The following is a 216,317-nucleotide window of genomic DNA, read 5'->3' as shown; positions in this document are numbered from 1 at the left end:
TTGAAAATTCAAATTTAGACTGGGCACGGTGGCTTACACCTGTAATTGCAGCACTTTGGGAGGCTGAGGAGGGCAGATCACAAGGTCAGGAGTTTGAGATCAGCCTGACCAACATGGTGAAACCTGTCTCTACTAAAAATACAAAAATTAGCCAGGCATGGTGGCGGGTGCCTGTAATCCCAGCTACTCTGGAGGCTGAGGCAGAAGAATCGCTTGAACCCAGGAGGCAGAGGTTGCAATGGGCTGAGTTTGTGCCACTGCGCTCTGGCATGGGAGACAGAATAAAAATTCAAATTTAACAAATAGCTAACATTGAATGCCAAGAATTTTACGTGTATATCTTTTTAAGTCTTTACCACAGTTCTGGAAATGATAATATCTCTTTAAGTCTTTATCACAGCTCTAGAAATGTATATTTTTCCTGTCTTACAGATAAGGAAATAGTCCCAGAGAATTTAAGTGCCTTGTACAATGCCAAACAACTACTAAGTGGCAGAGGATCTGGAATTCGTGCTAAGATCTTATCCCAAAGCCTGTGTGCTCTCAAACATTGCATCTGTTATGGAGGGCTTGACAAATGCAAGGCAAACGATTTAATGAATGTTGTCTTTCAGGGAGATAAAAGTTGTTTTGCTGATGGTATTATTGTTCAAAAACTTTTTGAACTGCTCTTTGGCCCTGCCTTCAAGTCAGGGCCAGTCAAGTAACACAAGTCAGTAATACATTCTTCTGGTAGTTTCAGTGATAGCAAGCTTTCTTTTTTCTCTGCATTCCAGGCTGAGAAAATAATTTCAAGCAAGGCTGGGAAACACAAAAGTAAATAGTATGAAATTATGTCAGCAAAAAATGGGAAAAAACTAGGGAACTAAAAAATGAATAAGCTGGCAAAACTGTCAGAAGCACCTTTTTTGGAAACTCTAAAACTGATTAAAAAAAAAAAAAAAACAACCTCACAAAAGCCAGGAGAACATGTAATGAAGAAAAAACTGCTGAATTTTTGTAAGAGAGTTCTGTGGTCATCTACTTTTCAAGCTGGCAGTGGCCTTTAAGATGGCAGCCACATTCCTGGTGTGGGTTGCTGGCACCAGAGGGAGCACTATGGACCTTATCCTCAAGGAATTGTAGGTGTGTTTTGACCTCTCTGATGGTTTCCTGAAGGTTCAACTCAAGGGCTTGCCTTTGTTTCACCTGCCTCAGAGCTTCCTCAGGGCTCAGGCAGCTTCCCAGGCAGTGTTTGTCAAAAACATTAGAGGCAAACAGCCAGTGTCACAGAAAGCATGGTATGAAAGCCAGGGCAAGCAATAAACAGACAAAAATCCTGGGAAGGAAGAGGCTGGAGAAGGAGATACTTGGGGGAATAAGGGCTTTGGAAAGCTTCATTTTTTTCTGGGGAATCTAGAAGGCCATCGGCATGCCCTGGTCTGGATGCATACTCAGAAAAAACCTAAGAACACTGTAAACTCTCACCTCTGACTGACCTTTAGCCTTAATGCAAGCAGGAAGTGAAGGCTAAGGCGGCATTGTAAACTACTTATTTGAGCATTGAAGGGGTGCTGCAACACATAGCTAATTGGCAAAGACTGGGAGTGTTTTCTCACTTTGGGCTTTTATCTTTTTATTTTTTGGTTCCAGACTTTTAATAAAAGAAATAAACAACAATAACAAACCCTGGTAGGGAGTGGGAGGAACAGATACCCAGAATTATCACATTATAAACAAAACGTCCAATTTTCAACAACAAAAAATTATGCAGCATGCAAAGAAACAAGAAGGTATGGCTTATTTACAAGGAAAAAATTTTTAAAGAACATTCCTTTGGGAAGCCCAGACATTGTCAGTTGCCTTCAGTATGCTCAAAGAACAAAGAAAATAATAGACAATAACTAAAGGAAACCAGGAAAAGTGAATTGTTCAATAAATAGAGGTTACTGTTAAAGAGGTAGAAATTATAAAAAGAAACCAAATAGAGTTGCTGGAGTTGAAAAGCACAATAGTTGAAATATAATGTTCACTGGAGGGGTTCAATAGTGGATTTGAGCAGGCAGAAGAAAGATTGGGGAATTTGAAGATATATCAAGAGTATACAGTTTGAGGAACAGAAAGAAAAAATAAGAAAAAGGAACAAGACCTGTAAGGATTGTGGGACACCATCAAGCAAACATTTGCATAGTGGGAATTCCAAAAGGAGAGGAGAAAAGAAAGGAGTGTAAAGAATATTTGAAGATATAATAGCTGAAAAATTACCAAATTTAATGAAAGACAGGAATCTACACATCTAAGAAGCTCAATGAACTTCAGGGTGGATAAACTGAAAGGCATCTACACCAAGACAAATTGTGATTAAATTGTTAAAAGACAAAAACAAAGAATTTTGACAACAGCAAGAGAGAAATGACTGGTCATGTATAAGGAATCTTCATTAAGAGTAACAGTAGACTTATCATCAGAAACCATGGAGCTCAGAAGGCAGTGGAATGACATAAGTGCTGCAAATAAAAGCCAAAAAAGAATCATGAATCTGGCAAAAGTATCCTTAAAGAATGAAGGAGACGGCCGGGCGCGGTGGCTCACGCCTGTAATCCCAGCACTTTGGGAGGCTGAGGTGGGCGGATCACAAGGTCAGGAGATCGAGACCACGGTGAAACCCCGTCTCTACTAAAAATACAAAAAATTAGCCGGGCGCGGTTGTGGGCGCCTGTAGTCCCAGCTACTCGGGAGGCTGAGGCAGGACAATGGCATGAACCCGGGAGGCAGAGCTTGCAGTGAGCCGAGATCGCGCCACTGCACTCCAGCCTGGGCGACAGAGCGAGACTCCGTCTCAAAAAAAAAAAAAAAATGAAGGAGAAATAAATATGTTCCTAGAACAACAAAAAAGGAGGGAGTTCATAACTACAAGGAATACTAAAGGAAGTCCTTCAGCCTGAAAAGAGGCTAGGAGAGAGTAACTCAAAGCCATATGAAGAAATAGAGAACATCAGTAAAGATAACTACATAGGTGAAATTAAAAGTAAGTAGTTTTCTATTTTTGGGTTTGTAATTCCTCTTTTTTAAGAAAAAGGATTTAAAAAATAAATGCATAAAAGAATAATCATAAATCTATATTAATGAGCACATAATATATAAAGATGTAATTTTAGACAGTGCTACCCTAATAGTTGAAGAATTCAACACCTTGCATTCCATAAAGGCCCAGATAGAAGATCAACAAAAAAGTTGAAGTCTCGAACAACACATAAACCAACTAGCTCTAACAGACATTTATATGACACCACCGCCTCCCAAGAACAGCAAAGTGTATGATATGGTTTGGCTCTGTCTCTCCACCCATATCTCATCTTGAATTGTACTCCTATAGTTCCCACGTGTTTTGGGAGGGACCTGGTGGGAGATAACTGAATCATGGGGGCAGTTTTCCCCATACTGTTCTTGTGGTAGTAAGTCTCATGAGATCTGATGGTTTTATAAGGGGTTTCTACTTTTGCTTCTCTCTCATCCTCTCTTTGCCTGCCATCATCTGCATGAGATGTGACTTGCTCCTCCTTGCCTTCTGCCATGATTAGGAGGCCTCCCCAGCCATGTGGAACTGTAAGTCCAATTAAACCTCTTTCTTTTGTAAATTGCCCAGTCACAGATATGTCTATATCAGCAGTGTGAAAATAGACTCCATACAGTAAATTGGCACCAGTGGAGTGGGGCGCTGCTGAAAAGATACCTGAAAATGTGGAAGCAACTTTGGAACTGGGTAACAGGCAGAGGCTGGAACAGTTTGGAGGGCTCAGAAGAAGACAGGAAAATGTGGGAAAGTTTGGAACTTCCTAGAGACTTGTTGAATGGTTTTAACCAAAAGCCTGATAGCGATGTGGACATAAGGTCCAGGCTGAGGTGGTCTTAGATGGAGATAAGGAACTTGTTGGGAACTGGAGCGAAGGTGACTTTTGTTATGTTTTAGCAAAGAGACCGGTGGCATTTTGACCCTGCCGTAGAGATTTGTGGAACTTTGAACTTGAGAGAGATGATTTAGGGTATCTGGCAGAAGAAATTTCTAAGCAGCAAAGCATTCAAGAGGTGACTTGGATGCTGTTAAAAGCATTCAGTTTTATAAGGGAAGCAGAGCACAAAAGTTTGGAAAATTTGTAGCCTGACAATGCAATGGAAAAGAAAATCCCGTTTTCTGAGGAGAAATTCAAACTGGCTGCAGACATTTGCATAGGTAACAAGGAGCAGAATGTTAATCCCCAAGACAATGGGGAAAATGTATCCAGGGCATGTCAGAGGCCTTCATGGCAGCCCTTCCCATCACAGGCCCAAGGCCTTGGAGAAAACAGTTTTGTGGGCCGGGTCCAGGGTCCCCATGCTGTGTGCAGTATAGGGACTTGGTGCCCTGCATCCCAGCCACTCCTTCTGGAGCGGCGACTAAAAGGGGCCAAGGTACAGCTCAGGCTGTGGCTTCAGCGGGTGGAAACCCCAAGCCTTGGCAGCTTCCATGTGGTACTGAGCCTGCGGGTGCACAGATGTCAAATATTGAGGTTTGGGAACCTCTACCTAGATTTCAGAGGATGTATGGAAACACCTGGATGCCCAGGCAAAAGTTTGCTGCAGGGGCGGGGGTGCTCATGTAGAACCTCTGCCAAGGCAGTGTGGAAGGGAAATGTGGAGTGAGGGCCCCCACACAGACTCCCTACTGGGGCGCTGCCTAGTGGAGCTGTGAGAAGAGAGCTACCATCTTCCAGACCCCAGAATGGTAGATCCACCTGCAGCTTGCATCATGTGCCTGAAAAAGCCACAGACACTCAATGCCAGACCATGAAAGCAGCTGGGAGGAAGGCTGTACCCTGAAAAGCCACAGGGGTGGAGCTGCCCAAGACTATGGGAACCTACCTCTTGCATCAGCATGACCTAGATGTGAGACATGGAGTCAAAGGAGATAATTTTGGACCTTTAAAATTTGACTTCCCTGCTGGATTTTGAACTTTCATGGGGCCTGTGGCCCCTTTGTTTTGGCCAATTTCTTCCATGTGGAACAGCTGTATTTACCCAATTCTTGCACCCCCATTGTATGTAGGAAGTAAATAACTTGCTTTTGATTTTATAGGCTCATAGGTGGAAGGGACTTGCCTTGTCTCAGATGAGACTTTTATTTTTTTTAAGATAGTGTCTCACTCTGTCACCCAGGCTGGAGTGCAGTGGCATGATCTCAGCTCACTGCTGCAACCTCCACCTCCTGGTCTCAAGTGATTCTTCTGCCTCAGCTTCCTGAGTAGCTGGAAATACAGGCGCCCACCACTACACCTGGCTAATTTTTGTATTTTTAGTAGAGATAGGGTTTCACCTTGTTGGTCAGGCTGGTCTTGAACTCTTGACCTCAGGTGATCCCCCCACCTCAGCCTCCCAAAGTGCTGGGATTAGAGACATGAGCCACCGCGCCCAGCCAAACACCCCAATTTGAAGAGAAAAGACAACTAACAGAGAGACCAGTTCTAAGATGCCCAGATGTTTGAATTAGTAGACAGAGATTTTAAAGTAGCTATTTAAACTAAGTCAAGGATGTAAAGGGAAATAAGATCACAATGATGAAAAAGTAGGAAATATTAGCAGAGAACTAAAAACCAGATGTATATACACATACAAAAAAATCCCTGAAAATTTTAATATCTGAACTTTAAAATTCACCTTTTTAGTGAATAGGCTTAACAGCAGAATGGAAGTGACAGAAAAGAGTCAGTAAACTTGCAGATAAATCAACAGAAATTATATAATCTGAACAACAGTGAAGTAAATAGTTGGAAAAAATAGCCTCAGGGACTCTTTTTGATATGGGACAATATCAAAAGTTCGAACATAAATGGAATTATTTTCCTAGAAAATGAGGAGAGAGAGAATATTTGATGAAATAAAAACTGGGAAATTCCCCTAATGTTGTGAAAAATAAAACAGCAGATTCAAGAAGGTTAAGGAAACACAATAAGATTAATTGGGGGGACAGCCGGGGCCTGTGGCTCATGCCTGTAATCCCAGCACTTTGGGAGGCTGAGGCGGGTGGATCACCTGAGGTCAGGAGTTTGAAACCAGCCTGGCCCACATGGTGAAACCCCATACAACCTAATACAAAAAATTGGCCGGGCATGATGGTGCATGTCTGTAATCCCAGCTACTCAGGAGGCTGAGACAGGAGAATCACTTGAACCCAGGAGGCAGAGGTTGCAGTGAGACAAGATTGCACCACTGCACTACAGCCTGGGTGACAGAGTGAGACTCTGTCTCAAAAAAATAAATAAATAAAAATAAAAGCTGGGAAATTCCCCTAATGTTGTGAAAAATAAAACTTCAGATTCAAGAAGGTTAATGAAACACGGTAAGTTTAATTGGGGGGACAGCGGGGGCCCTGTGGCTCACACCTGTAATCCCAGCACTTTGGGAAGCCGAGGTGGGTGGATTACTTGAGGCCAGCAGCTCGAGACCAGCCTGGCCAACATGGTGAAACCCATCTCTACTAAAAATACAAAAATTAACCAGGCCTGGTGGCGCACAACTGTAGTCCCAGCTACTCGGGAGGCTGAGGCAGGAGAATTGCTTGAACCCGGGAGACAGAGGTTGCAGTGAGCCAAGATTGCACCACTGCATTCCAGCCTGAGCAATAGAGCAAGACTCTGCCTCAACAAATAAAATAAATAAAATAGAATAAAATAAAATGTAATTTAATTTAAAAAAAAGATTAATAGAGGGAAAAATTTGAGTGCCACACTTTTTCTCCAATCATTTCCTTCCTCTAACAAAATCTACCTGTTTAATGGTAATTTTTGTCTGACTAAGCAGGCATAGAGTTTTTTGTTTTTGTTTTTGTTTTTTATTTAGCAATATAGGTTGTAAATATATAAAAGTATAAAATATAAGTTGTAAAAAACTTTATGCCTGCCTGTTAAGAGGAAAATTCGTATTTATTTAGCAATAAATATAAGTTGTAAAAAACTCTGTGTGTAAAAAACTCTGTGCCTGCTTAGTTGGACAAAACTCAGTCCCCAAGTCTGCCCCGCACCTCACCACACCAGTTTGAGTTGATTTAGACACCCTAATCTACTACAAGTGAATTGGAATGACATGGTCTCTTCCAAGAAGGAACTAATATTCAAGTCAAGGAGAAACACAATAATAATAACAATTAAAAGTGAACATTTTATTTAATAAATAGATATTATGGTAAGTTCTGTTACATAAGTAAACTGGGTGCCATTGTACAGTAAAATGCTTTGAGGGTACTACTTTAAATCAAAAAGTCAGAAAAGGATACTGGAGTAGTTTAGATGAGAGATGATAACCACTAAACTACATTAGTGACAGTGGGGAACAGATAAATGAGCATTCAACGTATAAGATATGAGCATATTCAAGATAGAGAAAAGCGAGATAGAATTGACAGATTTTACTACCTGAATGTGGGGAGTGATGGATATTGAGGAGTAAAGAATAGGATTCCCAGGTTTGGGGCTTGCACAAGTCTATGAATGGTAGTATCCTTCATTGAGATTGAGAATAAAGAGGGAAAACATTGGGAGGAGAGGTTGAGAGGATGAATTCAGCATTGGAAATGCTGAGTGAAGAGCAGCTGTAAAACATCTGATTGTAGTTATCTAGTGGGCTGCTGGGTGGCAAGATGTGGAACTCTACATTTGAGAGTTACCAACATTGCAAGGGGTCGCTGTAGCTTTCTTTAGGGAACTGAGATAGCTACTCTTATTTGCCCAGTAAACATTTCCCTTTCTTCTGATAGTAGACCCTTCTCCCTTGGTCTTAGCCAGGCCTCGTCATTCTATGTCATCCTCTCATATGGGGAACATGACTCAAAAGGCAAATCAGAGTCTTTCCCTAGAGTTGGTCTGTAGACAGGAAGAGAAAGAAAATTCTTCCCGGAGTTGCTTATTTGTTCACCAGATGGCTAAACTAGATGAACGTGATTCTGGGGCTGACGGTAGTCATCATTTTCACTGCAGCATAAAGAGAACCTGTCTTTAGAGCAAAGACATCTCTGCTTAATGCATGGAGATAGAGTGACTAGAGCAGTGGCACTAAGTCTAGAACTGAGGTCTTGGTTCCTATAACTCTGATCTTCATTCTGTATTCTTTCAAGATAAATCTCCTTCACTGTTTTTTTTTTTTTTCTTAAAGTGAGTTGAATAAGGTTTGTTACTGTTTGGGAGAAACTCTCAAAGTATGTTTTTCCTCTGCTCTCACACTACCATGACAAAAATCATCAACACAGAAAAAGTCTTCTGTGACCAAGTGTGTGAGGGTTTCTCCCCACCACCAAGCAAGCAATGAATTCTGCAGTGGACACCAACTGGGAGTCCTCCAATCAATTCTGATACTGGAGATAGCAACAGATTCCACAGGCTGAGGACTCAGTGCCCAAGATTGCCCCCAACCTCACCACACCAGTTGCAAGTCCAGGCCTCTGGAACTTCTGGTGGACTAGCTTCAAGTTGGGGTTCCCGTGACCCCCTCTCTGGGTTCAATTAATTTGCTGGAGTGGCTCACAGAACTCAAAGAAACACTTACTTATATGTACTGTTTTATCATGAAGGATATTACAAAGGATACAAATGAAGACATGTATAGGGTGAGGTATAGGGGAAGGGGCATGGAGCTTCAATGTACCCCCTGGGTGCACCACCCTCCAGGAACCTCCACATGTGCAGGTATCCAGGAGCTCTCTGATCCCTCTCATTTTGGGTTTTTATGGAGGCTTCATTGCATAGGCATGATTGACAACTGTGTAGAAATGTGACTAGACAAGAAAATATGATTTAAACCCAGCAAGGCTTGTCTTTTCAGACTTTTCTTGGCCTCTCTGTGTTGTATTCTTTCCTCTAAGGTGTGGGGTAGGGCGCTGTCTGGATTAAGGGTCTTTTGACCCACAATCAGATTACAGTCTTGGCTTGGGCAGGTAAAAGGAGGACGGGAGAAAGAAAGAGAGATTCTATTTCCTAAGGCCTTAAGTGCCCCAACATTATAACAATGACTATGAGAGATAGGGGTCAGGAACCGTGGACAAAAAAACAGTATATATCATAACATCATAGCCACTAAAACTTTGTTTTTGTTTGTTTGAGACAGGATCTCACTCTGTCACCCAGCTGGAGTGCAGTGGCATGATCACAGCTCACTGCAGCCTCTACCTCCCAGGTGCAAGAGATCCTCCCTACTCAGCTTCCTGACTAGCTGGGATTACAGGTGTACACCACCACAACTGCCTAATTTTTAAATTTTTTGTAGAGACGAGGTCTCCCTATGTTGCTTAGGCTGGTCTCCAACTCCTAACCTCAAGTGACCCCTCTCATCTCAGCCTACAGAAGTGCTGGGATTACTGCAGGTGCCATTGTAGCCAGAGGCCCTAAAACATTTTTGATTAATACACGTGTGCACTGAGAGAAGATAAAATCACTCAAGACAAAGAAAGGATGGGGCCAGGAATTGAGAACAAATTCCAAAAAAAACCCAACATTTAAGGACTAGGTAGAGATTCCCTGTATCTATCACTTATAGATGTTGCCTTATCTGTGTTATCACAGATATACAGATATCACTTATCTGTGTTGCCCAGGCTGGCCTCAAACTCCTGAGCTCAAGGGATCCTCCTGCCTCAGCTTCCTAATTAGCTGAGACGATAGGTGTGTATTACTGTGCCTGGCAACTCAGTATGTATTTCTTTCTTTTTTTTTTTTATGATTTTTACAAATATTATTTATTTTAATGAAGCTGGTACAGACAATGTCCATTTAAAACCCATATCCCAGGCCAAAAAGTACAAATAAAATCAAAAAGAGCAGTGTTCTGTTGTATTCATTTCTGCATGTATAGCTTTATTAATTGCTAATGAAAATTAGAACTTTTCTGGGATCTTCTGACATGATTTTTAAAAAATCTTAAAATGCCTTTTCTTCGGTGAAGCCATCTTTGGAGTTAGTCATTACTCTCACCTTATCTGTCATCTTGACTTCAACCTGATATTCCTCTTCTTTTGGTCCAGACCCTCAAATTTTAAAAGTAGCTTCAAGTTAAAGAAAGGTCATTTTTCCACAGTTCAGTTCTCTGAAAAACTTCCATCTCCCACTGAAAGTCACAGTCCAGGAGTGAAGCAATCACATGCTAGAACATCAGGGCCAATTGGAAAGTCATTATGAACACTTGCATTGGTCAATCTTATTTATCACCACAAACCTGAAAATGCAATGTCCTGAAAAAGGTGGCCTCTCTGTGCACACGTAATTTTTAAAAAGGAGAGGGTAATATGAAGGGGACTGAGGCTTGATCACCAAAAATCAGCACAATGAAAACAAACAATAATGAATAATGAGCACTAGAATTCAAATTACCAGATGTTTCAAAGAGATGGGTGCCAGTTTTCAATTCTGTTTTGAACACCACATTACAAAAGAACTATTTTTAAAAATAAAAAAGGATTGAGGGAAAAGAAAAAAAATAAAAATAATATCTAAACTGTTGAATGACCCCCCCGTTTGTTCCTGATAAACTTCAATCACATCTTCTTCCTCCATTCCCAGTTCTTTTGGAGTATGATTATCAGCAATTCTCTGACTCTCAAAGAGAAACCTGAGTGAATTCATTGGAACGCCCTGTCTTTGACAGTATGATTCTTTGAGTTTCTTGAGATGCGTTGTCATTTTCACTTTGAAGTGAATCTCACTGCTATCCTGTCCAATGACTTTGAGTTTAATATATTCACCTTCCTTCTTATCCCCCAAGTCCTCAGTTAAAGGTTTTGCCTCCTGGTCAGACATGACGACGGTGGTTTCACCCGGGGGTCTCCACACAGCAGCGGCCTCGGGTAGGCAGAACCTCCCTCAGTATGTATTTCTAAAAGATAAAGACTCTTTTAAGGCCGGGTGCAGTGGCTCATGCCTGTAATCCCAGCACGTTGGGAGGCTGAGGCAGATAGATCCCTTGAGTCCAGGAGTTCAAGAAGAGCCTGGGCAACATGGAGAAACCCTGTTTCTTTTTTTTTTTTTTTTTTTTTTTTGAGACGGAGTCTCGCTCTGCCACCCAGGCTGGAGTGCAGTGGCCAGATCTCGGCTCACTGCAAGCTCCACATCCTGGGTTCACGCCATTCTCCTGCCTCAGCCTCCCGAGTATCTGGGACTACAGGCGCCCGCCACCTCGCCCGGCTAGTTTTTTGTATTTTTTAGTAGAGACGGGGTTTCACCGTGTCAGCCAGGATGGTCTCGATCTCCTGACCTCATGATCCGCCCGTCTCGGCCTCCCAAAGTGCTGGGATTACAGGCTTGAGCCACCGCGCCCGGCCGAGAAACCCTGTTTCTACAAAAAATACAAAAACTAGCTGGGCATGTTGGTGTACACCTGTAGTCCCAGCTACTTGAGAGGCTGAGATGGGAGGATCACCTGAGCCCAGGGAGGTTGAGGCGCAGTGAGATTGCACTATTGCAGTCCAGCCTGGGTGACACAGTGAGACCCTGTCTCAAAACAACAACAAAAGACTCATCTAAAAAATTATAACCACAATATAATTATCATACTAAAACATTATTTACTTAGTATCATTTAGTATCATGAATTTACAAATTCTTGAATTGTATTGTAATTTAATTCAGTTGGTTTGAGTCAGGATCCAAACAAGATTCACACATTGCAATTAGTTATGTTTCTTATATCCCCTTTAGTCCTAAGTTAACCACCTCTTTTTTACCTTTACATTTTTTTTTAAAGAAACTGAAGTATTTTTTTCCAGTAAAATTTCTTGTAGTCTAGATTTTGCTGATTATATCCTTGCAATGTTATTTAACATTCTCTATTCCCTCTAATTGCTGTAGGCTGGTAGTTAAGTCTGGATAGTTGAACAATTGATCATATTCACACTTGATTTTTTAAAATCAAGCCTTTATAGATGGTATTTTGTACTTCTATTGTAACACTTTGGGAAGCACACGATTTCTGGGGGTCTTTCTTTTGTGAGATTAAGGCTGTTCAGTGGGCTCAAATATTGTCTATAACAAAGTTCCTCATCTGCTTTCCACCTAATTGTTTCAGCAGCCATTGATGATCATCCACTAGATCAGAAGTTCATGGCACCTTTAGTGTCTGAATAATTTTTTCTCAGTTCCCATAGGTCAAAAGAAGTACCTAACATTTCTGTTTATTAAGTAGTTAGGGTCAAACAAATTAATATTAGGTTGGTGCAAAAGTAATTATGGTTTTTGCTATTACTTTTAACATATGTATTTATGTCCTAATAACTTAGTAGCGACTTTAAAGTATACACATAAATTGAAAGAAAGAATAATACTTTAATTTCATCCTTAAATAACCACATTCGCTTACTAATGGGATGTTTATACCTCTTGGGTACCTCATAATTTCTGAAACCTTGAAATCAGGTGGGACACCACTACCCTCATTTCCTGTTCGTAACTGGATTCTGCACAACGCTTTCTTGAGACCATATCTACCACTGAAAACCTGACTGCAAAGATAGGTTAGTCAAAAGAATGTAATTTGCTCTAATGTTGAAACTTTGAATTACCTCAAGCTGGTAGTTCACATGGCTTCTGACAGATGTCACTGTTGTTTCCTCAGAAATTTAAAATACCCTGTGATGTCCCTGTGAGTTTGTAATAGTGCCCTCACAGTTTGGGCACTGGAGGTCATTGGCCATTCTTCTCCTGGACTAGAGCAAGGATTGGCAACCTTTTTCTGTAAACAGCCCAGTGGTAAATATTTTAAGCCCAATAGCCATGTGGTCTCTGTCATAACTACTAAATTCTGCCTTTATGGTGTGAATGCAACCAGTATAGACAATATGCAAACAAATGGGGTGACGGTTGCCATGATTTGAATGCGTGTTACCTCCAAAATTCAGTGGGGCCTTTTTAGGAAGTGATGCTTATGACAGCTATGCCCTCACGAATGTAGTAGGGCATTTATAAAAGGGCTTGAGAGAGTAGGTTTGCTCTCTTTACTCTTCTGCCATGTGAGGACACGGTGTTCTTCCCCTCCAGAGGATGCAGCAACGAGTTGCCATCTTGGAACTGGAAACTGAGCCCTCACCAGACACTGATCCTGCTGGTGCCTTAATCTTGGACTCCCAGCCTCCAGAACTGTGCATTTATGTTCTTTATAAATTACCCAGTCTCAGGTATTTTTGTTATAATAAGCACAAACGGGCCAACACAACTGTATTCCAGTTTATTTACAGCCACAGGTGTTGGGCTAGGTTTGTCCTGAGGACCTTGGTTTCCCAATCCCTAGCCTAGAAAATAGAGAGGAATTTTTCGTTTATTAGCTGGAATTCTTCTAAGGAGAAGAATTTTCCCTCAACAGTTTGATTACCCCAAGATAAAGTGTGCTTAGGAAACGTAGTATAAACATTTGCTTCTTTCTTTTTTTGGGGGGGGTGGGAGGACAGAGTCTCGCTCTGTTGCCCAGACTGGAGTGCAGTGGCATGATCTTAGCTCACTTGCAACCACCACCTCCTGGGTTCAAACGATTCTTCTGCCTCAGCCTCCCAAGTAGCTGGGACTACAGGTGCATGCCACCACACCCAGCTAATTTTTGTATTTTTAGTAGAGATGGGGTTTCAGCATATTGGCCAGGATGGTCTTGAACTCCTGACCTTGTAATCCACCTGCCTCGGCCTCCCAAAGTGCTGGGATTACAGGCGTGAGCAACTGCACCCGGCCGCTTCTTTCTTTTTACTAGTTTTCAAGATTGGTTGATTCCCTAGCATCCAGCAAAGGTGGCCAATAAGGTATTTGGGTTTTGACTTGGACTTTTTTTTGCATCGTTAATGATGAAGTCATAAAATTTTAAAATATCTTTGATATGTTTTGGTCATTTGAAAATATTTTCTTTAATTTGAAATAACTTCAAACTTGTAAAAATTTTGCAAAGATAGCACAAAGAATTCCGATATACTTTTCACCCAGAGTTACCCATTGTTATCATTTTGCCATATTTGATTTATTATTCTCTCCCTTCTTCACCCCTCCTGGCTTTCTCTCTCTCTCTCATACAGTTTTTCCTAAACCACTTGAGATTAAGTTGCAGACAATATGCCTCTGCCCTTAAATTCTTCAGTGTATATTTCCTAAAAACAAGGATGTTCACAGTACAGTTATTACAATTAGATCATTTTTTATTGACACAGTCCTCTTATTTAATCTATAAACCTAACTCAAATTTCACCAATTGTTCCAATAGTGTCCTTTATAGCATTCTTTTTTTCTCATCCAGCATCCAACCCAGGATTAATCATTCATTTAGTCTTCATGTCTCTTTAGGCTCCTTTAATCTGAATTAATTCCTTAGGCTTTCTTTGTCTTGCATGACATTGACATTTTTGAAGAGTATAGGCTATTTGGTAGAATGTCCCTTAATTCGAATCTATCGCAAGTTTCCTCATGATGAGGTTCAAGTTAAACATTTCTGGTAGAAATAGCACATGAGTGTTACAGTGTCTTTCTTATTGCATTACATCTGGAGGCACATGATGCATATTGATCATCATTGATAGCTAGTCTCCAAGTTCTTCAGTGAACTATGTCCCAGTTTTCATGGCCTTATGTTGTTGCCTCTCCTCGAATCTGGACTGGCCCAATGACTTTCTTTTAACTAATCGAATGTGGCAGATGTGATTGTTTCTTCTACTAGATCTGAAGAAGCCTTGCAGCTTCTGCCTTGGTCTCTTGGAATTTTGTCCTTGCAATGTTTGCTTGGTTGGAATGCTCACTTTGGGGGTAAGCCACCAACATAAGAAGTCTGACTGAGACCACCAACTGTCTGGAAGCCCAAGCTAGCCACTTGGAGAGAGAGAGATGCCTGGCCAGCACCCAACTGTTCCAGGTATCCCAGCCACCAGATAGCTCAAGAAAGAAGCCATCTTGAATGTTAAATAAATTGATATCAAACTTTAAGATGAATCAAGTCCCAGCCAACATCTGAATGTAACTCCATGAGAGATCCCAACTGAGCCCCCTCAATCAACAGAACCAAGAAAGATAATAATAAATTGTTTTAAGCCACCAAATTTTGGAGTAGTTTGTTACGCAGCAGTAGATCACCAGAACAGTACTACTAACTTTGGTCACTTGGTTAAGATAGTATCTTCCAGGTTTCTCCACTGTACAGTTATTATTTTTTCTTTATAATTGATAACTAATTCATGAGGAGACACTATATAAGACCTTATTAATGTCCTTTTTTCATCAAACTTTCAGCTGCTAGTTTTAAGTAAGCCAGAATCAAATATTAGTATGATAGTTGCAAAATGGTAACTAAAAAACTCCTCTATTAGTTCTTGTACATTTGTTAGCTAGCATTCTGCTGTAAGAAAGAGATTTGCTGGCCGGGAAATCTCTTTGCACCCGGCCTAGCACACGTTCTTATCCTTTGCTGGTTCCCTCTTTTCTTTCCATTTTATTAATTTTGGTTTATCCTTCTAATAAAAATGAGCAAATATGTCTTTGTAGATACAAGCTAGCATACTGGACACACTACTCTGGTTTTTTTCCAATAATATATCCTGGCAATCACTCCATAGCAGTGTATAGAGATAATCCTCTTTTCTTTTAATAACTGCAGAGTATTCCATTGGTAGATGTTTTGCCCTGCTGTTGAGGAAGTTTTTGGTTGTTTTCAGTCTTTAGCTTTTGGTTCTGCAGTGAATAACTTTGTGTAAAATCCTTTTGTGTTTTTTGCCAGTATATCTCTGAGATAACTTCCAGAAGAAAGTTTGCTGGATCAAAGGGTAAATGCATGTGTAATTTTGCTAGATATTGTCAAATTCCCTTCCCTCAGGGTTATGCCATGGTGCATTCCCAAGAGCAATGTGAGTGCCTATTACTTTACAGCTTTCTAACAGAGTGCATTATCAAACATTTGCCATTCGAATAGGTGAAAAATTGTTTCTCAGTGTAGTTTTCATTTGCATTGCTCTTAAAATGAAGTTGAGATTTTCTTCATTTATTTAAGGACTATTTGCTTTTCTTCTTCTGTGAACTCTTTGTTTATATCTCTTGCCCATTTTTCTTGAGATTTGTTAATCTTTTTCTTTTTTACTTTTAGAAGCTCTCTCCATATTACAGATCTTAATCTTTTTACTGGATGTATGTTGAAAATATATTTCTCCAGCTTATCATTTGTCTTTTGGCTTTCTTATAGTTATTTTTTGCCATGAAGTTTTATTTTTTAGCCTTTACTTAGTCATATTACATACAATTATTCCTTTGGGATTCTAAATCATAGGTAGAAAAGTTTTTGCAAGGACAGAAGAATTCATCAGTGTTTTCTTCTAGTTTTTGCATAGTATTTTTGTTCTTATATGTGAATTTCTTACTCTGTATAATGTGAGAAACAGGTCAGATTTTGTTTTTTTCCATATGGCTATCTAGTTACATATAGAGTATTTTCATAAAGAAGTGGTCAACGGTGTCACTGACTGCTAAGAGGTCCCCTAGGTTAAAAACTGAAAACTGCCAGTAGGGTAACAAGGAGGTCCATGTGACCTTGCCAGTAGCAGTTTCAATAAAGCAATGAGACAGAAGTCAGATTGCAGTGGATTGAGGATTTAAAGGTGAGGAAGTAGAAGGAACAAGTGTAGATAACTCCTTGTGAGGTCCTAAATTGATAGTCTTTTTATTAGGCACTCTATAATAAAGTTTCAGAATTCTAAAAGACAGATTTCAGGCAAAGAAGTTTTCCAATAAAACCCCTGTATCAATCAGGGACCAATCAGGGAAATAGAAACAATTCTAAGTATTTTAAATAGAGGGAATTTAACCTTTGTGAGAATTGGAATGGTGCCTCATATGAGTAGCTGCAGCTGTGCAGGTGCCCGGCTTGTTCAGTAGAGAGCAGGCAGGGAGGGTTCAGCTATTTCTTGCCTTTTGGTTTAGTGCCTTTTTGCAGGATGCAACCTCCATATCTGTATCTGATGACCCTGGTTATCTCCATTTTACAGAGAAAGATTAAATAATTTGCCCAAGGTCATATGGCTAATAAATGAACAATCAGAGATTACCAATGTTGAATTCACAGCCAGTTGCTGGTGACTTTCCTCCTATTTGAAAGCTGTAATCCTTCAGTCTTGAGAGAGGCAGACAAAAAGAGATTCATTCCTGGCCAAGGTTCATGCACAGGGTCTGGTCACTACTTCTCCTCCTAGGGTACTATGCTTTCCTAGTGACTGTTCACTAAATTCCATAGTTCACTGGTCAACCACTGTTCTGTGACAAAGGGCCAATAAGACCTCTTAGTCTAAGGAAGTATTGTCCAAGGTAACCTGACACAGTGTTTGACTTTTATCCTTCACTTACTTTAAGCTCTCATTAAACACACTGATAACAGAGTTTAGGTGCCACAGATTGTGTTATGTCATCTAGGAAGGCTGGTTGATTGCAAACAGGACCTCTCAGGAACACTAGTTAAGCTCAAACAAGACTGATTTCTAAACCAGAATTTCAATGTATTAATTCATAATAAGGAGCAAGTAAGGCTTGTATGTCTTATTTATGGCACCTCCTTTCCCAGTATCCAATCACTAGGGAAGTTGAGTGATTAGTAAAGAAGTTGCTAGGTAAGCATGGAATCAGAACAGGTGCTGATTAAATATCTTTACTCATAATAGAGAACGCTTCTCTAGTGGTCAGCCCCCAGATTTAGAGTCTTTTAAATTTGCACCAGTGTTTCCCAAGCTTCAGTCATTTGAATACCACCTTCATGATTTTACCATTTTTGTATTTTTAGTAGAGACGGGGTTAAACCGTGTTAGCCAGGACAGTCTCGATATCCTGACCTCGTGATCCACCCGCCTCAGCCTCCCAAAGTGCTGGGATTACATGCGTGAACCACTGCGCCCGGCCCTTAGTTTTCTTTTTTTTTTTTTGAGACGGAGTCTCGCTCTGTCGCCCAGGCTGGAGTGCAGTGGCTGGATCTCAGCTCACTGCAAGCTCCGCCTCCCGGGTTCCCGCCATTCTCCGGCCTCAGCCTCCCAAGTAGCTGGGACTACAGGCGCCCGCCACCTCGCCCAGCTAGTTTTTTGTATTTTTTAGTAGAGACGGGGTTTCACCGTGTTAGCCAGGATGGTCTCGGTCTCCTGACCTCGTGATCCGCCCGTCTCGGCCTCCCAAAGTGCTGGGATTACAGGCTTGAGCCACCGCGCCCGGCCCAGTTTTCTTAATTTAATAAGTTTTTAAAACAAAACATTTACTTTAGCTTCAGTCTAAGCAATTATATTTCTGAAATCATATTTGCTGTGCTAGTTTTCTAACACATATTAAAATAAATATAGGCCGGGCACGGTGGCTCAAGCCTGTAATCCCAGCACTTTGGGAGGCCGAGACGGGTGGATCACGAGGTCAGGAGATCGAGACCATCCTGGCTAACACAGTGAAACCCCGTCTCTACTAAAAAATACAAAAAACTAGCCAGTCCCAGCTACTGGGGAGGCTGAGGCAGGAGAATGGCCTAAACCTGGGAGGCGGAGCTTGCAGTGAGCTGAGATCCAGCCACTGCACTCCAGCCTGGGAGACAGAGCGAGACTCTGTCTCAAAATAAATAAATAAATAAATAAAAACATTAAAATAACTATCAAAATGAAAACGTCCATGAACTGCTTAACTCAGTGGTATGTATACCACACCTTAGTAAATATTGCCCTAGCCATTACTGGAAAAATAAAATACAGAAGTTTCTCTGAATCCTGATTGGTATGCTGAACACCTCTCTCTGTTGAATTTCTTCCTCAGGTGTGTACTAGCATCATGGTATCTTTTACCATCATTATACCCATCCCCTCCATTTTGTGTTGATTTTACAGGGCTCCAACCTACAGTATTTTATTCTATTTTATTTTTTTAGATGGGGTCTCACTCTGTTGCCCAGGCTGGAGTGCAGTGGTGCAATCTTGGCTCACTGCAACCTATGCCTCCCAGGTTCAAGTGATTCTCATGCCTCAGCCCCCCGAGTTGCCAGGATTACAGATGCCCGCCAGCACGCGCAGCTAATTTTTGTATTTTTAGTAGAGGCAGGGTTTCAGCATGCTGGCCAGGCTGGTCTTGAACTCCTGATCTCAAGTGATCCACCCACCTCAGCCTCCCAAAGTGCTGGGATTATAGGTATGAGCCACCATGCCCGGCCTCCAACCTACTGTATTTCATATTTTATGTTTAGTATTTGTGATTTTTTGCATAGTAAGAGATTCTCAAATGTTTGTGTACCTAATATTCTTGATATTTTCTAACTATTCTCAAATATTTATAGTATCTAAGAATGAACATATACTCTACCATTTGAGGTGATTAATTTTGGCCTACTGGTGGATTAAAACAATTTTTAACAGTGTTGACGTGGCGCTAGGCACAATCCACATCAATAAAAAATCATTATTTGAATAAGATGAAGATAACGCTGAAAAGATAAAAAGACTAAAATATCAGTTCTCTTTATTTGTATTAACTTTGAGAATTTAGTGTTTCGAAAGTGTGAAGGGTCTTAACTACAAACTTTGATTTAAAACTGAGACTTCTTTGAGGAAATTGTCTTGCTTTAACCAATCCTTCTAATTATGGGATTTAGAGAATTTGGAGGAACTGTATACAATAAAGTTTTTTTCACCTGAGCTTTCTAGTTAATCATTAGACACAGCAGTCTTAAGATTTTAAATTCCAGTTGCCACTGCCATTCTTTCCACTAGAATGTTCCTTCAGATATGGGCCAATTTTACTTAACACCTAGCTTGGTACCTGGTGTACAGTAGGTGCTCATTTAAGGCTTATTTTACAACTAAGTGAATTCCTACCTTTTCTCTATGTTACAGAACATCACTAACACTAACTTAAGATCTATAAGAGGGAATCAGAAAATAGAATATTAGCTTCACTTTCTTGGAACACACATGATGAAGCAAATCTTTACAAAACTGTCTTTTTTCACTATTCATGGTCAATATTTAAATTATATTATTTTTATCCACTGCTTATTTATGCTATTGAACTTCGTTTCTCATCAGAATTCACTTTTTCTTAACCAAGGATTCCTCTCACACATTATACATGCAGACTTTTTCATTAAGAGTCATTTTATTGCAATACCTGAGAGCAACAAGAATCTGTACTCTCCAAGTGAGTGAATAGCAGAGAATGTTCGCTAAGTGTTTTTAAAAAATGTCTTCATTTTAGAAAATTTGCCCAAGTTTTCCATACTTGAAAAAAAAAACCTAGTTGTCATTCTCTTTACATGATTTTATATCTTGCTTTTTCTGCTTAGTAAATATTTTCCCATAGAATTAAAAATTTTGCAAGAACAATCTCTAATTTGAATGGAATTAAAATACCTTAGAGGACCTGAATACAAATTCAGAACCTTGAAGATTGGTTGCTCTCCTCCACCATGCCTCGAGGGTATGTGATGTGAAAATTTGGTTTAAAAATGGAAATTATTTAAAATGAATTATATCGAACTGTATTTTGGTTTGACCTTTGTTAAATATAATTTTTTTTTTTTTTTGCCTAGTCTCGCGATCTCCACTCACTGCAACCTCCGCCTCCCGGGTTTGAACAAGCGATTCTCCTGCCTCAGCCTCCCAAGTAGCTGGGACTATGGGCGCTTGCCACCACGCCCGGCTAATTTTTTGTATTTTTAGTAGAAACGGGGTTGCACCATGTTAGCCAGGATGGTCTTGATCTCCTGACCTTGTGATCCACTCGCCTCAGCCTCCCAAAGTGCTGGGATTACAGGTGTGAGCCACTGTGCCCGGCCTAAATATAATCTTTTAAGGTTGGGTGTGGCGGCTTATGTCTGTAATCCCAGCACTTTGGGAGGCTGAGGCAGAAGGCTCACTTGAGGCCAGGAATTGGAGACCAGCCTGGGCAACACAGAGAGACTCTTTCTCTACAAAATTTTTCTTTTTTTAATTAGCTGGGCATGGTAGCTCGCCCCTGTAGTCCCACCTATTGGGGAGGCTGAGGTGGGAGGATCACTTGAGCACAGGAGGTTGAGGTTGTGGTAAGCTATGATCATGCCAGTGCACTCCCCTCTGGGTGACAGAGTGAGACCTTGTCTCAAAAATAAATAAATAAATAATAAATTCATTTTAATCACCTTGAGAATAATCTGACAAAGTTTATTGCTAACTAGATAAATCCTGACATACTTGGTGGTGATGGTTCTACAGATAAAAAGTATAGAGATAAAAAGTATGAAGCAAGCCTGAGCCTATTAAGTGCTTCATCATTTATGTACCAGTATCAAACTGTGTTGCTATTTATGTTCCTGAATGAGATAGGAATTTCTTCAAAGATTCAGAGAAGGGAAAATGACAGAAACAACAACAAAAATGAGAACTACACCTTTTTTTTTTTTTTTTTTTTTTTTTTTTTTTTTTTCTTGAGACGGAGTCTCGCTCTGTCACCTAGGCTGGAGTGCAGTGGCGCGATCTCAGCTCACTGCAAGCTCCGCCTCCCAGGTTCACGCCATTCTCCTGCCTCAGCCTCCCGAGTAGCTGGGACTACAGGCGCCTGCCACCACGCCTGGCTAATTTTTTATATTTTTAGTAGAGATGGGGTTTCGCCCTGTTAGTCAGAATGGTCTCCATCTCCTGACCTCGTGATCTGCCCGCCTCAGCCTCCCAAAGTGCTGGGATTACAGGCGTGAGCCATCGCGCCTGGCCTCTGAGAACTACACTTTTAAAATAGCCCATGGTCACGCTTTTTGAAGGGCTGGGGAAAATACTGAGGGATTTTACCTGCTTTGGGGTTGGGGGCTGGGGACAGAACAAGAAAATCTGATTGAAGGCAGCATGAAGTATCAGAATAACCCTTGGCCACTTTGGCTAATGCCGGAAGGAATGTAAATAGGTGGACCACAAATCCAAGCCTTGATGAATGACCTATGCTAGCACAATTTCCTCCCTCCTTCTGTAGCAGAGCCTGTTTTCTTCCAAAGTGGTGGACCCCCCCAACTCTTACAGGCTTTTTTTTTTTTTTTTCTGTCTCACTCTGTCGCCCAGGTAGAGATCAATGGCAGATCTCTGTTCATTGCAACCTCTGCCTCCTAGGTTCAAGCGATTCTCCTGCCTCAGCCTCCTGAGTACCTGGGACTACAGGCGCCCGCCACCACACCCGGCTAATATTTGCAATTTTAGTAGAGACGGGGTTTCGCCATTTTGGGCAGGCTGGTCTCGAACTCGTAGCCTCATGTAATCTGCCCGCCTCGGCCTCCCAAAGTGCTGGGATTACAGGCATGAGCCACCACGCCCAGCCGAGTCTAACTTTCTTTACAACTTCCTGGGGTACCAACTGGACGGAGTCTTATCCCTGCCCCCCTTACTGGAAGGAAAAGGGAATGCACCTCCTCCATGGCCCTCAGCTGCACTTTGAGGCACCTGGAATCCCCGGATGTGAAGCGAGCCTCTGAAATGCAGAACCCGAGGGGCCAACTGCCCAGGGACTGCGATGTGTAAAATGGGAGAGAGCACCGAAGAGGCCGAGTAGGGAGAGCATTATCCCTTTCCCCTTTTACTATCATTTTTTGTTAGAAAAAGGCAGGTGGACATCTTTGGCTTGTGGAGCTTGCACACGGAAAATCCAGAGCGTCTCCAGAATAAGGACCCCACCAGAGAACGTGGACATCATGAGTGGGCCCTCGGCCAGCCTTGTACTCGTAGGCCCAACAGGCCATTTGGCAAGGAGGCCAGAGCGTCGCCATAGGTACCCGAACGCTAGCGTTTAGGGAATGCGCAGGCTAGAAGTGGAGGCGGGACGCCACTGGACATCTGAGCGATGATTTGCTGGTGGCTCTAGGCACCAGCCAATCGTTAACAGACGCCATTTGTTGTTGGAGCACGCACCTGACGCAGTGGGCGTCTTGCACGTGCAGCCGTTTAAGCCGCGTGGGCGCCTGCGAGGACTTGGGAGAGCAAACAGCGGAGAGGTGAGTGGGCTGCCTTTCTGCGGGAACTGGCCTGAATTCGGTCGTACGGGCTCCCCAGTAACCGGCCTTTGGTCAAAGAGTGGATGGGGTAGGCGGGGTTTCGAAGCCGTCCTTCGGAGTCTTTCTGCCTCAGGGTCTCAAGAGTCCCCTGGGTGCCCAAAGTCTGGGCTTGAGGCCTGCAGAGGAGGCAAAGGGGCCTTCTTCCCGGCCTCTACACCGCGTTTTCTCTGAACAGAGATGGTCCTAGTACCATTTGTGTACAAACCCTCCTAGTTGAAGCTGATTGTCCTTTGTCGGTAGGATTTGGGCGACCCTGCCCTTCTTCCCTTTCCCACTAAAATCCAAGGCCTCCCTCTTCACCCAATTGCCACCTCCCCGCCAACTCCCGTACTCCTGCCCCCGCGCACACCAACACCCCAAAGCAAACATCCTGTCCACCTTAGACGTTAATCTGGAAGGGAGATAATCTGGAAGGGAGAAATCTTAAGTAGTTTCTGAAAAAATTTTCCTCTTCCTTAATATTCAATAAGTCGTTTGGAGACTCTTTGAGGGAGGAGATAAATTCTATGAACAGATTTTTGGGAAAAGCCTAAGGCTCGCTGGGAACATGGTGATTGCTAGAATGACTAGGTAAGAGGTTCGACTAGTTTTTAAAGATAAAAAAGGAGATAAATGCCACCTTTAGATAAGAAGAGATCTAATTCCTTCTTTGGAAAAAGCTTCTGGGGTATCAGCACCTAGTTGGGTAGTTTCAAGAGGTGTATGTGAAACAGTGAGTTTATACTTTTAAAGTTATGATTCTGATCTAATTGAGTCCAAATATGCATTTTTTTTTTCCTGAATAGAACTTGAAGCCACCATGGGAGATGAAGATTGGGAAGCAGAAATCAACCCTCATATGTCTTCCTATGTTCCCATATTTGAGAAGGTAATAACATTTAAAGTTGAGTTATTAAATGCTATGGATTTTATCAAAGTTGAAAATCACTGTGGTGAGAGTTCTAAATTATACAGTCTGTGCCAGTGTTTATCTCCATGTGATTGTTATTAACTATTATATGGGGAGTAAGAGGCAAGCTACGCCTCGTATAGGATACAATAGCTTGAGAAAATTTGATAATTAAAAACCAAAATAAATGTAACAATATTAATGACCTAATTTAAATCTCAATGATTTAGGACTTCTTCAGGTGAAAGCAAACTTGGACAAATGTGGTTGATATCAGTGAAAGACCCTTGTATGGAAAATTGAAAACAATAATTACGTTTTGGGAGATATTTTGAATTCTGAAAATTGATTTTGTGCAAGGAGGGCTCTCAGAATAAATGATACTAGGCTGATTGAGTTGGTAACGTCAGTTTGTATGAATCTTCAGGTCTTTTTTCTTAATGACATTTGGGGAGTTACGTTGTAATTTAGCAGGGGACAGTGGGGTAAGCTTTTTGGGCTTCAGTTCTCACTTGGAAATGGGCTTTAAAAAGATTAATAGAAGGTACTTTAAAAGATAATATAAGAGATTATTTTTGCATGTGTTACTTACTTGATGGTGTCTCTACAAGTTGATTTTTTTTTCCCCCTTCAGAATTTCCAGTTTGAGTGTATGTCAGTTCTGACACTTTGATTTCAGGTTTTGCCTTAGTGGAAGTTCTTATTTTAGACAAAAATATAAAATATGCAATCTTTTGTCTTAGTTGAATTTGATCTATATGTGACGTTTATATTAAAATACCCAAAATACTAATATAAATTTATCATGTTTCTTGTCTTGGAACTTTTTTAAAGAAATAACATGTTACCTTTTTTTTTTTAATTTTTAAAAATTTTTGTGGAGATGAAATCTCACTATATTGCCCAGGCTGGTCTCCAACTCCTGAGTTCAGGCAAAATTCTCAAAGTGTTGGGATTACAGGCGCGAGCCATTGCACCTGGACTATGTTATCTTTTTATAGTTCTCTTCTCATCATAAAAATATTACAGCTTTTTTGGGAAAAGAGGAGAAAGTCACCTACAAATCTTGCCCAATAGACAGGCACTCCTGTTAAATTTTTTAGTCAAGTTTCTTTTGTTTTTTCCAGACATTTTTTTTTTGTTTTTGGTACAGAGTCTTGCTCTGTCACCCAGGCTGGAGTGCAGTCGTGCAATCTGGGCTCACTGCCGCCTCTGCCTTCTGGGTTCAAGCCATTCTCCTGCCTCAGCCTTGCTCAGCTGGGACTACAGGCGCATGCCACCATGCCCAGCTAATTTTTATATTTTTAGTAGAGATGGGGTTTCACCATGTTGGCCAGCCTGGTCTTGAACTCCTGATCTCAGGTGATTCACTCACCTCAGCCTTCCAAAGTGCTGGGATTACAGATGTGAGCCACCGTGCCTGGCCGAAACATGTTTTATATAGTTTTGATGATAGTATATAACTAATTTTTTTTTTTTTTTTGAGATGGAGTCTCACTCTATTGCCTAGGCTGGAGTGCAGTGGTGCCATCTCGGCCGGCTGCAACTTCTGCCTCCCAGGTTCAAGCGATTCTCCTGCCTCAGCCTCCCAAGTAGCTGGGACTACAGGTGTGTGCCACCATACCCAGCTAATTTTTTTTTTTTTTTGTATTTTTAGTAGACGCAGGGTTTCACTATGTTGGCCAGGCTGGTCTCAAACTCCTGACCTCAGGTGATCCTCCCACTTTGGCCTCCCAAAGTGCTGGGATTACAGGCATGGGCCACCATACCCAGCCATATGATAGTAACATTTGAATCCATCTTTTTTCACACTTCATCACTAACTATTCCATATTACAACTTCTGTAGGAATTTCAGTGGTGTTAACTTCTCACTCTGGTATTGTCATTAATGTTTACGTCTTATTTGTTTTAATTTGGTGATTTTTTTCAAAAATGGAATTACTTGTTCAGAGGACATTTTTTATAGTTCTTTTACTTCCTTGTTCTCAATAGATTTGTTATAATACAAAGTTTAATTCACAGATACATACTTTATTCCCCCTGGTTTTAATAGCCATCTGTCCATTTCTTTTTCTTAGTTTGAGATTTTTGTCTTCATGAAGTGTTTAAGCAGCACGCTGCACTGTAGCATGTTGTGCATATTTATTGCATTGGGTTTCTGAAATTAAGGATGACTGTCGAATCTTTCAGATTTACCTTTTTGGGATTTTTATGCCATTCAATAACATAGTTTCTTCACATTGGGAAGACTAAATTGAATATGTTGATAAGTCTACCTTATGATGCTTAATACATTTGTGTTGGGTGAATTTGTAGTATGTCTTTTGCATTTGTCTGCAAACTTAACACCTGGTGTTGTGCTGGTTGTGCCATTAGTTCTTGGGCTTAGTTGACTCAAAGGAACATGGTGCAATCAGGATCTTTATTTGCCTTGCTAGGTTGAATAAAAAGTGCAGAGATGGGCACGTGTAGTGGCTTATGCCTGTAATCCCAGCACTTTGGGAGGCTGAGACAGCCAGATCACTTGAGGCCAGGAGTTCAAGACCAGCCGGGCCAATGCAGCAAAACCCCTTCTCTACTAAAAATACAAAAAGTTAGCTGGGCGTGGTGGCACGCGCCAGTAGCCTCAGCTACTCGGGAGGCTGAGGCAGAGGAATCGCTTGAAATCGGAAGGTAGAGATTGCAGTGAGCTGAGACTGGGCAGCTGCACTCCAGCCTAGGCAATGGAGCAAGACTCTGTCTCAAAAAAAAAAAGTGGAAACTAGAGATGAATACATTACATTTTTATGTAGAAGAAATCTAAAGTCTTTTATTCCATTTCTTTTAAAGACACCATTTTGATTTGTTGTTCTAACTGAATTTGGTTTTCAAGAAAAAGCTGGCCTTTTCTTTTAAATTTATAGCAGTTTTGTCTGTGATGATCTTTTTCTGAGTGCTTCTCAGGAACTTTATTTGGAGACTTAATATTGACATACGCTTATATAATTTTGAAATAATATGTCATTGTTCTAGTAGAACTGATAGAATTTTGGGTAGAACTTCTCAATTCTAGATTTTAAAGTGAGTGTACCACCTGGGGCTAGAATAGCGAAAGATGTGAAGTTAAGAAAGATTTGATAATCTGGCAATTATATAGTCCAGAAATCTCAACGGTTAGGCATTTGCACATTGCCTGCAGGCTTATTGGGGTGAGTGTTAGAGTGGATGGGTATGGTGAGTATATTAGATAATTCCGTTGCTTACTTACTAGCTGTAAGGCTTCTTGTTAACTGACCATGAAAGTAAGCTAGTATAGTGATCACTTCTGTCTGATCTATTTGCCATTTTTGTGGCACATTTCAGAAGGCAAAATCTCTTGTGGTTAAAGTGGAAACAGTAATTGAGTAATTAGACCATCCACAGTTATAATTTTATTAAGCAGCAGTAGCAAGGTTAGTAATAATTGTTGAGATTAGAAAATAAATGTATTATGATATGCCAAAATTGAAAATAAGAATACAGGTGAAAAAAATGTGTTCATCAAAATGCCCTTTTTATTTGTAGCTGCATATGAGAACCCTTACGTGTTAAACATTTGAAATTTCTGAATTGGTGCATTTGGGTGGTTTGAGAGATAATAATGGTTTACAGCTAAGTATTTTAAGAGGTAAGCTAATGATAAGACCTATGATTCATTCAGCATATCTTTGAGTTCTAGTAGGTGATGGAGAGATAGTGGTGAACATAAGGTGCTTGCTGTTACATTGTATTTTACTGGAGAAGACAGAATAAGCATGTTTGAGAACCAAATAATTATAGTGAAAAGTACTGTAAAAATTAGAGAAATGTGTGTGTGAGACTGGTGTAGGATGGATTTATTTGGAGAGGGAAGGCTTCTCTGAGACAGTGACTCATGAGCCTGAGACTTAAAGGAGTCCCAGCAGGACATCATGTGTACAGGTTCTCAAGGAACCTTTGAGAAGGAGAAGGGAACAAACTTGGGGTATTAGGGCAACAAGAAGAAGGCCAATGTATTAGTTTTCTGTGGCTGCTATAACAAATTAACACAAACTGGGTAACTTAAAGCAACATAAATTTATTCTTATAGTTCTGGAAGCCTGAAGTTAAAAATCAAGGTGTCAGCAGGGCTGCCCTTTCTCTGGAGGTTCTAGGACAGAATCTTTGCTGCTTCTAGCTTCTAGTGGCTATAGGCATTCCTTGGCTTGTGGCTGCATATCTCTTGGCTCTGTCTTCACATTGCCACCTCCTTTGTGGGTCTTTGTGTTATCTCCCTCTACCTCTCTGTTATAAGGACACTTGTGATGGCAATTAGGACTCATGCCGATAATCCAGGGTAATCTCATCTCAAAATCTTTAACTTAATTTCATCTGCTGTGACCCCTTTTCTCCTTTTTTTCCTTTCTTTTTTTTTTTTTTTTTTTTTTTTTTTTGAGAAAGAGACTTTTTCTGTCACCCAGGCTGGAGTGCAGTGGTGCAAATCTTGGCTCTCTGCAACCTCCACCTCTTGGGTTCAAGCGATTCTCCTGCCTCAGTCTCCTGAGTTGCTGGGATTACAGGCGCCCGCCACCATGCCTGGTTAATTTTTGTATTTTTAGTAGAGATGGCGTTACACCATGTTGGACAGCCTAGTCTTGAGCTCCTGACCTCAGGTGATCTGGTTGCCTTGGCCTCCCAAAGTTTTGGAATTACAGGTGTGAGCCAGCACACCCAGCTGGTTAAGGTTTTTTGTGATAAAATTCTGTTGGAAATTATTTTTGATGTCTTTTTTCAAAATTCATCTTGGAATTTGTAAGTTGGACGTATGTGGGATATTAAGTTCCATAGCTTGAAGAGTAATAATAAGTGTTTCAGTTCTTTAGTGTAAGAGTGTTTTATAACACTTGTAAAACCAGTCTTTTTTTTTTTTTTTGCTCTATTCACTCTAGTACGTTGAGCATTGCAAACAAGAAAAAAGTCTTCAGATTTTGAATGTAAAATATTGGATAATTGTTCTTGTTTTAATGTCTGTGGTAGTAATAAACTGGAACTTTTTTTTTTTTTTTACTGTAGCAATTACCAAAACCCCAAGGCATTTCAAGTATGTTGTTATCTTTGTGCTCTTCTTGATGACTCAGAAAAATGTTTGGACGACTCTTGAGCTTTTGTAAAGTAGTTTTTTTTGTTGTTTTTTTTTTTTGTTCTTTTTGAGATGGAGTCTTGCTCTGTCGCCTGGGCTGGAGTGCAGTGGCCAGGTCTCAGCTCACTGCAAGCTCCGCCTCCCAGGTTTTCGCCATTCTCCTGGCTCAGCCTCCCATATAGCTGGGACTACAGGCACCCGCCACCTCGCCCAGCTAGTTTTTTGTATTTTTTAGTAGAGGCGGGGTTTCACCGTGTTAGCCAGGATGGTCTCGATCTCTTGACCTCGTGATCCGCCCGTCTCGGCCTCCCAAAGTGCTGGGATTACAGGCTTGAGCCACCGCGCCCAGCCTTAAAATAGTTTTAAAAGTCAGTGTCTTTGTGAAAGAAATTGTAGTAAATAGATGTTAGCTAAAGATGCCTACCTTGGTGCATTCTCTCTAGGTTTGGGACTTAGTTAAATGAACTTATTTGAAGGAACATTTTAACTGTTGTAATATAGTCAGTTGATTAAGAGATCATCTGTAGATTTCCTTTCATTCTTAAATTATTAAATTCTGATTGTCATGTGCAAGAATTTCGGAGCTCTATTCTGAACTTTTGCCATAATTAAAGGAAGTTTATGTGAGAAGGAGTAAAGGTGTGGATTGATGATAAGGACACCCGAAGAGTTAGAAGTGAGAAAAAAATTTACTCAAATTGTCCTTAATCTAGAGCTGTCCAGAGAAATGTTGGAAGTTTCCAAAATTAACCTGCATTCAGCTATTGATTTTATAACAAGTTGAATTTTCTAAATCCAGCAGTAATTCGACCACTGCCAATGTAATGCTTGTGTGTTAATAGTAAATAATTTTCTTTAGCCTAAAGTAGGGAAAGTGGAACAGTTAGTATTTGAGAGCAAAGACAGTCTTCAGCTACCGCTATGGCAAATTTGATTAAAATTAACCATGAATATTCTGATGCTATAGCTGAGGATATACCTTTTCATTGTAGTTGTAGTGCAGTGGCAGGTTGTGTATATAAATTGTTTTCAGTCCATAAGTGAATTTACTTTACAGTGAATCTGGTTTTTTTTTTTTTTTTTTTTGAGACAGTGTGAGACAGTGTTTTGCTCTTGTTGCCCAGCCTGGAGTGCAGTGGCACAATCTCGGCTCACCGCAACCTCTGCCTCCTGGGTTAAAGCGATTCTTCTGCCTCAGCCTCCTGAGTAGCTGGGATTACAGGTGCCTGCCACCATGCCGGGCTAATTTTGTGTTTTTAGTAGAGGTGGGGTTTCTCCATGTTGGTCAGGCTGGTCTTGAATTGCTGACCTCAGGTGATCCACCCACCTCGGCCTCCCAAAGTACAGGTGTGAGCCACTGAGCCCGGCCAGTGAATTCCTTTTTAAAACATGAGAGTATCATTAATTGGTTTCACTATAAATGCAGTAGAGGTTTTAAAAATTTCTGTGGTACTTTTCTAGAACAAAGATTAGTGTTAAATCACTAATACTCTATAGTATTGATGAATATACTGTAATATATGGAACTCAGCACACAGTAGTGTATATTGACCGGTGTTGGTTTATTCATGTATTACTTTGTCAGATTTTATAATGATATTTTATTATATTTTCTTTTCTATTTTTATTTTTTGAGACAGGGTCTTATTCTGTTACCCGGCTGGAGTGAGTGGTGTGATCTTGGCTCACTTCAACCTCTGCCTCACAGGCACAAGTGAACCTCCCACCTCAGCCTCCTGAGTAGCTGGGACTACAGGCTCATGCCACCACACCTGGCTAACTTTTTGTATTTTTAGTAGAGCTAGGGTTTCGCCATGTTGCCCAGGCTGGTCTTGAACTCCTGGGCTCAAGTGATCCTCCTGCCTCAGCCTCCCACAGTGCTGGGATTACATGCAAGAGCCACCACACCCATCCTGATTGTACTTTTCAGGAATATGGGTGACTTAAATGACTAAACTTTTGTTTTAAGTCAGGAGTCAGCAAACCCTTTCTATAAAGGGCCAGATAATAAATAATTTAGACTTTATAGGCCTTACTTGTCTGTCACAACTTTGCTGTTGCAGTGCTCCAATACTGTTTACAGAATCAGGTGGCCCACCAGATTTGGCCTGTGGCTGTAGTTTTCTGACCACTGTTCTAGTGATATATGTTAGTACTATATATACAATGTTAAAGTGAAGATGTCTTGGAATAATTAGTAAAGAAACATCCAGTGATTTAGAAAACCATACAGTATGTCATTATTTTGTTCTGAATAAAGCCCAATTGTTACAATTTTCTAGTATTTGTGAAATAAATGACACATTTGTATTCAAAGTAGGAAACTAGTCTTTTCTTTCTTCCTTCTTACAGGATAGGTATTCTTCTGGAGAAAATGGAGACAATTTTAACAGGACTCCAACTTCATCATCAGGTATGTGGTATGTTTGGAAAACGGTAAAACCCTTTTTAGTTTAAGGGTTTCATCTAGTGAAGGAAGAGCAGCAGACTAGTAGACATCTTGTAGAGGGTGTTTTAACAAATTTAGTGAAAGTTCCTTCTGATTTGGATATTGTGGAATGGGGGTACTTCTAGTTAGAGGAATTGAGAGAGGGGAAAGTATAGACTGTATTATTTGATTTAATGGGTTACTATAAAACGTTTGCCCAACTTGGAAGTTGCACATTCAGCTTCCAGGCTGCTAGGGCATCATCATCATCAGGGTTCCTGACATAAAGGAGTAGAATATAGGACTATAAGGTTGTTGAAGCAGGTTACAATGGTGATGACCTGTCACAATAATAATTGTTTAAGCCAAATCTGCCATACCATCAGGATATTGTGAGTTTCTTTGGGATCAGAAAACTAATTTGGGAAAGGTCTTAGGAGAACAATAGAAACAAGTGTCAAGGTAAAGGAACCCATATCCTTCCTGATGCACCCTCCTCCCAACCTCACTGTGAACTTTTCACTTTGGTTGCCCCTCCCACCATCATTTTTCCCCTTGGATTGTCCAACTCTGTTTTACAGAGTGGATGTAGATGGGAAGATGGGTGGAAGTGGTAGGACTAGGCTGGGAAATTGAGCTCACAGCAGTAGTTTTTCACATTGTTGAAGTCCAAAGCAGGATGAAATGCAATTGTTACTGCATTAAAATAATTTTGACCAGGCTCAGTGGCTCATGCCCGTAATCCCAGCACTTTGGGAAGCTCAAGTAGGAAGACCATTTGAGACCTGGAGATCAAATGATCATCTGAGATCATTTGAGACCAGCTTGGGCAACGTAGTTGGAGTCTATGTCTACAAAAAATTTAGGCCGGGCCTGGTGGGCTCACGCCTGTAATCCCAAAACTTTCGGAGGCTGAGGCAGGTGGATCAGGTCAAGAGATCAAGACCATCCTGGCCAACATGGTGAAACCCCGTCTTTACTAAAAATACAAAAATTAGCTGGGTGTGGTGCTGCATGCCTGTAGTCCCAGCTTCTTGGGAGGCTGAGGCAGGAGAATCGCTTGAACCCAGGAGGCGGAGGTTTCAGTGAATCGAGATTGTGCCACTGTACTCCAGCCTTGTGATAGAGTGAGATTCTGTCTCCAAAAAAAAAAAAAAAAAAAAAAATTTTAAAAATTAGCTGGTCATGGCGGCCTGTGCCTGTAGTCCTAACTACTTGGCAGGTTGAGGATTGCTTGAGCCCAGGAGTTCAAGGCTATAGTGAACTATGATCATACCACTGCACTCTTCCCTGGGCAATGGAGTGAGACCCTGTCTCTAAAAACAAGACAAAAACATTTAAAAAACTATGGTGAAGTATACATAACGTAAGATTTACCATTTTAATGTGTACAGTTCAGCAGCATTTGGTACAGTCACATCACTCTGTAACCATCATCCACCATCCACCCCCAGAACTTTCTTGTCTTCCCAAACTGGAACTCCGTACCCAATGAAAAATAACTCTCCATTTCCTCCTCTCCCCTAATCCTGGCAACCGCCATCTACTTTCGGTGAATTTGAGTAACTCTGACTTTACTATGAGTCTCTAAATTGAGTTACTATTATTTTTAAGGCTGACTAGCATAAAAGGAAGAGGGCATGGTGGCATCAGGTAGTAGTTTTATCATTTCTCTTATCAAAAATTAGCAGATGAGGTAAAACATTTTATGGTCAAGGGAGCTGCATGTTCACTGAAACCTGGCCTATGTTGGAAAACACCCGTGGTGAGGTAGTTTCCAAAATGTGAGGATACTTTGAGAGTTAGTTTATCAGGTTAAAGCAAATCTAATTCTCATGAGGATCTTTCTTAAGTTCAGGGTAAATATCTTGACAAAAGTTAAGTTTAAAAGAGATGCTTTTGCTATTTTCAAAACATATTTATCTTTTATAAACATTTAAACACAGTGGTTTAATACAGAAATACTCAGATTCTCAGAAGTTCTTGGAATCCTGCCTGCTGAAACCCCAGCAAAGGGCTAATTTTGCTTCTACCATATAAACTCTGTGTGTACTTAGAGTATTCCAGAAAGACAAATGGGTAAACGTAATCGATGCCTCTTAACCTGTCTATTTGCATAGATTGCTAGGAGAACCCTGGTTTTTTGAGGTACAAACAGAAGCCATTATTTGTAAAGGAGTGAAAGCTTAGATCTATAGTATATTAAAGCATAACACTGTTTTATATTGGAATTTTCAATAAACTAGACTGAAATAACCACCAACTAAAAGCTAAGTTTTTTTTAGCATTAGACCTATGAATGTTTAGGCTAATGAAATGAAATCACTAATGAAAATCACTAGTGAAAAATATTGATTGCCTGCTTACCTTCTTCTAGATAACAAGTACTTTTTGTAGTTCTTCATAATTTTTTTATTTTTTAATGAAAATTTTCTTATTAGAAAAATGTAAACCAGGCCAGTGAATGTATGCCAAGCCAAAACCTAAATATGCTTATTGTTTTAAAAAAAGTAAAAAGGGATAAATAAAATCTGAAATCTTAGCCCCTAAATTTAGCCACCATTTGATGTCTATTGACTCTGATTTTTTAGATTCCTGTGTATATTCTCCGCATACGTGATCGTATACCACTGGCATAATATATTAATACATATATTCCTTTTATTATAAATACCTGTCTTGCTTTTCGTTTGCTTACGCATGCTTACGTTCCATACCCTTTTCATGCTCTTAAAATTGTACTTAGACCTGCTTCTTTTCATTCTATATTTTATAGAAATGGAATCCTGTTATATCTTGCTTTTATTTAATAGTTATGGAAACCCTTCTAAACAACTGGTATTATCTGATTATTTCCAAAATTAAGTGAAAACAATTTCACATTACTTGGCTTTAAAATGTCAATAGGAACTGTAGTGGCTTATGCCTGTAATCCCTTTGCTTTGGGAGGCTGAGGTGGAGAAGTGCCTGAAGCCAGGAGTTCAGGACCAGCCTGGGAAACAAAGTGAGACACTGTTTGTACAAAAACTTTTTTTAAACTAGCTGGGCATGGCGATGTGCAACTGTAATCCCAGCTACTCAACAGGCTGAGGTAAGAGGATTGCTTGAGCATAGAATTTTGAGGTTACGGTGAGCATTGATCACACTACTGCACTCCAGTCAGGCTGATGGAGTGAACCCCTGTCTCTTAAAAAAAAATTCTGCTGAACCTTAGTTGCCTTGTTGTTTTTGAGGGTGGATCATTAAAATGCTGATTAGAAACTCAACTCTGTGCAGGGATGCACTGATGGGCTCTACTGTGAAGTGATTGGGCCAGAGCCAGGCAGTTTTGTGTGGGAGAGCAGGATCCTCTAGTCTCTGAGATTTAAGTATATGCTAGTTTCAGCCTTCCCTTCCTCCCTCTCTGTCCTCACTATATTGTACAGCTCCTATGTTGCTTTTGCTTATTTCTTCATTACTCATGTTTGATTTGAAACAAGCTGTTTGTGGGAGGAAGTTTCAGGGGTTTCTTGCCCTCCCCTTCCCCAAAGGAACAATTATTTTGTGTGTGTGTGTCTTTTTTTTTTTTTTTCCAGAAAACTTTTTGCAAGTTTTATTTGCAATGCTAACTTTTAAAAGGCCGCTAAAGTTAACTGGATTACAAACTAGACAGAAATTGCTTTACAAAAGGAGGGAAATACCAAAACGTTAGTTTCTATAGAGAATCCGCAGTTCCGTTTTATTCAGAGCAAAAAACAAAAAAAAACAAAAAAAAACCTTTTAATCACACTAGAAGAAACTCAGCATTAGGTTTGGAATCTGTACTCAAACTATACGTACAATGACAGTATTCTGCTAATGCAGTCGATTTGCTGTTGTATTTGTCTACTTCTTTTTGTATTAATAATTATAAACTCTAGAGCAGTGCAACTAATATTTGGAACAATCTTTACAGTGTCAGGCACATTTCGCGTTTCTTCACACCATTAGTTCTGTGTACGTGGGCTTCCTCCCCTTCAGTAAAGTTGTTTTGATATTGAAAGTCTTGGGAATGTCCACAGGTGTTTTCTCCTTGATCTTATTGGCAGCAGTCTTGCATGTAACAAACCTTTGATAGTAGCTTGCAGCTACAGTAAGTTCAAAGAGAGTTCCTTGGTGAATTTTCAGGAATTCTTGATCCCAAACAGGATTTTTATCTGTTCACTTTTCTTCTCAGTATTCTCAGGAGGAGGAGGAGGGTCATCTTTATGGTGGGTGCACCATTGAATGACCTTTTAAAATATTGCTTCATTAACATTTGGTAGAGGAACTGGGTCATCATCTCCTTCAATCATTCATTCCCACGTCTTCCAACATGATCTTGATAGTACAGATTGTTTGGTAGTTTCCACATTAACCTCAGATACTTCTTCATTGGAACTCCGCAACTAATTGAAAGCAGGCTAGAGGCTGATATGAGCCGGGCAGCATCAGCACAGAGAGGAAGGGTGGAGGACATGGGTGCTCTGTGTATGTTTTTAAATGTGTGTTTTTCTGAGCATATTTTGGTGTGTATTTTTAACTTAGAAAAATTATCGTGCCTAAGATTTTTTTTTTTTAATTTTCTCCTGGTCACTGTTTAAGATATATTCCTAATTGATAATTGATTTCCTTCTTTCTAATGACTGCATGGTATTTCATATACTTTTATCACCAAGTTTTATCTACCCCTATTTTCCCTCCGTGATAGGCACTGAGATTACCTCCTGTTCCCCTCTGCTACCATAGGATGGGCATTCTTGTATATGTTTATTTATGGGCCAGAGTGAGAATTACTTTGAATAGTGGACTCAAGAGTAGAATTACAGGGTTATGGAAAGGGATAATGGACTTAATTTGTCTAAATATTTCAAAAATTGCTCTCCAGAATAGCTATACCAGTTTATACTCCCGTCATTAGGTTGTGAGGGTTCTCATAGTCCTATATTCCCACCAACATTTGACATTTTTAATTTTAATTAATTTTTGCCAGTCTATTTGGGTATAAAGTAAAAAAAAATTTTTTTTTTTTTGGTAACAGGGCCTTGCTCTGTTGTCCAGGCTGGAGTGCAGTGCTGTGATCATAGCTCACTGTAGCTTCAATCTCTCACGCTCCAGGAATCCTCCTGCCTCAGTCTCTTGGGTAGCTGGGACTACAGACTTGCTCACCATGTCTGGCTGATTTTTAAAATTTTTAGCAGAGATGAGGTATTGCTATGTTGCCCAGGCTGGTCTTGAACTCCTGAGCGCAAGTGATCCTCCTGCCTTGGCCTCCCAAAGTGCTGGGATTATAGGCATGAGCCACCATGCCCAGCGTCATTGCTTTAATATGCATGTATCTGGCTGTCTCTTCATATACATGTTGTTATTCTGTAAGTTTCTACTTTTGTGAGTTGCCTGTTCATATTTTTAGTTTATTTTTCTATTGAGCTAGCTCTTCCTATTGTTGATTGGCAGGCATTGTTAATATTCTAGATTTTAGGCTCTTTCCTGATTTAGACACTGAATATCTTCTTCCATTCTGTTGTCTGTCAGCTTTGTTCATGATATGCCTTGTTAATCAAAAATTTAATTCTGAAGTTATTAAATAACTTTTTTGCTTCTGAATTTGATTTTGTAGTTTTAAGAAACTCTTCCCCATCTCTGTCAAAAAGTAGCCTCCTACATTATCTTCCTTAGACTTTTGCCTTTCACATTGAGCTTTTAATCATCTGAACTCACCCTTTTTTAATCATGGTGGCCATCTTTAAGTGTGAAATCAAGATGTAGTGTATGCAGTATGAGTATTCCTAAATGACTCACAAAAAAGGATCTTTGACATTAAAGTTTTTCTGGTCAGCCCTGGCCATGGGCCTCTAGTTATTGAGGAGTTGTATTTGTGAACTGTGGTAAACTAGACATAATACAAAATTTGCCATCTTAACAATTTTTAAAGGTACCATTGAATCCCTTTTTTTCAATACGGTGAGAAATAGGGATCCAATTTTATTTCTCTCCACATAGCAACCTAGTTTTTCCAGCACCATCTAAGCATCCTGTCTTTTCCTTGTTGATGTGTGATGCAAATTTCATCTCTTAAATGATTTTGTTCTTTGTTGTCTTAAAGCATTGGATAAAATCTACAGCTCATTAACGAGTACTAGAAATAACAAACATCTAGGCTTTTCCTCACTTCAATGGGAATGCTCCCAAATTTTTATAATTATGATATTTGCATTAGGCTACTAATAGTTGGTTTTTTTTTTAATCATGCCAAGATAATTTCTTTTCATTTCTACTTGAATATTTGTTTTGTTCAGGAATGGCAGTTGAATGTTTTCAAATGGCTTTTTAGAATTACTGATTTCTATTATTTCTCCCTTATGTCTGTTAATGTAGTAAATTAATTTTTAAATGAACTTTTTATTCCTGGGCTAAGTCTTACATGGCTCTTTTATTGTAGTATTGGATGAAATTAGATATTTTAGTTAGCACTTCTGAATTAATGTAAGATTGAGGGTGTATAGTTTTCTTCCGTCATGTTGTCCTCACTTGATTTTGGTTTCAAGCTTTTCATGTTTTCCGATAAGCTCTGGAATGTGAAAATTACCTGTTTTTTACAAGTTATATAGAATTTGTTCATAAAACTGTCTAGGCCAGGGCAGATTCTTTTTTTTATTTTCAACTTTATTGAAGCATAGCGTACACATAGATTCAATATGTATTTCAGTATGATACACAGCATAAATGTCCAGCTCACTAAATTATCACAAGGTGAGCACTCCCTGAAAGCCAGCACTCAGATGAAGAAAAACAGCATATTAACAGCACCCTTGAAGCTTTCCTTTTTCTTCCAGGCACTGTGCTTCTGTCCAGAGGTGACTACTATTCTGATTTCTAACAGCATAGATCAGTTTTCCCTATAAATGGCAGTCATATAAAATGGCATCATACATTATGTTCTTTTTTTGTTGAGGTTTTCTCTAAGTTGTTAGAAGTAGTTGTAGGTTATTCGTGGATGTATGATATTCCCTATGTAAATATACCATAAATTAAAATATTGATGGTCATTTTTGTAGTTTCCAGTATTTGCCTATTATGAATGGTTCTCTTAAGAATATTTTCTAGTTCATGTCTTTTGGTGGATATAAAAATCTTCTCTGAATGTGATTGACAGAACAGTAGCATTGGCATCACCTGGGAACTTGTTAGAACTGAAGAATCTCATACCGCACCCAGGACTACTGCATCAGAATGTATGTTTTAATGAGATCACCAGGTAATTTGAATGCACATTACTGTTATACTCTGAGGTCTCTACTTGAAAGACTTGACACTGAATTCTAGGTGTTTAGTATTTTAGCTACTTTGGATAATGAAAGGGATTAGAAGTCAGGACAGCTGGCAGCCCTAAGCACCACTAAATAGTTTCAGAACTCTTTGCCACCAAGTCTTTTCTCATCTTCCTTTAATTTTCCTCACTCTGGTTTAGGCAAATCACTGTGAAGAAAGGTTGGAAGATTATAGAGTCCTAGAGCTCATACTGAAGTCTCATACATAATTGGGTTCTTTTGCTTGGTGGTTTTAGTATATGGATTTTTTTTAAGTTGTTGTTCAATATTTGAGCCTCTTTGGATTTGGTCCAAGTGTAACTATGTTGGGAGATATTCTTTGTGGTCAGTTGTTGGGGATTGTGTACACTAACACTAAATTCATTTTAAATGGACTTCATTTTTATTTCTTTTGGTTTATTTTCGTGGATTTCGTAGCATTCAGGAAGAGCATCTATACTCCATCATTTATTGGTATTAGGGGCTTATTTTTATTGCTATGTATAATATGTATTATGGGGACTGCCATGGTATATATCAATGACAGCATATCATTACATTCATGAAAGTGAATGTAAACCTTCACATTTACCTGTGAAACTACTGTGAGATTTAAAACTACTAAAAAATGGAAAGGAAATAATTGTATATTTTCCTTAGGACTGTGTGCTAATAACAAGGTAAACTGGGTTAATTCTTTCTTAGAACCTTATACTTTTGTACCATCATTTTAATGTATTTTTTATTTACATAGGATTTTGGGGAACAGGTGGTGTTTGCTTATATGAGTAAGTTCGTTAGTGGTGATTTGTGAGATTTTGGTGAACCCATTACCCGAGCAGTATACACTGTACCCAATTTGTAGTCTTTTATCCCTCACCCCCCATCCCACTCCTTTCCCCAAGTTCCCGAAGTCCATTGTATCATTCTTACCCTTTGCATCCTCATAGCTTAGCTCCTGCTTATGAGTGAAAAAATCTGCTATTTGGTTTTCCATTCCTGAGTTACTTCACTAAGAATAATGGTCTCCAATTCCATCCAGGTTGCTGCAGATGCCATTATTTCATTTCATTTTTCTGGCTGAATAGTATTCCATTGTGTATGTATACACCACTCATTGATTGATGGGCATTTGGACTGGTTCCATATTTTTGAAATTGCTAATTGTGTTGCTATAAACATGCGTTTGCAAGTATCTTTTCATATAATGACTTCTTTTCCAACTAGTGAGAAGTAGGATTCCCAAGAATAATTGTTACCCTGTGACTTTATTGTAGAATCTTTATTGAAGAATTTTTCATTAAAAAAATCTAATGTATTAAAGTCCTATGTAAAACCATAAAGCTTAATGTTTTGAACCACCACTAATTATAAGAACATTACCCACCAGGCACGATGGTTCACACCTGTAATCCTAGCACTATGGGAGGCCGAAGTGGGTGGGTTACTTAAGGCCAGGAGTTCAAGACCAGCTTGGCCAGTGTGGTGAAAACCTGTCTTTACAAAAAAAAAATACAAAAATTAGCTGGATATTGTGGTACACGCCTGTAGTCCCAGCTACTCAGGAGGCTGAGGCGGGAGAATTGCTTGAACCCAGGGGGCAGAGGTCTCAGAGAGCCGAAATCGCGCCACTGCACTCCAGCGTGGGCGACAGAGCAAGACTCCATCTCAAAAACAACAAAAAAATTCTCATGCACATTTGGGTTGTTTCCTTTTTTGCTGTTATGAACAAGCTCATCATTCCTTAGTTTGCTAAGTATATGTTAAGTCATGAAAGGTGTTAAATACTTTCATGACTTTCAAAAAGTATATGTCATATACTTTTATCTGGAGAGATTAGTTTTTTTTTTTTTTATTAATGTATGTTACCTTTTTTAGATGTTGTAATGTTAAATACCCTTGCAAACTGGGATAAACCCAATTAGTTATAATATATTTTATCCGTTCAATTTACTGTTGGGTTTGGTTTGCTAATATTTGTTTTTGAGATTTTGTATCTATGAGTAAGAGGTTTATAATTTTCTTCTGAACTTTCATATCAAGGTTATGTTGGTCTGTAGAATGAGTTAGTGAGTTACTTCTCTGTTTCCTGGAAGAGTTGTGTGACAGTTGAATGATTTGTCCTTTGAGAGTTTGATAGAACTCACCTGTAAAACACGATCTCTGCATCTTTCTGATGCAGAAATTTAAGTACTGATTTAACTTCTGTAGGAAAGTTGGGTTTTTTATTGATTCTTGAATCACTTTTGGTGAGTTAATTTTCTAGGAACTTTTTCATTTCTTGTAATTTAGTAGCATAAAGTTGTTCAGAGAAGTTCTCTAGTTGTCTTTCTCTTCTGAGATTCTTTTTAAACACGTTTCTAATACTGTTCATTTGTATCTTTGTATCTGTTCTCCCCTCACCCCCTTTATTGGTCCTCTAGTAATTTGTTACCCTGGCAAATTTTATAGGTCTTTTCGAAGAACCAAGTTTTGGCCTTTTTGAGCTATTATATTACGTTTGTTTCCTTAAAAAAAAAAAATAGAGACACAGAGACAGACAGAAAGACAAGGTCTCCTCCTGTTTCCCAGGCTGGAGTGCAGTAATTTAATCATAATTCACTGCAGCCTTGAATTCCTGGGCTCAAGTGGTCCTCCTGCCTTAACCTCCTGAGTAGCTGGGTCTACAGGTGTGCACCACCACACCCAGCTACTTAATTTTTTTTTTTTTTTTTTTTGGTAGAGATCGGGTCTTGCTATGTTACCCAGGCTGGTCTCAAATCCCTGGCCTCAAGCATCTTTTCCCACTTTGGTCTCCCAAAGCTGTTTCCTATTTTATTAATTTTCATTCTTTATTTCCTTTACTTTTGTGTGATTTACTTTGTTTTTCTAGTATTCTTGTTGAGATGGCTATTAAGCTTATTGAGTTCTTATTTTCTAGCATAAATATTTAAATACTGATAAAGTCACATTTTTATCATATAATTTGAAGTATTTTTAAACTTCCATTGTGTGTTTTTTTTTCTTTTTTTTTTTTGAGCTGTGGGTTATATAGAAGTGTTTTTAAAAATATGTCACCAAATGGGATTTTAAACAATTTGTCTCATATTTAATAGCTTTTGATTTGATTGCATTGTGATAAGAGAATCTCATGTATATGAATTGATTTTTGAACTCTTTTGTTGAATTTGCATTATGGCCTTCTACATGGCCAGTTTGTAAACACTCTCCATTGTTGAAGAATGTGAGCTCTTTAATGTTGAATGCTGTATATTTCTGTGAAATCTGTGTGCGTACTATTGTATGGATGACCATAATTTCTTTATTCCACTTTGATCATTTATTTGGTATTACAGACAATGCTTATAAAGACTTTTTTTGTGTGTCTTTCTGGATAACCATGTGATTGTATCCAGAGGAGAAATTCATGTTACTGTACTTCCATTATACACCTTTTAAATTAGGATCAAGATTGATCTAGTTTATACTCTAAATACAGTGTACATTTTATGCTTGTTTCCCTGTGTCTTTGTTCTGGCTATTAGCAAACTTAAGACTGGTTTCCTTTTTTTTTTTTTTTTTTTTTTTTGAGACAGAGTCTCGCTCTGTTCCCCAGGCTGGAGTGCAGTGGCTGAATCTCAGCTCATTGCAAGCTCCGCCTCCCGGGTTTATGCCATTCTCCTGCCTCAGCCTCCCAAGTAGCTGGGACCACAGGCGCCCGCCACCTCGCCCGGCTAGTTTTTTGTATTTTTTAGTAGAGACGGGGTTTCACCGTGTTAGTCAGGATGGTGGTTTCCATTTTTTAAAAATTTATTTATTTTGTTGTTTTCTTTCAGGGAACGGAAAGGACTGTTTTCCATTCAATTCTGAGGTTAAAAATTGCTGTCTTTTGATTTCTAATTCTTTATGAGTGAGATTTAGTCACAATTTATTTTTCTTTTGGAGAGCTATTCATATAGCCATTTTTTTTTTAACTGGGCTGATTGTCATATTTTTTACTGCTATGTAAAATTTCTTCTTTGCCACATGTGGCACATTGAGAAGGCTTAAGGTTTGCAAGTACTAGATACTTGTTTTTATTTGACTGACTTCAAAATGTTGTTTGCTTTAGAAATGGATGATGGACCTTCTCGAAGAGATCATTTCATGAAAAGTGGATTTGCCTCTGGGCGGAATTTTGGAAACAGAGGTAAGTATCTTTGTCTTTCCTTAATCTCCTGAACTGTTGAATAATTGTATATACAGAGGCTTTCATAGCCGTTTGGCACAAAACTAAGTCTGTTGTAACTCAGTGTATAGTAGACTTGGTGTTGAGATAATGAGTTCATCGTTTTTCCAAGTTCATTTTCTTTTTGCTGTTTTACTTCTTTGGGCTAGTAGGGAGTAGTGTTAAGTTGATTAGACAGATTGGTTGGAGGGATGGATGGGTTGGATGGACAGATGATTCACAGAGCTGCTTCTTAACATGTTTATGATATTGATTTCCATCAGTTGACGTGGGAAGAATGTTTGTAAAAGCTTCAGGGATTAGAGGTGAGAAGGACTCTTTCTTGAATTTTATATTTTTCAAGAAAAAGGCAGTATAGGAAACATGTGTTAGCTCATTAGTATTAATTTTTTAAGAGCTTATTTTGCCATTATTGGATTTTTTAATTTTACTTTTAGGACAACCAGCTGATATGACAGATAATGACACAGCAAAACCTCTTTCTACAGTCCATTTTTAGACTTAATATTAACATGCTAGAAATACTATGTGCTGTATTTTATTATAGTGCAATAACATATTAGAACTTCAAGTTAAACTTATTTGAAAATCCCTGTGGTCATTTTTTTTTTTTTTCTTTCAGGGGTTGCTATAGCTAGGGCTATTTGGTAAACATACTTGACACTTATTCTTGAATTTATGAGATGTTATTTTTTGAAAAACTCTATTGATACTTTCAGATATTTTTGTTGTGGAAACTAAAAGATGCATGATGTTTTATTTGACATTTGGAAAATTTCTTTAGATACAGAACGCAAATTTGAGTCTTATATTTTGACATGTTTCTGCCACTAATGGAAATGATTAATCAAATATCACATATATTTTGGTTTTTAAGACTGCATATTAAGATGCATTGCTTATTTGAACAATGTAATTGTGCTAAGAGATTCAAATGAGGTTTTATTAGCTACTACTGACATTAGAAATAATATATTTAGGAGCATATTTAGTATTTAGATATATTTTTAAATTACATTTTAGTAGAGGTTATGTGATATTTTGATACAGTCTTCTAAATATTATTGAATAAAACCTTTTTCAGTGAGAAAATCATCACTGAGGCAGATTTTACCACAAATTATTTTCATGTTTTAGATTGAAATACACATAAAATTTCTGATCAGAACTCTGTTGTTAATACTTTAAACAATTAGCTTTATATTTTCTATAACCTGGGACATTTGTAGACCCATGAGTATAACTTACTTTCTGTTTGATTCTTCCAACATTTTGTATAGTTTCTTTTTTTTTTTTTTTATTTGAGACAGTTTTGCTCTTGTTGCCTAGGCTGGAGTGCAATGGCACAATCTCGGCTGACTGTAACCTCCACCTCCCAGGTTCAAGCAATTCTCCTGCCTCAGCCTTCCAAGTAGCTGAGATTACAGGTGTGCACCACCACCCCCAGCTAATTTTTTTGTATTATTAGTAGAGATGGGGTTTCACCATGTTGGCCAGGCTAGTCTCAAACTCCTGACCTCAGGTGATCCACCCACCTCGGCCTCCCAGTGTGCTGGGATTATAGACGTGAGCCACCGCGCCTGGCCTATATAGTTTCAATCTTGATTTTCTTCTCAGTAGAACTTGCATAACTAATAATGTGGTTTTCGAAGTTAACTCTTAATTGCTTAAAATATCGACTAGCTTGTTATGTCCTGTGAAGTATGTCTAAGTAGCTTGGACTTCTTGAATCACACATCTTTGAAATCTGATTAAAATACTTTTATAGTTGGGCATACACAATTTTACCTGTGGTTTTAGAAGTTACACAGATCCCTTTTAACTCCCCTCTACAAGGGTATTACAGAGGTAAGTAAGACAGTATATAGGGATCACAGGGAATGCTTTAATTTTTTTCTCAGTGATAGTTTAAAGCGTCATTTTATGCTGTTTTGGATGTCTCTCCTGTTATTTTTTTAAATTTTTTATTTTAAATAATCCTGCTTCTTGCTATCACATCTCTGCCCTCGAGATTTTTAATTTAGTGGTAGAGAAACACATGGAAAGAAATACTCCTTTAAAAAGGTACAGATAGTATGCTGTGGGAATGTGGAAGAAGGATAAATTATGACTGGAGGGCTAAAGGAAGACTTCACATAATTGATTTTTTGAAGAATGAAATGAATTTTGATAAGACAAATAGGAAAGCAGGGAATGCTATGCCAAAGGAATAGCATGTACAAAGATGTAAAATTAGCAGTTGACAATGTGGAGTTTTGGAGTTGTTTGGTGTGAATTAAAATGTTGGGTGTTTAGAATTACGTAGTGAGAAACAAAGCTAAGAAAGTTAGTATGGGAAAATAGTATGATGAAATGCGGAGGCCAGGAGGGGAGTGGTAGTCTTAGGTTTTTCTCTTATGTATTCCCTTGTTTTAATTTTAAAAGTGGAAAGGATGTGATAAATATAAGAAATAGAAAAATAAAAAAATAGAACAGTTAAACAGGACACAGTATAGCATTTTCAATAGCAATGACTTTCACACAGGGCAGAGTATAATAGCTGGCTCTATCAGGATGAGAATTCAACATATAGAAAACTATGGAGCAGAATTTTCCTGCTTGAAGGTCTCCAATATAATACCAATAAGTAGAAAGCTATATTTCACCAGTAGTAGATTTGTTTTTACCTTGGTATCATAATTTAAGAGTTTTTCTTTTAAGTTGCAGGTATGTTAATTAATTTTAGGTTTCTATGCTACTCTAGTCCCATCCTTGGAAGTCCCTTTACGCCGGAAATTCATTTAATTCTTAGTTTTTGATGATGACACACATAATTTTTTATGTTAAAGAGTTTAATCTGACCTTTTTCAGATGCTGGTGAGTCTAATAAAAGAGATAATACATCCACAATGGGTGGTTTTGGAGTTGGAAAGAGTTTTGGAAACAGAGGTAATTACTTGGTTATGATATCTTACAATCAAAACTTGAGTGATTTTTTAATAATTGAGTTTAAATACTGATTGACAGACATTCCATATTGACATTTAATTTGAAGGTATATATTCCCTGAGTGCCTTTGCACTAAAGATTATTTTATTTAAACTTATTAAAAACATTTTTTAATTTTATGAAAGATTACTGATGAATAATCTTAAAATTAGTTCTAGAGACCTGTCTGTATGCTCCAGAGATGCATAACTCTTAGACGTAGGTTTTTAGGAAATAAGTTTGAAAGCAAACAAGTAAGTTTGATGACTTTTTTAAAAAGAGTAAACAAAAAGAAGCTAACAAGATTTTCATGTTATTGAGGAGAAAATCATTGAGTTATTGGATTATAATTTAGTTGTATTGTCCTTAGCAGATGAAGAGATTGAGTTTGTAAAATTTTGAGAATTTTGATGGTTTGAAATAGAAAACATATAGTGGTTACACTGACATATTCCTCTGTTTTGCCGATGTGCATATAGAGGAGTATGTGACAATTGAGGTAATATAGAATTGGCTGAAAAGAAAGTTGTTTTTAACCTTAAGAGAATGGAGTTGATAAACTGACACAAAGCAGAAATTGTTTACAGCCTGAGTGAATTTGCATGTGATAGCTATGTATACAATTGTGTACTGCTTATCTTAAAAAGTCTTCATAACTAGTAATCCCTGTGTGGTTATTATTTTTATTGTTATTATTTATTACCACAGAGGTACAGGAAATTGTTTCATTTTATATTTTGTATAGGTTTTTCAAACAGCAAGTTTGAAGATGGTGATAGCTCTGGTTTCTGGAGAGGTAAGGTCAATATTTTTGTGTGTTAAAATTTAATGTCAAGAGTACATGCTAAAAAAGAGAAATGAAGATTAAGTCTCTTAGTCTGGGCCAATTCTAACTTATTTAAACCAGATTTTATGACGTAGCTGTATCCAAAGCCTTAACCAAGGATATTACTACTTTGTACATAAAGAATTCAGGCATACTAACTTGGCCTGTTGCCATCTGCCTTAATCCATGAGGTACAACTTTTGAATGCTCTGAAATTTAAGAAAATGGGGATAGTAAAAAGAAGTAGTCAAGAAGTGAAACTTCACTCTCTATATAAATACAGTTTGTGATGTGTAGGGTCATGTTTAGATTCAAATAAATCTAAGAAAAAGTTTCTTGAGAATGTAAATCAGTGCTGAAATTAAAGACATTTCCATTGAAGGTACTGAACTCTACAGGAATACAGAGAATGATGAAAATAATGATACCAGAAGATGGACTACGATAAACAGTGCATTCCCAAATCTGATTGAGTCGATTTGGGTGAGGCCTTAGAACCTGTATTTAAAAGCATCCATGGTGATTCTGATACCTCCTGTGTTTGGTAACCATTGATGTATAAAATCTTTATAACATAGAACACTTTAGGGTGCCAAATTTGGCTTCAAACTTGTCTCTGCCTTGCTACCTGCTAGTTGAAGTAGAACAAGCTGCTTAATTTTTCTAAGCCAGTTTTCTATTCCATAGAATGGAAGGTATTCATTTAATAGATGGTTAGGCAGACTAAGTGAGAATGCGTGTAAAAGCACACAGCTCAATACCAGACACATTCATGATAAACACTCAGATGTCATCTATCTTTCTTCATTAAATATTTGAAGCTTGATCTTATTAAACACTTTGATTCCCAAAGTCAAAACCAAGTCTAGGTCTGATCACCTTAAAACACTTTTGGTATAAGGCCGGATTTTAATTATCAAATGAGACTGTTTCTCCAAACTATTGCCAGTCTCTTTCTCCCTACTTCTCTTCTTTTTCTCCTATCCCATTCAAATGAAAACATATATGACGTAGAACTAGTATTTGTGAGAGAAGAAAAATACCATCATTTTTATTCTTTTCCATTTCTATTTGTTTCTATGCTGATCTCTCAACTTTGAACTCATTTAATATTCAAGATCATTTCTGCTTATACACAGACCTTTCTACCTACTTGACCCCTTTCTAGAGATGGTGGGCCAGAGAGCTTTTGAATACAAATTCTAGTTTCTGATAGCAGTTGACAGAACTTCTCTCTGAAGTGGCCTGCTTTCTTCTTTTTTCCTTCTTAGTTCACTTAAAATATATATATTATATTATATGTAATATAATATGTTATATAATATATATAATATAATATAATACATAAATTTATATTATGTATAAATAAATTTATATATAAAATATATAATATATCCCATTCAAATGATTATATATTATATGTTATATATTAAATATAATATATTACACATCTATGTATATGTAATATATAATATATATATGGATTGAATTCATTTATTATCCTGATTGTTAACAAGCCCAAGTTTCAAGCTCACAGTAGAAACTTTTTACTCTGGACACAAATGAATAGTATGTTTTTAAATTTTTTTCCCCCTGTAATCTACTTTGCTTAAGCTGGTATATTGTAGTGATAAGGAACTCAGATACTGGATTTGAACACCTAGGTGTGAGACTCAGATCCTCCTCCTGGCAATTATATTATCTTGAAAAAGCCTGTAACTTTCTGTTTTTCATTTTCCCTATTTATAAAATGATGATTATATCTACTTCACAAGGTTTTTGTGAAACTTTAAAAAAGTTAATACTTGTGATACATTTAGAACAGTGCCAGGTACATACTTTCTTTATATGTTGTTGTTATTATTACTATTTTTTGAGACAGAGTCTCGCACTGTTGCCTGGGCTGGAGTGCAATGGCACAGTTTTGGCTCACTGCAACCTCTGCCTCCAGGGTTCAAGCGATTCTCCTGAGTAGCTGGGATTATAGGCGCCTGCCATCACACCTGGCTATTTTTTTTTTTTTTTTTTTTTTTTTTTTGGTATTTTTAGTAGAGCGGGGTTTCACCATGTTGGCCAGGCTGGTCTCAAACTCCTGACCTCGTGATCCACCCACCTCGGCCGCCCAAAGTGCTAGAAAAACAGGCATGAGCCACTGCACCAGGCCATGTGTTATTTTTATATAATTAATAGGTTGTAACTAATCTTGGGATCATTATCTCATTTTTGTTTGTGCTTAGCTTTATTTCCTAAGTATAGAGATCACTTATTTTTTAAAATACTTTTTCATTTTAAAATAGTTTTATTCATAAGAAGTTGCAAAAATAGTGCGGAGGTTTTTCACGTACCCATCACCCAACTTCTCTTAATGTTTTCTATTTTTATTCCCACTGTGATCAAAGTAACTATAGGTTTATTTTAGGGAAATAATTGGCCAAAGATATTGTGAGACTCTTTTCCTTGCCAGGTCCCAGATTAATAGTTTTTTTTTCTCTAAGGCAGTAAATACTAGTTATCATCATTGTTATTCCAGGGCCAACTTTTCAAAAATTATTTCTTTCCTGCCCTTCTACATTGTATTAAGTCCTACTTTCCAGAAAGTTGTCTTGTTAATGGCTCTTCAGGATTGTTTGTCGGTTGTCAGCTGCAGCTGAAATAGGAGACTGCAACAAGAGCTTTGAGTCACTGTTTATTGTAGAACAGTATTAGCTGTTAAATGGATTGGGACTTTTACACAGGAACTTAGCTAATAGCCTGCAAGCTCTTTAGTCACTTGCTCTCATTATTTTGACTTAATGTTCCCAGATGACAAGTACAAAGATCCCTTGAAACCATCTTTGTGTTCCTGAATGTGACTTTTTTTGGAATCTTCTGGAAAGCTTGATGATACAGTAATAACATAGAACTTTTACATTTTGAAAAATCATTCCTTTCAGAATAAACATTTCTGGGAATGGGACCTAGGAATTTATTTTTAACCAACTCTCCAGGTAGTTTTCAGGCCGCCTTCAGTATAGTAATCTCTCATACCACTATTTTAAGACTCTGGGAATGTTACTTCTTAATATCATTAAAAATGGAAAAGCTGGGATATCCCCAAATTATTTCATTAGGATGAATGGGGGAAAGTTTGCATATATTTAAGAAAGCGCAAATGTCTCAAGTTTATTAAGAATGGTAAATTGGCTCGGTGTGGTGGCTTACGGCTGTAATCCCACCACTTTAGGAGGCCAAAGTGGGTGAATCACCTGAGGTTCAGGAATTCAAGACCAGCCTGGCCAACATGGCAAAACTGCATCTCTCCTAAAAATACAAACATTAGCCACGCATGGTGGCACGTGCCTGTAATCCCAGCTACTCAGTAGGGATAATCGCTTGAACCTGGGAGGTGGAGGTTGCAGTGAGCAGGGGTTGTGCCAGTGCACTCCAGCCTGGGAGACAGAGCTTGACTCCATTTCCAAAAAAAAAAAGTAAATTACAGAAAAGATATGACATTATAAATAGAACAGTCTAGTGGTCTATGGACCTTATGTGAGAACCACTTGATTACTTAATAGTTTAGATATTCCTGAAATCATTTTTGGTCAAACTGAAATTTATGAAATTCTTATTTTTTTTTTGGCTTGTTTTCCCTAGTATAATGCTTGGCAAATAGTAGGTTCTCAATTTCATATAAGAACATTTAATATTTAGATACATGAAATTATTTGCATAGGGAATTGACTCTGAATAATGTCTTTATATAAGGAATATGTTTATATTTTAACTTATGAAAATATTTTGTTTTCTAACTAATTTATCTTGTGACAGTGCTATTCTTTATATATTGCATCATTTAAGTTAATTAAATGCTATTTACATGTTAAACTTTTATTCAAGAGTCTAGTAATGACTGTGAAGATAATCCAACACGGAACAGAGGCTTTTCCAAGAGAGGCGGTAAGGACAACATTTTGGAACAATTTGTACTTAACACAGAGACACTAAACTGGTAAAACTGATTTTGAAGGAGCTGGATGAAAAATACTGATGGTGAAAACCTTTGAAGGAAAATACTTTGGTATATGTTTTCTGCTTTTAATATTTGAGTGAGTATTCAGTAGGTACCCCTAACTTTTAGGTTCAGGGGTACATGTGTAGGTTTTGGTTATCTAGGTAAATTGCAGGTCATGGGGTTTTGGTGTACAGATTATTTCATCACCCAGATAATAAGCATAGTACCTGATAGGTAGTTTTTTGATCCTGTACCTCCTCCTACCTTCTACTCTAAAGTAGGCCCTAGTGTCTGTTGTCCCCTTCTTTGTGTCCATGTGTTCTCAGTGTTTAGCTCCCACTTTATAAGTAAGAACATTCAGGATTTGACTTTCTGTTCCTGCATTAGTTTGCTTAGAATAATGGAGCTCCATTCATGTTCCTACAAAGGACATTATGTCATTCTTTTTTATGGCTGCATAGTAGTTAGTCCATGGTGCGTATGTACCACATTACCTTTGTCCAGTCTACTGTTGGTAGGCATTTAGGTTGATTCTGTGTCTTTGCTATTTTGAATAGTGCTGTGATGAACGTATGTGTACATGTGACTTTATGGTAGAATTATTTATATTCCTTTGGGTATATACCTAATAATGGGATTGCTGGATCGAATGGTAGTTCTGTTTTATGTTCTTTGAGAAATCGCCACACTGCTTTCCACAATGGCTCAAGTAATTTACACTCCCACCAGCAGTGTATAGGCATTCCCTTTTCTCTGCAACCTTGCCAGCATCTGTTATTTTTTGATTTTTTAATAATAACCATTCTGATTGGTATGAGACGGTATCTCATTGTGGTTTTGATTTGCATTTCCCTAATAATTAGTGATGTTGAGCATTTTTTCATCTGCCTGTTGGCTGTATGTTGTCTTTTGAAACATGTCCATGTCCACTGCCCACTTTTTAACAGAGTTGTTTGTTTTTCTGCTGGTACATTTAATTTCTTTATAGATTCTGGATATTAGGCCTTCATTGGATGTGTAGTTTGCAAATATTTTCTCCCATTCTGTAGGTTGTCTGTTTACTCTGCTGATAGTTTCTTTTGTTGTGCAGAAGCTTGTTCATTTAATTAGGTCCCATTTGTCAATTTTTGCTTCTGTCAAGGTGACTTTTGGCATCTTCATCACAGAATCTTCCAGGGCCTGTGTCTAGAATGGTATTTTGTAGGTTATCTCCAGGGTTTTTATAGTTTTAGGTTTTACATGTTATTCTTTAATCCATCTGGAGTTGATTTTTGTATGCAGTCTAGGGAAGGGGTCCAGTTTCAATCTTCAGCATATGGCTAGCCAGTTATCCTAGCACCATTTATTGAATAAGGAATCCTTTCCTTATTGCTTGTTGTTGTCAACCCTGGCAAAAATCAGATGGCTGTAGGTGTGTGGAATTCCCGTTTGCAGATGGTATGATTTTATACCTAGAAAACGCTATAGTCTCTGCCCCAACGTTCCTTGATCTGATAAATTCTTTCAGCAGAATTTCAGGATACAAAATCAATGTACAAAAATCAGTAGCATTGCTATCCACCATATTGTTAAAATGGCCATACTGCCTAAAACAATTTACAGATTCAATCTACCAATGACATTCTTCACAGAATTAGAAAAAGAAAACAATTTTAAAATTCATATGGAACCAAAAAAGAGCATGAATAGGCAAGTCAATCCCAAGCACAAATAACAAACCTGGAAAGCATCGCATTACCTGAGTTCAAAGTATACTACAAGGCTACAGTAACCAAAATAGCATGGTACTGGTCCAAAACCAGATGCCTAGACCAATGGAACAGAATAGAGAGCACAATTTTAATTTAATTTAATTTTTTTTTGAGATGGAGTCTCACTCCGTCACCCAGGCTGGAGTGCGGTGGTGTGATCTTAGCTCACTGCAACCTCCACCTCCTGGGTTCAAGTGATTCTTGTGGCTTTACCCTCCCTCATAGCTGGGACTGCAGGCATGTACCAGTACGCCTGGCTAAGTTTTGTATTTTTAGTAGAGACGGGGTTTCACTATGTTGGCTAGGCTAGTCTTGAACTCCTGACCTCAGGTGAGCTGCCGCCTCAGCCTTCCAAAGTGCTGGGATTACTGGCATGAGCCACCGTGCCTGTCCTTGTTTTACTTGCTGATATCACTGATCTGTTGTTCCCCCCCCCATGATCGTGCTATAAATTGCAGAAGGAACGTGCTATAAATTACAGAAGAGGGACAATGTGAATCTTGGTCAGTCGCGGTTTAGATGAACTGGGGATGTCTTTGTCTCTGAATAGAGTCATTGGAAATTTGAGGATGGAAGAAATTGTAGATTATTTTTTGTTCAAGTCTAGCAGTATTTCGCCATACTCTGGTAATTCAGCTTCTATTGAATTCGAGATGAGATAGTATCAAAAATTACCATGCTTAATTCTTGATTACATTATGGGCAGTCGTGTTAAAATAGCAATGACAACAAAACATATGAAAAATATAGTGAACTTATTATAAAATTGCTACAGATGTGCAAATCTATGTTAAGAGGTTTTATAGTAATCACATACATGAATTTTTGCTGCACCTTGGTGACATTCTTTTCCTTTGCCCATTAGGTAGGTAGTTGGCTGAATTAGGCCCTCCCTAGTGAAGGTAGGACTTGTGGATTTCAGAATGAGGGAAGACTGTCTCCTTAATTACTTCTTACGTAATTATGGAGAGGGGTGGTGGTGGGGAGAAAGTTAAGCTAAGAAAAAACAGGACTCATCTTTTACCATATATTTTTTAACAAGCAATTTTTGGCACTTAATGTTCCTAAAACATAGCTCATATTTGAAGTTTTTTTCTTCAGACCAGTGAATATCTTTTGTACTATTAACATTAACATTTACTTTAAATCAATTTAATTCATATTTAAATGAGGCAGTCGAAACCATTTGCAGCTCTATGTGCTTGGTCCTGTAGCAAGTGTAGGATAATTAGATTATAGATTAGTGTAGGGTAATTAGCAGGGGCACAGCTATTTTTCAGGGTATCCCTGATTCCCATTCTCTGTAGATGTATACATTTGAGGATAGGAAGACTGCGTATAGTGGTCACTCAGAAAATACATGTGTATATATATGTTTGTATTAAAATATGTAGACAGGTACATATACCGTAAATGTATAGCTCAATTATATTTCACAAACTGATCTCACTTGAGTTCAGTGTGTTCACCAGCATTCAGGTCATGAAATACAAATTACTAGCACCTCAAAAGCCCCTTTTCATGTTCATTTTTTACTCACTAATTACTCATTACCCCTAAAACCTCTATTAAGCCGTCTAACAGCAAACAATAATTTTGTGTATTTTTTACTTGATATAAATGGAATCATATCATATGTAGTGTTTTATGTTTACCTTCTTAGTGTGTTTGTTGCAGTTGTAGATCATTATTACTGTTTAGTATTCTTTTGTTTTACTGTTGTTCTATTAATGATAGGTATTTGGATTACCTCCAGTTTGGGGCCATTATGAAAGTGCTTCTGTAAACATTCTAGTATTCTTTTGGGTGTCAGTAGTACATACGCAGAAGAAGAATTGCTAGGTCATAGGCTATATATATTTTTGGCGTTAATAGTATTGTCAAATGTTTCAGCGTTTAAACTAAGATACACTTTCACATTCTAACTAATGCCTGGTATTTTATTTTTCTCTCATTTTAACCTTTCTCCTGGTTGTGTGGTGGTGTACTCATTATGTATTACATTTCTATGTTTTTGGACTAATGGAATGTGGAGCACTTCTTATGTTTATTGGCCATTTTCACATCTGGACATCTTTTGTCATTTGCCCGTTTTTCTGTTGAGTATCTTTACTTTTACCTTTTTATTTGTAAATGATTTAAAACTTAAAAGTTGCAAGAATAGTTCATACAGATAGGCCAGGCGTGTTGGCTCATGCCTGTAATGCCAGTACTTTGGAAAGCTGAGGCGGGCAGTTCACTTGAGGTCAGGAGTTTGAGACCAGCCTGGCTAATATGGTGAAACCCTGTCTCTACTAAAAATACAAAAATTAGCCGGGCGTACTCCTGTAGTCCCAGCTACTCGGCAGGCTGAGGCAGAAGAATCGCTTGAACCCGGGAGGCAGAGGTTGCAGTGAGCTGAGATTGCGCCACTGCACTCCAGCCTGGGTGACAGAGAGAGACTCCGTCTGAAAAAAATAAGTGATTGGCATTAATCTGGAGTTTATTTTTGTATGTAATGTAGGAATCAATATACATTTTTTTCCATATAGATGTTCAGTTGACCTAGTATCACTTATTGAAAAGACTGTCCCTTCCACTCTGCACTACAGGGCTGTCTTTGTCCTAAATTAGGTGGCTTATGTATGTGTGTCTGTTTCTCTAGGTTTTATTCTGTTGGTCGGTTTTTCTATTTTTGTACCATTGCCCCATAATCTAATTACTGTGATTTCATAATAGGTCCTGATATCTGGCATTGTAAGTCTTTCAAGTGCTTGTTTTTCAAGGGCTGTGGTTTGGATGTTTGTCCTTCTCATGTTGAAATTTGATTCCCAGAGCGGGAGGTAGGGTCTAATGGGAGGCGTTTGGGTCATGGGGGCGCAGATCCCTCATGAATAGACCTGTTCTCCTTGCGGGAGTGTTGAATGTGTTCCCTATTAGTTCCCTTGAGAGCTCATTGTTAAAAAGGGCCTGGTACCCTCTACTTCCTCTGCATCATATGATCTCTGAACACATCAGCTCCCTTTCACCTTCAGCCATGGGTGGAAGCAGCCTGGGGATCTTACCAGATGCCCAATCTTGAACATTTTCAGTTATCAAATTGTGAGCCAAATAAACTTTTTTTTTTCCAATTAATTATCCACTCTCAGGTATCCCTTTAGAGCAACACAAAACAAATGAAAACCTCAAGATTGCCTGTTATTTTTAGTCCTTTGCATTCCTGTGTGATTTTTAGAATCAGCTTAATCAATTTCCAGAAGAAAAAACTATCTTAATTTGGGTTGCTATAACAAAATGCTATAAACTGGGTAGCTTGTAAACAATAGAAATTTGTTTCTCACAGTTCTGGAGAGTCAGAAGTCTGAGATCAAGGCACCAGCAGATTCATTATCTGGTGAGGACCCATTTCCTGGTTCATAGATGATGTCTTTTCTCTGTTTTCTCACATGGTGGATAAGGCCAGGCAGCTCTCTGGTGCTTCTTTTATAAGAACACTAATTCCATTCATGAGGGCTCTACCATTGTGTGGTTACATCATATTTGTTTATTCTTCAGCTGATGAATGAGTTGTTTCTACTTTTGGGCTATCATGGCCAATGCTGCTATATTCATTTGTGTACAAGTTTTTGTGTGAACCTATGTTTTCATTTTTCTGGAGTATATACTTAGGAGTGGAATTACTGTGTCATATGCTAAACTCTTAATGTTGAACTTTTTGAGGAACTGTGAAATTATTTTCTATAGCAGCTGTACCATTTTATATTCCCACCCTCAGTGTTATAAGGGTTCTGATTTCTCCACATCCACCAACACTAGTTGTTATTGGTGTTTTTTAAAATATAGCCATTCTACTGAGTGTGAAGTGGTATCTCATTATGGGTTTTTTGTTTTTTTTGAGACAAGGTCTCACTCTCACCCAGGCTGGAGGGCTCTGTCACGATCTTGGCTCACTGTAGCCTCAACCTCCTGGGCTCAAATAATCCTTCCACCTCAACCCCCTGTGTAGCTGGGACTACAGGCATGTACTACCACACTCGACTAATTTTTGTATTTTTTGTAGAGATGGGGTTCTACTATATTGCCCAGGCTGATCTTGAACTCCTGAGTTCAAGCAATCTGCCTGCCTCAGCCTCCCAAAGTGCTGGGATTACAGGCGTGTGTGCCACAGTGCCCAGCCCTTATTGTTGTTTTGATTGCGTTTTTTGATGACTGTGATGTTGAGCAGCTTTTCATGTGCTTATTGACCATTTGTATATCTTTGGAGAAATGTCTGTTCAGATCCTTCATTCATTTCAACAATTGGGTTGTCTTTTTATGTTTTAAGGTTTATTTATATATTCTCAATATGAGTATCATCAGCTACATGATTTGCAAATGTTTATTTTTTTTAATTTGTCTAATTTTTTTTTTTTTTTTGAGACAGAGTCTCACTCTGTTACCCAGACTCTGGGGTGCAGTGGCACAGTCATGGTTCACGACAGCCTCAACCTCCTGGTCTCAAGCAGTCCTCCCACCTCAGCCTCCTGAGTAGCTGGGACTATAGGCGTGTGCCACCATGCCCAGCTAGTTTTTTTATTTTTTGTAGGATGGGGTCTCACTGTGTTGTCCAGGCTTGTCTCAAACTCCTGAGCTCAAGCAGTTCTCCCATCTTGGCCTTCCAAAGTGCTAGGATTACAGGCATGAGCCACTGCATCTGGCTTGCAAATGTTTAATAACCTCCTGTGGGTTGTCTTTTCCTTTCCTTTTTTCTTTTTGAGACAGAGTCTCGCTGTGTCGCCCAGGCTGGAGTGCAGTGGCCAGATCTCAGCTTACTGCAAGCTCCGCCTCCCGGGTTCACCCCATTCTCCTGCCTCAGTTTCCCCAGCAGCTGGGACTACAGGTGCCCGCCACCATGCCCAGCTAATTTTTTGTATTTTTAATAGAGACGGGGTTTCACCATGTTAGCCAGGATGGCCTCGAACTCCTGACCTCGTGATCCATCCGCCTCGGCCTCCCAAAGTGCTGGGATTACAGGCATGAGCCACCGCACCCGACCTCCTTTTCTTGATGGTACCCTTTGAAACACTAAAATTTAAAATTTTTATCCAACCCAGTTTATCTTTTTTTGTTCTTTAGGTATTATAACTAGAAAACTGTTGCCTAATCCAGAGTCAGGCAGATTTTTTCCTTTGTTTCCTTCTAAGAATTTTATAGTTTTAGTCCTTACACTTAAGTCTTTGATGCATTTTGAGTTCATTTTTATAGATGGTGTGGGGTGGGGTTCCAAATTCTTTTGCATATGGTTACCCAATTTTTCTAGCACCATTTGTTGATGTTTTATATTAATGTATCTAGATGTGGATCTTTTTGGGTTTACCCTCCTTGGAGTTGAGTTTCTTGGATTTATAGATTAATAGTTTTCATGTAACTTGGGATATTTTCAACTTTTTTTTTGTGGTAAGATCTCTATAACATAAAATTTTCCATATAAACTATTCTTAAGTGTATAATTTTTGCCTTTAAGTGCACAGTATTCTGTCATCACTATCATCACCCAAACAGAAACTTTGTACGCCATTAGACAACAATTCCCTGTATACTCCCTTAACCCTGGTCTTTGGTAACCTCTATTCCATGTTCTCTATGAAATTTGTCTGTTTTAGGTATTTCATTACAAGTGGAATCATACATTATTTGTCCTGTTGTATTTGGCTATTTTACTTAGCATCTTGTTTTCAGTGTTCATCCATGATGTAACATGCATCAAAACTACATTTCTTTTAATGGTTGAATAATATAATGTATTTACCACATTTTATTTATCCATTCATCTATTGATGGACACTTGGATTGTTTCTTCTTTCCGACTATTGTAAGTCCTCTATGTCCTCTATGAACATTCACCTACAGTTATCTGTTTGAGTCCCTGTTTTCAAATCTTTTGGTTATATATTTACAAGTTGAGTTGCTGAGAGATGGAACTGGGTAAGTTAAAATGCTGCGGAATTTGCTGTTCTTACCAACAGTCAGCCTTGACTGAACAAATATTCCCTGGGTTGCTTCAAGCCTTCGATTCATTTCTAGAGTTTGGAAAAAGTTAATTCTGACAGTTCTTGCCCATTTTTTTCCTTGCCTTTTTGGAGTAGTGGAATTTGGAGTTCCTTACTTGGCCATTTTTGCTGATGTCAGTGATACATATCATTTTAACGTTTTCATTTTATTTGTTAGTATGTAGAAATATAATAACTATCTGGTAAGTACTTAAAAGTGAATAAAAGATGTTCACTTTTCTTTTATACAAAGGTTAGATGATTTATAAGCTAATTTCTTTGTGAAGATGTCACCAAACATCTTTAAGAGTTATAAGAGATTGTCAGCTGTCCCTTATGAAATGCAGACTATACCTTCTGGAAGGACTTATGTTACTTTAAGAAAATATGTTAATGTTGGCCGGGCGCAGTGACTCACCTGTAATCCCAGCACTTTGGGAAGCCCAAGCGAGTGTATCACCTGAGGTCAGGAGTTTGAGACTAGCCTGGCCAACATGTTAAAACCTCGTCTCTACTAAAAATACAAAAATTAATTGGGCATGGTGGTGCAGGCAATGAAATTAAGAGCAAGGAAATGAAAAACTATTCAGGATATTGGCTACTCAGAGTCTGAGGCAGGAGAATCACTTGAACCCAGGAGGTGGAGGTTGCAGTGAGCTGAGATCGCACCAGTGCACTCCAGCCTGGGTGACAGAACGAGACTCTGTCTCAAAAAACAAACAAACAAAAAAAAACAAAAAAGAAAAGGGCTCAATTTGATTTTTTAGAAATTTACAGAAAAGAACAGAGTGATTAAAGGTAAAGATTAAACACAGATGAAGAGAATGAATTAATCCAAAGATAGATCTGTGAAAATTCTCTAAACTTGGAAATGGAAAACACGAGTGAGAGCAGTTAATAAATAAGGTATGGAAGATAGAATAAGACCTGTGGCCCAACATATGACTGTCTCCTGAGGAGAGGCCAGAAAATGGGAGAAGGAGAGGAAAGAAGAATATTCAAAGAGAATAGATGAGACTTTTCCAGAGTAGAGAGGCACAAGAGTCTTCAGCAAATTAAATTTAAAAATTTATACCCTTATGCATGTATTGAAATTATAGTTTTATTTTTATTTTTTTTTGAGACAGAGTCTCGCTGTGTCTCCCAGGCTGGAGTGCAGTGGCGCGATCTGGGCTCACTGCAAGCTCCGCCTCCCGGGTTTACACCATTCGCCATTCTCCCGCCTCAGCCTCCGAGGAGCTGGGACTACAGGCACCCGCCACCACGCCCGGCTAGTTTTTTTTGTATTTTTAGTAGAGACGGGGTTTCACCATGTTAGCCAGGATGGTCTCGATCTCCTGACCTCGTGATCCACCCGCCTCGGCCTCTCAAAGTGCTGGGATTACAGGCTTGAGCCACTGCGCCAGGCCTGAAATTATAGTTTTAAAACCTATAAAACTACTAGAGAAAAAAGGTAGATTCGCATTTAGAAGAACATTGTATTCACAACAGAATTTTCTTCAGTAAAGGTAGATGTCAGAATGTAATAGTATAGTATATTCAGAATGCTGAAGGAGAATAGCTCTGAACTCAAATAAGTATATTCAGATAATTAGGTGCTAGGGAGAAATAATGCCATTCAGATAAAAATGATGTTTAATACTCTCAGACTGTTGAGTAAGAACTACTAAATTGTATACAGTAGTAAGACAACTGATTGCAGGAAGAAAGGCATAGGAAACGAAGCAATAATGAGTGAAGAAAAGATAAAAATTGTAAAACAGATAAACCTATTGGTAAACTTAAAGTATTGACTAAATAAACTAGCAATAATGACTATTAATTTAGGGGTTCTAGAAATAAAAGTGAACTAAAATACTAGCAAATGAAAAGACTTAAATGCTTGCCAGCTCAGTTGGAAGGAAAAATATTTCTTAAGTATAATTGAAGAGTAATCAGAGAAGGGATAAGATAAAATATGTAACTTGCTAATGCAGGAAATCTAATAGAAGGACAGAGCTTTGTAGAAAGGAAGCTAGATTGAAAATAGTTTAAATATTTACTAAATATCCATGGTGAAAATAGGTAAAAAATAAAATACATAGCTTACCATTTGGGGAAAACAGAACAGAAAGGAGAACAAAAAGCATTGAAAAAACTCAGTAAAGAGAAAACACAAAGATGGTAGAAATAAAAGATCCATATATCAGTAATTATAATATAGGTAAGCATATATTGGCATGGAGTTGAAAGTCAAGAGGTCAGGCATGGTGGCTCATGCCTGTAATCCTAGCATTTTGGCAGGCCAACATGGGAGGAATCTCTTGAGGCCAGGAATTCAAGGCCAGCCTGAGAAACTAGATCTTGTCTCTATAAAAAAAACTTTTTTTTTTTAAATTAAAAAATAGTCTATGGCCATACCACCCTGAACGTGCCTGATCTCCTCTGATCTTGGAAGCTAAGCAGGGTTGGGCCTGGTTAGTACTTGGATGGGGGACTGCCTGGGAATACCACCAGGTGCTGTAGGTGTCGGGGGAGGGCAGGCAGCGGGGAGAGAGCATTAGGGAAAAGAGCTAATGCATGCTGGGCTTAATACCTAGGTGATGGGTTGATAGGTGCAGCAAACTACCAAAGCACACGTTTACCTATGTAACAAACCTGCACATCCTGCACATGTACCCTGAAACTTAAAGTAATAAAAAGAAAAAAGTGTTCAATAACTCAAAGCTGGTATAGAAATAGGAGACAAAGTATACTGTAAGGTAGAATTATTAAGGATAAAGAAATTTATCAGGAAGACATTACAGTTCTGAACATAGTTCGAATCTAACAATATACTAAGATGGACAAAGAAAAATAGACGTAAGGAAATTTTGCAAATCCTAATAAGTTGAGACAGCAGAATAGACATTAGTAAGAATATAGAAGATCTGAAAGCCACTTACTCAGCTTGATTTAATATTTGTTTGGAATCATATACTCTAAAATTGTAAATCACATATTTTTCCAGCATATATGGAAAATATGTACAATTTGATCATCTTTTAAGGCCAAAAATATGCCATGGATATATCATCAGTCATGTTCTCTTATTAAAATAAAAGTAGAAATCAATAAGTCTAACCTTCATGATTTGGAAACTGAATTTCTTAGTTTATGAATAACAGTTCATATGGAAATCCTGAAATATTTAGAATTTAATAACAGTAAGAACAGAACACAGGAAAACTCTGAGGATATAGCTAAAGCAGCTGCCTCTTAGAGGAAATTTTATAGCCTTAAATGCATCAGAGGAAGGATAAAATGTAAAACTTGCTAATATAGGAAATCTAGTAGGACAGCTTTGTAGGAAGACGACTAGATTGAAAATAGTTTAAATATTTCTTTTCTCAGAAAAAATGAGTTAAGTGTTCAAGCTAAGTAGTTAGAAGGAAGAAAACTCAGAAATAAAAAAGGTAATAGACGTAAGTGAAATAGAAACAGATACAATAGAGTGTTCAGCAGTAAAAGTGAATGAAGTAGTTTCATACATCAACAAAGTTGGATAAAAGGAAAAAGACGTGGGGCCAGGCACAGTGGCTCACGCCTGTAATCCCAGCACTTTGGGAGGCCGAGGTGGGCAGATCACCTGAGGTCAAGAGATCGACACCATCCTGGCTAACATGGTGAAACCCCGTCTCTACTAAAAATACAAAAATTAGCTGGGTATGGTGGTGCATGCCTGTAATCCCAGCTACTCGGGAGGCCGAGACAGGATGAATTGCTTGAACTCTAGAGGCAGAGGTTGCAGTGAGCCGAGATCATGCCACTGCACTCCAGCCTGGGTGACAGAGTGAGACTTAGTCTCAAAAAAAAAAAAAAAAAAGAGATGTGGAAGAAGAATATGTTTTAGTTCCATTACATAAAACTCTAACATAATGCTAATATGTTGCTTAAGGCTATGTATGTAACTGATGAAATTAAGAGCAAGGAAATGAAAAACTTCAGGATATTGGCTGGTTGGATGTTAGTTGGAAGGAGTGCTCAGGGAGAAGAGAAGCAGAGGGCAAAAGAAAAACACAGGCTGCAAATATATTGGAAACATTTTAGTCTTAAGCTGGGCAGTGGAGATAAGCTTTCATTTTATTATATTTTTAATTTATATATGTGTTATATGTTCTTTTACTTTCATGAAAATAACTTATACCTTTACAGAAAAGTTTCCAGAAAATAAATTTTTTGAAGAGTTTTGTTTCATTTTTAAATAGGTTTTAAAATACGTATACTCTAATACTCAGAAATAGCATATATAGAATTTCTCTTTATTCATCATTCTCTTTAGGTGTAAATAGTTGCAAGTTTACAAACTGAACAGTCTCTATTTCCTGCCCAGTTGGCACTTTGGTTTTGCATTAATCTGGTTCTGCCCTATGAGCCTGCCCTATGTGCAATTAAATTTTACTTGAACTGTTTCTACTAATCTTTTGGTATTCAATTCATTTAAAAATTGTTTGTACCTGGAAATCAGACTTTATATGCATCTGCATGTCTGTGCCTTGAGTAAGATGTTTACTATATTCTATATGGAGCAGATAGAAGTCTAGGATTTATTTAATTCTTTTGTGTATTGTGGCAATCCAGTTAATGGTGCAGTTTTGGTGACTTTTAACGTGTTAATTCAAGTGCCACTTTTTCCTTTAGGTGATTTTTAGACTCGATTCTCAAAGCAAGCAATGAGGTTTTAAAAAATTGTAGCCATATCTATTTATATTAGTAAAGTTGAACACTTATAGGTCAAAATGTCATTTCTTTTTGATAACAATGCCTTAAAATACTTGTTTAAAGTTACTGAATTATTCAAGGCTTAAATTAAATTTGACCATGTCCCCAAGATTTCTTTGTTGTTGTTTTGTGTTGTTCTTGTGTGTGTTTTAATATTATAGGCTATCGAGATGGAAATAATTCAGAAGCTTCAGGGCCATCCAGAAGAGGTGGAAGAGGTAGTTTCCGAGGTTGCCGTGGAGGATTTGGTCTAGGAAGCCCAAGTTAGTAGTGGATTTGCAAATGATGTGCTTCATCTGTTAAAAAGAAAATGATTTAAAAGAATACGTATCAAAGAAGGTTGTTATGAGGATTATATGAGAATAGCTTAGCTTAGTGACTAATACACATTAATCACCCACATTATCTATAACATTATTATTATTATTATTTTGTTGTTGTTGAGACAGAGTCTCGCTTTGTCGCCCAGACTGGAGTGCAGTGGCCGGATCTCAGCTCACTGCAAGCTCCGCCTCCCGGGTTCACGCCATTCTCCTGCCTCAGCCTCCCGAATAGCTGGGACTACAGACGCCCGCCACCTCGCCCGGCTAGGTTTTTGTATTTTTTAGTAGAGACGGGGTTTCACCGTGTTAGCCAGGATGGTCTCGATCTCCTGACCTTGTGATCCGCCCGTCTCGGCCTCCCAAAGTGCTGGGATTACAGGCTTGAGCCACCGCGCCCGGCCATATAACATTATTTTTTGGACAGATTTAATTGCATATTGGTTAGGTTGAAATACATGAATTTAAAAAATAAGTTTGAGTGACTCAATTCTTTAATATTACATACTATTCATTGTTTTAGAGCTTTGATAATATGGCTGACCTTATAAACAGGTGACTTTCTATGTGGCTCTACCTCCCCCCATACCTTCTTTCACCAATGTGACTTTCTACCTTAAATTTTTTCAGCCATCATTTTTCAGAGATAAGGTACTGACTTCAGAGGTCACTGCTGGAATGTATGTGCCTCTAAACAGAGGAGGACAGATTACAAACATAAATTTGTAATAATGATTTAATAGATGTGTAGCAGATTAGAGAATTGTCACTTTGACAGAAGTTTAGGGATTTTGAAGGGTACTGTGCAGGACTGGTAAGGTTTGATTTGGCAACAGTGGGGGCAAGGGATGCTACTTTGAAGAATAAGTAGTGAAATGATGCAATGTGAAGTTTCTCAGGCAGTTTCTAGAGATTTAACTTGATTGTATCATATTTTGGCATAATACTGGCCCTAATTTATGAAATATTTTAAATACATTTTGAGGAAGTAGTTTGTCATTGAAGGACATTATTTGTAGAGAGTTCCTGTGCGCAGTACTTAGTTTAACCAGAATAGTATTTTTCTATTTTACCCTGCATCTTTTAACTTCTGATAGCATAACTTGATTTTTTTCTGTTTACTGAACGATTAAAAAACTTCTTCAAAGTAATATAATCTAATTTTACTTTCTGCAAATCAAGATAATGACTTAGACCCAGACGAATGTATGCAGCGCACTGGTGGCCTTTTTGGTTCTAGGAGACCAGCATTAAGTGGCACAGGTGAGAAATAAAACTTATTACTGAATATTAATTATTGATATATGTTTTTAGCACTAGGATTAGTAAACCTAATATATATGTTAAAGTATATTAGTTTGGCTTATGATTGTCTCTGCTTTTAGATCTATAGGTAAAAATATGTGGACAATTTTGTCTCCCTTATAAAATTTGTGCAATGTGGATTATTTATTCTGTGTTATCTACCAGTTAATTTGAGATGTGAATTATTAACTAGAGGAATAAAGGATTCTGAGTTACGGGAAAATGATTTGTGTGATTTGAGGTGAAAACGAAAACACAGTTGATGAAAAATGTTCAAATGAGGTTAAGGTTAACGTTTAAACCTAGAGGCCAGGCCTGGTGGCTCATGCCTGTAATCCTAGCAGTTTGGGAGGCCGAGGCAGGTGGATCTCTTGAGGCCAGGAGTTCGAGACCAGCCTGGCCAACATGGCAAAACCCCATCTCTACTAAAAATACAAACATTAGCTGGGCATGGTGGTATGTACCTGTAGTTCCAGCTACTCAGGTGCCTAAGGCACGAGAATTGGTTGAACCCAGGAGATGGAGGTTGCAGCGAGCCAAGATCGTGCCACTGCACTCCTCCAAAAAAAAAAAAAAAAAAAAAAAATTAGTTAAATCTAGAATTAAGAGATTGATGGGTTAAAGGACCGGAATTCCTAAATAATAACTTCATTGAATAGAAATAACCACATGGTTTGTGTGCTTGAGTAGCAACTGTGTGTTGTCTAAATATTTTGCAAAACAATGCCTTACAGGTAATGGTGATACTTCTCAAAGCAGAAGTGGCAGTGGAAGTGAACGAGGTAAGTTCTTATTTTGTTTACCTGAAAGAAGTTAAAATCATTGTATTCCAAATTTAATTTTTTTCTGTACTTCACTGGTTGGAAACTAATTTTTGAAGTTAAAGGTAACTTACTGCTTTTATACACTGTGAGGAGCATAAATTTACACAGCCTGTTTTAGATAGTTCTTTAATACTCTCCAGGTTATTGCCTCTCTGATCCAGCAATTCCATTATAGGAATTATATACTATAGATGTATTTGCAAATACATGTACAAGGATGTTCACTGAAATGTTATTTATAATAAGTAAAAACTGAAAATCACCTTAAATTCATAAATAAAACACTGTTTAAGTCCGGGTACGGTAGCTCATGACTGTAATTCTAGCACTTTGGGAGGCCTTAGGTGGGTGGATCAGAAGGTCAAGATATCGAGACCATCCTGGCCAACATGGTGAAACCCCCATCTCTACTAAAAATACAAAACTTAGCTGGGTATGGTGGCGCACGCCTGTAGTCCCAGCTACTCAGGAGGCTAAGGCAGGACAATTGCTTGAACCTGGGAGGTGGAGGTTGCAGTAAGCTGAGATGACACCACTGCACTCCAGCCTGGTGACAGAGCGAGACTGCATCTCAAAATAAAAAACAACTGTTTAGTAAAATAATAATCATGAAATGGGATGCTGTGTGGAAGTTAAAGACTGAGATATAATATGTACAAATCCTTATTAAAACTGTCATGCACGTCCATGTGAAGAGACCACCAAACAGGCTTTGTGTGAGCAACATGGCTGTTTATTTCACCTGGGTGCAGGCGGGCTGAGTCCGAAAAGAGAGTCAGTGAAGTGAGATAAGGGTGGGGCCATTTTATAGGATTTGGGTAGGTAAAGGAAAATTACAGTCAAGGGGGCGTTCTCTGGCGGGCAGGAGTGGGGGTCACAAGGTGCTCAGTGGGGGAGCTTTTTGAGCCAGGATGAGCCAGGAAAAGGAATTTCACAAGATAATATCATCGCTTAAGGCAAGGACCGGCCATTTTCACTTCTTTTGTGGTAGAATGTCATCCGTTAAGGCGAGGCAGGGCATTTGCACTTCTTTTGTGATTCTTAGTTACTTCAGGCCACCTGGGCATATACGTGCAAGTCACGGGGGATGCGATGGCTTGGCTTGGGCTCAGAGGCCTGACAAAAACCATATGCTTTTTCTTACAGAATACTTATGTGATTTGATCTGAAGGATAAAGTTAGCTCAATATATAATTTTTTACTCTTAAAGTTTTTTCTTTTATCTTTTTTTTTTTGTTTTTTGAGACAGAGTCTCACTCTGTCACCCAGGCTGGAGTGCAGTGGCACGATCTCTGCTCACTGCAACCTCCGCCTTCCGGGTTCAAGCCATTCTCCTACCTCAGCCTCCCTAGTAGCTGGATTACAGACATCTGCCACCACACCTGGCTAATTTTTGTATTTTTAGTAGAGATGGGCTTTCACCTTTGCCAGGCTGGTCTCAAACTCCTGACCTCAGGTGATCTGCCCGCCTCGGCCTCCCAAAGTGCCAGGATTACAGGCATGAGCCACTGCACCCAACCTTAAAGTTTTTTCAAAGTATAAATACTTCAGTGTCATATAAAAGTTTAAATGCTCTCCAGACTAGTAAATTGGTGAAGCTTGCTTGATGTATTTGAAGATTCTCAGTAATTATTATTAATCTGAGAGTATTCAGAGTGACATTCCCCCAACCCATGCTGATTCTTAGATTCTTCAATATAGAAAAAGTTTATGAAAGACTAGCTAAACCAAATCTTCTACAAATATTCGCAGCTTATATGAAGGAGGATTTCAAGACCTGTGGACATACAAGATAAGGAAATGAGAGTTCATGTAGAAAAAGTGTTATATCTAATTAGCTCTTGAATCTAATGCAGTCATAGTACCTAAAAGTGGCACAACAGATTACTCGTTATCTAAAAATCAGAAAGGTAGTATGTAGAAAGGAGTTAACAGGCCTGATTGTTCATCAAAAATTCATCAGTAAATGAAATTGAAAATCTTACTTAAAAGGCTGCTCCTTGGCTAGTGTATATTAGTTAGGGTTCTCTATAGAGACAGACCAAAAGGAAGGAGGGAGGGAGGAAATGGATGGATGGATAGATGGATGAGAAGGAACAAATTAGAGGCATTGGCTCATGAGATTATGGAGGCTGAGAAAGTCCTATGATAGGCTGTCTGCAAGCTAAGAACCAGGGAAACCGGTAGTGTTGTTCAGTTCAAGTCCAAAGGAACCAGTAAAGTTTTTTTTTTTTTTCTTTAAATTCTAGGGGACATGTGCACAACATGCAGGTTTGTCACATAGGTATACATGTGCCATGTTGGTGTGCTGCACCCATCAACTCATCATTTACGTTAGGTATTTCTCCTAACGCTATCCCTGCCCCTGTCCCCCACCTTCCAACAGATTCTGGTGTGCAATATTCCCTTCCTCGTGTCCATGTGTTCTCATTGTTCAGCTCCCACTTATGAGTGAGAACATGTGGTGTTTGGTTTTCTGTCCTTGTGATAGTTTGCTGAGAATGGTGAGAACCAGGGAAGCTGATGGTGTAACTCTCAGTTCAAGGCCAAAGACCTGAGAACCTCTTGGTGGGGCAGAGCCAGAGGGCGGGGGATTGCTGGTGTAAGTCCTAGAGTCCAAAGGCCAGAGAACCTGGAGTTCTGATGTCCAAGGGCAAGAGAAGAAGGGTATCCCAGCTGCAGAAGAGAGAGAAAATTTGCCTTTCCTCTGCCTTTTTGTTCTACCTGGCCCCCAGCCTATTGGATGGTGTCTGCCCACGTTGGATGAGGGTCGATCTTACTCTGTCCACTGATACAAATGCCAGTCTCTTCTAAAACACCTTCACAGACATACCCAGAAAGAATGCATCAGCTACCTGGGTATCCCTTAATCTGATCAAACTGACACCACAAATTAACCATCACAGCTAGCATCTGAAAACTTGGATTTGGGACGGGTTCCCAATACCCTAATAGGTAAGAGCAACTCATTGTGCCTAAACCATTTGTGCATTGTGGTTTTTGCTGAATATTTGCTTTCCTTCTGGGAGTCTGGAATTTGGTATGTGCCAGGCAGAAGGTGAGTACATTATTAGCCCCTAATAAAAACCCTGGGTACTAAGTCTCTAATGAGCTTCTGAGTCTCTAATACTCTTCTCTGGTAGAGTTTACATGTGTTGTCACAGCTCATTGCTGGGAGAACTAAGCACATCCTGTGTAACTGCAGTAGAAGACACTTGGAAACTTGTGCCTGGTTTTCTCTGGGTCTATGCACCTTTTTTTTCTGCTGATTGTACTCCCTATTTTTTCACTAATAAATGATAAGTATGACTGTATTGAGTCTGGTGAGTCCTCCTAGCAATTATTGAACTGGGGATGGTCTTGGGGACACCCCCCAACACAGGTTCTTTTAGAAAATACATTCCTTTGCTGATTAGGAAAGAAATATAACAGCTTAAACAAAATGTAGTGATATGTAATAGTCTCATCTACATAAAATAATTTTGAATACTACAGAAACTAAAAAGGTACAAGATTCTATTTAATTGTCTCAACTATTTGTAAGAAGGGAATTTAAAGTTTTTTAGAACTTGTTCTCTTTGAAGACAAGCAACGAAAATAAAGATGTGCACAACCTTGCATCTTGACCAATTGTCACTTATGAATTTGTTTAACAGGTGGTTACAAAGGTTTAAATGAAGAAGTAATAACAGGCTCTGGAAAGAGTAAGTTTTCCTGAAACAAGGTATTTAATTTTTGTAGTGAGAGTTCTTTTACCCTTCAATTTTAAAAAAAATGTATATCTTTTTTATTTGATCCTCTTTAAGATTCTTGGAAGTCAGAAGCAGAAGGAGGAGAAAGTAGTGATACTCAAGGTATATTAACGTTTATGTGACTCACATGGGAGTATATTGTGTTTTAATAAAAATGCTTAAGTATTTTACTTAAAAACAAAGTTATCTTTTAAAAATTTGAGCAGTGAAAACTTTAAAGGTAAGCAGTGGGAAGTTCCACAGTATTTAAAATTTGATCTTGTCAATTTTTGTCTGTTTTCTCTTATATTTTCTTTTAGTCTCTGTAACGTACGTTATGTTTTTAATTTAAATTCCAAGGACCAAAAGTGACCTACATACCGCCGCCTCCACCTGAGGATGAGGACTCCATCTTTGCACATTATCAGACAGGCATAAACTTTGATAAATACGACACTATTCTTGTGGAAGTGTCTGGACATGATGCACCACCAGCCATTCTGGTCAGTGAATTAATTGTTTCTGTATTGGCTGTGTAGCGAACTTTACTTTTAAAATACATTATATAGTTTGTAAAGCTGATATCAACACACAAATTTCACCTCTCATATCTAAGGTCTTAGGTTGGAAATTTAGAGTGATGTCTTACCATCTACAATAGAATTAATTGCTATGTCAAAAGAGAGTAATAGATTTCATCCCTACTCCCTATACCAGGATGAGAATTTTATTTAAACTTCCTTAATATAATACTTTTCCTGGTGATTCAAGATGTTTCCCCAAGATTGTGAGAAAGTGTGTCTTAGGGCAGTGATTTTTCTGAGAGGGGGAGCCCTCTGTCTCCTATTGATAATCATACTTAGAACAAGCCATTACTAGCAGAATTCTTCATATCTCATAGGTTTTAAGGGGGCAGGATAAATGTTTTAAAACCACCATTTGTGGGGAATAAATACTTTCTGATTCTGTCAAATCATAATATACAGGCTTTGAATATTTGAGTGGGGGCATGTTACTAAAGTCACTTTAGTATATAAAGTAGAATTAAACAGAACTTGGAAAGTAGCTTGAATGAAATATGCTTATAAATGATCTGCATATGATATATAGAATGTAATCACTGCTTTTTTTTAAATTTTCAGACTTTTGAAGAAGCTAATCTCTGTCAGACACTGAATAACAACATTGCTAAAGCTGGTTATACTAAGCTTACTCCTGTGCAAAAATACAGTATTCCTATCATACTTGCAGGACGAGATTTGATGGCTTGTGCTCAAACAGGGTCTGGGAAGACTGTAAGTCTTCCCCACATGTCCAAACTGTTAGGTTTTTTGAGCTTTGGTTCTTCCTTAGTAACTTGGTTTCTTCTTTTGAGTAGAAGGTTTGTAGATGGTTTCAGTGACCTGTCATAAGTATTGATGGTTTTGCTTCTGATTTTTATTAGGATTTGTGTACTTCTAAAGAAAGAATTCTGAACTATTTCTAGGGTAGTGTTGCAGTCCATAGATGTTTAATCTTTTCTGTGTGCAGCTCTTTCTGAAGCATGGTAGTATCTAAAACAAAGTGTCTGAAAGTCGAAGCAGAGATCATAAAACAGTGAGAGAGGGAGAAAGTAATTTCTGTATTATAGCTGGTACACTCTTGAAGTCAAAAGATAAAGAATGAGAAACAGTTACATGCATTGTGCATGATTCCTTAGTATTCAGTGACCTCAGGTTATGCTAATTATAAAAGAAGTCTGATGAGACCAGGTTGGTTTTAGGACTAATCTGGGAAATTTGTGTGTTAATTACGACTCCATGAGATGAGACTCTTATTTCTATGATCATAGAGTCCATGAGGTCATACTATTTTAGTCTTAATAAGCCTTCATAGTAGAATTGTAAGGAAATATAGGTATTATATAACAGCTGATGAGAGTGTTACATATGGTATTGGAGGTGAAGTTTAGCAAGTGTCTTATTTGCTTAAATGAGAAAACTCTAGCACAAAATTTCTGTTGCCAGATGTAACTTCAGTAAGGGTAATGTGTTCAGTAATACAAATGATGATTTCTAAGTTTTTGCTCTGTAGACCACTTTTGTCATCCATTCTGAATGATGATTTTATGACCTCAAAAGGACTACTTAGAGTAATTGTTCACTGTAATGATTTGCAGCAATTACATTTATTATTTTCCTCTATAAATAGGCTAATGTTGTTGATCTGTTTAGAATTCATGGGTATGCTTTTAAAAATACACTGAAAAAATTTGATAGGGTAGATTAGTTTTACCAAATTTTATATTGTATAATAGCATAAAGACCTAAATGTTAAGAACACATTGAAATGAAATTTGTTTTCATTTTTCATCTTAAATTTCCCAGTAGGATGGAAGTAGAGTCTAAAGGCTATAAGGACAAGAGGATTAGCTTTCCATAGGGATAAAAGTGATGTGCTATAAGTTTGTAAAGTAGGCAACTTAACTTCTAGGCGGCTTTTCTCCTCCCAATTTTGGCTCATATGATGCACGATGGAATAACTGCCAGTCGTTTTAAAGAGTTGCAGGAACCAGAGTGTATTATTGTAGCACCAACTCGAGAATTGGTCAACCAGATTTATTTGGAAGCCAGAAAATTTTCTTTTGGGTAAGTACATCAGAATGCTACTCACAAAATAGTTTTCTCTTTAGAGATTTTTTTCCCCTCACTTTTGGAAGAACTCAGTAATAATGCACTCATGTAATTTTTAGCATTACTTAAAGTATACTTTTTTATTATCTTGTTTATGGAATCCTTTTTATTTTTAAAAAGAAACATGCTTATTAAAAATTAGGTTAATAGGTTGGACTTGGTGGCTCATGACTATAATCCCAGTGCTTTGTGAGGCCCAGGCAGGAGGACTGCTTGAGGCCAGGAGATCGAGACCAGCCAGGGTAACATGGTGAGACCCCGTCTCTACAAAAAATAAAATAACTAGCCAGCACGTGGTAATGCACACCTGTTGTCCTAGGAGCTTAGGAGGTTGAGGTAGGAGGATTGTTTGAGTCCAGGAGTTTGAGGCTGCAGTGAACTGTGATTCCACCACCACACTCAGCAAGACGCTGTCTCTAAAAAAGTAGAATTTTAATTTAAAAAACAGATAATACTAGAAGTAGAAAATAGTGAACATACTGGTATTATTTCTTGGTAGTTTTTAATGTATATTTAAAAATGAACTCAGGGTATTCTAATAATTTCCTATTCTTTTACATAAAACTTTATAATACAGAAAATGCTTATTGCATAATGAGAACTGATTTTTAATGACTTTTAAATTGCCCATGTGCATACATTTTATTTCTCTATTCTGGGATATTTAGGTTCTTTCTAACTTGGGGCTATTGTAAACAGAATTGCAATGTATATCTTGCTACATAGTTTTTCTGTTTTGGCTGGATATGATGGCTTATACCTGTAATCCTAGCACTTTGGGAGGCCAAAATACAAAAATTAGCCAGGTGTAGTGGTGCACCCCTGTAGTCCCAGCTACTCGGGAGCCTGAGAGACGGGAGAATTACCCGAGCCTGGGAGGTCGAGGCTACAGTGAGCTGTGATTGCGCCATTGCCCTCCAGCCTAGATGACAGACCTTGACTTAAAAAAAAAAAAGAAAAAGTTTTCTATTTTAAGTATTTTCTTAGAATAGAGTTTTATCAGTTTTAATGTTAAAGAGCAGGAACTTATTTTAAAGCTTGCAATTAATGTGTATTTGTGCCTGCAGTGTATCAGAAGTCCAATTTCAGTATACCTTTTGCCAACATTTAGTTATTGCTGTCTGACAAACTCCCTTAAAACATAATAGTTGCTTTCAATAATAAACATTTACTGTCTCACCATTTGGGGGGCTTAGGAATTGGGGAACAGCTTGGCTTAGCTGGGCCCTTCTGCGTTAAGAGTTTCTTATGAGATTGTAGGCAAGATGTCAACCAATCCTGGTTGACAAGATTGTCAACCAGACAAGATGTCAAGCCAGTCATCTGAGGGCTTCACTGGATCTCTCCATAGGGATGCATGATTAAATGGCACTGACTTCCCCTAGATTGAGTGATCAGTAAGAAGAAAGAGGTGGCTGTAATAGCTTTTATGAAATAGTCCCAGAAGTCACACATTGTCATTCTGCCACATTGTAAGAAGCAAGCCACTAAGTTTGACCCCACTCAGGAGTGGCTATTATAATTGGAACTAGTGCAAAATTGAAAGTGCAGGTCCTTTGTTGTAAAATTATTACAAATTTCAGGGCAGCGACAGCAGAGCGTTAAATGAAGCACAAGGTTCTTCTAAACTTGGAACTCTGTGTGACTGGACAGGTTGCACACTCATGAGGCTAGCCTTGCCCACACTGAAGGGGAAAGGTAGAATCCATATTTGAAGGAAGGAATATATTGAAGAATTTGTATATGTATGTTAAAACCACCACAGGTGATTTTATTTTTTTTCCATGCTTGTCAAAATCACTTTAATATCAAACCTGATAGATCTTTTGGAAAAACATGTGGATTGCTTATTTCAATGTTTATATCTTGCTAATCCTCATGTACCATGTTGCTTTCAGGCTTTTAAATCAAGTAAAAGGTCTCGGAAATCACCACTAAATAACTTACTCATGTAATGAAGTACCACCTGTTCCCCCAAAAGTATTGTAATTTTTAAAAAATCAAGTAAAATATCACATTTTTTTTTGTTTTTTTTAGGTGGAGACTCGCTGTGTTGCCCAGGCTGGAGTAGAGTGGCAGGATCTCCGCTCACTGCAACCTCTGCATCCTGGGTTCAAGCGATTCTCCTGCCTCAGCCACTGAGTAGCTGGGATTACAGGCACATGCTACCATGCTTGGCCAATTTTTTGCATTTTTAGTAGAGACTGGATTTCACCATGTTGGCCAGGCTGGTCTCCAACTCCTGACCTCAGGTGATCTGCCTGCCTTGGCCTCCCAAAGTACTGGGATTACAGGCATGAGTCACTGCACCCAGCCATAATTTAATATTTTTTTAGATAGTTGAACGTTTTTTCTTTCTGGATTTTGTTTTATATCTTGTTAGAAACAGATGCCTAATTTTTAAATAACTAGAAAGTAACATTTAGTTTTCTTGTTAATAGGACTTGTGTAAGAGCTGTTGTTATATACGGGGGAACCCAGCTGGGGCATTCAATTCGACAAATAGTACAAGGCTGTAATATATTATGTGCTACTCCTGGAAGACTGATGGATATCATAGGCAAAGAAAAGGTACGCCATATAGGAATAACGAAGTTGTGAGATTGATCCTTTTTTTTTGGTATGGGAAAAGGAAAGAATGAGGTAAAGACAGATGTATTTACTAGAGCACCATTTATGTGTTAGCCTCCATCACATTCATTGAATGCATTCTTTTTTTTTTTTTTTTTTTTGAGACGGAGTCTCGCTCTGTCGCCCAGGCTGGAGTGCAGTGGCCGGATCTCAGCTCACTGCAAGCTCCGCCTCCCGGGTTCATGCCATTCTCCTGCCTCAGCCTCCCGAGTAGCTGGGACTACAGGTGCCCGCCACCTTGCCCAGCTAGTTTTTTGTATTTTTAGTGGAGACGGGTTTCACCGTGTTAGCCAGGATGGTCTCGATCTCCCGAGTTCGTGATCCGCCCGCCTCGGCCTCCCAGAGTGCTGGGATTACAGGCGTGAGCCACCGCGCCCGGCCTGAATGCATTCTTATATAATTCTCAAGATAATCGCAACAGGGAATAGTGTTTTCTAATTTATACTCGGGAAAACAAACTCATTGAGATTATGTAATTTATTTTTAAAATCCCTCAGTTAGCTCTAGTAAGTATAGAGCTAATGTTAGAATCTGGGTCTGGTTCCAGAATCCATATTCTATGTCCCACTACGCTGGGGGAAAAATGTAGTTAATAACTTTTTATCTGGTTTCATACATGTCTTGGGGAAATATGTTTTTCTCATGTAAGAAACCCTTTGTGGCATCAATAATTCTGTCTCCTGTGTAAGCATGGGAATGATATTAACCAGGATTGTTAATTTTCTAAATCTTTAAAAAGATTTTAGGGCCATGTACTTATTTAGGAATTCATATACCATATTTTTACATCTCTAAATCAGTACTTTCAGTTCACCTTAATGAACCAGATACACTTTTAAAAATCTCTTTAAAGGGTCCTTCTGAGTTAAGAGTCTTTTCTTTTTTTTTTTTTCTGAGACAGAGTCTTGCTCAGTCACCCAGGCTGGAGTGCAGTGGCGCGATCTCAGCTCACTGCAAGCTCTATCTCCCGGGTTCACGCCATTCTCCTGCCTCAGCCTCCGGAGTAACTGGGACTACAGGTGCCTGCCACCATGCCTGGCTAATTTTTTTTGTATTTTTAGTAGAGACAGGGTTTCACCATGTTAGCCAGGATGGTCTCGATCTCCTGACCTTGTGATCCACCTGCCTCAGCCTCCCAAAGTGCTGGGATTGCAGGCATGAGCCACTGCGCCTGGCCGCGTTAAGAGTCTTTTTAATCCCTCTGGGTTACTCAAAAAAATGTTATTTCTGCATAAACACGCATTTCTTAGTATACTTATTAAAAGGACCCAGAGATGTCTACCTTACTTTCTTGCTAACTTCTTCATAGTGGTACCAAAATCACTTTGCAAGTGTGTTCTTCTGTCTATAGTAAAAGATGTTCATGTGAAGGTAAGAGGTTCCTGATTGTTCCCGAGTGATTAGAGGATGGATAATTTACTAAGGATTTAAAGATGTTAGAAAAAATTTTACCAGTTAGAAGATATTTGAATATGTCATGCTGTTAGGATATTTTCTTTCTTACATTAGAGTCTAACTTTATGAGATACTATAATCCAGATCTGTATTGTCCAATACAGTAACCACTAGCCACATGTAACAATTTAAGAATGATAAAATTAAAAATTCAGTTCCACAGTCACAGTAGCCACGTTTCAAGTGCTTAATAGCTAGCTACTTTTGGCTAATGACTGACATGTTAAACAGTGCAGATAGGCTGGGTGCGGTGGCTCACACCTGTAATCCCAGCACTTTGGGAAGCTGAGACGGGAATATCACGAGGTCGGGAGATAGAGACCATCCTGGTTAACACGGTGAAACCCTGTCTCTACTAAAAATACAAACAAAAAAAATTAGCCGAGCATGGTGGGAGGCTGAGGCAGGAGAATCACTTGAACCCGGGAGGCAGAGGTTGCAGTGAGCTGAGCTTGTGCCACTGTACTCCAGCCTGGGCAACAGAGCAAGACTCTGTCTCAAAAAAAAAAAGGTGCAGTTAATAGAACTTTTAAGTAATTGTAGAAAGTTTTATTGCACAGTGTTGATCTAGACGTTTGGTTTCTTTTAGACTTAATTTTAAAAATCCTTTATAACAGAAAATTGAACTGAAATATACAGTAATATCTAAGCATAACAATTCTCATTTTATACACCGATTTCTAGTCTTTGTTCTTCACAGTATTTTAACAGTTGAAATTGTGGAGAATAGTTTAATATAAACTAATATGCATTTTCTCTTTTACCTTTGAAAATATCCTTAAAGATTGGTCTCAAACAGATCAAATATTTAGTTTTGGATGAAGCTGATCGCATGTTGGATATGGGTTTTGGTCCAGAAATGAAGAAGTTAATTTCTTGCCCAGGAATGCCATCAAAGGAACAGCGCCAAACCCTTATGTTCAGTGCAACTTTTCCAGAGGAAATTCAAAGGTTAAGTTTTTTTCTTAAAAATAATTTGGTTATATACATACTTTTATCAAAGTGGAAGCAATGTGAATATCCTATTTTTAGAGATTTGTCTTTAAGATTTTAATATAGGTAGTTTAAAAAGTAGATGTATTTCTAAAATGTTTACCACATTTTCCATTGTTTCTTACCTTTATTCCTGGCTTTATGTTAACATCACATTTTATTTAAGAAGTGTGTGTGTGTGTGTGTGTGTGTGTGTGTGTGTGTGTGTTGCATAGAATGCAGCTAGGGTTTAATAAGTGCTTACTAAATGAAGTTATTTTTATTATTATGCCTTCTTTTCAAACCTAAATGTATAGGATTTGGGAGAACTGAGGCTTTGGTAGAAAATTCATATACCAATTATTGGCAGATATTTGAAGATCATGTTATATACCATGTGGTCTAGTGAATTCAGAGATTAGGGTGACACATCCCTACTGGAATGGTGACTCTTTTTCCTGCCAGCCCCTTGTCTCAAGGAGCCAGAAGTGCCCATGCAACAACAGAAGCTTATACAGATGGTCCTGTGGTTCAACGTATGATTTTATGATTTTTCAACTTTATAATGGTTTATCGTAGGTATTAATTACATTTTTGACTTAAGATATTTTGGACTTACAATAGGTTTATCAGGATGTTAACCCTGTTGTAAGTGGGGAACTATCTGTAATTCAGCAGGACTCTTGCTATTTTCTCTAGTGGAACTGTTTTCTCTTTGGGAACCAAGACCTCAAAACCTATAGAACGTAAAGTTGGTGGACAAGAAGGGATGGGAAGCATAGATTTCCCAAGTGGGTCATTGAGAGTGATGGTAGGTGGGCCTGTATTGCTTGCTTTCCTGGATTCCCAGACTCATGCACCATATATGGATATTTGATTTGAAGAATTACTGTGTTGTGTTGGATAATGCCCTCTCTTCATAAAGAGTTGCCTCCAAACTGGCCCTTGAACTTTTTTTTCTGCAGACAGTTCCAATGTTCTCTCAGGTTGGCAGTTTCTGAGTGATGCGGTATATATTATCTGTGAATCCTATGGTTATGGGCCTGTCCCAATGCCTCTTTTGCTTTAAAGTTGGTCCCCTGGTTTGATAGAATGTTACATGGGATCCTGTGCTAGTATATCAAACATTCCCAAGCCCTTTAATAGTGGTGCTGGCTATTGATCTATTTGTTATATGGTAAATCTTTGTGTAAAGTTAGGAAGAGTTCTTTATTGAAGGAAAATAGAACTCATAAGACAGCATTAGGTCAATTGGCAGGATATTTTTCTTTCTTAGTGATACACAAAACAATCATTTCTTAACAGTTGAATAGTATTTCCTTTCCTTTCCTTTCCTTTCCTTTCCTTTCTCCTTTCCTTTCTCCTTTGCTTTCTCCTTTGCTTTCTCCTTTGCTTTCTCCTTTCCTTTCTCCTTTCCTTTCTCCTTTCCTTTTTCCTTTCCTTTTTCCTTTCCTTTCTTTCTTTTTTTTTTTTTTTTTTCATTTGAGACGAAGTCTTGCTCAGTTGCCCAGGCTGGAGTGAAATGGTGCAGTCTCGGCTCACTGAAACCTCCATCTCCTGGGCTCAAGCGATTCTCCTGCCTCAGCCACCCGAGTAGCTGGGATTACAGGTGCCTGCCACCATGCCTGGTTAATTTTTTTTTTTTTTTTTTTTTGTATTTTTAGTAGAGATGGAGTTTCACCATGTTGGCCAGGCTGGTCTCGGAATCCTGACCTCAGGTGATCTGCCCGTCTCGGCCTCCCAAAGTGCTGGGATTAACAGGCATGAGCCACCGCACCCTGCCCTGGATAGTATTTTCAATTGGAGATGAGATATTTGCATTCCCACCATTTTCTTTGGTAACTATCTAATTAGCAGCCTGACTCTTTTTAGATTTACCCTGAAATGGGAAAGTATTTGTATGTTGACCACCCAAAATGGCAAACGTGTACTACTGTCAGTAATACTTGTTGAGGATCTTTTGTGAATCATATTTGATTATAAGCTTTGGGGATATATGTTAAACAAAATAAGCTCCTATCTGACCTTGGGTTGTTTACATTCTTTGCTTCCTGACTCTTCCTCAATTGCTTCATTGTCTACTCTTAAATGATACCAGTTGCCCATCATTCTGTGCAGTCCTTTTCTCATTCTGCATATTCCCTGAGTTATGGTATATCCGTCCCCTTGGCTTCTAGTTATACCTGTAACTCTGCCATGGCTTCTAGTTATACCTGTAACTCTCCCAGATTTCTTCCCTGTATTCCTAATCTCTCTCTGTAGCCCCAGACTTTTTTTTTTTTTTTTTTTTTTTTTGAGACAGAGTTTCGCTCTTGTTGTCCAGGCTAGAGTACAATGGCACAATCTCAGCTCACTACAACCACCGCCTCCAGGGTTCAAGTGATTCTGCCTCAGCCTCCCCAGTGGCTGGGATTATAGGCATGTACCACCACATCTGGCTAATTTTTTATTTTTAGTAGAGATGAGGTTTCTCCGTGTTGGTCAGGCTGGTCTTGAACTCCTGACCTCAGGTGATCCGCCCGCCTTGGCCTCCCAAAGTGCTGAGATTGTAAGTGTGAGCCACCACACCCGGCCCATACTTTCAAATTTAACTTCTTGGGGTGTTTTTTCTCTCAGATGAATAACTAGTAACTCACATTCATGTCCAAAATAGAATGCAATTTTTCTTCAGCTCCCTTTTTCCAGTTTTCTTTATTCTGGTTATTGGCATCGTGATCTTTTGAAGCCAGAAATTTTTGAATCATGGTGATTCTTCTCTCACAGTCTTTTAACTCCGCTTTTAAAAATACTCAACTTGGGCCAGGCGCGGTAGCTCATTCCTATAATCCCAGCACTTTGGGGAGGCTAAGGTGGGAGGAGCATTGGAGCCTAGAAGTTCAGGCCCAGCCTGGGCAACATAGTGAGACCCTGTCTATGTAAAAAAAAATTAATTAGCTGGGTGTGGTGACATGCACCGGTAGGTTCAGCTACTCAGGAGGCTAAAGTGGGAGGATGTCTTGAGCCCGGGAAGTTGAGGCTGCAGTGACCCATGGTTGTGCCACTATACTCTGGCCTGGGCAACAGAGTAAGACCCTGTCTCAGTACAACGTGGCAGTGATATTAGGGTTCTCCAGAAGGACAGAACCAATAATATATATATATAGATATAAAAGGAAGTTTATTAGGGAAAATTGGCTCACACAATCACAAGGTAAAGTCCCATGATAGGCTATCTGCAAGCTGCAGAAGAGAGAAACCAGCAGTGGCTTAGTCCAAGTCTGAAAGCCTCAAAACCAAGGAAGCTGATAGATCCCCCAAGAAGCCGCTGGTGCAAGTCCCAGAGTTCAAAGTCTGAAGAACCTGGAGTATGATGTCCAAGGGCAAGAGGAGCAGAAGCAAGCATCCAGCATGGGAAGAAGAAAGAGAGCCGGAAGACTCAGCAAGCAAAGTTACCCCACCTTCTTCTGCCTACGTCGTTGTAACTGCGCCGGTAGCCAACTGGGTGGTGTCCACCCACATTTAGGGTGGGCTTTCTTCTCCCAGTCTACCAACTGAAATGTCAGTCTCCTCTGGTAGCACCCTCAGAGACACATCCAGAAACAGTTTTTCACTGACCATCTAGGCATCCCTCAATCCAGTCAAGTTGACACCCAGTATTAACCATTACAGCAGTAATCTCTAAAATATTTCATATCTGTTAGCTTCTTCTCTATTTCCCACCTTAATTTAGGTCCTTATCGGTTTTGCCCTGCTCACTGGAAGTGGCTTTTTAACCTGTCTCCCTGCTTCTAGTGTCACTTCTGCATTAGTGGCAATGCCAAAATAAAGTCTGATTGTTTTAGACATTTATTTAAAATAAACCTTCCCATATCTTTCCATCTTCATAGACTGATTTTTAAACTCTTTAACACATGACAATCTCAGGCTTACCTGCTACTTTCTTACCTGGAGTCGTGTGTTTCTAGTCTACTAGAGCTATTTCCTCTTGGCTGAGAAAGCTGAATTTTACTTTTCTCATTATTTGTGCTTGTTTCTTCTTTCCTTCTGCATAGAATGCCTTTCCCCAATCGTTAGTGTTCCACATTCTTGCCTGCTGCTTCCCTAGATGAAGCTTCAAACCTGAAGACCTTTTTTTTTTTTTTTTTTTTTTCCGAGATACGGTCTCACTCTTGTTGCTCAGGCTGGAGTTCAGAGGCACAATCATGGTTCACTGCCACCTCGACCTCCCTGACTGAAGCCATCCTAGGCCCACCTCAGCCTTCTGGGTAGCTGGGACTACAGGTGTGCGCATACGTACCTGGCTAATTTTTTATTTTTTGTAGATTTGAGGTTTCACCATGTTGGCCAGAATGGTCTCAAACTCCTGGACTCAAGTGATCCACACGCCTTGGCCTTCCAAAGTGCTAGGATTATAGGCATGAGCCACTGTGCCCCGCCTCAAACTTGAGGCTTTTTCTAAATCATTTCATCCATTTCCTGCCAGTGTATCTTGTGAAAAAAACTATTTAAGTCACTTTGTACATTTCTTGGAACATAGTGTTCAGTAAACATTATTCTAACACTAAAATTGTAAGTTTTTAAATATATCTTTCCTACTTGATGTGATGACCTCATAGGCTAATGTTCATCTTTCTACTCCCAGTACCTTGTACACATGACACAAAACACTCTGTAGTTTTAGTGAATGAAAAGAATGATGGAGAATTTCAGATGATTTTAACTTTTGTGCCTGGGTGAGAGAGTGACTCTAAAAGAAGGCAAAAAAAAAACTTTGCTTTTATGATAAGAGATGAAGTAAGGAGAAAGAAGAAGCAGTGATTTATTAAGATTCTGGATATGCTGAATTTGAGCTATTTTCATGAAGGAGCCAGCTGGTAAATAAGGGACTGCTACATAGGAGGGAGAAGCATTGAAGAGAGATTTGAACCTCCCCATTTATCCCTAAAAACTCATCTTTCTCATTAGCAACTTTGTCCACTCCCCCATGTTTCTATGTGATCTAAAGCAAGACTTCTCAGTTGCATGCTGATAGTGAGTTAACTATGTGTCAAGATATTGATACCCTTAACCTTTGGGGCAGGCACACCTATCCTGATTTCACTGTGTCCCTGGGCCTTTCATCCTGTCTCACTTGTTTTGCCCAATTGTGCCTTGCAAATACTACTTTCTATGTGTGTCATGACATAGAGAGCACTTACCTAAGATCTGGTTTGCTTGAAATCATTCATTTGAAGTAGAGTAATTTAATAGTTAATATTTTCAGAAAACAACTAATAATAGCATACATAAAAACAATGAGTGGAGAACAGAATTTGTGCCTTAGGCTTACATTTCAGTTTTTACTAAAAAATAATTCCTGCTTATTGCAGTTTATTTGTTTTAGTTCATGCTTTTTTTAAGTGTTATACACATATTTTATATAGTTTTGCGTGGATAGCAAATCCACTTGTAATTACCATATACATACTGTGACAAACTTTTTCTCTAGTAGTTACATATTTTGCAAAATCCTAATATTTTATACTGATCTTTCAAAATAGTACTTGGGTGATATAAGTAACCAACCATCTTATAGCTGTCGTAATCTGCTGTCTGATTAATATTGAGATAACACCTACAGGAATTCAGTGGATATTATGGATACTAATGGAGAAGAGGATAAGTTAAAGAATAATTTTTTGTTTTTCAAGGTTGGCTGCAGAGTTTTTAAAGTCGAATTATCTGTTTGTTGCTGTTGGACAAGTGGGTGGAGCATGTAGAGATGTTCAGCAGACCGTTCTCCAAGTTGGCCAGTTCTCAAAAAGAGAAAAACTTGTTGAAATTCTACGAAACATAGGTATCTTATGTTGATACATTTTTTGTCATGGTTTTTTTTAATGAGTAATTTTAAAAAATCACTAAAGAATTGTTTGGTCTGACTTTTAATAAGTTTGTTTGAATTCCCTCTCCCTCTAAAGCTCTTTTATAAAAAATTTTATGATTCAGTTTTCTGGGTAAATTATATAAAAATACAGGCCTTTCTCCACCATTAAGTTTGAAAATAGGAAGGATTTGAGACTGCGTTTTAACTATTCCACCAGAAGTATATCTATTTTTTGTTTTAGGAAACTAGAAAGGCTTAGTAGTGACACATGTTTACATCACACTATTACTCCATCAAAAGCAGATTGTTTTTCTGTTTCTGGTTCCTAGTTCTTGCTTCCTAAGGCTTCCCAAATTCATAGATTTGAATAACTTTTTAGCTAAAAGGGGCTTAAGATCTAGTTGTCTTCCTTCGCAATATCTGTGGGAATTTTTTTTTCTCCTCTACTCCCCCAATCAATTTTTAATTTTATTTTATTATTTTTTTAGAGACATGGTCTCACTTTGTTGCCTGGCCTGAAATAATTGTGTAGTCATAGTTCATGGCAGCCTCAAACTCCTGGCCTCAAGCAATCCTCCCACCTCAGCTTCCCAAGTAGCTAGGACTATAGGCATGCACCACCATGCCTGGCTAATTCTTTATTATTTTTTTGTAGAGATAGAGGTCTCACTGTTGACCAGGCTGGTCTTGAACTGTTGGCCTCGATCCTCCTACCTTGTCCTCCCAAAGTGCTGAGGTTACAGCCATGAGCCACTTTACTCACCCCAATTTTACTTTTTATTATTTTTATTTTTTTGAGGCGGAGCCTTCCTTTATTGCCAGGGCTGGAGTGCAGTAGCATGACCACGGCTCATTGCAGCCTCAAGCTCCCAGGCTTAAGCAGTTCTCCCACGTCAGTCTCCTGAGTAGCTGAGACTACAAGCATGCACCACCATGCCCAGCCAGTTTTTTAGTTTTTGTAGACATGGGGTTTTTACCATGTTGCCCAGGCTGGTTTTGAACTCCTGGGCTCAAGTGATCCACTCACACTGGCCTTCCAAAGTGCTGGAATTACAGGCGTAAGCTGCCATTCCTGGCCCAATTTTTATTTTTGAAGTCTTGTTTTTTTAGTTTGGTTGTTTAAGATAGCCTTATTTTGAGACTGGAAACAAAAATTTTAAATATGTTCATTTTAATACCTTCTGATTACCTCACAGGCTAGATCTACTTATATGTTATACTTTCCCCATCCACACCCTCCATTTTAGTACTTGCGTTTCAGCTTGAATGTCAGTGTTGAGACAGAGGAGTGTGAAGGTGGCTCATCTTTTAATTTCCAATAATGAGCAAGAAGAAAAAATGGAAAGGTGACTTTAAAAGCACTTACAGGCTTCTAGTCTTTAGTTTGTGCTGAGTTTTATAAAAACTTTTAAAAACCAAATACTCATCTTAAGTTTGAGAAATTTTATTGGTTGGCTTCATCAAGTGTTTCATAATATACACTGATAGCATATAAAAATAATAATAGCTATGGGCCACATACCATTCTAATTATTGTACTTGTGTTAGCTCATTTAATTCCCAAAACAACCTTATGAAGTAGATTTTGTCATTATCCCCATTTTAGGGATGAAGAAACAAATATAGAGAGGTCAAGTAACTAGCCCACCATAAGTCGATGCTGCTAATGCAGAAGAGATGAACACTACATGGTTTGCTGAAGTTAGAATGTATTTCTAATATAGGCACCTTAAGATTTTTTTTTTTTTCCTGAGATGGAGTCTCGCTCTGTCGCCCAGGCTGGAGTGCAGTAGCATGATCTCAGCTCACTGCAACCTCCGCCTCCCAGGTTCAAGCGATTCTCCTGCCTCAGCCTCCCGAGTAGCTGGGACTAGAGAGGCACCCACCACCATGCCCGGCTAATTTTTTTGTATTTTTAGTAGAGATAAGGTTTCACCGTGTTAGCCAGGATGGTCTTGATCTCCTGACCTCGTGATCTGCCCACCTCGGCCTTCCAGAGTGCTGGGATTACAGGCATGAGCCACTGCGCCCGGCCAAGATTTTTTAATATATGAGTTTGTGGGATAAAGTTTATTTTGCAAATAATCCAAAAGGAGAGTTTTTCAGAAGTACTGGTTTGCCCTTGAGAAGAGATCAATGTATTATATATGAGCACTATTGATATACTTCTGTATTATTTAAGCTGTGAAATATTTTTTTGGTTTAGTGTTCATAGTTGATAACTTTTTAACTTTGCATGTAATATCCATCCAGTATATCCTCAAATTATACAAATTTTTGTTCATATAATTTATCTCTTTTTCTACTCTTTCACTTAATTATGCTATTTTTTTCCTTTTTCCTTTAAATATATAGGTTTATTTTAGAGTAGTATAGCCAAACTGCCTTTTTCATAATTTTAAGTCAACATGGATCAAAGAATTTATTGAGCTCTTTAGTTACCAAAGGAACCAGTAAGATGTTACAGCTAGTCAAAAGGAGAATTCAAAAAATACATGTATGTTTAGGCCAAGCTTGTCCAACCCACAGCCCACAGGCCATATGCAGCCCAGGATAGCTTTGAATGTGGTTCAATGCAAATTCATAACCTTTCTTAAAACATGATGAGTTTTTTTGTTTGTTTGTTTGTTTGTTTTGTTGTTTTTTTAGCTCATCAGCTATCAGTAGTGTTAGCATATTTTATGTGTGACCCAAGACAATTCTCCTAATGTGGCCCAGGGAAGCCAAAAGATTGGACACCCCTGGTTTAGGCAATTAGGAATGCTAAAATTAACTTAGAGATAGATGTAAAACTGGTCATTATTCAAATGCAATAATCAATTACATTTCAGGGGAAAACTTTATTTGCATTTTTACTGAGAATCATTGGCATTGCTGTCAATTGCAACAGTTATGAAAAAGACTATAGAAGGCACAAAGAGTGTGCTAGACAGTGATCTTTTTTGCTTACTTCAAATTCTTCCATAATGTTTTCTGACAGCCTATATCTACCTCATGACCATAATAATCTCAGAGAGAGTCTTGATGACAAGAAGTTTGGTCTTATGTTTGGCTTGCTTATTGGCATGGGTGCAGCAAGATTGTTCATTAACAATAAATAGGCCTCCTTCAGTTTGTTTTTGCAAATCTAGAGCCGTACAGTATTGACTTTTACTAAAGTCACAAAATTAACTTTTGTCTGGAAGTTTTCATAAGGAATGTCAGATTGAACTTTAAAAATCCTTGATTATTTGCTATCTAAGGGATAGGAAACTAAGTCTCGGAAACTCTCTCTACTAGGTTTCACCTGCAGTAGGTATACATTGGAGTGAATCTCACTCTACTAAAGGTCCCCCATATTTCCTGTGGTTCATGTCCTGTCAGGAAGTGTATGGCTTTCCTTAAAATCTCCAAGACTGGGCCGTGTAAGACAAGCACCAGGCCAGCTTATATGGGAGGTCTTCGTAGGCACTGATTCCATAGGGAAAGCCAACCTTTATTCCTTAAAAAAAGTATCTGGTTGTACCTACTATGCCGTTTTCAAATATGAAATCCAGGTGAGATGTCAGTCGCACAGGTAACTTGTCCACTTATATCTTGGTTAAAGGAGGCAGACAGATTCTTATTTAACTGTTGCAGATAACTACCATGAAAAGTAAGGAGACTTAGTTAAGAAATCTGAATTTGGGTTGGGATGGGGTGTCAGTGAGATGCAAGGTCAGATACAATTTTAGAATGTTTGATTTTAGTTTACAAAAGCAGTCTACTAAAATGTGTAGATGACAGCTAGCTTAAGAGGACAAAAAGCTTCTTCATATATCCAGAAAATAGAATATTAAAATAATATTAACAGTATTGCCAACACATGACCACAGAGAGATTTTCTCCATCAGCTCATTCAGTCCTTAGGTAATTCTTACTTCATTGTATATGTTAGGGATCAGCTTGCATGATTCTGTCTGTTTCTAGAAGGACTAGTCCTGGAAATCTCACTCAGTCCAGTGATAGGGTCTAAAAGTTGTCAAAGCAGTCAACTTTAGAACCTTCTACCCAAGACTGTTCTTTGAAGTATTAATAGTTCTTCACAAGGCTTGGAGTCTCTCCTTTAGGACATAGACTCTGATCTATATAGCTTACAGCGCAGCCTTTGGGCAAGCATCTAAAGAAGACAAAAGCTGTCTGAAGATGACAGATTTAATGATCATGGTAAATTTGTTACCGGTAATTGTTAAATATCAAGGGTCTGAGGAGGGTTCATAATAAGAATAATGCTACTGATAAAATTTTTTCTATGACATGCAAAATAAAGGTAATAAAGCCATTCAAAAAAATACTAGGCAAAACATCTGATTAAGCCTATTTTCAAAGAAGAAACCTATTTATGAAAATGGGCAGATGTAATTTTTCATATCAAGAATATAAAGTAAATAGACCTAGTAGTATAATTATGAAAATTGTTTTTACCTCACAGACCTCTTTAGAGGATCTTGGAGACTCTGGGAAAGACTTACTTTGTCATGAAGTGTCAGTTTGTTCCAGAACATTGAAAAAGCACAATGAAAGACAAAATGGGAACTGAGTTCACCTGTAGATGTAGAAATAGGGTCCAGACATTTATATTTTTACAGAATGCCATGTGTAAGTCTGACGTACATCCCTAGTGAAGAACCACTGGAGAAGATGCTAGATTCAAGTTAGGAAAGAAGGTTATAGACGTTTTAAAAAGTGAAATTATAATGGGCAGCGCTGTACTGTTGGCATCAGGCAGCGTACCTTCAGGACTTTGATAAAGATAGGGAAACTCCATAGAGTTACTTTATAGAATTTTGAACAGTGTTTCTCCTGAGGGTAAAAACATACTTTGGATGGTGAGGGAATTTACAAATCATGAGGGACTCCCATAAAGCATACATTAAAAAAAAAAAAAAAAATACAGGCCGAATATCCCTTATCCAAAATGGTTGAGACCAGAAGTGTTTCAGATTTTTTTTTTTTTTTTGGAGATGGAGTTTCACTCTTGTCTCTCAGGTTAGAGTGCGACTGCGTTATCTTGGCTCACAGCAACCTCCACCTCCTGGGTTGAAGCGATTCTCCTGCCTCAGCTTCCTGAGTAGCTGGGATTTCAGGCACCTGCCATCACGGGTTTCACCACGTTGGCTAGGCTGATCTCGAACTCCTGACCTCAGGTGATCCACCTGCCTTGGCCTCTCAAAGTGCTGGAATTACAGGTGTGAGCCACCACACCTGGCCATGTTTCAGATTTTTTTTTTTTATTAACTTTTGGAATATTTGCAGTATGTTTGTCACTTGATCATCCCTGATCCAAAACTCTGAAATGCTCCAGTGAGCGTTTCCTTTGAGCCTTATGTCAGTACTCAAAAAATTTGGGATTTTGGATTTTCAAGTTAGGAATGCTGAACCTGTATTAATATGTATTAATATTTTACGTATTCTCTTTAATCTTGGAAAAGTGTAGTCTTTTCTGGTTTGACAACTCTTACCATACAACTCTTAAATAGTAATACATTTAAAAAATAGTAATTTCTAGAATCCCTTGTGTTATAAGGTGAAATAATAAACCTTTGTGCTTTTCTTGGGGCTCTCTCTGAGAAATCTCAAAAGTTTTCTAGGTGAATTTCTTCTTCTAAATTTATAATTTGATCTTAAAAAGACAGAAGGAGTTGTCAGAGGAGAGTTGAATATTTGTAGGATTCGTGGGTATGAGAGAAACTATTTGGTTATCAATTTAATTGAAGTGACAATAAAACATTTAGAAGTGAACATAGAAATTAACATGGTTGTAAATAACCACAGCTGTTTCATAAATAGGGAACCTTCTCTCTTTAGTCTTTTTTTCTTCTTTTTTTCCCCCTCTTTAGTCTTTTTTTTTTTTTTTTTTGAAACAATCAGACCTAATAAAGTCAACAGAATCTCTGCGATCTAGGCTGATTACAAGGAGGGTAAAGAATAACTTTTTATCCAGTGTAATGGCTCTGAGGAAAAAAAAAACTCCTCATATTATAAGTGAAAGCATTAAACAGTAAATCAAGAAAGTAATTCCATCAAAACTGAGTGACCTTTGCTAAAATGTTAACACCTTTTATAGCTTATTTTGACCCAAGTGTTGTAAATCAAAGCAGATAAAATTCAGTTTCCAAGTTTTATCTTTCATTGTGCTTTTTCAATGTTCTGGAACAAACTGACATTTTAGGACAAAATGTGTCTCCCCCAGATTCTCTAAGATCCTCTAATGGGGTCTGCAAGGTAAAAATAATTTTCATAATTATTCTAAGAATTATTTTAATATGCAAATATTGTTCAAATAATTATTTAAAGGTTATCTAGGCGTTAATTTTTAATATGGTAAATATCAAAACACACACAGAAAACTCCAGGATTGTCAATGTTTTGTGAGTTTAAAGGTGACAGAGACCAAAATGTTTGAAAGCCACTAAACTACTTTTTTTCCTTGAAACGAAAGCAATTACAGTTTTTATTTCTGTCACTGTTATTCCTGGCGTAGTTGCAATCACTTATGTTAATTACATCTTTTAATTATAGTAACTTCTATTTCATAAAGGAAATTGGGAGCAGGGAGATGGGAAACTGGGAGATGTCATACACAAGCATTGTCTACTGTTTTCAGTTACCTGAAGATTTTGGAAATTACCTTCAAGATGATATTTTTCAAAACATAAATACTATTGAATAAATGACTAAATTTAGTTGAACACAGATTTCCATTTTCATACTCTTAAACATCATGGAGGAATAATACTAGCTTATTTTGCTGGTAAACCTCTATACATTAAGAAAAACAAACCCAAGTAAAATAAGTGTGTTAAATTTAACACTGATAATGGGGAAAAGATTTTTTTTTTTTCTTTTTAAAGCAAAGGTGTTAGTCTCATTTACCAAAGATTTCACTTAATTATGTGAACTTGGATTCTTAAAATGTTTCTGATACTTGTAATAAGTTTTTTCAAAAGTTTAATATAGTTTATATTTTTCAAAAGTTTAGAGCATTACAAGTTCAATTTCTTTACTTTCTGATATTTTAGGAATATTTACCTCGATAACATTTCTATTCATCTTTATAAACAAATTTGAATAGACTTCCTTTAAGAGACTTTGTAATTTAATGTGTTAATACTTCTATAGGGGCTGGGCGCAGTGGCTCACGCCTGTAATCCCAGCACTTTGAGAGGCTGAGGTGGGCGGATCACAAGGTCAGGAGACTGAGAGAGACCATCCTGGCTAACACGGTGAAACCTGTCTCTACTAAAAATACAAAAAAAGTAAGCCGGGCGTGGTGGTGGGCGCCTGTAGTCCCAGCTACTCGGGAGGCTGAGGCAGGAGAATGGCGTGAATCCAGGAGGCAGAGCTTGTAGTGAGCCAAGATTGCGCCACTGCACTCCAGCCTGGGCGACAGAGCGAGACTCCATCTCAAAAAAAAAAAAAAAAAAAAAAAAAAAAAAACTTCTGTAGGATATTCACAACTGATTTCACATAATGATAAAACCCTTTCTGAATTACAGGCACATAGATAACTTATAGCCTCAGTTCCACCACGTCAGCCACATATCAGGAGTGAACACAGAAATACAAAAATTTATGATCAAATAACTAAAGCCAGAATTATTTATATTCTTAGTTGATTTTGACTCACGGGGCAAATACACACAGAAATAGACCAACAAAATTGATTCTCTATCATTTTTCACCCAACAGAGATCATCAGATAGTCTTATAAAGCTAAATTTGCAGTCATTGCTGCCACTAATGGGAAATAGCTCATTGTCTGACCTAGAACAAATACAAAATTAGTAGGGAAAAACTAGAGAAATAGAATCAGCAGAGTTAAATTTTTATTGCTACTTGCAGTTCACACTGGGAACCAAGGAAAGACAAGACCAGGGCTTGAGCTGCTCAGCAGTGCTATGTATGTGGCTCTGTCAGATGAATCCGTTTTAGCCTTGGGCGTCTTGTTGGATGACCTCTGGAACTGTTGAAACATAATTTTTAATAAAACATAAAATCATCATTCTGAAATAAATGTAAAAGGACCACGATTCAAAGATTTAACTCATTGTTATGGGAACCAGTTAGCATTTTGATTTTGCTATTAAATTATAATATAATTTACTATTAGATGATTTTGGTCATCTAATAGATATCTAAAGCTTAAATATCATCTCTAAATGATTTTTTCCTGTAGTCTTCCTATATCAATTAATGTTAGTTCCATTTTTCCAGTTGCTCAAACAGAAAATCTTAGAGTCACTCTTGATTTCTTCCTCAAACTATACGTCTCATCTGTTAGCAAAATCCTCTTGTACCATCAAATTATATGTAGAATCCTTTAAATCCTCAGTTAAAGATCAGATCATGTTACTTCTCTGCTCGAAACCCCATGTTTTCCCTTCTTAGAGTAAAAACGTTCTTTCAGTAGCCATCAAGGCCCTTTATGATATGGCCTCCATTACCTCTCTGACTTTATCTCCTATTGCTCTCCCTACTCCAGCCACACTTGGCCCATTACTCTTCCTCATATATACCAGGTAGACTTCTGCCTCATGGCCTTTGTACTTGCTGTTCCCTCTGCCCAGGATGTAGAGGCCACATTAGGATCTCTTTTCTGTTTGATGAGTATAAGAACACCCATTTCTCAGAGGCTTAGACTTGTCTTTCCCTCTTCCTTAAGCTCTTTTCCTAGATACCTGCACAGTTCACTATCTTTATTAAATCTTTACTAAGATACCATCTAATTGGGATATCTAAAGTAGGCCTGTCTAATAAGCCTATCTTAAAGTATCTAAAGTAATCATCTCTGGACCATTTATCTTACTGATTTTTTCCTTTTTAGTACTAAATGCGTAATATGTATTTGCCTCCCCATAGTGAAAGCAGGGGCTTTTATTTCTGTATATCCAACAGAAACATTGACAGGCATTTGGTAGGCACTTAATATTTGCTGAATAAATGATGTGAGCTGACAGAGAAATGGGGAGAGTGATTATGAACACTAATACATTTGTATATGCTTTAAAGCTATAAATTATCTTTCTTCTCTAACATTTTATAGGGAAATTCCCTGTGTGGGAAAATATCTGGCACATGCTTGAATTTCTACTGGTTAAATATTTTTTTTTTTTTTTTTTTTTTTTTTTTTTGAGACGGAGTCTCACGCTGTCGCCCAGGCTGGAGTGCAGTGGCGCGATCTCGGCTCACTGCAAGCTCCGCCTCCCGGGTTCCCGCCATTCTCCTGCCTCAGCCTCCTGAGTAGCTGGGACTACAGGCGCCCGCCACCGCGCCCGGCTAATTTTTTGTATTTTTAGTAGAGACGGGGTTTCACTGTGGTCTCGATCTCCTGACCTTGTGATCCGCCCGCCTTGGCTTCCCAAAGTGCTGGGATTACAGGCTTGAGCCACCGCGCCCGGCCCTGGTTAAATATTTTAAGAAACAAATATTCCTTAACAAGTTAAGACCCTGGGATAAGGCTGTCATTTAATTTTTTAATCTGTAAAATATTTTGGGAATGAAGGGATTTGAATTAGAGATAATGTTTGGAACACTGATTATATAGAATTAAGCAGCCCCAGGTCAGATGCCACTATTGTAAACACCTCGGGCAATCACGGGAGAATGACAGATTGGATTATCTTGAGAGGTAGAGAGCAAAAATCATTTATAGAGTGAGGGAAATGGAGGGGAGGAAAGGACTAAGATGATTTTATACTACTAAGAGTTGGCAGGCAGATATGACTTACCTTTCCCTGAGGTTCTACTTCTTGTGTTGGCCTGGGAGGAGGAAGGACGAGCTAATTTTTTAAATCCCTAAACTAGCAAAACAGTCCTTGTGTCTTTGACATCCATTCTAGAATTAGAGTCCCTCTCATGTACCAGGTCTGGCTGTGGTGCTGGTAATAAATACAGTGGCGGACAAAGTTTCCTGTTCAAGCACTGCCTCCTACCCCTGCTTTATTTTTCATTTCCTGATTTTGAAGTTTGACTATTAATAATTTCATTTGTCTTGTAGGGGATGAAAGAACTATGGTCTTTGTTGAAACTAAGAAAAAAGCAGATTTTATTGCAACTTTTCTTTGTCAAGAAAAAATATCAACTACAAGTATTCATGGGTGAGTAGATGAATATAATTTCTTATTGGGGAATGACTTCTATTTGGTATTTAAGAAACATCAGTTTATATAACTAATATGATACAATCCTAGGATTGGGATTCAGAATTCTCTCAGATCTAAACTGTTATTGTCCTTTATATGAGGAAAGGGGTAATACCCAGGAGTACTAAACTAGTATTTTTCGTCTTCATTCTTAGTTTTTAGAACTAAGCGGTTGTGGTGGGTAAGATAAAGGTCTGCCTTAGATAGCCTCAACATAAGAAGTGGAAACTTCTCAAGAGATCTCACTTAAGGATCTCTGGCCCCATATCAAGTTTTTCCTTTGCTAAATGTAATCTTTCTTAGGCCTTTTTAAAATTGGAGTGCTTTAAAATGTCATATTAATACAGTTTTATTGGCACTTTATTAGTAGATCCTAAAATATTGCATAGTATATGGTATTCTGAAATTATACTTTAAAAATATATTTTTAAGCAAGCCTTCTAATCAAGTAGTTGTATATTTTATGTTAAGGCTATAAAGCATAGAGATTATAATAGGATTTGATTTTTGTCAGACTTGAGTTTGTATTCTGTCTCTACATATTAGTTGTTACTTTACCTCATTTGCAAATGGAGATAATTTTTGCAACTCAAAGTATTATTGTGAGGATTAAATAAAATGGTAGCTTGGAAGGAATTAGTATACTACTTGGTATATAAGAAGTGAACATTAATGTTAAATGCTGCTATTCTTTTTTTTTTTTTTTTTTTTTTTTTTGAGATGGAGTCTCGCGCAGTTGCCCAGGCTGGAGTGCAATGGCACGATCTCGGCTCACTGTAACCTCTGCCCCTCCGGGTTCAAGTGATTCTCCTGCCTCAGCCTCCCGAGTAGCTGGGATTACAGGTGCATGCCACCACGCCCAGCTAGTTTTTTGTATCTTTAATAGAGATGGGGTTTCACCATGTTGGCCAGGCTGGTCTAGATCTCCTGACCTTGTGATCTACCTGCTTCAGCCTCCCAAAGTGCTGGGATTACAGGTGTGAGCCACCGTGCCCAGCCAAATGCTGCTATTCTTACTATTATTAAAAAGAAATTTGTATGTTGAACTTTAATGATTCACTTTAATGATTTTAAGAGTGGTTCTAATAACATGCTTTCTTTTCTTTCAAGTGATCGGGAACAGAGAGAGCGAGAGCAAGCTCTTGGAGATTTTCGCTGTGGGAAGTGCCCAGTTCTTGTTGCTACTTCAGTAGCTGCCAGAGGGCTGGATATTGAAAATGTGCAACATGTTATCAATTTTGATCTTCCTTCTACCATTGATGAATATGTTCATCGAATTGGGCGTACTGGTCGTTGTGGGAATACTGGCAGAGCTATTTCCTTTTTTGATCTTGAATCGGATAACCACTTAGCACAGCCTCTAGTAAAAGTATTGACAGATGTAAGTTAAACTTCTAAAATGGAATGGATAGTTTTCTTACTTCGTTGTTGAAAGTAGACATTTTATGCATATATATATAACAAGTAAACTTTTCCAATCTTTAAGACTTTATGTTGCATATGAAGTCAATTTTTTTTAAAGGCGCAACAGGATGTTCCTGCATGGTTGGAAGAAATTGCCTTTAGTACATACATTCCTGGCTTCAGCGGTAGTACGAGAGGAAACGTGTTTGCATCAGTTGATACTAGAAAGGTTAGTAGAAGGGAAGAATTCAGAACTTATCTTCTGGTTACTCTTTGTAAATGTTGTGCTTAATATTGTGATGTAACTATAATATTTAATAATCAAGCCTGGAAGGTAGCTACTTTATTATTTCATTAACATTTTATGTATATACATATTTTTGGTTTTAAAGGTCAGGAATTAACCTTGAGATTTATGCCTAAACAGTCTCCTTTCCCAGATTTTAAATTTTAATTTGGAATCTTTTAAATTTCTGATGGAATTATTTTTGAATTCTGACATTAATAATTAATATAAAATACAGGACCTATTGGGGTTACAAGCCTTTTATTTTCTCTTTTTTTTTTTTTTTTTGAGATAGTGTCTGGCTCTGTTGTCCAGGCTGGAGTGCAGTGGCATGATCTTGGCTCACTGCAACCTCCGCCTCCCAGGTTCAAGCAATTCTCGTGCCTCAGCCTCCAGTATATCTGGGATTAAAGGCATGTGCCACCATGCTCAGCTGGGTGGGGGGGGGGCGGTGGTGTGTGTGTGTGTGTGTGTGTTAAACTCCTGGCCTCAAGTGATCCACCTGCTTCAGCCTCCAAGTGCTGAGATTACAGGCATGAGCCACTGTGCCCAGCCATGAGGCTACAAGTCTTTTCTGGTATGTCAGGTTTTTATAGACTGAGCACCACCTTTATATAGAAACAATGAACATGCTAATTAAATATTTATGCTGATTCATTGAGTGTAGTGCATTAAGTTTTCCCCACTTGTCAAAAACTATTGACTTTAAAAATATTTTTATTGAAACATTTTGTGCAATTTAGACTTCCTGGTTTGACATGAGCCTTTTTTCAGGTGAATCAGATTTAGTGAGAATGAAGTTCTTTGTGTATTTGGGGAAGACATGATAGATACTTTGAGTCCTTGCTCTCAGTCTGAGTGATGTAACTTTAAAGCTGTCATAAAATTAAATGTTTGTTTCTTTTTTTTTTTTTTTTTTTTAAATAATTACCAGGGCAAGAGCAGTTTGAACACAGCTGGGTTTTCTTCTTCACAAGCTCCCAACCCAGTAGATGATGAGTCATGGGATTAAAGCCAAAACATCCTTCAAGTCTGTGGTTTTGATGCAGAGAAGAAAATAGTTTTGATTTTTGAGTTTTTAACAGAAGTATAAAACTTGACATTCTCATAGCTCCTGTCCTTGTATTCTCACTCCTACACTTAAAAAAAAATCCTTACTGACTAGTTATGTGAGATGCTAAAACTTACAACAGTGTAGTTACTGATACAAACGGTGTTAACTAGAAATATTAAAGCATTCTAAATGTCTTTCTTATTTCTGGTATCTTCTTCAGGGGGCTTAGACATGTTTAATGTTTAAATGCCAAGTCTTACTATAGTGTTTATTGATCTTATAAAACAAGTAAATAGGATATGATACACTTTTGGTTAAAAATTACTGGGTCTCATTTTTACTTGAGTCTTTAAAACAGTAGTGTGTCACTATAATGTGATAACATAATCTTTAAGAAACAGTAGAATACCTAAGCCTTTCAAAGTGATTTTGATTTTTAGATCATCAGATGTATGATGAAAATGGTTAAATGTTTGTGATGGGAGCTCTGTACTCAATGGCATAACAATGTTTGTTTTTATAATATACAATCTTTCCTTGAAATAAAGGATGAAACACTTTTCCCTTAAGTTTTTCATCAGCACTTTAAATTTTTCTTTGTTGCACATCCTAGCCCACACTCCTGTATTTTTGAAACTGTTTTTTTGTGTCTTGTGTAACCAATGCAGTGAACAAAGTCTTACATAAATTAAATATTAATTATAAAATACATTACTGTACAGATGTGGCAATGAAAATTAATCTTAGGACTCAAACCCATTTATCAACAAAAAACAATGCTGCTTACTCTTTCCATAAATTTTCGATTCGTATTTTAAGATTGATGAAAGAACCCTGTCTTTCTTCATTTTCTATTATATATCTTGAACTTGCTATGCCTAGAATAAGTTTCTTTCTTTTTTTTTTTTTTTGAGATGGAGTCTTGCTCTTGTTGCTAAGGCCGGAGTGCAATGGCGTGATTGTGGCTCACTGCAACCTCCGCCTCTCGGGTTCAATCAATTCTCCTGCCTCAGCCTCTCCTGAGTAGTTGGGATTACAGACACGCGCCACTGTGCCCAGCTAATTTTTAGTAGAGACAGGTTTCACTATGTTGGCCAGCCTGGTCTCGAACTCCTGACCTCGTGATCTGCCCGCCTCAGCCTCTCAAAATGCTGGGATTACAGGCATGAGCCACCGCGCCCAGCCCAAAGTTCTTAATAAATTGTTAAATGAACGAACCCAAATATTTAAGACCCAGTGAGGTGTAGATACTGGGGCAACAAAAATGATTGGTATTGTTACCGTTCACCTAAACAATCCAAAGTGACATGTCCCTGATGTATATCTTGTTATAGGAATTTAGTTAATAAATGAGGCATCACATATGAAAAAGGAAGGCATATCAACAGGTAGTGTGTTAGGATAACTGGGTAGATGGCTGCCTCATGCTGTATTCAAAATTAACTTCATGTGAATTATAAAATATTAAAACTAATAGTTATAAATATTAACCCTTTGAAGGGTTGACTTTAAGCTAAGGAACAGAAATCAAAAAGGAATCTGATTTGATCACTCAAGGAAGGATTAGTTGCCTACATAAAAAATAGTGAAAAATAGACAAGGAAAAATACTACTGTGACCACAGTGGTTATCAATGTTCTGTATATGTGGATATACTAATAGAAGAATGCAAAGAACATAGAAACTCAAAAAAAGAAGTTCAATTAATAAAAATACAGGACATATTTCACTTTTATTCTGTTATCTCACTTCTGGGAAAGGCTAAATGAATGAAGGTGTTTAGATTGTTATTTGTAATATCTGTGTGTCTTAATTTTCTAGTTTCATTTAGGAAGAGTATAGGCCAGTCTTGTCTCATTTTTTTCATTGCTTTTTTTTTTTTTTTGAAACAGATTGCTCCTTCTGAACTGATTGCTTTTCAGCTTTTGCTTGATTTGTCAGATTATCTAGTAGTGTTACTGAATCAAATACAAAAAAGGAAAGGAAATGTATCATACATCTACCACCATTACAGATGAACTGTAAATGTCCCTATGTTTAATTACTCTTCTCATTTGTAGGTATAGGTTTGAATCATCTCTTCAGAAGTTATCAAAGTAACATGCATAAATTAGAAAATAAAATGCCGTAGAAGCATTTGTAATAGAAAGCAATATACTTCTGCCCCTCCCCTTCCAAATTGCCATTCCACATCCAACAATCAACTATTAACCATTTCTGTTCACGGCCATTATATACAGGTTGAGTATCCCTTATCTGAAATGCTTGGGACCAGCAATATTTCAGATGTCAGATTTTTTTTTGATTTTGGAATATTTGCATAATATATAATGAGAGATCTTGGAGATGGGCCCCAAGCCTAAACATGAAATTCATTTGTTTCATTATACCTCATGTACAACTTGAAGATAATTTTTGATAAGTAATTTTGTGCATGAAACAAAGTTTGTGTACCTTGAGCCATCCCAAAACTAAGGTGTCACTATCTCTGTCACCCATGTGGACAATCTGTGGCATCACATTTGGTGCTCAAGGTTTCAAGTTTAGGAGCATTTGGGATTTTGAATTTTTGGATTAGGGATGCTCAACCTGTATTTTTATCTCACCAACTTCAGACATCTGTTGACGTTGATACATAAAGATTTAACTCAAATCTCTGACTCGCCTTAGTATACTTTGTGAGATGATTTTAAAGGCACCTTTTCCTATCCTCTCTTTGTATGTCATAACATCTGTAAACTGCACATTCACATATCCCAAGTTAACATTTGCATTTTCTGTTACCATAAAGTCTCCCTTATATCCACAGATTCTAAAATTGAAAATCTAAAGCCAGAGTTTATATAAATACTGTTCACTGGATGGGCCAATTAACAGTCTTGATTGCCTCACCTTTACTGTCTTCCTAATTTTATGACTTCTGCGTCTGCAGAGAGAATGGGAAGTGTCAGGGTCAAATGAAAACTGCTCAAAGCCATTCCACATACCAATTTGCTTTGAATTTGGATCACACACTTTTTGAGCAATTTGTTTACCCTGTTTGTAGTGTTTTTTTGTTTTTCTGGGAGACAAATCATGCCTTTTTCCTATTACCTTCCCAGGTTCAATGTTAATTTTCTTAAAAGATCCCAAAAGATATTGGTCATCTTCAATTTTATGATGAATGGGACTTTTAATTTTTTGTGGTACTCAGGGTGCTTTGAAAATTGTCTTTTTTTTTTCTTGGTCTCTAGGCGTGTTTTTTGTATTTGATAATTTTTTTTCCTCAAGTTTTCTCTGTTCTCTGTTTTTAGAGTTTCTATTAGATTCTAGAACTGCTGAATTCTCTATTGTATCTTTCCTGTTTTTTTCATCTTTTGTATTCTAGTATATATTTTTTACTTTCAACCCTTTAATTAGCAATTGTTTTTAATTCTCCAGAGCTTGCCCGGTCTATATATGTTTAAATGTTGCTTAATAATAGTGAATTTTCTGCTTCACTAGTACTTTTTAAATTCCTGGAATTTCACCTAAGAAATCATGTCTTATGTTGATCGTTTGTTTTTCTGCTGCTTGGTGTCAGAAATCTTAAGCCTTAATCATTTTATATGTTGTATGTACACATGCTCCTCAATTTACAATGGAGTTACATCCGGATAAACCCACTGTAAGTCGAAGATAGCAGTAAGCCAAAAATCCATTAAATACACCTAAACCTGCTGAACATCATAGCTTAGCCTGCCTTAAACGTGCTGACAACACTTAGCCTAAAGTTGGGCAAATTCATCTATACAAAGCCTATTTCATAGATGTGTTGAATATCTTATTTATTGAATACTGTACTGAAAGTGAAAAACTGGTTGTATGTGGGCACTCACCATTAACGTACACAACTGAAAGCACACTGGGCTGAAGAATGTTTGAAACATCTAAAATTGCTGGATGACAGGGATGCCATGGTGACAGGGCAATCAATTTCTCTTCTGGTGAGGCTCAAGAATAAGTACTTGGGCATCCACACAGAACGCAGTAGAGTTTGGGTGGTTTACCCTCGCGGTCTTGTGGCTGGCTAAAAGCTGCGTCTGGCTGCTGCCGCCCAGCATCACAGTCTCCATCTACCACATACCGCTAGTCTGGGAAAAGAGCAAAATTCACAGTACGATTTCTGCTGAATGCATATCGCTTTTACACCATCATAAAGTCAAAAAATCATGTAAGTTTAACCACTGTAAGGGTCCTTTTGGTATATTTAATGCAACTCAAGATCAGCTTTCATCAGATTCTGCAAGTTCTTCCATTTTTGTACTTTTCCCCTCAGCCCTTAGAATCTAGTGCCCTTTTTCTAATTATTTCAAGGTCTGCTCTCAAGAGAAGGCAGAGGTTGAGACGTCACTGATAAGGCTTAACTTTTCCTTGAATTCTTTGCATTTTAATAGGAGTGAAAGACTGTGGCCTTAGCTAAAAGGAAGCTCAAAATGTGGAATCGTAAACACCAGCTACATATGTGAGAGTTTGGGAATAATGTTGATGTAGTGGGGAAGGAATGTCAGGGGGTACCTGATTTCACACAGGATGGATAACCTACTTACTCCACCAGTCCCTGGGATCTTGGGGGTGGAGTAGATACGTCTTTTCTAATTTCATTGTTTGCACTGAGAGCATTTTCCCCTATTTATTGAATAGAGACAGGGTCTTGCTGCGTTGGCCAGGCTGATCTCGAACTCCTGGCCTCCAAAAGTGCTGGATCACAGGTACATGCCACAGTGCCTGGCCTTGATAACATTTTTATTATATAGGACAGCAGCAGTGCTCAGTTTTCTCCTCGCACCTTCCCCATAGCTTCACACTTGTGCTGGTTTACGTAGTTCTCTCTCATTAGTGCCCTAACTTGGGAGCAGTCATTTTTTCATTTTGTTTGGTGTGGCCTTCATCGATTTTTTTAGTGGATTGAAAATAGTGTGGTATTTCGTTTTCTAAAGCATTTTCTAAAAACTTCGACTTGCCAGTATGTGCTTATGCTCACTGTTGGCTTTAGATTCCCCGTTCCGCACCAAAGCACGAACCTAGTACCTCCAGCATGAAACAATCCAGAAGGGAGTCGCCTATGTCCTGGGGCCCTGGCCGGGAGAACGCCGCAGGGCGGGTGGGCTGGTGGCTGGCTGTGTGCGAAGAGCCGCGTCGAAGCTGCTTCCGCCCGCGCGTCCCGAGCTCGTGGAGGCGGGCTCCCACCGGCGGCCCTGACCTGGGGGTCCTGACTGTCTCCCAGCCAGCGGCGGGAGGTTGGCCGGGTAGGATGGGGGACTGAGCTGAGAGTCACGGAGCGGTTCCTGCCCCGGGAGCCCGGGCTGGCCACACCCAGGTGAGTGGCACGGTGGGGCGCGGCGCAGCTGCGCTGGCCCCGCGGGTTTTCCTCGGTCTTTCACTTTAGAATAGCAGTTCTGATCTCTTTGGATCACATAAATTATAGAGCCAAGTTTTACATAAAATTGCAGGGGCTTTAACCTTTGACCTCCTTGAAATCCATTAACAGACCCACTCAAAGGAGCCGAGAACTGCACATTGACCCCTGCTCTAGAGACAGATGGTGCCGTGAGGGATTCCATGTCAGAAGGGGACAGGGGAACAGGGATTGGCGTGTGGAGACACTGACGCTGGACATTGAAGTGAGCCAATGAGATTTGTCCCAGTTCTTAGATCTTTACCTAAGTGATCCGTTAATTGTTTTGCTCTAATTTGGGGGATGTTTATCAAATCATCAAAGTAGGTCATCTGGAATATATTTTTTCTGTAGGAGTTGAAAGATTTCTTTTGTCTCCATCAGAGTTTTCTGGATGTAGAGTCTCATATTTCTGTGGGATTCTTTTTTCAGAAACAAAAATCTTTTCCCTCTCCTTCTGAACATAGGAACTTACTATCCCACCATCTTGGATATTTTAACTTGGTTTTAATTTTAGTTTTGGGATGAGGCTTACCATGTGGGAGATTGAAGAATTCTCAACAGAAATCAAAGCACTTTAAAATATTTTTTTAAATTATGGGTAGCAGGAGAAGCTTCTTCTATATAACAAGGTAAGGTTACTCCAACTATTTAATTAGTTGGAGTAGCTTTAACATTGGCTGTATTTGCCGACTTGTGTGGTACCTAGCGTATCAATGACCTGCTTTAGGCTTTGATTTACTTATGTGTAAAAGGAAGACAGTAACTAGATTTTTTCCCTCCACATCTCCACATGATGAAGTCACACAGTCCATACAGTTACATAAAGTATTTTTAAGAGGCAGCCCTGTATCGGTATCACATTAAGAGGCTCGGTATCATAGCTGAATGCTGGTGCACTTGGATTTTAATGCTCAGGTCTTATTCTGGTATTACATTAACTGCTTTGTCGATTTTAGAGAGTTGATTCTTGAGAAGTCAGTGATCACTTTGCCAACTCTAGTGGTTGAATCTCTATTATGATATAATTTGCCCTTGGGATATCATACAGCAAGAGTGATATTGTTAATTGACCATCTTGGCATCTTATTATATACCTCCTCTAGCAATTGTTTCATCAAGTGTTCCATCACTGGAGATTTATTCATGATAATCCACGTATGCCAATCAGCTAAGAATACTTCCCAATGTGTTCATGCCAGTTAAATGTTGCAGTTACAAGTTCTGGCAATTTCATCTTAACATGTTTGTTCTTCAGCTGAGGTATTTTATTGGGCTAGCAGTCATCTGGGTAGGTGGAAAGCTTGGTTCCAATAATTGTTTCAATTTTATAAACAGAATTACTGTTGCTATGATGCCACAAAGAAAACACTATCATTTGGAGTAGAATTTAGAAGATATACATGCCAAAATAAGTTCAGTTTATCATAGTGTGGATACTATAAATATGTACTGAGAATAATGCTATCACTTATTTAAATAGTAACAAACCTGTAGTTTTCTCATCTGTGTATGTAATTCACTAGGAAAATGAACTCTACTCTGGTGAAATGACTCAGATTAACCAAAGTTTGAATCCCATTACTAATTGTGTGATCTTAGGAAAGTTAATTTTTAAAATGTGAAATAAAATTTGCCTACAATAAAATGCCCAAATCTTAAGTGTACAGCTTGAATGTTTACCTATGTATGCTCCTTGTAACCATCACTTAAATCAAGATGTGAAACATTTCTATCACCCTGGACAGTTTCCTCTTGCCCCTTTACAGTCAACTTCCTGGCTCAGAGCACTATTTTGATTTTTATCACCATGAATTGGGTTTGCCTGTTCTCGAATGTCATTTACATGGAATCATAGAGTATCTGTCTTTTATATGTGGCTTCTTTTGTTCAATATAATAGCCGTGAGATTCAGCCATGTTGTTTTGTGTAATAGTTTCTTTTTATTGTGTCATTTGAATAACTACAAATTGTTTTTGTAGTCTCCTATTGACAGGCATTTGGATTGTTTCCAGATTTTGAACAAAGCTCCTACAAATATTTTACTACAAGTCTTTTGGTCAACACAAGGACTCATTTTTCTGGGCATATACTTAGGAGTGGAATTGCTGGAACGTAGGGTATAACTTTTTATTAGAAACAGCCAAAGAGTTTTCCAGAATGGTTGTACCATTTACTATAGCCACCAGCATTATAAGAGTGTTCTGTTTGCTCCACATCCTCACCATTACTAAGTGTTACTGCTGCTTTTAATTCTATCCATTTACTGTGGTTTTAATTTATATTTCCCTGATGATTAGTGATGTTAGGTACCTTTTCATATGCTCATTGGCAGTTTCCTTCTTTCTTCACTTGTTTACATGTCTGTCCAGTCACATAAAAGGGGAGGAGAAAAGGTGGTGAAGCAGTGTTGTTTGTCTGGGGTAATGCCTGAGATTCGTTGTCTCATGCCAAGAAAATCAAAGATGCAGCCACACAAGGAGTGGATTTAGGAGCGGAAAGTTTAATAAGCAAAAGAGAAAAGGGAATAGCTCTCTCTTTTACAGAGAGAGAGGGATGCCAGAGTGGGTCTGCTGGTCCCATAGTGAAGTACACAGGATTTTATAGTCTGGCTTGAGGAGGCAGTGTCTGATTTACATAGGGCCCAAAGATTGGTTGAACCAGGTGTGATGTTTATATAGTAGTCAAAGAAGCTGGCCACCCCACTCTGATCTTTTATTATGCAAACAGATTTTCTACCTGGCTGGTGCCATGTTGTCTGCTCCTTACTGTACATATGGCTGACAAAGAAAAGGGAAGATGGAGCCGCCATGTTGAACATGCCTAACCTCTGGGTAGCCTTTTCCTATTGTCACAGCTGCCAGCTTTCACCCATGCAAACTTCCAGCTTGCTTCTCCATGTCTGCAGCTCAATTTTACAGGATGCTTTTTGTTAGAAAAGAAATGATTTGGGGGCTGCTTTTTATTAAAAGGGAAACCTGATCAAGGACTTCCTTACCCTCACTGTCTGCCTAAATAATTTTTTTAACTCCTATATCGTTGGGATCAAAGGATGGGGTACTGTCTTGCTGTTCAGTGGTGATACCAACAGTTGTGAAAATAGTTTATCTTTAGGCTAAGTTACAGTCCTTTGGGTTGCTCATTATATCTTTAGGGTGACACTTGCTGCTGTTACAACCCCAAAACTTCAGTGGCTTAACAAAATAGAAGTATGTTTCTTGCTCACCTGACTGTCCAAAAAGGGTATTCCCGATAGATAGGTGTCGTTCCCAGTAGTTACTTAAGAATCCAGGTTCCTTCCATCCTGTGGCTCTGCAGTCTGGTATGGCTTCCAAGATCTTTATGCTTCTCTTCGTCAAGCCAGAGAAAGGGAAAGAGTTGGGGAGGAGAGAGACAAGGTGGACTTGTGGAACATTTTTATGGGTCAGGCAAAGAAATAAGCATATACATCTCAGATTCCACTGTTAAAAACTTAGTCACATGTAACTGTAAGAGAGACTGGGAAATGTAGCCTTATCTGTGTGCTCAGAAAGCTGGGAATCAGCTAGCAGTTTTTGCCAAAACTGATGAAATGGGTTGTTTGTCCAGGATGGTCAATGGATTTCTGTAGTAAATTGAGTAAATTGAGACTTCTTGATCTTCACATTTCAAGGAATCTGTGTAAACTGCTAGGAGTTCTTAAATAAGACACCTTCCCATTCTCCGCTTTCTGCAGCATGAAGGAGAGTGACCATGGAAATGAAGATAGTGATAACTGAAATCCATTCTGTGGTGGTAGAGAATGCTTGGCTGAAAGCTCTTCTCCATTCATGATGATTTTTAAAATCTAGTATCTGATATTTATAAAATAAATGCAATTTGGAATAATATATTTCATCTTTCATAAATAATCCAGAACTTAGGATTTTAAAACTTTAAAAAAGTGATTAAGTAGTTTTAGTGACTTATTAGAAAATGACTTCTAAGACAGTCCATGGGGAAAAGCAAAGCTGTTTCTTTCACACCTTTTTTTCCACTGGGCTACTAATATACTCCTATATTTGAGTTGCCAAGTCATTATACTGTTCTTTTGTATTAAAATCCTCTACCTATGAGAAATTACTGTAAACCATTTAAACCTTGGGTCAGCAATCTTTTTAGCTCTTAAGAGTTCAGTACACATCATTGTTAGAGGAAGGAGAAGAAGAAGAAGGTAAAAGGGGAACAGAAAGAAAATGATCATGAGTTGAGGTGCAGTAGAGCTTCTCCAATTCTTATGTCTTGTAATAAAGTGGCCTTGTGTTGTCTAAGCTTTTCTTGGGCAAATTGTTACTCTAGAGCTGTCCTGTAAAAATATAATGTGAGCCATATATGTAGTCGATATATCCCAAATACTGTCATTTCAACATGTAGTCAATGTAATGATTATTGAGGTGTTTTACATTTATGTACTAAATCTTTGAAATCTAGTACATATTTTGCCTACACTTACATCTCAATTTGGATGCTAAGTTATCATTGGAAATATTTGATCTGTATTTAGAGTGTATGAAATGTGTAGTTATAGAGTAGATTCACACACCCCAGTTGTCCGGACATACTTGAAAGTTTTCCAACTGCTGAATCAAGTCTCAGTTTTTAAATTTAAATTTAGATTAAGAAACATTAAATAAAATTAAAATTCAATTTCTTATTGCACTAGCCATGTTTCAAGTGCTTAATAGCCACATGGGGCTAGTGGCTACCACATTGACACTACAACTCTAGAGTCTAGATTGAGTTTAGACTGTAAGCTCTGGGAAGGCAGGGACTTCTACCTGGCATTGAGAAAGTGCTCAAAAAATGTTTGTGAATTGAAAATATTTACGTAGTTTTAAAATGTCTAAAATAGAATTGAAAGTGGTGCTTAATAAATAAGCTAATTTAATTGGATAGCTGGAGGGAAGCCAGACTTCCAAAGTTAAACCTTTATTTCAAAAACTTATTCCTGATAAACATGCAAAGTACAGATACTTAGATCAGAACGGCTATACCTTTTTTTGGAGAATGCCTCTTTCTAGCCCAATGGCTGGCAATTCTGGTCAAATTGCATGTTAATTGCCACATAATGGTTAGCTAACCAATCGTGGAGGGAAATTTTAAGCTGTCGTTTCTGTAATCCATTGGTTTGCATTTGGGCATTATAAACTAAACATGAATGTAGTCAAAACAATTAAGGTTGAAATTTTGAAAATAATTATGCCCCATTCCATATTCCATGTCACTCTGCAGAGGAAACAATTTTATTGTTATAGGGGCATGCACATCTAATTTTGAAAATATAACTTGCAAAATATCCTAAGTGTGAAAAAATCACTCTATTCTTTGAGAATGGGATTCTTCTGCCCTAAAGGCCAGATGTCTTTTGTACTACCCAAATTTTACTAGTTCAATGCTTTACTCAAGTCGACCTTCTTTCACAAAGCTTTCTTTGATTACTATAGTTCACATTGATCCCTCCCTTCCCTGAATTTCTTTCTCACTCATGGTAAGAACCAAATATTTTGTCATCCAAATACTATGTATCTACAATGCTGTGAATTGTTTCCCATTTGAGTATTGAGTTTCATCACATCTAGCACATCCAACTCAGTGATTGATAAGTGGCAGTTGCTCAACATTTGCTTGAGTACACAGAAAACAAGAACACCATAGAAATCCTGGGTAATAAACATAAGAACCTCTGACTGTTCCATGCTTTGTGCTCAGATTGCTTTACTGCATTCTCTTGTCTTGAGTAGTGTCAGGAGCGTGGCTCAACTGGAGAGAGAGTGCTGAACTGCCAGGTGTTGTTGGAATACTGGATTAAAGGACAATCAAAATGAAAGTGACAGTCCAGCTTTTCATCAGTTATTGCAATAGTATAAACAAGAGTCTAAACCAGAGAAAGCACCTGCTGCATTCCATTCCTCTTGCAGTCCCCATGGAATGGCCCACTAGTTGAAAGTCAAGTAGACCAGCACAGAGAGAGGAGTCGTGTCACTGTCTGAGAGCTCCAAACAAAAGGCTTGGGCAGTTTTATAGGCCCAAGGCCTAGCAGGAGGCAGAGGGAAGGGTTAGGAGTGCAAAAGTACTAAGCAGTGAGTCAGGGGGGAGCAAATGGTCTTTGAGTTTTCCCGATAAGGTACCTCTAAATGGAGGCAGCTTAGCCAGGAATGCAGTAACTTGTAAGGTCATGGTGGGCCAGGGGACTGTAACGACTTCCAGAGACTGCAGTGCACTGGCAGTGGAGAGAGCAACTTTCACCTGCGAGGCCTGTCAGATAAAAGTGTTTGTAATTGACTATGATCAGGCCTGCAAAATCACACAGGTTTTTTGCTTTTTTTATTTATTTTTTTTTTTGCCAGGAACTGGACTCCTCAAGTAGGAAATCACTTCTACTGTCAAGGCCCAAAACTACTCTCATCTATTCTAGGAGGCACATTTTCTCACATTTTAACACCTCTGAAAGCAGGATGCATTTTACAATTGATGTCCTACAATTGTAGTGTCAGGTAACAGTTTATGATCTAGTTCTATGAAAAGCTTCTTTTGACACTTGTGTAAAGTCAAGGAAGCACCAGCATCAAAAAGTCTTACAGAATACTGATGAGATACAGTATTCTTTTACATCATAAACAGTGTTTACATCACATCTAGAGTTTGGCAGTTTATGTCTTTGGCATCTCCATTTTAGGCCTTCCTAACATGTTCCAGTGAGCTTCCCAAGACTATGTAAATTCTTTCTCTGCCAGCTGAGAAGAATCTAGTTTCTTTTCTATTTTTCTTTGACCAAAGGCCCTTGTTCTGTAAAGGTCAACATAGTCTTAAAAAAAACCTATCAGATCATATATCCTTTTTTTCCCTTACTGATGCTTATCTTTTCCAGGGATTGTTGGAATCTTAAATCATGCCAAGCCTTTCTGGGAATGGCTTGAAGAATTTCGAGAAATAAGTGACATGACTAAAAATGAAATTTCACTCATTTGGCTAGCTGATGGGTCTAAAGTGGAAGGAGTTGGGAAGACACTTCACACATGCAATGGGTCATTTCACTTGACTTTGTTGGGACTGCTGTGAACTGTCATAAACTCTGCCAGGGCAGAACAAATGAATTAAACTGTGGAATGTTCTGTGGACTTCAGCATCCAATTGGAACCATTTTCCCCAAATCCAACTGTTAAACCTGTCTAGGATTAAGGACTGGGGATGAGATTCTGATGACCTTCCAGTGGTGAACATCTGCACTGTTATTTGTCTTTAACACAATTTGGGGAGCAAATTCAAATGGTAGATAAGACTAGGGAACCACAGGATCCTCAGGGACCACGTAAAACATGTGGCAAGCAAAAGTCTTTTTATAGAAAAAAGATTTGGAGACAAAATTTTGGGATAGTGGTCCTGCCAACCCTGTCTGCCAATGACTGAACAAAAGACTCAGGCACTGGACTCCCTGAAATGGACTCTACCTTCCTTCTTTTGTGTGACCCTGTTTACCTTTTCCATATATTTCTCCCTTCTAACACTCTCCTTAGCCCTGAGTTATTCTGATGTCCCCCCCTGCTCAAGAACAACTGGCTAGACTTTAGATATAGACAGCATGTTTAGATAGATGTATAGTAACACCTTCTGTTCATTTTCTGCCTTCCTGAAATTTGTTTTAGTTACCCATCGCTGCATAATAAATTACCCCAAAGCCAAGTGGCAGAAAACTACATGTATTATCTCACCCTTTCTGTGCATTAGGAGCCTGGGCATGGCTTAGCTGGGTGCTCTGGTTCTGGATCTCTCACAGGATACAATCAAGGTGTCGGCTAGGATGCAGCCATCTCAGGGCTTAACTGGGAAAGGATCTGCTTCCAAGCTCACTTGGGGTTGTTGTCATGGTTCAGTTCCTTTGGGTTGTTGGACTAAAGGTCTCAGTTTCTTATGAGCTGTTGACCAAGGGCTGCCCTGATTTCCTTACTATAAGTGCCTCTCCCTAGTGCAGTTTACAGCAAGATAGCTGACTTCAGCAGAGCAGGCGAGTGAGAGGGCTGGAGGGAGGATGAGAAAGACAAAAGTTCCAGTCTCCTAACCTGATCTCAGAAGTGACATTCTGTTACTTTTGCTGTACTCTGTTAGAAGTGACTCACTCACTAGTTTCAAACTACACTCAAGAGAGCATTATATAAGAGTGTGAACTGGGAGACATTTTAGAAGCTTTCTACCACAGAATGCAAATTATTGCGTGAGTGATGTACCATTTAGAACAAGGGTATGGGTGTGAATCCTATTCCACATGTCTTGAATGTAATAATGTCACAGTGTTAAAAATTCAACTTGAATCTGACAGTCCCCCATCCTACTAGAATAGCTGGAAGTTTGATCACAGTCATTAGTGGGGAACCCCTCACCTTGTCACACACATTCATGCTTGTGCTGAGGTCCCAGGGTCATGAGCACCACCAAAGCCCTGGGGAAACTCCTCATTTATCAACTGCATGTCCACACTGCTTACTTCTAAGTTAGTTGTGGTGCTCTCAGCCTCCACAGGCAGTGCTTTTGGGGTCAGTAGCCTTGCTGCTGCTGTGCCGTCCTGGGGCAGGGAGTCTTTGTCAAGGCTGAGAGCTCCTGTTCCCAAGACCTGGCCACCCTCAGTGTACCCTGTAGTCACCCTCTTTGGAGCATGACTGAGAGGAACACAGGCCACCAAACTATATGTGTACGTGATCTGGCTTTTGTTGTTAGTGTGGAAGTGACATATATTCTCTTGCAGTTTTCTACATTCTAAGCCAAAGTCTGAATTCAACGTTCTATGACCTAGAATAAGCAAGACATTTTCCACAAATACAACTATAAGTAATCTTCAAGGTAAAGGCTATATTACAAAAGCGGAACACAAAACGTCCTCATTGTAGTTAATGTAGAGTCTTATAAAATTGTTTCTCACAAAACAGCAACAACAACAATACACACACACACACACACATAATGATAACAAAATGAAGAGTACACATAATCTTCCAAGAAAGAAAGCTTCATCCCAACTTGGTTAATGGGATGTTTATATTCTTAATGTCTTCAGGATACCTTCTGTGTGCATACATATCTTTTTTTTGTTTTTTTAGTTTATCCATATAGCAAGATGTAAGGGCCATCTGTGTCAACTATCTTTTGATTTTTTCAAAATTCTTTGATAAATTGTAAGTCCTGTGCTCTCTGGCTTTAGCTCTACTTGGCCAAGGCTGATTTGCATTCATGGACTATAATAAGCACACCAATAATAGTGCAGGCTGTGTTTGGATCTGGTGGTTCCATATCACTTAGACCTAGACCTTGATTTATTTTTATCTGCTCCTTTGGACTCTTAGAATAAATACAGAGTGCATGTATGTTTCAAATCAGCTCTCATGTTCCACCTTATGACAGGCTTTACTTTGTAACAAATTAAGTCACTTCCCTTTTGCCTTACATATTCTGCAGACTTCCAAGGAATGAAGGAAAAGATTGCAGTTACCTGGGGCCGGGCGCGGTGGCTCACGCCTGTAATCCCAGCACTTTGGGAGGCTGAGGTGGGCAGATCACAAGGTCAGGAGATCGAGACCATTCTGGCCAACATGGTGAAACCCTGTCTCTACTAAAAATACAAAAAATTAGCCGAGTGTAGTGACGGGTGCCGATAGTCCCAGCTACTAGGAAGGCAGAGGCAGGAGAATGGCATGAACCCAGGAGGCAGAGCTTGCAGTGAGCCCAGATTACGCCACTTCCCTCCAGCCTGGGTGACAGAGTGAGACTCTGTCTCAAAAAAAAAAAAAAAAAAAAAAAAAAATTGCAGTTACCAGTGTGGGATTGATATGGTTTGGGTCTGTGTCCCCACCCAAATCTCATCTCGAATTGTAATCCCCACATGTTGGAGGAGGGGCCTGGCGGGAGATGATTCGAACATTTTGGGTGGGGGAGGCAGATTTCTCCCCTGCTGTTCTCATGATAGTGAGTGAGTTCTCATGAGAGCTGATGGTTTTAAAGTGTGGCACTTCCCCGCCTCCCTCTAGCACACTCTCTTCTACTGCCATATAACATGTGCCTTGCTTCTCCTTCGCCTTCCACTATGATTATAAGTTTCCTGAGGCCTCCCCAGCCATGTGGAACTGTGAGTCAATTCTTTTCTTTATAGATTACCCACTTTCAGGTTGTATCTTATAGCAATATGAAAACAGACCAATACAGAGATGTATCCCTTGTCCCAGCTTTGGGGCAGATCCGTGTCAGAGGCAGTGGTTAGTCTCAGGGACAAAACCCCTTTCTGGTAAGAGTTTTGATTTTTATAAACCTTGGCTTTGATTCTGTCATCCTCTCCTGAAAAGGTAGGTAGGTGGCTTCTGTGCTCTGTGATGTTCAGGGAAATGGATGCTTTGATTCTCATGTGGTGATATAGTTTGGATATTTGTCCCTGCCCAAATCTCGGTTTGAAATTTAAACTCCAGTGTTGGAGGTGGAGGCAGGGCCTGGTAGGAGGTGTTTGGGTCATGGGGGTGGATCCCTCATGGCTTTGTGCTGTCTTCCTAATAGTGAGTTATCATGAGACCTGGTTGCTTAAGTGTGTGGCACCTCCCCCTCACTATCCCTCTCTCTTGCTCCTCCTTCACCATGTGATGTGCCTGCTTTCCCTTTGTCTTCTGCCATGATTGGGAGCCTCCTGAGGGCTACCCAGAAGCAGATGCTGCTATACTTCCTGTACAGCCTGCAGAACCATAAGCCAATCAAACCTCTTTTTTTTACCCAGCCTCGGGCCTTTCTTTATAGTAATGCAAGAATGGACTAACACATGTGACAAAGCCTGACACTGCACTGAGGCAGCCCTACTGGCAGAACTCTCATCACAGTTACCAAGCCTTTCCAAATACTTAGCTCAGTGCCCACTGAGGAGCCTACCTGCACCACATCAGTACCATTGTAAGCGTGATTCATTCCATGTTCATTCAGTGAGGGAGTATCACAAGAAGATGAATTTCAAGAACTATTTGAAGAAAGAGAAAGAGAATGGTGAGTTCTTCTTCTAGGGTACCATTTGGAAAATGGGTATTCCCAGTGAATTATCCTTTGCAAATAGCATTTTGATGCTGTTGTTCCTTTCTTTGAGGTTCCTAATGGTTCCTAATTTTCATCTGATTTATGAGACCCAGTTATCCAGCACATGAGCTATGGAAGAGCCTTTCCAGCATAGCTCACAATAAGCTTACTGCTCTAGCTTGGCAAAAACACTCCTCTGCTCCTCAAACATTCCTTCTCCAGTGTGCTCTGGGATGTAGCACCTGTCAGTCCTTTACTCAGAGTGCTTTCACTCTGTGGAGCCACATGTTTTTCCTGTTCTGAAATTCTGTTCAAGACCCATCATTCTAGGAAGGCTTCCCTACCGGCTCACTTACATTTGATGGTGAGTATGTATCACATTCTGCTGACTGTGAGCCTTTCATGAGAAGGGACTGTGTGGCACTAGTATGTTAATATGTGGGTGCCCAATAAATGGTAGCTGGCTGGTTGTGCCAGGATCCCCTTAGTGCTTATGCTACATTCCACTCACTGCAGTGGGCTTAGCTTCCATCCTTTGTGCCAGGAAAGAAAGCCATGGGAGAGATAGGATGTGACCAGAGATGAAAGCCTAGGAATCACAGAAAATGTGTCTGACAGTAGAGACAATACAAACTGCAATGATGAATTTTAGTTATGATTGCCATGTGTATTTGGGAAAGGAATTAGATGATTCTGATTAGCACCCCTCATTAAGAACCAGACCTGGCTGGGCGCGGTGGCTCATGCCTGTAATCCCAGCACTTTGGGAGGCCGAGGCACGCGGATCACAAGGTCAGGAGATCAAGACTCATCCTGGCTAACACGGTGAAACCCCATCTCTACTAAAAATACAAAAAAAATAGCTGGGCATGGTGGCGGGCACCTGTAGTCCCAGGTAGTCCCAGCTACTCGGGAGGCTGAGGCAGGAGAATGGCATGAACCTAGGAGGCAGAGCTTGCAGTGAGCTGAGATCGTACCACTGCACTCCAGCCTGGATGACATAGTGAGACTCCATCTCAAAAAAAAAAAAGAAAGAAAGAAAGAAAGAAAGAAACAGACCTGTGGACAGGACTTGCTTATACGTATATATGTTGTGGAGCTTAGTGCAGGATGAAAATATGGGGCTTGGGCTCAGAAAGTTAAGAATTTCAAGACAGCAATAGTGAGGCATTAAACCAAATTCAGGGACCTTCTCATTGTAAGGCCCCGAGTGACACAATTGTGCGGCTTGCATATCTTGTCTATAAAAGATTAACAAATAAGAGACAAAGGTTGAATGTGACTCACTGAAAATAAAGATTTATTTAAAATTAAAACCAAAAAAGCCTATTACATTCCCAATACAAATTACAGAGTCATGTTAGACTAAATCTTCTTGGTCTCATGGGATACACAGAGAACTGACTCTATCTTCAATAAGTCAGATTTTCAGCTAGAGAAAGTCACCTACGATGTGCTATCTCTGAGAGTGGGAGTGAGTCAGATTTTTATGTTGATAAGAAGAGTGGGCCGGGCGTGGTGGCTTATGCTTATAATCCCAGCACTTTGGGAGGCCGAGGCAGGGGGGATCCAACGTGGAAAAAACCCATCTCTATGAAAAATACAAAATTAGCCAGGCATGGTGGCACATGCCTGTATTCCTAGCTACTCGGGAGGCTGAGGCAGGAGAATCGCTTGACCATGAAGGCAGAGGTTACAGTGGGCTGAGATCGTGCCATTGTACTCCAGCCTGGGCAATAAGAGTGAAACTCCGTCTCAAAAAAAAAAAAAAAAAGAGTGAATTTTTTATGTTGAGAAACATGGCTCTAGAAGAGATACAAATTTGGATATGAAAGATTGCTGTGAGATTTGCAAGAGACAGTGATTGGTCTGTCTATACCTTCATTCAACAAATAGTCATGGCCTAATATATTGCCAAATGCCAAGCTGCATGGCCAACTTCCTCTTGTATTGTAGAAATTTCCTGTGCTTGCTTTACTTTGGGGCTTTTGGGACATAGCGTGTTTATCAATGCCTGTGAATGGGAAGGGGCAGGAGCAGGATTGGGCAGAGTGAGAACTCTGAATTTCTGCATTTCTTTTTTATTTGTTTGTTCTTCTTGTAGAGACAGGGTCTCACTCTTTTGCCCAGACTAGAGTGCAGTGGCACAATCATAGCCTCAAACCCCTGGTCTCAAGTGATCCTTCCTCCTCAGCCTACTAAGTAGCTGGGACTACAGATGCATGCCACCAGTACCAGCTAATTTTTGTTTTGTTTTGTTTGAGATGGAGTCTCACTCTGTCACCCAGACTGGAGTGCAGTGGTGTGATCTTCGCTCACTGCAACCTCCACCTCCCAGGTTCAAGCAATTCTTGTGCCTGAGCCTCCTGAATAGCTGGGATTACAGGCGTGCGCCACCATGCCCAACTAATTTTTGTATTTTTAGTAGAGATGAGTTTTCACCATGTTGACCAAGCTGGTCTCAAACTCCTGACTTCAAGTGATCTGCCTGCCTGGGCCTCCCAAAGTTCTGGGATTACAGGCGTGAGCCACTGCACCTGGCCCAATTTTTTATTTAATTTTTTAATTTTTTTGGTAGAGATGGGGGTCTCACTATGCTGCCAGGGTGATCTGAAACTCTTGGCACTAAGCAATACTCTCACCTCAGCCTCCCAGAGTGTTGGGATTAAAGGCATGAGTCACCACGTCTGGCCAGAATCTGCATTTCTACACAAGTTTCCAGTTAACGCCAATGTGACTGATCATGGCCACAGTTTGAATAGCAAAGTTCTGTAACAAACTGACTGGTTTTCAGCTGATAATACAACAATGAAGGAAGAAATGAACAACTGCTGACTGTATCTATGGATTCTCCATGGTTTCTTTTTTAATTATAATGATGTGGGAAAACTATTTGTGAGCTACAAATAGTTTTTATGTGATGAATTATGTGATGAAAATGCCAATAACACTTTCTCTTCATGGTCTTAAAGAAATGTTTTTGAAGATTAATGAGGTGAATGCTTGAAAGGCAGTAGAGTTTCCAGAAAGCATGGTACTGCTTTAGTGCTTGGCATGAATATGTAGTGGAGTCCACATATGAGTATTTCCTTGGAAAGTTGTTACGTGATTCTATTATATTTCAGAAAATGAGACTTCAGAAACTGCATTTTAAAGTTTCTTATTCACATCACTGTTCTTAGGGACATGAACTTGTGTGCACAGAAGTTTGGGCATTTTATTGCAGCTTTCCCTGTTGAGTTAGTGTAACCGTAACCATATTCCGTGATTAGCTTATTAAACTCCCAAGCCCTGGGAATGGGATTGTTCCTTCTTGAAGGTATAGAGTTGGATTTGAGCACTACAGAAGGCATAACTATACAGTCTAGAGATTTATTTTTTGAAAACAAACCAGAATTTAGTAATCTGAAAGAATGTTATCCATCAGGGTGTCTGCTTATAAGACCACAAATGTATTTCAGGGATATTGCAGTTGCTCAACATTCAGTAATCCCATCTGCCCTTTTGGATATCCACATCAACTGGCCTTTCTCAGCCAGGGCTCTGTGCAAGAATTAAGCCTGATTCCCTAAAGGTATCCATTGTATATAGAACATTTTGTATGTGATAGGAATTAACTTCTTTTCTGTGCATTTACATTGGTACTAATTATGTTCCATTCTTCGTAAAATAGAATAGTCACTCAAATTCTTTTCTGTGTTTTGTGGTTCAGATGAGGAACGTGGATGGAAAGGCTGCCAGTGATTCTTGTCATTTTCATAGAGCTATAATTATTAATTGGCAGATTGCTGTGTAATTAGTTCCTACTATAATTATTAATTACAATAATTATTATTAAATTGAAGGAAGAGGGAGGGAGTCAGAAGTTTAAAGAAACAGTAACATATTTGCAACCTCCATTTGAGATGGACCAGGAAAACAGTCTTTGACTTAACACCAAAAAGTAGCATAGTACAGCCAAAGATTTTCAGAGGCGGAGTAGGGGAGAAGAGAGGTAGAGGCAAGTCTGGAGTAAAGATCTCAAGCGGCGCTGTCCAGTCAATGTGAGGCCAGGAGTGGTGACTCACGCCTGTAATCCCAGCGCTTTGGGAGGCTGAGGCTGGTGGATCATGTGAGGTCAGGAGTTCAAGATCAGTCTGGCCAACATGGTGAAACCCTGTCTCTACTAAAAATACAAAAATTAGCCAGGGGTGGTGGCGGATACCTGTAATCCCAGCTACTCAGGAGGCTGAGGCAGGAAAATCGCTTGAACCCAGGAGGCGGAGGTTGCAGTGAGCCAAGATCACACCACTACACTCCAGCTAGGGTAACAGAGCAAGACTCCATATCAAAAAAAAAAAAAAAAAAAAAACAAACAAACAATGTGAGCCTCATTTTAAAAAATAAAAAAGATAAAATTAACTATAATAATATATATAATTTAACCCAAAGTATTATTTTTAAATTATGATCAATATAATTATTTTTAATGAGAATTTTACATTCTTTTTTTGTATTCCTCTTCAAAAGCTTGTATGTATTGGATTTCCAGCATGTCTCATATTGGAATTGTCACACTTCAGTTGCTCAGTAGTCACCTATAGCTAGTGCTACTGCATTGGACAGCACACATCTAGATGCCATATCACTTACAAAGGTTATGTACTTTATAATTAAATAGTAAAGTTGTATTTTCCAAAATGTCATAGAATACAAATATGCTAAAAGTAAAAATAAGTCATTTGTAGATTTTCTTTTTTTTCCTGTCTCTCTCTTCCATCTTTCCTTCTCCCTCCATTCCTTCCGTCTAAGCCTTGGGGCACTCTAACATAGAGAGGTCAGGGAGAACAGGAGGCCTAGGTAAAGGGACCGAAAAAAGACCAGTGAGGCAGGAGGAGAACCAAGAGAGTGTGGTGCTCCAGAAGCCACGGTATCCTGGAACCAGCTTATATCAGCTCATGAGGGCTGATTGGTAAATTTTCTGGAATGTAGTGAACAGCTTGAAGTATGTCATTAATAAAAATTATATAACTTAATTAAATAAATTGTACTTTTAAAAAGTAGTACTCAAAACTCATTTCTTCTTTTTTTTGAATGAGGATTTATTTGACAAATTTTACTTAACACAATATACATAAAAGGAAATCACAATACAATGAAAGACTTAAATCAAGGCCTCAGAATTTCATACAAACATCAAGACCAAAATCCTAAAGTATTGGTATTGCATCTCAAATTTTTCCCATTAATTAAAAAAAAAAAATCCTAAATTTACATGCCTTACAGGTTATTAAATAAAACTAGAATTAACAAAGATGCCAAAATGTTTCACTTTAATTGTAGACAGACACACACACACACACAAAACCACATCTTTCAGCATGCATCTGCACAGTGTACAATGTAGCAAAGGGCAACAGTGAACATAATTCAACTCCTTTTACCTCAATACGCTTTCTGCTTAAGAACATCCTATAATATAACTAACTTGAGCAAAGCTGGAACTTGTTTAACAGTTATAGTTTACTCAGCTTCACTGTTACATCCTAGATGAGTATTGTGTTAAAAAATACTGAGCCTTAAGTCTTCGTAACAATACTGATTTCCACTTAGAGAGTAAGCATAACTCATAAGCTTGTGTTGCAGAAACTGTTAAACTGAAGTTTTGGGTTTTTCTTTAAAAAAAATTGAGCAAGAGTCAGTGATCAATTATATTCCCCATCCACCACTCATAATGGACATGGTAGACATCCCTCCCATTCCATTCATGCCTATAGATGCACGGCTTCCATTACTGTAGTAGCTGCTGTTCATTGCTCCTTGGCTGCCTATGCAATGTCTGAGAAAATCACATAAGTTTTCCTGTAAAACTTGGTCATATCCACTCATGCTGCTGTGGCCACCACAGCCACCTCCATAACCACCTCTCAGCTGCTGGCTGGCTGGGCCACCATGACTGGACTGGATTGACAAGCCCATGCCCCCCATCATTTGGCTACCGTAAGCACTACTGCTGGCTCCTGCTGTAGAATTCAAGAAGGGTTCTACATCGCTGTGTTGCATATTTGCTTTGTCTTTTGACATAGCTGCCACAGCATCTTCATGAGTTGCAAACTCAACATCTGCTTCACCAGTTACTGTGCCATCAGGACTAGTTTCAATGTGTACCCTCACAGGATTGAACAGTGAAAAAAAATTACAAATGTCATTCTCAGTAGCTCTGTAAGGTAATCCACACATGTGTACACTGCGTCCTGTTGTGCTCTGGAAAGTAGAGCCACCATCCCCATATTTGTGATCAGACATTCCTGAAAAACAATTAATTGAGGTCTCTTCCAAATCTATCTGACCCAAATCCATAGCCATAGCCATTATAATTATCATTGGCTCTATATCCTTCACTATAAGTAAGCACCATGCCTCATCCTCTCAAAGCCAGCTCCTCTGCCAATGCTGTTAAACCCTCTGCCAGACCCGGGTCTATCATGGGACCTGGCCTCTGCATGGCCATAAGCTTTTATGGTGGATTGTAGTGAGTTCTAACTTCAGTCCTGCTGCTCTTAAAGATTTCAATATACTTGTGCCCTGTTATTTCCTTGTGTTTCTTTAGAGAGCCTTTTCAGTTATTTCCTGTGAAGCAGACTTTGCACGAAGGCCTCCCCTGTACTCCTCCCCTGGAGTCCACCGGCAGTGTTAACCCATTTGGCACGATTTCCAACCTTGAGAAGAACTGAGCAATTTCTTCCTTGCTGCATTCAAAGGGAAGTCCTCTAAGCTGTACAAAGCCATCAATGGCTTTGTCAGGACTATTTGGACCAGTATGCTTCAACACCCAATCCATTTCAACGTTGTTTGACTTGAATGCTTCAACAAAACTGTGTCCCATAGTTTCTCTGTCTTTTTTTCAGGGCCAATTTGACTTCATCTTCTGATTCAAGTTCAACAAAAGCCTTGCCACCCAGCCTGCCTTCTCTGGTGTAGATGAAATGAATACCTTGAGCCTCATTTTGGATTTTGCAGTCAGAAAAAAAAACAAAATGCTGCACTTAATCAGCTGAGCAAGACCAGGGCAGGCCATGGACCTTCACCATAAATCCCTCTCTACCTTCAGTGCACAACATCATTGTCTCTTACATGGTCTGGTGTCAAAACAGACCAGACACTCGACTTTGGCAGGGCTAAAAAGAAATGGCCCACTTCTTAATTATTTTAGTAGACTTTACTAATATCTATGCTCCTGAGATTATGGCTGTTGCATCTGTGTGGCGGAAATACTACATAATGGTGTGTACTACTGTTCATCTCTTTCCAACTCAGCAGTCACACTGGTAGACTGAAATTGGCCATAGTGGGAGTACTTACATCACAGAAATCAGCAAAGGCAACAAATTGGAACTTTTGAAAATTTTTCTGGAGAACCTGTTGTTAAACATTTACCAGCACACTACTGCCTGGAAGCCAAGAGAAGATAGAGTGTCAAGGAGAGAGGAATCAGTTGTGTCAAATGCTGCTAAGATGAGGTTAGTAACATAAGATTTGGGAATTGAACACTGGATTAAGTTCCATGGATTTCACAGGGACTAAAAAAGACAAAATCACCACCTTTGTGGAACTTACATTCTGATGATTGACTTGGAAATTTAATAGCAAATAGAACAGAAAAGAAAAAAGTCCTGCCTTCATGGATTGGGATGTAGTAGGCATTTCGAAGGACCTGCTGTTCTTGGAGTAGGAAATTTCATTTTCTCCACCTTCTAGGCTTTGTATGTTCTCTGTGTTTAGACTGCCCTTTGCTGTCTTATTCCGCTGGTGTACATCTGTCTACTCATTTCTTTAGGATTCAGCTCAAATGTATATTCCTTTGAGTAGCTGTCTCTGAACTTTGTAGGCAAAATTAAATGCTTGCCCTGAACATTCCTGTGTTTTTCTTATGCCTGTATTTTTCTCACAGCTGTAATGATGGCCCGTTTCTACATCTTTCCTTGATGAGCCCACTGACTGATAGTGGCTAGGATCTTCATCTTCGTATCTCAGGGCCTGCCACCATCCTTGGCACATCGTTCATGCTATGTGTCTCTACATCTTTAGAGACTGAAGGAATCCATTAATTAATCTGGGATTAAGATATTGAGACCTGATCCAAGGCAGAGGGACCACAAGACCTACTCCATGGGGGGGATGTAAATGGTTTTCAGTAGAACTGTGCTTGTTTCTGTCTCTGGACCATTTGATACTCTCTCTTTATCATTCTCCTGATTTGAAGATCTAATCTGGAACTTGAAACAATCAATGTGCTATATTATAAAATAAAACTTGCTTGTTTTTCTATTCAGAGACCTTTTATTGCTAAAATTTTCCACTTGCTACCTTTTCTTTCTCAATCATCAATTTACACTTGAATTTATTCATTTGTTAAGCAATTTCCATTTTATTTTCACCTCCTCATGGTTTCTTAAAACTAAGTTACTTCTTAGCATCATGGTTATATCAGGGATCATTTGGTTGCAAGGAACAAAAACATGTTCAAGCTACTTTAATAAGCAGCATTTTACTGCATTGATATAATAGGCAATGTCATGGGCATCCATAGGCAGGGACTTAATACAATAGGGTCTCATGTGTTCCACATGAGCACCCGTACTGAACTGTCAGTCATCACATGGACTCTCACCCTTGCTTCTCTCTTTGCTTTTTTTCACTCTTCTCTTGGCCATCTTTCTTTTCTCGTATGTCTAAAACAGGGCTGCCAGAACCCATCACCTGATAGCTCCACTCAGCTGACTTTGTTTCACATTCCCAGGTGAGAGGATCCAGTGACTTAGCCAGGTCTATGGACCACATGTAACCTGGGATCCTATCTTGATGAAAGGGTGTATTCTTCATTTCCTAGGGATGTTGTAGCAAATTACCACAAACTTGGTGGCTAAAAACAACAGAAATTTATTCTCTCACAGTTCTGGAGAACAAAAGTCCAAAATCAAGATGTCAGCAGGGTTCTTTCTGGAGTCTCTGAGGGAGAATCTGTTCCATGTTTTTCTTTACAAAAAAATTTTTTTAAAAGAGATGGTCTTGCTATGTTGCCCAAGCTGGTGTTGAACTCCTGGCCTCAAGCAATCCTCCCACATCAGCCTCCTAAAATGCTGGGATTACAGGTATGAGCCACTGCCCCTGACCTTATTTCATGCCTCTCCTTCTCCTAGCTTGTGGTGGCTCCAGCAGTCCTTGGTGCTTCTTGATTTGTAGACACAACATGCCAATCTCTACTTAGTCATGTGGCTTTTTCCTTGTGCCTTTCTGTGTCTGTCTCTTCTGTTTCTTACAAGGACACTGGTTATTAGATTAAGGGCCACACTAATCCAGAATGATCACATTTCAAGATCTTAATTACCTTAATTATATCAGCAAAGACTCAATTCCAAGTAAGGTCATATTAGGGTACCAGGTAGACATATCTTCTGTGGGCCACTGTTGGACCCACTGTGGGAGGTGTATGGGACTATATGCGAGGTATAGTCAAAGGCTACCAGCATGGCTTTGAGGCCCCATTGCAGGTGCCAGTAAATGCCTAGTTGTTCCACACCTCTACCAGGAATACTTGTCACTTTATCATTTTGAACATTTACTTTCAATTAACATAGTCTGCTGAAATGTCCCTTTCTCTAAGTAACTTTCAGGGACTCACATCACTTAGGGTGGAATTAATGACTTCCCTTTCCCATTTCCCATAGCATTTTATACACACCTCTGACAGCACTTGCCATTTTCATTTATAGCACTTTGTTTACATGTCCGTTTTCCCACTTAAGTTGTGGACTTTTCCTGGGTGGGGCCTGTTCCTTACTCAGTTTTGCTTCCACGGTGTCAAGCACAGGATCCAACTTTGAGTTATGTTTGTGGAATTGCGTTGAAAGTCTGGGCTTCGTGGATTGAATCTCTCCCCTTCCAGCCTTAGTGTTACTTGATTCAATTGTGTTAATTGTCCATTCCAGCCAGTTTCGTCTGCGATTGTACCCTGTTGTGTTCTCTGTTACATGCTCAGCTCTGCCCCACCTTGCTGCTGCCACAACCTATGTTAGCCCTCATCAGCATGTTTCTGCAGCCCAGCTTCTTTAGGCCCTGCATTCTCAAGTTGTCCCCACCACCCATTCTGTTCAGGTTAATCTTCCCTTTTGCATGCATGTGCCCACACATGGGGATCCACTTTACATGTTTATCTTAGCCATGGTTGGTGCAGTTAGGATTCCCAAATTACATTATCAGTACCAAATTAGATTTGAAAAAGGAGAGGGAGCATTTATTTCTTTAGCAATCTTATCACAGTGTTTCCTGTGGTCCCAGAAATCATGGTGGAAAGAAAATTGGGATTTCAGAAAACATTGCTTGATTCTGCAGGAAGTGAACAACGTTTTCTAATGATTTCCAGAAAGAGAAACATGTCATATTTTTCTGGAGTGCTTTAGAAGGAAGTAGTGCAGTCAGTGGTGGGAAATATGTCCTCCACTCCCTGTTAAGTTCTCTGTGGCAGATCTTACATATTGCCGGTGAGTTCCTGCTCTTATTTACAGAATGAAGATAATGATATTCTGCAGCTATGAATTTTGAGTTCAACTATGTAGTTGCTGATCTTCTGCCTATTGGGTTGGTCCACTTCCAATAGAGGGATGTCAATATCTTCACCTGTCATAGTGAATTTCTTCTATTTTCCATTGTAGTTCTGTCAGTTTTTGCCTCATGTATTTTGATGCTCTGTTGTTAGATGCATACAAATTAAGGACTGTTATGTCTTCTTGGAGAACTGGCCCCTTTACCATTATATAATGTCCCTCTTTATCCCTGATAACTTTTCTTGCTCTGGAGTCTGCTTTTTCTGAAATTAAGGCAGCTATTTCAACTTTCTTTTGATTAGTGTTAGCATGATATCTCTTTCTCTATCCATTTATATTTAATCTATATGTGTCTTTATATTTAAAGCGGGTTTCTTTTATTTCCTTTTGTTTGTGTGTGTGAAATGCAGTCTTCCTTCTGCAGCTTTCTTTATTGAAGTGTTTGGTATATATTTGGTGCAAGCATGGCCATTGCTAATTCATGATTTTTTTTTTTTTTTTTTTTGCTTTATTTATTTGTAATTTCAGCTTTTAGTTTAGAATCATGGGGTACATGTGCAAGTTTGTTACATGGTATACTGTGTGATGCTGAGGAGCCAGAGGGGGAAATAAACCACCTTTCCTATAAAGGCATAAATAAAAATAATTACATCCAATGTCTCCTCAGAAATCATATAAGGAAGAAGAAAGTAGAATGAAATATTTAAAGTGTTAAGAGAAAAACAACCCCACCAACCTAGAATTGTTTATCCTATGAAATTATCCTTCAAAGTGAAGGAGGAATAAAAACTCAAATAAAAATTGAGATAATTTGTTGCCGGTAGACCTGCCTTGCAAGAAACGTTAAAAGTTCTTCCAAGAGAGATAAATAATATGAGTCAGAAACTCAGATCTACATAAGGAAAAGAAGAGATCACAGAAGAAATAAGTGAAGGTAAAAGAAACACTTCTATTTTTCTTATTGTGACTTGACCTAACAGATAGCAGTTTGTTTAAAGTAATAATAATTATAACAATGTATCTGATTAATATTGTTTATGTGTAAGTGAAAAACAGTAGTTTTATTTTTCATTTTCTACAGTTTTAATGATATACCTAGGTGTAGTTTTTCTGGAATTTATCCCACTTGGTGTTCTCTGAGTTTATTGGATCCTTGGTTTGTTGTCTGATGTTAATTTGGGAAAATCTCTGTTTTTACTGCTTTAAATATTGTTTCTGTTCTTTTTTCTTTCTTCCCTTTCTGGTATTCCCATTATGAGTCTGTTACACCTTTTGCAGTTGTCCTGCAATTCTTAGACACTGTTGTTTATTTTTAGTTTTTTTCTCTTTGCTTTTCCACTTTGCAAGTTTCCATTGTCACATCCTCAAACTCAGAAATTATTTCTTCAGCTATGTCCAGTCTACCTATGACCCTAATAAAGGCAGTCTTCATTTTTGTTATAGTGTTTTTAACCTCTAGCATCTCTTTTTTATGCTTACTTAGAATTTCCACTCTGTGCTTATGATATCCATCTGTTCTTGCAAATTGTCTACTTTTTCCACTCACCCTTAGCATATTAATCATAGTTATTTTATATTTATAGTCGGATAATTCCAACATCCCTACCATATCAGGGTCTGTTTGTGATGCTTGCTTTGTCTCTTTAAACTGTGTTTTTTACCTTTTAGTATGCCTTATAACATTTTGTTGAAAGGTGAACATGATGTACTAGGTAAAAGGAACTGGGGTAAACAGACCTTTAGTGAGGTAATGGTAAGATGTGAAGGGAGAGGAAGTGTTTGACAGCCCTATGATTAGGTCTCAGTCTTTTAGTGAGCCTGTGCCTCTGGACTGTGAACTTCACAAATGATCCTCAGTTTTTCTTTTTTTCTCTACTGCCTTAGGTGGTACAGGATGGCAAGAGGGGGCTATAGTGGAGTATTTTCTTTCCCATTAGGTTAGCCTCTTGTAAAATAGTTTCTCTTGAGGGCAGGTGATATGGTTTGGCTGTGTCCCCACCCAAAATCTCATCTTGAATTGTGATCCCTGTAATCCCCACGTGTCAAGGGCAGGGCCAGGTGGAGGTAATTGGAACACGGGGGCTATTTCCCTCATGCTGTTCTCATGATAATGAGTGAGTCCATCCTGTTGCCCTGTGAAGAAGGTGCCTACTTCTCCTTTGCCTTCTGCCATGATTGTAAGTTTCCTGAGCCCTCCTGAGCCATGTGGAATTTATAAAGGAAACCTCTTTCCATTATAAATTACCCAGTCTTGGGTATTTCTTCATAGCAGTGTGAGAACGGACTAATACAGCAGGCCTTGTTAAGAAGAACAAAATGTTCTAGTGTATTTCACAATGTTTACTCCCCTCTGTCCCTCTGCTACCTGCTATTTTTCTCTAATCTTTGCTATGAGAACTTGGTGGTTCTCATACGAGCTCCTGGAAGTAAAACTCACAAAGTGTGAGGGCCTCTTTATGACTTGGGCTCCCTGGAGTTTTTGACTCTTATACTTTTCCACACTGAACCTTGAGTGATTTAACAATGATAGTTCAGGTTTTCCTACCCTGGTACTGGTTCCTGTGGAAATGGGTTTGTGTTCTGGTGAGCTGTGATTCTCTGTATATCCACCTGTCTGTCTCTCCAATTTTGGGGACAGTGGTTTTTCTAGTGACCTCACTTCTCTGATGGATCTAAGAAGAATTGTTGATTTTCAGTTTAACTTTTTACTTGTTGTTAGGACAGAGTTACGCTGTTTAAGCTCCTTACATGGGGAACCAGAACCTGGAAGTCCCAGCTGTAAATATTGAAGGCATAATGATTTCTTAACTTTTTTATTCTGATTCCTATTGTTTGGTTCTCTGCCTCTCCAAAATAGGAATTGACCCCATAGTATTTCTGTACATTTTAACTGGGAACGTTAAGACCTGGATAAATTCTAATCTTGGCTCTGCTGCTAATGATTTACCTTGGGCAAATCAGAGACTGAGTTTTCTCATCTATAAAAGTGAAGGGTGCAGACTCATTTCTAAGTCTCCTTCTAGCTTTAAAATTCTGAGGTGGGTGGATCACGAGGTCAGGAGTTCAAGACCACCCTGGCCAACATGTCTCTAGTAGAAACTCCGTCTCTACTAAAAATACAAAAATTAACCAGGTGTGGTGTCATGCGCCTGTAATCCCAGATACTTGGGAGGCTGAAATAGGAGAATCGCTTGAACCTAGGCAGAGTTCAGTGAGCCGAGATCATGCCGCTGCACTCCACCCTGGGTGACAGAGCAAGACTCCATCTTGGAAAAAAAAATCTATATTTTATGATGTTACAAAATATTCTCTGATTTTGAATACTAGTACCAGTACTCTGGGTAACCTGTGTGCTCAAGCAGGTGACCTATTATACTTTCTGGAATTTAAAATAAACTTTTTATTTTGGAATAAACTTAGATTTATAGAAAAGTTGTTGGCTGGACATGCTGGCTCACACCTGTAATCCCAGCACTTTGGGAGGCTGAGGCAGGTGGATCACGAGGTCAGGAGTTTGAGACCAGCCTGGCCAACATAGTGAAATCCCATCTCTACTAAAAATACAGAAATTAGCTGGGCATGGTGGTGTGCACCTGTAATCCCAGCTACTTGGGAGGCTGAGGCAGGAGAATCACTTGAACCTGGGAGGCAGAGGTTGTGGGGAGCCGAGATCGCGCCACTGCATTCCAGACTAAGTGACAGAAACAACAACAACAACAACAAAGAAAAGTTGCAAAGATAGGGCTGGGCGCAGTGGCTCACACCTGTAATCCCAGCACTTTTGGAGGCCAAAAGGTGGGTGGATTACTTGGAGACCAGCCTGGCCACCATGGTGAAACCTTGTCTCTACTAAAAATACAAAAATTAGCCGCGCATGGTGGTGCATGCCTGTAATCCCAGCTACTCTGGAGGCTGAGACAGGAGAATCGCTTGAACCCAGGAGGCGGAAGTTGCAGTGAGCCAAGATCGCACCACTACACTCCAGCCTGGGTGACAGAGCGAGACTCTGATCCCCTACCCCACCAAAAAAAAAAGTTGCAAAGATAATACAGAGAGTTCCTGAATACCCCTTACTGTTTTCCCCATGGCAACATTTTATATTATTATGGTACATTTGTCAAAACTAAAAAGCAGATCATGAATGGTACATTACTATTAGCCAAACTCTAGACTTATATTTGGATTTCACCAGTTTTTCCACTAATGTCCTTTTTCTGTTCCAGGATCCAATGCAAGCTATCATATTACACTGAGTCATCATATCTTCCCAGTCTCCTCTGGTCTGTGACAGTTTCTCAGTCTTTCCTTGGTTTTCATGACCTTGACGGTTTTGAAGAGTGTTGACTAGATATCCTGTAAAATGTCCTCAAACTTGGGTTTTTCTGATGTTTTCTTCATTGCGAGACTGGGCTTGTGGGTTTTTGGAAAGAAACCACAAAGATGAAATACCTTTCTTGTCACATCATATCAGGGGTTGGTTATATCTATATAACATCACTGGTGATACTAACTTTCATTAATTGGTTAAGGTGGTGTTTGCCAGGTTTCTCCACTGTAAAATACTATTTTTGTCTTTCCCAACTCTGTTCTTTGGAAGTGAGTCATTAAGTCTAGCATACCCTGAAGGTGGGAGAAGAGAGGGAGTTAAGCTTCATTCACTTCTTAAAGAGAGCAGCATCTACAGATCACTTAGAATGTGTCTGTAAGGAAAATTAGTCTCTTCTTCCACATTTATTTATTCAATCATTTATTAATATTAATATGAAGTAATGTATATTTATTTTATACTTTGGATTATAATCCAGTATACATTGTTTACTTTTTTGCTTAAATTGTTCTGGCTTTGACTGTAAGTTCTTTCAGATTGGTTCCTGTGTCCCTTTGATATGCTCTATCCTTTTGCTTTTTCAACATTTCCTTACTTTCTGGTACTACAAAGATACTCCAGGTACATTCTGTATTTTCCTTTTTCAAGTCCTAAAATCAACCATTTCTCCAAAAAGCTCTGGGTTTTAAAACAAATGACAATTTATCTGTTTTGGTATTTATAAGCATTGTCATGGTGACCATCCTTGATGATATATCTCTGGAAAACTCCATGATTATGTCTTTTAGATAAATGTCTAAAAGTGGAATTCCTGGATCAAAGGCATCTAAAATGCTTTTACTATGTTTTCCACTAACAAGGCATGAGATGGGGGGCTGCCTCAGGGGCTGCACCTCAAAGCCCACTTCAAATGGGAAACACTATCCATCCATCAACCAATTTATCTGTCTTAGAACTCTCTTTCTATGACTTTCTTATTTTCAAAACAAACAAGGAATAAAGAAAGAACAAAATGAAACGAACAAAAGACCTCATCTAGACTCTCTCACCACACAACAAATCACAACATTGCTCCTCATGGGAGGAAATGGTTGAGGTGTCAGACTGAGAATGACATCTGTTTCCCTTCATGGGGAGAGCACTTGTTAATTCACCTATTAATTCACTTTTAAAATATAATTTTACATTTTATCAAAGTAATACGTGTAACAACATTCAAGTGGCACTCCAAGACTTAAAATGAGTAACAGCAATACAGTGCTACATCCCTTCCCATTGCTAAACTTTCTTTACAGAAAAAATCACTTTCAATTCTTTTAGCTTTTTTTTTTTTTTTCTGGGGTTTATTTCCATATCTATAAAGAACATGCTTATACTGCAATTTTAAAATTTTTTCAATTTTAGACATTATCCATTGACTTCTTACTTACTATGGAAGATAAAGACTGAAGTGTCTTACCAATCCTATACACAAACACACATACATGTGCATCCTTTCCTAACCCCATCCTTTCAATATAGTTATAACTTTTGTTAAATCCATTAATGTTTTCGTTGTTGTGATTCTGTAGTTATTCATAGCTGAGCCACATATTGGACTTTAAATATATTTTCTTATATAACATTGTCTTTTTCCTGGAATTAATAATTATGCCATTGTTTGGTTTCCTTAATTTACTGAGCCTATTACTCATCCTTCTCCAAACTTTCCAAGAGCGCTGCAAAACTTTTCAAGTTTCAAGTTTCAACATCTGTCACATCCATTGGGTCCTCTCCATGTATTTTCTCATTGGAAATATCCCTCCTTGAGCCTGGCGCCTGCCCCTCACTTGGGCTAGTTGCTCTCCAAGCCTGCTGCATTCTTGTCATCTTGGGATCTCCCTTGGCCACCATTCTTGGAGTTCTCTCTCTTATATTTGAAATTTCCTGTTTTCGGGAGCCCATTTTTCCTTTTTGTTTTGGCTTATGCTCTTGTTTTGGTAGTCACTTTTTTCACTAACATCTCAAAAACATGGGAGATAAACATGCTGGAAAATGCGAAGTTCCAAGAACTTTATTTTACCTTTCTTTCTGACGGATTATTTTGATGGGTAGAGCATCCTAGGTGATAAATAATTTTCCATTAGAGTTATAAAGGAATTGATCCATTGCTTTCTAGCTTCTGATTTTGTTATTAAGTCTAAAGCCATTCTCATCCTTGATCCTTTATATATGACTTACTTTTTTTCCTATCTGGAAACATTTTTTTCTGTTTATTCTTGATATTCTGAAACTTCACTGTTTTGTACTTCAGTGTAGATTTATTTTCATTTATTATGCTGTTTACAGTGGGCCCTTTCAATGTGGAAACAAATGCTCCTCAATTCTTGGGAATTTTATTGTATCACTTCTTTCATTATTTCTCCCCCTCCGTTCCTCTGTTCTGTGTTTCTGGACTGCTAGTAGTCAGATGTTGGCTATTCTTCATCTCTTCGTCTTTTCTTCTATCTTCTGGAAGATTTCCTCAACTTTATTTTCTAGCCTTTAGACTTCAGCTCTCATATTTTGAATCTCCAAGAGTTCTTGTTCTCTAATTAGGCCTTTATCATAGTATCCTATTTATATTTTGTGGATACAACATTTTTTCTTATTTTCTATGAAGGTTTAAGTAATAGTTTCTTTTAAAAAAATATTCTGCTTTCTGCATTGCCTTTCTTTCAGGTTTTTTCCCCCCATCTGCTGTTGGGATGGGAGAAATTTAATGAATTTGGCTTTGTGGGGTTAGGATTAGGTAGTCTGTTTCTTTATCAGATTTTCAACCAATCTTATGATTTTTGTTTCAGAGGTACAGTCAATTCTCATTATTCCTGGCAATTATGTTCAATAAAGTCGCCACAAACACTGAATTTGAAAATACTGCCCGGCATGGTGGTTCACGCCTGTAATCCCAGCACTTTGGGAGGCCGAGGTGGGTGGATCACCTGAGGTCAGGAGTTCAAGACCAGCCTGACCAACATGGAGAAACCCCATCTCTACTAAAAATACAAAATCAGCCGGGCGTGGTGGTGCATGCCTCTAATCCCAGCTACTAGGGAGGCTGACCTGAGGCAGGAGAATCACTTGAACCCAGGAGGTGGAGGTTGCGGTGAGCCGAGATGGTACCACTGCACTCCAGCCTAAGCAACAAGAGCAAAACTCCATCTCAGGAAAAAAAAAAAAAAAAAAAAAAAGAAAGAAAGAAAATACTGAATTATTCTCTGTAGGGGAAATATAGAGTTAGGTGCCTGTGAGCCTCTGGTCACAACATTTTTGTCAACTAATCAATACATAACCTTGTTTTGTGTGTGTTTTTGTTTAAAGACACCTTAATTAATATACATTGTTGATTCATCAACATTGAACTCATGGCCAATAACAGTACTATGCCTCATGCCTGAATAGACCTTATTTAACACATATTTTCTCCATGAGGTACAGCCTTCTTGTGCTTAGGAACACCAGATAGCACTCCAGCACTCTGCTTGGGGGGCATTTGAAACAGCAAAGTCACTTATAAAAGGCAAAAAATTGCAAAAAAAAATAATAATAATAACCAGCATGGCACTAAATAGACCATGAAAAGACTTGTGCATGCAGTATGAAAATTGAGACAGGAAGGCAGAGCGTCAGCTTGTTCCACCTCAGCTAGGAATGTGCATCAGGCAACTCAAGTTTTTCACCACGGCATGTGTCTGTGAATGACCGCAAAATATTGTGAGTATTGATTTGGGAGTTACAAATAATTCCTAGCAAGTAAGTGAATTCACAAATAAGGAAGTTGTGAGTAATGAGGTTTGATTGTACCTACCTAGTGTTTCCAATTCCTGAGCCATATGAGATTCCGTGGCAAAATTATGTTTGCTTCTTGTTGGCAACCTTATTAGGCATTTTTAGGTTTCTGCTTTCTCATCTTTACCAGTTCAGTTATGGCTTGATTCATTTCTCATTTTCCAAAGATTTGTTGACATCTCTTATTTGCTGTTGTCTCTTCCCATTTGTTTTGTCTTGCGGTTCTATATCTTTACTATATTTTTTGTGGAGTTTCCTGAGAGAGTGGAGACAAATGTATATGCTCAATTGGTCATGTCTTAACCAGAATTCTATTTAATACACAACACCTTTAGTGAAGTGTTATGCATGTAATAGGTGTTTACTAGGTATTGGTTGAATAAATTAAAGAAATGCTTGCTATTTTTATGCTAGCATTTAGCTTTTCTATAGAGTATGTTATAATAGAATTTTATTTTATTTATTTATTTTTTGAGATAGAGTTTCGCTCTTGTTGCCCAGGTTGAAGTACAATGGCGTGATCTTGGCTCACTGCAACCTCTGCCTCCTGGGTTCAAGCGGTTCTCCTGCCTCAGCCTCCCAAGTAGCTGGGATTACAGGTGCCTTACACCATACCCAGCTAATTTTTTTGTATTTTTAGTAGAGATGGGGTTTTGCTATGTTGGCCAGGCTGGTCTCGAAGTCTTGACATCAGGTGATCCACCTGCCTCAGCCTCCTAAAGTGCTGGGATTACAGGCGTGAGCCACCACGCCTGGCCAGAATTTTAAATATCTCATAATTATAATCTGCTAAGTAAAAGACTAGCTCTCTTTCTCCCCCTTGTTCCTCCTGCTTAGTGAAACATTGCCTAAGGAAGATGCGGGATGGGTTAAGAATTAAAATGTGGGGCTGGAAACCATAGCTTGTTTTAAAGCTTAGTTTTCTTTCCTTTTGCATCATAATCTCTTCCCTAGTCTATTTATTTCTTTGTGGTTTTGTCAGTCTGTTACAAAAGGTTGCAAAATTGTGGTACTAGAAGGGATCCTAGAAATAATCTAATTTAAACCTTTGATTGCTAGGAAACTGAGAGTCAGGCTACCTTGGTTCAAGTCCTGGCTCCACCACCCATGTAGGACAAGTGGCTTATTGTTTTGACCTCAGTTTCCTTGCCTGTAAAGTGGGAATAAAAATACTCCTGATGTTATAGGATTGTTGTGAAGATTAAAAGAGATAATTAATGTGAAGTTGTTAGTACTATGCCTGACACACAGTAATTATTAATTATTAATTATGATGATTACTAGTGGTTAAGCTCGAGCTCCTGTTTCTCAGTTCAGTGTTTTTCCTTTAGATATAAATAAGAATTTGTAAGCCTCTTTTTTGAATCAGCTACCATTATTTTCTTTCCTTCATCTCCTTCATTGTCTAAAGACAGTTATATGATTACATATTTCTCATTTCAAGCTAAAGATGCTCTCAATGTTTCAGCTATTACCACATTTGTAAGGACTTCCTGAAGAGAAAATTTAAAAGTTACTCACTTCTTTTAGCTATTTCTGGTCTTTCAGATGATACTTTTTTTTTTTTCTGTAAAGTTGAGTGTTTTTGTTTTTGCTTTTGTTTTTAGTTAACAATAATGCAATCCATTTCCCAGCATAAGTGGGTAAGTGCCACTCTGACTTGGGCTGGGCTTAAAAGCACAAGAAAAGCTCCCAGACAGAGTGGAAACACTCCCAAATCTTAGTGTGGATAAATTAAAGTCCAGATTGTTCTTCCTGTCCTGACTCGTGCTGTGGGAGTTGGAGTTGCCTTTGATGCAAATCCTTTAAGCCAGCAGAACATCTGTGGAACATCCCCTGGTATGTGAAGGTGAGTGCCAAAGCATTCAGAGAGTGATCATTTAAATCATCTTTTTCTACTCTGTATAAGTCTTTTTCTGTTTTCTTCAGTGAAATTATGGGTCGGACCCATCACATGAACTCCTTGAACTGGTTGTTGATAGTTAAGGGAATCTAATCTTTTGGCAGGCATATCTATTTTAAAATGCTGAGATCAGAATGGAGAATCATGAGTGTTGGAGGTGAAGGATTGGGGAATATCTGAAATAATGGATTTATCTTTCAGGAAACTCTAGGCTAGAGAAAATTAGACCTAGAGGATTCAGAGGAAAACCCTTGCGTGTACTGGTATTTCATGGCAGGAGAGCTGAGAGAGAGTAAATCACTAATAGCTACCACATGATTTTAGTGGAAAGAGTTCAGGTTTGGAATAAGACAGTCGTGAGTTTGAATCTCATTTATGCTGCTTACAAACTATTATTTTTGGACCATTTACATGATATCTCTTGGCCTCCGATTCTATATCCGTAATCTAGAGATGAGTAATACAAAGCCTACAGGGATTTTTAGAAGTACAGGATGTAATTTGTATGGTGTAATTAGCACTTTACAGGCTCTCACTGTTCCATCATGATAGTGCTTTTGCCAGTCTCACTGCTGGCTGTCTCAGAATGTTCTTTAAATGAAGGCAGCCCACAACCCAAATGGGTTTATAGACTTTGAACCTGGAGGTAGTCATCTGACAGCTCATAATCTCATCTTGGGCAATGTATATATAATCAATATCCTCATCCAAAAAGTAAGGATGTCATTATTTTATTAGGCTGAAATTGCCAATATTTAACTGTTTTTGACTTAATAAAAATAGCAATTTCATTTGGTTTAACCTAAAACATAATATAGAAATAAAATTTAAAATATGCAGGCCGGGTGCAGTGGCTCACACCTGTAATCCCAACACTTTGGGAGGCCAAGGCAGGTGGATCACCTGAGGTCAGAAATTTGAGACCAGCCTGGACAACATGGCAAAACTCTGTCTCTACTAAAAATACAAAAATTACCTGGGCGTGTTGGCGGGTGCCTGTAGTCCCAGCTACTCAGGAGGCTGAGGCAGGAGAATTGCTTGAACCCGGGAGGCAGAGGTTTCAGTGAGCCAAGATTGCACCACTGCACTCCAGTCTGGGTGACAGAGTGAGACTCTGTCTCCAGAAAAAAAAAAAAAAAAAAAAAGAAATAAATAAAATATAAAATATGCAACTATAAATAGAAAATATAAAAATATGTCTCATTTACCTGAAGGGTGACAAGAATATAAGGAGATAATATACATGAAAGTGCTTGTAAATCTAAGGCCATTATTATTGTGACTATTATATTATCATTACTGCAAGCTCCAAATAAATATTTAAAAGAGACTGAGAACAGGGTACCCTTCTACTTGATCAGTGAAAGTAAAACTATAAACCAAGTCCTGTGGGTCTCGAGGAATTCTGAGGCACTGAGGGAGGCTGGGCAGCTCATCGCTTGGCTATCTCCCTCTCAGTGTTATGAGTCTACAGGTGCTTGAACTTATGGCCATAGTGCTGGCCCTAGAAGTTACTCCCTCTTCTTTTCCATTTTTTATTTTTTTATTTGAGACAGAGTCTCCCTCTGCTGCCCAGGCTGGAGTGCAGTGGTATGATCATAGCTCATTGCAGCTTCAAACTCCTGGGCTCAAGTGATTGTCCCACCTCAACCTCCCGAGTAGCTTGGACTACAGGTGCACCATGACGCTCAGATAATTTTAAAAAAAATGTTTTTAGAGACAGAGTCTTGCTATGTTGCCCAGACTAGTCTTGAACTCCTGGGTTGCCATTCTTTAAAAACCCAGTTCTGTACTGCAGGAGATAGTGTTTGGCACAAAATGCGAATCAACAAATAATAGTTGAGTGAACATATGGATGAATGAACCAAAGGAAGGCAAGCCCTAGGAAAATCGCGTAGTGGTACATTCTTGTACAAGTGAAATGAGATGAAGCTCAGCATCCAGGACACAGCCTTGAATGGGAACTGAATGGCCAAAGAGCACCCTGTGAGGTATCCATTTGATGAGGGATTGCAAGGGAGTAAAACAGCCACATTCTATTTCCTTTTCTTTGGTCCTGTGAGGCAGGATGTGGGGAGGCAGGGATAATTTAACATGCTGAAATGTGTAGCGTTTCCCAGCAGAGGCAGTAGCTCCCGTCTTTGCTTTCTTCTCGTGGTGTTCCCAGCCACTGCTGGTAACCAGTAATAAGTGGTTGGATTTGTTTGCAGTCATTTGTCTCCAAACAGTAGCTGCTACTAGGTTTATATCTTTTTTGTTGTTGTTTTGTATTGTTTGTTTGTTTGTTTGTTTTCAGATAGAGTCTTGGTCTGTAACCCAGGCTGGAGTGCAGTGGCACAACCTTGGCTCACTGCAACCTCTGCCTCCTGAGTTCAAGCAGTTCTCCTGCTGTAGCCTCCTGAGTAGCTGGGATTACAAGTGTGGGTTACCTTGCTCAGCTAATTTTTGTATTTTTCATTCGGATGGGGTTTTGCCATACTGGCCAGGCTGATCTCAAACTCCTGACATCAAGTGATCTGCCTGCCTTGGCCTCCCAAAGTGCTGGGATTACAGGCGTGAACCACCATGCCTGGCCAACATCTTTAAACATAGGACACCACTAGTTACTTAAGTGGCATCACTGTATATTCTAAGAGTCCTTTAGTTCAGTATGGCATATTTGTAGTGTTGTTGGAAGATTTTAAAGCTCTGCTAAATGCTGTACTCAAATGAGATCCCACCAATGTGAGACTGTTTCTAGGAAATGACCTCTTTTTGAAGACCAGTTATTCAAAACTGCTGCATTTCAAAGTTAAGGCTGATGACCCAGGGATGCAGGAAATGGTTGATGGTTCTCCTCAAGAGCACAGCAGAATCTTTGGGAATTTCTTATGGCCCAGATTTGGGGAGGCTGATTCACCTCATTTAAGTCTTCAAGAGACTGATACATTGAAACCAATAAGAAATCGTCTTTCTTTCTTTTTTTTTTTTTTTTGAGACGGAGTCTCGCTCTGTTGCCCAGGCTGGAGTGCAGTGGCGCGATCTCGGCTCACTGCAAGCTCCGCCTCCCGGGTTCACGCCATTCTCCTTCCTCAGCCTCCCGAGTAGCTGGGACTACAGGCGCCCACAACCGCGCCCGGCTAATTTTTTGTATTTTTAGTAGAGACGGGGTTTCACCGTAGTCTCGATCTCCTGACCTTGTGATCCGCCCGCCTCGGCCTCCCAAAGTGCTGGGATTACAGGCGTGAGCCACCGCGCCCGGCAAGAAATCGTCTTTCTAATGCCTGGAAGGCTCCTATTCTTTGTTCAGAGCCTCCTTCCGTTAAATTAGTAATCAGAGAGGGCATCAGAGAATCAGAGCAATCAGAAAGAGGGATTCGGGGTTTTGAAGTATCTTTCATCAGGTTTGTGGTGAGGTCTTGTGGCTGCCCTGTCAGAGTCTTTTGCTCCAGTGACAGGAAATTTCATAATTTCCTTTCATAGATAGTACTGGATAAAAACTGCCAGCTTCTGTCTTTTTTAACCATCAATGTTTTACATTCTAAGCTGACTTTTCCTTTCTGTCCTCAAAGTCTTCTGTTTAGGATACAATTAGTTGAGTAGATTCCTGCAACTAAATGACAGTGAAGGTTTTCCAAATCCAACTCTTTGAGATTACACACAGATTTCTTTGACTGGAGTCCTGAATGAACTCAAGCTTATCAACTGCACATCTACCCACCACAGATAACTAGAATCACCTTGAACTCTCAACTGGACTTATTTCTAAGCCCCTGGGAGGCATCTCACCTTTTTGCATTTTTTTTTTGAGACGGGGTCTCACTTTGTTGCCCAGGCTGGAGTACAGTGATGAGATCACAGTTCACTGCTGCCTCGACCTCCCGGGCTCAAGCCATCCTCCCATCTTAGCCTCCCAAATAACTGAGACTACAGGCACATGCCACCATGCCCAGCTAATTTTATTGTGTGTTTTGTAGAGATGGGGTTTCACCATGTTGCTCAGGCTGGTCTTGAACTCCTGACCTCAACTGATCTGCCCACCTCAGCCTCCTAAAGTCCTGGGATTACAGGTTGTGAGCCAGTGCACCCAGCATTTGTTCACTTTTTTTTTTTTTTTGAGACGGAGTCTCGCTCTGTCGCCCGGGCTGGACTGCAGTGGCCGGATCTCAGCTCACTGCAAGCTCTGCCTCCCGGGTTTACGCCATTCTCCTGCCTCAGCCTCCCAAGTAGCTGGGACTACAGGTGTCCACCACCACGTCCCGCTAGTTTTTTGTATTTTTTAGTAGAGATGGGGTTTCACCATGTTAGCCAGGATGGTCTCGATTTCCTGACCTTGTGATCCGCCCGTCTCGGCCTCCCAAAGTGCTGGGATTACAGGCTTGAGCCACTGCGCCTGGCCTTTGTTCACATTTTTTACCAGCAAGCAGTCCTTTTTGTGGTGGTTCTCTAGTGTGAGAGGAGAAAGTGGGAAAGGCTGTGGAGGACAAGCAAGCATTAGAATGAGAGATTTCATCCTAATGGCAAAGCTTGTTGACTTCCCACAGTCATTAGCTCATTTCTGTTTTTGGATGCTCTTTGTGCTCATTGCACTATTGTAACTACAGCACTTACTCTATGATATGTGAGACTACTGTCTAGGCTTCTGTCTCTGCAAGTGGACCAGTGGTTCTCAACCCATTTCTGTTCAAACCCACTGCAGAAATATGACATGAAAGTCCTCGGTAACAGCAGCTCACTCTGAAATTGGTAGTTTCCAAAAATATCACTGCCATCCTCTCCATCCTTTTCCCCCTTCCCGTTGTTAAAAATCACTGAACTTGAATATGAGCTTTTTGAGGTCAGAGATGTGCTCTTCCTTGATTCCAGGCATCTAACACATGGCTGGGACAGTGCTGAAAGCATAGAAGAATGCCTGAGGTCACCAGTTTGTTTGTGAGAGGGCCAGGACCACAACTCGGGCAGTCTCAATTTCTAGAATGCTACACTCTTCAACTACTGTAACTTTTCCAGTTTTGTCTCTGGGATGATTTAGTACTGTTGATTTTTTTCTAAGGTTTTTTTTTTTAATTTCACAAATAATAGCTGAGTATTTTTATTGTAAAGGAGTCAAGCAATAATTACCATTAACTTAAAAATATTTTAATATTTTATTCAGCATTTAATATTGATAGGATTTTAAATGCAAAACCACTTGCCAGAATAACAGTTTTAGTTTAGCATCCATCATTATTCATTGATTCACTTATTAAGACTGCCAGCATCTTGGCTTTCATAGTCTTCCTTTTTAATGTGCCTTTAGGACTTGTAAATAATGTGAACTAGAACTAAAGGCATGTCTTCTGCCTCACAGATGGAGAAAATTAAGACAACATCCTGAATAATTAGACACAAAAAAGAATGTTCTTAGGGTCATAGTTATTTTTAAAGACACATTTTTTCTTTATTGAAAAATTAAAATGTTTCCCTTTGAGTTATATACCCATTTAAATCAAAATGGCTATCTCTTGAGAGGAAAACTACTGCTACTGAGTGATACCAGCACTTGCTGCTGTGTGACCAGTCTTTTATTATTTCATCATGGTGTTTTTATTATTGTGGCTCCAAGTTCTCACTCTGCTTTATTATCTTAGGCATTTCCAATTCGCTAAGGATTTCAGTTGGTTCATGTGTAAGAAAACGTTATCTCTGTAATTTTCTCCAGAAATCCTGCATGCACATTTTTCTAAAGTAACTTATTTTGTAAAGAACCCTTTTCTTTTTTTTTTTCTATAATCATTTGGCAGATGAAAATATAACATCATTTATTTCTTCCTGAAATGAATGACTGGTTTTACATTTGCTTTATTCTTAGACTATCCCACCATCTCATCTTAGATGAGATGAAGAGCTAGCATTCTTTTTGTTCCAATAAACAAGTAAATGCCACAAACAGTATTGTCTACCAGGTACCAGGCACTGCCTTAGATACCAAGGCTTCGAAGAGGAAGAAGAGAGGTTCCACTCTTAAGAAGGTCCCTGTAGGTAGGAAAGTCGTCAGGTAAATTGCTGACCACCATTCTTGTGGCAGATGCTGTAGGACACATGATATAGTGGAGCGTGGGGCACAAAGGAGGGACTGACTGGCAACTCCGTGTGGGAATTCAGAGAGGGCGTCTTAGGGAAGGAGAGCTTTGAAATGGGTCTGGAAAGATGATTACTTTGTCAGAAATAAGGGGAAAGGAGCACTGTGGGCATGCACAGAGCATGGAGATGTGAGATAGCATGGTGCTTGAGGAAACTGTGAGTTGTTCCATTTGGCTGGAGGGCCTAGGCACTGAGGCAGGGGCCAGAGGATGGCCTCAGAGCTGCACAGACTCATTTTTTTTCTGGAGCATATTCTTGGTAGTTGGCATACTTTTCATAAGACATAGCCGAGTGGACTATGGATGAAGGAAAACATGTTGTAATTGCAAATCTTTAAAATGTTGACTGGGGTTGATGGAGTAATTATGAAGGATCTAGGTGATGATAGTCAACAAAATAAAATAAAATAGGCTCCTTCCTCCCTCCAAAATCCCCCGAATCTATTTGCCACTGGAAATAGACCTTTTGAAAAGAGATATGAAGCAAACCAACTCTTGACTGATGTCATTTTCTGTTCTCTCCCCAGCCTTCGTGGTTAACCTGGAGATGATGTGGACCTGGGCACTGTGGATGTTCCCTTTACTCTGCAAATTCGGCCTGGCAGGTGGGTTGGCCTGGGCCCTTTTATGGGTCATGTGATTATTATTGCCTTCTTTGGACAAGAGTTGTTAACTTTAAAACGACACTGGACTATGGACATCCACAGATAGAAAAGGGAACTTGTGAACACCCTGAATTTGTATGTGTGTCTGTGTGTGCACACATGCATGGAGTTTCACATATACTCATGCATTTGCAAATGTGGCAAGATGGCTTACCACATTTTCAAAGGGAGATACGACCCCAAAAGTGCTGACATCTACTGTTTTAGAATAGAGTAGTCTCCCCTTATCTGTGGGGGAATATGTTCCAAGATCCTCAGTGGATGCCTGAAACTGTGGATAGTACCAAACCCTATATATACTATATTTTTTCCTTCACATACATACCTCTGATGAAGTTTAGGCACGTTTGGGCATGAAGAGATTAAAACACTAACTAATAATAAAATAGAGCCACTATAATAATTTAGTATAATAAAAGTTAGGTGAGGTCGGGCACAGTGGCTCACACCTGTAATCCCAGCACTTTGGCAGGCTGAGGCGGGCAGATTATTTGAGCTCAGGAGTTCGAGAGCAACCTGGCCAACATGGTAAAACCCCATCTCTACTAAAAATACAAAAATTAACCAAGTGTGGTGGCTCATGCTTGTAATCCCAGCTACTTGGGAGGCTGAGGTGGGAAGATCACTTGAACCTGGGAGGCGGAAGTTGCAGTGAGCCGAGATCATGCCACTGCACTCCAGCCTGGGCCAGAGCAAGACCCTGTCTCAAAAAAAAAAAAAGTTATGTGAATGTGGTCTCCCTCTCTCTAAATATCTCATTGTATTGTACTCACCCATTTTCAGATGGCGTTGATCACTAGTAACTGAAACCACAGAAAGTAAACCCACAGAAAGAGGGAACTACTATGATAGGAAGTGCTTAGCTCCATAGTTTTTGTGTTGTTGCTATGGCTTCATATAATACACATATATAAATACAAAAATAATCAGGTTTCATACTATTTGCCATAAATTCCAAGGATATAAAGGGAAATAATGAAACAACATATTTTTAGAGTGTTCCAACTCAAGACTACAGGCCTAATATCCATACAATGGCTTGTAGATCTAAGATCCATTAGTTTGATTATATCTTATGTTTAAAAAAACATTCAGAGCAGAGACACTGGTCTGGTAGTGGGAAGGTGGGGAAGGCGTCATGTAGCGTATTCATGTGCTTAGGCTGCCATAACAAAATACCTCGGACTGGGTGGCTTAAGCAACAGAAATTTATTTTCTCACAGTTCTGGAGGCTGGAAGTCCAGTGTCAAGGTGGCAGCTGGGCTGGTTTGCAGGTGGCCATCCTTTTGCTGCCTCTTTACATGGTCATCCCTCTGTGCCCACACAACCCTGGTGTCTCTCCTCCTCCTAGGGATGCCAGTCAGATTGGATTAGGGCCCATTGTAATCATCCCATTTTAACTTAGTTACATCTTTAAGTGCTCTATCTCCAAATACAGTCACATTTTGAGGGACTGGGGGTTAGGGCTTCATTATATGATTTTGGAGAGACATAATTTAGCCCATAACATGTACTAATTGGAGTCACCAAGAGGGCAGTCATGACCCAGAGATAATGAGAATGCCTTCAGACTTCTGTCCTGGCATGGCCTGCCTTAGCCCCCTGGGGTTACACCTGTGGCACTCAGGAGCTTGATAGACCAGGGGTCCCCAACCCCCAGGCTGCAGACTGTGTTAAGAACTGGGCCACACAGCAGGAAATGAGCTGCTGGTGAGCCAGAGTTACTGCCTGAGCTCTGCCTCCTGTCAAATCAGCAGCTGCATGAGAGTCTCATAGGAGCACGAACCCTATTGTGAACTATGCATGTGAGGGATCTATTGATAGATTGCGTGCTCCTTATGAGAAGCTAATGCCTGATGATCTGAGGTGGAACAGTTTCATCCTGAAACCATCTGTACCCCAGGTCCATGGAAAAATTATCTTCCACAAAACTGGTCCCTGGTGCCAAAAGGTAGGGGACTGTTGTGATAGAAAATAGATGATACAGGCAGACAGGACTGTTGCTCTCCCTCTCATCAGCAATTGCTCCCAGTTATCCAATCTAAACTTCTAATTACAGACACTGTGGCTCCTATCAAGTCACCCTTTCCCTCAACTTGTCTTTTTCTGTCTTCTATCTCTGTTTTCCACTCTTCTTATGTTGCACATATACCAGCTCCTACAAAACTGGCTCCAATATCCACCATTGTTTTCATCTAGAATATCCTTCCCTTGGTCCTGCTTAGCTTTGCTTTTCTTCTAGGTCAAGATATTTTTCAAAACACTGACTTTGCAACAGCACCAAAGTGATATGAGTATAGAGGGAAGGAGGGAGATGGAGAACATCTTTATAATTTTGGAAAATGTTCTTCTTGCATACGGGAAATTCTCTGATAAGCAAGGACATTCTCCCAATTTTTCTTAGAGGAAAGTGATGAATGTTTTTTCCCTTATTTCTAGAAATAGGGGGATATTGCTATGGTTTGTATTTTGAGGGTGTAGGGAAAGATAGATGCGAGTGACCAGCATCTGAGATGGAGTCTCGCTCTGTCACGCTGGCTGGAGTGCAGTGGCACAATCTCAACTCACTGCAATCTCTGCCTCCTGGGTTCAAGTGATTGTCCTGCTTCAGCCTCCTGAGTAGATAGGATTACAGGCGTGTACCACCATGCCCGGCTAATTTTTGTATTTTTAGTAGAGATGGGGTTTCACCATGTTGGCCAGGCTGGTCTCCAACTCCTAACCTTATGATCTGCCCATCTTGGCCTCCCAATGTTGGGATTACAAGCATGAGCCACTATGCCCAGCCTGAATGATTTCTTTCTATTCCAGGATCCAATTTAGGGTACCATATTGCATTGAATTGTCATGTCTCCTTGGTCTCTGCTGGTCTATGACAAATTCATAGTCTTTCCGTACTATTCATGACCGTGGCAGTCTTAAGGAATACTGACAAGTATTTCTGGGTTTGGGGGGAAAATACAACAGAGGTGAAGTGTTCTTCATTGTGCATCACAGTTTTACCCATGTTTGTGACAATCTTCTGATGGAGAATTGAGTAAGACTTAAAATAGGCACACTGATTGCCAACAAGGAGGAAGGCAGGACAAAAGATGTGTAGGCTCTGCCAGCCAAGGCAGTTCTAGTACATAGAGCCAAGGTTGTTCAGCTATGTGGAATCACTGTAGATAACTGAAACTGGAAATGGTAAAGAAAAGCAGGAAAGTAGAAGTGAAGTCTAACATTGTTGATTTGGTTCAGTTTTTATTCCAGTTCCCCTCAACCCCCTAATCTGTGACAAAATGAATCTAAAATCCTCATATGCAGAATTAAAATGTCACGAGGACACAAAACTAGGGAAAACTACTGTTAAGTTCCTCCTGTAAGTCTGAGAATACTGGAGAGAGCAGGCTATTTAGATATTAGTCAGGGAGAGTTGTTTATGCTGTAATAATAAACAAGCCCAAAATATTAGTATTTAAAACAGCAAACTACATGTCCGCCGCAGGTAAGTAGGGACCCAGGCTGGTGGGGCTCTGCTGTCCTCACACACACCATGTCAGCATGCGTTTTCAAGGTGTGCAGTGACAGGAGGAGGAGAGAGAAGAGAGTCATACACCAGTCCTTGGACGCTTCCTCTCACATGACAAAGGCCAAGGCAAATCCCATGGCCACCCTATGGAGGAGCACTGGAAATATTGGTGAGCATTCATTTTATCTACCACAGATCTATTTCGTAACACCAATGTCAAGAGAGCCTTTGTAAGACTATTGCCGTCTCTCACCATATGCCACCCAGTAAGGGAAAAACAAGTGTAGTCTCATAAAAACAGCCTGGGTTGAGTGGAAAATCATTTTGGGAGCCACCTCCTCTTCTCCTGGTGGCTCCAAAAATCATTGACACCTGGTGACATTTTTAATGGTTCTGAAAAACAGATATTTGACTCTCTTTTTGGCTGATGGCTTCTAATATATGTTACCAAAGCTTTTGAAGAAGCTTGGGAGAGGTATTTAAGGAAGAACAGGAAAGAGCAGGATTCACTTAGGTTTGACTGGGATGTATTTAGATCTATGAGGATCTATTCCTACACTGATATCTTGGTGGCTGGCTTTGGATTCAACCAACACAAGGGAGAGCAAGAAGGAAATAAAATAAAATATGACCGCAGGAGGCCGTAATGGGAATAGTATAAGACTAAGACTATTCTGGGGAAACAGGGAAAGGCTTCTTGTTTCCTTGTTCTCTGGCCAAGAATCAACTTTGAAATCCTCCTGAGAGTTAGTGTGACGAGTATGAGTGAAATGGGGGTGGGGCAGGCTACCTCTGTGTGAATATGTGTAAGAAACTTGGCCAGGGACTAAGGATAGACCCACATATATACACACAGACACACACACACCACACATACCGCACATATACATCGCACACACCACACTACACACACCACACATACCACACATATACATCACACACACCACACACACACCACATACCACACATATACATCACACACACCACACTACACACACCACACATACCACACATATACATCACACACACCACGCACACACCATAAACATACTACACACAGCACACTACACACACACTATAAACACATTACACACACTACACATGCCACACATATGTCACACATACCACACAAACATGTCACACCACACACACATCGTAAACATACCACACACACCACACATATGTCACATATATCACACAAACATATCACACTCACCACACACACATCATTTACATACCATATACACCACACACACACCAACACACACACTTCAGCAGACACACACTATACACACATTATAAACACATCACACACACTACACACATACTGCACATACACCACACATACCCTGCACACACTACACACACACACCACATACACATCCACACTACACACATACCACACACACTACACACTCATACCATTCACACATATACTATGCACACATACTACACATACCACACACACATCACACACATTATACACATCACATACACACCACACACTACACTCCCCCCCATACACACACATGCACTGTGCACGCACTGCCCTTATATCTGAGCCATGGAGACAGGGAGTGAGTGGGACAGTGTGTGAGTTATTCCTCCTGGGTGTTGCGAGCTAACGCTTGGTTCACCTCTTGTAGGACTTTGCACTTCCTCCTGACAGTTGGGAGGCATGGGGTCTGTTAACATTCTGCTTGTTGACCCCAAAAATCCCCAGGGAGTGTTCCAAGCTGCATGGGCTGTTTGAGAAATGTGTTAATGGTGTAGCTTTCAATCTCTATGTAACATGCAGTATTATTTGATTCAGGTCCAGTTAACTTTGGTCCTTTTAAGCATTTGGATCTGGAGATCACTGGCTTTGTCATGGTTTTCAGCGTGGAAGTAGTAACGATAGAAAGCCTTTGAACTGCTTGTTGGATGGGTGCTGTGGGTGCCGGGCTCATGTGCAGGACTAGGAGGAAGGCAGCTTCTCTGGAGAGAGCTAGAAATGTTGACACAACAGGAAGCCATTTAGCTCTCCCTCACCCTCATTTGTCATTCTCAGTGGCTCCTTTACACATGTAGACAATGCTTAGTTCATAGACCAAATACATGAATGTATATACAAACACACACATTTACAGCCCTTTTAAAATCCCAAACCTAAACAAAACAATGAATGCCACCCATTCTGGAACCCCTTTATACCACCTTCGTGTTATAGGGTAACACCTCTGACAGAGTTGAAATATATATAATATTATTCAGATATGCAGAGAAATGGAGCATCCCTATTTTCTATGATCAAACAAATCAATTTCTAAAGTCCCCTTACCACTGGAAAGTCAGGCAAGGGTGAGAAAGAGGAGGGTGTGGGTAGCACTTAAATTTGTTAACATTGTGTCATTTCTTCTGGTTTAAGATGTCTTTGGCTAACTCAGTCTCTTTGGGGTTCCTGCCTTGCTCTCTGCTCCTCCTTAAGATGGTGTCTGAATAGATGAGCAAGGCTTATGTGACTGCAGTCTTGGATGTGTGGGAAGAAGTCCTTGTGTTGCCCTCTGTCTTTCCTGAACTGTCTGGTGTGGTCTGATCCCCCTCTGCCATCTGCCATGGGACAGCTGGCTTTGGCTGTGCTTTGAGCCATAGCTTCTGCGCCAGTTGTTTGCCCATGGTCCTGAAGTTCCTCTGTGGATAGAAGCTGCTTCATCCTCATCCCAGGTCTGGTCCGGTCTCACAGCTGTATCCTCGCCCCCCACTCTGAGGGCACAGGGAAATTTCTGGATCCCTGTGTGCTACATTCACCTGCATGGAGCTCACGTGAAGAGTTGCACCAGGCCACCCTCTGCCAGCACATTGTTAGGACTTCCATGCCACTGTAGAGTTGGTGCTTAGTGGAACATGAGGCTTCCCCTAGACTAGTGGTTCCTAGCCTTTTTGGCACCAGGGACCAGTTTCATGGAAGACAATTTTTCCATGGACAGGGGGTGGGGTTGGGAGTCAGGGAATGGTTTTGGGATGAAACTGTTCTACCTCATATCATCAGGCATTAGTTAGATTCTCATACGGAGCGAGCAACCTAGATCCCTCGCATGCGCAGTTCACAGTAGGGTTCAGCTCCTATAAGAATCTAATGCTGCTGCTATTCTGAGGTAGGGGTGGGGGTGGGGGTGGGGGTGGGGAGCTCAGCTGGTAATGCTCACTCAACTGCTGTTCACCTCCTGCTGTGTGGCCCCGTTCCTAACAGGCCAAGGACCCATACTTTGCCCAGCGATTGAGGAATCCTACTAGACTACAGCCTGGCAATCTTCCCCAGGCTTGCTGTACCCGGTGAAATAGGCTACCAGCCAGATGACCTTGGTGCATGGAACCCATCCGCTTGTTTGTACCGCTCTATCAAGAACACTGACATCAGAATTCTTTCCTTTACCTTCCTTTCATTCCCTCCCCATCCCTGCCCCCATATTTACTTGTTAGAAGTGATCAGCTTTTTCCTACTTCTTATCTGGTAGAGACTTCCTTCCTAGGAAGCACTAGAGCTTCCTTTGATATGTAATTTAAGAAGTTGCCCTCCTCTCTCAAAAATGCCTGCTTCTTAAGACTACGATCTTGCCAAAGGTTCAACAAAGAATTGAGTGTAAGCCTCAGAGCTGAACATGGCCCTTAGTGTAAAATTGCTCTTAGTTCTTAGTTGTGCGCGCGCGTGTGTGTGTGTGTGTGTGTGTGTGTGTGTGTGTGTTTATGATCAACCCCTTGGTCATCTAGTGAAGTCTGTGGGCTAATTCTCAAAACAATGTTTGTAAATGCACAAATAAAATAAATAGCATTACAAAGATACCAAAATATACTGAAATGAAATCATCAAAATATTAAAGAAACAAATTTGTGATCTGGTAATATGTGGTCTTCATTATTAACACATTAAATAAGAAGACCTAATAATTGCCTTAATTTAGATCTAATATTAATAATTACCTTAATTCAGAAATAGTGATAATTTTTTCAAATTGTATTAGTCCGTTTTCACACTGCTGATAAAGACATACCGGAAACTAGGAAGAAAAAGAGGTTTAATTAGACTTACAGTTCCACATGGCTGGGGAAGCCTCAGAATCATGGCAGGAGGCAAAAGGCACTTCTTACATGGCAGCAGCAAGAGAAAATGAGAAAGAAGTAAAAGCGTAAACCCCTGATTAACCCATCAGATCTCATGAGACTTATTCACTACAATGAGAATAGCACAGGAAAAACCAGCTTCCATTATTCAATTACCTCCCCCTGGGTCCTCCCACAACACATGGGAATTCTAGGAGATACAATTCGAGTTGAGATTTGGGTGGGGACACAACCAAACCATATAAATATTTTAAGGTACCTGCAGCAACCAAAATATGATATGAAAATATTTGTGATTTATAATGGTGACAAAGTCACAGGCAATGATGCTATTACTGTGGTTTGCTGATTACACTTATGATGGAAGAAAATTCTAAATTTCAACAGTAGGTTAGTGAAAATTAAAAATGTAAATTTTCCCCATTTAAGTTCATGGACCCCTGAATTCTACCCATGAACCCTTAAAGGTCTAAGTCCCTGTTCTAGATGGTAGTATCTGGTTTCCCTATGAAAGTGTGGATGCTATGGAGTGGGGAGCTCTCAGGAGCAAGATTTCTAAGATGTGGAGATACAGTTGAAGATATTTCATAAATTACTGTACAGTCTTCTGGAAAAGAAAATTGTTGATACACATGGTTGAAGTGTGGCATGGTCGTATTCTTGCTTATGCCCTCATCATCTGTTACCCATGGGTTATCCAGAGTGATTCTACCATTTGATGCTTTACTGAGTATATCACAAATACTTTGTATGTATTTCTTGGTGTTTTAAAAATGCTTGCTTCTCCAGTGTTACTTTTAAGTAAGAATGTAAAAAATGATTTCTTAAAAAAGTAGAAATCTAGCTCTTCAAAGGGAATAATTAAAGAGATGAAGTTAGATTCTTTCCATTGAACCTAATTGAAAGAACCCATTACACCTAGCCACTAACCAAAAAAATCTAGCTTTTGATCAGCATATTTTCCATTAAAAATGTTCAATGCTGGCAATATTTATTGTATACTGAAATTTTTGTGTTTGTGTGTGTATGTTTTTAATTTATTTAGCTCTGCCAGCTAAGCCTGAGAACATTTCCTGTGTCTACTACTATAGGAAAAATTTAACCTGCACTTGGAGTCCAGGAAAGGAAACTAGTTATACCCAGTACACAGCTAAGAGAACTTAGTAAGTACAGGAGCTTGTGTTTTATCGGTTGGGGCATGGGGGAGGCAGAGGCTCCTGATTCATTCATGACTCACATCCCAGATGAAGCAAAAAAGTTTCCTCAGTGACAGCTTCTGGGTGATCTCTGTGTGCATCCAGTGGCTTGTGGACGGGATCTGGAGCTGCAGAGGGAGGGGAGGCATAGCCAGTGGTGACCTCCTCCTGGATTCCCCATTGGCTGAGATCAGTCACAGTGGAAAAATCTGTTTATTTACTCCACCCAACTATACCCTGCCTCTTCCCAGAATGTGTTATAAAACTGTTCATTCTTTCTGGATCCAGATATAGTAAGTAGGGTTGTAATCCCAGAACCAAGAGGCAATTGACCATGGTCTGCCACTAATTTGCTGTGTGACCTCTGTCAAGCAGTGTTCCACAGGACAATGATTCCCCAATTTTTTTTTTTTTTTTACTACCTTAAGCATCCCTCTTTATTCCAATTCTGTAGAATGAAAATTTTATAATTTTTAATTATAATTCTAGCCAAAAGTTAGATGTTTTAAGTAAATATTTGCAGGTTAAAAAAATTTTTTTCTTTTTTTGAGACAATCTCACTCTGTCACCCAGGCTAGAGTGCAGTGGCGTGATCTCAGCTCACTGCAACCTCCATCTCCCAGGTTCAAGTGATTCTCCTGCCTCAGCCTCCCAAGTTGCTGGAATTACGGGTGCACACCACCATACCTGGCTAACATTTGTATTTTTAGTAGACACGGGGTTTCACCACGTTGGCCAGGCTGGTCTCAAACTCCTGACTTCAAGTGATCTGCCCACCTCAGCCCCCAAAAGTGCTGGGATTACAGGCATGAGCCACCGTGCCTGTCCTTTTTAACAAAACTTTTTAACATAGCTCATTACTTCCTTCTTGTGAATAATGAATAAGGGGGCCCATGTTGGGAAGCATTGTAAGATGATCTTTAGTCTGTGATTGCAAATTCTTTGTTTTTAAGCAAAATCTCATGTTGCAAGGGAAGTCCACTTTATGTTTTCAGTGGAAAAAATGAAAAAAAAAAAAAACAAGCAGTATTCTCTGCAGCACTGATATAGCTATGAGCACCTATGTCAGAGAGATGCTTTAAAATAGGAGTCAGCAAACTTCTCCTGTAAAGGGCCAGATGGTAAATATAGTAATATTCAGAAGGAGATCGGTCTCTGTCAGAACTTTTCAACACTACTGCTATAGCACTCACACAGCTATAGGCAATATATAAACCAATAGGCATGGCTGCTTTCCAATAAAGCTTTATCCATTGACACTGAAATATGAATTTTATGTAATTTTCACATGCCCCAAAGTATTTTTCTTCGTTTTATTTATTTTTCAACCATTAACAACATGTAAATAGTCTTAAGCCTACAGGCTGTGCGAGAGCAAGAGATGGGCTATATTTGACCTACAGACTGTCATTTGCTCATCCCTGTTTTAGAAAATAAGAATGATAGAGGCCTAATAACCCGTGATCCAAATGACTTTTCTTCCAGATTTGTCAGTTCTAGTCCCAGTGTTGAATAATCTGGGCACCTTTATAGGTTTACTCCTATTTTTCTGTCTTATAGAAATATTTCCCCTCTTCCTCCATCTTTCCCTTTGGGTTGTCATTATTATCACCAGTTGGACATGGAGAAATAGAAAACACCTGGGCGTCCCCAGGCCTATACACAGCTCCCCTTGATGGCCTCAGGCCAGCTAGGCTCTCCAGAACTCCTAGGCTGCTTGCATTTTTGCAAGAGGATCTCTTCCAAGCAAAGTGGAAGGGTTTCCCTGTGGATGGCCTACCTGGGAGCACTTTTCAGTGGGTCATGTTTCTGATGTCCAGAAACAATAGGAAATAATTTTTCCTGGGGAAAAAAGGAGGAGTTGGGGATGCCTTCATGGAGATAGTGATTTTTGAACTGAGGCTGAAAGGAGGTCTAGAGGTGTGGAAAAGGAGAGAAAGGTCATTTCTCAAAGGTCACAGCATGAATAAATGCAGAAGCATTCAACTACAATAACAGTAGTAACAGCTCACATGTATTGACTCTGTGCTGGACATTTTAAAAGTGCCTTATGTGTATTAGCTCATTTCATCCTCATAACCCTATGCTATAGATATATTACTGTCTTCATTTTACAGATGAGAAAACTAAGGCACAGAGAGGTTAAAAAACCTGCCCAAGTCACACAGTTAATAGGGGCAAAGCCATGATTCAAACCTGGTCTGATTCTAGAACCTGTGCTTATAACCATGACACATTGCCCTGGAGGCCATTTTTGTGCTGTAAAATAACCATCAACCACTCTTGAGGTCCTTTCTAGTTTCAAAATTCCATGATTCTATGTGACTATGTTTTCCTGTATGACTTCTTCCCGCACACCAGCAAACACTGGTACCTTGCAAGGTGGGCCTTCTTTTCTGTTCTCAGCCTGCTTTATCTCCTCCACAATCCCCAGAACCATGTGGACTATAGCTAGAACCACCCATCTGATTCCCACTAATATGTGTATTTGTTTTCGTTAAGTTACAGCTTGATAGTATATATCTAATCTATCATCAATCTATCTGTTTTAAAGATTTTTCTGAAAACAATATATACTAATGTTCAAAAATTCAACCTGAAAAATTATAAAGAATGTAAAAAGTTACCCAGAATCCCACTGCCAAAGGTAACAACTTGAACATTTTGATGATCTCTCTAGATATCTCTACAAATAGTTATGTAAATATCTTTATATTTATGTAACTATGATCGTTCTATACATGATATGCATCCTACTTTTTTCACCAGCAGTAGATGCATCTTTCCATATCAATCAATATAGTATGTTAAAAACCGTCATTTTAAATTCTATTTATGTATCTACCGTAATGTATTTAACAAATCCTTATATATATAAATATATTTTTACATACATATGTAAAGGAATAAATTTTTAAGGCTAGAATCTGGCTTTTTCAGGAACCTACCCATGATTTCTTGCCAATAGGACATACACTGCAACTGTAACTTTTCATGACTTACAGGGATCCAAAGAGGTTTTCATGGCTCCTAAAGCATCTCAGGTGGCAGAAAGCAGGTAACCTTTACCTTTCCTTGGAGGTGAGGAAGGAAGTTGGAAAGAGGACAACCAAATATCCTGGACTATACAGTTCTCAAGAAAAACCCAGAGAAAAACTAACAAATACTGCTTAATACATTAAATATGGCTAAGTTTCCAAACCATTGTACTAAACTCATGTTGAATAACTTTTTCCTTCAAAGCGCTTTTGGAAAAAAACATGATAATTGTACAACCAGTAGTTCTACAAGTGAAAATCGTGCTTCGTGCTCTTTTTTCCTTCCAAGAATAACGATCCCAGATAATTATACCATTGAGGTGGAAGCTGAAAATGGAGATGGTGTAATTAAATCTGATATGACATGTTGGAGATTAGAGGACATAGGTAAGTGTTATTTGATATTCTTATATACTCTTTATTAAATGTTTACCTCCTTCTTCTTTGTTAAAGAGGTATCTGTGAACTCAAAAGTAGGCTCATCAAGTTCAAGGATATAATACGTGTTGTGGGTATACAGAAAGTTCATCTTCTAATTAAAGAAGAAAGGAAGTGGGGGAGGGAGGGAGGGAGGAAAGGAAGGAAGGGAGAAAGGAAGGGATTCACCAAATGAGAAAAAAGGAATGAGAAACAAGAGCTATTTTGTGGGCCACTGGTTTCCTCTTGTAGTTTGTAATTGCACTCAAAGAAACAAAAAGGTCTCTCCCCACCACCTCACCCTGCCAATGTCATTGCTCATAAAGGAAAAGAACATAAAATTATTCGTTTTTAAAATGCCTCACTACTTCTGACTTAAAAAAAATATTTTCCAGCCGGGCGCGGTGGCTCACGCCTGTAATCCCAGCACTTTGGGAGGCCGAGGCGGGCGGATCACAAGGTCAGGAGATCGAGACCACGGTGAAACCCCGTCTCTACTAAAAATACAAAAAATTAGCCAGGCGCAGTAGCGGGCACCTGTAGTCCCAGCTACTCAGGAGGCTGAGGCAGGAGAATGGCGTGAACCCGGGAGGCGAAGCTTGCAGTGAGCCGAGATGGCGCCACTGCACTCCAGCCTGGGGGACACAGCGAGACTTCGTCTCCAAAAAAAAAATATATATATATTTTCCAAAGACTCATTTTCACCACTTTTAAAATTATAACTGTATTGAGATATAATTCACATTATGTAAATTTCACCTTTTTAAAGTGTATAGTTCAGTGGTTTTTATTGTATTCACAAAGTTGTACAAATGTCACCACTAATTCCAGAACATTTTTATTGCCCTCAAAAGAAAATTCATACTCATTAGCAGTCAGTCCCCAATCCTTTGTTTTCTCTTTCCTTCATTCCCTGGCAACCACTAATCTATTTTCTGCCTGTATGGATTTGCCTATACATTTTATAAAAATATAATGATAAAATATGTGGTCTTTTGTATCTAATTTCTTTCACTTAGCATAATGTTTTCAAAGTTCATCAATGTTGCAGCATGTATTAGTGCTTTATTTCTTTTTATAGCTAAATAATATTCCACTGGATGGATATACCACATTTTGTTTACCTGTACATCAGTTTATGGACATTTGGCTTGTTGTTACCTTTTGATTATTATGAATAATGTTGCTGTGAATATTTGTGTACAGTTTTTTGTGTGGACATGTTTCAATTCTCTTAGATATACACCTAGTGAAATTGCTGAGTCACATGGTAACTCAATGTTCAACTTTTGGTAGAACTGCTAAACTTTATCAAAGTGGCTGTGCCATTTAACATTCCCACTGGCAATTCATAAAGGTTATGATTTCTGCATACCCTCACCAACACTTGTTATTGTCCATCTTTTTATAATTATAGCCATCGTAGTAGGTGTGAAGTGATACCTTGTTATGGTTCTGATTTGTATTTATCCAATGTCCAATGATGTTGAACATTTTTCATGTGTTTATTGGCCATTTGTATATATTCTCTGGAGAAATGTTTATTCAAATCCTTTGCCTACTTATAATTGAGTTGTCTTTATTGTTGAATTTTAATAATTCTTTATATATTCTTGGCACAAGTTCCTTATCAGATATGTAATTTGCAAATATTTCCTCCCTGTTTGTGGGTTTTCTTTTACTTTTTACATGGTTAAGGTAGAAAAATATTTATATGAAGTCAAAAATGTATATTTTTTTTCTTTGATTGTTTGTACTTTAGGTGTCATATCTAAGAAACCATTGCCTAACCTGAGGTCAGAAAGATTTACTGCTGTAGTTTTTTTCTAAGAGTTTTAAAGTCTTAGTTCCTACATTTGAATTGTTGATCCATTTTGAGTTAATTTTTGTGTATGGTGTTAAATAGGGGTCTAACTTTATTCTTTTGCATGTGGATATCCAGTTATCCCAGAACCGTTTGTTGAAAAGATGACTTCTGCCCCTACACACCCCCCACCATGTTGTTGAATTGTCTTGGCACCCTTGTAAAAATCAATTCATTCACCATAAATGTAAGGTATTTTTCAGGGTTCTCAATTTTATTCCATTGAACTATATTTTTGTCATTAGGTCAATAGCATACTGTCTTGATTACTGTAGCCTAATGATAAATTTTGAAATTGGGAAAGTGGGTCCTCCAACTGTGTTCTTTTTCAAGATTATTTTAGCTGTTGGGTCCCTTGCATTTCCATATAAATTTTAGTATTAGCCTGTCAATTTCTGCAGAGAAGGCAGCTGCAATTTCAATACGGATACTGTAATCTTCAGAATATACAGTCTTCCAATCCATGAACATGGGATATCTTTCCATTTATTTAGGCTGCCTTCAGTTTCTTTCATTAATTTATTACAGTTTTCAGTGTAGAAGTCGTACACTTATTTGGTTCAATTTATTCCAAAGTACTATATTCTTTTAAATGCTATTGTAAATGGAATTGCTTTCTTAATTTATTTTCAGATTGTTCATTGTTAGTGTATATAAATACAATTGATTTTTGTATATTGATTTGGTCATTGGATGTTGAACCTGTTTATTGGTTCTAAAAGGTTTTTCAGGTGGATTCCTTAGGACTGTCTGTATACAAGGTAATGTCATCTGCAAACATAATTCTGTTTTTTTCTTTATGATCTGGATACATTTTATTTTTCTTGTCTAGTTGCTTTGTCTAGAACTTTTAGTATAGCATTGAATAAAAGTGTTGAAAGCAGACATCCTTTTCTTGTTCCTGATCTTAGGGGGAAAGCATCTAGTGTTTCATCATTTAAGTTTGATGTTAGCTATGGGTTTTGTAGATACCCATTGCATTGAGAAAATTTCCTTCCATTCATAGTTTGTTGAGTGTTTCCTTATCGTGAATAGGTGTGGGATCTTGTCACATGCCTTTTCTTTATCTGGTGGGATGGTCATGTGGTTTTGTCTTTTATTAAAATGGTGTCTTACATTGAATGATTTTCATAAGTTAAACAAACCTTGTATTTCTGTAATAAGTACCACTTAGTTGTGGTGTATAATTCTTTTTATATGTTGCTGAATTTGGATTCCTAGTTTTTTGTTGAGGATTTTTGCTTCTATATTCAACATGGATATGGTGTGTAACTTTCTTGTGATATCTTTGTTTTTGGTATCAGGGTAATATTGGCCTCATAGAATGAGCTAGTAAGTGTTTCCTCATCTTCTATTTTTTGGAAAAGTCTGTGAAAGACTAGTGTTAATTATTTTTAAATCTGTCATAGATTTCCTCAGTGAAGCCATTTATGCCTGGGCTTTCTTTGTGGGTAGTTTTTGACTTGGTTTCTTTATAAAACTTTTTTTAAGAACTCCCTTTGGAAGACACTCCACACTGTAAACATTGTTGTTAATTCACGGTGATGGGCCTGGAAAGGGACAAGATTATTTACTTTTTCTCAAAAACCTTATTATTATTTTTACTTTCTTAAAATAAGTGTATTATTACTTTAGCAATTAAAATATTAAAAAACAAATTCAGTTACAAAGAAAATGCAAAACAAAACAAACTTTCTAGTCCCTCTTTCAACCAGATTTAGTATCTATTTAAATATTCTGTAATTGGCACTGCTTAAAACTTTGAGGAGGAATTTTGGCCTAAATTGATACAATACTGGAATTACAAAATTAACCTCTGAAGAAACTCTGTTTTTATTATATGTTTCTAGGACCTGGCAAAGTGTTGCTAAGTACTAAGATTTTTTTTTTGGAATCCTTTAATAAAAGCATATAATATCAGAATAATAAGCATAATAATTTTATAATTTTTAGGTTAGTACAAAAGTAATTGTGGTTTTTGCCATTACTTTCACTAGAACTTTTCTAGTTTAAATTCAAGTGGATAGAACTATGACAGTACTTTTAAGAGCAATTAAAAATATTTTGGGCCAGGTGCGGTGGCTCATGCCTGTAATCTCAGCACTTTGGGAGGCCAAGGTGGGCGAATCATGAGGTCAATAGATTGAGACCATCCTGGCCAACATGGTGAAAGGCCGTCTATACTAAAAATACAAAAATTAGCTGGGCGTGGTGGTGCGCACCTATAGTCCCAGCTACTCAGGAGGCTGAGGTAGGAGAATCGCTTGAACTCGGGAGGCAGAGGTTGCAGTGAGCCAAGATCACACCACTGCACTCCAGCCTGGTGACAGAGTGAGATTCCATCTGTATATATATATATATATATATTTGATTTCTAATTGAAATATGTCCCCCCTACCCCCAGTTTACAGTGGTAATTTGCTTAAACCTTTTTTCACAGATAATGCCAGGGGTTACTTTGGTCCAGTCTCTGACACAAATTATTATAATTAGTGGTACCTAAATGAATAAACTTTTGCTATGTTTGATATGCATCAGTTTTTGACTTAAAATCTATTCTGTCTGATTTTAGTATGCCCACTCTGCTCTCTTTTGGTTACTATTTGCATGGAACATCTTTTTTCATCCTTTCACTTTCAATCTATTTGTATTTTCAGATCTAAAGTTAGTCTTTGTAGATAGCATATAGTTAGATCTTTTTTTTACATTTAAAAATTTTATCTTATTTTTTATAGAGACTTGCTATGTTACCCAGGCTAGTCTTGAACCCCCGGCCTCAAATGAACCCTCTGCTTTGGCCCCCCAAAATGTTGGGATTACCAGCATGAGCCTTTGTGCCCAGACAGTTGGATTTTTTTTTTTTTTTAATTATTTGCTAATCTGTGTATTTGGGCTAGAGAGTTTAACCTATTTACATTTAAAGTAATTATTGATAAGGAAGGACTTACTTTTGACATTTTAAAAGTTTTCTTTATATTTTATAGTTTTTTATTCCTCATTTTTTTCATTATTGTCTTCTTTTGTGTTTAGTTGATTTTTTATGGTGACATGTTTTGACTTCCTTTTGAGGATTTTCTGTAGATACTTTCTTTGAGAGTACCATGGGGACTACAAATAGCATCTAAAGTTGTAACAATCTAATTTGAAATGATATTAACTTAACTTCAATTGCATATAGAACTCTACTGCTACACAGCTTCATTCCCCACCTCCACTTTATGTCATTGATGTCACAAATTATATCTGTATCCATTGTATACCATAAAGCTGTAATTGTTTTTTATGCATTAATCTTTTAAATTCTTTGGAAAATTAAAAGAGGAATTATAAACCATAATTACAATAATACTAGCTTTTATATTTGCTCATGTATTTATACTAGAGATCTTTATATCTTCATCTGATTCCAAATCAATGTCTAGTGTCCTTTCATTTCTACCTGAAAGACTCCTTTTAGCATTCCTTATAGGGCAGGCCTATTGGTAATGAACTCTCTCAACTTTTATTTATCTTGGAATGTCTTAATTTCTCCCTCATTGTTGAAGAACAGTTTTGCCAGGTGTATAATTCTCATTTGACAATTCTTTTTCTCTTTCAGCACTTTAAATGTATTAGCCCACTGCCTTCTGGGCTCTAAGGTTTTTGCTGAGAAATTAGTTGATATTATTATTGAAGATCCATTGTATGTAATGAGTTGTATCTCTCTTGCTGCTTCCAAGAGACTGACTTTCTCTTTCTGGGGTTTGGTTGTAATGTGTCTTAGTGTGGGTCTCTTTGGGTTTATCCTACTTAGTATTCACTGGGATTCTTGGATTTGTAGATTTGTGTATTTCATCGAATCTGGGGACTTTTTAGCTAGTATTTCTTCAAATAATCTCTCCACCACTTCCTCTCTCTCTTCTCTTTCAGAAACTCCCAAAATGTGTTTATTGGTTGGCTTGATCCTGTTCCACAGGTCACTTAGACTCTGTTTATTTTTCCTTATTCTTTTTTCTTTCTGTTCCTGAGACTCAATACTTTCAGTTGTTCTATCTTCACCTTTACTGATTGTTTCTTATGCCTGCTTAAATTTACTGCTGAACCCCTGTAGTGAATTTATATTTCAGGTATTATGATTTTCAACTTCAGAGTTTTTGTTTGCTTCTTTTTTAAAAAAAATTTCTGTATCTTTGTTGATATTCTCATTTTGTTCATGTATCATTTTCCTGATTTCCTTTGGTTCTTTGTCCGTGTTTAACTTTAGCTCTTTGAACATATTTAAGATGTTCATTTTAGGGTCTTGGTCTAGAAATTCTGATTGCTGGGCTTCCTCAGGGACAGTTTCTGTGGTTTTATTTTGTTTACTTAAACGGGCCATGTTGTCCTGTTTCTTTGTATGCCTTGCAATTTTTGTTGTTGTTAAAAATTAGGCATTGGAAAAAACAGCTACCTCTTCAAGTCTTTGCAGACTGACTCTGTTCTGGGGCTGTTCTTCATAGATTTGTTGGGCTTACTCTGAGCCTAGGGATTAGCCCTAGGTGAAAACTTAAATCTTCTCAGTTCTTTTCTGAGTATACATCTTGCCTAGGTCTGGATGGTGCTTTCTCAGTCACACTATGTATACACACAGCTGCTTTTTTTCTTCGTTTTTTGAGACAGGGTCTGGCTCTGTTGCCCAGGCTGGAGTTCAGTGATGTCATCATAGCTCATTGCAACCTCCCCTTCCTGGTCTCAAGCCATTCTCTCACCTCAGCCTCCCAAGTAACTGGGACTAAGGTACACACCACACCCAGCTAATTTTTATATTTTTTTGTAGAGGTGGATTTCACCGTGTTGCCCAGGCCAGTTTCAAACTCCTGAGCTCAAGCGATCTGCTTGCCTCGGCCTTTCAAAGTGTTGGGATTACAGGTGTGAGATGCTGTGCCCGGCCATAGCTGCTTTTGAATGTCTTAATTTTCCAAAGAGTCTTACCCAGTTTCTCCTTATGATTTTATATAATTTATTGTATGTCTCCTTACATAATCTCTTGCCCCAGGCTTCCACGAATCCGTAGTCTCCCTGTAGCTTTTATGAGCACTGCCTGGCTCTTTTCCTCCCTAAGATTAAAGTTAGGCAAAACAGAGACCAGTCGTTTAGTCTGCCCTCCAACAGGCTGGAATGTAAATAAGTATTCTTTGTTCTCTCCAGTTGGTAGAAGGGAAATAAGAGCAGAGATGCCACCTTCTCCAAACCAAGACCACTGATGTTTCAGGCAGAGGGTGGGGCAAGGGCAAGTAAGACAGCCACAAAACTATTTTCCTGCCACTTTGAAGGTGACTTTTTCTTGATTTGGTGTTTATTATGGTTATAAACCTTGGGTTGATTTCCAGAGCTCCTACAAATTTAGTTCAGCCAGTGTGTGTCCCTTTTTTTTTTTTTTTTTCTGAGACAGAGTCTTGCTCTATCTCCCAGGCTGGAGTGCAGTGGCACAATCTCAGCTTACTGCAACCTCTGCTTCCCAGGTTCAAGTGATTCTCCTGCCTCAGCCTCCCAGGCAGCTGGGACTACAGGCACGCACCACTTTACGTGGCTAATTTTTGTATTTTTAGTAGAAACAGGGTTTCACCATGTTGGCCAGGATGGTCTTTTTCTCCTGACATTGTGATCCACCCGCCTTGGCCTCCCAAAGTGCTGGGATTACAGGCATGAGCCACCACTCTCGGCCCTGTCTTTTTTTTTTTTTTTTTTTTAAATCTTTTCATGGAAGAATAAGAACGTAGAGCTACCTAGTCTGCCATTTTGCTGATGTCACTTGATATAAATCAGTTCTTAATGAGATATTCTGAGAGCCATTTTTATTCAGAGGAGTAACTAATACTTTCTATCTTCTTGGTGACAGAGTGTTAGAGTTAAGTGGAACTACACTAGGTATTTGTGTTTATTCTGACTGGAGGTAGTTTAGTGTAATGAGTAAGGGCAGGAACTTTGGTGTGGATACAAATGAGCCTTAGATTGGCTTCTTATTAGAAAGTTATTTTCCCTTTTCCAATACCAGTTTTATCTTCTGTAGAATGAATATAATGAATGTTAGGTGGTTGAAAGGATTCAACAAAATGATTCACCTAAAAAAATACTTATCAAGTGCTCAATACATATCAATAATTTTATGGAAATATTTAATATGTTTATTGTATACAGCTCTACTTACTAGTGGCCACACGGATTGATGATCACCCTTTAGTCCAGGCATCAGTACAAATTATTTTTTGAGTAGCTAACAAGAGCTTTCTGAATATTTTTACCCAGTTAATGTTTTAAAGTCCATGTCTCTAAGTAGGGATTTTGCTTTCCAAAACTCTTCAAGAATTACAAAGACCCCATTCTCCATGATGTGATTATTTTACATTGCATAAAACAGCTCATATGCTCCATAAATATATACACCAATTACGTACTCACAAAAATTAAAAATTTTAAAAATTAAAAAAACAGTATTACAAAGACTGAAAAGATAATACTATTCAATTCTAGCCAGCAAGAGTGTGGTGAATGGGTATTCATACAATGTTGATGGAAACTGAAATTAGTATAACCTTTCTGGTAAGCAAAATGGCACTGTGTGACAGCAGCCCTAAAAACGGTCATGCCCTTTTACCCAGTCAGCTAGTGCTAAGGGGTCTAAGGAAACCATCAGAGATGTAAAGGGAAATTCAACTATCATCCATTTACTCATTCACTTAACAAATACTTGATACCTGCTAAATGTCAGGTGTTAATTCTAGACTCTGTGATCAAGTCCAGCCTTTGTCCTTAAGAAGTTTTAAATGAAAAATTAGAAACACTATTGTTAGTGGTGGAAGTTATCTGAGTTACCTGCAGCAAATCCAAATGGGTCTGCAGTAACCTCAGTTCTTGCCTCCTCAGAAGAAAGAATTCAACTGAGGGGCATAGGACAGAAGGAGAAACCGACACATGTTTTACAGCAGGAGTGGAAGTTTATTAAAAAGCTTTAGAGGCCGGGTGCAGTAGCTCACACCTGTAATCCCAGCACTTTGGGAGGCCAAGGTGGGCGGATCGTGAGGTCAGGAGATCGAGACCGTCCTGGCTGACACGGTAAAACCCTGTCCCTATTGAAAATACAAAAAAATAGCCAGACATGGTGGTGGGCGCCTGTAGTCCCAGCTACTTGGGAGACTGAGGGAGGATAATGGTGTGAACCTGGGAAGTGGAGCTCGTAGGGAGCCGAGATCGCGCCACTGCACTCCAGCCTGGGTGACAGAGCGAGACTCCATCTCAAAAAAAAAGAAAAAAAGAAAAGAAGTTTTAGAGCAGGAATGGAAAAAAGGTAAACAACCCTTGGAAGAGGGCTAAGTGGGCGTCTTGGCAGTCAGGTGCCCCATTTAACCTTGGACTTAGGGTTTTCCATGCTGGCCTACTTCTGGCATCTTGTGTCCCATTTCCCTTGATTCTTCCCTTACGGTGATCTGCCCACTTGCACGTTGGCCAGCTGGCACTTAGGAAGTGAGCATGCGCAGTGTGTTTACTGGAGTCGTACGCATGCTCACCTGAAGCGTTCTTCCCTTTTCCAATGGAATGCCCCCAGAAGCTCATATACCAGTTAAACTCTGCCATTTTGCCTCTTAATGCCCATGCTTGAGCCTACTCGCCCAATTCCTGAGTTTTTGTTTCGTTTTTTTTTTTTGAAACGGAGTCTCGCTGTGTCGCCCAGGCTGGAGTGCTGTGGTCCAATCTCAGCTCACTGCAGCCTCCACCTACTGGGTTCAAGTGATTTTCCTGCCTCAGCCTCCTGTAGCTGGGATTACAGGCACCTGCCACCACGCCTGGCTAATTTTTGTATTCTTAGTAGAGATGGGGTTTCACTGTGTTGGCCAGACTGATCTTGAACTCCTGACCTCTTGATCCGCCTGCCTCAGCCTCCCACAGTGCTGGGATTGTGAGCCACTGCGTCCAGCCCAATTCTTGAGATCTTATTTTGGAGCTGCCAATCACTAGTTACAGATGTTTTTATTTATTGGGAAACTGCCTTTCCCTGTTGCTGGCTGCAGCCAATTATTAGGTTTGCAAGGCAGCGTGACAACTGTCTGAGCATCACCTGATGGTCACCTGACTTTCCTGGTGGTGTGTAGGGGGAGCCCTCTCCTATCCTGCTCATGCCTGATTAGCTACCTACTGTAATACTGTGAATGTGCAATAATAGAACATAAGTCAAAAAATTATGTTAATCCTTAAAGTAGAATATTATGAACCTTAAAAATCATGTTTTGAAGAACTATTAATAGAAGGTGATATATGCTGATTGCATATTTTAAAAAAACAAAAGCTTTATTTAGCATATCAATTTTGTTTAAAAGATAATGCAAATAATTACGCAGAAAACAGCTGAAAGGAAATATACCAAAATGGTAATAAGGGTTATCTCTGGTTGGTGGGATAATGGATGATTTTTAGTTTTTCTTGGTATTTTCTACACTTAAAAAATGTTGTATAATGAGCATATGCTACTTTTATAACTAGAAAAATGCATATTTTCAAAGAGAGAAATTTGGGGCTAGAATGTTTGCAGTGTGGAAGGAAAATGAGAGTTATTTGATAGTGTTTATAGTGGGTATTCCATCATCCTGGAGGTCAAGGAAGGAGAGGCCTAGGGGAGGTGAGAGTAAATAAGAGAGACAGCCTATTTTCTGGTTCTGTGGTCTCTTTTTACCTCCTTTCTGCTTGGCATAGCATATGATGACCCAATCAATAAGAGGCTGATTTGTTGAAAAATCACAGGAATGCATCCTTTTTTCACTGGGTATTCCTTTTTCAGAGGTGTTGGGGTTGGGGGTGGGGGCGACATTCCTTTTGTACTACCTTGCAAATGCCATCTGCATTCATATAGCAGACCACAAAGCACTATCATTTCCTTTCTAAGGTTTTTTCTTTTTTCAATTTTGGATGGATGCTGTTAGCAAATTCTTATCTTTTTGCAAATATGATTTTTATTTTCAGCGAAAACTGAACCACCTGAGATTTTCAGTGTGAAACCAGTTTTGGGCATCAAACGAATGATTCGGATTGAATGGATAAAGCCTGAGTTGGCACCTGTTTCATCTGATTTAAAATATGCACTTCGATTCAGGACAGTCAATAGTACCAGCTGGGTAAGTTATGCCGTTATAATAATGTTCCTATTAGAGGCCCAGAGGAAAAGAATCATTGACAACTATTGTTGACCTGGAATCATTATTTCACTTTTTACATTGAAAATAGAAGAGAGACACTAGGAAGTATTTCTCTTCCTAGTGTTCCATTTTTCCTTCTGGACCTTTTAGATTGGAAGAGTGTTCTACAATAGGCATTTTTGCCTTCTGAGCACAGGGACACAATAAAGAGTGAGAAATTTACTTCTGCATTATATCCAAGTTTGCGTCTGGCTGTGTGGCTACCAGAGAGTCTATGGTTTGGCCATTTTATTTTTTATTTTTCTGACCCTTTATAAAATCATGAGGTATAACATACATTTGGAAAGGTGAACAAAACATAAATATTGCATTTAACAAATTACTAAGTCAGTGCTCATGTAGAAACCACTGCAGTCAAGAACAGAACATCTCCAGGATGCCAGAGCCCTCTGCTTGCCCTTTGCTCGTGACCTCCGTGAGAGCTAACTATTGCCCTGATTTTCATGGTAATCTTCTTTGCTTTCATTTTTTACCATTTAAGCCTGCATCACTGAAGAACATAGTTTAAAAGACTATGCCCTCTTTCCTTGAGCCCTCCTCCTTCATCCTGAAGGAGCGCCCAGTAGAAATAGAGGAGCATATAAAGGGAATCCATACATTTTGTATTTTCTAATGTTTGGCTTCTCTCTCTCAATATTGTGCTTTTAAGACTTATTCATGCTATATAATGCTGTAGTTTATAAATCTTCATTGCTGTGTGGTATTGTTATGCCCAGACCGTTTATTCCCCGAAGAAGACCACCAGAGTCCAGAGTCAAAGCTAAGCAGCAAGGATCTTTATTACAGGTTCGAACCTGGAACTCTCCCTCGCTCGTGAAACGAGACGGGCAGGAGAGCTCCCCCACTCAGCTCCGAACAATGTTATATAGTCTAAGAAAAGTGGGCATAGAGTTATTATACAAATCAGATATATGATTGGCTAGTGTTTGAACAAGGCGATTTGGCTAACTATGATTGGTTCCTGCCATTTCTGATATTTTGGTTCAAACTTTGAGGCGGGAGAGCAGGTTATGGCAGCAAGAGTTTATCTTACTTAAACACATCTTGTGACCTTGCCTCAGAACTTACAAAATCTCTGGTATGTGCAAAACAAAATCTCTGGTACGTGCAGAAAACCAGGTACTCACAGAACTTACGAAATCTCTGGTATGTGCGAAGATTAGAGAGCAGAACAAGGGTGTAGCGGGTGGGGGGCAGGTACACATCTATCTTTGTGTCCTTTCATTTCTCCCTTCTCATAAGTAACTGGATGTCCAATCTTGGATTTCCAGAGTCATATAATATAGCCTCACTTTCTGGGTGCAGGAGAGGCTGGTGATGGCTACGGAGGACCATTAGTTGGATGGTATCAAACCTTTCTCTGACAAATTGTAAAATTTTATTTACCACACAGGGGCCTATAGTGAATAGAAGTAGTAAAGACATTAGGGGGCCTAAAAGGGGTGCCAGAAGGGAAAACATTGAAGAGCTCCACCAATTGTTAGCGGCTGTAGTGAATTGTTGCTTTTTCATTTCTAAGCTTAGTTCGTGTAGGCGTTGGACTCTTTCCTCAACTAACCCTGACTCATTTATATAGAAACAGCATTCTTCTTTGAGGAACATACAGGTACCTCCTTTCTCAGCCGTGAGTAAGTCTAAGGCTCTGCGGTTTTGAAGGGTGACCTGTGCTAGGGAGGTGAGCTGCCGCTGAAGGGAGGCTAGGGAATAGGCGGAGTCTTCCATAGCAACAGAGAATTGTTGTAACAGCTTGTCGTTTTCTATCATGGAGTGTTGTAGGGCCCCTCCTGCTAACCCCACTGCAACGACAGAGGTGGTTAAGGATATTCCGGCAATTAGTGGTAGAAAAACTGCTCGTCTATGTCGCGCAGTTTTAGTTGGGGCGGTCCCTGCCCAGCCTATGAACTCTGCCGGGGTTAGCAGGGTCAGTCGGGGAACTAGGGTAACAGGGATACACAACTGTCCGTCAGAGATGCTTTTGGACAGAGTTTTTAACAGAGTCATATTACACCAGAAGAACACACCAGGGGGAGCATATATGGGACTATTAGGGTATGTAGCCGATTGGTTACAGAGGCTGTTGCTAAATGCCGAATAACAATAGGGGTATTTCTCTTGGTATGGGTCACGGTACAGGGCTACATCGGGTATCGTGACTATCGATGAGTTAAAACCTGTATAGTTTGTGGGAGGGGAGGATAGAGGAACAGCCGTTAATGGTGGTCTTCCTAGGGTTGCACACATAAAGCAAGAGGACAGGTCGCCTAAACCAGTGAGGTTGGCGAATGCTAGCCCTTCCCGTAATAGAGTTAGCCAGGAGAAGGGCTGCAAGTCTTGTGATAGCTTGGTTTCTTGCCTGTGGATTTGTGTGTGGATTAAGGGTTGAATCTGGACTAGACTTCTCCACAGATATAAATGGCTACTGGGCCAGGTACTAGTTGATGAGTAATATACTCCCCCATGTTGTGGGGTTGTCCACCGAGAGTCCCATGGGTCTCTAATTATCCAAGTGTAAGTGACGGGAGACTCAGTTTTGTAAAAATACCACCCTTGTTGTTCTCTCCAGTATCGGACAGAGTGCGTCTTACAGTAGCTATATGGGCAACCTGCACTCTGGTGCCACCAATAATTTTTACAATTATATTCAGTTTGATCATATTCAAAACAGATCATGGGTATTGCTGGTTGGGCAATCTGGAACCTAGTGAAATTGAGGTAAACTATAGTATTATACCCTGAGGGGGGGCAGTCTGCGCTAGCTAGCAGTTTACCCGCTTGGGGGGTTTCCCCGGGGTGAGTTTTGTTCTCATAGAGCCAGAACCTCCAGACATAGGGATTAGACGGCGCAGCAGTGAGGAGAGTCAGATGCATAAGGCATAAAAGCATAGGTAAGCTAGACATGGTTACGGCTATGGGGATGACGGCGCAGGGTTAGCTTTAAGGGATTGTTCTTAGCTTTGTCTACAGTCCATGTAACCGGTGCTCCAGACGGCTCGAGAAGGTCGGATGTTGGGTCCACTGGTTTGACGTGTGTGTAGTGGATCCATGAAGTGATGCCTTCTACTTTGAGAGCAGTGGGAGTAGTCATGAGTACTTGCAGTGGTCCTTTCCACCTGGGTTGAAGAGTTTCTTGCCGGTGGCGCTTGACTAGGACCCAGTCTCCCGGCTGGAACGGATGAGGCGTCGGCGGAGGTCCTGCCTCGTACAGTTCTCGTAGTCTGGGCCAAATTTCCTGGTGAATTTTCTGTAAGGCTTGTAAGGAGAACAGGAGCTCAGAGACATTTTCAGTTTCAGGTTTGAGTAAGTCATCTTTTAGACTGGGGACCAGGGGTGGGGGTCTGCCATACATGATTTCATATGGTGTGAGGCCCAGTCTGTAAGGGGTATTTCGGGCCTGGAACAGAGCGTAGGGGAGAAGTACTACCCAATTAGCGCCAGTCTCCATGGTCAATTTAGTTAAGGTCTCCTTCAGAGTCCGATTCATCCTTTCTACCTGTCCTGAGCTTTGGGGCCTATAAGCACAATGTAATTTCCAATTTGCCCCTAAAATGGAAGCCAAATCCTGACTTACCTTAGCAACGAAGGCTGGTCCATTGTCTGACCTTATTTGGACGGGAAAGCCATACCTGGGGAGGATTTCTTCCAAAATTTTCTTTGCTACAACCTGAGCAGTTTCTCTCTTAGTTGGGAACGCTTCTGTCCATCCTGAAAAAGTATCTACAAAGACAAGTAAGTACTGATACCTATATTTTCCAGGCTTTATCTCAGTAAAGTCTATTTCCTAATAGATACCAGGCCTAGTTCCTCTACACCTAATTCCTGCGGTGGTCTGGGTTTGGGGGCAAGCGTTGTTTAGTTGGCAGGCTTTGCAATTTGTTGTGACATCGCTGGCCAGTTCAGCTATGCGCCTGATTCTAAACTTGGCGTGCCTGATTAAGTCCATCATTCACCGGGCACCCAGGTGGGTTGTCCGGTGGATGTGTTCCAACACCTGCCGTCCTAATTTTTCTGGTAGGATGGTTTGGTCATTTATATCAGTCCACCACCCATTTTTAACCTGTTTTAGGGGAAGCGTGTTCATCCATTCGCGATCCTGTTCGGTATAGTCGGGAAAACATGGCAAATTTCGCGGGCCAGGATCGGGGAGCTGGAGCGCGAGGAGCTGACTGGGAGCTTTTGCTATGCTCCTTGCGGTTTGGTCGGCTAAGAAGTTGCCTCGAGCAATTGGCGTAGTTGGTTTCTGATGCCCAGGGCAATGTACGATAGCCAATTTCTTTGGTTTCCACAAAGCAGTTAATAGAGCTAGGATCTCTTGCTTGTTTTTTATTTCTTTGCCTTCGGCTGTTAATAGTCCCCTTTCTCTGTAGATGGCCCCATGTATGTGCGCAGTAGCGAAAGCATAGCGGCTATCCGTGTATACTGTTAGTTTTTTCTCTGCCCCTAGGGTGAGGGCCTGTGTAAGGGCTATCAGTTCGGCTCTTTGGGCCGATGTCCCTGGAGGCAAGGGTTCCGCCCAGATTACCTCAGTCTCTGACGTTACAGCCGCTCCTGCATACCGCTGGCCTTGGTGGACATAGCTGCTGCCATCAGTGAACCAGGTGAGTTCTGTGTCGGGGAGCGGACGATCTTGCAGGTCCTCCCGCACCCCATGCACCTGAGCCAGTATCTCAGTGCACTCATGGGACGGGGCGTCCAAGTCTGGATTTGGCAGCAGTGAAGCAGGGTTTAAAGAGGTTGGGGGCAGAAAAGTTATTCTGAGGGGGTTTAACAGCAGTCCTTGATAGTGGGTGAGCCGGGCGTTACTCATCCATCGGTCCGGCGGCTGCCGGAGGACGCCTTCAATGGCATGCGGGGTTATAACGCGCAACTCTTGCCCCATGATAAGTTTATCAGCGTCTCGGACCATTAGGGCGGTCGCCGCGATTATCCGGAGGCAGGGTGGCCAGCCAGCAGCCACTGAATCTAATTTTTTTGACAAATAGGCAACTGGCCTCTGCCAGGGGCCTAGGTACTGTGTTAACACGGCTTTTGCAACACCCTTACTTTCATCCACGTATAAGTGGAAGGGCTTGGAGACATCAGGAAGCCCCAGCGCGGGGGCTGATAACAAGGCAGTTTTGATTTGCTGAAAGGCCAGCTCAGCCTCTTCTGTCCAATTGAAGGGCTGCCGTTCCTTTGTTGCCTGGTATAGGGGCTTGGCTAACTCAGCAAATCTGGGTATCCATAACCTACAGAACCCTGCCGACCCCAGGAATTCTCTCACTTGCCGTGTTGACTGGGGTCTAGGGATGCGTAGGACTGTTTCCTTTCGGGCTTTGGTTAGCCAGCGTTGCCCCCCTTTTAATAGGTACCCCAGATAAGTTACCTCCGACTTGCAGATCTGAGCCTTTGTTGCTGAGGCTCGGTAGCCTAGCTCCCCCAGAGTCTTCAGGAGGTCCTCAGTCCCTCGAACACAAGTTTCCGGGGACCTGGCCGCTATTAAGAGATCATCAACATATTGCAAAAGAGTTATTTCAGGGTGTTGCCGCCGGTACTCACCCAGATCTTCATGAAGGGCTTCATCGAACAGGGTTGGCGAGTTCTTGAACCCTTGTGGCAGTCTGGTCCATGTTAGCTGACCGTTGATGCCCCTCTCAGGATCCGTCCATTGAAATGCAAAGAGTTCTTGACTTTTGGGAGCCAGAGGAAGGCTGAAGAAAGCATCTTTTAGATCAAGAACGGTATACCACTGTTTTTTGGGATGTAAGGCACTCAGAAGGGTGTATGGATTGGGCACAGTGGGATGTATGTCCATGACCCTTTTATTAACTTCTCTTAAATCCTGTACTGGCCTGTAGTCCGTACTGTTGGGTTTACGAACAGGTAACAGTGGAGTATTCCAGGATGAGTGGCAAGCCCGTAGGACTCCCTGGTCTAGGAGTCAGCGGATATGGGGCGTAATTCCTTCTCTTGCCTCCAGGGGCATAGGATATTGCCGAACCCGAACCGGGTCCGTCCCTGGCTTAACTTCCACAAATATGGCAGGTCGATGTTTAGCTAGCCCCAAGCCCCCAGTTTCTGCCCACGCTTCAGGGAAACGCTGGAGCCAGGAGTCAATTCCCTGATCGGGGGGCTTTTGCTCTTGATGGAGTCGGTACTCATCTTCTAAGGTGACAGTCAGGATAGATATTGGCCTGTTTTGGGAATCAGTTATCTTGGGCCCTTCTGGCTCAAAGTGGATTTGGGCCCCCATCTTTGTCAGCAAGTCCCTCCCTAGTAGAGGGCAGGGGCTCTCTGGGATGACTAGGAAGGAATGGGAGACTTTTCCCGTTCCTAAGTCTACAGTCCTCTGGGTTGTCCAGGGGTATTTTTTGATGCCTGTGGCCCCGTGCACCCAGGATGTTTTCTTAGACATTTTTCCAATTGGTTTGGTTAGGACTGAGCGTTCCGCCCCAGTATCGACCAAGAAGCGAACTGGGGACCCCTCCACTTGCAAAGTTACCCTGGGTTCGGGGAGGGGGTCCGAACCCCGTCCTCCCTAGTCAGAGTCCTGGGTAATGAGTACGGAGGTAGGGTTAGCTGGTCTCCGTTTCTTTGGGCAGTCTTTAATCCAGTGGCCACGTTCCTTGCAATAAGCACACTGATCTTTTTCTAATCCTTGCCTAGGGCCTTGCTTTTTCTGCTTTCTGTTTTGGCCATTTCCTGCCTGGGGGAAAGCTGCTACTAAGACTTTGGTCATTTCTTTGGTTGCCTTGAACTGTTTTTCTTCTGGAGTATCCTTATTATTATAAACTCGCTGGGCCATCTGAAGGAGGTCCTGAATCTGCTTTCCCTCTAAACCTTCTAATTTCTGGAGTTTTCTTTTAATATCTGGTGTTGCCTGGTTTACAAAGGACATTACTACCGCTGCCTGATTTTCCGGTGCTTCCGGGTCCATAGGGGTAAACTGTCTGAAGGCTTCCATTAATCTCTCTAAATACACAGCGGGGCTTTCTGTCTTACCTTGTAACACAGAATATACTTTAGCCAAATTGGTGGGCTTGCGAGCTGCAGCCCGGAGACCCGCCATTAGAGTCTGGCGATAAATGAGCAGTTGTCCCCTACCTTCTGCCGTGTTGTAGTCCTATCTGGGCCGGGTCAAAGGGAAAGCCGCATTAATGAGGTCAGGATTTGCAGTTGGCTGGCCGTCATCTCCTGGAACCAGCTTTCTGGCCTCAACTTGGATTCTTTCCCGCTCCTCCGTTGTGAACAGGATTCGGAGGAGCTGTTGACAGTCATCCCAGGTCGGCTGGTGAGTAAACATGACACTGTCTAACAACGAGGTTAGATCTTTGGGATTATCTGAGAACCGAGCATTTTGGGACTTCCAATTGTATAAATCACTGGTGGAAAAAGGCCAATACATGAGACGGGAGAGCCCGGTATCATCGAGCGATCCTATTTCTCTGAGAGGCAGGGCTACATTGGAGTCAGGGAGTCGGGAAGCTTGGTCCCGCTGTACGCGGCCTCGTGTTCGGCCGGCCGGCCCCCCCAGGTTACTTTCGCTCTCGGCTGCTTCCGCTTCTCGGTTTCCCTCTACAGAAGCACCACCCTGGGGGACTGGGTCCTGCGGGATAAGGTGCGGATATGGTGGGGGAAATGTGGGTTCTAACGTTAGGGGGTCCTGGCTGTCCGGCAGCACAGGGGCCGAGGGAGCAGAGGGAGTCTTTTGTCTTGTAGGTCGCGTTACTAGGACTTTGCAGGGCTCAGGGATGAATGGAGTTATCCAGGGTGGTGGGTTTTCTACAAGATCCTGCCACACTAGAATATAAGGAATTTGATCAGGATGTCCTGACTGCCCTGGCAGGAAAATCTTAGTTTTTACCTTAGTAATAATAGAGAGACAGAAAGTTCCTTCGGAGGGCCACCCTACGCCGAAAGAGGGCCACTCCGAACGGCAGAAAGTAACTAGCTTTCCCTTCTTTAGTTCCACGCTTAAGTTACGCCCCCGAGCCTTCACATCCTTAAAATTGGTAACAAGGAGTGAGAGCGGCGTGCTCTGGTTGTTGCCCATCTTTGGACTGCTCCTACAAAGAGAAGGGGGGACGAAAATGAGTGTGAAGCAGAGGGGAGTATCCGACAGGTCCGGTCCTGGAAGGGGAAGAAAAGGTTTTATGTTTCGTTTTGGGCTTACACTTAACACTTAACAATAACGGACAGACAGTAATAACGATGAGCATTCGCGAGCGCGTGTTGGACTTCCGACCTGAGTCAGACGGGGCAACCAAGGATGGAGGCCCCCAGATGGGCACTGGGGAACGTCTCCCACCAGCCCTGAGTGGCTGTCTTCTAGCGTGTCCGCCAAGACCGTGCCACTTACAGAACAGACCAATACAGATTACAGATTACGGATTTCGCGAAATTTCAGGGAGACAGACAGAGACAAAGACAGAGACAGTGACAAAGCCGGCTTACCTACAGATTAAGATCCGTTGACTTGGGGGTCTGGTGGGCTTGGGGGAAATCCCGGACGAGCCCCCATTTGTTATGCCTATACCGTTTATTCCCCGAAGAAGACCACCAGAGTCCAGAGTCAAAGCTAATCAGCAAGGATCTTTATTACAGGTTCGAACCTGGAACTCTCCCTCGCTCGTGAAACGAGACGGGCAGGAGAGCTCCCCCACTCAGCTCCGAACAATGTTATATAGTCTAAGAAAAGTGGGCATAGAGTTATTATACAAATCAGATATATGATTGGCTAGTGTTTGAACAAGGCGATTTGGCTAACTATGATTGGTTCCTGCCATTTCTGATATTTTGGTTCAAACTTTGAGGCGGGAGAGCAGGTTTATGGCAGCAAGAGTTTATCTTACTTAAACACGTCTTGTGACCTTGCCTCAGAACTTACAAAATCTCTGGTATGTGCAAAACAAAATCTCTGGTACGTGCAGAAAACCAGGTACTCACAGAACTTACAAAATCTCTGGTATGTGCAAAGATTAGAGAGCAGAACAAGGGTGTAGCGGGTGGGGGGCAGGTACACATCTATCTTTGTGTCCTTTCAGTATCCCATAGTCTGAACATGATGGAATGGTGACTTTAATTTGCATTTACTTGACTTTTAATGAAGTTACACACCTTTTCATATGTTTATTGGCCCTTTGGATTCCTTCTTCTGGAAGTGCTGATTTAAGCCTTTTGCATGTTTTCTCTATTGGCTGGTCTGCCTGATTTTTCAACTGCTTTGTAGGCATTCCTTATATATTCTGTTTATGAGTCTTATTTGCTACGTGTATGGCACACATCTTTCACTATGTGGCATGACGTTTCACTCTCTTAATGGTGACTTTTGAGGAACAGTCACTTAATTTTAATATGGTTAAATTTTATCTGTCTTTATCTTTATGCTTATGCCTTTTGTGTCTTAGGAAATGTTTTCTTACCTCAAAGTTCAGAAAATATTCTGCAGTTTCCATCAATGCAGCCTGAAATTGTATCACCTTTTTGTAATCATCTCATATTTATTGCCTTTTTATAAATTTTAGACAGGGTCTCACTCCGTTACCCAGGCTGGAGTGCAGTGGTGTGATCGCAGCTCATTGCAGCCTTGAACTCTTGGACTCAGATGATCCTCCTGCCTCAGCCTTTCGAGTAGCTGAAACTACAGGCATGTGCCACCATGCCTGGCTGATTTTTAATTTGTTTTTGTAGTGTTGCCCAAGTTGGTCTTGAGCTCTTGGTCTTAAGTGATCCTCCTCCCTCAGCCTCCCAAAGTGCTGAGATTACAGGTGTGAGCCATCATGAGCAGCCACATTATTGACTTCTAATCAACTATTGGCTAATTAAACCTTTAAGACTTTTTACCTCCTGAAGACTTGCTAGTAAAACATACCTCTACTATCTTATCGTTTGTTGATTTTTAACCTAAGTTCAGGTGTTTTATTTATTCTTATTGAATTTCTTCATGTTGGTCTTATCTATCATTCCAGCCTATTTAGAATCCTGTTTGGTCCAAAACTTATGATTAACTTTTTACTTTTTAACTTTTCAGTATCTCCAGATTTGATAACACTTCCTTCTATACCTTTATCTAATTATTAATAAAAATGGTGACTACATCAGAGCCCTGTGGTAAACCAGTAGAAACCATCCAGAGGATCAACCCTTCTTTTGGATATGGTCATTTATTCAGGGTTCTATGAATATACCTAATTACCACTATCATCATTCAGGCTACTTTTTTTTATCTTGTCCAGGAGGCTATCATGCGACCCTTTCCCTTGTGGAAACCCATAGACACCCTATTTACTGCAGCATCGTCTCCTTGTCTGGAACTCTTCCAGTAAAGCATTATTTGTCCTATTGATGCAGAATTTTTGAGCCTTAGATCAGCTAAATCCGGGTTCTTGTGTCACCAAGAAAAATTAGGCACGCGGACACATTGAAGGGTGAGGAGAGAGGAATTTATTGGGTGAAAAGGAAACGAGGAAAAAACTCTCAGCAAAGCAAGATGGGCTCCTACTAACAGGCTATCATCTCACAGATTGAATACCAGGCCACCATACAGGAGCTGAAGAGTCCAGGCTCCTTCTCCCTGCACAAGGTGTGAACTTCCCGTGGCTCCACCCCATTCTCCCAGTGCACAGACGGATCCCCAGTCCATTGTGGGTATGCGTGGACAAGACCCTGGGCAGCTTTCCCCATCTGCACAAAAGCATCTGATGTAAACACTTGTGGGGCGGGTCGGAGATTCTCTGGGAACCCCCCTTATCTGCCTTCTGCCTCTATCACTATGTTCAGAGAGATGGTAGTGGCCACTTCTCCCCCCAGCTTCCTTTCTAAGCCAGCTCTGGAACCATTCTCTTTGAACCTGCCTACGTGGAACATTAGATTCAATAATCGTAGTTTGGGGAACCCCTAAGTGGGGCAGTCCCTGGTACAGCACAAGCTCCTCTTCATACCACATGTCATGGTCTCCGTGAACCTGAGAAACTTCTGGGATAATCTACTGGCTATAAACCCTTAATTCCTTCTATTTGACGAGCTCAGAGTCACTACAGCTGCTGGGATAGGATTCAACAAGAAAAATAAACCAGGACTAGAGTCCCTCTGGAAAATTACTATACCACATACAACACTAAGTGAGGGCAACAAGTATAAACTACCCAACCCTTGGCAGCCTGTACGCTGTCTCTTTGACAAACTCACCTACATCTGTACTCTTCTACATCTGCTTCCTTCCTTCCAGTCCCCAAGGTAAAGTGTCCTGCCTCCTGTTTTCCTAGAGGATGCAGGAAGGAAGGTGGAAGTCTGTACTACTCTTTCTCTCTCCTTGGATTTCTTTCTTTCTTTCTTTCTTTCTTTTGTTTTGAGATGGAGTTTCACTCTTGTTGCCCAGGCTGGAGTGAATGGCTGAATGGCACAATCTTGGCTCACTGCAACCTCCACCTCCGGGGTTCAAGTGATTCTCCTGCTTCAGCCTCCCAAGTAGCTGGAATTACAGGCTTGTGCCACCACACCCGGTTAATTTTTTGTATTTTGAGTAGAGATGGGGTTTCACCATGTTGGTCAGGCTGGTCTCAAACTCCTGACCTCAGGTGATCCACCTGCCTCGGCCTCCCAAAGTGTTGGGATTATGGGTGTGAGCCACCATGCCTGGTCTTCTCCTTAGCTTTCAAATACATGCAGTTATCCTCAGTTGTAATCCCAGCTAAACCCAACTCAGCTCTTCCCAACCTTCTATCAAAGATTTCCATTGTTGATGGAAAAGGGTCCAAATTGTTAACCCTGTGAGACCTGGCTTCTACTGACCCCTTCACGCTCTCTCTCTTGCCTCTCTGGTCATTCTGAATTGCTTGTTTCCCTTGCATCATGTTCTCTCACTCTTTCTGTGCCTCTTCCTAGAACACCCTCTGCTTTTGCATCTCTTCTCCTACCCCAGTTTCTTCACCTTTCAGAACTCAGGACTGACATATTTCCTTCTGAGGACCTGGGCCTGGTCCCTCCTCTGCATGCTTCTGTCATTGCACTTAACAACAACGCATTTCAACTTTCTCTTCCAGTTAGACTGTAAGTTCTTCAAATGCAGGAATCTTTGCTTTCATCTGTTTTCCCTTTGCCTGGTACATGCCTGTGCTCAATAAATATTTGTTTAAGTGTAGCCGTGTAAAACTAATGCTAAAATTCCAACATGTCCATATAACAAGACCCATATTTGTATGATATGTGAGTAACAAAGAGCTTCCTTATACTCCAAATTATTGAATCCTTGCAAATATCCTGTAATTGAGGCCTTGCTATCCCCATTTTTGCAGATTAGGATATTAAGATGTTGAAAACTTAAATGATCTATTCAAGATCACAGGGCTTGTCAGTTGCAAACCTAAGCTCAGGTTTTCTGTCTCCCAGGTTTGCCATCCATGTGACCATACCTCAGCAGCCTCCAGATTCTTTTGTGGCCCTAGTTTAAAGGGTTTGCACCTTTATATAATAAAGCCATGTGAGCCTCTTAGAAAGGGATCTCAAAACTGTTTTAAGAATTTGATGTATGGACTGGGTGCAGTGGCTCACGCCTGTAATCCCAGCACTTTGGGAGGCTGAGGCGGGTGGGTAATTGAGGTCAGGAGTTAGGGACCAGCCTGGCCAACATGGTGAAACCCTGTCTGTACTAAAAATACAAAAAAATTAGCCAGATGTGGCTGGGCGCGGTGGCTCATGCCTGTAATCCCAACACTTTGGGAGGCCAAGGCGGGCGGATCACAAGGTCAGGAGATCGAGACTATCCTGGCCAACACAGTGAAACCCTGTCTCTACTAAAAATACAAAAAATTAGCCGGGCATGGTGGCAGGTGCCTGTAGGCCCAGCTACATGGAAGGCTGAGGCAGGAGAATGGCAAGAACCCAGGAGGCGGAGCTTGCAGTGAGCCGAGATCACTGCACGCCAGCCTGGGTGACACAGTGAGACCCTGTCTCAAAAAAAAAAAAAATTAGCTGGGCATGGTTGTGCGGACCTGTAGCCCCAGTTACTGGGGAGGCTGAGGCAGGAGAATCGCTTGAACCCAGGAGGCAGAGGTTGCAGTTAGCCAAGATCGTGCCACTGCACTCCAGCCTGGGCAACAGAGTGAGAAACACATACACACACACACACACACACACACACACACACACACACACACACATATACACACACACAGAATTTGATTTAGGTTTTGTATCAGAACTTCTGACTCATCTATTAAGACAAACACTTTGGGTGAGTTAGGATTTGGCACAAAGCATAGATTGTTAACAATGAACCTGATGAAGCTAATTAGTGTTTTGGTAGGGTTCCATTGCCTGTGCAGAGTCGGGGAAGCTTTAGATCTAAGCCTGTATATAAAGGATCAGTTGATAGAGGATCTTGGCTGGACAAAATAACAAAGTAAAGGAGCCTTACAGGCACCTTGTTTAAAAGACTGAGCAGTGGTTTCATCTCCTCTGAGGCTCAGGCTGGGAGGAAGAGGCTTCCGTGGCTACATTAGGCAGAACTTTCTGAGCATGAACATGGTAAGAACCACCACACAGGCTGAGCATGTGCCAAGGGTACAAAAAAGCAGGAGGAAAAATTGAAAGATTAGAAAGAATATTATGTATTTTTTAAAGTGTGAAAAGTAGAATAGAGCTTTATTAGACTTCCTTACACTTGCTGTATGGATTAGTATTTGTATTTTAAATCACGTATGGAGGGCACCATGTGGTTGGGCCTTTCCTGGCAGTCTTAATCCTTTTCTAACTGGATCCCTAACTAACAACAGGTTGTCCCAAGTTATGCTCCCCACAACCCTAGTCTGCCGTCACAGCATCTCCAGGGCCTGTTTGAAGAGGATGCTCAGGGAACCTGGGATTTAGCCCCCAAAGTGTCATTGCCTCTTCTTGTTCCACCCCCATCTCACCAGACTGGGAGTTCCAAAGTCCATCTGCAGTTGTCAGCTTTCTGCCATAGACACATATCCTCCTTCTGCCCAATTTCCTTAAAGCACAGGAGCTGCAATTAGGTACTAATTCTCACAGCTGGGACATAGATGTAGTAGTATCAGGACTTCCTTCTCTTGCAGGATCCCATGGGACTATGCTGTGTGCATAGTAGTTAAATAGACATGTCTATTAGTGCAGTTTATTTAATTAATTAATTTATTAATTAATTTATTTATTTAGAGACAGAGTCTCTCTCTGTAGCCCAGGCTGGGGTGCAATGGTGCGATCTCGGCTCACTGCAAGCTCCACCTCCCAGGTTCATACCATTCTCCTGCCTCAGCCTCCCGAGTAGCTGGGATTACAAGTGCCCACCACCACGCCCGGCTAATTTTTTTTTTTTTTTTGTATTTTTAGTAGAGACGGGGTTTCACCATGTTAGCCAGGATGGTCTCAATCTCCTGACCTCGTGATCCGCCCACCTCAGCCTCCCAAAGTGCTGGGATTACAGGTGTGAGCCACTGTGCCCAGCCAGTGAAGGTTATTTTTTATTAATCAGCTCAAAATAAGCTATATAAACCTTTAGGTTTTGGGTTTTATAACTTTAGGTTTATAAAGCTTATATTGAGCTAAATGTTTATATTGAACTAAAGGTTTATATTGCAGCAACAATGACTGTGTTCAGAAAAGGAATAACTAAATGTTTAGTTTCTCTTGGAGAGCTGAGTCCCAGAAATTGCATAAAGCAACATCTTCACTTTACCAATCAGAAGCTGACATCTAGAGAAAAGAACTGATTTATTTACCTCTTCCCTCCCCAAGAGAGTATCAAAATCAGTTTATACATTCAGGCTGTTGAGACTTTCAGCAGCTTGACTGGTCACCCAAAGACCAATGCTTTGAAATGAAAGATTTGGGTAAAATGAAAAAGCCTAGGAGTGAAGAAATCTATGTTCCAGTCCTATTCTGCAGATCTTCTAACTTTCATTTAAATGGTTATTTAACTTTCCTGGGTCTCATGCATGACGTGAGTGCAGCTAAGGTCTCTGTTCCTGCAGTTCCATGAGGCAGTATCTCTAGGTGTTGGAGTCACCTCCTAGGCTCAGGTTGCCCTGGATCTTGAGGCTTGCATCTTCTAGAACAGCAAGCAGCAGAGCTCTGCTCATTCAGACAGGCCAGAGGCAGGAATCTCTGCCCCATAAGCTTAGATACAGGAAATGGGGAGGGAGGTGGTGGTTCACGGAGATGTTCATATCTATGTAGGTACCAATTGTTCCCAGGCACATATGAAAGTCTGTTAATGAAAATGATGTATTTTAAAATTTGATTTAGAGTGTTACTAGTTCTAAAAATGTAAGAGTAAAGAGTAGTAGTTCTAAAAATGTAAAACCTGGGTAGTGAAGAGGAAAATGGGAGGATAACATGTGTGGTCTCCATTTCAGTTTAGAACTGTCTCTGTCTTGTAGATGGAAGTCAACTTCGCTAAGAACCGTAAAGATACAAACCAAACCTACAACCTTATGGGGCTGCAGGCTTTTACAGAGTATGTCGTAGCTCTGCGATGTGCGGTCAAGGAGTCAAAGTTCTGGAGTGACTGGAGCCAAGAAAAAATGGGAATGACTGAGGAAGAAGGCAAGCTGCTCCCTGCGATTCCCTTCCTGTCTGCTCTGGCGTAGGGCTGCTTTGGGCTAGACTTGGTGGGGTTTGTCAAGTGTCCTGGTTGGGAATCATGGAATCTCATGACCCCAGGGGGCCCCTGTACCCTCCAAGAGTGAGCCTGCACAACTTTGTGCCTCAAAGGCAAAGGGTCACATTTTAATACTCATAAGATTCTTGTACTATACATGAAAGGGTATCATTTGTTTTGTTTTGTTTTGTTTTTGAGATGGACTCTCGCTCTGTCACCCAGGATGGAGTGCAGTGGTGTGATCTCATCTCACTGCCACCACCACCTCCCGGGTTCAAGAAATTCTTGTGCCTCAGACTCCCAAGTAGCTGGGATTATAGGGGCCCACCACCACACCCGGCTAATTTTTGTATTTTTTGTAGAGACGTGCTATCACCATGTTGGCCAGGCTAGTCTTGAACTCCTGACCTCAGGTGATCCGCCCAGCTTGGCCTCCCAAAGTGCTGGGATTACAGGCGTGAGCCACTGCGCCCCGCCAGTATCATATCATTTGAAGGTATCCTGTGATAAATTAAAGATATATATTGTGAACCCTGGAGCTACTACTCAAAATAAAGGTGTAACTAATACAAAAAAAAAAAAATCACATCTTTAATGACAGTGAGGAAAGGAAAGAGGCGTGGATTGCTGGTTGATCAAGCGCTTACTAAGTGTCAGTATGGTCATTAAGAGCAATGCTTCCCGTCAGTGGGCTTGGCTTGAATCCCAAGCCAGGTATCTTTGGGCAAGACACCTAATCTCTCAGTCCATTCTCAGAAGTTTCCTCACATTTGTTCCCCTTTTCTATATTGAAATATAATATGTAAGTTAAGTTTGTAGTACTACCTATTTTTTTAGCATTATTTTAAAGATTAAATGAAATAATGTGTTTAGCCCATAGTAGATATTCACTAACTGCTAGATTTCCTATTCTTATTATTTATCCTACTATTATTATTTTTAATCCTCCTAAAAGCACAATAAAATATGTAGAGTCATTCCCATTTTGGAAATGAGGAAACTGAGTTTCAGAGATGCTAATAAATGGCTCAGGGTCACTCAGCTTGTGTTACTTTTCTCAAGAGTCTTGCCCAGAGTCTGACCCTCAGTAGGTGATCAATAAATGTGTGATGAATGTATCAGTTTTCTATTGCTGCTGTAACAATACAAATTTAGTGGCTTAATGCAACACAAATGTATTCTTTCATAGCTCTGGAAGTCAGATGTCCAAAATCAGTTTCACTGGGCTAAAGTAAAGATGTCAGCAGGGTTGTTTCCTTCTGAGACTCTGAGTGGAGAATCTGTTTCCTTGCCTTTTCCAGCTTCTAGTGGCTGCCTGTATTCTTTCTTGTGGTCCTTCCTCCATCTATAAAACTTATCCCCCCATCATCACATCACCTTTCCCCGCTCTTGTGTGTCAGACCTCTTTGCCTCCCTCTTATAAGGACTTTTGTGATCACAGTTAGGACCCACCTGGCTAATCCAAGATAATGTCCCCATCTCAAGATCCTTAACTTAATCACATCTGCAAAGTGCCTTTTACCATATAAGGAAACATTTACACGTTCCAGGGATTTGGACGAGATATTTTGGGGCCATTTTTCAGCCTAACACAGTAAATGAATGATTAATTGGATACACACCCAGTGATGGCCACACTTCTTCTGAATTATGGACAAGAAATTTTAAAATGCCCACCCTTCTAACCTTCCTCTGAGGCTTTAACCTTATTTATTTATAAGGGATGTGAGTTTTAGAATATGAATTCCCCCATTGCCATGATTTAAGGCCTCATGATTTCAGGTGGTTTAGGGATACCCATATTGTAATAGAAAATGAGATTTCAGTCTCATACCCAAGTTGCAGACTAGTCTCAGATAACATCTGGGGTCAACTTCTGTGCTACCTCATCCACACAATAATGATTTGTTCCTTTGGATCCTGGTTGAGTTTCCAGTATTAACACTAGTATTAACAGATGTTTGGTGCATTCACCCCTATGGTCAGATGTCTGGAACCAATCTGATGCCTTCTGAATGTTGTGTTCCCCACCAGAGATGTTCATGCAGTATCACTCAGCAAATAGCTCTCTTCCTTTGCCTCACTCTTCAGCAGGCAAGCTGATGATTAAGTGCTCCCTTGGGTGCCGTTGTGTTTTACCTAGCTCTTCCCCTGCCATGGCTGTCACTCTTCTCTCTAGTGACCTCCTGGTGCCATCGTGGCTCAGAGTCTCAAGCTCCTCACAGACCAGCCAGTCCCTTGTGTCAGTTTTCTCAGCTTGTTTTGCTGCCAAAAACAAGATGTACTATTTCATCTGATTTATTAGTTCAGCTAACTTGATTTAATTAGCAAACACCAGATGCTGGTGTTACCTATGCCTTTTGCTAATTAAACCAAATCAACACTTACTTATCCAAGTCACCACTAGAGAACTTTTGCTTTTGTCCTTCTTCCTTTTTTCAGGATCCCAGAAGAAACTGATTAAAATGCACCCCCCTGCCCCCAGCAAATCCTCATTTGTTGTTTTCAAATTTATAAACCACGTGTTTTCCTATTTCAATGAAATGCCACTTGTTTAATGCATACCACTTCAAACCTTTCTAATTGTTTGAAAACATGTATTCTAAGTTGAATGTGAAGCACTGACTATTTTCTTTTGGATTTCAATATATTGATTATTAAAGTTATTTACCTATATTTAGACAATCTACTCACTACATGATACAGATATAATTTGATTCAAATCCTGGCTTTATTTCTTAAAAACTTGTGATATTGAATACCTGCTTAATTTCTCTATGCTTCAGAAATGACAGGACTGTGGGCATTAAATGAGAAAATTCACAGAAACTGACACTTGCTGAGAGTTAGCTTTTCTGATTGTTGTTCTTCAGCAGGGGTACCTGCATATGTCTAACTGGTGGTCACTGTGGGGATACCCATATTGTAATAGAAATAGTACAGCATCAGTTGTTGCTGTATCAATCCGGAGAAGTGATGCCTTCCAATACATAGATGTTTTGGTTGATATGGAAAATTTTAATTTTGTTATTTTTTTTTCAGAGTCCTTACTTTTCCCCCTCTGATTAAACTGAAAATCCATTATCAATTTATGGTTAATGGAAAGCTGGCTATAATAACCATAGAAGACTTACATGCTAGTGAGGCAGTGGTTTCACTAACAGTTGCATCTGTGGGAAGTCTATACTGAGAAGACTGTTTCTCTTTGGACCATATTTGCAGGAAATAGTGACCTCGATGAAAGAAGAAAATATCCATTTAAACTCATTTATCATTACCATCTATGAAAACAAATGACTGCCTATGGGATTTTTTTTTTTTTTTTTTTTTTTTTTTTTTGAGACAGGGTCTCACTGTGTCACCCAGTCTGAAATGTAGTGGTGAGATCTCAGCTCACTGCAGCCTCCACCTCCCAGGCTCAAGTGATCCTCCCACCTCAACTTCCCGAGTAGCTGGGACTGCAGGCGTGTGCCACCATGCCCGGCTAGCCTATGGGCTAAATCCAAGAAGAATTTCACTCATATTTCTAGTCAAGTGCCTGGAATGATTATTTAATAATCAGTTTAGTTTTGCCTGTATCTGTCCTTGAGATGAATATTTAGGACTGGGTAACAATGAACACCTTGTCTGTAGATTTTTTTTTTCTTACTCTCAATATTACTGGCCCTGAGTTTGACTCTCCACGTGATTGGAACAGAGATTCTGCATGTGAGAGATGGAGTGAATGTCCCTCTAATCTTGTGCGTTTCCTTGGAAGGTCTAATGACTTTGTAGCCCTGTACAAAGGCTGTCTTCTGGGAGGAACTTGGCCACTGCTTACATCTCACTGAAACCAGTCTGTTGCTTCCTGTCTGAGAAACTTGAGTACTGGCTGTTCTGTCTTCTGATTCAATAAAAGCTTTTGAGAAATCAGAAAACTCCTGGCAGAGCTTTTGAGACAACACGTCAGCGGGATTTAGATGAAGTAATATGTAAAGTCAACACATTTCAACCTCCTTATAAACAATTCTAATAGAATTGCATTTAATATATCTCATTGGGAGATCCTGGGCCTAACAGCTAGACTGTGTTAACTAGACTTTAGCTTCTGCAAGAGTATTTGTAGAAATGTGACTCTCCATTGAAGGCAAAACAAGTCATTAACTCAATTGTACTTGGTACATTTTCCTCATTATAAGATTGTCTTTAGTTGGAGTTCAGTAATTTTACTTTTTTTTTTTTTTTTAAATTTTTTGAGACATGGCTCCCTCTGTTGCCCAGGCTGGAGTACAATGGTACGATCTCGGCTCACTGCAATCTCCGCTTCCTGGGTTCAAGTGATTCTCCTGCCTCAGCCTCCTGAGTAGCTGGGATTACAGGCACACACCACTACACCCGGCTAATTTTTTATATTTTTTGGTAGAGACAGGGTTTCACCATTGGCCAGGCTGGTCTCGAACTCCTGACCTCAAGTGATCCACCTGCCTCGGCCTCCCAAAGTGGTGGGATTACAGGCATGAGCCACCGCACCCAGCCAGTCATTTTACTTTAAGATATCCAATCACCTACAATTTAAAAGATCCCTGAAGACAATCTCTTACTTCTAAAAAATAGTTTAGATCTTGGTCTGAGTGGTAGACTCATTCTTTGTGGACCTAATTACATTATCTGCAGCCATGTGACTTCCTCAAGAAAAAATTCAGAGTGCAACTACTGCAGCTTTGACTAGGGACATTTACTCTCCTCTCCAAATCGTGGGCCACTAGCCTTCTTGACATTTGTTTAGAACTCTCTGCTTTCCTCTCATGGCTAAAGTGGGTGGGTCATTCTTTAATCAGTAGCTCAGTATTTTGATATCTCAGGTGCATGTCAGGGCGTTCAACTAGAAATTGCCAGTGAGCCATCTCTTGACAAAACTTGCTTGAGACAGGATATTTGAGAGATACAGTCCAGAAATCAAGTGAAATGTAAATTCCTTGTTTTTTGTAAGTTTCATCCCTGTATGATTAGATCATCAGAAGCCTGTACACTTGGACTGTTGTCTCAGACGTGTTGTTTACTGGAAAAAGGCATGTGTCAGGATTTACGCCCTAGCTATTTATGGAAAACAACTATGAAAAATGCGCATATATGATATTTCTGTGCTTTTGCTCTATTGGGATTGCAGATATTGGCTTTTACGTTACTCTGTGTCCTTTTTGAAGAGATCCACGTGATAAATTCCATTTATGATTTCAGTGTTCGTAGCCAGAAAATAGTTTTCCTTCATACAAATTTCTAGGTTTCCTTTTTATTGGGCCACAAGAAATAGGCACCTCAATGTGATTCTTTTTTATTTTGGAAAAACCAGCATTAAATTTAGAGCTCAAGGAGGGACCTAGTGAAGCTTATTTTCTTGTTCCTTTGTCATTTAATTTTTTCTTATATTTTATAACATCTTAAGTATGTAGTTTTATTTTTTTGGAAGCAGACTTGGTATAAATTATATATACATATATCTCCTTGTGAGTTATCTGTGTCATTCCCAGCTTTAATATATATGTTATGTCTAGAGGACATGAGATAGTCACATTTTGATCTAGATTTGGGAGACAAATTATATTACAATGGGGCCTATTATGCTTCTCCTTTAGCTTACGTTAAATCATCAGACTCAAGAGCGGTTTTATTTTTTATCTTTGGGTGATTCCAGTTCCTTGACCACAAAATGAAGACATCTTTGGTCATTGCAAGGCTGCCATCCCTCCGCTCCTCACCTTATTCCTACTGGCTCCCTCGAGCAAATCCTTCCCAACTGCCCAGCTCACCTTCCCTGTCTCCTTTGCAACTCCCTTCTCTCTGGGTTGAGTACCTCATTCTTGTTCCTTACAGCTCCATGTGGCCTGGAACTGTGGAGAGTCCTGAAACCAACTGAGGTGGATGGAAGAAGGCCAGTGCGGTTGTTATGGAAGGTGACCTCCCTCTGGGTTATTTTTCTCTCTCTTTCTTCCCCTTCCCTCCCTTCCCTCCCTTCTCTCCCTTCCCTCCCTTCTCTCCCTTCCCTCTCTTCCCTCCCTTCCCTCCTTTCCTTCCCTTCCTTCCCTTCCTTCCTTTCCTTCCCCCTTCCCTTCCCTCCTCTCCCCTCCCCTCCCTTCCCCTCCCCTCCCCTTCCCTCCCTCCCCCTCTTGCCTTCCCCTTCCCCCTCCTCTCCCCTCCCCTCCCCTTCTTTCCCTTTTCTTCCCTTCCCTTCCTTTCTCTCTCTCTCTCTCTCTTTCCCTCCCTCCCTCCAACCCCCTGCCTTTCTTTCTTTCTTTTTGACAGAGTCTTGCTCAGTCACCCAGGCTGGAGTGCAGTAGTGAAATCATAACTCACTGTAGCCTTTAACTCCTGGGCTCAAGTTATCCTCCCACTTCACCTTCTCAAGTAGCTGGGTAGGTGTGCTAGTACACCCAGCTAATTTAAATATATATATACATACATATATGTATACACATACATATATATGTGTGTATATATATAGTAGAGGCTGGGTCTTGCTATGTTGCCCAGGCTGGTCTCAAACTCCTGGGCTCAAAAGATCCTCTTACCTTAGCCTCCCAAAGCATTGGGATTATAAGCATGAGCCACCATGCCCAGCCTGTTTCTTTATCCTATTTAAAAGCCTTTGGTCTCTTACCCTTCCAAAAACTGTGATTCTTGAAATTTTACCTCCAGAATTTCCTTCCCTAGAGGGCTTTATGATGCCCCAAATCTCACATTGGTTGGCCAGCTCAAAAAAGCCCTATAGGTCATCTTGCAGATGGCCCAAACATGACAGACCCTGGCCCCCGTCCTCTTTGGTCTGAAACATTAACATTTGAGGAAGGTAGAAAGTGAAAGTGCGGGAGGCACCATGGCCTTCTGGAGGACACTATCACTGACAAGCCTCTGCTGACTAGTTTCTGGAACCCCCCTCCCGACCCAACCATCTAAGAAGAGCTCTGATCAGGGTCAGCTTGCTGGTGTGTCCTCGAGTCATTGGCAACATATATGGCACACGTGTGTTGAAACAGTGGGGCACAAAAACAGAAGAGGGACCACATGGTCCTTTCTAGGATGGAGGCCTGGGAGTGAGGAACAGAAGTCAGGTGGGGAATGCAGAGAAGAGGAGGAGGAAAGAGGACCTGAGAGAAGAAAGTGAGAGAAGGAGTAGAAAATGGGGGGACAAGGCAATAAACAGGAAAGGAAAAGGGCAGATGGAGAAAAAAAGAGTGAAAAGGTGGGGAAGAAGAAGGAGGAGAGGAGGGAGATGCCAGAATTCCTTCGTGTACCTCCAGAATTCCCAGGAAATGCTCACGATGTTAGCTCACATTTGCTGAAGTCCAGGCAAGTTCAAAATCCTGTTGAAAATGGAGCAAGTGTCCTGCTTTGCCAGATGACATTCCAATTCCCTCAGGGTTGGAGGCTCCCGCACCATCGCCCACTCCCTCCACACCTGCAGGCTATGGGACTCCCTGGGTTGCCAAGGCTCTACCGCCACATGGGACAGCAGCCAGAGATGCTGGGGAATCCTAGAGAATCAATCCCAGATGCTGTACTGTCTTTCTCAGCCATCAAGAATGAAAACAAGTGATTTTGGCAACACATTTTTAGGGGAGGAAAGCCAACAACCGCACACGCCCACATGTGGTCTTAGCTACATAGCAGTGGCGAAGGGCCAAGTAGGGCAGCTTGTGAAGTAGAGAAGATGGGTTTCAGTGCCCACCTCCTCCCCACCACTTGGTGGGTCTGGTCTTTTTTTTCCCCCTCCCACCTTCAAGAGGAAAGAGCTCGCTAAGAATTTGAGTTGGTTAAAAAAGAATGTACTAAAATGCTCTAAAATTAAATAATAGTGATAGTTGCATGACTGAACATACTATTAATAAAAGCCATTGAACTCACATTGAAACAGTAAATTTTATGCAATGTGAATTATATCTCAATTTTTATTATTATTTAAAAAAGAATATGTTATTTAAAAAAGAATTGGGGCTGTAATGTCACACCTGTAATCCTAGCACTTTGAGAGGCTATGGCGAGGGCATCACTTGAGGTCAGGAGTTCGAGACCAGCTTGGACAACATGGCAAAACCCTGTCTCTACTAAAAGTACAAAAATTAGTCGGGCATGGTGGTGCACGCCTGTAATCCCAGCTACTTGGGAGGCTGAGGCAGGAGGATCGCTGGAATCCAAGAGGTGGAGGTTGCAGTGAGCCAAGATCAGGCCACTGCACTCCAGCCTGGGTGACAGAGCAAGACCCTGTCTCAAAATAAATAAATAAATAAATAAATATAATAAAATAAAAAAGAAAATGGGTCATCTTTAGAAATAAAAGGCTCCTGGTCATTAGGAAGATTCTAGCTGACCTTTTATGCCAAGGCAAGTGTGAAGGAAATTCCTGAACTGGGAAGGCACTGGGACAAAGTGCCTGCTAAAGTCCCACTTGAAAGTCCTGGACTTACATTCAGGCATTCCGCTCCATCTATGTATGTAATCAGTAACAGAAAGGGAAGCCCTCTAAATTCTGGGAAATACTCACCATGCTGTCTTCTAGGCAAATACTGGTGAGTGGGCCCAAGTTCAAGGCAGAAAATAAGAGTTTAGCTTAAAGTCCTCAGGATTCTACCTTAAACTTCTCGCCAAGCGCTTGGGACTGGTAGGGCAGCCCTCTTAGCTAGGATGCCTGGCTGGGGTGCCTGGTCCAGGGAAGCTGGCTCCCTTCTCAGAGGGAGAGGCATGGAAATAAAAGACTAGGGCATAGGGTGCTCTCCAACCCTTGGATACTCCAGGCAAGAGATGACTCAGGGCCAGACCAGACTTGGGATGGGCTCAGAGGGAATGTGTCAGCTTTTTAGCCCTTACTCCTCTACATGAATAGGATGGAGGGAAAGAAACAGGCAGAAGGAAATAAGGGTGGCTTGTTTACATTGTCTTGGGCATTCTTCTAGTTTAGCCTCATGGAATTAGTCAAAATTTAGTAAATCCCCTCTTCTGGCACTTGAAGGGTTAATATCACAGCCAAGGATGTGTTATTCATCCCTGGAGGGTAATTACCTCATTGTAGTTTAGTATCTAATAGTTAGCCTTACTTCCCACCCTCACCCCCACTGCTTCTCACTGTCTCAATGCCTTTCTTTTTCTTTGTTATTGGCAATAAATTTTGTTTTCTTTGGGTTCAGAAGGCAAGAGGAGCCCCAGTCCTAGAGAAAACACTTGGCTACAACATATGGTACTTTCCAGAAAACAACACTAACCTCACAGAGACAGTGAACACCACTAACCAGCAGCTTGAACTGCATCTGGGAGGCGAGAGCTATTGGGTATCTATGATTTCTTATAATTCTCTTGGGAAGTCTCCAGTGACCACCCTGAGGATTCCAGCCATTCAGGAAAAGTGTAAGTAGAGCATCAGCTTCTTCCTTAGGTGCCTGGTCCCATCGACTGGCCAAGGAGCAGTCCCTGGGCTCTCAAGGGTGGCTGTTTCTCTTGAGTCAAAACAAAAATGGAGTGGGGCCTTTTATGTGGTGGTGAAGCAATGAGAATTTGCTGGTAATTAATGAACCACTTGAAGTCATGTTCCTTTGGAACAAAGCCTGTGTTGAAAATCAGAAACCTTATAAATTACAGAATAGAAAGCCATATGCCTAGAAGTTCTGTGTGCAGCTTTGATTTGTTCTGGTCTGGGTGAATGTAAGCTGGGTCGAGTCCTGTGAAACTGTCCTCTTTGTCACATCTGTCCTCCGTGACCGAAGCTGCTCTTGAACTCTTCTCCCCACAGATGGGGACTCACCACATCCCCATCCTTGGTTTAATGCTTGCTGTCCTGTTTTCTTCCTTTTCCCCTTCCATTTGTCACTGTGGAAAAATTCTAGTGTTTATACTTGCCAATAAATTGTTCATTACAGTTTTGGTTGAGTAGTTTTTGACGTATTACTGCTCCCAAGCAAACTCATATTTATCCTGTTTTGGAATAAAAAAACTTTCGTTCAAAGAATTGCAGACAATAGATTTCCTCTTTTCTCTCTTATTTTTCTCTTTCAAACTTAGTGCTATCCCTTATTCTATAAATTATTTATTTTACGACCTTTTTCTTCCTCAATAGGATGTAAGCGTTGTGAGGGCAGGGATTTTTTGTCGATTTTTCCTTTCTTTTTTTTAACCTAATTCCCAACACTTAAAATAGCATGGAGCTATTTTAATCTTGGCTTCTTCAGGCCAGGATTTGTGGGCAAGTCATTTTTTAAAAAAAAAAAAAACGCCTCCAGGGAGATGAGAAAAGGAAGCTGCGGAAGCAGGCCAGGACACGGCAGAGGCTGAGACGAAGGTGGGCTTTCAGGGCTGCCAAAACAAAGCACTGCAGACTGGGGGGCTTCAAACAACAGAACTTTATTGTCTCATGGTCCTGGAGGCCAGAAGTCCCAAGTCAAGGTGGTGGCTGGCCATGCTCCCTAAAGTCTCTAGGGGAGAATCCTTCCTTACCCCTTCCAGCTTGTAGTGGCCCCAGGTATTCATTAGCTTGTGGTAGCTCCAGTAACTCCCATAAATCCAATCTTTGCTTCAGTCTTCACATGGCTAGCTTCTTGTGTGTCTCTGTTTCCATGCCCAGATTCCTCTTTTCTTATAAAGGGCCCGCTGTCTTAACTAATTACATCTGCAGTGGCCTATTTCCAAATATGGTCACATTCTGTGGCACTGGGGATATACTTTGGGGGGATACAATTCAACCCATACAGGTACAATCTGAGATAAAAGCCCCAGGGAGGGGGGTTCCCACTGGATCTTGCAGGGGACTCTAGAGTGTAAATGACGTCTCATAGTCATCGCAGTCAAGCGAAACACATGCACACAGTAGGAAGGAAGCTGAGTGGGTCTGGGTGGAGCACCAACATTGGCTGCTAGAAGAGTCTAGTTACATCTCCAAGGCTCCAGCAGGGACTTTCAGCCAGGACTGGCTGGGGAGGCTTCCAGGTGGTGAGCAGGGGAAGGCTGGAAGGAGAAACTCAGAGCCCTAGGGTTAGGTGGGGTCGATCTCCAGGCTCTGTGCTTCTTGCCCCGGCCTCTGCTCCTTCTGTGGCTTCACATTTCCTCCATGCCTCAGTTGTCCTTCTCAGAGTTACCTTTTCAGGTTGACAAATTACCTGGCCTTGCTGCTGGGACTAGCCCCTGGAGTGTCTCATAAGGGCCCTGTTTGGGAAAAGGATCCGTCTACTGTGGCTTACAAGAACAAGACTCCTAAATATACACACAGCCTGCTGGGGTTTGTTGCCAAGGAACAGCAGGATGCAGGACCCCCGGTCCCCACCCCAGATTCCTACATGTGGCCTTGGCTTCCAGCTTCAAAAGGCTTTTGGGGGTTTTTTTTGCAGGACACTTTTGTGCCTGCATCCAGGATCGTCTCTGGCATTCATTGAAACACTCTTCCCAGCTGGGCACAGTGGCTCATGCCTGTAATCCCAGCACTTTGGGAGACCGACTGAGTTGGGCAGATCACTTGAGGTCAGGAGTTTGAGACCAGCCTGGCCAACATGGTGAAACCCCATCTCTACTAAAAATGCAAAAAATTAGCCGGGTGTGTTAGCATGCACCTATAGTTCCAGCTACTCAGGAGGCTGAGGCACAAGAATCACTTGAACCCAGGAGGTGGAGGTTGCAGTGAGCCAAGATCACACCACTGCACTCCAACCTGGATGACAGGGTGAGATTCTGCCTCAAAAAAGAAAAAAAAAGAAAAAAAGAAAGAAAAAGAAACGCCCTTCCCATGGATTCCAGTTTTGCAGGCTGAGGAGTGCTAAGCTGGTGAGGATTGGGTGAGGGGAGAGCATGCCCTGGAATTTCTGAGCCCCGCTGTTTGTACCTTCCACTTTCTGCCTCGCTATACCTCCAATAGATCTCTTCTCTTCTGTGTGTTCGAACATTTTCAATAAGATCTCTCTCTGATTCATATTAAGTTCCAGATATTGGATTGGAAGCCACACACTCAAATTTTTTATTAAATAAATCCTTGTGACCTGTTTCCAGATTCTTTTAGCCAGTCCCGCAGAAAATGTTGCCATTTATGTATTGATCCATACTGGGTAATTTGGATGGCAGTGTCTTTATCTTTCTGGTACAAACGCAATACTTGCTGCCTTGAGGATAGGAATTCATATCCAGCTTGTGTAGAGCCAGACTATACAGTGAAAGCGTGAAACCATCTCCCTGGTATGATTTTAGGGTCTCCATCTCCCAGCCTCCCAGCCACACAATTCCCAGAGCCTGAAATTCTACCTTTGGAGATTCTCTGTCTCAGGTTTCCTTTCTGTTTGACTTGCAGAGACGCCTGTGGAAGGTAAGTCTTTTTAGCCATCAACTCTCTAGTGAGATCCTTTTCTGCAAACAGGTTAATTTGGGGTAGGTAAAGGAAGATTAAGAAGCCACTTACTCCTCAAAGGTGTTGTGTAAGGAAAAAGGATGCAATAAGAGGAGGGAAAAGAGCGCCATCCGGGGAGGCTGCCGTGGAGATCCTGAACTTTGGCCTTGTTTTACAGTTGAGGCAATGAGGATGCCAATGTGGTTGTTGCATTTGGGGAAGGAGGTGGGTAGCTATGAAGCAGTCCTTTTCTCTCCTTTCAGCATTTCGGTGCATTGAGGTCATGCAGGCCTGCCTTGCTGAGGACCAGCTAGTGGTGAAGTGGCAAAGCTCTGCTCTAGACGTGAACACTTGGATGATTGAATGGTTTCCGGACATGGACTCAGAGCACCCCACTCTTTCCTGGGAATCTGTGTCTCAGGCCACGAACTGGACGATCCAGCAAGGTAGCCAGGGAGGAACCCACAGGTTCCCTCAGTGCAGGGTTTAGTTTCATTTTCATCCAGTTTTAGATCTTTAACTTTGACTTCAAAGCTGTTAGTGTGGTTAATAGCATTTGACAAGCTTGTGCAAGCTTAATGAAGTGACACGCTTCTTGGTATTTCCAAGGCGAGGCTGGCACAGAAAGCTGTGGGTGACAAGCAGACCAGGTATCTGACCGGTCTCCAGGTGGAAAACACCATCTTAACACCCACCATCAGAGAGCCCTTCCCGGACAGCTGGGTCATCCCACGGGTAACTCCAGAGTGTGGATCCCAGCTGGCCTACCTAGGATACTTCCTTCAGTTCTGGTTGCCTATTTAAGAGTTAGGCCACCTTCCCAGGTGATTGTTACAGGAATAGCCTTCTTTTCAGGCAAGTCCATGCCCTATGTAAGATACACGAGTGAGGCTTTACTCTTTATTTTTAATTTTGTTTGAATTTTTATTTTCTAGAGACAGGGTCTTGCTTGGTTGCCAAGGATGGAGTGCAGTGGCACGATCATAGCTCACTGTAACCTCAAACTCCTGGGCTCAAGTGATCCTCTTGCCTCAGCCTCCCTAATGAGGCTTTACCCTTTTAATCCTGTCACTACAATCATTTCTTAATGCTTCAAACATCCATATTAAGAATAATACACACACAGGGATGCAGGCAAGTAGAGGAGATAGAATTCGAAGTGTTTGAGATCCACAGGGTGATGATATGTTGTTCTAGGACTTAATTAGGCAGCGTGTTCAGCGATCCTGTGGATCTCTCTGCTGCAACAGTATTTGGTCAGAACAGACCTGGGGATTCCCTGCCTCCAAAAAAGGAAAAGCTAAAAAGTTAAATTTTAAAATAAGAATTAATTAGAAAACCTGAGAAAAGCAATAGATATTAGAGACCATTCAACCTAACCTGTTTATTTTCCAGAGGTGGAAACTGTAGAGAAATTGAATATCTTCCGTAAGTGTTTGGCCATAACTCAGTCTAGTATTCCTTCCACTCTGCCATGCTCTGCACTTACGCTTTTTTTTTTTTCTTTCTTTTTTACAGATAAATTAAAACCTTTCTGGTGCTATAACATCTCTGTGTATCCAATGTTGCACGACAAAGTTGGCGAGCCATATTCCATCCAGGCTTATGCCAAAGAAGGCAGTACGTATGGACAAGGCCCTGTGGGGAAAAGGAAACAGTGGGACCTGTCCAACATGTGAATAAGGCTGCAAGTGCCTGTAGCTCATTCCCAGCCATCTTAGGGCTCATTTGTGCTTCATCTTGTAGTGAGCTCTGTATGTTATGAACTTGCTGAATTCTGAAGCTGGGGTAGACATTAGAGATCATTGAGTCCAATCCCCTCATTTCACAAATGGAAAATTAAAGCTCAGAGAGGTGAAATAACTTGCCCAAAGTCACAAATAAACAGTGCAAATAGAGCTGCTACCAGCAATAACACTGAATTAAGACCACATCAGGGAGCCTACAGAGTTCATCCTAAGCTAGGGATGTTAAAAAATTATTTTTAATTATGTAGCAATAAGCAAGGGCTTTACTGGTGAATTGCTCAAGCTTTACTTTTATCTTTTTGGAAGTTCATGTCTTCCAGATTCAACACTGGAAAATATCTTCTGCCACTCAGAGGTAGCTTATGGAACCATATTCTTCAACTATTTGATAATAACTACACTTTACAGATATGAATGAAAAAGCTGGGTACCAAATTGGAGTGAGCCGTCTATAAGAAAGGACTTTTTCAAGTGGTCTTGATGCCACTTCTCTTCTTGCTTAAGAGAGATGGCTCTAGAAAATAATTTTCCCAAACAAGCTGATTCATCAGTTCCTTACTCAACCCTCGCCCCTCGCCTCCCGCACTGTGGTCTGGTCTGAGTACTGGCCAGAGCCTTTGTAGGGGAACGATCTCCTGGAGTGTGGTCAGTGATTATCATTTATCCCCCGTCCCTTCCAGTTCCATCAAAAGGTCCTGAGACCAAGGTGGAGAACATTGGCGTGAAGACGGTCACGATCACATGGAAAGAGATTCCCAAGAGTGAGAGAAAGGGTATCATCTGCAACTACACCATCTTTTACCAAGCTGAAGGCGGAAAAGGATTCTGTAAGCGCACCTGTAGCCAAGTGGGAAAAAACCCCAAGCCCCAGATAGATGCTATGGATAAATCTGTCATAGGCATGGCTCCCCCACCTCATTGTGACCTGCAACCTGGCATGAGTCACTTAGCTTCTTTAAGTCTCTCTGAAAATGGGGCCAAGAGTACCCGCCTTTTGGGGTTTTGGGGGTTAAATGAGAGTGAAGTGACAGTACCTGAGAGGAGAGTCCTGTGGGAATGGAAGGAGTTGATATAATTTGTCCTGGTTGGGCCCTGCGTTGACCTCCCGGGAGCTCCCCGACCATCATTCCCAGGAATGGCGTGCCTGGCTTAAAAAGTGAGGAGGAACAGACCCTGTCACCATGACTTCTACTGCCCCTGCCAAATCATGCTTTTGTTCTTCAGTCCACTGTATCTCCTGACATCTTAAATACTGGGCAAGGCTTGGATTCTTGCTGAGGCTAAATAATTTTTTCTTATGGTAAAATACATGTAAAATATTTTTCCAGTTTAAACATTTGAAAGTGTACAATTTAGTGGCTACTGTGAATTTAGACTACTGTGAATAGGGCTGCTATGAACAGATGTCTGCTACGAACATATGCTGCTATGTACAAATATCTGTTTGAGTTTGTGCTTTTCATTCTTTTGGGCATATACCTAGAAGCTGAATTGCTGGATCATACAGTAACTCTAGTTTAACTTATTGAGGAGCCACCAAACTGTTTTCCACAGTGACTACTCCACACTACACATTTCTTACTAGCAATGTATGAGGGTTTTCATTTCCCTGCATCCTTGTCAATATGTGTTATTTTTCATTTAAAAAAATTATTATGGCTGTCCTGGTAGGTATGTAGTGGTTATCTTGTTGACCTGCATTTCCCTACTGGCTAATAATGTTGGGCATTTTTTCATGTAGTTTTTGCCTATTTGTATGTCTTTTTTTTTTTTTTTTTTTTGAGATGGAGTTTTGCTCTTGTTGCCCAGACTGGAGTGCAATGGCACGATCTTGACTCACCGCAACCTCCGCCTCCCAGGTTCAAGCAATTCTCCTGCCTCAGCCTCCCAAGTAGCTGGGATTGCAGGCATGCACCACCATGTCCAGCTAATTTTGTATTTTTAGTGGAGACGGGGTTTCCCCATGTTGGTCAGGCTGGTCTTGAACTCCCGACCTCGGGTGATCTGCCCACTCTGGCCTCCCAAAGTGCTGGGATCATAGGCGTGAGCCACTGCGCCCGGCCAGCTCATTTATATATCTTCTTTGGAGAAGTGTCTTTTTAATCTTTTTTCTTATGTTTAAATTGGGTTGTCTTTTCATTATTGAGTTTATAAGAGTTCTTTATATATTTTAGATGTAAGTTATTTATCAGATATATGATTTGTAAATATTTTCTCCCGTTCTATGGGTTGTCTTTTCATTCTCGATATTATCTTTTGATGCACAAAAACTTTGAATTTTAGTGAAATCCAGCTTAACCTATTTTTTTCTTTTGCTGCTTGTGCTTTTGGCGTCATATCTAAGAAACCATTGTGAAATTCAAGGTCATGAAGATTTATCCTATGCTGTCTACTAAGAGTTTTTATAGTTCTAGCTCTTATATTGAGCTCCTTGGTCCATCTTAATATTTAAGCAGGACATGAATAGGGGTCAGACTATGAGACAGCTGAGCTTGGAAGCACAGGTTCCAATGTTCTTATTTTGGTGCTACTGGGACACAATTTTCAGTCTGGTTTGACTGTGGTGTTTGATCTCTGTATTTTTGCTTTAGCCAAGACAGTCAACTCCAGCATCTTGCAGTATGGCCTGGAGTCCCTGAAACGAAAGACCTCTTACACTGTTCGGGTCATGGCCAGCACCAGTGCTGGGGGAATCAATGGGACCAGCATAAATTTCAAGACATTGTCATTCAGTGAGTATCTCCTTCAAGCCTTAAGTACCTCTCCCTCACGTTTACCTTATATCAGAGAGAAATGACATCTGCCAAAGGCTGGAGGAAGTCAAATGAAAGGGCAGTGCCTAGGTGAAAAGAGCCACCCTGCTCTCTGGCTCACCAACCTTCCTGGAAAGCATATAGGTGAGGAGATGGAGGGGAGAGAGCAAGCAAGTTGAGAGCTGAATTTGGAAATGCTGGTCATTTTGGTCGTTCCTCTTGGGCAGCCACAAATCATCTGGAGGAGGAGGTGTCAAATTAATGCCAACTTCAGTCTTAGCACCAAACCAGCTCCCGTCTCAAGGCTGTCTCCCCGTTCACAGTCACCAGTTTCTGCATGTCATAGGTTACGGTATGTATTAGTCTGTTTTCATGCTGCTGATAAAGACATACCTGAGACTGGGTAATTAACAAAGAAAAAGAGGTTTAATGGACTCATGGTTCCACGTGGCTGGGGAAGCCTCACAATCATGATGGAAGGCGAAATGTACATCTTACATGGTGGCAGACGAGAGAATGAGGACCAAGTGAAAGTGGTTTCTCCGTATAAAGCCATCAGATCTCATGAGATTTATTCAGTACCATGAGAACAGTATGTGGGAAATTGCCCCCATGATTCAGTTATCTCCCACTGGGTCCCTCTCACAACATGTGGGAATTGTGGGAGCCATAATTCAAGATGAGATTTGGGTGGGGACACAGCCAAACCGTATCACTGTACAACAGGGCCTTCAAGGGAAAACCTTGGTTAACACAGGATCACTGACCCATAGGAAGGGGCTTAACCTCATCATTTGTGGAGGCTTTTTTTGAGCAAAAAGGCATATGATATATTTAACTTACCCACTTTTACTTTTTTACTTTAAAAAATAGCAAGAAAAATTTACTACAGACAACAAATAATGTAAAATAAAATGTAGCTTCATATGATGGCTGGTTAAGGGAGATATTTGAGAGGGAGGCAGATGGAATGAGGAGGGGGATGAAGCAGAAAGTAGGAAGGAGAATGGGAGAAAGAGAAATATGTTAATTTTGCTAAGTCCTTCAGTGACAGAGATTTGATTTTTAAGTACGTACTAAAACTGTCTTAAAGAATGTACAACTTTTTAGATCAAAAGTGAAAGGACACTGCCAAGTTTTTGCAATAACTGAGGCAAGCTAAAAATTGCTTGAAATATTCTTGAAAGCCTCTTAAGCATCACGTTTTTCAAGAACAAAATTGCTTTATGACTCTGGAAAAATGTGAGTATGACATTTTTTTTTTACAGAGAAAACATATTCTGTTTTGATGGACTAACATTGCCTTCTAGGAACTCTTTTTGATATGCTGTTTAAAATTTTTTAAAGCTATATTGAAGTTTTGCAACACTGGGCACAAATTTCATCAGCTCAAGGAGTTTTCTCCAAGAGTTAAATGAAAGCAAGATCCAGCCCTGGAACCTAGAAGTTTCCTACCCTGGTCTATAGATTATAAATCACCCTGCTTCCGTTTTTGATAATCTATAATCCATTTTCCACACAGCAGCCAGAGTTTCAAACCCTGAATTCTCTGCTTAAAAGCCGCCAGTGACTTTTATTATATTTTAAAGAAAATCCAAACTCCTTCCTATAACTTTCAAGGTCTTTCATCATCTGTCCCTTACTGACCTCATTTTTCCTACTGCTTTCTGCCCCAATTTATCTTCCTTACCTTGTTCCTGCTTCAAAGCTTTTGCATCCACTGTTTCTTCTGCCTGGAATGCTTTTCTCCATGGTTTTACATGGCTGGATCCTTCTCACTGTTAAGATCAGCTTGAATTTTACTCCTTCCTTGGACACCTTAGCTAAAGTTGCTGTCTGGACACAGTGGCTCATGCCTGTAACTCCAGCACTTTGGGAGGCCAAGGCAGGAGGATCACTCAAGGCCAGGAGTTCAAGACCAGCCTGGCCAACATGGTGAAACCCAGTCTCTACCTAAAATACAAAAATTAGCCGGGCTTGGTGGCAGGCACCTGTAATCCAAGCTACCAGGGAGGCTGGGGCAGGAGAATCGCTTGAACCCAGGAGGCGGAGGTTGCAATGAGCCAAGATGTACCACTGCACTCCAGCCTGGGTGACAGAGTGAGACTCCTTCTAAAAAAAAAAAAAAAAAAAAAAAAAAAAAAAAAAAAAAAAAAAACCTAAAAATTAGCTGGGCATGATTGATGGCTTGCACCTGCAAGTCCTAGGTACTTGGGAGGCTGAGGCAGGAGGTTACTTGAGTCCAGGAGTTTGAGGCTACAGTGAGCTATGATCATGCCAGTGCACTCCAGCCTGGGTGACAGAGCAAGACCCATCTCAAAAAATATATATAAAAATTAAAAAGTAAGTGCTAAATAAATATTCACTGAATGAATGCTGTTGGAATGAATGCTGCCGGGAGAAGATGCCTAGATGGGGAGCCACAAAATTCTGTGTTTTGTTTTTGTTTTTGTTTTTGAGATGAAGTTTAGCCCTGTCGCCCAGGCTAGAGTGCAATGGCACAATCTCGGCTCACTGCGACCTCCACCTCCCAGGTTCAGGCGATTCTCCTGCCTCAGCCTCCTGAGTAGCTGGGATTACAGGTGCATGCCACCACACCCAGCTCATTTTTTGTATCTTTAGTAGAGACGGAGTTTCACCATGTTGACCAGGCTGGTCTCAAACTCCTGACCTGGGGGTTTTTTAGTGGAAAGAAATGGAATTTAATTGAAAGAAAACTAATAAGAAATTGTGTTGCTGAAGCTACTAGAAGAAAAAGTTAATCATTGATTTTTGTAAAGGAGGTGAGGAACTCACTACTGACTTTTGTTCTTTCTTTTTCAAAGGTGTTTTTGAGATTATCCTTATAACTTCTCTGATTGGTGGAGGCCTTCTTATTCTCATTATCCTGACGGTGGCATATGGTCTCAAAAAACCCAAGTGAGTCTGCAGACAACAGTGGGTGCCTTAAAAATCAGGGACAAAAAGGGGTTGAAGTCATCATAGGTGCTTCGTAGGAGAGGGCACTCTACCATTAAGGGGTGTTCATTCATTTATTAACTTGGTGCATATTTATGGAGGTTATTAAAGGCCACGCTCAGTGGCTCATCAGAATTCTTACCAAGCAAAAGCACTTTCGTTTCCCAGAGCTCCATGCCCAGGTCTAGGCCTTTTTGAGGCCAGGAGAGTGCCAGCTGCCCCACAGACTCTGTCTGCTCCATTTGCCATCTGAGACTGGAGTTGGAGAGCAGGCCCTTTCTCTCAGTGTCTAGCGGGGCCCCGGCTGCAGCAGGAGGCCTTCTTGCAAGCTTCTGTCTCAGGCAGAGCAGAGAGCAGCGTCTCCATGGTGTTGGAGTGCTGGCCAGTCGTCTGCAGGTGCAAGCTTGTTGCTTGCTTGCAGTGCAGTGAGGGTCTGGGTGCAGGGGCCTTTGCCCTGCTTGCCCTGGCCACTGTGGGGAAGAAAGCACATCTTCAGGGTCTTACACTTTCTCTCTGCAGTGAGCTTTATGGCACCCTAATGGTCCTTCCCTGGTTGAACTGGCTCTCCAAATTAGACAGCTGTGAGTCATCTCTGTCAAGCAGCTGCACTTAGTTAAGCTAATATCAACCTCAGTTACCAACTGTAGGTGGTAACCAAGCCACCAGCATAGATTCTTGTACATTATACACTTAAGTAATCATTTTGATCTTAGCATGCATCAGAATCAGGCCTCATCCCCAGAGTTTCTGATTCAGTGGTTCTAGGGTAAAGCCCCAAATTTGCATTTCTAACAAGTTCCCAGGTGATGCTGCTGCTGCTGCTTGGGACCACACTTCGAGAACCATTGCAGGAAAGTGTGGGTAGCTTATAAGGTTTGTAAAACCTTATAAACTTGTCCTTCCCAGAGGATAAGCCTCAAAGGAATGACTCTGTGATGGTGCAATTTACAGCATTGGGGTAGGTATGGAGATGCCCGGATGGGAGAGAGGGGAAGATAAGCTTTGTATGGGGAGTCTCCTTTGATCACATCCCACAGAGAACTTGCAATGTCACTCCCCAGCACACAACGCAGAACAACTCCACTTTCCCAGATTCTATCAGGCAGACATGCCCTTATTTAGGAGGGAAACTTACAATTCCCTTTAGCACAGCCTCAGTCTTTTGACTCAGCCATATGGTGCTAATGCTTCTTGGATTCACCTCCCATCTTAAAATCTTCTCTCTCATTAGCAAATTGACTCACCTGTGTTGGCCCAGTGTTCCCAACCCTGCTGAAAGTAGTATAGCCACATGGCGTGGAGATGATTTCAAGGTAAACTCTTCTGTTTTTATTAAGGAAATCATCGTTGTGGGAGGTAGACAAGGTGAATGGAGATGGGGAAGAGTCCTAGGCTGAGCTTTTTTCGAGGTTCACATCAAGAGAACTCGAGTTGAAAAGTCTCAGGGAATGGCAGGTGGGGCAGATGGAATCAGCCTTCCTGGAACGACTTTGACCTCACGCTTTGACAAGAGGAAAGGGCTTCACCAGGCTCGTGAGGACCCAGTGTGTTCCCAGGTGGAACTGGTCCCATAAAGGATGCTGCAGAATAAAGACACTGGCCCTACCCTTCCTGACCCGATGGGCTAGAGAGAGAGATGAGGCCTGGCTATAGGATTTGAAACCATTTACAAAGCAGCCAAGAGCACATTAATCTAAAGACTGCCTAAATATCACCAGGGAATGCTGATGGGCATGGCATCTGAGGCTGCCTCATGTTGTTTTTCTCAGGTTGGGGACATCAGAGTCAGGCTTTGGCTTTATTTAACTGGCACTGGGGTTTTCTAGTGAGTATTCCTTAACTAGAAACCCTCCATTTTCATAAATTTTTAAGTGGAAAACTCTTAGGGAAATTTTAAGGTTTAATTTCTTGCTTACGTAGAAACAAGCCCAATCAAATATAACCTTTAAATCCTTACTACTGAAAGGCTGTTTCCAGTTTTTCCTTGATGCACAAATTTTGAATATTAGTCCTTGTTCCAACTCAGAAGTCTTTTTTGAGCATGGGCATTTTGTTACAATGGGCTTTCTTTCTATTTCCTCCTCTTACCAGTCCGATATACTAGACTGATTTATACCATTTACTTTCCTGCTTATTTAATGTCATTTAGAGAGTAAACGAATTCATAGGCAGTGCTCTCTGATAACTAACATGCTTTTTGAATAATCTGCAGGTTGGGCCTCTAGAGTCAGCACTTATTAATCACTCACTACATGCCAGGCACTGGGCTAGGCCCTAGGGATACAAATGACAGAGTCACTGTCCCTGCCATGAGGCCACCTCTGATATTCTGGTGAGGTTGAACAAGTCTGACTCTATGATGTGGTTTTTCCATCCCTAAGAGTTGTAATTTTGGTGCTTCCATCTTAACTGGGGTTTTGTGAGCATGGGATGATGTGGAAAACAGCCTTGCACACTCTAGCAGAATACATTGTTTGAATTGGCTGGGTGCGGCGGCTCATGCCCATAATCCCAGCACTTTGGGAGGCCAAGGCAGCAGATAACTTGAGCTCAGGAGTTCAAGACCAGCCTGGGCAACATGACGAAACCCCATCTCTACAAAAAATAAAAAAATTAGCCAGGTGTGGTGGTGTGCGTCTGTAGCCCCAGCAACTCAGGAGGCTGATGGGGGAGAATTACCCAAGGCTGGGAAGTTGAGGCTACAGTGAGTGGTGATTATGCTACTGCACTCCAGCCTGGCCAACGGGAGTGAGACCCTATCTCAAATATAAAAAAATGTTACATACACATATATAAATATATTTAAAACATTGTTTGAATTCAGGGCACTGTTTCTCAGGAAATGTGCCACTCCTTCCAAGCTCTGTGGAAGGGCATATGGAGAGGGTTGGGCACCACTTCTGGGCCTGGGAGGAAGGTGGGGGCTGTTCCGGAGGTGGGCATTTGCTGTCCCAAGCCTAACAAGTTTTTGGCTATGTTATGTGTGACTTCTAAATGACTACTTGGGATGTCCCTTTTTCTTTGCCAGGATAAGCTAAACCTGAAGGAGTCTGATGACTCTGTGAACACAGAAGACAGGATCTTAAAACCATGTTCCACCCCCAGTGACAAGTTGGTTATTGACAAGTCGGTGGTGAACTTTGGGAATGTTCTGCAAGAAATGTTCACAGATGAAGCCAGAACGGGTCAGGAAAACAATTTAGGAGGGGAAAAGAATGAGTATGTGACCCACCCCTTCAGGCCTGACTGTCCCCTGGGGAAAAGTTTTGAGGAGCTCCCAGTTTCACCTGAGATTCCTCCCAGAAAATCCCAATACCTACGTTCGAGGATGCCAGAAGGGACCTGCCTAGAAGCCGAAGAGCAGCTTCTCGTTTCTGGTCAAAGTCTAGAAAGTCTAGCACCAGACCATGTGTGGGAGGCAGCGGCCCCAAATCCGTATTTGAAAAATTCAGTGACAACCAGGGAATTTCTTGTGTCTCAAAAACTTCCAGAGCACACCAAAGGAGAAGTCTAAATGCGACCATAGCATGAGACCCTCAGGGCCTCAGTGTGGATGGCCCTTGCCAGAGAAGATGTCAAGACTCAGCATGCAGCGCTTGCTTGGCCCTGCCACATCCTGCCTGGGTTAAAGTCTCCCCTGCCCTTGAGCTGCCAGTTGAACTTGGTCGGCACAGGTGTGACCTTGTGCTGGGAAGAAGGGATGGTGATAAGCCCAAGTTTTGGAAAGGAACAGCAATCTCTTTTCTTTTGTTCAGATACCAAGCTCTCACAGAAGCTGTGCCTCCTGACAGATTGGCTTTGGAGGAAGGGCCCAGGTTCTGAGCCCAAAGGACCCCCAAGGTGGACATACCTGGCCTCCTAGGAATTGGGTCATGGTGCCAGCCTTTGCTGGGGCTACGCCTCAGAGTTCCAGAGGCCTTTCCCTGCTGCCAGAGGACAGCTGTTTTGTTGGCTTTTGGGTGGTTTGGGCTCTGGGCTTCCCCTACGAGGTAGCCCTGAAGCCTTCCTCTCTCTCCACAGTTGGGGCTGGAGGTGGCGTGGACCTTCCTAAGGGGGTGCCTGAGGCTCCTCACATCCTCTTAGATCTCAAGTGTCTGTAGCAACACCACACCTGAGAATCCTCACCTCCAATTTAGAGTGCATTGACTACTAAAAAATCAAGGAATGGGGAGGGCCCTGGGGAATGCACGCTGCCGGGCACAGCTCTGTCCAGTCTCCCGGGGCCACTTCCCAGCTGCCGCTGCCCTTCTATTCAGCACCCAGCCTGGGAGCAGAAAGGCACCTGACATTGCAGTGGTTGTCAGTATGAGGGGACGCTGGCCCCTCATACTGGCTCAGAGCCCAGGAATGCTTACTGAACATATCCTTAAAAGGCCTCTTCCCGGATGCAGCAGGGCAGGGCCTGGGAATATGCAATGCTTAGCAGCTTTGCAACCCCAGCAGGAGGACTTCTTCTCCTTCGCTCTAGCTGAGCACAGAGCTTGTGACTATTAGTGGAGCCTTTCACGAAAGTGTGGATTGCTGGCTTCAGCACTGAGATGATACTGGGCTCCTCCTGTAACTACAGTGACAGAGTCAGCTGTGACTCCCTTGACCTTTGTGGGAGGTCACTAGGAGCCTGGTGAGATCAGGGCAGGCGAGACAATGAGTGAGTGGCCCAAGGTGCAGTGAACCCAGCACTTGCCAGCCAGGAAGGCTGATGGTATTTTTTCTAGGCGAGTGTGAGGAATCAGTACTAGGATTGCAAGTGTGAACTTCGCAAGCCACCCACTCAGGTGTGCAAAACATCACTTTACTTTCCTAAAACTAATTGCTAGCCTGAGACCTGAAACTTCAAAGTAACCTCAGCCCAGTATGATGATTTCGGAGTTGTCTTGGGTTTGTGACTCGTCACATTTGGGGTTTTGCCCTCCCGTGTCCTGCCTGGGACCGGCTCTGAGTGCCGAGGATGTTCAATGGCGCAGCATCTGTCGGGCAGTTGGTCACTCAGTGGAGTCCTCTGGGTCATGTATTTGTCCGGCTGTGGTTTTGACTCTGGCCTCGTGTATTTACTATGGTCCCTCCTGTCCCCGTTGGGTCACCTGCCATTCACCTTAGCCAATTGCTGCCTCGTTGCTATGGGTACAGGAAGGTGTGACTGCTCTCTCAAAGCTCCGTCCTCATTAACATCTCCAGCGGCTGCAGCCATCCCCCAACCACCCCACCCAGGACTCGGTACTGCGGTTTACAGAACACTGACTTCTGGTACAGCAAGGAATGAGGGAGGCCCTAGGCAGGGCACTGGGGAACAGGACGCTAGGGCAATGCCCCTGACGCTTTGTCCTGCACTCAGGTCCAGGTGTAGGAAGGGACCAAACAAAAGGGATGCGTCCTATTCTCACACTGCCCCTGATGTCTGCTCTCCCTGCTCGCCACCCCTTCTGTGGTGTGGGCTTTTCTGTGAGCCCACTGTCCCCAGAGTTCCAGATGGAGCCTTTGGCAACCCCACCTTCGGATTCGTGAACATACGGGGAGATTCTAGCCTTGCCTCCTGTCTTGGTCCGAGGATGGGGGAGGGCACAGGTACTCCCACAGCTGTTCTTTCAACCCTCCTGCCCACCCGTAGTTGGGGGAATTTTCTCAAATTCTGTGGGAGGTGGGTGAGAAGAGAGCCTGGAATTAGTTTTCACAAACTTGTCTGTCTCACACCTGGATGTAGATGCTTTTGAACCTAAAATCTAAGAATTTGATGGGAAAGAAAATGGATCCCCAGTGGCTCCTGTGAGTAGATTCCAGAGATAAGTACGTTGCCCTCTGGCCTCTGCTCCTTCATCATCAAAGCCGGAAGCGTCTCCTCCTGGACAATTTGCAAATCCGCACCCAGGCCTTCCTGTTTCATTTCTTCTTCCTTTCTCTCCTCTTGCCCCTATCTTCTGCTTTGTTCCCCCACTGCCAGAGCTTCTCATCTTTTAACACTTCCTATTGTTTTTCTTGTTTCTTTTCATTCCTTTCTCCCCTTCCATCAGCCTCCTTTGATCATTTTCCATGGTTTTATTACCTTTGAGGGGTGGGAAGATGGTGTCTGTTTCTCTCTAGATGGGAGGAGCTGTTTCTGTGAGTCCCCACAACACAATGGTGGGCCACACACTTAGCTCTCTTGAGCAGATTCACAGGATGCGGGCTCAGAGTTCAGAGCGCTGGTTTCTTCCTCTCCTGGATCGAGTCACCAATTGTCCCAGCTCTGGGCACCCGGGACTGCCTCTGTGACTGGAGAAGGGCATCTGTGTTTTCCCTGTTTACTGTCAGAGACATTGTGAGGACACAAACAGGAAGACTTGTGTTTTAGCAAGGTCATTAAAAATGGATAAAATTCCTGTTAACCAGTGTTCTGAGTCCCTGGGATCCATGCAGACAGCTAGGTTAGTGGCCTTTCTTTAACAGTAAGAGCAGACAATTTTTGAAGAATGACAGAGAAGCCAATCTGTGGCTTAAATAAAAAGACCACAAGTTCCTTCTGGTGTCTTGGGAGGCAGCGGTGTGAAAACAGCATGCAAGGGTCTGAAGGAGGCAGGAGATGGGGAGTGATGAAAAAGGAGAGGCCCCCAGTATGGATCCCTCCGGCCACTCTGCTGATGCACCGGGTGCAAGGAAAGCCTGTGCTGGCCAGTCCACCCCAGTCTCATTCTGTCCCCATTTCCCGCATGCCCCTAGTTACTCCTGCTGCAGGAGGCACCCTGCCGCCCAGGGCACTGGCCCACAGGCCAAATCCAGGCCCTGTTTTTGTAGGTTCATGAACTAAAAGCCACAATGACCCGTTTAGATGGTTGAAAACAAAAAGAATAACATTTTGTGACAAGAGGAGTCCATGAAATTCACATTTTAGTGTTGACAAAGTATAATTGGAACACAGCCATGCCCATCGTTGACCTATTCCCTGTGGCGGCTTGCCCCTACAAAGGCAGGGTTGAGTAGTTTCAACAGAGTTTTTCCCACAAAGCTGAAAACATTTATCCTTTGCAGAAAAAATTTGTGGACAATTTTTTGTGGGGTACGGTGGACACCTACCGCAACCCACAGACGTGAAACTCAGACTGCCACTGTGTTTCAACTTTGAAATTAGCTGCAGATTAAAAAGAAATCAGGATATGTCATTCTGAATTTCCGACCAAATAGGGACTGCCTTCTTTGAAGGGCCCACACACACTGGTTTTCCACCAGCCCTCCTAAATTCCCGTCCCCTTCCCATAGCTAAGGTTGCGAGTTGGTGGCTTACACCAGTGGTTTTTCAACGGGAGTGATTTTGACCCCCAGCCTCCAAACCTCAGGCATTTGGTGATGCCTGGAGATATTTTTGATTGTCACTACTGGGAAGGTGCTACTGGCATCTAGTGGGTAGAGGCCGGCAATGCTGGAAATTATCTTACAATGCACAGAACAGCCCTCACGACAAAGAATTATCTGGCAGAAACGTCAGCTGAGGCTGAGAAGTCGTGGCCTGAACTACCTTCTGCCTTCTAGATCCACACACAGCATTCGCATGGGTGAGACTCACCTCTAGGTGTCCCCTCTTTTTTCTATTTTAAAATTTGTTTTAAATTCAACTTTACAACAATAATCCCAAGAGTTTTAAATAGCAATTATTTGTCATGCTTAATTAACTCCTGACGTGATCTGTGTGAACCTGTACACATTTTCAGCTAATTGCAAATCATACTGAATACATTATGTTCTCCCTTTACTTTCAGTTATTTCATATATAAAAATTCATGCATGAGCAAAGCATTTTGAACGTCCACGAAGAACCCCATGGCATGCTGGCATGGTGTGGTTTGCTAAGGCATCCCTTGGTCGATAGGATTCGTTTCAAGTCCTCCTAGTATACAGTGCAATGCAATACACATTTATCTTTTCTCACCTTTGTCCTGTCTCTTTGGGGCTGTTTTTTCAAAAGTGGAATTGCTGGGTCAGAATTTTATGGTTGTCATATTTTGCATGACTGTGTCGCATCAAAGGTTATGCTGATTTATAGTATCACCAGACATGTCTGACGGATCCTTTGTCCTTTTCCACTGAGAATCAGCTGTCTACCACTGTGAACTTGATTTTGTCAATTTATCGGGAATAGTTAATGAAACTTTATAGTTATTTGTATTCCTTTAATCCTTGTGAAGCTAAACTTTTCCCATTTTTATTTTATTGTTGCCATGTCCCAGTGTTGACATTACAGAATGTTCTCTGCCTCCATGCTCCTAGGGGCATTGAGAGACCAGCTGAGTTGCTAGAAATAAGAGGGACTCAATAGGCCCTCAGCACAGTGGGTGGACTTTGCCACTTGGTTGACTTTTAAAATACTTGTTTTTGTAGGGCATTTGAAAAAGAAATTTCACACTGGTGTATTTTGTTAATTGTTTTTATGTAAATGTTGATTATTGACAAGCCTACCTGTAATCAAAATATGTAGTGTGGTCAGTGTCTTGCACTCTTATTGTGGCGGGTGGGGGGTGGTGGTGGTCCTGAAGAGTGGAGTATGACAAAGGATAACAGCAGTCCTCATTCCCTCTGGACACTGGAGTCAGTGAGGAAAGAGTTTGCTCTGAAGCACAAACAGCTTCAATCTATGCTGGAAGAGTCCCCTGGCCACACTAGCCCTTGACATAGAGCTCTATGCAGGGCTGTCCTGCCCAAGACGCTTGCTGTGTGCTGATGAGAAGGGCTGGGGAGAGGCGAGGGGCAGGGGAGGGGCAGAACTCCACAAGAGGGCAAAACCTGCATTCAGCAACGCTCTTGTGGCTGTTCATGGGAAGTGAGATACATGTACTATGCATTTCATTTTTAGGAATAGAATTCTCTCTTCCTGCCCAACTTCAATATAAGTGTGGACTAAAATGCCAGAAAGGTGTCCTGTGGTCTGCACTTTAAAGTGGAAATTAAAATATGCAAACTAGAAAGGACATGCAAAGTTTTCCGACTAGGAAGACTGAGTCTGTGGCCCCAAGAGAACCATCTCTGAAGACTGGGTATGTGGTCTTTTCCACACATGGACCACCTACGGATGCAATCTGTGATGCATGTGCATGAGAAGTCTGTTATTAAGTAGAATATGAAAACATAGTTATGCTAATAGGAACAGCTTTTAAAATGCTTTTGTATTTGAGCCTTCCATACAAAAAAGCCATAATACCATTTTCAGGTAATGCTATACTTCTATACTATTTTCATGTAATGCTATACTTCTATATTAAAGTTTTACCTACTCAGCCAGGTGCAGTGGCTCACGCCTTTAATCCCAGCACTTTGGGAGGCCGAGGTGGGTGGATCAGGAGGTCAGGAGTTTGAGACCAGCCTGGGCAACATGGTAAAACCCTGTCTCTACAAAAAATACAAAAATTAGCCAGGCGTGGTGGTGGCGGGCGCCTGTAATCTCAGCTACTCGGGAGGCTGAGGCAGGAGAATCACTTGAACCCAGGAGGCAGAGATTGCAGTGAGCCAAGATCATGCCACTGCACTCCAGCCTGGACAACAGAGCAAGACCCTGTCTTAAAGTTTTACCTACTCAGCTATCTAAACTGAGACTCCACAATGTAAATATGTGAGAGATCAGGGGAGCCTGGTGGCTATGGGAAAGGGCTCCAGGTGACCAGGACTCGGCAGCTCATTACACTCTTTGCTGCAGGAAATGACTCCTGCCTGCATTTCCTGTGGAGGATCCGGGGCCCACACCTGGGCTCTCATTGTCTTCCTATTCCAGACTCCTTCCCACTCCTGGAGCTCCTCCGGGTCTCAGCTCTCTGCTCTGAGGCGACACCACCCGTGGAGCTCCCTGACTTGTTCCTGTTCAGGCTTCCAGGAAACCTCAGAGTGGCAGGTGCCTGCTGTTTTCTCTGTCTCCCGCCCACCCCACCATGGCCTCTCCTGTGCTTTCAATTTCTTTTTCTCTAGCCATTCCCTCCCTTCAGCTTCTAAACACACTTGGGTCACCTCCATTAAAGAAAGAAAGAGCCCCTGGATCTTCCTCTCCCTCTGGCTTCCCACAGACTCTGTCACAGTGCAGGCTGCGGTTTAAAGGGAATGGGGTCCACAGCCCATCTGGCAGCTTCACCAGGCAGCTGAACTTGTTTCCGGTTTTTTGGTAGTGAGACAATTGCACTGCTAGAACTTTCTAGAGGTGTAGAAAGCAGGGAGTCACTCTGAACCCATTCTGGTTAGGGGGACTGCCTGATTAAAAAAAAAAAAAAGTGTAGAAAGCAAGCCCTTGAGAGCAAACAATTTTGGAACAAGGAATAAGGACACCAGAACAGACTGGTAAGTATCCAAATATATGCCGAACATTCATCATGGTTCTAGGAGAAGCCCTGGGGCAGGGCGACATTCACACGCAGTGACCCCTGTTCACCACTAAGCTTATGAAGAACCATTTACTGGCATTTAGCGCTAGGTGCTGTGCTCAGGGCATGGCACGCAGTACCCGGTAAGCCTCACAACTGCATTGTGAGTAGGTAGCTCTGGCCAGTGGCAGATGAGAAGGCTGAGCTCAGAGGCTACATGACTTGGCGGAGGCTCTCTGAGGCTGTACACGGGAAGTGGGGGGGTTGGAGCCCAGACCTTTGACTTTCCTTGTGCTTTTCTACCTCGGGTGAGTAAGATGACCAAGGGGTCGGGGAGATCAAGAGGAGCGGAGACTCCAAGGGGTGCAGGGCCTACAAGGACCTCTTTTTGGTGAGACATGTAGACCATTCCCCTCTCCCCTGGGTGCCTGCAGAGCTCTTGATACTGGTTTTAGAGCCAGTGAAGTCTAAGAGAAATGCTGACGGCAGGTTGGGGGGTGTGGGAAGGGGCACCATGTCCATATTCACAGCCCCGGTGACAAGAAGACAGAAGCCCTCAGGGACCCTGAGCTTCAGAAGGGTTTACAATGGCTCCAGAAGCAAGAAGTTCCATGAGAGTGTAGAATCTGTAAGCACCCCGAGGACCTGGGCAGGGCAAAAGCAGGTCTGCTGGAAGAGTGGATGTCCCATGACTGTTGGAAAAAGGTGCCTCCTCCCAATCCTTGGGGCAAAGCGAGACTCGTCTCAAAAATAAAAATAAGTTATTGGCTCATGAGTTACACTTTCAAAGAGTCCACAGACTTAGTAAGGATTCGTGTCCTCTTGCCGCTCTAACACATTTCCATAAGCTCAATGCCTTAAACAACAGGAATTGATGATTTCACAGTTCTGCAGGTTGGAAGTCGCACTGGGCTACAGTCCAGGTGTTGGCAGGGCTGTGTTCCCCTCTGGAGGCCATAGGGAAGAGTCTTCCTTGCCTCCTTCAGTCCTAGGCGATGCCTTTATTCCTTGGCTTGCGGCTCCTTCCTCCGTCCGTGGACCAGCACAGACGGCTGGCTCTCAGTGTTGCGTCTCTCAGTTCTACAGTCACACTTGCTCTGCTTGCAGGGCCTGGGCCGCATAGCATGAAGGCCCCAACTAAAGCCTCCCTGTCTGTGTGGGGACTTTCTCCTGAGATGCCAGGTTTGTCCTCTTAGGAGTTCCTGGCCCATAGAAGACTGTGGCCATATAGTCTTACGTGAGATCAGAACCCAACGGGAGCTTGATGGGAACTGAGCCCAGAAACCCATCAAAATCTCATCTTATTGTTGTCAAAGCTATAGAGCCTAGAAAACCTGGCCCTAGATCCATGGCCCAGGGGGCTCACTAACAGTGCCCCTAGAATTAGACATCCCAGGTCCCTGGCCCAGCTGGATTCCCGTAGGCCTTGCTCTGCAGGGACAGGATCCTGAGAGAACAGGAGGGGCAGGCTCTAGGGGTAGAACCAGGGGCTGCCTTGGCTGACTGGGCCAGTGGAGGCCTTGGCCCATCAGAACCTCAAGAGCGGGCCCCTGGAAGGCTGAATAAGGGAAAGTCCAATAATAGTAAGGTCCAAATGAACTTTCATCTGAATTCAGAATTCTTCAGGATTAGCAAGTGCTGCAGTTTGTGCAGTGCTCAGGGGTCCATGAAGGTGTACCCCAGTTAGTGAAAAGCCTAGGGTGCTGGTTTAGTCAAAACCACAACTGCATACGTGCACCTCACACATCTCCCAGGGGCTTGATTTCAAATGTTCCTTCACAGGAAACAAGCCACTGGACACAAAACACTTCCAGTTGGCCTTTTGAAAGAATAATATGTATTTACTTAGAAACAAAATTGCAGTTTTCCCTATGAGTCAGCAAATGCTAAGGATTCTGGATGTCAAATACCTCCCAAGCGTTTTATCAGCCAGACTTTGTTGTCCTTCAGGAAAAACTATGAGTTCCAGGAAAAATGACAGGCATGCAGGATGCCGATTTCCTTCCTGATGGTAAGAGAGCAGCCTCCTAAACTGACGATTTCATGACATCTCAGGGGCTGGTTCCAGAGAACACCTTACTTTAACCAACGGGAGAATGTGCTGTCCAAAGGCATCTTCTCTTGAACCCAAAGCAGTGTTTTCCCATCATATATCAGAATTTTCACTCTTTTCTAGATCCTTATCCCCTCAGTACCCCTTCCCCACCAAAAATATAAAACAAGAAATTTTTTTTAAAAGTCTTTTTTTTCTTAGAAACAAGGTCTAACTTTGTGGCCCAGGTCAGAGTACAGTGGTGGGATCATGGCTCACTGTACCTCCATCTACTGGGCTCAAGGAATCCTCCCACTTCAGCCTCCCACATAGCTGGGATTATGCCACTACACCCAGCTGATTGTTTTGGTTTTTTTTTAGAGATGGGGGTTTTGCTTTGTTACTCAGACCAGACTGGTCTTGAACTCCTGGCCTCAAGCAATCCTGCTGCTTCAGCCTCCCAAAGTGCTGAAATTACAGGCATGAGCCACTGAGCCCGGCACAAAATCTTCCAAAAAACAAAACAAAATGAAAACCCCAGGAGTCCTGAATATCATCCTTCAAATCCTCCTGACCTCCTTGTTTGGGAGAGCCCTGAGTGAAGGAGCTCAGGACGGTACCCCTGAGGCCTGCACTCCAGCCTGGGTGACTGAGCATGGGTGACCCGTCACTGTGCTGCTGACAGCAGAGTGGACTTGCTGGGCTTCCAGATGGGCACCTTCCCTGTGAGAGCATCTTAATGCCTTAGGCTGAGTCCCTTGTCAGAGTCAGGGCTTAGCTAACTTAACAGGTGGGAAGCTAACTTAACTCACGGCATGTTTACAAGTGTGATAACATTTATAAATTCTAAAATAACAAAGCTAATTGTATTAGTCTCTTCTCACACTTCTAATAAAGACATACTCGAGACTGGGTAATTAATAAAGGAAAGAGGTTTACTGGACTCACAGTTCCACGTGGCTGGGGAAGCTTTGCAATCATAGTGGAAGGCAAAGGGCATGTCTTACATGGCAGCAGGCAGGAAAAGAAGGATAACCAAGTGAAAGGGGAAACCCTGTATAAAACCATCAGATCAACCAGAGGCCGTGGCTCCCGCCTGTAATCCCAGCACTTTGGGAGGCTGAGGTGGGCGGATCACCTGAGATCGGGAGTTCGAGACCAACCCGACCAACATGGAGAAACCCTGTCTCTGTTAAAAATACAAAATGAGCCGGGCATGGTGGTGCATGCCTGTAATCCCACCTACTCAGGAGACTGAGGCAGGAGAATCACTTGAACCTGGGAGGCGGAGGTTGCAGTGAGCTGAGATCGTGCCATTGCACTCCAGCCTGGGTAACAAGAGTGAAACTCCATCACAAAAAACAAACAAACAAAACAAAACAAAAAAAAAACACCACCATCAGATCTGGTGAGACTTATTCGTTACCACGAGAATAGTACGGGGAAACTGCCCCCATGATTCAATTATCTCCCACCTGGTCTCTCCCACAACACATGGGAATTATGAGAGTACAATTCAAGATGAGGTTTGGGTGGGGACACAGCCAAACCATATCACTGGCCTGGGAGCCTGCCTCTCTGTTGCCAGCTGGATAGAATATCTCTGGCTGAGTGTTGCAATGCAAATACCCTGCTAGCATCTAATTGGAGACCATTGCGGAGGCCACTCAGGGAACTGCTACTTACTTGGAAGCAGGGTGGTCCCAGGTGGAGGGCATGGGGTTGGGGTCAACTTGGCCTGTGGGTGGAGAGGCAGGAAGGCACCTGCAGGCTGACAGGACCCAGCCGTGGTTTCCCCTCGTCCATATTTCTTGTTAGAGCTGGTCCCAGACTGGGTGGTGTGACGCATTGACAGGTAATCCTGATGGGCCCTGCTGGAGTTTGCTAAAATGAGGTCTGGTGAGTGAATCTGACGCTTTGGGTGGTTCTGTGTCCAACCATCACCTGGACCCTCCTGTGAACACCTTCCCACTGTCACCGAAGGTATCGGGCCACGCCCAAAGTGTCCCAATTCTGAATGCTGTATTTGTACAGGGATGAGGTTAGGAATGGAATCTCAGGTTAAGTCCCCCAAAAGCAAATCCTGAGACAAACATCCAGGTGTAACTAATTCATCCAGGGCATATTCCCAAGAGAAACTGGTGAGCGAGTGAGGGAGGCCTGAGAGGAGGGGAAGATGCCAGGGCAGGGTGGGGTTTCAGGCAGAGCCCTGCAGGGCAGCGCCAGTCTCATTCCCAGATGATGCTGGAGGTAAGTGACTCAGTCCTCGGCGTGTGTCCTCCCCAGGCAAGGGGCCTGGGCTGTCACACTCCTAAGCTCCTCAGTCATTAGTAACAGCCATCCCCACAGGGTATGAAACCTCCAGGCACCTTCGACTGTGTGCTTGGAGGCCCGGAGTCAGGCTCAGGTAGCCCGAGGGAAGCTGTGGAAAGATAGCTGCAGGTGCCCGCAGTGGGAAGCAAAGCCCAGGGAAGCTGGTGGAGATGGGGGCGGATCCTGTTGCCAGATTTGGCAACACAAAATGCAGAGCACGTATTTACATAACACGCACCAGGTACTAGCCCATGTGTTTTTCAAAGACTATCTTGTTTAATCCCAGCCTGGCCAGCTCTGGAGTCAGTGCTCCCCTATTTTTTTTTTTTTTTTTTTTTTTTTTTTTTTTTGAGACAGAGTTTTGCTCGTTGCCCAGGCTGGAGTGCAATGGTGCAATCTCGGCTCACTGCAACGTCTACCTCCCGGGTTCAAGTGATTCTCCTGCTTCAGCCTCCCGAGTAGCTGGGATTACAGGCATGCGCCACCACACCCGGCTGATTTTGTATTTTTAGCAGGGACAGTGTTTCTCCGTGTTGGTCAGGCTGGTCTCGAACTCCCGACCTCAGGTGATCCACCACCTCGGCCTCCCAAAGTGCTGGGAGTACAGGCGTGAGCCACTGAGCCCAGTCCAGTGCTCCCCTATTTTGAAGGTAGAATGTAGTCGTTTGAAGCAGGAGCACTGGGGTCAGACCAAATTTTAAGTCCCAGCTTTGCTCCCTGCTCCTCTGTTGCCTTCCACGAGTTCCTCAACCTCTCTAAGCCTCAGTTGCTTTATCTGTAAAATGGGTGAAATAGTATCACCACAACAATTGGGGCAGTGAAATGAAGCCATGATTCTACCACTTCTTTCTACCACTGTCTGCTGCACATGGTGCTTGGCACATAGTGAGCGCGGGGAGAATTACAGGGGCGCTTGTCGTCATCACCACAGATGAGGTAACTGAGGTGAGAAAAGCCCATGCTGTTTCTAAAGGGCGGCTTTGCATTGGTTTTCATTTCCGTGTGGGGCCAGGGGAGGGGCGGACTCTGGGGAGGTATGAACCCAGCTGTGAGTGTCTAGGGCAAGAGTCCCCTATTTTCCAGCCCTCTCTCAGGGTCACCTTCCTGATACTCTCCACAAACAAGAAGGGGTCTGCCCAGGCTGGAGGACCCCAGAACCTCACGGCAGGCCTGGGGGAGGCTAGGCGGTGGCGCTGGAATAAAGGAGGAGGCATGGAGGAGAAGCTGGGCAGGGGATTGTCTAGAATTGTCCAAAAAGAGGAAAGGAGCTATTTCTCAGCTATTTGCCTTTAGTGCTCATCTGGAGATGCCATTGTTAAGGTCCCAGGCCAGTCCCACAATCTAGAAACCCTCCCTCCCCACCTCTGGTAGACACAGCCAGAGTCGTGGCGTGGACACCGCATGAGCCTCTGCAAGCAACGCACAGGCCTCCTCAGGAGCGGAGGCGCCACCTGGTTTCTGGAGCCTCAGGCCTCCCTCACCCTCTGCAGGATGCTTCTCCTTGGACATGGTGTCCCCAGGCTTGGGAGCAGCTACCCTTCCTTCACGTCCCTGGCTCGTTGCCCCTCTCTTTCCCTGGAGCCTTCAGCTAACCAGTCGCCTCATCTGGCAGCGCTGCTCCTGAGCTGGCTTAGATTTCCTATTTTCCTCCTGGCCTCAGCCCCCTTCAGACTTCACCCCGATGAGAAAAGTGCTCGTGAGTAGTGTCCTGTCCCAGGCTTACCCTCTCTAGTCCATTCCTCAAGTAGGTGCCACAATAATCTCAAAGACAAGAAATGTGAGAACTGGAATAGTCCCCATCTCATGGGATGAATGACAGAAAGCCCAGCTCCCCAGCTGATGACATCGTCACCAAGCAGGGCCTGGACTGGGGCGAGTCTAGGGCTCACAACAGAAGGAGGTGCTTGCTCTCGGGGTCGGCCAAGGGCACTGAGTGCCTCCCATGACTGTGTGGCCTGGGTACCTCTCTTGTCTCACCCACTGTGTTTCTTACTCTTCTCTCTGCTACGGGAGGCCCTTTGACATCACCAGATTGTGACCTTTCGTTTATCATGGAATCAGGAGAAAATCTGACACCTGCAGAATTATCTACACAAAGAAAGCCTCCTGGTTTGGAAATGGGGCTGGCTTACATTCACACATGACTCTATTGGAGAAGACAGAAACCTGTTTGATGTTGCCTTGTGGTTGGGTTGTGGTTGGACGGGCACAGTGGCTCACAACTGTAATCCCAGCACTTTGGGAGGCCAAGGCAGGAGCATCGCTTGAGGCCAGGATGTTGAGGCTAGCCTGGGCAACATAGTGAGACCCTGTCTCTACAAAGCTTTTTTTAAAAATGAGCCAGGTCTGGTGGCCCACGTCTGCAGTGCCAGTTGCCTGTGGGGCCGAGGCAGGAGGATTGCTTCAGCCCACGAATTCGAGGTTGCAGTTATGTAAGAGTGTATCACTGCACTCCAGCCTGGGCCACAGCGTGAGTCTGTGTCTCAAAGAAAAGGTGATGATTAGACGTCTCTTTTGAACCTGCCTCAATTAAGGTCAGAGGTCTATGATTAGGTGCCAGCTTGGGCATTCATTTCTGTCCTGGGAGCAGGACTGTAAGATGACCTCCCCACGAGCACTTGAGCATGGGTTGTAGATAAACTCATCTGTGTCCCTGCTGGGGCTGATGGAGATACGAGGACTGAGGGATCCTCCTTACTTGAAGTCACATCTTTGGTAAAGGGCTGGAAGAGGGCAGGGAATATCTGGATGTTGCTCAGAGGTCAACCAAAATTCTTGTGGCCAGTCCTGAAATATAAGTCTCATTGTAACAATAGGAATTATAGTTTAGTCTGACCCAGAGAACTGAGGCAACATTAATTGAAAATAGTTTGTGCACACTGCTGGCTCTCCTCATCACCAGCTCATGCCTGCATGACAAAATTCTACAGAAGAGGGCATCCCAGATGAGCACAGCTTTTTGCCTGAACATAAAATGTTTTCTGAAAAATCTTTCCCCCAAAAAGAGGGAGTCCTTTAGCAAAGTACTTACAAAGTTTCTCATATCACAGTTTCTCTCTTCTTGTTTATTTATTTATTATTTTTCTGAGACAGATTCTCACTCTGTCACCCAGGTTGGAGTGCAGTGGCATGATCTCGGCTCACTGCAACCTCCACCTCCTGGGTTCAAGTGATTCTCCTGCCTCAGGCTCCCAAGTAGCTGGGATTATA

At 40.7% G+C, this 216,317-nt stretch overlaps 3 protein-coding genes, 1 long non-coding RNA gene and 2 pseudogenes across 13 annotated transcripts; 3 read left to right on the top strand and 3 right to left on the bottom strand.

Annotated features, from left to right (window-relative positions):
- Positions 1-9,722: 9,722 nt before the first annotated feature.
- LOC112423183 (small ubiquitin-related modifier 1-like) lies at positions 9,723-10,876 on the bottom strand. The gene has a single exon (XM_024786942.2). The coding sequence runs from the start codon at positions 10,791-10,793 to the stop codon at positions 10,398-10,400; it is 396 nt and encodes a 131-aa protein (XP_024642710.1). The 5' UTR covers positions 10,794-10,876; the 3' UTR covers positions 9,723-10,397.
- An 11,925-nt stretch (positions 10,877-22,801) lies between these two features.
- LOC105499396 (DEAD-box helicase 4) lies at positions 22,802-96,473 on the top strand. Of its 4 annotated transcripts, none has more exons than XM_011771942.3 (23): positions 22,802-22,953; positions 23,799-23,881; positions 31,373-31,433; positions 42,846-42,923; positions 45,813-45,890; positions 46,675-46,725; positions 50,632-50,691; positions 55,820-55,870; positions 63,407-63,508; positions 64,748-64,828; positions 65,605-65,652; positions 69,351-69,398; positions 69,501-69,548; positions 69,786-69,928; positions 70,568-70,720; positions 71,898-72,052; positions 74,539-74,668; positions 76,968-77,134; positions 82,825-82,970; positions 93,016-93,115; positions 94,271-94,541; positions 94,683-94,793; positions 95,785-96,473. In XM_011771942.3, exons 2-23 carry the CDS (start codon positions 23,813-23,815, stop codon positions 95,860-95,862), a joined length of 2,229 nt encoding a protein of 742 aa, XP_011770244.1. In that variant the 5' UTR covers positions 22,802-22,953; positions 23,799-23,812; the 3' UTR covers positions 95,863-96,473. The 4 variants fall into 4 exon arrangements, with proteins under 4 accessions (XP_011770244.1, XP_011770246.1, XP_011770250.1 ...); XM_011771943.2 differs by lacking the exon at positions 22,802-22,953 and adding an exon at positions 22,963-23,041; XM_011771944.3 differs by lacking the exon at positions 55,820-55,870 and having other exon boundaries at positions 22,803-22,953.
- Positions 60,892-61,013, top strand: LOC112423195 (5S ribosomal RNA; annotated as a pseudogene).
- Positions 90,522-101,041, bottom strand: LOC105499395 (uncharacterized). 2 transcript variants are annotated; one of them, XR_011625018.1, is made up of 3 exons: positions 100,947-101,041; positions 99,762-100,016; positions 90,522-90,981 (listed from the first exon to the last, which is right to left on the bottom strand). It is a non-coding gene; the product is annotated as an uncharacterized lncRNA (long non-coding RNA). The 2 variants fall into 2 exon arrangements; XR_011625019.1 differs by having other exon boundaries at positions 100,954-101,031.
- Positions 101,042-101,047: 6 nt separating this feature from the next.
- Positions 101,048-207,685, top strand: LOC105499499 (interleukin 31 receptor A). Of its 6 annotated transcripts, XM_071098910.1 has the most exons (16): positions 101,048-101,242; positions 119,257-119,868; positions 139,618-139,695; positions 148,410-148,527; positions 151,804-151,985; positions 162,850-163,001; positions 178,454-178,619; positions 184,525-184,604; positions 187,830-188,046; positions 191,263-191,445; positions 192,518-192,619; positions 193,428-193,574; positions 195,339-195,479; positions 198,326-198,419; positions 199,690-199,771; positions 201,487-207,685. In XM_071098910.1, the coding sequence occupies exons 3-16, from the start codon at positions 139,638-139,640 to the stop codon at positions 201,970-201,972; spliced, it is 2,208 nt and encodes a 735-aa protein (XP_070955011.1). In that variant the 5' UTR covers positions 101,048-101,242; positions 119,257-119,868; positions 139,618-139,637; the 3' UTR covers positions 201,973-207,685. The 6 variants fall into 6 exon arrangements, 5 of the variants coding, with proteins under 5 accessions (XP_070955011.1, XP_070955013.1, XP_070955012.1 ...); XM_071098912.1 differs by lacking the exon at positions 119,257-119,868; XM_071098911.1 differs by lacking the exons at positions 101,048-101,242; positions 119,257-119,868 and adding an exon at positions 132,739-132,935.
- Positions 118,048-119,260, bottom strand: LOC105499393 (heterogeneous nuclear ribonucleoprotein H-like; annotated as a pseudogene).
- Positions 207,686-216,317: the final 8,632 nt, after the last annotated feature.

The sequence above is a fragment of the Macaca nemestrina genome, chromosome 6 (genome assembly GCF_043159975.1).
Source record: "Macaca nemestrina isolate mMacNem1 chromosome 6, mMacNem.hap1, whole genome shotgun sequence".
NCBI lineage: Eukaryota > Metazoa > Chordata > Mammalia > Primates > Cercopithecidae > Macaca > Macaca nemestrina.
The sequence above is the reverse complement of the archived record's forward strand: the minus strand, read 5'-3'. Positions and strand labels throughout refer to the sequence as shown.

Coding starts and splice junctions, on each gene's coding strand:
- LOC112423183 (XM_024786942.2), bottom strand. CDS start 10,793: ATGTCTGACCAGGAGGCAAAACCTTTAACTGAGGACTTGGGGGATAAG.
- LOC105499499 (XM_071098912.1), top strand. CDS start 139,638: ATGATGTGGACCTGGGCACTGTGGATGTTCCCTTTACTCTGCAAATTC. Junction 184,605..187,829: donor CAGTGCGGTTGTTATGGAAG/GTGACCTCCCTC, acceptor CTTTGGGTTCAG/AAGGCAAGAGGAGCCCCAGT. Junction 195,480..198,325: donor TTTCAAGACATTGTCATTCA/GTGAGTATCTCC, acceptor TCTTTTTCAAAG/GTGTTTTTGAGATTATCCTT.
- LOC105499396 (XM_011771942.3), top strand. CDS start 23,813: ATGGGAGATGAAGATTGGGAAGCAGAAATCAACCCTCATATGTCTTCC. Junction 45,891..46,674: donor AAAGAGTTTTGGAAACAGAG/GTAATTACTTGG, acceptor TATTTTGTATAG/GTTTTTCAAACAGCAAGTTT. Junction 94,794..95,784: donor CATCAGTTGATACTAGAAAG/GTTAGTAGAAGG, acceptor AATAATTACCAG/GGCAAGAGCAGTTTGAACAC.